The sequence below is a fragment of the Oncorhynchus mykiss genome, chromosome 23 (genome assembly GCF_057628025.1).
Source record: "Oncorhynchus mykiss isolate SJ-2025 chromosome 23, ASM5762802v1, whole genome shotgun sequence".
Lineage (NCBI taxonomy): Eukaryota > Metazoa > Chordata > Actinopteri > Salmoniformes > Salmonidae > Oncorhynchus > Oncorhynchus mykiss.
Genome location: NC_143044.1, coordinates 22,064,516 through 22,317,856, shown reverse-complemented (window position 1 = coordinate 22,317,856; position 253,341 = coordinate 22,064,516). Strand labels below are relative to the sequence as shown.

The following is a 253,341-nucleotide window of genomic DNA, read 5'->3' as shown; positions in this document are numbered from 1 at the left end:
GACAGGTGTGGCATTTCAAGAAGCTGATTAAACAGCCTGATCATTACACAGGTGCACCTTGTGCTGGGGACAATAAAAGGCCACACTAAAATGTGCACTTTTGTCACACAACACAATGCCACAGATGTCTCAAGTTTTGAGGGAGCGTGCAATTGGCATGCTGACTGCAGGAATCTCCAACAGAGCTGTTGCCAGATAATTTAATGTAATTTCTCTACAACAATACGTTGTTTTAAAGAATTTGGCAGTACATCCAACTGGCCTCTCAACCGTGGCGCTGAGGACTATTTATGTCTGTAATAAAGCCTTTTTTGTAGGGAAGAAAAAAATAGTATTCTGACTGGTTGGGTTTGGCTCTCCAGTGGGTGGGCCTATGCCGTACCAGGCCCACCCATGGCTGCGCCCCTGCCCAGTTGTGAAATCCATAAATGAGGTCCTAATCAAATCAAATGTATTTATATGGCCCTTCTTACATCAGCTGATAGATCAAAGTGCTGTACAGAAACCCAGCCTAAAACCCTAAACAGCAAGCAATGCAGGTGTAGAAGCACGGTGGCTAGGAAAAACTCCCTAGAAAGGCCAAAACCTAGGAAGAAACCTAGAGAGGAACCAGGCTATGAGGGGTGGCCAGTCCTCTTCTGGCTGTGCCGGGTGGAGATTATAACATAATATGGCCAAGTTCTGTTCATAAACGTTCATAAATTACCAGCATGGTCAAATAATAATAATCACAGTAGTTGTCGAGGGTGCAACAAGTCAGCACCTCAGGAGTAAATGTCAGTTGGCTTTTCATAGCCGATCATTGAGAGTATCTCTACCGCTCCTGCTGTCTCAGGAGAGTTGAAAACAGCAGGGTCTGGGACAGGTAGCACGTCCGGTGAACAGGTCAGGGTTCCATAGCCGCAGGCTAACTGTAACTCAGTAAAATCGTGGAAATTATTTAATGTTGCGTTTATACTTTTGTTCAGTATATGTTAATGTCATTATTGATGTTTTGAATTGCATTTATCAGACATTTTGATTGTTTATATGGAAATGTCATTAGAAATTGGAAATATTATTTATGCATCTTTGTTTATTACAATAATGTGTATAGTAATGTGTATAGATTTTTCCTCTTTCACACATTTATTGAACTTTGGCTTCCAGCTTTGTGCCTTTGTGCACAACCTCCAGAAGCTTGATTAGGTTTGATATGTTTCTGGACAAAGAAATCAACGCGGTCTTTGCGGAGTTTGCATTTGACTAAAATGTTGTCCTCGTTCTACTCAATTAACTCGAAAATAATGGGAGCATTTACACAAGGAAAATGTTAAGAGAGGTAATTGTAACGTTGAGAGTCGGGATGCAAGTTCAGGGAGTGAATACATTTAATAAATAAACTAAACTAAACTAAACAAAACAAGAAACACAAACAGCGCACCGACAAGAAACAGAAAAAAAAAATGACGACTGGGGAAGAAACCAAAGGGAGTGACATATAAAGGGCAGGTAATCAAGGAGGTGATGGAATCCAGGTGAGTGTCATTATGCGCAAATGCACGCAATGCTGGTGACAGGTGTGCGCCATAAACGAGTAGCCTGGTGACCTAGAGGCCGTAGAGGGAGCACAATGGTCAGTAATACAGCTGCCATCTTTCTTAGATTTTTTTCAGCTTGATAGCCTATTGGAAATGAGTTAGACAACAGCACGAATTTCGTTAGCATGAGACAAGGCTTTAATAAATAATGTATACATACACTCGCAGGTAGAGATATGTTTCTGAAAGTAATACACTGGTTACCGCAAGTCGCAAAGAAAACAAGAGCTGCCTCCACTATTCCAGCACCATTTCAACTTCAACATTTCAACATCACCAAATCACCTCTGCTTAGTCTAATACAGTGGCAACTAAAAGATACCAAAAACAATTTAGTCCAATCCACATAAGTTAAATATGATGTGGCTGTCCATGGTTCTGATTTCTCTGTGTGTGTGTGTGTGTGTGTGTGTACGTACGTGCGTGTTCGTGCAAGTAGAAAAACATATTGACTCCCCCTACTTGTAGAGAAATGTCAATGCCATCCTCCTCTCTACTTATTTTCCACCATAATTTGCAAATAAATTCATAAAAATCCTACAATGTGATTTTCTGGATTTTTTTTCTCATTTTGTCTGTCATAGTTGAAGTGTACCTATGGTGAAAATTACAGGCCTCTCTCATCTTTTTAAGTAGGAGAACTTGCACAATTGGTGGCTGACTAAATACTTTTTTGCCCCACTGTATATATATACTGTATTATATCCTATTCTACAGTATCTTAGTCTATGCCGCTCTGACATTGCTCGCCCAAATATTTATTTTTCTTAATTCCATTCCTTTACTTTAGACTTGTGTGTATTGTGTGTATTGTCGTGAAATTGTTAGATATTACTTCTTAGAAATTACTGCACTGTTAGAGCTAGAAACACAAGCATTCCGCAACACCCACAATATCATCTGCTAAACATGTATATGTGACAAGCTAGCCACTGGAGGACAACAACAGAGATGCAACAATTCAAGTATATCTGTCAACGATGTATGCTCTCAATGGTATTTGATAGGAGTGATGCCAAATCCAAGATGGCTTCCCATGACAATTGTTTTTGGTGTGCCAGGACTTTTCACAGTTGAGCTCAACACTGATTGGCACATTTTTTATACTTTTGTCAAGGAAGGCCAGATGCTTGCCAGCTTCCCTTGCCTTCAATGCTATGGGCGGCAACTTGCTTGGTCATAGTCGTTTGGACCTGACAGCATCAAATAGATGTCTTACACATAGAAAGACAGAGAGGCGCTGTATTGCTTTTTCCTGTGAGATACATTCAATATCTTGTGAATTGTAGGAAAATTATGAAACACAGAGAGACAAAAGAAAAACATTATTATTTTTGTATTGGTACATTTTTGGGGAAGCCTGGCTTTCTTTGGCATCCATGAATGCACACCACTGCTGATTTCCATCTTTCTAGATAAGATAGGTGTGTTGTAACTGTTGCCAAATAATGATATAAACATATATTACTAAGAATGCAAGAGTAGGGTGACTCCCCTAGCAGGTCTCAAACCCAGGCCACCAGCACCAATGACCTAACCACTGTCCCAAAAATAGTTATCTTTAGGTCATGTGCTTATCGGGCCAGTATAGTTAGGCCCTGTCTAGAAGAAACCCTAACCCCTCCCCCCTAGGCACATGTTGAAGAATAGTGATTGTATAAATGAACATGCAGAATGTAATCATGTGTCAGATATGTCAAGTTAAAAGCACTGTGTGTGAGTATTCCTAACCTTGCCAACGTGTAAAAAGAGCTGTGAATGGATCAGTAGTTCACCATTCAAGTCCTTCATGGCTGTGGCAACAGTAACAAGGTGTAATGTAATTGTTTGGGAGGAAGAATATTTATTTGGGACTGATGCAAAGAAATGTTTTTATGAAACGTGTCTAGAACATTAATATCTTATATTGTGAAAACATGACAACCATGTCCTGTGTATGTTTGATGTGACGTTGATGTAATGCTCTCCTAACCCCCAGAAAACTGATGTATTTGATACCATTCCACTGATTCCGCTCCAGCTGTTACCACAAGCCTGTCCTCCCCAATTATGGCGCCGCCAACCTCGTGTTCTTGCAACGTCCCTTAAACGTGTTTAGGACATTACTGTTGTATATTCTTAGAAAATGGTAACCACGTTGTAGATCATTTATGTTTGACAATAAGGCAATGTTCTCCTAACTTTACCACCAAAACATGCTACAAATGTTCTTAGAAGGGTTTTGCTAACATAGATAGAATGTTCCACCTAACTAACGAAAAACTGGACACTCAAACATTAGGGGAACATTATGTGTTACATTACAAAAATGTTGTTAGCTGGGTAGCTTTTCTGCACACTCATTTTCTTTTATTATTATTATTTGTATTATTAAAATCCCCCCTGGTACCCAGTAACCCATTGGGGGGTGCTGGTCTCTCTAGTGACCCTCTAAATTAACAGCGCCTGTTGCTCTCCCTGTGTGGGTCTCTCATATTTCTTTAGCCTGCTGCGACACTCTAAGAATAGAAGTAGAACAGATTAGTCCAGCCTGAGCCTCTCTCTGCTGAGGCCTTTTCCAGTTCCCTGATTTTCTTTATTTAGCCACTGACCCACTCATCATTTCTCTTTGGAACGCAGTGCAGGTCAAAGACTCATTAGCATATTAAGGCTGTATGCATGTTTTTATCATCACTGCGTCTTATGGTCAGCACTTAAAGTATTATGAGTGATATAAACCAAGAGCAAGGATTTAGGAGGAAGATATTAGCTATGAACTTACACAGACTTCACAAGAGCGCAGAGAGGGACTCCAATGAGGAAGTCAAAATTAGCACAGATGTCCTTCAGCTCTATGTGGCCCAGTTTTATAGGGGAGCCAGACCTATCTACGTAAACAGGTGCCGTTGAGCCCAGAGATACACAAAGAGATCCTTGTCTCTTCATACAGTAGATTCCCAGTAACAAATCCATTGTGATTCTAGCCTCATGTACAAGGCTTGATGGCTCTCCTGTAAGCTGACATTGTATAACGGCAGAGGAGCATGTTACACATGGGAAAAGTCCTTCAGGAGAACCAAAATGCCACATTTAATCCTGGCTCAGTTGTCCTGGCCTTTGGGTGTGTGTGTGTGTGTGTGTGTGTGTGTGTGTGTGTGTGTGTGTGTGTGTGTGTGTGTGTGTGTGTGTGTGTGTGTGTGTGTGTGTGTGTGTGTGTGTGTGTGTGTGTGTGTGTGTGTGTGTGTGTGTGTGTGTGTGTGCGTAGGCATATGTGTGAGTTTATCACATGTGTGTGTTTACTGTATCCTGAGAGTGTGTGTTGGTCCAGTGCCACCTGCCCGGATACCCGACCGCAGCCTTTATCTTGGGTTGAGTAAATCTTTTATAGCACTGTGAGAGGTTATTTGAGGGCAGCTGTGAATCCCACCTTGAGCCATCCGGCGGACAGTCATACCACGCCAGTCCAGCATCACTCACCAGTGAGCTCTGGTCAGGAAGTTCATTCATTTCAGAGGCAAGCCGCACAGCTGCGACTCATCTGCCAGGTTGTGGTGTGTGCAGTATGTCGCAGGTGTTGGGTTTTTCCAACTTGTGCGTTGCTTTGCAGTGTGGTATCAGAAACAAAGTAGATAAGCCACTGCAGAAGGTGCTAATGTGTAGCGTGATCCTTTTTGTTGTAATGCGGCACAAGGATTGCGACAATTACGCAAAATGTACCGTACGCCAATGTAATGAGCATCCTGTGTGCACGCAGCGTTACAGTGTGTGCGGCAATGCAGACTTTGTATGGACAGGGTCAAGCTGGGCCCTAGTGTCAAAGAGGACTACTGGAGGTAAGTGAATGGGTTGATACAGCTTTAAGGAGAAATATTCACTTCCTAATAACCCTCTGCCCAACTTTTAATGAACTCATTTATATAACTCCCATGAACCCTGGGGAGAGAGCCAAGTTCAAGCCCTGCCAATACAAACACACTATCTGACAAATTAGGCTACGAAAGCAAGTTTGTGGATGTCTGACTAGCTGAAATTAATCAAATAGAGGGTTATCTTGTGCTTGTTCTTTTTATTGTGTCAGTGTTGAAGGATTATAATGCATATGTCTCACATTTTGCAAAACACTCACAGCTATTCATTACATTATGGACCTCCACTTACTGTACAGTGACTGATCATCACATTTAGCATGCCCTTCTGTGTCACCTCTCCTATTCAGAATGAATTTATGACAGAGGTTTGTCCTTGCCCTTGAAGAAATCGAGCGTGAACACGAACAATAGCCTCATAAAATTCAAGATAGTTGGGAACAGATTTTCGATATCCCAATACCATGGCATTTGGTCTAGGAACTGATAAACAAAACAACAATTGATGGATCAATTTGTTATTTTCAATATAAGCTATTATATGAAATTACCGCTACAAAAAGAACGCTCAGTATGGGGGGCATCAAACAGTCAGACCGGTGCAGACTCTGTCAGTGGAAACAGAATCAATAGAGCCTCTCTTTTGGTAGGCTACTGTCCATAGGTTGCTTTTTTTTGGCAGTCAGCTCCAAGAATGATTGTTATGTCATCACATCAGGACCTCCAAACTGTATTGTTGGGGGATTTGAAGACCTATAGTCAGTTAATAGGAAATATTGTGATCTTGGGTAAAATGTTTATTTTCAGGGCATTTTCGGCAGAAATGTTGCAGATGGGGAGATTCAAGTCCTTAGCGAGACACCATGGTAGAATGGAGGGATGTATGTATTGCAAGAGGAAATATTAGAATGATGATTTACTGGGAAAGATGGTATTTATCTGTGGCTGTCTGAAGGTTAGAATTAATGAGTGTTGGGATAAATGCATAGCCTACACATACACTACAAGTCAAAAGTTTTAGAACACCTACTCATTCAAGGGTTTATCTTTATTTTTACTATTTTCTACATTGTAGAATAATAGTGAAGACATCAAAACTATGAAATAACACATATGGAATCATGTAGTAACCAAAAAAGTGTTAAACAAATCAAAATATATTTTATATTTGAGATTCTTCAAATAGCCACCTTTTGCGTTAATGACAGCTTTGCACACTTGATGACAGCTTTGCAAACAAATGTTAGAGGTCCTCCAATCAGAGGTGAAGGTGGGGCTGTGATTATTGTATGTTTTGTGTTTAGTTATTTATGTTTTGTGCTTTTGGTTTGATACTGTGAGCGGTGTGTGTGCTGGTCCTGGTGGTTATGGGTGCCCTTGCTTCCATGTCCACCCGGGCGTCGGGCAAGGTATTTTTTTGTGAAGAATCAACAACAAGTGGGACACAATCATGAAGTGGAACGACATTTATTGGATATTTTTAACTTTTTTAACAAATCAAAAACTGAAAAATTGGGCGTGCAAAATTATTCAGCCCCTTTACTTTCAGTGCAGCAAACTCTCTCCAGAAGTTCAGTGAGGATCTCTGAATGATCCAATGTTGACCTAAATGACTAATGATGATAAATACAATCCACCTGTGTGTAATCAGGTCTCCGTATAAATGCACCTGCACTGTGATAGTCTCAGAGGTCCGTTAAAAGAGCAGAGAGCATCATGAAGAACAAGGAACACACCAGGCAGGTCCGAGATACTGTTGTGAAGAAGTTTAAAGCCGGATTTGGATACAACAAGATTTCCCAAGCTTTAAACATCCCAAGGAGCACTGTGCAAGCGATAATATTGAAATGGAAGGAGTATCAGACCACTGCAAATCTACCAAGACCTGGCCGTCCCTCTAAACTTTCAGCTCATACAAGGAGAAGACTGATCAGAGATGCAGCCAAGAGGCCCATGATCACTCTGGATGAACTGCAGAGATCTACAGCTGAGGTGGGAGACTCTGTCCATAGGACAACAATCAGTCGTATATTGCACAAATCTGGCCTTTATGGAAGAGTGGCAAGAAGAAAGCCATTTCTTAAAGATATCCATAAAAAGTGTTGTTTAAAGTTTGCCACAAGCCACCTGGGAGACACACCAAACGTGGAAGAAGGTGCTCTGGTCAGATGAAACCAAAATTTAACTTTTTGGCAACAATGCAAAACGTTATGTTTGGCGTAAAAGCAACACAGCTCATCACACTGAACACACCATCCCCACTGTCAAACATAGTGGTGGCAGCATCATGGTTTGGGCCTGCTTTTCTTCAGCAGGGACAGGGAAGATGGTTAAAATTGATGGGAAGATGGATGGAGCCAAATACAGGACCATTCTGGAAGAAAACCTGCAAAAGACCTGAGACTGGGACGGAGATTTGTCTTCCAACAAGACAATGATCCAGAACATAAAGCAAAATCTACAATGGAATGGTTCAAAAATAAACATATCCAGGTGTTAGAATGGCCAAGTCAAAGTCCAGACCTGAATCCAATCGAGAATCTGTGGAAAGAACTGAAAACTGCTGTTCACAAATGCTCTCCATCCAACCTCACTGAGCTCGAGCTGTTTTGCAAGGAGGAATGGGAAAAAATGTCAGTCTCTCGATGTGCAAAACTGATAGAGACATACCCCAAGCGACTTACAGCTGTAATCGCAGCAAAAGGTGGCGCTACAAAGTATTCACTTAAGGGGGCTGAATAATTTTGCACGCCCAATTTTTCAGTTTTTGATTTGTTAAAAAAGTTTGAAATATCCAATAAATGGTGTTCCACTTCATGATTGTGTCCCACTTGTTGATTTTTCACAACAAAATACAGTTTTATATCTTTATGTTTGAAGCCTGAAATGTGGCAAAAGGTCGCAAAGTTCAAGGGGGCCGAATACTTTCGCAAGGCACTGTATATATATATAGACAGAGAGAGATATAGATAAATAGAGAGAGATAGATAGATAGATAAACAATAGACATCATTCCATACATTTTATTTATTTTGCCATGCCATGACTTTGTTGACTTTCAAACAACTGAAGCAGAATTAGGTGAAGACCTGAACAATCTTGAGGGCCAGCTCCTGTTTTATTGTGTTTGTTCTGTTCCACAAGGAGACCATTTCCTCAATCAACGTTACTAGATGTTTACTGCTCTTATCCAAATAGTGATAGCAGGAAGCAAATTATATGAAGTGAGGTAAATAGCAGAATGCACCTCTAAACCAAAGAGTTGTATTGGTTTTTAATGTGCTTCAATGTGTACTACTGCTAACAATAATGGCTAGACAAAGATAAACCGATACAGAATCCAGTCAGCTCCATGGGCTATATACAGTATACACATTTTTCAGTAGACTATGTGATTTCCTTAGTCCCTCTATGGTAGGTCTATGATGGGTCTACAGAGCTCTCAAGTTCCCACCTCATCCTCGCTGACCTAATTTTCTCCTCTAATTGTCTAGAGAGCAGTGTGAGCAGAGGACAGTGATGTAAGTAGATCTATCAGTTTCTCTCAAGTGCACTGCGGGTACTAGCAATCCTTGGTCTACTCTTTGAAGAATACAAAATGGTTTCTTTCTCTCTCCCCCTCACCACAAACCCCACCTGCCACTGCTGCTAGAATCAATAGGCCAAGTAAAAAATATGGGTACATTTAGAGACAACTTCAGCTTTTAAGTCTTCTCTGGGTGTATATACAGAAGGAACACCTACATACTGTGGTGGTTATGCTATTAGCTGGCCAAAATTTGACTACATGAAGAGAGCAATACTGCTCATATAACCGCATGTCAGCAACAAAAGAGTGATCAAATTAAGATCCCACACTTGTAGCTTACAGTGCACTCATTTCATTCTCTCCTCTGCCTCTAAAAATGCTCTGCTAAGCCTGAAGCATTATTCAACCAAACCGAGACTTAATTTCTGTGTGGCCTGGTTTGAATGACCCAGTCTCCTTTGCAACTTCTCATTTGAGAATCACCTCCACATCTGATATTTATGAATGCGAGAAAGGCATTTGGAAACTTAAATAACTAAAGCTATCGGTGTGTAGAGTCTAAATTATTTGTATTTTTTAGGAGACTCTTCTATAGACATTAGCCTATATTAGAAATGAGGTATTTAAAATTAAAGCTAACCAAAATAAACAAATAAAGTTCAATTGTCAAAAGCAAATGCTATACCCTACATCAAATTCCTTATAAGAAGCAAACTAGTCAGCACAATTATTATTATACATTTTTTGGGGTGTAGATCAGCTTTAATATTGCAGATAGATTGAAGCCTCTATCAATGTAATTGTTTGCATCATTTCCAATGTCCCGTATATTTTGGGGGAAATATATATACACATACAGTGCCTTCAGAATGTATTCACATCCCTTGACTTCTTTCACATTACAGACTTATTCTAAAATGGATTCAATTGTTTTTTTAAGTGAAGTTTGGGTTCACTTAGAAATGAATGTCCTTGTTTTTGAAAGAAAATACATTTTTTTGTCCATGAAAATAACGATCAGAAATAAAGTGTAGACATTGTTAATGTTCTAAATTACTATTGTAGCTGGAAATGGCAGATTTTTTATTGAATATCTACATAGGCGTACAGAGTCCCATTATCAGCAACCATTGCTCCAGATACTCAACCAGTTTTATTGCTTCTTCAATCAGAATAACAGTTTTCAGCTGTGCTAACATAATTGCAAAAGGATTTTCTAATGATCAATTAGCCTTTTAAAATGATCAACTTGGATTAGCTAACACAACGTGCCATTGGAACACAGGAGTGATGGTTGCTGATAATGGGCCTCTGTACACCTACGTAGATATTCCTTTAAAAATCAGCCGTTTCCAGCTACAGTAGTCATTTACAACATTAACAATGTCTACACTGTATTGCTGATCAATTTTATGTTATTTTAATGGACAAAAAAAAGTGCTTTTCTTTCAAAAACAAGGACATTTCTAAGTGACCCCAAACTTTTGAATGGTAGTGTATATACAGTGGCAAGAAAAAGTATGTGAATCTTTTGGAATTACGTGGTTTTCTGCATAAATTAGTCATAACATTTTATCTGATCTTCATCTTAGTCACAACAATAGACAAACACAGTGTGCTTATACTAATAACACACAAATTGTTGTGTTTTTCTTGTCTATATTGAATAAATTGTTTAAACATTCACAGTGTAGGTTGGAAAAAGTATGTTAATCCCTAGGCCTCGAACAAAAGAGATCTCAGAAGACCTAAGATGAAGACTTATTGATTTGCATAAAACTGGAAAGGGTTACAAAAGTATCTCTAAAAGCCTTGATGTTCATCAGTCCACGGTAGACAAATTGTCTATAAATGGAGAAAGTTCAGCACTGTTGCTATCGTCCCTAGGAGGGGCCGTCCTGCAAAGATGACTGCAAGAGCACAGAGCAGAATGTTCAAAGAGGTTAAGAAGAATCCTAGAGGGTCAGCTAAACACTTACAGAAATCTCTGGAACATGCTCACATCTCTGTTGACGAGTCTACGATACATAAAACACTAAACAAGAATGGTGTTCCTAGGAGGACACCACGGAAGAAGCCACTGCTGTCCAAAAAAAAACATTGCTGCACGTCTGAAGTTCGCAAAAAAGCACATGGATGTTCCACAGCGCTTCTGGTAACATATTCTGTGGACAGATTAAACTAAAGTTGAGTTGTTTGGAAGGAACACACAACACTATGTGTGGAGACAAAAAGGCACAGCACACCAACATCAAAACCTCATCCCAGCTGTAAAGTATGGTGGAGGGAGCATCATGGTTTGGGGCTGCTTTGCTGCCTCAGGGCTTGGAAAGCTTGATATCATCGATGGAAAAATGAATTCCCAAGTTTATCAAGACATTTTGCAAGAGAATGTAAGGCTATCTGTCAGCCAATTGAAGCTCAACAGAAGTTGGCTGGTGCAACAGGACAACGACCCAAAACACAGAAGTAAATCAACAACAGAATGGCTTCAACAGAAGAAAATACGCCTTCTGGAGTGGCCCAGTCAGAGTTCTGACCTCAACCCGATTTCCAATGCTGTGGCATGACCTCGAGAGCGGTTCACACCAAACATCCCAAGAATATTTCTAAACTGAAACAGTTTTGTAAAGATGAAAGGTCCAAAACTCCTCCTGACCATTGTGCAGGTCTGATCCGCAACTACAGAAAATGTTGAGTTTATTGCTGCCAAAGGAGGGTCAACCAGATATTAAATCCAAAGGGTCACATATTTTTTCCACCCTACACTGTGAATGTTTACAAGTTGTGTTCAATAAAGACATGAAAACATATCATTTTTAGTGTGTTATTAGTTTAACCAGACTGTGTTTGTCTATTGTTGTGACTTAGATGAAGATCAGATCAAATTGTATGACCAATTTATGCAGAAATCCGGGTAATTCCAAAGGGTTCACATACTTTTTCTTGCCACTGTATGTGTATATATACAGTGCCTTGCGAAAGTATTCGGCCCCCTTGAACTTTGCGACCTTTTGCCACATTTCAGGCTTCAAACATAAAGATATAAAACTGTATTTTTTTGTGAAGAATCAACAACAAGTGGGACACAATCATGAAGTGGAACGCCATTTATTTTATTGCACTGTGCAAGCGATAATATTGAAATGGAAGGAGTATCAGACCACTGCAAATCTACCAAGACCTGGCCGTCCCTCTAAACTTTCAGCTCATACAAGGAGAAGACTGATCAGAGATGCAGCCAAGAGGCCCATGATCACTCTGGATGAACTGCAGAGATCTACAGCTGAGGTGGGAGACTCTGTCCATAGGACAACAATCAGTCGTATATTGCACAAATCTGGCCTTTCTGGAAGAGTGACAAGAAGAAAGCCATTTCTTAAAGATATCCATAAAAAGTGTCGTTTAAAGTTTGCCACAAGCCACCTGGGAGACACACCAAACATGTGGAAGAAGGTGCTCTGGTCAGATGAAACCAAAATTTAACTTTTTGGCAACAATGCAAAACGTTATGTTTGGCGTAAAAGCAACACACCATCCCCACTGTCAAACATGGTGGTGGCAGCATCATGGTTTGGGCCTGCTTTTCTTCAGCAGGGACAGGGAAGATGGTTTAATTGATGGGAAAATGGATGGAGCCAAATATAGGACCATTCTGGAAGAAAACCTGATGGAGTCTGCAAAAGACCTGAGACTGGGACGGAGATTTGTCTTCCAACAAGACAATGATCCAAAACATAAAGCAAAATCTACAATGGAATGGTTCAAAAATAAACATATCCAGGTGTTAGAATGGCCAAGTCAAAGTCCAGACCTGAATCCAATCGAGAATCTGTGGAAAGAACTGAAAACTGAAAACTTTTATATCTTTATGTTTGAAGCCTGAAATGTGGCAAAAGGTCGCAAAGTTCAAGGGGGCCGAATACTTTCGCAAGGCACTGTATATATATATATATATGAACTCAGCAAAAAGTCCCTTTTCAGGACCCTGTCTTTCAAAGATAATTTGTAAAAATCAAAATAACTTCACAGATCTTCATTGTAAAGGGTTTAAACTGTTTCCCATGCTTGTTCAATGAACCATAAACAATTAATGAACATGCACCTGTGGAACGGTCGTTAAGACACTAACAGCTTACAGATGGTAGGCAATTAAGGTCACAGTTATGAAAACTTAGGACACTAAAGAGGCCTTTCTACTGACTCTGGAAAAACACCAAAAGAAAGATGCCCAGGGTCCCTGCTCATCTGAGTGAACGTGCCTTTGGCATGCTGCAATAAATTGCAATGTCCGTACTGTGAGACACCTAAGACAGTGCTACAGGGAGACAGGACGGACAGCTGATCGTGTAACACGTGTAACAACACCTGCACAGGATTGGTACATCCGAACATCACACCTGCAGGGCAGGTACAGGATGGCAACAACAACTTCCCGAGTTACACCAGGAACGCACAATCCCTCCATCAGTGCTCAGACTGTCCGCAATAGGCTGAGAGAGGCTGGACTGAGGGCTCGTAGGCCTGTTGTAAGGCAAGTCCTCACCAGACATCACCGGCAATAACATTGCCTATGGGCACAAACCCACCGTCACTGGACCAGACAGGACTGGCAAAAAGTGCTCTTCACTGACGAGTCGCGGTTTTGTCTCACCGGGGTGATGGTCGGATTTGCGTTCATCGTCGAAGAAAATAGCATTATACTGGGACCTGTTGGATCGGAGGGTGAGGGCTAGGGCCATTCCCCCCAGAAATGTCTGGGAACTTGCAGGTGCCTTGGTGGAAGAGTGGGGTAACATCTCACAGCAAGAACTGGCAAATCTGGTGCAGTACATGAGGAGGAGATGCACTGCAGTACTTAATGCATCTGGTGGCCACACCAGATACTGACTGTTACTTTTGATTTTGACCCCCACTTTGTTCAGGGACACATTATTCAATTCCTGTTAGTCACATGTCTGTGGAACTTGTTCAGTTTATGTCTCGGTTGTTGAATCTTGTTATGTTCATACAAATATTTACACATGTTAAGTTTGCTGAAACTAAACGCAGTTGACAGTGAGAGGACGTTTCTTTTTTTGCTGAGTTTTGTATCAGTCAAACGTTTGGACGCACCTACTCATTCAAGGTTTTTATTTTTTTTAAAATTATTTTCCACATTGTAGAATAATAGTGAAGACATCAAAACGTTTAACACTTTTTTGGTTACTTCATGATTCCAGGAAGAGCAGCAGCTAATGGGGATGGATCTATAATACATATAAATATGTATTATTTCATTGTTTTGATGTCTTCACTATTATTCTACAATGTAGAAAATAGTAAAAATAAAGAAAAACCCTGGAATGAGTAGGCGTGTCAAAACTTTTGGCTGGTACTGTACATATTACGGACACAATCTATTTTACAGTAGTTATATTTTGTTTGTTATTACTCCTATCCTTCTGCTACCCTCACAATTGTATTGTTTTTATTTTATGGACAGCCAGGGGCACACTCCAACACTCACAGGATTTTGTGTTTAGAGTCCACAAGAGGCCGTATACTGATATATTGATAACATTAGTGGTGCGCGGGTTGACTCAACCTGCCGCAGGGCAGGCAGGTTTAGGATCATTACATATTGTGTGGACGAAGGGAAGGTGGGATGCGGCCGGGTTGAATAAAGAAAAAACAATACCTTAAAACAATCCATAAAGGTATCATTCTTGTGCATTGAAGTTTTTCTTTCGTTATTTTAGGCTATATGGCAATTGCGGAGCCTTTGAAGGCATGCAGAGGCCAAATTGAGCTCCCTACCGCGTCGCTGTGCGCCTCCCGTATTTTGTAACAAAGAGGAGGGCTCTGTATAGCTCCTTAAAAACTGGGTGGTTCGAGTCCTGAATGCTGATTGGCTGAAAGCAGTGGTATATCAGACCGTATACCACCAGTATGACGAAACATGTATTTTTACTTCTCTAATTGCATTGGTAACCAGTTTATAATAGCACTAAGGCACCTCAGGGTTTGTAGTACATAGCCAATATACCACGGTTCCCTTTCTTTACTGATGTAGTGGAGTAAAATTAGACCTAGTCAAAATATAAATAGTAAAGTCAAGTACAGATACCCCCAAAAACGACTTAAGTAGTACTTCAAAGTATTTTTACTTAGTTACTTTAAAACACTGATTGGACATCAGCCACTGATGGTGTACTGCACTGGATCTTTCTTAGGACCCTGCGGATAACCATCAGGCAACGTGAACTTCCTAAAAGAAAGCAGCGAAACGGGGTTCTTTGACGTCAGCTACGTGTGACTATTTCAATTTAAACAGGACAAGATGGCGGAGGTGAGATTGAGCGGGCTGAGTAAGAGGAATCATTTCGAACAAAACCACAAAAGACACGTCTTTGACGAAGGTAACGTTTTATATAACAAGATAATATGGAGTTGGATATGTGCTTGAGACTGACGAACTGAAATCTACCTCGTTTGGCGTTGCTTCTCCTGAGTGTCGCAACCTCCAGTAGCCAAGCTATGTTTTTACTTTTCAGGGACCCGGCCAGTGAAAGGTGTATTGTGTAGCTTTGCTGGCTAGCTATTTCGTCCCGGCTTGTGCAGACCAGCCGTCACTCACCTCACCTGGCCTGGTCTGTCATTTCAGACTGCGCGTGTTGCCCGCTGTTCCGTGATTCAGCCCCAGACATTGGGGTACTTTTTGCATTTCATACGAGAGTTGTAATTGACATGCATCTATGGTTGTAGGGACATGTTGGCTAAATAATGTAACGTTATCGAACCAGCTGTCAGTAACAGTTTCCTTGCAGCAAGCCCTCTCGAAAACCGTTTTCTCCATAGGGTTTTCAGCGGTTAGTTTCGCTGGGGTTCAACGTTTATAAACGTCAATCACTTGCAAAGCCGTTTTCAAAATATACTGCCCGTATCTTTCATATCAGTAGGATAACAATATACAATTAATGTAGCAGAAACATACCCTGTGTGCCTCCAGTTGATGAACTACACTTCTTCCCCAGTTACGCTTACACACGCCCCGACTTTCCGACCTGAACATCACTGACTTTATTAAAATGTATATTTTTAACCTAGTTGTTTTTCTTGAAAAGCACCATGACCATCCGATGCAGGTAACATCAGACCAGTATAATAAAAAAGCAAATTATTTCAACTTATACTCAGCTGTGCATTGCAAGTGCTACACCAACTGATCGATTTTGTTATCATAGCTTGAGTTTTGAAATATGATCTGAGAAGAACGATATTGTCAGACCAGGCATATAGCCAATATGCTGTGATAATGTATTAGGCCTGCATGCTGCACAGAACTGAACTGTTTTAATTAGATTCATGTCAAAATTTAAGACTAGTTAAAAATAAAAATAAATGTTGAATGGTAGATCTGTTTGCTTTTTGACTGCAAAAGTCCTCTACACAGGTTGGTGACCACTTGTCTGAAGGCTTGATTATGTCATACTCGAGGCACTGTTTGTTCAGATAGGAGAGGAAAGGTAGTGCCTGTTGTGCACCGCAACATCGACCACCTCGCCCTAGAGTCAAAATGTTTACACTATTGAAATGTAATTGTATAAAACCTGGATGTTTTTGAGGTATGTCTTACTGTGTTCCGACCACAGGCATGTTAATAGGATTATTTGAACACTTCCTCATACCATTGACGCCAGTATTTCTCATGTTCTCAACATTCTTTCATTGTCCAGCAGCCAAATACACACTCCTAGTCATATGAACAACCCATGGTAGTTGCATCTTTAGATCTTCCCATTTTTAACATTTAGAAATTATATTTTCATCTCTCATGAAACAGTTGTGGTGCGCATTGGAGAACGGTGTTTTCCCGCCAGTTGCATTTTGGAACCTTCACGCTTAGCCAGCCGTGTGCATTGCTGCCCTTTATGTTTTTAATTTTAAGCTAAATGTTTTGATCTGTTGCATCAGCCTCATTGCTTTTAAACATTCTTATTTTTTGTATACTGTGGTTGTATTAATTTGGGATCTGTCCCAGAGTCTGTTTGGAATATTTATTTCTCGAATAGAACAATATACTAAGTACAAAAGTTGACCTAATCTATATGAGGATAGTAGACTGACATAGGCTGCTGCTTTTGCTGTTCATTACTCTTGTTTGCTGACAATGTGGACAGTTCTTCTGTCTTCAATATGTGCCTCAGAAATCGAGAAGGACGCACGCCGTTGCATCACCGACGTGTCGGTCTTTACTATTAGCCTACTTCGAAGCTGTGATCACTGTGAGAATGACCCGATCACGTGACTGACATTGGCTAAAAGATTTGACATCTGAGAGAGCATGATGCTGCTTTTAGACAAGGGCCGCAAAAACGTCCTACCAGTCGACATAACAGGACAAGAAAGATGGTGATGGCACAACGCAATGCGCTGCTATGGTGATTTCAGTAAACACAGTGCAAATCAACATCCAGTAGAAAACAACGCTGCAGCAAAAGTTGAAATATTTAAAGTCTGGCGGGAAGTCCCATCTACCTTAGCGTCTGACTGCATTTACCGCCAGCCTCCACGGCATTTGCTGTCATGCTCTAATTGAAAACAATGACATCCCTCTTCAGGCTAGCTTGGCACAACAAGCTTTCTTTTCTTGCTAGCTAACATTTTCTAGTTATTAACTCTGCTGTTTGGGATATTAAAAGTGGGGTGTTATTAGTTTGAACTCCTTTTTGATTTAGACAACCAGGCATTCTTAAGTTATTTGTGTAAAGTTAGGGACCCTCTGGCTTTTCTTTGAATCTAATGTTCCCCTCTTGAAATAGCCAGTGACGACTTTAGTCTTCTTGCAGTGCAACTGAAACCCAGTTCAACTAGGCCTAATGTTAACTGGTCACCAAAGTAGGCTTAATATATAGAAAAGGAAAATCTTTGCCTCTCTGGTTTTGTATGCCCATTCTGTGTCCTTGCGTCAGATTCCTTGATTGAAGCAAGGAGAAAACATCAGATGCGTTTTCTCTCCCCCTCTGGTGTAACGGCTGTCAACTCTATTGTAACGTGATAGATGTGTAGCCTTAACTAGATTTTCTCAGCTGTTCTAATCTATTGGTTACACATGGGGAAAATTCCTTTCAACCCTACCTAACATCTTCCTCACTGAACAGCACTCACAATCTGGCACAATTATTTGTGTACCAATGTTGATGTGTACAGAAATCAGTCAGCAGGAAAATGGAAGATTCTGAAGAGAACCCAGGTTATTTTTGACATTTCAGTAATGTGTGTCTCTTAAATCCTTTTAGCCTTGTGACATGCCACTTGTATAAGTGCAAAATACAGCTGGCTTTGTTTGTGGCAATATTTAACACTCACTGGGGCTGCACTTTGTCCTTGAGTTAAATGAGCTTCATTTTATAAGCTGTGCGTATGTATAAAATATATCCCAAAATGTGCATGCGCCAGTTTTCACGCAAAAGTTGGCTTTTATAACAATTTAACTTGAAGTGAGAATGTGCTCACCTCACCGCAAACTTTAGACCATGCGTATGCACATCTGCTAGTGGTTGAAATATTGTATTGCGTGTTGGAAAGTAAGTATTTTGTGCAAAAGGGGGATATGATAGATTATTCATAAAAAAATAAAACAAGAATGCAGTTGAGCATTTACCCTCCTTGACTCCAGTCCAGAGAGGGAGTAGTCTCCTGGAGTTGGCACCAGTCCGCAGTGTCGCCAAAAAGGAGAGTGGGACTGGGGTTTTGCGTTGTATGAAATGTTCCTTTCCTCTGAAGAAAATTCCCACAGACACGTGGCTAAGTGTGTTGTCGTGGCTTCTCAAGGCTTCAGATGTAGTAAAGGGGAGAGAGCTGTTTCACATACTGAACTGAGATGTAGACCTCCACTGCCTGCATACATGGCCTGCCAATAGACCCTGATCAGGGCTGATACGATGCAACAGGAGAACTGTGGAAAGATAAAAGTAATGATAAGCCTGCACATTTTTGGATACGTCTCAGTTTGCTCAAAGGTAGAGGGATTGGACTGTATTAGCCTGACCTCTAGCTTCCCTCGGCAGCACTCGCAGTAAATGGTTTCTTCCCATCAGCCCTATAGGAATTCTCAGCAGCCCAGTCCCTGTAGAGTAGTGACTGTTTTGTCTATCTCCTATGGCTCCTATAACATCATTGGCACTTCATTCTGCTGACTACAGCTACTTATTCCACTGCCTTGATAGATGCATAGAGGGGCCTAATCCTTGATCATGACTCGGTTACATTACTCGAGTCATTGGACGAAGGCGTCTTCTATAGGGGGGGAGTTTTGTCAAGAGCTGCGACGCTCAGTCTAAACATTAACACACATCACTTGGGGTACGGTTTTGGAAGCATAATAACCTTCTCTTTCATATCGGTGAGACATAATGTTATTAAGGTTAAATTGATACATAACTTTATAGGGTTAGGATACCCACATGGCCATATTTCCATGTTACAGTGCTTGTTTAGGGAAAACAGAAGGAAATCGGTGGACTACCTGTGCTAATTTTTTATTATTTTATTTATTTTACCTTTATTTAACCAGGTAGGCAAGTTGAGAACAAGTTCTCATTTACAATTGCGACCTGGCCAAGATAAAGCAAAGCAGTTCGACAGATACAACAACACAGAGTTACACATGGAGTAAAACAAACATACAGTCAATAATAAAGTATAAACAAGTCTATATACAATGTGAGCAAATGAGGTGAGAAGGGAGGTAAAGGCAAAAAAAAGGCCTTGGTGGCAAGGTAAATACAATATAGAAAGTAAAACACTGGAATGGTAGTTTTGCAATGGAAGAATGTGCAAAGTAGAAATAAAAATAATGGGGTGCAAAGGAGCAAAATAAATAAATTAATTAAATACAGTTGGGAAAGAGGTAGTTGATAGGGCTAAATTATATGTGGGCTATGTACAGGTGCAGTAATCTGTGAGCTGCTCTGACAGTTGGTGCTTAAAGCTAGTGAGGGAGATAAGTGTTTCCAGTTTCAGAGATTTTTGTAGTTCGTTCCAGTCATTGGCAGCAGAGAACTGGAAAGAGAGGCGGCCAAAGAAAGAATTGGTTTTGGGGGTGACTAGAGAGATATACCTGCTGGAGCGTGTGCTACAGGTGGGAGATGCTATGGTGACCAGCGAGCTGAGATAAGGGGGGACTTTACCTAGCAGGGTCTTGTAGATGACATGGAGCCAGTGGGTTTGGCGACGAGTATGAAGCGAGGGCCAGCCAACGAGAGCGTACAGGTCGCAATGGTGGGTAGTGTATGGGGCTTTGGTGACAAAACGGATTGCACTGTGATAGACTGCATCCAGTTTGTTGAGTAGGGTATTGGAGGCTATTTTGTAAATTACATCGCCAAAGTCGAGGATTGGTAGGATGGTCAGTTTTACAAGGGTATGTTTGGCAGCATGAGTGAAGGATGCTTTGTTGCGAAATAGGAAGCCAATTCTAGATTTAACTTTGGATTGGAGATGTTTGATATGGGTCTGGAAGGAGAGTTTACAGTCTAACCAGACACCTAAGTATTTGTAGTTGTCCACGTATTCTAAGTCAGAGCCGTCCAGAGTAGTGATGTTGGACAGGCGGGTAGGTGCAGGTAGTGATCGGTTGAAGAGCATGCATTTAGTTTTACTTGTATTTAAGAGCAGTTGGAGGCCACGGAAGGAGAGTTGTATGGCATTGAAGCTTGCCTGGAGGGTTGTTAACACAGTGTCCAAAGAAGGGCCGGAAGTATACAGAATGGTGTCGTCTGCGTAGAGGTGGATCAGAGACTCACCAGCAGCAAGAGCGACCTCATTGATGTATACAGAGAAGAGAGTCGGTCCAAGAATTGAACCCTGTGGCACCCCCATAGAGACTGCCAGAGGTCCGGACAACAGACCCTCAGATTTGACACACTGAACTCTATCAGAGAAGTAGTTGGTGAACCAGGCGAGGCAATCATTTGAGAAACCAAGGCTGTTGAGTCTGCCGATGAGGATGTGGTGATTGACAGAGTCGAAAGCCTTGGCCAGATCAATGAATACGGCTGCACAGTAATGTTTCTTATCGATGGCGGTTAAGATATCGTTTAGGACCTTGAGCGTGGCTGAGGTGCACCCATGACCAGCTCTGAAACCAGATTGCATAGCAGAGAAGGTATGGTGAGATTCAAAATGGTCGGTAATCTGTTTGTTGACTTGGCTTTCGAAGACCTTAGAAAGGCATGGTAGGATAGATATAGGTCTGTAGCAGTTTGGGTCAAGAGTGTCCCCCCCTTTGAAGAGGGGGATGACCGCAGCTGCTTTCCAATCTTTGGGAATCTCAGACGACACGAAAGAGAGGTTGAACAGGCTAGTAATAGGGGTGGCAACAATTTCGGCAGATAATTTTAGAAAGAAAGGGTCCAGATTGTCTAGCCCGGCTGATTTGTAGGGGTCCAGATTTTGCAGCTCTTTCAGAACATCAGCTGAATGGATTTGGGAGAAGGAGAAATGGGGAAGGCTTGGGCGAGTTGCTGTTGGGGGTGCAGTGCTGTTGACAGGGGTAGGAGTAGCCAGGTGGAAAGCATGGCCAGCAGTAGAAAAATGCTTATTGAAATTTTCAATTATGGTGGATTTATCAGTGGTGACAGTGTTTCCTATCTTCAGTGCACTGGGCAGCTGGGAGGAGGTGTTCTTATTCTCCATGGACTTTACAGTGTCCCAGAACTTTTTTGAGTTAGTGTTGCAAGAAGCAAATTTCTGCTTGAAAAAGCTAGCCTTGGCTTTTCTAACTGCCTGTGTATAATGGTTTCTAGCTTCCCTGAACAGCTGCATATCACGGGGGCTGTTCGATGCTAATGCAGAACGCCATAGGACGTTTTTGTGTTGATTAAGGGCAGTCAGGTCTGGGGAGAACCAAGGGCTATATCTGTTCCTGGTTCTAAATTTCTTGAATGGGGCATGTTTATTTAAGATGGTTAGGAAGGCATTTTTAAAAAATATCCAGGCATCCTCTACTGACGGGATGAGGTCAATATCCTTCCAGGATACCCCGGCCAGGTCGATTAGAAAGGCCTGCTCGCTGAAGTGTTTCAGGGAGCGTTTTACAGTGATGAGAGGAGGTCGTTTGACCGCTGACCCATTACGGATGCAGGCAATGAGGCAGTGATCGCTGAGATCTTGGTTGAAGACAGCAGAGGTGTATTTAGAGGGGAAGTTGGTTAGGATGATATCTAAGAGGGTGCCCGTGTTTAAGGCTTTGGGGAGGTACCTGGTAGGTTCATTGATAATTTGTGTGAGATTGAGGGCATCAAGTTTAGATTGTAGGATGGCTGGGGTGTTAAGCATGTTCCAGTTTAGGTCGCCTAGCAGCACGAGCTCTGAAGATAGATGGGGGGCAATCAGTTCACATATGGTGTCCAGAGCACAGCTGGGGGCAGAGGGTGGTCTATAGCAGGCGGCAACGGTGAGAGACTTGTTTTTAGAAAGGTGGATTTTTAAAAGTAGAAGTTCAAATTGTTTGGGTACAGACCTGGATAGTAGGACAGAACTCTGCAGGCTATCTTTGCAGTAAATTGCAACACCGCCCCCTTTGGCAGTTCTATCTTGTCTGAAAATGTTGTAGTTTGGAATTAAAATGTCTGAATTTTTGGTGGTCTTCCTAAGCCAGGATTCAGACACAGCTAGAACATCCGGGTTGGCAGAGTGTGCTAAAGCAGTGAATAGAACAAACTTAGGGAGGAGGCTTCTAATGTTAACATGCATGAAACCAAGGCTATTACGGTTACAGAAGTCGTCAAAAGAGAGCGCCTGGGGAATAGGAGTGGAGCTAGGCACTGCAGGGCCTGGATTCACCTCTACATCGCCAGAGGAACATAGGAGTAGTAGAATAAGGGTGCGACTAAAAGCAATAAGAATTGGTCGTCTAGAACGTCTGGAACAGAGAGTAAAAGGAGGTTTCTGGGGGCGATAAAATAGCATCAAGGTATAATGTACAGACAAAGGTAAGGTAGGATGTGAATACAGTGGAGGTAAACCTAGGTATTGAGTGATGAAGAGAGAGATATTGTCTCTAGAAACATCATTGAAACCAGGAGATGTCATTGCATGTGTGGGTGGTGGAACTAATAGGTTGGATAAGGTATAGTGAGCAGGACTAGAGGCTCTACAGTGAAATAAGCCAATAAACACTAACCAGAACAGCAATGGACAAGACATATTGACATTAAGGAGAGGCATGCTTAGTCGAGTGATCAAAAGGGTCCAGTGAGTGGAGAGGTTGGTTTAGGGTCACGGCGATTTAGACAGCTAGCCAAGCCAACCGGTAGCAAGCTAGCATAGGATGGAGTCTGTTGTTAGCCACCTCTTGCGTTCGGTCAGTAGATTAGTGGGGTTCCGTGTGGTAAAGGGGATTAATCCAAATCACACAACAACAAAAATAAGAACAATAGATATAGTTATAGAGGCCCGAGAAGAAAACATAATAATTCAAATAAATAAATTGTCCGATTGTCTATTCAGATAGCAGCCGGAAAGACAGCTAACGGTTAGCGGGCCGCAGATGGGCGTTCCGGTAACGTCGCGACAGAGGAGCCAGCCGGATCTCCTTCAGGTAGATAACGTCGGCAGTCCGGTTGTGAAGGCCCGGTGGGGCTCCGCGTAGGCAGTGAAACGGGTCCGGATAGGTGACTGCAGCCCAGGAGTGAATGATGGAACTCAGGCGTGATTGACGGAGCTGGCTAGCACCGGAACAAATTGGCAATCTGCTTTTCTGAACACCTGTGTGTAAACCGAAGACAGACACCAGACGTGTGGTCACTGAAAAATACTGTTGGCTGCATCTGCTAAAACTCTACTTTTCATTTGTGAAATTATTTTGTTGTGATGTGTAGAGGGATTTGTTTCTAGAACCTTACAGCAAATGAGAATCATTCACATTTTATATGGTGAATTTGGCTGTTTTTGTCTTCCATAGCCAATTCACCCTTTAAACAGAATATGTAGGGTCCTTGGAGTAACATTAGTGTCCTTTATTCCAATATTGGGCTAAGAGAGGTGTATGTTTGGGTTATCCTTTTTAAGCTGGGCTGATGCGGGATGTTAAGTACTGTCGTTTTATATGTGAATTCAGTTCAGAGCAGTCTGGCAACAAGTTAGATGGCCTTACCCGATTCTCCCAGCGAGTCTTCTATTTCTCATCCTGACCCACTATCATGCTACTCTGCAGGTGATTAATTATCAGACTGGTGTTAATTGCTTGTCTGCCCATGTGTGGAAATACTGAGGTGTCAGGAGCTGGAGCTTTCGTCCTGACTTGTTTGTATATAAATTCAGCTTTACTGTCACTGAGGCTAAAAAACAAACTGTGATATGGATGTCTGTCTAGCTGTAGAATACATTCATAAAACCACTGTTAGTCTCTGGCTTATTGTTTGGTGTGATTTTAGTGTCTTTTTTTTTTTTGTACAGCGTTTATCTAGCGGTCTCAAACCCACAGTGAATGCTGTCTGTTGGCAGACGAGACAGTCATTATACCAGAATCAGCAGGATGCCTCTTCGGTGTAAGCTCTGCTCCGGAGAATGCTCCACAGAATGCTGTCCTGTTCTCTCATACCTTCTGTTCGGCAAACCCTCTCCTGGCATCAGCCATAGTTCCCAGTCAGCCCACTGCTGTTCGGCAGAGGACAGCCCAGCACCCAGCGTTCAAATCTGCCTTACACCAAATCCTCACTCTGAGCTTTGGATGGGGTTGTTATTAGGTATGATGGTTTTTCTTCGTGTTCAAATCACACACGTCTTGTAAGACTGTCAGCTCTGAGGAAAATGTCAATGGGCAGATTGATGTTTTCCTTGGAGTCTTGCTTGGTGTTTCTGGTATGTTGTGAACAATACTTTCCAAAGGTCTCCTTGAAACAACTTTTTTTTTTGTCTAATTGCGATGGCAGTTGTAGGATGCTTGTTTGCATGAGCACTAGCAGTCCCAATTACCTGTCATACCAGTTCCCAGGGTGTTGGTTTAGGTGTTTGTCTACTGTGATAAAGTGACGTCTCTGATGTAGAGCGATTCCTACACGTTTCTAGAAAGGGAATGCCTTCCATTAGACACCCTTTCTGGGAAATATTGGTAAAGGTAAAACTGAAAGCTGTTTGAAATGCTTTCATTTTGTGACGTTGATCTCCCTGAGGTCATAGCCTTGATACATAAAATATACTGCGTAGTGTAGGTGGTATAGACACGGGGCCAAATATAAAGGCCTAGTACATTCATCTCACAATACCCCTGGCTTTTGTCTCCCTTTCGCCAATACGTTTCCTAATACCCAAGTGTGCCACAGGCCTGCCCTGCACAATGTACTGGCAGCATGCAACAAATACCATGGCCAGGAATTGCCATGGAATGTTCAATAATATGGAAAATGTCTTGGGGTGATTTGAAGTTCAGATGCTGGAATCCTCTAAGATAAGACTAATGACTAACTTTTTTTGAGAGGACAGACTACACTTCTCTCTGAAACCTTTCCTTGTGATGTGTAAAGTTTAAACTATGCCATGTGCACTGTTGACCTCTCCCTGCTCTTAACAGCATGAAACCTGTGTGTCCTGTTCTGTCAGGTGCAGGTGGTGTGGAGGATGTTCCTCTGTCCCTGCCAGATCGGAGGCCTCATTCCAGGATAGCGCCTCGGGCAGAGGCTGACGGCGAAACAGACGAGTGGGAACAGGCCCCAGAGCTGAGTCATGTTAAGGAGCAGCCAATTGAAGAGGAGCCTGTGGTGGGGTTGGCCGAGAAGGCTCGGCCCATCCAGATAGTCCTGGCCCACGAGGACGACCACAAATTTGAGCTGGACACTGAGGCCCTGGAGAAGCTCCTACTGCAGGAGGATGTCAGAGACCTCAATGTGGTGGTGGTGTCTGTCGCCGGGGCCTTCCGCAAGGGCAAGTCCTTCCTGCTGGACTTCATGCTCCGATACATGCTCAACCAGGTATAACCAGGTTCACACTCATACCTACAGTACATACAATTCACTGTATTTATATAGAATACTGATATTTCTGACCACGTGACCTGACCTGGAAAAAAAACTCTGGCCCTACTTCTAGATTAGGCTAAATAAACTCAGGGCAGGTCCGGTTGACGATTTTGTTAAGCAAGGACCAATTTAACAACTTTGTTACTGCTAGCAAGTGCTTTTAACCACAGTTCACAGCGAAAAGACAATCTATTTTCAAGTCATTAACATAACCCTGAGGGTCGTGTGAATTAAAACGTGTTATGTAACGCTGCTCACCTTTTCAGGGTCATCTCTCGGTTGTCGGTTCAATACTAACATTTGTAAAGAAGTTTGGAGATCCTGAATAAACCCTTTATTAGAGTCCTGTATTCCCAGATTAATGAGACACTTACACACCTTATTGTCTGCTGCACATAATGTCCATCTAGGGGTTTATAAAACCGCTGTAAACGGAAAGTCAGCTAATGGCTCTACATGGATATTATAAAAATAAAAATAAAATTAATTGGATTAATTTAGTGGTGTGAAATTCCTTCAGGCTCTTTACTTCCCACAAAATACATCTTCCATTCCTAGACTGCTAGATTATTGCTATCTTCATGTCATTTCACACACACTATATATAAAAAAGGATGCGGACACCCCTTTTTTAAATTAGTGGGTTCGGCTATTTCAGCCACATGCGTTGCTGACAGGTGTATAAAATCGAGCACACAGCCATGCAATCTTCATAGACATTGAAAAATATTGGCAGTAGAAGGCCTTACCGACAAGCTCACTGACTTTCAGGTGGCACTGTCATAGGATGCCAAATTTCTGCCCTGCTAGAGCTGCCCCGGTCAACTGGAAGTGCACATTTAGGAGCAACAACGGCTCAGCCGCAAAGTGGTAGACCACCGAGTGCTGAAGTGCATAGCACGTAAAAATCGGTTGTCCTCTGTTGCTGCACTGACTAGAGTTCCAAACGGCCTCTGGAAGCAACTTCAGCACAATAACTTTGTCGGGAGCTTCATGAAATGGGGGTTCCATGGCCGAGCAGCTGCACACAAGTCTAAAATCACCATGCACAATGCCAAGCTCCGGCTGGAGTGGTGTAACGCTCCCTGCCAGTGGACTCTGTAGCAGTGGAAGTGCGTTCTCTGGTTTGATGCGTCACGCTTCATCTGGCAGTCCGACAGACAAATCTGGGTTTGGCGGATGCCAGGAGAATGCTACATGCCCGACTTCATAGTGCCAATTGTAAAGTTTGGTGGATGAGGAATAATGGTCTGGGGCTGTTTTTAAATGTATTTTATTTTTATGGTTTGGGCTAGGCCCCTTAGTTCCAGTGAAGGGAGATCTTAACGCTACAGAATACAATACCATTCTAGATTCATGCTTCCAACTTTATGCCAACAGTTTGGGAAGGCACTTCCCTGTTGCAGCATGACAATGCCCCTGTGCACAAACCCCATCGAACACCTTTAGGATGAATTGGAACGCTGACTACAAGCCAAGCTTAAACGCCCAGTATCTGTGCCCGACCTCACTAATGCTCTTGTTGCTGAATGAAAGCAAGTCTCCGTAGCAATGTTCCAACATCTAGTGGAAAGCCTTCCCAGAAAAGTGGAGGCTGTTACAGCAACAAAGGGAGGGCCAACTCTATATTAATGTCCATGATTTTGGAATGAGATGTCTGATAAGCAGGTGTCCACATACTTTTGGTGATGTAGTGTATGTCAGGGAACTTGGGAAAGGGATATTGTTATATTCTGCTCTATAAATACTTTTTTCATACTCCAGTCACCTTATCAGCTGCTACCCCTAAGCCATAAGACTGCTTAAAAATGAATAAAATGGCCACCCGGTCTATTTTAATTGATTTCTCCCCGCCCCCTTGTTTTTACACTGCTGTTACTCACTGTTAATTATTTATCCAATTTACACATACCAACATGTACAAATTATCTTGACTAACCAGTACCCCTGCATATTGACTCGGTATCGGTATCCCCACCCCCCCTCCCCCTGTTATTGATAGTTTATTTATTTTTAAATATTTTCTTGACCATTTTTTTTAAACTGCATTGTTGGTTAAGGGCTTGTAAGTAAGCATTTCACGGGAAGGTCTACACTAGTTGTATTCAGTACATGTGAAAAAACATTTGATTTGAAGCTGCCTCACACTCAATGTCACTGTAGACTCCTGCTAGATTCCCTGCCTGGGTCTGTTCATCTCAAGTCTGAGACACTGACTGAGCTGAGGACAGAAGTAAAGTCTGAAAAAACGGCTCACAGTGGGCTCAGAGGAGCAGTGATTGCTTATTGTTTCTTTGAGACGACGATGCACTCAATCTCATCCAGGGTCAGGTTTTCAGGATTGCTCTGTGTTGCACTAGTTCCAGTCCAGAATGAACCGAAAGAACTGCAGAGATCATGGAGTGTCCCCCATGTTATTCTCCAGCAGGTTATAACCTTTAGATTAATCATTTAATTTCCTCCTGGTCTCTGCACATCTGTGCTCTTTTTACGGCCTACAATTTGAACACAACCAGTCCAGTCACGTTTCCTGCTGGAGAGAGTCTGCTCTTCTGTGTGTGTGGCAGTTAGATTGACTGACTGGACTGGTTGACATACACAGAGGGAGGAGACCGAGAGACAATATAACTAAAGCTTGTTATCTAAAGTCTGCTCTTGCACACACTGTAATATCCTTGTTTAATTGCACTGTAGGATCTCTTTTTAACCCTCAAGTCAATATCTGCGGTCCTGTTGAAATCACGGGGGGTACACAATGCAAATAATCCGGGTAGGCATTTGATTACCAGTTCGGGAGTCTTATGGCTTGGGGGTTAAAACTGTTGAGAAGCCGTTTTGTCATAGACTTGGCACTCCGGTACCGCTTGCCATGCGGTAGTAGAGAGAACAGTCTTGACCATTTTTAGGGCCTTCTTCTGACACGGCCTGGTGTCGAGGTCCTGGATGGCAGGCAGCTTAGCCCCAGTGATGTTCTGGGCTGTACGCGCTACCCTCTGTAGTGCCTTACGGTCAGAGGCCGAGCAATTGCTGTACCAGGCAGTGATGCAACCATGTTCTCGATGTTGCAGCTGTAGAACCGTTTGAGGATCTCAGGACCCATGCCAAATCCTTTTTAGTTTCCTGAGGGGGAATAGGCTTTGTGGTGCCCTCTTCACGACTGTCTTGGTGTGTTTGGACCAGTCTAGTTTGTTGATGTGGACACCGAGGAACTTGAAGCTCTCAACCTACTCCACAACTGCTCCGTCGATGAGATTGGGGGCGTGCTCGGTCCTCCTTTTCCTGTAGTCCACAATCATCTCCTTAGTCTTGGTTACATTGAGGGATAGGTTGTTATTCTGGCACCACACGGCCAGGTCTCTGACTTCCTCCCTATAGTCTGGTCGTCTGATCAGGCCTACCGCTGTTGTGTTGTCTGCAAACTTAATGATGGTGTTTGAGTCGTGCCTGGCCATGCAGTCGTGGGTGAACAGGGAGTACAGGAGGAGACTGAGCACGCACCCCTGGGGAGCTCCAGTGTTGAGGATCAGCATGGCAGATGCGTTGCTACCTACCCTCACCACCTGGGGTGGCCCATCAGGAAGTCCAGGATCCAGTTGCAGAGGGAGGTGTTTAGTCCAATGATCCTTAGCTTAGTGATGCACTTCTAATTAGCATAATACAAAAATCAGTTTAACATAGTTTTTTTTTTTTTTTTAATGGGTGCCCACAAGCCGCACGACTTGTCTGAAAGTAGCCCAGTACCAGTTATAAAAATATGGAAGCGCGTGTGTTTTCCTGATCTTTCATATCTGAGGATATTTGTAACTAAACCAAGATGGTTCATCTGTGTTTACAGTGGGAGCAAATGAAGCACTGTGGGAGCAAATTAAGCATAGTGGGCAGAACAAGTAAGGTGGGCCAAGCACGAGCTAGCACATTGTTGCGGCTGGCTTCCGGGTTGAATGCGCGCTGTGTTAAGAAGCAGTGCGGCTTGGTTGAGTTGTGTTTCGGAGGACGCATGGCTTTCGACCTTCGTCTCTCCCGAGCCCGTACGGGAGTTGTAGTGATGAGACAAGATTGTAACTAATAACAATTGGATACCACGAAATTGGGGGGGGGGAAGGGGGTAAAAATAAAAAACGGAAAAGTGGTGCGGCAATATGTATTCACCCCCTTTGTTAAATAAGATCTGGTGCAACCAATTACCTTCAGAAGTCACATAATTAATTTGATTTCACATTCACATGGTCTGTCTCTCTCAGCAAAAAACAAACGACCCTGTCTTTCAAAGAATTTGTAAAAATCCAAATATCTTAATTGTGAAGAGTTTAAACTCTGTTGCCCATGCTTGTTCAATGAATCATAAACAATTAATGAACATGCACCTGTGGAACGGTCATTAAGACCCTAACAGCTTACAGACGGTAGACAATTAAGGTCACAGTTATAAGAACTTAGGACACTGAAGAGGCCTTTCTACTGACTCTGGAAAAACACCAAAATAAATTAGGTACCCTTCCTGCAGGCTGACATGACCCTCCAGCATGACAATGCCACCACGCACAGAACGAGTAGTATGGCTGATTTTCCTGCAGGGAAGGAATGTCAGTGTTCTGCCATGGCCAGTGAAGAGCCCGGATCTCAATCCCATTGAGCACGTCTGGCTAGGGCCGTTCTCCCCGCCCCCCCCCCCCCCCCCCCAGAAATGTCCGGGAACTTGCAGGGTCCTTGGTGGAAGAGTGGGGTAACATCTCACAGCAAGAACTGGCAAATCTGGTGCAGTCCATGAGGAGATTAAGCACTGCCGTACTTAATGCAGCTGGTGGCCACACCAGATACGGACTTTATTTTCCCCCCACCCCTTTGTTCAGGGACACATTATTCCATTTCTGTTAGTCACATGTCTGTGGAACTTGTTCAGTTTGTCTGTTGAATCTTATGTTCATACAAATATTTACACATGTTAAGTTTTCTGAAAATAAACGGTTGCCAGTGAGAGGATGTTTCTTTTTTTGCTGAGTTCATGTATATATCTCTGTTCTGAAAGGCCCCAGAGTCTGCAACACCACTAAGCAAGGCACACCACCAAGCAAGCGGCACCATGAAGGCCAAGGAGCTCTCCAAACAACTGGTCAGGGACAAAGTTGTGGAGAAGTACAGATCAGGGTTGGGTTATAAAAAATAAAAAAATCTAACTTTGAACAGCCCACGGAGCAACATTAAATCCATTATTCAAAAATGGAAATAATATGGCACCACAGCAACATACCAAGAGGGCCACCCACCACAACTTAGACCAGGCAAGGAGGGCATTAATCAGAGGCAACAAAGGGATCAAAGATAACCCTGATAACATGTTTGGTGTTTTCCAAAAGCCATGTGGGAGACTGCCCAAACGCATGGATGAAGGTACTCTGGCCAGATGACACACATTTAGCTTTTTGGCCATCAAGAAACTCTGTCTGGCGCAAACCCAACACCTCTCATCACCCTGAGAACACCATCCCCACAGTGAAGCATAGTGGCAGCATCATGCTGCGGGGATGTTTTTCATCGGCAGGGACTGAGAATCTGGTAAGGAATGATGGATGGCCCTAAATACAGGGAAATTCTTGAGGGGAAACCTATTTCAGTCTTCCGGAGACTTGAGACTGGGACGGAGGTTCACCTTCCAGTAGGACAATGACCCTAAGCAGAGTGCTAAAGCATCATCCGAGTGGTTTAACTTCTTGCGTCGAGCAATCCCGTATCCGGGAGCGTAATCATAGCCTCAAGCTCATTACCATAACGCAACGTTAACTATTCATGAAAATCGCAAATGAAATGAAAAAATATATTGGCTCACAAGCTTAGCCTTTTGTTAACAACTGTCATCTCAGATTTTCAAAATATGCTTTTCAACCATAGCTACACAAGCATTTGTGTAAGAGTATTGATAGCTAGCATAGCATTAAGCCTAGCATTCAGCAGGCAACATTTTCACAAAAACAAGAAAAGCATTCAAATAAAATCATTTACCTTTGAAGAACTTCGGATGTTTTCAATGAGGAGACTCTCAGTTAGATAGCAAATGTTCTGTTTTTCCAAAAATATTATTTGTGTAGGAGAAATCGCTCCGTTTTGTTCATGTTTGGCTAAGAAAAAAAAAACAAATTCAGTCATTACAACGCCAAACTTTTTTTCCAAATGAACTCCATAATATCGACAAACATGGCAAACGTTGTTTAGAATCAGTCCTCAAAGTGTTTTTCACATCTATTCGATGATAGGTCATTCGTGGCAGTTGGGTTTCTCCTCTGAAGCAAATGGAAAAATACACGCAGCTGGAGATTACTCAATAATTGCAACTGAGGACACCAAGCGAGCACCTGGTAAATGTAGTCTCTTATGGTCAATCTTCCAATGATATGCCTACAAATACATCACAATGCTGCAGACACCTTGGGGAAACGACAAAGTGTAGGCTCATTCCTTGCGCATTCACAGCCATATAAGGAGACATTGGAACACAGCGCCTTCAAAATCTGGGGCATTTCCTGTTTGAAATTGCATCTTGGTTTCGCCTGTAGCATCAGTTCTGTGGCACTCACAGACAATATCTTTGCAGTTTTGGAAACGTCAGTGTTTTCTTTCCAAAGCTGTCAATTATATGCGTAGTCGAGCATTTTTTCGTGACAAAATATCTTGTTTAAAACGGGAACGTTTTTTTTTTAATCCAAAAATTAAGAGCGCCCGCTATATCGAAGAAGTTAAAGGAAAACATTTTAAATGTCTTGGAATGGCCTAGTCAAAGCCCAGACTTCAATCCAATTGAGAATCTGTGGTATGACTTAGATTGCTGTACACCAGCGGAACCCATCCAATTTGAAGGCACTGGAGCAGTTTTACCTTGAATGGGCAAAAGTCCCAGTGGCTAGATGTACGAAGCCTATAGAGACATAACCCAAGAGACTTGCAGCTGTAATTGCTGCAAAAGATGGCTCTACAAAGTATTGACTTTGGGGGGGGTGAATAGTTATGCACGCTCAAGTTTTTGTCTTATTTTCTTGTGTTTCACAAAGTTTTGCATGTTGTGTAAATCAAATGATACAAACCCCTCAAAAAAATATAATTTTAATTCCAGGTTGTAAGGCAACAAAATAGGAAAAATGCCAAGGAGGGTGAATACTTTCGCAAGCCACTGTAGATTTCAAATGGATGCTTTAGCATTATAGCCTTGTGACATGGCTGGGTTACCCCTTTTGTCTATGGTATACATCTCAGATATAGTACAGACACTTCAAAACAAACTTCCTTTTAGAATATATATATTTTTTACTTCTGTTTTTCCGTGCATGAATCTGTTATTCAATGCGTTATGTGCTAATAGCAGTGAGGCTGAATGTTTAATCAAATAGAAAATGCATTCAATTATCTACTTAAAGGGGTCCTAAAATTCCAAATCTTATGTCTAAATGTTCCTTGGTCATACCATCTTAAAACAATTCAGTGTGTTAGCTTAGAAGGGGAAACACTGGGCCTCATACTCTTGTCGTACCAAGGAGCTACAGTTTTGTATAATTAGTTACTTTGTCAGTCAAATCACATTGTAAGCCTACTACTCCTGCAACATTGCATTACTCTTCCATTTTCTACAGGGATTTGTCGGCACTTGTAGAGTAACACGCACACTTCTAATGGCCTTGTTTTCTTAACAGCAGCTGTTATCCTGTTGGTGTTCTTCAAACGTAAGTTGTTGTTTTTTGGACCGGGGGTTCAAATGAATTCCATGGAAGGCCTAGTGTCTGTATTTTTTTTAAACTTAAGACCTAGACAACCAGGTCAAATCAAATGTTATCACATGCGCCGACTACATCCGGTGTAGACCATACCGTGAAATGCTTACATACCAGCCCTTAACCAACAATGTAGTTAAATGCCTTAAGTAAGAATAACAAATAAAGAGCAGCAGTAAATAACAATAGCGGGGCTATATACAGGGGGTACCGGTACAGAGTCGATGTGCGTGGGCACAGGTGTTGAGGTAATATGTACGTGTAGGTAGTTATTAAAGTGAAGGTGAGGGGAGTTCTTTAATAATTAGTGGACTTAATTCATCAATCAATTACACGGGATGACTGTGGACACTCAGCCCTCTGTGGAATGGGTTTGACACGTTTGCCTAGACTGAACGGAGTCTGACATGTTGCATTCAGTACAGGCTGTTCTGTAAAATTACCCCGATATCTCGGGCGGACTAGTACTAAGAATGATACTAGTGTGACCTCCGGTGGTAATTTGCAAATGCATGTACTAAATTCCTTTTTATTTATTTTTATTTATAAATCTGTAGGGCTTTCACCACTACCTACATGACATACACTTTCCCACAGAAATCAATAACTTATTTATTTGAGGTTTTATACCTATGACTGTTCATGTTGTCCTCTCACAGCAGCAGGAGCAGTCAGACTCGTGGGTGGGGGGTGATGATGATCCTCTGACAGGGTTCAGCTGGAGAGGAGGCTGTGAGAGGGAGACCACAGGGATCCAGGTCTGGAGTCAAGTGTTTGTTGTCAACAAGCCAGATGGGAGCAAGGTGAACCTTACTCTGACACACAACCATTGAAATTGAGAGGAACCGTCTTAATATGTTTATGATCTTATGTCCATCTCTGCAACTCATATTGGCTGTACTTTAAGTGGATTTCCATCATGTCTTGATCATCTAAAGGTGACTTGCAGTATCCTAACCCTCGACAGGTTGCTGTTCTGTTAGTGGACACACAGGGAGCCTTTGACAGCCAGTCCACCATAAAGGACTGTGCAACAGTTTTTGCCCTGAGCACCATGACCAGCTCTGTACAGGTGAGTCTATGGGATGGACCTGCCTGTGACTGAGTTATTAGTGTTTTACTGATCATGTACTCAGAGTGCACGCACACACATTGTGCCAGTTGAGTTCCTGATTTGTTCGTTGCTGATTTGAAATGGTATGTTGTCATGAATTGGCTTATGTACAAAATATATTTAATGGTATTATTGTGTTTTCAGGTGTATAACCTGTCTCAGAATATTCAGGAGGATGACCTTCAGCATCTTCAGGTATGTTTGTCATTCCTCACCTCAATAAGAAGGTTACACATTTGTTAGTGTTTGAAAACAATGTTGGTGCTATGATGACTAACATCCATTGTCTTTACTCCATATGTTTAGCTCTTCACAGAATACGGCCGGCTTGCTTTGGAGGAAATCTATCTTAAACCCTTTCAGGTATGTTACTGTCCTGAAAATGGATATGCTTTCTTCAATATACTCAACAGTTTTGACGAGCACATTTGTCCTTTCTGAGCACTGATTCTCAGTAACCCTGTGTTTGTGTTCCAGTCACTCATGTTCCTGATCCGAGACTGGAGCTATCCATACGAACACAACTATGGACTGGAGGGAGGGAACCGCTTTCTAGAGAAGAGACTGCAGGTATGTCTGGATGAGAGAATGAGGCCTGTGAAGGAGAATTTTAAGATGGGCTGCTCTAAATTTAAACATAGTATCTAGTCCAGTGTGGCTTTTCAGGAGAGGAATTTCCATTACAGTTTTGAACAAAATTAGTTTACAATTCGTTCAAGATTTTGAATTCAATTAGTAATTTTGTTCAGTTTAGCTCTGAATGGAAGGAGACTTGCAGTATCACTTCTTAGAGGAGGATCTGGAAGTTTAGCTATCATACCACCTTATGCCATGTGTTGGGTAGCATGTAACAGCTGAGCCGTCTTATTGGGTAGCATGTAACAGCTGAGCCTTGTGTATGGAAGCGTTGACTTGTGTTATGTTTGGTATCATGTTCCAATTGGGCCAACGGCTGCTTGTGGGGTAGCATTGGACAGAAGACCAGTGTCTGTCTTGGATATTATGTAACAGCTGTGTCGATTGGTTCTGCAGGTGAAACAGAACCAGCACGAGGAGCTGCAGACCGTGAGGAAACATATCCACTCCTGCTTCTCCAACATCGGTTGCTTCCTACTGCCCCACCCTGGCCTCAAGGTGGCCACCAACCCCATGTTTGACGGAAGATTAAAAGGTGAGGCCTTGCACTACAGAGAATTATCCTTTCCACCCCTGACCCCTGTCCATATGACATCCCATCCACCTGACATTATCCCATCCTCAGTGACTCCCTGACCCTTTTCTGAAATACTGAAGTGGAGAGGAAGCTTAGTTAACCCCGGCAGGAGACCGCTCTGGGCTTTACGATGCTTCTGACTGTTTGTGTAGACATTGATGGTGACTTCAAGGAGGCGCTGGGCAATCTGGTGCCCTTACTGCTGGCTCCTGAGAACCTGGTGGAGAAGGAGATTGGAGGGGTGAAAGTGACCTGCAGAGATCTAGTGGAGTATTTTAAGGTGAGTAAGCGCTCTGCCTCTCCCATGGCGACAGGAATACTGGAAATGCCTGAAAGTATTCTAAAAATGTCTTCTCTTTACAACAAATTCATTTCTCTACATTTACTTCCCAGGCCTATATAAAGATTTATCAAGGGGAGGAGCTTCCTCATCCCAAGTCCATGTTACAGGTCTGTATTGGTTTGTTCAACATTGATGTTAATAGTTTTGAGCAAGCCTGTGGAGTCTCTTATTCTGCTCAAACCTTCAGTTTGACTTTGCTCACATTTTCTTCCATGTTACCTAGGCAACGGCTGAAGCCAACAACCTTACAGCAGTTGCTGGAGCAAAAGACATGTACAACAAAAGCATGGAGATGGTAGGTTTGTTCACCCCTAGTTTGTCAGTGTAATATTGTTTGATTTCTGAACTGTGGCGTTTTGCTGGTAGGTGTGTGGAGGGGACAAGCCCTACATCGCCCCTGCAGACCTGGAACGTTGCCACGAGGAGGTCAAGGAGTGCTCGTTGCGTCAGTTCCGCTCCGTGAAGAAGATGGGCGGAGAGGACTTCTGCAAGAAATACCAGGAGCAGCTGGCGGGTGAGCTGGATGAGGCCTACTCCAACTTCCACAAGCACAACGAGGGCAAGAACATCTTCTATGCCGCACGCACACCTGCAACGCTGTTTGTCGTCATGTTCGCCACCTACATCGTCTCAGGGCTGACCGGTTTCATCGGCATGAACACTATTGCCATGCTGGCCAACCTGGTCATGGGCGTGGCCCTCATGATGCTCTGCATGTGGGCCTATGTAAAATACTCAGGGGAGTTCAGAGATGTGGGCACCATCATAGACCTGTTGGCAGAGACACTCTGGGAACAGGTGGGTGTTTTCATGTTAAAGATAGAAGTATGGATAAGTGAATTAGAGTACTGTAAGTGTTTTTATTTAGGACGAGTGACTTTGCAGAATTCCTCGTTGTCTCCCCTGTCTGTGACGTTGATTCCCTTCCCTCAGATTCCAGATTTCTAGTGGCCCTCTAGTTCCCCATTGGCCCTGAACTCGATCTAGCTAACAAAATGGCTACATGGACTGAGTTGACCCTTGTATTTTTGTTGTTGTTGCCCTGTCTCTATTCACACATTCAGGACTCTACGCACACACATACTCCCATACAATCATATATGCTACTGCATCTCTCTGTTTAGCCTTGTCACATCACCCCCCCTATACATGTCTACCTCTAGCTGTCCAGTATCCCTGCACATTGTAAATATAGAATTGGAACTGACCCTGTGTGTAGTCGGAGAGTATTCAGACCCCTTCACTTTTTCCAGATTTTGCTACAATGCAGCCTAATTATGACATCTATTTTAAAAAATAAATAAAACATCCTCACTCTACAAACAATACCCCAATAATGTCAAAGCAAAAACAGGTTTAGAAGTTTTTACAAAATGTATTAAAAATAAAGTCTTTACATAAGTATTCAGACCCTTTGCTATGGGACTTGAAATTGAGCTCAGGTGAATCCTGTTTCCATTGCTCATCCTTAATGTTTATACGTCTTGATTAGAGTCCACCTGTGGTAAATTCAATTGATTGGACATGAGTTGGAAAGGGGCACACCTGTCTATTTAAGGTCCCACAGTTGGCAGTGCATGTCCGTGCCAAAACCAAGCCATGAGGTCGGTGAAATTGTCCATAGAGCTCTGAGACAGGATTGTCGAGGCACAGATCTTAAACATTGCAGCATTGAAGGTCCCTAAGAACACAGTGGCTTCCATTTATGAATGATGGAGGAAGTTTGGAACCACCAAGGCTCTTAGAGCTGGCCGCCCAGCCAAACTGAGCAATCGGGGGAGAAGGGCCTTGGTCAGAGAGGTGACCAAGAACACAATGGTCACTCTGACAGAGCTCATCTCTGGAGATGGTTGTTCTTCTGGAAGTTTTTCCTATCTCTGCAGCACTCTCAACAATCAAGCCTTTTATGGTAGTGGCCAGACGGAAGCCACTCCTGAGTAAAAGGCACATGACAGCCTGCTTGGAGTTTGTCAAAAGGCACTTAAAGGACTCTGACCATGAGAAACAAGATTCTCTGCTCTGATGAAACCAAGATTGAACTCTTTGCCCTTAATGCTAAGTGTCACGTCTCGAGGAAACCAGGAACTGCTCATCACATGGCCAATACCATCCCTACGGGGAACTGTGGTGGCAGCATCATGCTGTGGGGATGTTTTTCAGCGGCAGGGACTGGGAGACTAGTCAGGATCAAAGGGAAAATGAACGGCGCGAAGTACAGCGAGTTCCTTGATGAAAACCTGCTCAGGACCTCAGACTGGGGCAACGGGTTCACCTTCCACCAGGACAATGAACCTAAGCATACAGCCAAGACAACGCGGGAGTGGCTCAGGGCAAGTTTCTAAATGTCCTTGAGTGGCCCAGCCAAAACCGGACTTGAACCTGATCTAACGTCTCTGGAAAGAACTGAAAATAGCTGTGCAGCGCCCTGACAGCCCTTGATAGGATCTGCAGAGAATGGGAGAAACTCTCCAAATACAGGTGTGCTAAGCTTGAAGCATCATACTCAAGGCTGTAATCTCTGCCAACAGTGCTTCAACAAAGTACTTAAGTAAATGTGATTTCATTTTTATACATTTGCTTAAAATTCAAAACCTGTTTCTGCCTTGTCATTATGGGGTACTGTGTGTAGATTGAGGGGGGGGGGGGCAATTTAATCCATTTTAGAATAAAGCTGTATCGTGAAAAAATGTGGTCTGAATACTTTATGGCTTACTACTTGTTTTTATTAACTTTATTTTTGTTGTACTTTATTGGTTACTGCATTGTTGCGTTTAGAGCTTGCAAGAAAGACATTTAAGTATACTTGTGCATGTGAGGTTAACTGTCTTTCTTTACTATCCAATCAGCCTTCAGCCTGCCCTTTCCCTGTCCAATCAGCTGGTGATCTGTTTTCTTCTTTAATCTGATCTTGCTCTCCCTCTCCTCTCTGCCTCACAGAGGACTTCCAGAAAGGTGAGGTGGAGGTTTCCAATCCTGCCCATGTACCTGGTGCAGTTCAGTGTACTCTGTGTTTGGTTGTCTCTGCTGACGTTGCTCTTCTCTGCTAATTCCTTACCTCCCGTCTCCAGGTGCTTTCCAAACTCTTCGAGTCGACCAAGAGTCAAATCACATGGAGCTTTTTCCTACCAGCAGCACAGAGAAAGAGACTATCCTCAAACAACAATGACAAGACCGACTAACTAGCCTTTCTGGCTAGCTGCTTGGCTCTTTATTTCCAAATGCATCTGCATTCCGCTCTTGTCATTCCTTGTGGCCTATGGGGCTGGTCTTAATTATAGGGATGCTGTCTGCCTGGTTCACCCTACATGTAGAGCGCAGGTTGGCACTCTACCTACTCTTCTGATTGTAAATACAGCATAAATTATCTTGACACTTCATAGATATTTTTTCAGTTGCATTCTTGTTTTAAACGATTGTTTTCGGTCTGCATGTTGGATGGTAAATATTCTCGCTCCTTTCTTTCGCTCCCTTTGTCCTTATTGTCATGTTCTTTTCTATTGATTTTGATTGTCATGTCCCCCTGTGCTCTCTCCTCTCCAGGTGTTGAAGCCTCTGAGTGAGCAATATATGGAGGATAACGTTAGACAGACTGTGGTCAACTCCATCAGAGCCAGTCTGACAGAACAGGTCACGCAGCACGTCAAGTCACACTGACCCCCCCCCCCCCCCCTTCTCCCTGCCATCCGCTCACCCACTCAGTGTGCTAAGTCCTAGAACTGTGCAAACCAAAGTATAGCCAGCCTCGTCTGCTGTAGTGTCCTGTATTACTGCTGGCTTCTCTATCAGATCCCTTCTGTTGGGAGGTGGACAATCAGTGAGTTAAGTGGAGTTGCCAGTCTTCTCCTGCCTTTACCAAAATTGGACACATTTCTCAAATGTGCCATTTTGTAGATGCAACCCCACCCCTACCCAGGATTTTAAATTATGAAGAGTTGTCAGTTTTGCTGGCCCGGTTTTAGTTTCTAATACTGTAATTAAACTGATTGCAGTTGCTTTGGTTTCAAGGGAAATTCAGGGAAATGCAGCTCTGACGCTGTGCCTTTGGAAGCAAGCTGAACTATCTGCATGGTCATATACTGTAGCCAAGCCAGTCTGTTCCTCCCTCTCTTCTGATATTGTTTGGTTTTTAACTGTGGTGGATTTAGGAAGCATTTGAGTCTCATTGTTAAGGTACTGAACTTGCTTTAGTGTCTACCTACCAGTATTACCCACTGCATGGTATTAGGTCAACATAGCATAGTGCTAGAATAGGTCCTAGAGTTCAAGCTATTGGTTAGCGGGGAAGTATTCAGACCATTTAACTTGTTTTTCTAAAACCCACAAGTATAGTGGGAGTGATCAAAGGTATTGCAAATCTAGCATGTTTTTCTCGTAATACAGCACTGATCATTTATGCCAACACCCTAGTACAAATTCCATCCACAGCTGTCTCGCCTAGGAACGTGCCAGTTTGTACAGTCTTTTTTTGTTTTACAAATAAGGCATGATGTTTTTGACATTGCAACTTTATATACATTTTTCTGGTGTTATGGCTTTTTTGGGGGGGGGGGGGAATTGGCCTAAAAGTGACTTGTTATGGAATGTTTTGTGATTGGTCTTACATGTAAAATTGCGTATATTCTTTCTACTATACCAGTATGTATACAAACTTGAGGCTAGAGCACTTCAATTCCACCTCGGACAACGCTTTCTGGAATTTGAGTGGGCCGAATGTCTTTTTTGCATTTTAAATTCACTGTAATTTATTTTTCAATAATGAGTACATTGACCTTAATGATTAAAATCAATATACTGTTCATGACTTTTTGTTTATTGGGACAAAGGCAGATTTCACAGCAGTCCAGTTGACGTTGTCAATACACTAAGTAGGAAGCTGTGGAAGTTCAACACCAAAGTGAGGTTTACCATCGTAGAGCTTTGTTTTTGACCTACCTCCCACCCAATTTACACTGGTTTTATTGATACATAAGTAAAGAACAAATTCTTATTTACAATGATGCCCTACCCCGGCCAAACCCTAACCAGGATGACGCTGGGATAATTGTGCGCCACCCTATGGGACTCCACTCATGGCCGGTTGCGATAGACCCTGGTTCGATTCCAGGCAGTAGTGATGACTCTAGCACAGATGCAGTGCCTTGGAGTCCAAAGTTATGGTTTTTCTTTCAGTTTGCGATAGACCCCACAATTCAATCCACTGTCCCTTTTAGTGTCTGATTCTCAAACTACCACAACAGAGACTGCTTTGTATGAAACCGGGTGTGTGTATACAGTCAGTAGCCAGAGAGCATTGTCACAAGAAAAGAGCTGTCCTTGTCCAGGCTGGGACAATGTTAGTGACACTGCTGCACAGGGAAAGGTCTGCCCTTAATGTCAATAGTTGTGGTCTAACAAATGAATGATGCACTTGGCTCTACAATGTTAGTTTGTCTGCAGACTGGACAATTAAGGAAGTCCAAAAACACGAAGCAATGTTCTGGCATCGACTATATTCGACATTGTTTAAACTTCAATCCCTTTCCATGTCAGTGTGGGTATGCAATACCTATTAGGGCCAAGAGAGGGAGACCAAGTCGTACGTAAAAACATAATTACGGGACTGCTTCATGTTGTACAGTAACTATGGTTGACTTTAACTACATTCAAGATGAGAAGACCCCATTGTGCTTTTGAAATGGTTCTGTTTGGATGCACACACCTGTTAATAATGCAAATTGGAGAAAAGGCTTCTTAAAGTATGAGAACCTAATTTACCACGTCAAACACGGGCACATTACAATTTTTTTATTAATAAAAACCTGACACACGATCCAAGCAAATTCAACTTGTACCAACACGGTTTGAAAAGAACTACACAGAACAAACTAGGGCTTACCCCAATTAGTCGACTGGTCAACTGTTTGGTCTAACGACATTGTTTTAGTTGAGCAGTAACAAATACACTGCTCAAAATAAAGGCAACACTTAAACACAACGCAACTCCAAGTCAATCACACTTCTGTGAAATCAAACTGTCCACTTAGGAAGCAACACTGATTGACAAATTTCACATGCTGTTGTGCAAATGGAATAGACAACAGGTGGAAATTATAGGCAATTAGCAAGACACCCCCAATAAAGGAGTGGTTTTGCAGGTGGGGACCACAGACCACTTCTCAGTTCCTATGCTTCCTGGCTGATGTTTTGGTCACTTTTGAATGCTGGTGGTGCTTTCACTCTAGTGGTAGCATGAGACGGAGTCTACAACCCACACAAGTGGCTCAGGTAGTGCAGCTCATCCAGGATGGGACATCAATGCGAGCTGTGGCAAGAAGGTTTGCTGTGTCTGTCAGCGTAATGTCCAGAGCATGGAGGCGCTACCAGGAGACGTGGAGGAGGCCGTAGGAGGGCAACAACCCAGCACCAGGACCACTACTTCCGCCTTTGTGCAAGGAGGAGCAGGAGGAGCACTGCCAGAGCCCTGCAAAAGGATCTCCAGCAGGCCACAAATGTGCATGTGTCTGCTCAAACGGTCAGAAACAGACTCCATGAGGGTGGTATGAGGGCCCGATGTCCACAGGTGGGGGTTGTGCTTACTACAGCCCAACACCGTGCAGGACGTTTGGCATTTGCCAGAGAACACCAAGATTGGCAAATTCGCCACTGGCGCCCTGTGCTCTTCACAGATGAAAGCAGGTTCACACTAAGCACATGTGACAGTCTGGAGATGCCGTGGAGAACGTTCTGCTGCATGCAATATCCTCCAGCATGACCGGTTTGACGGTGGGTCAGTCATGGTGTGGGGTGGCATTTCTTTGGGGGGCCGCACAGCTCTCCATGTGCTCGCCAGAGGTAGCCTGACTGCCATTAGGTACCGAGATGAGATCCTCAGACCCCTTGTGAGACCATATGCTGGTGCAGTTGGCCCTGGGATCCTCCTAATGCAAGACAATGCTAGACCTCATGTGGCTGGAGTGTGTCAGCAGTTCCTGCAAGAAGAAGGCATTGATGCTATGGACTGGCCCGCCTGTTCCCCAGACCTGAATCCAATTGAGCACATCTGGGTCATCATGTCTCGCTCCATCCACCAACGCCACGTTGCACCACAGACTGTCCAGGAGTTGGCGGATGCTTTAGTCCAGGTCTGGGAGGAGATCCCTCAGGAGACCATCCACCACCTCATCAGGAGCATGCCTAGGCGTTGTAGGGAGGTCATACAGGCACGTGGAGGCCACACACATTACTGAGCCTCATTTTGACTTTTTATCAAGGACGTTACATCAAAGTTGGATCAGCCTGTAGTGTGGTTTTCCACTTTAATTTTGAGTGTGACTCCAAATCCAGACCTCCTTGGGTTGATTTGATATCCATTGATAATTTTTGTGTGAGTTAGTTATCAGCACATTCAACTATGTAAAGAAAAGTATTTAATAAAAATATTTCATTCATTCAGATCTAGGATGTGTTATTTTAGTGTTCCCTTTATTTTTTTGAGCAGTGTATATTTGCCCATCTCTGTGAACTAATCCATTGCGGAGGACTAGACAAAAGACAATTGATGCAATTTGACGCAATTGCGAAGCCTCCAGGGCCAAATCAAGCACCGTACCACATCGCCATGTGCCTCCCAAATGTGACAATGCGGAGGGCTCTGGATAGGTCCGCATTAACATGATTGGTTGACGGTAGGTGGGGGCGGTACATCCATTAGAAAACACAATCCCTTAAACAGCTCTACACTATTCCGTCAAGCACAAGAAGTATATAAATGCCCGGACTTCTGCTCAGGCGGCATCAATTTAAATTTTGAATGGCCAATGCAGATAGATGCACTTTTCTACTGAATGCGGCCTCTCCCGCCAATTTGTGCACATTCATTGTTTCACACCTTCGTGTCAATTGTTTGCATTTGATTGTTAGTGTATATCAATTCCCCATTACATATTACCAGTAGTACATTTACCATTAATTCCTAATCTACAATGTTTGTTATTTTGGTTATGGTCATTTCTATTAATGCATTCAATGTTATTATTCTAGTCTTTCTGTTATTGTCTGGGTGGACTAATTGTTTTCAAAGTGCACAACCTGTGCTACACTTGTGAGAAACAAGTTTATTTAATTTAATTTACGAGTTTCGTTAATTTAGCCATTGTCCTTTGTTTGGGGCGCTCCTGCCAGTGTTGAATAAGGACGTGCAAGCAGGCCTATAGGCTAACTGGCCTGCGTGCAAATGTGAAATGTGCCCATTTGGGGATTTGATAGTATTTCTGATTGGCTTAACACACCACCACTACTGACATGTGGAGCTTCTTAAAGTAACGTTTTCTTCACCTCAAAACAGCACGTTAATGATGTCTGTTTTAACATCCATTGAGAACTACAATAGTTACTGAATGTATTTGAAATGTTTTCCTGCCCTCTCCTTTCGTTAACCTCTCAGCATGAAAGGTTAAAACGCCATGCTCCGATCCAGTGGAAACACAAGAAGTAATCAGGTAGGCCCATTTTATCAGTGCTAGACTGATTTAGGTTCCGGTAATCATTTTGGGTGCTGGCACTGTTTATAATCTATAATTTGAACAGGAGCTCAAGCAGTAAAACATTTGAGGTGCTCTGGTGGGCGCCCGCTAAAATCAAGCACTGCTTCTTATGCCATGCGCAAATAGCCAGCTGTGTCCCGATCTTACTGTCACCGGAAAATGAGGGCCCAAAATATTTTATACAATGCTGCAAGTTCGCTAGCGCAAGCTTCGGGCCTGACCCAAATTAATAGTTGATACGTTTCAGGATTTTGAAAATGAAGACGTTACTATAAAATGAAATTATTCAAGAAAATATGCATATTTAAACCATAACTGGCAAGCAGATCGGTATAAATAGTCAGATAAATTGGCATTACACATGATAAAAGTTGCTTAGAGAATAGAACAAACAGTGGTGTAAAGTACTACAGTAAAAATACTTTAAAGTACTTAAGTCTTTTTTGGGCTCCGTACTTTACTACCTTTCTAAAGAAAAAAGTACTTTTGCTCCATACATTTTCCCTGACACCTAAAAGTACTCGTTACATTTTTAATGCAAAGCAGGAAAGGAAAATGGCCCAATTCACGCATTTACCAAGAGAGCATCCCTAGTCATCCCTATTGCCTCTAATCTGGCGGACTCACTAAACACAGATGCTTCGTTTGTGAATTGTTTGAGTGTGCCCCTGGCTATCTGTAAATACATACAAAAAAATGGTACATCTGGTTTCCTTAATATAATGAATTTGAAAATATTTACTTTTAATGTGTGAATATATCTAAACACCAAATACTTAATTTGAATAAAATAGTATTTTACTGGGTGACTTTTACTTGAGTTAAAGTAAAGATGCCTTTAATAATAGAAAATTAAGTATGAAAATGTTGTATTTTTTCCACCACTGTGAAGAAAAATATAAAACGCAACATGTAAAAAGCGTGTTGGTCTTGAGCTGAAATAAAAAGATGCAAGAAATGTTCCATATGCACAAAAATATTATTTCTCTCTAATTTTCAGCACACATTTGTTTACATCCCTGTTAGTGAGCATTTCTCCTTTGCCAAGATAAATCAACCAACTGACAGGTGTGGCATATCAATAAACTGACTATACAGAAATCATTACACAGGTGCACCTTGTGTTGGGGACAAAAGGCCACTAAAGTGTGCAGTTGTCACACAACACCATGCCACAGATGTCTCAAGTTGAGGGAGAATGCAATTGGCATGCTGACTGCAGGAATGTCCACCAGAGCTGTGGCCTGAGAGTTGAATGTTAATTTATTGACAGAGGCGGCTTAAGAGAATTTGGCAGTACATCCAACCTGCCTCTCAACCGCAGGCCCAGGACCACCACATCAGTTTTCTGATCAAACTGTGGGTTTGCACAACTGAAGAATTTCTGCACAAACTGTAGAAACCATCTCAGGGAAGCTCATCTGCATGCTTGTTGTCCTCACCAGGGTCTTGACTAGTCTGCAGTTCGGCATCATAACTGACTTCAGTGGGTAAATGCTCACCTTGAATGGCCACTGGCACACTGGAGAAGTGTGCCCTTAATGGATGAATCCCAGTTAACTGTACCGGGCAACTGGCAATGTGGTGTCGTGTAGGCGAACGGTTTGCTGATGTCAACGTTGTGAACAGAGTGCCCCATGGTGGCAGTGGGGTTATGGTATGGGCAGGCATAAGCTATGGACAATGAAAACAATTGCATTTTATCTATGGCAATTTGAATGCAGAGAGATACCTCAATGAGATCCTGAGGCCCATTGTCGTGACATTTATCAGCCACCATCACCTCGTGTTTTAACATGATCATGCACGGCCCCATGTTGCAGGGATCTGTACACAATTCCTGGAAGCTGAAAATGTCCCAGTTCTTCCATTGCCAGCATGCTCCACTTCCCGCCAATATCCAGCAACTTCACACAGCCATTGAAGAGCGGGACAACATTTAACAGGCCACAAGAAATTAGTTGAAGTACTTTATGCAAATAATAATTTAAGTAGGCCTTAGACACTCACTGTATATAAGACAAATAAAACCCAACATTTTACCACTGATCAACTCTATACGATGGTGCTATCTGCATATCTGTATTCCCAGTCGTGAAATCCATAGATTAGGGCCTAATTAATTAATTAAAATTGACTGATTTCCTTATATGACCCGACTCAGTAAAATCTTTGACATTTTTGCATGTTGTGTCGGTATTTTTGTTCATTGTAGTTCTGATACAAAATGTTTTGATGATGAACCCGAAAAATGGCACAAACTGACAGAACAAATGAACAGGTGAGTTTACAAAAACTCTCCTCCCCTCACGTTCACTAGCACAACGCATGTAATTAGTAGCTGCATATTTGTTGTAGCTGTGCTTAAAAATAGCTTTACATGTCAGGGCAAAGCGCTACCATAATGAGCATTTACACACGGACGTAGGCTGTTAAAACAACTTCATTGAAATGTAAAACCTATTCTAAACTAGAGGGCCCATACAACTCAATGATAACACATACTAAGACATTAGAAGCTGCACAGTTTCACAATCATTTTGCAATCCATATAAATACATGTCTTGCACCATTTACGTCTCATAGCGGCATTTTGGCCTAAGAGCTGAAATACTCCCTTGAGCTGAGAGCGCTTCTCCAGTCTTCTACCATGTTCCCTGCAGGATGAGAGACATGTTGGCAACTAGAGCACGAGATGAGAGCAGTTACATAGGCAGCTGAACTAGATTAACTTTGCATTCTTTCAAAATGGAGAGTATTATAATTCAGTGGGAAGAGCGGAAGCACATACACTCAAGCTCTGAGGCTGGCTGCATCTGAGTGGTGTAGTGTTGCTGCCGTGTGACAGTCAACACAGCAAAGTTCACCACCTCCTCCACCCCTCGTCCTGCACGGCGGGTAGAGGAGCAGACAGTGTTCTGAGGGGTGGGGTGGTGTTGTGAGGACTCCAGGTCTAGATAATGATTCTGAAAACAAAGGACAAGGCAGCTCCAAGAGCCAAACCCAGAGACAGGAAGAACGCCATGATGGTCCCGGCCGTCTCCGCTTCGCGTTGTGCCACTTTCCTGTATGGAAATAGGAGGGACAAAACACATGACCAGGAGAAGAAAACAGGACTGTATACAAATGATGAACCAGTGCAATGTCTTTTTCGTCATGAGAAGACTGTGAAAGTACAGTGTTTCTCAACCTGTGTTACAGGAACCGGCAAGCTATGGTTCCCTTCTATGGAGTACCGCTTGCAAACTGACTATAATTAGTCAGCTTTCCAGCTAAGGAACCAGTCAGCAGTGCCGGTCCCTGATACAGAGGGTTGAGAACTCTGCTGTAGTTGTCACTGGCGATGGTCTTACTTTGGTCCGAAGCACATGCAGAGGCTGGCCAGGTATCCATTGCTGAAGGAGAAGAAGATAATGAAGACGATGTACCAGGCGTCGTGGGCGAACAGCACGGGCAGGTTGTTCCTGGGCTGGACATTACACAGCATAAAGAGAGGCACAAAGACCACACGGAGACCCACCATGACGGGCAGGATGACGCTGTCCTTACCGGGCTGACAGGAAAAAGAGACATCGTACATCAACACATCGTACAGATGTCAACACATCGTACAGATCCACTCCAATCTTATACTGTATACCCTGTTTAAAACAGATCACTTATGAATGTGAACCCTGATTGCAATCACCTCTCTTCATACTGAATTTTGTCAACAAGAAAGTTGCTGGTCAGGTGTGTTGAAATGTCAGGTTGCTGAGGGTTTTACACACTTCCTGTGTAGCTTCAGTAATGTAAACTGAGGGGGGGACAGTAGTGCAAGGTTATGTAGCCTGAGACAGAGCCATGCCCTGGATAAGACGGGGTCTGAAACCCACACACATTCAAATGAAAAGCTTAGACAAGGAGCCTGTGAACTCAGGGAATTCAGCAATGGCCTCCAAATGAAACCTTGAGTTAAAGAATTCAGAGCAGGCAGGAGAAATAAACAACACACTATAAACACAATTAGTTACATTATAATGAGGCCTACTATTTGCTTCAGCATGAAGTGAGGCTAATAAAACACAGCACTGTAAAAAGGGATAGTGAAAAATGTTCTATGTGAAATCATTTAACTATTCCCCCCATGGCCAAGCTTAATTGCATTTGATTATTTCAATTGGATTGGATAGCAGTAGGGCCTGGAGAATAGAACACCACAGAGCATTGAGTGGTGTGAGGCTGACTAGGGTTCAGGGCAGGTTTTCAGATGGGCTGGAGATTAGATTAATGAGGTACTCACAGCTGGCTAAGGGATGTTCTAGGGTCAGCAATGTGTTATCAAGGCTGTATCTCAATCTAATGGTTTAGATTGTCTGGCCAAAATATGTTGAATCACGGTATAATGGTAGCCATATTGTAGTCAAAGCAATTTCCTTTAATTTAAATTAGTCAGAATCACAGGAGGTTGGTGGCACCTTAATTGGGGAGGACGGGACTGTTCTAAAGTAATCATAGGGGTCATGATGCGGAAGGGAGGGGGCGGAGGTAGAATTAAATATAAACAGAACACCATCTAGATCTCTATGGGGAAACCTCTCAGCCAATGAATTACAGACTCCAGAGCTGGGAGCTGTTACAGCCCCAGTCATGAGATCTAGTTAAAAACAGGAAGCTACTCCAAATCAATTTTTTTAATTTCACCACTCCTCAACCACCCACCTAAACCGACTTCCTTTCAGCAGTCACACAACCTCTTCATCCTAAAACCACAAGGGTTTTTTTCCAATACAAACCACTGGCCTACACAGCAAGTGTTCTGTTCCAAACCAGATTTTTCACAGAATTCTGAACGATTGATAATACATTTAATTTGTAAAAAGCTTCACACACAAGGCGCAAATATAAAATAATCCAAAAACAGACAACAAACAAAGATATATACCAGGTGACATCAGATCCAGAGGACATGAACAGAATTAGCAGAATTAGCAACTGCACGGTCTTGAGCTGTGCCATAAAAGGAGGACAGTCCTACTAGTGTCGAAGTGCATTCCACAGCCGCAGAACAGCGCAACGGATAGCCCTGTCACCCATAGTTTTTAGTTTGCTACGAGGCTGCTGAAGTTAGATGGAGGAGCAAAGGGTGCGTGTGGGGAAAAAGAGTATAATGAGGTCAGACAAGTACTTGGTTGCAGAGTTGTGGATACCTTGGTAGGAGTGTAGCCTATGGAGAGCCCGTGGAGTTTGGATAGCACTGGAGTGATGTGCTCGTGGGGGGTGTGGGTGAGGACACGTGCACCACAGTTCTGGAAATATTGTGTCCTGTTTCAGAGTTTGGCAGATGCGCCAACAAACAGGGCGTTTACAATAGTCCAGAAGGGATTAAATAAAGGCGTGGATGAGTCGCTCAGATGCAGGATGTAATCCCATAGGTCGTAACCTGGCAATGTTCCGTAGATGGAAAAATTTGACTTTGGTCACACTCTTGATATCAGCCTCAAACGAGAGCCGACTGTCAAATATCACACCCAGGTTGCGGACCTCACTGACACCATGCCAAAGCAGCAGCTACTCTTCCTGGGGTCCAGCTAAATTAAGGCAGGTTATACCATTTTAAAACATTACAATGCATTCCCAGATTTCACAACACACTGTGTGCCCTCAGGCCCCTACTCCACCACTACCACATATTTACAGTACTAAATCCATATGTATGTATAGTGTGTATGTGCCAATGTTTGTGTTGCGTCCCAGTCCCCGCTGTTTCATAAGGTGTTTTTTTAATCTGTTATTTTAAATCAAATTTTACTGCTTGCGTCAGTTACTTGATGTGGAATAGAGTTCCATGTAGTCATGGCTGTATGTAGTACTGTGTGCCGCCCATAGTCTGTTCTGGACTAGGGGGCTGTGAAAAGACCTCTTGTGGCATGTCTTGTGGGATATGTATGGGTGTCCGAGCTGTGTGCCAGTAGTTTAGATAGACAGCTCGGTGCATTCAACATGTCAATACCTCTCATAAATAAAAGTAGTGATGAAGTCAATCTCTCCACTTTCAGCCAGGAGAGATTGACATGCGTATTATTAATATTAGCTCTCTGTGTACATCCAAGGGCCAGCCGTGCTGCCCTGTTCTGTGCCAATTGCAATTTTCATGAGTCCTTTTTTGTGGCCCCTGCCTACAAGACTGAACAGTAGTCAAGGTGTGACAAAACTAGGGCCTGTATGACCTGCCTTGTTGATAAGAAGGCAGAGCATCACTTTATTATAGACAGATCTGGCATGGGTCCTGAGATCCTCAAAAGGTTCTACAGCTGCAACACTGGTTGCATCACTACCCGGTACGGCAATTGCTCGGCCTCTGACCGCAAGGCACTACAGAGGGTAGTGTGTACGGCCCAGTACATCACTGGGGCTAAGCTGCCTGCCATCCAGGACCTCTACACCAGGCGGTGTCAGAGGAAGGCCCTAAAAATTGTCAAAGACCCGAGCCACAGACTGTTCTCTCTACTACCGCATGGCAAGCGGTACCGGAGTGCCAAGTCTAGGACAAAATGGCTTCTCAACAGTTTTTACCCCCAAGCCATAAGACTCCTGAACAGGTAATCAAATAGCTACCCGGACTATTTGCATTGTGTTCCCCCCCCAACCCCTCTTTTTACACTGCTGCTACTCTCTGTTTATCATATATGCATAGTCACTTTAACTATACATTCATGTACATACTACCTCAATTGGGCCGACCAACCAGTGCTCCCGCACATGGGCTAACCGGGCTATCTGCATTGTGTCCCACCTGCTAACCCCTCTTTTACACTACTGCTACTCTCTGTTCATCATATATGCATAGTCACTTTAACCATATCTACATGTACATACTACCTCAGTCAGCCTGACTAACCGGTGTCTGTATGTAGCCTCACTACTTTTATAGCCTCGCTACTGTATATAGCCTGTCTTTTTACTGTTGTTTTATTTCTTTACCTACCTTTTGTTCACCTAATACCTTTTTTGCACTATTGGTTAGAGCCTGTAAGTAAGCATTTCACTGTAAGGTCTACCTACGCCTGTTGTATTCGGCGCACGTGACAAATACACTTGATTTGATTTATCCCCATCTTAGCTACTACTGCATCAATATGTTTTGACCATGACAGTTTACAAATTAGTGTTACCCAAGTAGTTTAGTCATCTCAACTTGCTCAATTTCCACCTGATTTATTACAAGATTTAGTTGAGGTCTAGGGTTTTGAGTTGAGGTTTAGGTTTAGTGAGTGTTTTGTTCCAAATACAATGCTTTTAGTTTTAGAAATATTTAGGGCTAACTTATTCCTTGCCACCCACTAAAACTAACTGTAGCTCTTTGTTGAGTGTTGCTGTCATTTCAGTCTCTGTAGTAGCTGATGTGTATAGTGTTGAGTCATCCGCATACATAGAAACTCTGGCTTTACTCAAAGTCAGTGGCATGTCGTTAGTAAAAATTGAAAAAAGCAAGGGGCCTAAACAGCTACCCTGGGGAATTCCTGATTCTAACTGGAATATATTAGATAGGCTTCCATTAAAGAACACCCTCTGTGTTCTGTTAGACAAATAACTCTTTATCCACATTATAGCAGCCATAACACATACGTTTTTCCAGCAGTAGACTATGATCGATAATATCAAAAGCTGCACTGAAGTCTAACAAGACAGCCCCCACAATCATTTTATCATAAATTTTTCTCAGCCAATCATCAGTCATTTGTGTATGTGCTGTGCTTGTTGAGTGTCCTTCCCTATAATCATGCTGAAATTCTGTTGTCAATGTGTTTACTGTAAAATAGCATTGCATCTGGTCAAACACAATTTTTTACAGAAGTTTACTAAGGGTTGGTAACAGGCTGATTACTTGCTGAAATAGCCAAAGGGGGCTTTACTATTCTTGGGTAGCGGAATGACTTTAGCTTCCCTCCAGACCTGAGGGCACACATTCTCTAGTAGGCTTAAATTGAAGATGTGGCAAATAGGAGTGTCAATATCATCTGCTATTATCCTCAGTAATTTTCCATCTAGATTGTCAGACCCTGGTGGCTTGTCATTGTTGATAGACAACAATCATTTTTTCACCTCTTCCACACTGACTTTGTAGTGGCATTGGCAACATCAGTGCTGGTGGAAACAGAGCTTTTTATGTTGTCAGCATAAAAGCGAAAGCCCTGTCTGTTTCCTCAAGATGTTTCCCAGTGGCAGCATTCAGATATAAAACATTAGTAGCCCGAGGACAGAGCCTTGAGGGACTCCCTGTCAGACCACAACTGTCTGACCTACTAGGATGGCTACAAACTAGTAGCGATCAGTGAGATAGGACCTGAACCAGTACAGGACAGTGTCTGACAGGCCCCAAGAGCTTCTCCATGCGGTCCAGCAGGATGGGGTGGCTGACCCTGTTGAATACTACACAGAGGTCCAGCAGTGTGAGGATGCTGGCAGCCCCAGAGGCAGTATTCATGAGGAGTTTATTGATGACCCTTACCAGGGCAGTCTCGGTGCTGTGTCTAGCTCTGTAAATCCGACTGGAAGGGTGTCTCAGCATGATTTCACTCATACTCCCCAACAAGGTTTCCAACTATAATTCCATTCTATTCACTTTGATGGTGTGTGGAGGAGGGGTTACAACCCCTATAACGTCATGTAATCACCAGGCAGTAATCTGGATCAGATTTGGATTAACATTTTTGAGAAGTTAAGGTATTTTTAAACAAAAGTGTTATGTCATTGTATGTTATACTGTTGTATGGGAATCATTAGCCTATCCTTCTCCTCTCCCTTTTAGATTGATGAGATGCCAAGACATTCTGATCTATGGTCCAGTGAAACGTCAAAGAAGTTGGCCAAGGGGAACAATTGGTCAGGCCAGGGGGAACCATTTTAAGGGAGCACAGATGTTGAGTAGGAATCTACATCAACAAGCCTTTGTCTGTTTGAGACAGTGTCAGTGGAACTAGTGCTCAGGGCCTCAAGACTCACCCACATACACACGGCCGTCAGACTCCTTCCTGCCCAGTCCATCACGTTGAAGAGCAGGAAACACGACACAGGGATGAAGTATGTATCTGTGGCGACAAAGGGACAATAAACCGCATGGTGAATAACTGGAACCTATTTGAGCAAAATCGCAAGGGCAGATGTTTGGCATTGTCCTTGCTAGTTTTTTTTTATAGAGGATGAATGCTATGAGCCTGTATGCTGGTCACTCTCTTCACACACCATTTATACAGCAAAACACAGGTGAATAAAGACTTGTGTAATCATTTACAACATAAACGCTCCCTCAGCACACTCACCCCAGGCACCTCCGTCGGCCATGGTGGATCTGACATCAACTGTGACTGCAGGAAAAATTCCGATGGTGATGGTGAACACGAAGCACACAGAGAGGGCCATTACCCAGATCTACAAACACAGGACAAAATAAGTCCAACATAAGTGGCTGGTTTTAGGCCCCCCCCACCAATTTCCTCACTTGGGAGGACCACTTAGTCGATATTATCTTTGTGCAGGTCCCTTGCCTGTTTAAAGATGGCAAACACAGATATCGTGGGCTTGGCTTCCTCCTCTGTCAGACTGACCACTGGCCTCTTCTCTGCTGGGCTGTCTGTCACACAACGCAAAAGTCTGTATGATTCCTCACATCCTCTTTTGTTGTTAGCTTTACACAGATAAGAGATGCAAAATAAGCTAATTTAAAGAAGAACTGAGAATTAAATCAAGAAACATACATAAACACGCAAACTATAGTTATTCTATAATCCAGCGAGCCCTGGGCTGAGTACACTACTACACACAAAAGGAGAAACACATTTCTCAATGGCTTCAGGTTTTATAAGCCGAGTCTTGTAACATGTCATTCCAGCTGCTAACTGTACCTTTTTTCAATAGGTTCATCTTGTTCTCCTCATCTCCGCCGGCTGGCTTGGATCCATTACTTTCCAGGTAGTACTGGAAAAACTCCTGCGAGGTAGGGAGAGACTTTAAGACAATTCAGCACATTTGCCAACCCACATGATTTATTTATCCTTATTATACCAGGTACGTTGACTGATAACATCGTTTTTTTTTTTACAGCAACAACCTGGGGAAGAGTTACAGGGGGAGGAGATGAAATGAGCCAATTGGAAGCCAGGTGGCTATGATGGTATGAGTGCCAGATTGGAAATGTAACCAGGATACCGGGGTTAACATCCCTACATATTATTATCAGGTTACTGAATCTGTCCATATAGCTGAGTAGGAGGACACATTATGGATACAGGCCAGGGGGCTTTATAGTGCTACACCCTGCTAACAACTTCCCTCAGATAACCTTGTTGAGCCAATGACGACTTCCCTCAGATAACCTTGTTGAGCCAATGACGACTTCCCTCAGATAACCTTGTTGAGCCAATGACGACTTCCCTCAGATAACCTTGTTGAGCCAATGACGACTTCCCTCAGATAACCTTGTTGAGCCAATGACGACTTCCCTGACAAAGTATTTTGAGGTCAGAGCATCCCATTAGGAAGACCAGATCAGTAGGGGTCAATGTTCTGTGTAGATTAGAGCAGCTATTCCCAACTGGTGGGTCGCAACCCAAATGGTTTTGAATGGGTCGCAAGTTTTTTTAAATGAAAAATACTCCAGTCTGAACTTAAACAACTAAAACCAGGTAGAAAGTGTGTAGAAATCATAATGATTTTATATTTTAACCTCAACTATATTTCTTGTGGTCTCAAACCAGTGAGCTTAACATTCTTCATCAAGAACATGGACAAAATTGAAGGACTGAAAATGAAAGGTGAGACTTGTTCCCTTGTCATATAATTTGTACATTTACTAGCATTAACCACAGTTTTTCAGATTGAAAACATTTATAAAAATCAACATGTTAATATTGGATTGAGGCAGACAACTTGGTTCAATTTGGGTCCCGAGGACAAAATCAGTTGAAAGCCACTGGATTAGAGTGTGTTAGTTGGAGGTTTTACCATACTGGGCAGAGCGAGGTAGGACAGGATGGCCAGGAAGATGACCACACACGCAGTGATGAAGTAGCCAAAGGCACTGTCCTGCAGGGCTGAGCCACCTACACAGAACACAGGGTCATGACCAGGAAGTGCTTACTATCCTCATCCTGGAATAGAATTTATAGACCTGCTGCGAGTGTTAGACATACTGGCCAGGGCACAGATCATGGAGAAGGCAGCGAAGGTTCCAGCGAGACCCTGTCCACTCATGATAGGTGCGGTGTAGGAGGCCGGCAGCATTGCAGCCAGGCCAAACAGACTGCCTTGCAGCACTGCCCCAAATGCTGGGTAAAGAGAGAGAGGGGGGAGAAAATTAAGTCAATTTAGAGAGAGAATGAGTGATTGTAGATGTTGGATAGAGGGAGTAATACATTTGAAGGCAAGAAAGGGAAAAAAACTTTATTGGAAGAAAAGGTCATGATATACTCAAAAGAGGACGGTCAAGAGAGGTAGGGTTGGCACATCCCAGAGACATAAAGCAAAAACAAATGAGAACATCACAAGGGTTGTTTTACATAAAACATTATTTCATTCACCCCCCCCCCCCCTTCCTAGTATACACAGTCTTCACAGGGGGAGTGCGCATATCAACATCAAAGCGTTCCAATTGGGTCACCCAGTCCTCCCCTCTGGCGGAACCTAAACAGCCGGAGAAGCTGCTCCTGATCAGGCATCAGGATCAAACCAACAGGAGAGCAAAATGGGGGTGAGCGTATCCTGTTTTACGTCCCATTTTAAACAAGCCAACTCCATAGCAGATGGTGTGAGTGGTGAATGAGTTGTGTGTGTGTGTGAGCTTGGTGTGTTAGGTATGAGGTAGGTTGGGGTCCACTTACAATTGATGCAGATGATTTTGATGATGGTGAGAGAGAAGAAGGGGAGAGGGCCCATGTCCACTTTGACCAGCACCGCCGTCAACAGAAACACCACCAGGATCACAAACAGGCAGCCGGCGATACGCCAATTCTGAGGAATCCTGGGGGAGAGGTGAGGTAAGAGTGAGAAAGGAGGATAAAAACAGATGACATTCCTACGACTATTTAGACCGAAGTGGAGGTCATAGATGGATGACTAGGGCTGGGAATCCCCAGGGACCACACAATACTTTGGTTCCAAAACGATATGCATTGCGATTCTCACAATTCTATGTATTGTGATTCGATACTGATTTTATTGCTATTCAATGTTCCAAACATATTGCTCACCATATGTCTGCTGTAGAGGGACAAGAGAGATCCATGAGAAAACCAGTTTTGATCAGTCATGGAAATAAGTGCTGAAAACAAATTGGCTCCCTATTTAAAAAGATGGAGAACAAGCTATGAAGGAAAAATATATATAAATATATTATAAATATATTATATATAAATATATAATACATTTTGGTGCAGGAACAGCCAACTAGCGCAAAAATAATGTTGCGATTTTGTCAAAACGATACATTACTCAGGGTTGAAATGAGAGGGAGGGTTACAGGTCTTTTCCTGGATCAAAATGGGGATTAGGTGGTGGGCGTGGAGCGGCGTGGCCAATGTTGCAGTCGCAGACCAACATTTTGAGGCCCTTCTGTTGGCCGCAGTGACAAAATGATGCAGTTTAAAAGCACATTTTCTGCAATTCTACACATCTTGCCATGGGGCTAGGGTTGGCGACCCCTATTGGCAAACCTCCAAACATAAAAAAAAAATTAATCACAAAAAACAAGACAACTAAAAAAGGACCGCCAGCATGAGCTTGTTGGAGCTGTGGCACAAAATCAGTGTGTGTGTGTGTGTGTGTGTGTGTGTGTGTGTGCGCGTGCGTGCGTGCGTGTGTGTGCGTGCGCGCGCGTGTGTGTGTGCGTGTGTGTGTGTATATATGGTGCGTTTGTCCGACGCGCCAGAAATCATGAAGGCCCCAGCTGCAGAGCATGCAACTCTGCTGTCCCAAGAACTGGATAATTATTCAATGATTTGCATTTTTGCCTAATCTTCCTCTCTTTTTAGACCTAGGCTTTTATACGTTGCATGTAGGTTCTATAAATGGCTAATAATAGGCTATGGAAATAGGCCTACTGTACACCGTTTCTTTCATAAGCTTTGCTCAGCTGTAAGTTCTCTTTGGACTTTTCCCATCTTGATATTGTTTGCTCAATTTGTGATATTGTTTGACAATATTGGTCATTTAAAATAAAGCTGATGGAAAATCACCTAGAGACTGACTTTCACAATTGCTCCCATTTGAAAACTGCAACTTTAGGACAATAAACACTATTAGAATAGCGAATTTGGGAAACACTTCAACTTGTCTTCATGCTTTTGACAGAACATTTTAAATTGGTATGATTTGTTTTTTTGATTCGCAGCAAGGAGGATGCATGAATAATTTATTTTAGACTAAGCTTTGCTCAACTGTAAGGTTTTTTAAAACTACTCATTTGTTTTTTCTATTTTGCTAATGTTTGTTCTACCTTGCTCATTATTGTCAAACTTTGCTTTTGTCAAAGAATCCTCAATTTGCAGCAATTACAGCCTTGCAGACCTTTGGCATTCTAGTTGTCAATTTGTTGAGGTAATCTGAAGAGATTTCACCCTATGCTTCCTGAAGCACCTCCCACAAATTGGATTGATGGGCATTTCTTACATACCACACGGTCAAGCTGCTCCCACAACTGCTCAATAGGGTTGAGACCCGGTGACTGTGCTGGCCACTCCACTATAGACAGAATACCAACTGACTGCTTCTTCCCTAAATAGTTTTTACATAGTTTGGAACTGTGCTTTGGGTCATTGTCCTGTTGTCGGAGGAAATTAGCTCCAATTAAGCGCTGTCCACAGGGTATGGCATGGCAAAATGGAGTGATAGCCTTCCATCTTCAAGATCCCTTTTACCCTGTACATACAGTGGGGAGAACAAGTATTTGATACACTGCCGATTTTGCGGGTTTTCCTACTTACAAAGCATGTAGAGGTCTGTAATTTTTATCATAGGTACACTTCAACTGTGAGAGACGGAATCTAAAACAAAAATCCAGAATATCACATTGTATGATTTTTAATTAATTTGCATTTTATTGCATGACATAAGTATTTGATCACCTACCAACCAGTAAGAATTTCGGCTCTCACAGACCTGTTAGTTTTTCTTTAAGAAGCACTCCTGTTCTCCACTCATTACCTGTATTATCTGCACCTATTTGAACTCGTTACCTGTATAAAAGACACCTGTCCACAGACTCAAACAGACTCCAACCTCTCCACAATGACCAAGACCAGAGAGCTGTGTAAGGACATCAGGGATAAAATTGTAGACCTGCACAAAGCTGGGATGGGCTACAGAACAATAGGCAAGCAGCTTGGTAAGAAGGCAACAACTGTTGGCGCAATTATTAGAAAATGGAAGAAAGTCAAGTTGACGGTCAATCACCCTCGGTCTGGGGCTCCATGCAAGATATCACCTCGTGGGACATCAATGATCATGAGGAAGGTGAGGGATCAGCCCAGAACTACATGGCAGGACCTGGTCAATGACCTGAAGAGAGCTGGGACCACAGTCTCAAAGAAAACCATTAGTAACACACTACGCCGTCATGGATTAAAATCCTGCAGCGCACGCAAGGTCCCCCTGCTCAAGCCAGCGCATGTCCAGGCCCGTCTGAAGTTTGCCAATGACCATCTGGATGATCCAGAAGAGGAATGGGAGAAGGCCATGTGGTCTGATGAGACAAAAATAGAGCTTTTTGGTCGAAACTCCACTCGCCGTGTTTGGAGGAAGAAGAAGGATGAGTACAACCCCAAGAACACCATCGCAACCGTGAAGCATGGAGGTGGAAACATCATTCTTTGGGGATGCTTTTCTGCAAAGGGGACAGGACGACTGCGCCGTATTGAGGGGAGGATGGATGGGGCCATGTATCGCAAGATCTTGGCCAACAACCGCCTTCCCTCAGTAAGAGAATTGAAGATGGGTCGTGGCTGGGTCTTCCAGCATGACAACGACCCGAAACACACAGCCAGGGCAACTATGGAGTGGCTCCGTAAGAAGCATCTCAAGGTCCTGGAGTGGCCTAGCCAGTCTCCAGACCTGAACCCAATAGAAAATCTTTGGAGGGAGCTGAAAGTCCGTATTGCCCAGCGACAGCCCCGAAACCTGAATGATCTGTAGAATGTCTGTATGGAGCAGTGGGCCAAAATTGCTGCAGTGTGTGCAAACCTGGTCAAGAACTACAGGAAACGTATGATCTCTGTAATTGCAAACAAAGGTTTCTGTACCAAATATTAAGTTCTGCTTTTCTGATGTATCAAATACTTATGTCATGCAATAAAATGAAAATTATTTACTTAAAAATCATTCTATGTGATTTTCTGGATTTTTGTTTTAGATTCCGTCTCTCACAGTTGAAGTGTACCTATGATAAAAAATTACAGACCTCTACATGCTTTGTAAGTAGGAAAACCTGCAAAATCGGCAGTGTATCAAATACTTGTTCTCCCCACTGTATCTCCCACTTTACCACCACCAATGCACCCCCGGACCATCACATTGCCTCCACCATGCTTGACAGATGGCTTCAAGCACTCCTCCAGCATCTTTTCATTTTTCTGTGTCTTACGAATATTATTCTTTGTGATCTGAACACCTCAAACTTAGATTTGTCTGTCCATAACACTTTTTTCTAATCTTCCTCCATCTAGTGTTTGTTCTGTTGCCCATCTTAATCTTTTATTTTTATGGGCCAGTCTGAGATATGGCTTTATCTTTGCAACTCTGCCTAGAAGGCCAGCATCCCAGAGTCGCCTCTTCACTGTTGATGTTGAGACTGGTGTTTTGCAGGCACTATTTAATGAAGCTGCCAGTTGAGGACTTGTGAGGCGTCTATTTCCCAGACTAGACACTCTAATGTACTTGTCCTCTTGCTCAGCTGTGCACCGGGGCCTCCCACTCTTCTTTCTATTCTGGTTAGAGACAGTTTGCTCTGTTCTGTGAAGAGAGTAGTACACAGCATTGTACCAGATCTTCAGTTTCTTTGCCATTTCTCGCATGGAATAGCCTTCATTTCTCAGAATAAGAATAGACTGACGAGTTTCGGGAGAAAGTTTTGTTTTTTGCCATTTTGAGCCTGTAATCGAACCCACAAATGCTGATGCTCCAAATACTCAACTAGTCCAAAGAAGGACAGTTTTTCAACTGTGCTAACATAATTGCAAAAGGGTTTTCTAATGATCAATTAGCTTTTTACTGATAAACTGATAAAACTAGATTAGCTAACACAACATGACATTAGAACACAGGAGTGATGGTACAGACAGTACCAGCCAAAAGTTCAGACACCTAGTCATTCCACGGTTTTTCTTGAAAACTATGAAAAAACCCATATGGAATCATGTAGTAAACAAAAGTGTTCAACAAATTAAAATATATTTAAATTTGAGATTCTTCAAAGTAGCCACCCTTTGCCTTGATGACAGCTTTGCACACACTTGGCATTCTCTCAACCAGCTTCATGAGGTATTCACCTGCAATGCATTTCAATTAACAGGTGTGCCTTGTTAAAAGAACATTTGTGGAATTTCTTTCCTTCTTAATGTGTTTGAGCCAAATAGTTGTGTTGTGACAAGGTAGGGGTGGTATACAGAAGATATCCCTATTTGATAAAAGACCAAGTCCATATTATGGCAAGAACAGCTCAAATAAGCAAAGAGAAACATCCATTACTTTAAGACATGAAGGTCAGTCAATATGGAACATTTCAAGAACTTCGAAAGTTTCTTCAAGTGCAGTCGCAAAAACCATCAAGCGCTATAATGAAACTGGCTCTCATGAGGACCGCCACAGGAAAGGAAGACCCAGAGTTACCTCTGCTGCAGATGATAAGTTCATTAGAGTTACCAGCCTCAGAAATTGCAGACCAAATAAATTATTCAGAGTTGGGCCAAGAAACACGGGCAATGGAGATTAAACTGATGGAAATCTGTGATTTTTGGTACCAACCGCCATGTCTTTGTGAGACACAGAGTAGGTGAACGGATGATCCCTGCATGTGTAGTTCCCACCATGAAGCATGGAGGAGGTGTGATGGTGCTTTGCTGGTGACACTGTCTGATTGATTTAGAATTCAAGGCATACTTAACCAGCATGACTACCACAGCATTCTGCAGCGATACGCCATCCCATTTGGTTTGCACTTAGGACTATCATTTGTTTTAACACAGGACAATGACCCAACAAATCAAAATCAAATCAAATGTATTTCTATAGCCCTTCGTACATCAGCTGATATCTCAAAGTGCTGTACAGAACCCCAGCCTAAAACCCCAAACAGCAAGCAATGCAGGTGTAGAAGTACAGAGGCTAGGAAAAACTCCCTAGAAAGGTCAAAACCTAGGAAGAAAGAGAGGAACCAGGCTATGAGGGGTGGCCAGTCCTCTTCTGGCTGTGCCGGGTAGAGATTATAACAGAACATGGCCAAGATGTTCAAAGATGTTTAAGATGTTCAACACAGCTCCATGCTGTGTAAGGGCTATTTGACCATGAAGGAGAGTGATTGAGTGATTCATCAGATGACCTGGAATCCACAATCACCCGACCTCAACCCAATTAAGATGGTTTGGGATGGGTTGGACCGCAGAGTGAAGGAAAAGCAGCCAACAAGTGCTCAGAATATGTGGGAACTCCTTCAAGACTGTTGGAAAAGCATTCCAGGTGAAGCTGGTTGAGAGAATGCCAAGAGTGTGCAAAGATATCACCATGGCTAATTTGAAGAATCTCAAATATATTTTGATTTGTTTAACAATTTTTTGGTTACTACATCATTCCATGTGTTATTTCATAGTTTTGATGTAATCACTATTATTCTACAATGTAGAAAATAGTCAAATAAAGAAAAACCCTTGAATGAGTAGGTGTGTCCAAACTTTTGACTGGTACTGTATATAGGTCCATTATATTTTCCACATACTATATCTGGTTTTAGTGATTTTAAGATAATACTGAACCTTTTACATCCCAAAAATGATACTGTCTGGCCATAAGCTCTGCCGCCAAATACTTTGGCGGCCCATACAAGACTTTTCATGCAGACAAAAACCTTGATTAGCAGAGATAAGTTAGGTTTACATGAGGCACCATTCAGGGTTAGGGTGAGAATTATGGTTGTTTAGGGGACTGTGAGGAAAATGCATTGAGTGAGGATAAGGGGACATGTAAACAGGCAGGGATTGAGGATAAGAGTGGGGTATCAATTCAATGTGCTTTTAAGATGAATGAGGTGTGGTTTGAAGTGAGTCCTGGAGGTTACAGTATGTTATAGTGACCATTAGTTCTAACTATACCTCTGGTGAATGAAGGAGTTGAGGCAGGTGAAGATGAGCAGGGGCACCATGGCGCACAAGGTCATCACGTTGTTGAACTTGGACTCTAGGATGCTCCTCGTGTCTCCCTCCACCACTGTGGTGTTGGCTGTCAGAATGGCTGAGCCCTCAACGGCCGGGTCCTTCAGTCGGTTGGTGAAGTACTAAAGAGAAGCAACAGGGTAAAGGAGAGAGAGACTTGGGGGTCGGCTCGTGACCAAAACTAATGAGAGTCAATGTTTTCATAATGCTAGCCTGCTGTCCAGGGCCAGTGCAGTGATTAAGGATATTGCTAAAAGTTTGAACTCCCCCTGCGATGAACCAGGGGTTTGTAGCTGTTTACAAAAGTGGCCTCAATAAACATGTACTCCCTCGAGGCAGCTCCAGAAGCTCCCTTTGGTTAGAGTAGGTGTATTATTTAAGACCAGTTCTATTACCCTTTTAAAGGAATAGGAACTCAGTCTGTGTGCCTTAACAGCATATTGTTCTACTAGACTACAGCTCCAAGTCTGATTTCTCATGGTTATCATAAGGAAACAGTTGTAGAAGAATGAAGAACAGTTACCATGGTTGCAGTCATGAAGAAATTCCATGGCAGGAGGGTTCCCAAGCCAAGGATGAAAAAAATGATCCACACTGCATTATACCTGACAAAAACAAATTTACACCAGTAATGTTAGTACAGTGGGGCAAAAAAAGTATTTAGTCAGCCACCAATTGTGCAAGTTCTCCCACTTAAAAAGATGAGAGAGGCCTGTAATTTTCATCATAGGTACAGTGCCTTGCTAAAGTATTCGGCCCCCTTGAACTTTGCGACCTTTTGCCACATTTCAGGCTTCAAACATAAAGATATAAAACTGTATTTTTTTGTGAAGAATCAACAACAAGTGGGACACAATCATGAAGTGGAACGTCATTTATTGGATATTTCAAACTTTTTTAACAAATCAAAAACTGAAAAAATTGGGCGCGCAAAATTATTCAGCCCCCTTAAGTTAATACTTTGTAGCGCCACCTTTTGCTGCGATTACAGCTGTAAGTCGCTTGGGGTATGTCTCTATCAGTTTTGCACATCGAGAGACTGACATTTTTTCCCATTCCTCCTTGCAAAACAGCTCGAGCTCAGTGAGGTTGGATGGAGAGCATTTGTGAACAGCAGTTTTCAGTTCTTTCCACAGATTCTCGATTGGATTCAGGTCTGGACTTTGACTTGGCCATTCTAACACCTGGATATGTTTATTTTTGAACCATTCCATTGTAGATTTTGCTTTATGTTTTGGATCATTGTCTTGTTGGAAGACAAATCTCCGTCCCAGTCTCAGGTCTTTTGCAGACTCCATCAGGTTTTCTTCCAGAATGGTCCTGTATTTGGCTCCATCCATCTTCCCATCAATTTTAACCATCTTACCTGTCCCTGCTGAAGAAAAGCAGGCCCAAACCATGATGCTGCCACCACCATGTTTGACAGTGGGGATGGTGTGTTCAGAGTGATGAGCTGTGTTGCTTTTACGCCAAACATAACGTTTTGCATTGTTGCCAAAAAGTTCAATTTTGGTTTCATCTGACCAGAGCACCTTCTTCCACATGTTTGGTGTGTCTCCCAGGTGTCTTGTGGCAAACTTTAAACGACACTTTTTATGGATATCTTTAAGAAATGGCTTTCTTCTTGCCACTCTTCCATAAAGGCCAGATTTGTGCAATATACGACTGATTGTTGTCCTATGGACAGAGTCTCCCACCTCAGCTGTAGATCTCTGCAGTTCATCCAGAGTGATCATGGGCCTCTTGGCTGCATCTCTGATCAGTCTTCTCCTTGTATTAGCTGAAAGTTTAGAGGGACGGCCAGGTCTTGCTAGATTTGCAGTGGTCTGATACTCCTTCCATTGCAATATTATCGCTTGCACAGTGCTCCTTGGGATGTTTAAAGCTTGGGAAATCTTTTTGTATCCAAATCCGGCTTTAAACTTCTTCACAACAGTATCTCGGACTTGCCTGGTGTGTTCCTTGTTCTTCATTTTTTTATTTATTTATTTTACCTTTATTTAACCAGGCAAGTCAGTTAAGAACAAATTCTTATTTTCAATGACGGCCTGGGAACAGTGGGTTAACTGCCTGTTCAGGGGCAGAACGACAGATTTGTACCTTGTCAGCTCGGGGGTTTGAACTCGCAACCTTCCGGTTACTAGTCCAACGCTCTAACCACTAGGCTACCCTGCCGCCTCATGATGCTCTCTGCGCTTTTAACGGACCTCTGAGACTATCACAGTGCGGGTGCATTTATACGGAGACTTGATTACACACAGGTGGATTGTATTTATCATCATTAGTCATTTAGGTCAACATTGGATCATTCAGAGATCCTCACTGAACTTCTGGAGAGAGTTTGCTGCACTGAAAGTAAAGGGGCTGAATAATTTTGTACGCCCAATTTTTCAGTTTTTGATTTGTTAAAAAAGTTTAAAAAATATCCAATAAATGTCGTTCCCCTTCATGATTGTGTCCCACTTGTTGTTGATTCTTCACAAAAAAATACAGTTTTATATCTTTATGTTTGAAGCCTGAAATGTGGCAAAAGGTCGCAAAGTTCAAGGGGGCCGAATACCTTCGCAAGGCACTGTACACTTCAACTATGACAGAAAAAATGAGAAAAAAAATCCAGAAAATCACATTGTAGGATTTTTAATGAATTTATTTGCAAATTATGGTGGAAAACTTTTGTTATTGACCAAATACTTATTTATCTCAATACTTTGTTATATACCCTTTGTTGGCAATGACAAGAGGTCAAATGTTTTCTGTAATTCTTCACAAGGTTTTCACTCACTGTTGCTGGTATTTTGGCCCATTCCTCCATGCAGATCTCCTCTAGAGCAGTGATGTTTTGGGGCTGTTGCTGGGCAACACAGACTTTTAACTCCCTCCAAAGATTTTCTATGGGGTTGAGATCTGGAGACTGGCTAGGCCCCTCCAGGACCTTGAAATGCTTCTTACGAAGCCACTCCTTCGTTGCCCGGGTGGTGTGTTTGGGATCATTGTCATGCTGAAAGACCCAGCCACGTTTCATCTTCAATGCCCTTGCTGATGGAAGGATGTTTTCACTCAAAATCTCACGATACATGGCCCCATTCATTCTTTCCTTTACACGGATCAGTCGTCCTGGTCCCTTTGCAGAAAAACAGCCCCAAAGCATGATGTTTCCACCCCCATGCTTCACAGTAGGTATGGTGTTCTTTGGATGCAACTTAGCATTCTTTGTCCTCCAAACATTACGAGTTGAGTTTTTACCAAAAAGTTATATTTTGGTTTCTTCTGACCATATGACATTCTCCCAATCTTCTTCTGGATCATCCAAATGCTCTCTAGCAAACTTCAGACGGGCCTGGACATGTACTGGCTTAAGCAGGGGGACACATCTGGCACTGCAGGATTTGAGTCCCTGGCGGCGTAGTGTGTTACTGATGGTGTGGTTCTGGGATTTTTGCTCACCGTTCTTGTGATCATTTTGACCCCACGGGGTGAGATCTTGCGTGGAGCCCCAGATCGAGGGAGATTATCAGTGGTCTTGTATGTCTTCCATTTCCTAATAATTGCTCCCACAGTTGATTTCTTCAAACCAAGCTGCTTACCTATTGCAGATTCAGTCTTCCCAGCCTAGTGCAAGTCTACAATTTTGTATCTGATGTCCTTTGACAGCTCTTTGGTCTTGGCCATAGTGGAGTTTGGAATGTGACTGTTTGAGGTTGTGACAGGTGTCTTTTATACTGATAACAAGTTCAAACAGGTGCCATTAATACAGGTAACGAGTGGAGGACAGAGGAGCCTCTTAAAGAAGAAGTTACAGGTCTGTGAGAGCCAGAAATCTTGCTTGTTTGTAGGTCACCAAATACTTATTTTCCACCATAATTTGCAAAAACATTCATTTAAAGTCCTACAATGTGATTTTCTGGATTTTTTTTTCTCATTTTGTCTGTCATAGTTGAAGTGTACCTATGATGAAAATTACAGGCCTCTCTCATCTTTTTAAGTGGGAGAACTTGCACAATTGGTGGCTGACTAAATACTTTTTTGCCCCACTCTATATGTATAGCAGTTGTATCCATAAAATACATATCATTGAATGATTGCAGGCAGAAGCTAAATGTTCTAAGTCAGTGCACTCACTTGTCCCGTGGAGCGTTGGTGGCCGTCATTTTCCTGAAGCAGGAACCAACTGTTTAGTCAAAATGTGGCACGGATTCTGAAAACGAGACATTTTCATAAATTAGCTTAGTATTTTTAGAGGCCCCTTCCTAAAGCAACGATATTCAAGCAAAACAGGATAAAGTTCAGGAGAATGAAATCAACCTGTTTTTTTCCCCTGGTGATCTATATTTTTTTATTTAATAAAATCTAACAAAATGCATTGTTATATTTTCATAACTTTTCCACATCGTATCTCTAATAATTAATTTACATTCCACAGGTTCATCACCAGCCAGTTACAATTAAATTTCCTGTCTAACTATTGTAGTTTGCCTAAGGGATACTAAGGAAAACCCTACAGATTCAGCAGGCATTTGTTCTCAAATATCTGTTTATGGTTAGGCTACTTTAAAAAGAAAAATGTATGACCAAATAGACAGAAGCGCATGTCACCAATATGACATTTCAGACAAACATCTATTTATATTTTCTACCAACTACATTTGTAACCTAAAGATAAACCAAGTCCTTGCTTACCAGGAAAATTGTCTTAATTTAAGATAAGCAGCATATGTAGGCAACAATAGAAATGCCAGTGGTTATAACAGCTGACATTATACCAAACCACAAAGTAGCCTATGCAGCTCCAGCATTTCATATGATAAAAAAAAGCCAGAAGACGACCTTCAAAACCTTATCAAGCACAATACTGTCATCAACAAACTAAAACATTGTAGCCAAATATGCACATAACTCAAATGTATCATACAAGTCAGCCACAGATTCAGTGTACTGTAATCAGCACTATTTTCTTCCGAGAAACATTTATTTTGAATTACACTTGGTTAGAGAAGTGCAGGGTTAGCCTAAATCCAAGATTTGATTTACTGAAAGGGTGGAACTATGAACAGAATTTAATTTTATACATGGAAGAAAAACCTGGTTAAGAGGTGGTCTCCAAATAACATCCAAACGTCCTTCCTTGATTCCCTCTTAAACAAAAAGCCCAAGTTCACTGTACACACAGATGGCTGTGCAGAACTCCAAGCATCCCAACAGCCCAAACAGGTTTAGGCTATCTCACAATGGATCTCATAAGAATTGCCATAAGTTATGGATACCATTAAGGAACAGACTAAGCCTCTTTAGATGAAAATGTGCCTAATAGATAATGGAGTTGTCATGAGGAAATGGTCATGGGAATGCACTGTCATTGGTTAAGAGTATTGAATGCAGCTCATTGTGAGTGTTCTACACTGGACAGTATTTTATAATGTCTCACTGGGATCACATGGGAACCCACAATCCACTGGACTGTGTGTAATATAAGCTATACATGTGAGCATACTTATTGTTAGGGACCATTGTAGAGGAAGACAAACACAGTAATGGGTCTGCTGCTGCGTTTCATTATGATGTTACCAAGTGGATTCTCATCGTGTGCTTGGTTCTCAGAGAATGTGGTCTCCAAGGTTGTGAACAGTACAGCGGTGCACACTAGATTTTTATTTTGGCTCTTATTTTGCTTAACCCCTAGAGACAAAATTGAATTAGCATAATAAAAACATCCACCTAATGTTTAAGCTGTTTGTTGCATGGTCTGCATCTCAATCCACCACGTCCACTGATGCTAGCCATCCCCACTTGTGGGAAAAGGTGGCAGAGCTAAAGCAGTGTTTGTAAGACCATGAGACATCCTGAAAAATCTGTCTTCTCATGAATGTCTGGCCTACAAAACACTATTTTTGTTCAAATGCAACAATTTCAAAGATTTTACTAAGTTACAGTTCATATCAAATTCAGTCAATTTAAATGTATTAATTAGGCGTAGCATAGTGGTTAGAGCGTTGGACTAGTAACCGGAAGGTTGCAAGTTCAAACCCCCGAGCTGACACGGTACAAATCTGTCGTTCTGCCCACTGTTCCTAGGCCGTCATTGAAAATAAGAATTTGTTCTTAACTGACTTGCCTAGTTAAATTTCCTTCTCCCTTTCCAGGGATCTGGTTTCTGAAATGGGGTGGATCATCATGTAAAAAACAATGTGGGTTCTCGGAATAGTCTGAGGGCTGGGTATGAGGGTTGGTTTATAACAGTCACGGCTGGGCCTGTAATATTCTGAGGGCTGGGTATGAGGGTTGGTTTATAACAGTCACGGCTGGGCCTGTAATAGTCTGAGGGCTGGGTATGAGGGTTGGTTTATAACAGTCACGGCTGGGCCTGTAATAGCCTGAGGGCTGGGTATGAGGGTTGGTTTATAACAGTCACGGCTGGGCCTGTAATAGCCTGAGGGCTGGGTATGAGGGTTGGTTTATAACAGTCACGGCTGGGCCTGTAATAGGAGACTGGTACATACGGTACTGTGGAGTGTCTGTGGGTTGCTCATGCAACCAACACACAGCCAGTCACCCTGACAGGCAGCACCTCCAAACATCGAGCCCCTTTATTATGACAGTTGGCTAGGAGTGGTGTGAACATAAAAATCCTATTGATGGCGAGTTCCCAGTAAACTCCCCATTGCTAGTTTCTCTCCTGCTTCGGATGGGGTACTTTGGAAATAAAAGCCTGGGCGAAATATATATTCAGTTCATCAGTTCCACATGACTGAAATAGCATTTAAATCAGCACAGCAGGCCTAGGTAACACAGTTGGAAGTGTTAGATACTTTGACAGACAAAGGCGTGGAGATGAACCCAAGTCTTTGGTCTTTGGCTGAGAGAACAGAGAACATGTTATGAGAAAGCCAGGGAGAAAAAGGAATACTAAAAGTTGGCATGTGTGTATAGTGCAGTTAAATTCAGCTTTGTGCAGATAATTCAGAAGCATGTGATAGTATCAGTGTTCTTTCCCACCTGGACTATAGACACAAAAGCCATTACTGAACTGAAGCCTTTCAAATCCAACTTTATTTTCATAAGCTTTTTGGACTGATAGGAAACCTGATGGCATTATTTTCATACCTGGAGGATACTCAACGTTTAACAGCTCATAACCATGCAAAAATACATTATTTAAGCTCAATCCCTTTTGATAAATGTATCCTTTGTATTCTACCTAAACTGACAACATATTAAACCTACTAGTTGATATTCTAGTTAATTATACACTTCAAAAGGTTGGTGGCAGTTACCTCTGAAGAGTGGAAGGCAGGTGAGCAGTGCACTGTGGTGCCTAACCAAAGCAATGTCCTTTCCTTTGGCCACAGACAGGAGAACTGAAAAGAAAAGCTGCTCACAGAAAAGGAATACCAGGGTCACCAATGGCATTGATTTCAATTACCCTCCCTTTTTGCTACCAATTATTTCCTGCCCCTAAAAAAAATACTAATTGAGCAATGCTACTCTATTTAGCTAAATGTTGAAATAAAAATTAACTGTGTGGCACTCTTTTGTCTGTGAAGCCATTTCACGCAGGAGTGAAACGCTGTTGCTGTCTGTTTTAGCTCACTCAGTTTAGCTGCAGTTCATCAGCTGCTCATTGGCAGTTCTTGCTACAACAAAGAAGCCATTCTTGTGCTCCACAGCCAGGACTGTCAGGATGACACAGAAATAGCACTGACACATGTGAACGACAGCACGCACAACGACAAGCGAGGAAACACTGGGCTAACCATGCTTCTATTGTTAGCCATGCTATTAGAACAGGGTTTCCCCAAACTTGGTCCTGGGGGCACGTTTTGGCTTTTGCCTTAGCACTAGACAGCCGACTCAAACAATCAAAGGTTGATGATGAGTTGGTTATTTGAATCAGCTGTGTAGTGTTAGGGCAAGAACCAAAACGTGCACGGGCGGGAGCATGATGACCGAGTTTGGGAAACCCTGCTATAGAAGACTTGGCTATGGTCTATAGACAACTCTTTTGGGAATCATTTAAAGTAATGTTTGTCATGATCAATACACAATTATAAACTGGGTGGTTCGAGCCCTGAATGCAGATTGGCTAACGGTCATGTTATATCAGACATATACCACGGGTATGACAAAACATTTATTTTTACTGTTCTAATTGCATTACTAACGAGTTTATAATAGCAATAAGGCACTTCTGGGGTTTGCTAAGGGCTGCGTCGTGCTTAAGAACCACCCTTAACCGTGGTATATTGGCCATATACCACACCCCCACACTTTGCGACCTTTTGCCACATTTCAGGCTTCAAACATAAAGATATAAAACTGTATTTTTTTGTGAATAATCAACAACAAGTGGGACACAATCATGAAGTGGAACGACATTTATTGGATATTTCAAACTTTTTTAACAAATCAAAAACTGAAAAATTGGGTGTGCAAAATTATTCAGCCCCCTTAAGTTAATACTTTGTAGCGCCACCTTTTGCTGCGATTACAGCTGTAAGTCGCTTGGGGTATGTCTCTATCAGTTTTGCACATCGAGAGACTGAAATTTTTTCCCATTCCTCCTTGCAAAACAGCTCGAGCTCAGTGAGGTTGGATGGAGAGCATTTGTGAACAGCAGTTTTCAGTTCTTTCCACAGATTCTCGATTGGATTCAGGTCTGGACTTTGACTTGGCCATTCTAACACCTGGATATGTTTATTTTTTAACCATTCCATTGTAGATTTTGCTTTATGTTTTGGATCATTGTCTTGTTGGAAGACAAATCTCCGTCCCAGTCTCAGGTCTTTTGCAGACTCCATCAGGTTTTCTTCCAGAATGGTCCTGTATTTGGCTCCATCCATCTTCCCATCAATTTTACCCATCTTCCCTGTCCCTGCTGAAGAAAAGCAGGCCCAAACCATGATGCTGCCACCACCATGTTTGACAGTGGAGATAGTGTGTTCAGGGTGATGAGCTGTGTTGCTTTTACGCCAAACATAACGTTTTGCATTGTTGCCAAAAAGTTCAATTTTGGTTTCATCTGACCAGAGCACCTTCTTCCACATGTTTGGTGTGTCTCCCAGGTGGCTTGTGGCAATCTTTAAACAACACTTTTTATGGATATCTTTAAGAAATGGCTTTCTTCTTGCCACTCTTCCATAAAGGCCAGATTTGTGCAATATGCGACTGATTGTTGTCCTATGGACAGAGTCTCCCACCTCAGCTGTAGATCTCTGCAGTTCATCCAGAGTGATCATGGGCCTCTTGGCTGCATCTCTGATCAGTCTTCTCCTTGTATGAGCTGAAAGTTTAGAGGGACGGCCAGGTCTTGGTAGATTTGCAGTGGTCTGATACTCCTTCCATTTCAATATTATCGCTTGCACAGTGCTCCTTGGGATGTTTAAAGCTTGGGAAATCTTTTTGTATCCAAATCCGGCTTTAAACTTCTTCACAACAGTATCTCGGACCTGCCTGGTGTGTTCCTTGTTCTTCATGATGCTCTCTGCGCTTTTAACGGACCTCTGAGACTATCACAGTGCAGGTGCATTTATACGGAGACTTGATTACACACAGGTGGATTGTATTTATCATCATTAGTCATTTAGGTCAACATTGGATCATTCAGAGATCCTCACTGAACTTCTGGAGAGAGTTTGCTGCACTGAAAGTAAAGGGGCTGAATAATTTTGCATGCCCAATTTTTCAGTTTTTGATTTGTTAAAAAAGTTTGAAATATCCAATAAATGTCGTTCCACTTCATCATTGTGTCCCACTTGTTGTTGATTCTTCACAAAAAAATACAGTTTTATATCTTTATGTTTGAAGCCTGAAATGTGGCAAAAGGTCGCAAAGTTCAAGGGGGCCGAATACTTTCGCAAGGCACTGTATCTACACTATACAAGCAGTATTTAGTTAACATAAATCTCCCCTTTTATGGTGTTATTTAAGTTACGCTTGTATGTGTTGTTTTTCTCTTCCCTTTCAGAAATAGAGTACATTTAGCTGACCAGCTCACAGGAAGGACAGGAAGAGGAGAGGAGTTGTCTGGTTGTTTTGACCTCCCTCATTGTACCTTTCTTTTCACACACGTCAGTTCCGTTTAAATTCAGTCAATTCATAAAGTAATTTGTTTTAGGATAGCATTCATTATTAGTGTTACATAGATTTCTTAATTGACAGAATTGAAACTCATACAACGGAGAATTCACAGATGCTCTTGTTGGTCTCTTACAAGACTAAAGGTGAATACATTTATTTCATTTAAAACCACTTGAAAACCAGGGTGTTGAAACTGTTTGCTAAGTTATGTTCCATCGACTGGTCCATGACGTCCAGGGGCCATTTGTTTGTTTTAGCTGTGTTATGGCTACACATTATTTTATTTTTTTCAGCGACAGAGACACACACACACACACCTCTTCGTACCTCAGATCCAGTGCCCTGCCCTCTCTCTCTTTATGGCCATGTCTGAAGTTCCCATACTACGTCTAGGCTTTATGAGTAGTCCCTGTATCGGTCTGCAGTTGTGCCAAAAATACATGCTCTTGTTGTTCTGTTACAGGTTACACATACATTTATTTTTACACGCACATACACAACACACATACTTGTCATGTTCTTTCCTGTACTTGAATACTTATTAAATTATGTTTTCATAGTCAGTTGTTTCAGTTGTTTATTCATATGTCATTTAGACTTAATCTGCTTATTTCTTCCCTACACCTTTGCAGATCTAAAACAAGATGAAAGTAAAAACACATTCTCTTAATAATTCGTTTTTTCCCCACCTGTATTTTGTCAGGCCAGTGAACATGGTGGTAAACTGTACTATTTGTATAGACCCTAGGTTACCCTTTCCCTTTGTTATCATACTAACTGTATGTCTTATAACCTTAATTAGTGCTCCCGCTCACCTGGTGTACCATGCCAGGTGTGTATAATACTGACGTTAATGGGAGAGGGAAGGGGTTAAGGTGTGGTCTTTACTCCCACATTTCACTTAAATATAACTTCCAAATGAAGAGAGACAATGACACAAAGTAATCTGGGAAAAAAATGCAATTTTATGGACAACGGTGGATGGTTCTTAAAATAACCTTTGTGTTAGGGCACTCTTAAAAGAGCAGTTTCACTCCACGGCATACTGCCATGGGACTTCACCTGCTGGTGATGACAAGTAGGTGGTCAGCTTCTCCATCACCTGGAGTGCCTGTCTGGGGGCGTTGTTGGCACCTGCCCTGGTGACATCAGGTAGGTGACCATTTGGCGTGCCCATCTCCATCCGGAGCAACTCCTGGAATGACCTCCGCAGGTAGTTATAGAGAACACATGTGGCCTTCACGCAGGCATTGACATTTGAGGGGCTGAGACCAAGCACTCACCAATACATTCTCCACCGGGCTGCCAGAATCCCAAAGGCGCATTCAACAACTAACCTTGCCCTGGACAGTCGTTTGTTAAAGATCCTTAAAGGCTTTGGCAATGGCAACTGGTGTCCAGCGTAGGGCCTCATGAGGTTGGGCCTTAAAGGGAAGGCCTCGTCGCCGACGAAGACATGGGGAACAGGTCCCAGGTCTTCAGCTCCAGGGAGTGATGCGGGTGGTGGAATCTCCAGGATGCCATCATGAAGTGCCTGGCCGAAGGCAGAGTCCCGGAGGGTCCCACCATCACTTCCCTTGCCGTAAGCACCAACAACACAGAAATAGTAAATGGCATCTACAACAGCCAAGAGTACAACTTAATATGTACCGTTGTTGTAGAATTGCGAGCCTGAATTACTACATGTTTCCCGTCAATGGAGCCAAGACCGTTGGGGAAATTCCACCTCTCCAGGAACTCAGCAGCGATGGCCCACCAGTCTTCCTCCTTGGGGACAGGCATGTATTCACCAACCAGACAGTCTAAAATGGCTTGCGCCACAGAGGGGACAATGCCTGCCACCGTGGACCGTCCAACTCGGAAGCTGAATCCAATGGTCCTGTAGGAGTCCCCTGTTGCCAAGAATCTAAAATATAATTCCAAATAATGATCAATATTGTGTGTAACTTGAATTCCACCCACATATTATATGTACTCATATAGCTACCACATTACTGTTTATTATGCTCTACTAATTATATTGTAATACTCATCAACCATCATTAACAATGCCTTGAAACAGTACAATTCAGTCTATGACTATGTCATTAAACTGTAGCTCAGGCCAACTCTACTCTTAGAAAGAGTGGTACTATCTACTTAAAAGGGTTCTCCGGCTGTCCCCATAGTAGAACCCTTTTTGGTGCCAGGTATAACCCTTTGGGGAATAGGTTATACATGGAACCCAATAGGGTTCTACTTGGAACCAAAAGGGTTCTACTTGGAACCAAAAGGGTTCCCTTTTGGTTCCAAGTAGAACCCTATTGGGTTCCATGTATAACATATTCCCCAAAGGGTTATACCTGGAACCAAAAAGGGTTATCCTATGTGGAAAGCAGAAGGACACTTTTGGAACCTTTTTCTCTAAGAGTGTATGTGAGTCCAATAAGAATGTAATGAATGACTAACTGTCTTGAACAACAATGGGTCCTGGAGAAGACTAGCCTACCTTCATCAGGGCAGAGGGTAGGCACCTCAACTTTCTTTTCATTTGGTAACATTGAATAATTAAAAAAGGATTATAAACCAACTTCTGGAAAAGTTATAGTCCTAATGAACATTCTGTAAAAGTACATCTGATGTCAATAAGGACTATTAACTAGAGCCCTTTAGCTAGCTAGGTTGCACATAAAAACAATGTATCCAATATCAATCAATTATGGTATCAAAGGCTTTAAAAATATACTTGAATGTAGCTTACCGGAGACAAATCGCCAGGCGTTCAACGGCTGGTGGACTCCCGTAGTTGGTATCCACCCGGGCGATCCTGGCTCCAACCATCTGGAGCAGATGATCGAACTGGCTTTGGTCCAGACGAAAGTAACGTCGGAATTCCTCTCCAAACAGTCAAAGCTCTTGAATGAGACAGTGGAACTCCCCTGCCTGCTTTCAGGACTTTAATCATATCTGGACCCAAACAGACCTGCGCTTTTGGCGAGGCTGGTCCCGGTCCAACAGCGCGATCAAGACCACCTTCCTCAACGTTGGTCTCATTGTTGAAAGAGCCTACTCTGCTATCTTGACTGCATTTTGGTGGGAAATTATATTATAGGCTCTCATAATTAATTTGTGGATGTCATCGAATAAATAATATACTTGGCAAATACATGAATAAAACATGTAAAGAGACTGTACAGTCTAACTGTTTTTATTATGTTATCCCACATGTTTTTACTGGATATGTGTGCAACAAAAATTCAACATTCACATTTTGCTACTTTCTGTCAAGTAAGTCTACACATACAATTTGATGCATACGTTCGATAAATCCAGCGTATGCACCACACAGAACGCACTACAACTGCCTCTGCAACGCAATGCTGAAAGGCAAACGTTCATTGGAAATGAATGTACTCCTGGTGTATCGAAACGCAAAGCACAGTCGGTGTGTTCGAAGCGTAAAAGTTGGCACTAAATTGAAATCCAAATCACGACGAAGAGTTTCCTCCAACAAACATAAGCGTTTGTCAGCACCAAGGCGCAGAAAAAAGGTATAAAAGCCCGAACAAAATTACAATGTAGGAGAAGGTTTCAGCTAACCGTTGCCATCACTCATTCGTAAACAATGTGCAATCATAAATTGTAGCCTAATCGGACGCTATACAAGTTACTGCAATATTTTACTCATTTGTAAACTATTCTACAACTGAGCTATGAATGTATAAGTAGTTTTCAACAAAATGTTAAACAGTTCAATTCTATTTCTACTGGAACAATACCTTAGCGCGAGAAGAAGAGTACCAGTAGTCTGTCCTCAACCCGGTCAAAATTCAGGATGTAGTGAGGAGCCGCACATGCATCCCCCCAACTCGTGACATGCAGCAGCACTGATTGATGGCAGAGTGGTTCCCAAACTTTTTTTTAAAGAAACTTAGTCAGGTTTTCCTCTCGTCGTGTCAGTCATTGCAGACCCAAGAGTGCTATTTATAACTTGTCAGAAATGTCCAGTTTAATTTGCCCATGCCAGCTAACGTTTTTTTAGGCCATTGATTTAGTTGTAATGTTTGAGCCACTCATATCACATGAGCACACAAGACATGGCTAAATGTGTAGAATTACAGGACATTTGCTTTAAAACTGCACAATATTGTCTAAATTGACACAGATATTTCAAACTTAAAAGTAATAAAGAAGACTTCTACAATGCAGTCACCGAGAGACGGATGAATGGGCAGAAGGTAGCCTAAAGTTAGTGGTTAAGGGTGGCCAATAACCAAAAGGTTGCAGGTTCAAATCCCAGAGTCGGCTAGGTGAAAAATCTCAATGTGCCCTGGAGCGAGGCACTTAACCCTAATTGCTCCGGTAAGTCTCTCTGGATAAGAGCATCTGCTAAATGACTAAAATGTAAAGCAATGGACTTCATTTACAAGTTAAAGGGAAATTCTCCCACTTTTCAACATCATATTCATTATCCCCAGGACAATAACAGGTTCTACATATGTGAAAACGGACGTTTCAATGATCTGTAGTTAAAAATTAAAAATGTCCTAAAAAAATGTGTATTTTTTACATCATAGGGTAGGATTAAAAAGTAAGAAATACTGTGATTTTCTATATCTGCAGTTTCTAGCCAGAGGGAGGGTATTTTCTTGCTCCCCATGTCACTGTGAATTTCATGAAGTTGAAAATCACTTTTTTTTTGTTTTAACTTTTGATGATGTCATCGGGTAGAACTTTCTAACTTTATATTTCTTTCTACAAAATCTAGTCATGCGCCGCTTTCACATATGTAGACACTGGCGTTGTGCTGTAGATAATGAACATGAGCTGGTAAAGTTGCCCTTTAAGGCAGGTCTAAATGCCTTTTTTTTAGGGTTAGACTACTGTTGAATGAACATGAGAAGAACAGTGCTGTTGTCCATTCAGGACCACATAGTTAACCTGTAGGCTATCAGATGAGCGGCCACTGAAGTATGTGTAAAATGAGTAAGCTCAAGTAAGCTGTTCTAATTGAAATCGGCCTTCATCACATTGGGGAGATGTCGAGGTCAGTGAAACCCTTGGTGAGGACCAACGGCCCTGCAGTTTTATTCACTATGTCCACATCTATGTTTATGCTAGAGAGCGAGCAAAAGTATTTGTGGTTGAACAAACAGACTTATCATTCCTCTTTATCCAAATAAGAAAGGCACAATCACAAATGGCAAATGTGAAACCATCTGCTTCGATGGAGTCCTCGCCAAAAACCTAGAGTGTTGAACTGCCATAGTACAAGCTTGACTGAGCATGCACAGGATCCACACGAACTAAATCACTCCATTTTATGTCTTGATAGTGGATGATGTTTAATCATTGCCCATTATCCAGCAATCAAACGAGTTGAAGAAAGAATGAACGATGAAAGACCTCCCATTGGGACAGTTTACACAAAACTACATGGAGTGCAGAGTATAGGGCCCCCACACTCAACTGGCGGACCACGGATCCGGACCCAGAAGGGGTCAATGTGGACCACAGGTCACGACTACAAGTTTTTTTTTGTGTGTGAGGGGGGGGGGGGGGGGGATCTCGGTCGGAATTCAATCTCTGGTATCATATAAACACACACAGGACATGGGAACATTTGTACAATTGCAGAAAATTAGCTTTAAAACAGAAAATAAAATAAAACACCCCATGGCAATATGTGTAGAATTGCAGAAAATTCACTTTCAAACTGCTAAAATGTCTGCCAACAAGAGGGTTGTGTAAAACATGGGTTGTGAGGTGGGGGTTTGTTACTATGGCAATAAATTACAATAATATTGAGTACCCTGGTGTAGGGTATGTCCAATAACATTATCTCATTACATAAAACATTTTTTATTGTTCTCCAGTTGCATCAAGTTTCGCGTGGACTTGGGTTGATGGGTATCACTATGTTGGGTTTGTGTGTGTCACAAATTCTACATTTCATGTCTGATTGATTTGTTTGGCAGCAACACATACAGTTGAAGTCGGAAGTTTACATACACCTTAGCCAAATACATTTAAACTCAGTTTTTCACAATTCCTGACATTTAATCCTAGTAAACATTCCCTGTCTTAGGTCAGTTAGGATCACAACTTTATTTTAAGAATGTGAAATTTCAGAATAATAGTAGAGAGAATGATTTATTTCAGCTTTTATTTCTTTCATCACATTCCCAGTGGATCAGAAGTTTACATACACTCATTTAGTATTTGGTAGCAATGCCTTTAAATTGTTTAACTTGGGTCAAACATTTCGGGTAGCCTTCCACAAGCTTCCCAATAAGTTGGGTGAATTTTGGCCCATTCCTCCTGACAGCGCTGGTGTAACTGAGTCAGGTTTGTAGACCTCCTTGCTCACACACGCCTTCTCAGTTCTGCCACATATTTTCTATAGGATTGTGGTCAGGGCTTTGTGATGGCCACTCCAATACCTTGACTTTGTTGTCCTTAAGCCATTTTGCCACAACTTTGGAAGTGTGCTTGGGGTAATTGTCCATTTGGAAGACCCATTTGCGACCAAGCTTTAACTTGGTTTAACTTAACTGATGTCTTGAGATGTTGCTTCAATATAGCCACGTAATCTATTTTGTGATGTTCACCAGTCCCTCCTGCAGCAAAGCACCCCCACAACATGATGCTACCAACCCTGTGCTTCACGGTTGGGATGGTGTTCTTCGCCTTGCAAGCGTCCCCATTTTTCCTACAAACCTATCTATGGTCATTATGGCCAAACAGTTCTATTTTTTGTTTCAACAGACCAGAGGACATTTCTCCAAAAAGTACGATGTTTGTCCCCATGTGCAGTTGCAAACCGTAGTCTGGCTTTTTTATGGCGGTTTTGGAGCAGTGGCTTCTTCCTTGCTGAGCGGCCTTTCGGGTTATGTCAATATAGGACTTGTTTTACGGTGGATATAGATACTTTTGTATCCGTTTCCTCCAGCATCTTCACAAGGTCCTTTGCCGTTGTTCTGGGATTGGTTTGCACTTTTCGCACCAAAGTACATTCATCTCTAGGAGATCGACCGCGTCTCCTTCCTGAGCGGTATGACGGCTGCGTGGTCCCATGGTGTTTATACTTGCATACTATTGTTTGTACAGATGAACGCGGTACCTTCAGGCGTTTGGAAATTGCTCCCAAGGATGAACCAGACGTGTGGAGGTCTACAATTTGTTTTCTGAGGTCTTGGCTGATTTATTTTGATTTTACCATGATGTCAAGCAAAGAGGCACTGAGTTTGAAGGTAGGCTTTGAAATACATCCACAGGTACACCTCCAATTGACTCAAATGATGTCAATTAGCCTATCAGAAGCTTCTAAAGCCATGACATAATTTTCTGGAATTTTCCAAACTGTTTAAATGCACAGTCAACTTAGTGTATGTAAACTTCTGACCCACTGGAATTGTGATACAGTGAATTATAAGTGAAATAATCTGTCTGTAAACAATTGTTGTAAAAATGACTTGTGTCATGCACAATGTAGATGTCCTAACCGACTTGCCAAAACTATAGTTTGTTAACAAAACATTTGTGGAGTGGTTGAAAAACTAGTTTTAATGACTCCAACCTTAGTGTATGTAAACTTCCGACTTCAACTGTACATCTGTGTCAGTCGATCACGAGACCATGAAATCATGTGACACATACAATGCATTCGGAGTATTCAGACCCCTTAACTTTTTCAAAATGTTCTTACGTTATAGCCCGGATTCTAAAAGGGAGTTTTTCCCCTCATGAATCTACACACAATATTCCATAATGACAAAGCAAAAACAGATTTTTAGAACTGTTTGCAAATGTATTAAAAATAAAAAAACGATCACATTTACATAAGTATTCAGACCCTTTACTCAGTACTTTGTTAAAGCACCTTTGGCAGCAATCGAGTCTTAGGTATGACGTTATGAGCTTGGCACACCTGTATTTGGGGAGTTTTTCCCATTCTTCTCTGCAGATCCTCTCAAGCTCTGCCAGGTTAGATGGGGAGCATCGCTGCACAGCTATTTTCAGGTCTCTCCAGAGATGTTCGATGGGGTTCAAGTCCGGACTCTTGCTGGGCCACTCAAGGACATTCAGAGACTTGCCCCGAAGCCACTCTTGCGTTGTCTTGGCTGTGCTTAGGGTCATTGTCCTGTTGGAAGGTGAACCTTCACCCCAGTGAGGTCCTGAGAGCTCTGGAGCAGGTTTTCATCAAGGATCTCTTTACTTTGCTCTGTTCATCTTTCCCTCAATCCTGACTAGTCTCCCAGTCCCTGCCACTGCAAAACATCCCCACATCATGATGCTGCCACCACCATGCTTTACCGTAGGGATGGTGCCAGGTTTCCTCCAAGACGTGACGCTTGGCATTCAGGCCAAAGAGTTCAATCTTGGTTTCATCAGACCAGAGAATCTTGTTTCTCATGGTCTGAGAGTCTCTTTAAGTGCCTTTTGGCAAACTCCAAGCGGGCTGTCATGTGCCTTTTACTGAGGAGTGGCTTCCGTCTGGGCATAAAGGCCTACCATAAAGGCCTGATTGGTGGTGCTGCAGAGATGATTGTCCTTCTGGAAGGTTCACCTATCTCCACGAGTGACCATCGGGTTCTTCGTTACCTCCCTGACCAAGACCCTTCTCCCCAGATTGCTCAGTTTGGCCGGGCGGCTAGCTCTAGGAAGAGTCTTGGTGGTTCCAAACTTCTTCCATTTAAGAATGAAGGAGGCCACTGTGTTCTTGGGGACCGTCAATGCTACAGAAATGTTGTGGTACCTTTCCCCAGATCTGTGCCTTGACACAATCCTGTCTCGGAGCGCTTCGGACAATTATTTCGCCCTCGTGGCTTGGTTTTTGCTCTGACATGCACTGTCAACTGTGGGACCTTATATAGACAGGTATCTGCCTTTCCAAATCATGTCCAATCAATTGAATTGACCACAGGTGGACTCCAATCAAGCTGTAGAAACATCTCAAGAATGATCAATGGAAACAGGATGCACCGGAGCTCACTTTCGAGTCTCATAGCAAAGGGTCTGAATACTTATGTAAATAAGGTATCTGTTTTTTTATTTTTAATACATTTGCAAACATGTCTAAACCTGTTTTCGCTCAGTCATTATGGGGTAGTGTGTAGATTGATGAGGGGAAAAAATTATTTAATCCATTTCAGAATAAAGCTGTAATGTAACAAAATGAGGAAAAAGTATAGGACTGAATACTTTCCAAATGCACTGAAGCTTTGAGTCTAAATGTAGCACTCTGACTGACCTTTTCTTTGGACAACACTATAAAGCATTACTCTAAGTGTTGTTTTCCAAATACTCTCTAGATTGTCTGCTGTGGATGTTAAATTTGTATGTTTGAATGGAATTGGCTGAAGCATTGTTTATGTTCGGCTTTGACAGTATGCATCTGGATATGCTGAGCGTGAGACTGTTGTTTGCTCTTATGTTCCAACTGCATTCACCCACACCCTGTCTAGTCTAAAATAAGGCTGCTGGGGTTTGGACACAGACCATCGGAGGAGTTGTAGTCTGGCAACTTCCACTCAATACACACCCCAGATCCCAAACCCATGAAGGAGTTGGGCTGGCTGATGGATACTCCAAAACCAGTCCTCTAAATGGTACGTCGTCGCCCAACACCATATTACGCTTTATAGAAGTAGACCTGATTACATTCATGAAACAAGCACAAAATGAAGATTTTTGTCTCATTTAATATTTGTCTCTGTCACGCCAACCTCGGCCACGTGTTTTTTTTATTTCCTCCAGGAGCAAAAACTCACTCCGCACACAGAGCAGAACAGCTCTGACTGTATTTTTCCAGGGCCGTAGTACAGGAAAGAGTGGCAGGGTTAGACCTGTGGTGGTTGTCTACATTTGTACATCTTGTCCTGCCACCCCCTTTCCATTTATTCCATTACTCGACCAGTCAACAAACTGTATTCTGGTCAGTAACCCCATCTTATATTCAATCATGATGTGTCAAGATGTTTGTTTACCAAAATTGGTTTGAATTCTGGCTGATGTCATCTACCCATTTTAGTAACGACAGGCAATAATATGCAAATACGAAAGTAAACATGTCTATTCTATAACTGTTGAATTTGTGGCACAAAAATAAATAAAAAACATTCACAAAAAAGGGTGGAAGTGGTGTTTTTGACCACATACTGGAATTATTATTTTTTATTATGAAAATGTATGTGCTCACTACTGTAAGTCGCTCTGGATAAGTGACTAAAATGTAAATATACAAATTTAAGACTGAGAACCGAAACAAATTCCAGGGGAAAGCCTTTTTAACTCTTAGTTGAGAGAGCTCTGAACCCCATGTAGGATTAGAGGCTTTGTGGGGAGCAAAGCACAGAGTACGGGATACATGCTCACAATAATGCGATTTTTGTGGATAGCCAGAATAATATAATCATTTTATTTAAAACATTTACAAGCTTTGCAAGAAGAACGAATTCCCTAACAATCCTGTTTAAATCCTGACACATCTAAAATCAGTATGTGAAAACTACCTCATTCCGAATTTACTTCACTCGCGCTGAAGAGGGAGGCTCGCTCACATGCGCAGATCAAATTCACAGATGGAACGCTGATTAAGATGTTTACACGTCCTAATAATTTGAAAGCTCTGAAAAAGTGTTTTAAATCGGCATATGCTTACTTCGATTTTGGCCTTACACTGATTAAAATAAAGAGAGTAAGGTGTTTAAATAACTATTGCATAATCTGCCATAATCAGTTTATTATCAAATTATTACTGTGCATGTAAACATACTCAGTGTCACCAACACTGTGATTAACCTATGAACTGCTAAAGAAGTTTAAACAAAGACAGCACTAGGCAACCTGGTCTCAGAGTATTTTGTATTATTCTGTACGGAAATCTGAGACACTTCATTTAGTATGATACGTTATATTGCATATGGTATGTATTCATTTTTTTATTTGAATTTTCGATTTGACCTTTTATTTAAAGGCCTATGAACAGTGGGTTAACTGCCTTGTTCAGGGGCAGAACGACAGATTTTTACCACGTTAGCTCGGGGATTCAATCTAGCAACCTTTCGGCTACTAGTCTAACCACTAGGCTACCTGCCGCCCCAATGGATGTCCATCACCCATTTCGTATGATATGTTACGAATTACAATTCGTATAATATGTAACGAATTTGCTAAACGTAAAATGTGTTACAAATTTACTAAACATGCTATATGTTATGACGTTGCAAAACGTATAATATGTCACAAATTATAGCTTGCAAATGGTAGCTAGGGTAAGGGTTAAGGTTAGGGTTAGGGGAAAGGTTAGCTAACATGCTAAGTTGTTGCAAAGTAGCTAAAAAGTAGTAAGTAGCTGAAAAGTTGCTAAAATGCTAAAGTTGTCTGTGAACAGATTTGAACTCGCAACCTTTGGTTCGCTAGATGTTCGCGTTATATGCACACCCATCAGTCCCGACCAACCATCCTACTTTTAGTTTTTGCCTTAAGTAACCATATGTCTTATACAGTTGGAAGTCGGGAGTTTACATACATCTTACCCAAATACATTTAAACTCAGTTCTTCACAAATCCTGACATTTAATCCTAGTAAAAATTCCCTATCTAAGGTCAGTTAGGATCACCACTTTTATTTTAAGGATGTGAAATGTCAGAATAATAGTAGAGCAAATTTTTTATTTCAGCTTTTATTTCTTTCATTACATTCCCAGTAGGTCAGAAGTTCACATACACTCAATTAGTATTTGGTAGCGTTGCCTTTAAATTGTTTAACTTGGGTCAAACGTTTTGGGTAGCCTTCCACAAGCTTCCCACAATAAGTTGGGTGAATTTTGGCCCATTCCTCCTGACAGAGCTGGTGTAACTGAGTCAGGTTTGTAGACCTCCTTGCTCGCACATGCTTTTTTCAGTTGTTATGCCGACAAATCTTCTATAGGATTGAGGTCAGAGCTTTGTGATGGCCACTCCAATACCTTGACTTTGTTGTCCTTAAGCCATTTTGCCACAACTTTGGAAGTATGCTTGGGGTCATTGCCCATTTGGAAGACCCATTTGCGACCAAGCTTTAACTTCCTGACTGATGTCTTGAGATGTTGCTTCAATATATCCACATAATTTTACTTCCTCTTGATGCCATCTATTTTGTGAAGTGCACCAGTCCCTCCTGTAGCAAAGCACCCCCACAACATGATGCTGCCACCCCCGTGCTTCACAGTTGAGATGGATTTCTTCGGCTTGCAAGCCTCCCCCTTTTCCCTCCAAACATAAGGATGGTCATTATGGCCAAACATTTCTATTTTTGTTTCATCAGACCAGAGGACATTTCTCCAAAAAGTACGATATTTGTCCCCATGTGCAGTTGCAAACCGTAGTCTTTTTTATGGCAGTTTGCTGAGTGGCCTTTCAGGTTATGTCGATATAGGACTCATTTTACTGTGGATATAGATACTTTTGTACCCGTTTCCTTCAGCATCGTCACAAGGTCCTTTGCTGTTGTTCTGGGATTGATTTGCACTTTTCGCACCATAGTACAGTCATCTCCAGGAGACAGAACGCGTATCCTTCCTGAGCGGTATGACGGCTGTGTGGTCCCATGGTGTACATACTATTTTTTGTACAGATGAACGTGGAAAAATGACTTGTGTCATGCACAAAGTAGATGTCCTAACCGACTTGCCAAAACCATAGTTTGTTAACAAGAAATTTGTGGAGTGGTTGAAAAACAAGTTTTAAATGACTCCAAACATATCAAACGTAACACATCGTACCACTTTGAGTGTCCTGGATTTGCATTTACAATGTTACGTCTAATCTATGAAACCAGGCTGCTAGGGGTCTCAGTTGGGCAAATGATGAATTTCTTCCATTTTACTCCTGTGACTCTTTCATACTCTTGCCTGTCATTTTCCCCGTTAACGTTATGACCACGGAAATGTTTGTAATGACCTGTCAAACACACCCCGGTAATGGCTGAAATGGGCTCAATGTGATACATTGGCTTTCTGAATTTGACAGCTTTGCATACTCTTGGCATTCTCTCAACCAGCATCACCTGGAATGCTCGTCTTGAAGGAGTTCCCTCATATGCTGAGCACTTGTTGGCTGCTTTTCCTTCACTCTGCGGTCTGACTCATCCCAAACATCTCAATTTGGTTGAGGTCGGTTGATTGTGGAGGCCAGGTCATCTGATGCAGCACTCCATCACTTTCCTTCTTGGTAAAATAGCCCTTACACAGCCTGGAGGTTTGTTGGGTCATTGTCCTGCAAACCAGATGGAGTGGCGTATTGCTGCAGAATGCTGTGGTAGCCATGCTGGTTAAGTGTGCTTTGAATTCTAAATAAATCACAGATGGTGTCACCAGCGAAGCACCCCCACACTATAACACCTCCTTCTCCATGCTTTACGGTGAGAAATACACATGCGGAGATCATCTGTTCACCCAGACCTTGTCTCACAAAGACACAGTGGTTGGAACCAAAAATCTCCAATTTGGACTCCAGACCAAAGGATCAATTTCCACCTGTCTAATGTCCATTGCTCGTGTTTCTTGGCCCAAGCAAGTCTCTTCTTATTATTGGTGTCCTTTTAGTAGTGGTTTCAAACAGTCTCATCTGAACAGTTGATGTTGAGATGTGTCTGTTATTTGTACTCTGTGAAGCATTTATTTGGACTGCAATTTCTGAGGCTGGAAACTCTAATGAACTTATCCTCTGCAGCAGAGGTAACTCTGGGTCTTCCATTCCTGTGGCGGTCCTCATGAGAGCCAGTTTCATCATAGCGCTTGATGGTTTTTGCAACTGCACTTGAAGAAACGTTCAAAGTTTTTGAAATGTTACGGATCGACTGACCTTCATGTCTTAAAGTAATGATGGACTGTCGTTTCTCTCTGCTTATTTGAGCTGTTCTTACCATAATATGGACTTGGTATTTTACCAAATAGGGCTATCTTCTGTATACCACCCCTACCTTGTCACAACACAACTGATTGGCTCAAAACGCATTAAGGTAAGAAGTTACACAAATTACATTTTAAGAAGGCACACCTGTTAATTGAAATGCATTCCAGGTGACTACCTCATGAAGCTTGTTGAGAGAATGTCAAGAGTGTGCAAAGCTGTCACCGAGGCAAAGGGTGGCAACTTTGAAAAATCTGAAATATAAAATATATTTTGATTTGTTGAACACTTTTGGTTACTACATGATTCCATATGCGTTATTTCAGTTTTGATGTCTTCACTATTATTCTACAATGTAGAAAATAGTAAAAATCAAGCAACACCCTTGAATGAGTAGGTGTTCTAAAACTTTGGGCCGGTAGTGTATGTAGTAGAGAAATAATGTTATATGATGTACTGTTTTATCTTTTAATTTATATGTAATGTAAGCGTTGTATGTTTGGACCCCAAGAACAGTAGCTGCTGCCTTGGCAGAATCTAATGGGGATCCCTAATAAGTACAAATATAAATAAATACAACATTTGGGGGGTTTCTCCCATTCTTCTCTGCATATCCTCTCAATCTCTGTCAGGTTGGATGCTCCGTTAATCTTTCCCTCGATCCTGACAAGTCTCCCAGTTCCTGCCGCTGAAAAACATCCCCACATGCTGTCACCACCATGCTTCACCGTAGGAATGGTGCTATGTTTCCTCCAGACGTGACGCTTGACATTCAGGCCAAAGAGTTCAATCTAGGTTTCATCAGACCAGAGAATCTTGTTTCTCATGGTCTGAGAGTCTTTAGGTGCCTTTTGGCAAAGTCCAAGCGGGCTGTCATGTGACTTTTACAGAGGAGTAGCTTCAGTCTGGCCACTCATCTCCCTTGACCAAGGCCCTCCTCCCCCGATTGCTCAGTTTGGCCGGGCATCCAACTCTATAGGAAGAGTCTTGGTGGTTCTAAACTTCTTCTTTAAGATCTTGGGGATCTTCATGCTGCAGACAGTTTTTGGTACTCTTCCCCAGATCTGTGCCTTGACACAATCCTGTCTTGAGGCTCTACCAACAATTCTTTCGACCTCATGGGTTGGTTTTTGCTCTGACATGAACTGTCAACTGTGGGACCTTTCATAGACCGGTGTGTCCAATCAATGTAATTTACCACAGGTGGACTTCAATCAAGGGTGATCAATGGAAACAGGATGCACCTGAGCTCAATTCCGAGTCTCATAGCAAAGGGTCTGAATACTTATGCAAATAAGGTATTTCTGTTTTGAATTTATAAATTTGCAAACTCCAACTTGCGTGCTACAGAAACACTGCTAACCAAACAGTGCTAGGTGCCTGCACACTTGCATTAAAGGATAACTAAACCCTACATTTCTTTGATTTTTCACAGACCTCAAAAGTGGTCTCCTAATGTGGTTTAAGCATTGTTATGGACTTAGAACATACAATTTTGTTGTTTTTCTGATTTAAAAAGCGTGACTGAGAGTGTATTACCTGTATTAAAAATTAAAAATTAACTTTAATCTGTTTTAATGGTAGGCTTACTATTAGCCTACTTACACAGTACAGCTTGGGTTGGCCTGACTGTGAAATACCAATATGGGATTCATCATTTTTGATATATCAATGTTTCTCATAGAATATTTCACTCAGGGTGCCTTTCCTTTGCCTGGTGGGGCGCATGGACATTTTTGGGAATTTTTTGGGGGGAAAATGTGAGTATACCCAGTTCTCCAGACCACTACACATCTGCCTGAAGGCATGTTGATATCTGTGAGTGTGCTCTCTATGCAGTGCTAATTTCATCAACAAAAACAGTGACTAAAATAAAATGACCTATTTTTTAGTGGCAAATGATGAAACTATAAGTGACTAAATAGACTCAGGAAAAACTATAACTAAACAAAAACATTTTTTTATTTCAGTTTAACACTATAACTAAACATTTTTTTTTTATTTTTCAGTTTAACGAGACAAATTTATCTCTGTGACTGAAATCTGACTTAGTGGGCTGGACAAGTTTTTTGAGAGATTGAGAGCTTTTCAGTGATAAGCACCAATAATATTAGCAGCACAGATGCGCAATGCAGTTCTGTTCAGCAGTGGGAAGGATGGGCACACAGCCTACATGAGCTGGTGAGCTGCAGGGCACTTTTCTAGACTCCCTTGAGCAGGCTGTCTTTGAATTTCTAGTCTTTCACTACCGCCCCACTTTCCCCACTGCATTTCATAGCCAGGTTCTGTAGCCAAAGTAGCCAAGTCTTCCTCTTTTCCTCTAAAAAAAACGTATTGATTCTAGCCCTCACCGTTCAAAAGATATGACCCACAACACTGGCACTACGTTTTTTTCTTTCTATCGTGCATTGGTGGCCCGCATTTTACATTTATAAAGCGTTCTAAAACTAGTCTACTTGCGGACCAGACCGTTAACCATTTGTTTAGGCTACACCTTGTTCAGTCATGTTATCTCATTAGCTAGCTATAGCTAACAACCTGGGCGTGTTCAGCAGGACGCAACGCTTTGGACTATTCAGATAGAAACATGCTATGTAGAACAAACATGCTTCTCTGACATGTTGAGTAAGGAATAACGTTGGCTCTATTCATGTAATGCAACTGAACGTGGCCCTGGTAACATTACCAGTAGCCAATATACAAACATTTGGTTACACAGAAAGAAAGAGGGTAACCAAACAATTTATTTTAAACAATTCCCCTTGCCACTACATTATATATGTATGGGTGAATAACTTTATTTTGAGTTAATGTAGACCCAGTGACTCAGACTTGACCACTTGGACCAGATCTTGAGCACTGGGACTAGGACTTCAGCCATAGGGACTCCTGACTTGACTCGGGACTCGACTACATCACTGGGCAAAAGAGTCATTAGCTCCTGTTCAAAGTCATTAACCCCCGTTCTAGTTTTGGACACCAATGTGGCTGTGGGACGTTGATGAAGGGACCGAGTGATGGAAGTGCAACCCATACTACTTTGCAGGACCATCTTGTGATTGTAGCCTCTCTCTCTCTCGCTCTCGTTTGTTTTGAATGTAATGTGTGTATCTGTGTAGGCTGAATTAGGGATTTACATGGCCAGGTAATTGTTATATGTTTATATTTCTGCTGTTTGGAAAAGAATAGGATTAATTAGTAGGACATGGAAGTCAGTGATTGTTTGCTATAGGTTAATGAGGCAATACATTACAGATGACTAAAATGAAAGGGCATTTAGTTGACAAAAATGGCCCACTGTTTTCGTCATTTTGACAATGACTAGACTAAATCATTATTTGAATGACTAAAATGTGACTAAGACTTAATGATATTTTTGCCAAAATGACTAAGACTAAAAAAGAGTGCCAAAATGAACATGGTCTCTATGTGACATACCTGGCACAGGAATGGAGCTTCGGAAAGAAGTCATCACTAGGGCTGCCCTATGACACTGACGAAATTGCATCACCATATGCTTGGTTAGTAAATCTGAACAGCCCCCATCTCTGTTCTGGTCTTACACAGATCTTAACTGCTTCTTCTTCTGTGAATTTTGTATGGCGGTTGGCAACCATTACTGCCACTGGACTGGAGTGTGGACCAGAGACAGTGAAGGTATAAATTCTACCCAATAATCTCGTCTCCCTAAGGAAACAAAATACATAATTAAATACTACATCCCATGAAGATTTCCCCAGCAGTTCACTTCATCCTGGCTCTTCAACCCCATTACTCCTCAAATCTAATAACAAAGAACAGTGGTTAAAAATAAGTGGCAAGAGTTGTGGAACAGGGAGAGTAAAGGAAGACACTTGTATAAGATCCAGGAAAAGGTGGGGGCAGGGAGCTCCCTTTCTCTCACATATTTCTGCCACTGAAATAGAACATGTTCCAATGTCTCCATCTCCTCCTGACAATCACACCTCCCAGTCGAATGTTTCCCCACCACTTTCAATGTACTATATAGCCTTGTGTGTCCCAGTCTCAGCCTTGGGACTACACATTCCTCCCTTCTCTCTCAGTCTGAGGACCTCCCCGCCCCCACCTTTTCCTGGATCTTATACAAGTGTCTTCCTTTACTCTCCCTGTTCCACAAAACTTGCCACTTATTTTTAACCACTGTTCTTATTGATCCCTTGGCTTCTGCTTTACTGATTGACAATTCCATCTCAACATTAGGATGTTTAAGAGCCTGCTTGGCAATAATATCCACTTCCTCATTCCCCTCTACTGTCACATGAACTGGTACCCAGAGGAATATCACAAATACCCCCATCTGTTTCACCCTATACAAACACTGCAAAAACTCATACAATACTGTACATCCTGTCTGGTCTGAGACACATGAATTTAAGCTCATCAGTGCTGCACAGCTGCCAACAACTCCATTCTGTAAACAGGCAAATTATCTGTTTCTCTTTTTGTAACTGCCACCTTAAACTCAGGAACACTAAACGCTGCTCCTGTTCTCCCTGTTTGTTTCTGTTAATATATTCAAGAAAGCATAGTATTGTGTTCTTAAATGTTCACTTACAACTGAATCTACTCCTTCCTCAACATCCCTTACCCTCTCAAGCAACCCTAGATCTATCACTGGTTGAGGGAGAAACCAATGTGGGATAGCAGGAAGATCTACAGAGGGGCTAAACTTCCTCCCAAACAACCCCATCTCTCTCGCCATGCAATTGCCTATCCACCCAAAGCTTGTATTCAGATATTGTTTATGATCCCAGCACTCTAGGTGCACCTTTTTTGTAGGATGTGTAACCTTATGTCCTTGTAGATTTACCCAATATGTAATGGCTAGCTGTTGTCTTCTTAACCTTAACGGCATCTCTCCCAACCCTACCTGCATTGCTGCCACCGGGGAGGTCCTGAGTGCTCCACAACATATTCTTAGGACTTGGGCCTGGATAACATCAAGCTTTTGTAAAGATGTCTGAGCTGCTGATCCATATGCTATACTTCCAGAATCCATTGATGACCTCAACAGCACTATATATATAACTTCAACACCATTCTATCTGCCCCCCACTCCATTCCTGACAAGCAACGCGTCACATTTAATATTTTCTTTCCTTTGAGAACAACTCTGTTAATATGCTCCGCCCATGTCATTCGAGTGTCAAACCAGACCCACAGGAACCTAAATCCTCCCACTATCTCCAGATTCCTTCCATACAACTTCAAGTATATTTCCTCCACAACCTTCCTTCTAGAAAACTGAAAACTTGAAGCCCCACCTGAGGAACCACTGCTCTACTTCACTAATCGCTTCTTGAACTCTTCTTGCTCTATGGGTAATATTTCTCCCTCTCTTCCACAGCGCTCCATCATCCGCAAATAATGACCTATCAGGTCTCACCTGAGAGAATACATCGTCAATCATAATGGAGAACAACTAAGGACTAATGACACTTCCCTGGGGGGTACCATTATCCACCTCATAGCTTTCTGATAGAGCTCCCCACCCTCACTTGTATTGATCGCCCAAAAATAAAATAATTTATCTGGTTAAAAACCCTTCCTCCAACCCCCATGTTATCCAGCTTGATAAGTAGGCCTTCCTTCCACATCACATCAAAATGGCTACCACCACCTCCTTATTTGCCTATGCCTTCCGTATGACTGACTCAAGGCACAGTACAGGATCCTTGCCTTTCCTGAACCCACTTTGATCTGGTGACATTAGTCCTCTTCTCTCCAGAAAGTAAGTCTGCCTTTCCATTATCATTCTTTCCATTAATGTACATACGTGAGATGTCAACGCTATCGGCCTATAGCTTAAAGGACTAGTAGGGTCTTTCCCAGGTTTCCATATCGGCACCACTACCACCTGCATCCAACTTCCAGGCAGTTTCCCTTCCTGCCACACCTTATTGTAAAGGTCCAATACTTTCCCCATTGCTGTGTCACTGAGATTAACCATCATGATGTAACATATCTCATCCTTCCCAGGAGATGTTACCCCAGCTTTAGCTGATGCTCTTTTTATCTCAATGTATCCCCCACCATCATTCTCTGATCAAGGACTCCCGGATGTTCTCCTCTGACCCTCTCTCTCCCAAGCTGCCTCTCTTCTGTCAGATTATTTGAGCTGTGCACCTTCACAAAGGCCTGGGCTAACATCTCTGCCTTCTCCATATCTCTCATTGCAACAATCTCCCCACTTTTCAGCACAGGGAGATCCAAATCATCCTCCTAATCATCCCCCTCCCACAGGAGTGGTCCTGCCTATGTTTCCACAGAACCGGCTACAATACTCAGCTGTCCTTGTGATCCTCCTTACTACTGCTTGTGCTTGTTTATTCTGAACCAGGTGCTGGTAATTATGGGACCGTTTCAACATTCTGAATGTTCTTATTCTTCACGGCACCTCTACACTCCACCGGAGGACTGCATTACTCTTTCTCCCCCCTGTACCCATAGGAATCACATGCCTTGCACTTGAGATCTTGAGATCAAAATAAGATCCAGAGCAGATTAATTTTCAGTTACTGGGTCAATCCTGGTCCCCCCGCCTTCATTAAGACTCACAAGCCCTTTCTCACCTAGTTGTTCCTCCAACACAGTTCCATTTACATCAGTCCATAACCCTCCCAAGAGCATACTATGGGGATTAAAATCCCTACACCACATTACTAGTCTCCTATCTTGACCTTCTACATTCCCAAGGGCCAGCAACTCCATTCTCTTACACGGGTTGTAAAAATTCCCTATTACTATATTCCCCCCTACCAACCACACCTCTACCACTACATACTCCCTCTCCCACACACCTATATGGGATCCCCCACTTTATAAAGGTAGCACCACCTCCTCCTCCTGCCACCCTATCTCTACGGACTGCTTCATAACCTTGTAATACAAAATCTAGAGTAGGTTTTAGCCATGTCTCCTGGAGACATATCACACCAGGTTTGGCTGGTAACTCCTCAAGAAACCGTTTGAACTCTTGCCCATTAGCCATCAAACCTCTGGCATTCCATTGAAGGATTAACACCATAAAAAAGGCAAATTAACCAATACATGATTCCTGGCTGGACTGATTCTCAGTCTTATTGTGGTCATCCTGTACATTTTTCCATGTCAGTCCTGTGAGCCCAAGATACCGCACTGCCTGCTCCACTATGGTCTTAATCTTCTTAGTCCTCGGTTGTAATTTTTCTGTGTAATTGATTGTTGGTGTCACAAATGTAACAACCTTCCTCATGTCTTCTACCAGTCTTGTGTTCGCCACCATTCTGCTCCCTCCATCACACCCAACCTGCATCTCAATCTGTCCTGGAATACCTGCTCTTCTAGGTGCCCAGATTTGTTAATGCGTTAAATACCTTCCCTGCATACGAGATGTTACGCTCACTCCTTACCTGCTGCACTTCCACCTGTCTTTTCATCACTGACTTACATTAATCTGATTTATTTATTGAATCAACTAACTATGTTTAATTGTTTACCCAATTTAAATTAATCATGTAACAATTAAGTCATTAGGATTTGGGGCACCACAGTAGAAGTTGTTTATAGAGTTACCATCTCCTGAATTCAACTGTAAAATATGTATGTATGTGTGTTATATAGCGATAACTTATTAATCATTACCTCATATGTCTCATTCTGAACATCGCAGACCACTTGAATCCGCAAGAACCCCAGCCTTTTCTGATTATTCAGTTCTACACAAATTGATTTAATTATTTATTTACTAACTAACTAAATAATAACACAGAATACACTTACACACTTACATGAGACAAAAGTCCCTAGTGGACTGACAAGATAAAACGGCTTATTACACAGAGATGAAAAGGGGGGGAAAATAGATAGGGAGAAAGGGACATTTATCGTACATTTGGTAAAGACGCTCACAGTAACCATATACCTTGCACATGAACCACCGCCCACTTGGGTAAGAAATGCAATGTATTTACTTAGATGTCTATCTGTTGTCTCTCTGTTGAAACTACTTTGGGGAATGGCTCGATGGGTGTAAGGCTCTGGTTGTCCACCAAAGGTCACAATGTCCTTCTTCTTAGTTATGGTCTTGTAGTGGAGTGTTCAAATAGAACAGATACTCAGCGATTGTCTTCGATGGGATTTTTTTCCTTCCCTCCTCGTGTAGTTAGTCAACGTTCTAAATCCCTTCACAGGTCTCGTGAGTTTTTCTTCACCTCGTGTTGAGTTTCAGAGTTTCCAACATTTTCTACGTGTAGTCACAGCTTCACGTCTGCTGGTCTGAATATGTTCATTCTTAGCGAGTCTTTTTAAGCTCTGGTCGAAAATGGCGGTTCCATTACACTGACACGCTCTTCTGACCTCATTTGGGGTGTGGCTTAGTTAATGTGCAAGGGACATGAAAACAATGGTCCCGTTAGAAAACTAAAATCACATTGCTAACAAAAATAGTTTAATCGTTCTTCATATTGTATTAACATCATATTGGATGTAAATTTAACAGCCAAAGGGGGTTTCCTTCCTAAGTTACAGTATATGGTTCATACAGTACAGTTAATAACATCACAAAATGAAAAGCAATATGACATGATTATTCTTTAGATCACCACTGACCATTCTTTACATTTCTACCTTAAAAATATTGTTCCAATATTAACTTTTTGGGACGTAATAGTTTTGGCAGCAAAAGTTTTCTGGAGGACAAAGGCATTCTTTGGTTGGTACTGAAGAGCAGGAGAGGGTTTTCTGCTGCATAAGATTTACGATTGGCGTGAGGTGTCATAAAACCGGCCCAGCCACCCGTCTTCTCTCCTCTGGGAAAGGGGTCTGGCTGTCAGCCATTTGCCAAGTTAATCTGAGGCCATGGATCCTCGACCAGGAGAGTCATGAGATCACTGAACAACCCCCATACGCTACACTATGGGCACCCCCACAGTTACAGCACTTTAACTGGACCCCATCTCCACACTTCGGCCATCTCCTTTTGCCTTTACACACCGCCGCCACATGCCCAAATATTTGACAGTAATAGCAACGCTGTCACACCCTGACCATAGTTTACTTTGTATATTTCTATGTTTTGGTTGGTCAGGGTGTGAGCTGAGTGGGCATTCTATGTTTCATTGTCTAGTTTGTCTATTTCTATGTCTGGCCTGATATGGTTCTCAATCAGAGGCAGGTGTTAGTCATTGTCTCTGATTGGGAACCATATTTAGGTAGCCTGGGTTTCACTGTGTGTTTGTGGGTGATTGTTCCTGTCTCTGTGTTGTTCACCAGATAGGGCTGTTTCGGTTTTCGTTACGTTCATTATGTTCTTTGTTTTGTAGCGTTTGTATCGATTCGTGTTTTACGTTTGTTTATTAAACATGGATCGCAATCTACACGCCGCATTTTGGTCCGACTCTCCTTCCATTACAGAAAACCGTGACAGAATCACCCACCACAACAGGACCAAGCGGTGTGGTAACGGGAGACAGCAAAGGCAGCAGCAGGAGCAGCGTGACAAGAATTTCTGGACTTGGGAGGAAATCCTCGACGGGTGAGGACCCTGGGCTAAACCAGGGGAATGTAGCCGCCCCAAGGAGCAACAAAAGGAGGAATGGACATGGGAGGAGGAATTATTCGGAGAAGGACCCTGGGATCAGCCTGGAGAATATCGCCGCCCCAAGGAAGAACTGGAGGCGGCGAGAGCTGAGAGGCGCTGGTATGAGGAGGCAGCGCGGCGACGCGGATGGAAGCCTGAGAGTCAGCCCCAAAAATGTCTTGGGGGGGGGGGGGCTCACAGGGATGATGGCTACGCCAGGTAGGAGACCTGGGCAAACTCCCTGTGCTTACCGGGGGGCTAGAGAGACCGGGCAGGCACCGTGTTATGCTGTGGTGCGCACGGTGTCTCCAGTGCGGGTGCATAGCCCAGTGCGGTACATTCCAGCTCCGCGTATCGGCCGGGCTAGAGTGAGCGTCGAGCCAAGTGCCATGAAGCCGGCTCTACGCATCTGGTCCCCAGTGCGTCTCCTTGGGCCGGCTTACATGGCACCAGCCTTGCGCTCGGTGTCTCCGGTTCGCCTGCATAGCCCAGTGCGGGCTATTCCACCTCGCCGCACTGGCAGGGCGACCGTGAGCATTCAACCAGGTAAGGTTGGGCAAGCTCGGTGCTCAAGAGCTCCAGTGCGCCTGCACTGTCCGGTCTTTCTAGTACCACCTCCACACCCCAGCCCTCCGGTAGCAGGTCCCCGCACCAGGCTTCCTGTGCGTGTCCTCGGCCATGTACCACCAGTGCCAGCACCATGCATCAGGCCTACAGTGCGCCTCGCCTGTCCAGCGCTGCCAGAGCCTTCCTCCTCTCCAGCGCTGTCGGAGTCTCCCGCCTGTCTAGCGCTGTTAGAGCCTTCCTCCTCTACAGCGCTGCCGGAGTCTCCCGCCTGTTCAGAACTGCCAGTCTGCAAGGAGCCGTCAGTCTGCATAGAGCTGCCAGTGTGCATAGAGCTGCCAGTGTGCATAGAGCTGCCAGTCTGCAAGGAGCTGCCAGTCTGCATAGAGCTGCCAGTCTGCAAGGAGCTGCCAGTCTGCAAGGAGCTGCCAGTCTGCAAGGAGCCGCCAGAGCTGCCAGTCTGCAGGATGCCGCCAAAGCTGCCAGTCTGCAAGGAGCCGCCAGAGCTGCCAGTCTGCATGGAGCCGCCAGAGCTGCCAGTCTGCATGGAGCCGCCAGAGCTGCCAGTCTGCATGGAGCAGCCAGAGCCGCCAGTCAGCATGGAGCAGCCAGGGCCGCCAGTCAGCACGGAGCAGCCAGGGCCGCCAGTCAGCATGGAGCAGCCAGAGCCGCCAGTCAGCATGGAGCAGCCAGAGCCGCCAGTCAGCATGGAGCAGCCAGAGCCGCCAGTCAGCATGGAGCAGCCAGAGCCGCCAGTCAGCATGGAGCAGCCAGAGCCGCCAGTCAGCATGGAGCAGCCAGAGCCGCCAGTCAGCATGGAGCAGCCAGAGCCGCCAGTCAGCATGGAGCAGCCAGAGCCGCCAGTCAGCATGGAGCAGCCAGAGCCGCCAGTCAGCATGGAGCAGCCAGAGCCGCCAGTCAGCATGGAGCAGCCAGAGCAGCCAGTCTGCATGGAGCAGCCAGAGCCGCCAGTCAGCATGGAGCAGCCAGAGCCGCCAGTCAGCATGGAGCAGCCAGAGCCGCCAGTCAGCATGGAGCAGCCAGAGCCGCCAGTCAGCATGGAGCAGCCAGAGCCGCCAGTCAGCATGGAGCAGCCAGAGCCGCCAGTCAGCATGGAGCAGCCAGAGCCGCCAGTCAGCATGGAGCAGCCAGAGCAGCCAGTCTGCATGGAGCAGCCAGAGCTGCCAGTCAGCATGGAGCAGCCAGTCAACCAGACTCTTCCAGATCTGCCAGTCAACCAGACTCTTCCAGATCTGCCAGTCAACCAGACTCTTCCAGATCTGCCAGTCAACCAGACTCTTCCAGATCTGCCAGTCAACCAGACTCTTCCAGATCTGCCAGTCAGCCAGGGGCCGCCAGTCAGCCAGGAGCAGCCGCCCCTCTGTCCCGAGCAGCTGCCCCTCTGTCCAGGGCTTCCCCTCTGTCCAGAGCTTCCGCCCCTCTGTCCCGAGCTGCCGCACCTCTGTCCATTGAGAAGAGATGCCATGGTGAGGAGGCCACGGAAGAGGACAAGGTGGGGGAAGACTAAGGTGAAGTGGGGGCCACGTCCAGCACCAGAGCCGCCACCGCGGACAGATGCCCACCCAGACCCTCCCCTATTGGTTCAGGTTTTGCGGCCGGAGTCCACACCTTGGCGGGGGGGGGGGTGTACTGTCACACCCTGACCATAGTTTACTTTGTATATTTCTATGTTTTGGTTGGTCAGGGTGTGAGCTGAGTGGGCATTCTGTTTCATTGTCTAGTTTGTCTATTTCTATGTCTGGCCTGATATGGTTCTCAATCAGAGGCAGGTGTTAGTCATTGTCTCTGATTGGGAACCATATTTAGGTAGCCTGGGTTTCACTGTGTTTGTGGGTGATTGTTCCTGTCTCTGTTGTTCCTGTCTCTGTTGTTCCTGTCTCAGTTAATGTGCAAGGGACATGAAAACAATGGTCCCGTTAGAAAACTAAAATCACATTGCTAACAAAAATAGTTTAATCGTTCTTCATATTGTATTAACATCATATTGGATGTAAATTTAACAGCCAAAGGGGGTTTCCTTCCTAAGTTACAGTATATGGTTCATACAGTACAGTTAATAACATCACAAAATGAAAAGCAATATGACATGATTATTCTTTAGATCACCACTGACCATTCTTTACATTTCTACCTTAAAAATATTGTTCCAATATTAACTTTTTGGGACGTAATAGTTTTGGCAGCAAAAGTTTTCTGGAGGACAAAGGCATTCTTTGGTTGGTACTGAAGAGCAGGAGAGGGTTTTCTGCTGCATAAGATTTACGATTGGCGTGAGGTGTCATAAAACCGGCCCAGCCACCCGTCTTCTCTCCTCTGGGAAAGGGGTCTGGCTGTCAGCCATTTGCCAAGTTAATCTGAGGCCATGGATCCTCGACCAGGAGAGTCATGAGATCACTGAACAACCCCCATACGCTACACTATGGGCACCCCCACAGTTACAGCACTTTAACTGGACCCCATCTCCACACTTCGGCCATCTCCTTTTGCCTTTACACACCGCCGCCACATGCCCAAATATTTGACAGTTATAGCAACGCTGTCACACCCTGACCATAGTTTACTTTGTATATTTCTATGTTTTGGTTGGTCAGGGTGTGAGCTGAGTGGGCATTCTATGTTTCATTGTCTAGTTTGTCTATTTCTATGTCTGGCCTGATATGGTTCTCAATCAGAGGCAGGTGTTAGTCATTGTCTCTGATTGGGAACCATATTTAGGTAGCCTGGGTTTCACTGTGTGTTTGTGGGTGATTGTTCCTGTCTCTGTGTTGTTCACCAGATAGGGCTGTTTCGGTTTTCGTTACGTTCATTATGTTCTTTGTTTTGTAGTGTTTGTATCGATTCGTGTTTTACGTTTGTTTATTAAACATGGATCGCAATCTACACGCCGCATTTTGGTCCGACTCTCCTTCCATTACAGAAAACCGTGACAAACGCAATGGTTTCGGAACACACACTACTATTCAAAAGTTTGGGGTCACTTAGAAATGTCCTTGTTTTTGAAGGAAAAGCACCTTTTTTTGTCCATTAAAATATCAAATTGATCAGAAATACAGTGTAGACATTGTTAATTTTGTAAATTACTATTGTAGCTGGAAACAGCAGATTTTCTTTTTATGGAATATTATTATTACACTTTGGATGGTGAATCATTATACCCAACACATCCCTGAGTACCACTATTCATATGTTCAATCATGGTGGTGGCTGCATCATGTTATGGGTATGCTTGCCGGCAAGAACAAGGGAGTTACTTTTTATAAAAAGAAGAGTAATAGAGCTAATTTTGCACATGCAAAATCCTAGAGGAAAACCTGGTTCAGTCTGCTTTCCAACAGACACTGGGAGACAAATTCACCTTTCAGCAGGACAATAACCTAAAACACATTGCCAAATATACACTGGAGTTGCTTACCAAGACAACATTTAATGTTCCTGAGTGGCCTAGTTAGTTTTCACATACACTTGAAGTCGGAAGTTTACATACAGTTAGGTTGGAGTCATTAGAACTCCTTTTTCAACCACTCCACAAATTTCTTGTTAACAAACTATAGCTTGGCAAGTCAGTTAGGACATCTACTTTGTGCATGACAAGTATTTTTTCCAACAATTGTTTACGGACAGATTATGACTTATTATTCACTGTATCACAATTCCAGTGGGTCAGAAGTTTACATACACTAAGTTGACTGTGCCTTTAAACAGCTTGGAAAATTCCAGAAAATGATGTCATGGCTTTAGAAGCTTCTGATAGGCTAATTGACATAATTTGAGTCAATTGTAGTTGCACTTGTGGATGTATTTCAAGGGCTACCTTCAAACTCAGTGCCTCTTTGCTTGATATCATGGGAAAATCAAAAAGAAATCAGCCAAGACTTCAAAATAAACCACCACAAGAGTCTGGTTCATCCTTGGGAGCAATTTCCAAATGCCTGAAGGTACCACGTTCATCTGTACAAACAATAGTACGCAAGTTTAAAACCATGGGACCACGCAGCCATCATACTGCTCAGGAAGGAGATGCGTTCTGTCTCCTAGAGATGAAACAAAAATAGACCTGTTTGGCCATAATGACCATAGTTATGTTTGGAGGAAAAAGGGGGATGCTTGCAAGCCGAAGAACACCATTCCAACCGTGAAGCACGGAGGTGGCAGCATCATGTTGTGGGGGTGCTTAGCTGCAGGAGGGTCTGGTGCACTTCACAAAATAGATGGCATCATGAGGCAGGAAAATGATATGGATATATTGAAGCAACATCTCAAGACGTCAGTAAGTTAAAATTGGTCGCAAATGGGTCTTCCGAATGGACAATGACCTCAAGCATACTTCCAAAGTTGTGTCAAAATGGCTTAAGGACAACAAAGTCAAGGTATTGGAGTGGCCATCACAAAGCCCTGACCTCAATCCTATAGAAGATTTGTGGGCAGAACTAAAAAAGCGTGTGCAAGCAAGGAAGCCTAATCTGACTCATTTACACCAGCTCTGTCAGGAGGAATGGGCCAAAATTCACCCAACTTATTTTGGGAAGCTTGTGGAAGGCTACCCGAAATGTTTGACCCAAGTTAAACAATTTAAAAGCAAAGCAACCAAATACTAATTGAGTGTATGTAAATTTCTGACCCACTGGGAATGTGATGAAAGAAATAAAAGCTGAAATAAATCATTCTCTCTACTATTATTCTGACATTAAAACATTCTTAAAATAAAGTGGTGATCCAAACTGACCTAAAACAGGGAATTTTTACTAGGATTAAATGTCAGAAATTGTGAAAAACTGAGTTTAAATGTATTTGGCTAAGGTGTATTTAAACTTCCGACTTCAACTGTATATTATTTTGTATATGTAAAGACAAGATTAAATCAAGAATAGTCTGAGCGACAATATTAGCCTATCAGTTGTTTATTATGCTGTGGGGCAAAAAAGTATTTAGTCCGCCACCAATTGTGCAAGTTCTCCCACTTAAAAAGATGAGAGGCCTGTAATTTTCATCATAGGTACACTTCAACTATGACAGACAAAATGAGATTTTTTTTTCCAGAAAATCACATTGTAGGATTTTTTATGAATTTATTTGCAAATTATGGTGGAAAATAAGTATTTGGTCAATATCAAAAGTTTCTCAATACTTTGTTATATACCCTTTGTTGGCAATGACAGAGGTCACACGTTTTCTGTAAGTCTTCACAAGGTTTTCATGCACTTGCTGGTATTTTGGCCCATTCCTCCATGCAGATCTCCTCTAGAGCAGTGATGTTTTGGGGCTGTTGCTGGGCAACAGGGACTTTCAACTCCCTCCAAAGATTTTCTATGGGGTTGAGATCTGGAGACTGGCTAGGCCCCTCCAGGACCTTGAAATGCTTCATACGAAGCCACTCCTTTGTTGCGGTGTGTTTGGGATCATTGTCATGCTGAAAGACCCAGCCACATTTCATCTTCACTGCCCTTGTTGATGGAAGGAGGTTTTCACTCAAAATCTCACGATACATGGCCCCATTCATTCTTTCCTTTACACGGATCAGTCATCCTGGTCCCTTTGCAGAAAAACAGCCCCAAAGCATGATGTTTCCACCCCCATGCTTCACAGTAGGTATGGTGTTCTTTGGATGCAACTTAGCATTCTTTGTCCTCCAAACACGACGAGTTGAGTTTTTACAAAAAAAGTTATATTTTGATTTCATCTGACCATATGACATTCTCCCAATCTTCTTCTGGATCATCCAAATGCTCTCTAGCAAACTTCAGATGTACTGGCTTACGCAGGGGGACACGTCTGGCACTGCAGGATTTGAGTCCCTGGCGGCGTAGTGTGTTACTGATGGTAGGCTTTGTTACTTTGGTCCCAGCTCTCTGCAGGTCATTCACTAGGTCCCCCCGTGAAGTTCTGGGATTTTTGCTCACCGTTCTTGTGATCATTTTGACCCCACGAGGTGAGATCTTGCGTGGAGCCCTAGATCGAGGGAGATTATCAGTGGTCTTGTATGTCTTCCATTTCCTAATAATTGCTCCAACAGTTGATTTCTTCAAACCAAGCTGCTTACCTATTGCAGATTCAGTCTTCCCAGCCTGGTGCAGGTCTACAATTTTGTTTCTGGTGTCCTTTGACAGCTCTTTGGTATTGGCCATAGTGGAGTTTGGAGTGTGACTGTTTGAGGTTGTGGACAGGTGTCTTTTATACTGATAACAAGTTCAAACAGGTGCCATTAATACAGGTAACGAGTGGAGGACAGAGGTGCCTCTTAAATAAGAAGTTACAGGTCTGTGAGAGCCAGAAATCTTGCTTGTTTGTAGGTGACCAAATACTTATTTTCCACCATAATTTGCAAATAAATTCATTAAAAATCCTACAATGTGATTTTCTGGATTTCTTTTCTCCTAGTTGAAGTGTACCTATGATGAAAATTACAGGCCTCTCTCATCTTTTTAAGTGGGAGAACTTCCACAATTGGTGGCTGACTAAATACTTTTTTGCCCACTGTATGTTTAAACCCAGACAGCTTTTAGGGAAACACTTGTGACCTTCTCTCGTTGGGTTAAGCCACAGAAGAAGAGTAGCCAGCAGTTAAAGCTTACATTTTTCTGTGTCGCTAGGCCTACTCTGTCCGGGGTGGAAAGGTAGGCCAAACATTTGAAAGTACCACGCTCAGATTCCTAATGTCAGATTCCTAATTATTTGCAAACAAGGCACACTGATTTGGCATTGGACAAATATGATAAAATGTGTTCATCCCTCTGCCTGTAATTTCAGTAATTTGTGGGGTATTAAAAAATATTCTGCTAATATGTAAAATGACGTATGTTTATAAATTATTTCTAAAAAGGCCCTTTTTTCTCGTATCTGCAAATACAATGATAGATTAATTCAATTCCTTCACTATAAAGGAGATATTTCCACCCCTACTCTTTCCACGGTGGTCTGTGAAACCACTATCAATCTTCCTGCGCTCCTGATGGGCCGTCCCCAGGTGGTGAGGGTAGGAAACAACATCTCCACTTTTCTGATCCTCAACACTGGGGCCCCACAAGGGTGCGTGCTCAGCCCCCACCTGTACTCCCTATTCACCCATGACTGTGTGGCCATGCACCCCTCCAACTCAATCATCAAGTTTGCAGACACAACAGTAGTAGGCTTGATTAAGACTACAGGGAGGAGGTGAGGGCTCTCGGAGTGTGATGTCAGGAAAATAACCTCTCGCTCAACGTCAACAAAACAAAGGAGATGATCGTGGACTTCAGGAAACAGCAGAGGGAGTACCCACCTATCCACATTGACAGAACAGCACTAGAGAAGGTTCCTCTGTGTATATATCACTGACAAACTGAAATGGTCCACCCACACAGACAGTGTGGTGAAGAAGGCGCAACAGCACCTCTTCAACCTCAGGAGGCTGAAGAAATTTGGCTTGTCACCAAAAGCGCTCACAAACTTTTACAGATGCACAATCGAGACCATCCTGTCGGGCTGTATCACCGCCTGGTACGGTAACTGCTCCAGGACACCTACAGCACCTGATGTCACAGGAAGACCATAAAGATCAAAGGACAAAAACATCCCGAGCCACTGCCTGTTCACCCCGCTATCATCCAGAAGGCGAGGTCAGTACAGGTGCATCAAAGCAGGGACCGAGAGACTGAAAAACAGCTTCTATCTCAAGGCCATCAGACTGTTAAACAGCCACCCCTAACATTGAGTGGCTGCTGCCAACATACTGACTCAACTCCAGCCACTTTAATAATGTATAAAATTGATGAAAAATGTATCACTAGCCACTTTAAACAATGCCACTTAATATAATGTTTACATACCCTACATTACTCATCTTGTATGTATATACTGTACTCTATACCATCTACTGCATCTTGCCATCTTGATGTAATACATGTATGTATCACTAGCCACTTTAAACAATGCCACTTTTATATGTTTACATACCCTACATTACTCATCTCATATGTATATACTGTACTCAATACCATCTACTGCATCTTGCCTATGCTGAAGCATAGGCAAGCAGAAGCATTTCGCTACACTAGCAGAAGCATTTCGCTACACTCGCTACACTAGCATTAACATCTGCTAACCATGTGTATGTGACAAATAAAATTTGATTTGATTTGACTATGCATAGATTATAAACAGAGAGTAGCAGCAGCGTAAAAGAGGAGTCTGGGTCGCCCTTTGATTAGCTGTTCAGGAGTCTTATGGCTTGGGGGAAAAAGCTGTTTAGAAGCCTCTTGGACCTAGATTTGTCGCTCTGGTACCACTTGCCGTGAAGTATCAGAGAGAAGCTGTTGGGGGTAGAAGCTGTTTAGAAGCCTCTTAGACCTAGACTTGGCGCTTGCTGTGCAGTAGCAGAGCGAACAGTCTACGACTAGGGTGGCTGGAGTCTTTGACAATTTTTAGGGCCTTCCTCTGACCCCGGCTGATATGGAGGTCCTGGATGGCAGGAAGCTTGGCCTCTGATGTACTGGGCCGTTCGCACTAGCCTCTGTAGTGCCTTGCGGTCGGAAGCCGAGCAGTTGCCATACCAGGCAGGATGCTCTTGATGGTGCAGCTGTAGAACCTTTTGAGGATCTGAGGACCCATGTCAAATCTTTTCAGTCTCCTGAGGAGGAATATGTTTTGTCGTGCCCTCTTCACGACTGTCTTGGTGTGCTTGGACCATGTTAGTTTGTTGGTGATGTGGACACCAAGGAACTTGAAGCTCTCAACCTGCTCCACTGCAGCCCCGTCGATGAGAAGGGGGGCGTGCTCGGTCCTCTTTTTCCTGTAGTCCACAATCCTCTCCTTTTGTTAGATATTGTTAGATATTACTTGTTATGAATTTGCTGCACTGTCGGAACAGGAAGCACAAGCATTTTGCTACACTCGCAATAACATCTGCTAACCATGTGTATGTGACCAATAAAATGTGATTGGATTTGATGCTTACAAGACGAAGAACAGTTTCTAAAATGGCATATCTAGTCATGTTCTCTGCTATCCACCTTATGTTAGAAATTATTATTTTGGGTTTAGGGGAGGGTCACTTGCTTTTTTTCAAGCATCCAGGGAAGGTTTAGGTAAAAAATATTTTGCTGAAGGGAGTGCCATCTGTGATGGAACATTTTATGTTGGTGCTTTTCTATTTACCAATTTCTGTGTTCAAGCAAGTGACTGATCAAGCAAGTGACGAATCCTCACTATCAGTGTCTACAATTTGGCAGTATGCCCAGAACCTTGTGTAGAGAAAGTCATATCTCATTTTCAAGGTCTCAACTTAGAGAGAAGAACTCTCGTGAGGTATTGGTCTGTCACATGCATGATCCAGTATTGGTCGGTCACATGAATTAAGCAAACGTTAATGATTGATTTATTATGAATAAGCTAAATTATGCAATTATGACTTGTCTGCAGTATATAAGAGAACTGACAGATCTTCAATATGGTGCATCAAGTTTGTTGGAACCTCTCCAGCATGCTGACAATAAACAATGATTCATTTAAGACTGACTTCGAGTGTCCCTGTGTAAAAATGTCCACAACACATCCATTTTCATTTCAGAGAAAAATCATAAGGAAGAGAAACATTTTGGCAATGTAACATAATGTCACTCAAACACACATGGTATCAATACAGAAAGCATCTGCTGAGTTTATATGACCATGCCAAGATTGTATTGCACAAACTCAAAACTTCTACATTCACTTATTTTCCTGAAACTGGGTGAAATGACAAAGGTGTGGTCCATATTAAGCAAGCAAAACATTGTGCTCAGCAGAGGAAAATAACTACACCACCAACGTGGTAACTCAATGTGAGCAAGACACAGGAGCTGACCGTGGCCTACAGGAAAAGCCGGGCCGAATAGACCCCCATTAACATAGACAGGGCTGTAGTGGAGCGGGTCGAGAGCTTCAAGTTCCTTGGTGTCCACATCACCAACAAACTATCATGATCCAAACACACCAAGACAGTCTTGAAGATGACACGACAAAACCCTTTCCACCTCAGGAGACTGAAAAGATTTGGTATGTGTCCCCAAATCCTCAAAATGTTCTCCAGCTGCACCATCGAGAGCATCCTGACCGGTTGCATCACCGCCTGGTATGGTAACTGCTCAGCCTCCAACCGCAAGGCACTACAGAGGGTAGAGGTCGACCGATTATGATTTTTCAACGCCGATACCGATAATTGGAGGACCAAAAAAGCCGATACCGATTTTTTTACATTTATTTGTAATAATGACAATTACAACAATATTGAATGAACACTTATTTTAACTTAATATAATACATCAATAAAATCAATTTAGCCTCAAGTAAATAATGAAACATGTTCAATTTGGTTTAAATAATGCAAAAACAAAGTGTTGGAGAATAAAGTAAAAGTGCAATATGTTTCATGTAAAATATGTGCCATGTAAGAAAGCTAACGTTTCAGTTCCTTGCTCAAAACATGAGAACATATGAAAGCTGGTGGTTCCTTTTAACATGAGTCTTCAATATTCCCAGGTAAGAAGTTTTAGGTTGTAGTTATTATAGGAATTATAGGACTATTTCCCTCTATACCATTTGTATTTCATTAACCTTTGACTATTAGATGTTCTTATAGGCACTTTAGTATTGCCAGTGTAACAGTATTCATTTCGTCCTTCTCCTCGCTCCTCCCTGGGCTCGAACCAGCAACACAACGACAACAGCCACCATCGAAGCAGCATTACCCATGCAGAGCAAGGGGAACAACTACTAGAAGGCTCAGAGCGAGTGACGTTTGAAACGCTATTAGCGCGCGCTAACTAGCTAGCCATTTCACTTCGGTTACACCAGCCTCATCTCGGGAGTTGATAGGCTTGAAGCCATAAACAGCGCAATGCTTGACGCACAAGGAAGAGCTGCTGGCAAAATGCACGAATGTGCTGTTTGAATTCATGTTTACGCGCCTGCTTCTGCCTACCACCGCTCAGTCAGATACTTGTATGCTCAGTCAGATTATATGCAACGCAGGACACGCTAGATAATATCTAGTTTTATCATCAACCATGTGTAGTTAAGTAGTGATTATGATTGATTGTTTTTTTATAAGATAAGTTTAATGCTAGCTAGCAACTTACCTTGGCTTACTGCATTTGCGTAACAGGCAGTCTCCTTGTGGAGTGCAACGAGAGAGAGGCAGGTCGTTATTTGCTTTGGACTAGTTAACTGTAAGGTTGCAAGATTGGATCCCCCGAGCTGACAAGGTGAAAATCTGTTGTTCTGCCCCTGAAAGAGGCAGTTAACCCACCGTTCCTAGGCAGTCATTGAAATAAAGAATGTGTTCTTAACTGACTTCCCTAGTTAAATAAAGGTATAAAAATAAAATAAAAATTGTCAAATCGCAGCCCAAAAATACAGATTTCCGATTGTTATGAAAACTTGAAATCGGCCCTGATTAATCGGCCATTCCGATGAATCGGTCGACCTCTAACAGAGGGTAGTGAGTACGGCCCAGTACATCACTGAGGCCAAGCTTCCTGCCGTCCAGGACCTATATAACAGGCGGTGTCAGAGGAAAGACCATCAAATTGTCAAAGACTCCTGTCACCCAAGTCATAGACTGTTTTCGCTGCTACCGCACAGCAAGCGGTACCCGGAGCACCCAAAAGGCTCCTTAACAGCTTCTACCCCCAAGCCATAAGACTGCTGAACAACTAATCAAATGGCCACCAGACTATTTACATTGACCCCAAATAAAGTTTTATTTGAATAGTCAAGCGGCAGTGACATTTTCATGTGTTCTCATACATGGTACATTACACCTATTTTTGTTGAATAGAGGTGGCGACTTAGTTAATTATTTCACCACCCTAAGATGCTTAAGGATTCGACTGGAGCTTACAGTGCATTCGGAAAATATTCAGAACCCTTGACTTTTTCCACATTTTGTGGACAAGTTCCTGAATGTCCTTGAGTGGCCGAGCCAAAGCCCAGACTTGAACCCGATTGAACATCTCTGAAGAGACCTGAAAATAGCTGTGCAGCGACACTCCCCATCCAACCTGACAGAGCTTGAGAAGATATGCAGAGAAGAATGGGATAAACTCCCCAAATGCAGGTGTACCAAGCTTGTAGCGTCATACTCAAGAGCACTCAAGGCTGTAATTGCTGCCAAAGCTGCTTCAACAAAGTATTGAGTAAAGGGTCTGAATAATAATGTAAATATTATTATTATTTATTTTTTTACAAACCCGCTTTTGCTTTGTCATTATTGGGTATTGTGTGTAGATTGATGGGAAAAACAATTTAATACATTTTATAATAATGCTGTAACGTAACAAAATGTGGAAAAGTCAAGGGGTCTGAATACTTTCCAAATGCATTGTATTTCCTGACTTTTCTCTCCATCCACTATCTGAGTAAGAGGGTCTGCAGTGCCAGGTGGGACACAGGGTGAAAAAAATGCCATTACTCAGGAATTTTGAAAGAACATTGTTTCTCAACCGTGAATATCTTGGCTGTCCACCACAGCATACGTAAGAGGATAGTGAGTTTTAACCACCCTTAGGCAAACACTCAAATACCTCAGCAGACCCTCCCTGGCAGTGTGGCTGTGATAAAGGGATGATTTTGTGAAGCAGTCAGAAGTTGGCAGCTTGCTCAGTAGGGTAGTCCCTTAGCTGATTACTGCACAGCTAGACCATGGAATGTGCCTACATAACAAGCTGATACCAAAGGCACCTGGTCGGCGAGAGGTCAAGACTGTAATTCAAACCTGAAAATATCCGACTTAATTAAAACCTATGACACCCGTACCCTCGTCTGAGGGCTTATTGAACCAATTGTTTTTCAGTCAATTCTATCCCTTTCCGTTTTCAAGGAATATGACGAATAACTGCAATTGATTTGCAGTTGATTTGCAATTGATTGATTGATGCAATATCTAAATATCACAAAATCTAGCCCACAAAGACAATAAATATCAGATGGTAATAAACTGCATACATTAAAACCAGGCTGAGCCCTGGCAGTCTGTGCATTTTCTATCTGAAAAACAACCTCAAGCTTTGGGTCTTCTTGGGTATGACGCTACAAGCTTGGCACACCTGCATTTGGGGAGTTTGTCCCGATGCCACTCCTGCGTTATCTTGGCTGTGTGCTTAGGGTTGTTGTCCTGTTAGAAGGTGAACCTGTAGCCATTGTGTTCTTGAGGACCTTCAATGCTGCCAAAATATTTTGGTACCATTCCCCAGATCTGTGCCTCGACACAATCTGGTTTCGGAGCTCTATGGAAAATTCCTTCAATCTCATGGCTTGGTGTTTGCTCTGACATGCACTGTCAACTGTGCAACCTTATATAAACAGGTGTGTGCCTTTCCAAATCATGACCAGTCAATTGAATTTACCACAGGTCGACTCCAATCAAGTTGTAGAAACATCTCAAGGATGATCACTGGAAACAGGATGCACCTGAGCTCAATTTCGAGTCTCATAGCAAAGGGTCTGAATACTTATGTAAATAAGGAATTTCTGTGTATTATTTTGACTATATTTGCTAAAGTTTCAACAAAAACTGTTTTCACTTTGTCATTATGGGGTATTGTGTGTAGATTGCTGAATATTTGTATTTATTTAATCAATTTTAGAATAAGGCTGTAACGTAACAAAATGTGGAAAAAGTCAGGGGGTCTGAATACTTTCCAAAAGCCCTGGACATCATTTAAAATATATAATATTTGTACTGTGTACTTGAGCTTGTGTCCTCAAAAGTGACTACACCTCAGCAATTTATAACTAGAGTATGAAGCATTACTAGCTATTGTTTATGGTCCTCTCATAATAAATAATTTATTTTGGGGATTACGTAGATTACAATTTAGATTAAATATAGTTACATTAAATTAAAGGCAGTGAGGTACTTTGTGTTATTTAGGATGTTGCAGCTGAACATTTAGAAATGGCAGCATCCTGATCCCCAGGACTGCTGATATAACATACAGCTGAGAATGCTATCTCACTACAGATTACTTTGAGCAAATGCTTATCAGAGAGAAGCACATTATAAAAGATGGAGAGGTTTGAGTCAATAGGAAATGTCTACAGTCATGCTCATGGAGATCCTATTAAATTACTAGAGAGGACATGTCATAAACCCTCAAAGTTCCAGAATGGGGTGGAAATGGCAGCCATGTTGGCCAGGGAGAAATCCACACCAGTCCAATTGGAATTAATGGCAGTAGAGACATAATACTGATTATATGGTCGTGTTACTATGTCATGTATTCTATAGGGGATATTTTGTTAACTCTCGTTCTCCCACTGTAAAGATCCCCCCCCCCCCCCCCCCCACACACACACACAGTATGGGAATGTGTCATTGGGTTGTGTGGCCTCTATGCAAAGTTTTGTTTAAAATAATACAATATCCTACAGCTAACCAAACATGATTCCTGTCTCTCGCTCTCTCTCTCACACACACACACACACACGTGAAATCCTAAATTATAGGTTTACTAATGCTTACTAAGGTAACGGTGCATTCGCATGTCATTTCGAGGTAGCGCAGTGCATTGTAGTTACCATTAGAATTTTAGCTATAAACATTTGCTATTTGTGATCTAGGCTAATCCGCGCAGTTTACATGCATTGTGTTTGGTAAATTCGTTTGTTAAAATAATTTAATCCCAAAAACTGTGCATCCAAATTATTAGAAGTTTCTCTGACAAACGCTTGGCTACATCATTCGGATTCTACTCATATCCTCTCCCCAATTAGACTCTTAAGAGCTTTTGGCATGTGCAGTTTCAGAGTTCGTTATGTGAGTAAAACGATTTACTTACATGAAATGTGGTGGGATGTTATAACAGTCAAACGCGCTCAATTTTCGCCACATAAAGTTGGTGGGTGTTATTCTTTTGACCCAACAGACTTGCTCCAGTTGTCGACTCGAGTCATTTGTCCCAAAAAAACTTGCAAACTGGGTCTGCATTCATTCCTAAAGCGGTATGGTGGTGGCGGCGCGGGCACATGCAAATAAGCAGGGGACCCGGATGTTCCAAATTCCACCAGAAATAGGGATTTTTACAAATCCAGGATTTAAATAATTTTGCCTACCTACTATAAGAATTTGCATCATAATAACATGTACTGAAGTTTATTGGCTTCCAATGGAACGTTAGCCTACACAGATGTGGTATTGAACACTATCCATTCTGATGATAAGCATCCTAATAACGGGAAAACAAAGCCAGAGCAAACTCAATGTTTGAAGCAAACGTCCCTGTGGACACTGGCGGATTTAGCATTAGACAGAATATGCAATTGCCGTAGGCCTCATCAAGGGGCACATGAGCTGGGCATTAAAAAAAACATTAAATCAACACTTTTGTGTTTGTTTTACTCATTTCTCCGCTTGAGCCCCCCCCCCCCCCCCCCCCCCCCCCCCCATGCTCTGCTTATATATATTTAAATCACAATCTAAATCCATCTGTTTAAGATTGAGATCATTTCTGTTTCCGCATAGCTTCAGCGGTGTTTCAGACCAGAAGACATCCCGAAAATCCGGTATTCTCATGATAACTTCTGCATCATCCGAACGGTTTTGGCTACACACATGACCCCTTTCTGAAAAGATGACACTCACGAACACGATGATGTTCTCTGTTTTGCTCTAAAACCCCCACAAGTGTCAAGGGACTCGTAATCTGGTACCAGGCCGAAAAATGTATAGAAGTGAATAGGGCATTTACATGTAAAAGGTATATTGGTAATTCCACGGAATAAATATATACACTGAACAAATATATAAACGCAACATGTAAAGTGTTGGTCCAATGTTTGATGAGCTGAAATAAAATATCCCAGAAATGTTACACATTTGTTTATATACCTGTTAGTGGGCATTTATCCTTTGCCAAGATAATCCATCCACCTGACAGGTGTGGCATAACAAGAAGTTGATTAAACAGCATCATCATTACACAGGTGCACCTTGTGCTGGGGGACAATAAAAGGCCACTCTAAAATGTGCAGTTTTGTCACACAACACAATGCCATGTCTCAAGTTGAGGGAGCATGCAATTGGCATGCTGACTGCAGGAATGTCAACCAGAGCTGTTGCCAGAGAATTGAATGTTAATTTCTCTACCATAAGCCGCCTCCAACATCGTTTTAGAGAATTTGGCAGTATGTACAACAGGCTGATGGAGTGCTGCATCAGGTAACCTGGCCTCCATAATCACCCGACCTCAACCAAATTGAGATGGTTTGGGTTGAGTTGGACCACAGAGGGAAGGAAAAGCAGCCAACAAGTGCTAAGCATATGTCGGAACTCCTTCAAGACTGTTGGAAAAGTATTCCAGGTGAAGCTGGTTGAGAGAATGCCAAGAGTGTGCAAAGCTGCCATCAAGGAACAGGGTGGCTGCTTTGAAGGATCTCAAATATACACTTTAATTTGATTTGTTTAACACTTTTTGGTTTCTACATGATTCCATATGTGACTGGTACTGCATTTAATGTAGCATAATGGATGTTTAAATTTTCCTCCTTGTTCATTTCACTCTCCATTACTGACATGACTCAGTACCTCCCAAATAGGAAGCCACATAACACACTGACACTGGGGGAAACTCACAAAAGTCTGACATAAAGATCCACTTGAGGGGCTATTTTGGTGGGCCTTGTTTATTTCCCTCTCCTATACAACTATGCTAGTCCATCAAGAATATCTAAGCAACTGCGACAGCGTCACGTTGTCCTGTTTTAATAGCAGTCACTCAGCCAACCCTAACAGTAGTGACATCTAGGGTAGCAGGTGTGACCTCCTCTAATTATATTGTTTATGCATTATAAATTAATGCAGGCTCATGCAGTCAAGGGCAAGGAATTCCAGAGGAGATAACTAGTTTTGTCTTGCTACTGAGCTGATGTGTAAATACCACATGAACTTCTCCATCAAGCAACAGTTGTTTTGTTTGAGTAGGCCTATGTGGACTGAAGTTTTTGAACTACCTTACCCTACTATGCATTGTGACAAGAATGTAGAAGCACTTGTGAAATCCTCTTTAAATAAATGTTTTATTGTGGATTGCAAGTAAATCCCATTTCTTTGATAACTTTATGGTTTTGAAAAAAGTTTAAAATGTTTTTGTTTCCATTCACATAAGAATTGGATGATGAGTCAATCGAGTCTAGAATACATATGAGGAACTTGGTCATTTCTCCTTGTCAGACCTTCCTCCCCAGAACACCACTCCCTAGTCATGTCTCACCCTTCCTCCTTAATCCTCACCCTATTGGTGAGATTGACTGATGCACGGGTGAGAGAGGTGAGGCAAATGGGTGATACCTGACCAATGCAGGGGTGAGGGTTGAAGAGGAGGAGTGACACTTGACCAGTGCAGGTTTGAGACTTGACTAGGGGAGGGGTGACGTCTGACTGGGAGGAATGACAACATTTATATGTATTCTATAATCCAGACCTCATGTCTGCCTCATTCAACAAGTAATTCTGTTGTGTATGGGAGGTTGTGAAGTTTCAATTAAATACTTTTTTGAAACAGTACTTCTGTTTCCAGATAAGTTTTGCAGCTGTCTACTTCCTCTGTCTCCCTCTCTCACCTCTGGCTAAAAATACCACAACATGGGTGTGACATGACCGCCCAAATGGCCAGATGGTTTTTGGCTCTGGTTGTGTGGGCGCCAAACTCCCCTCTGAAAGACCCCAAATCCTGGTAATCTATGGTGACATTACAGTCCCTGGCCTGACCCATATAAAGACATTCCTTACAATTCTCTTGAATAATTAGCACATAATTTAACTTTGCAGGAGATTAACTTTTTTTTCTGAAACATGTGTGATGGAAGCCCTGCAGCCAGAAGTTATTTAATCCACTGGAATACCCTAGTCTTGTATGAAGAATTTTAGCAACCTGGGGGGCAGACAGTGAAATATGATTTTAAACCAAAGCCAAAACCAAAGAGCTCAATCTTGGTTTCATCAGACCAGAGAATCTTGTTACTCATAGTCTGAGAGTCTTTTGGTGCCTTTTGGCAAACTCCAAGCGGGCTGTCATGTGCCTTTTACTGAGCAGTGGCTTCCATCTGGGCACTACCATAAATACCTGATTGGTGAAGTGCTGCAGATATGGTTGTCCATCTGGATGTTTCTCCCATCTCCACAGAGAAAATCTAGAGCTCTGTCAGAGTGACTATCGGGTTCTTGGTCACCTCCCTGACCAAGGCCCTTATCTCCTGGTTGCTCAGTTTGGCCAGGCGGCTAGCTCTGGGAAGAGCCTTGGTGGTTCCAAACTTCTTCCATTTAAGAATGATGGAGGCCAATGTGTTTTTTTCGGGACCTTCAATGCTGCAGACATTTTTTGGTACCCTTCCCTAGATCTGTTTTTCGACACAAAGCCGGTCTCAGCGCTCTACAGACAATTCCTTTGACCTCATGGCTTGGTGTTTGCTATGACATGAAATGTCAATTGTGGAACATTATATAGACAGACAGGTGTGTGCCTTTCCAAATCATGTCCAATCAGTTCAATTTACCACAGGTAGACTCCAATCAATCAATCAATCAAATTTATTTTATATAGCCCTTCGTACATCAGCTGATATCTCAAAGTGCTGTACAGAAACCCAGCCTAAAACCCCAAACAGCAAGCAATGCAGGTGAAGAAGCACAATCAAGTTGTAGAATTATCTCAAGGATGATCAATGGAAACAGGATGCACTGGAGCTCGATTTGAGTCTGTCATTTGTCATTATGGGGTATTGTCTGTCATTTGGTATTATGGGGTATTGTGTCTAGATTGCTGAGAATATTTTTTTATTTAATCCATTTTAGAATAAGGCTGTAAAGTAACCAAAATGTGTAAAAAGTCAAGGGATCTGAATACTTTCCGAAGGCACTGTATGCTGTATGAAACTGTTACTAGTAACACATTACTCAATCTGTAAGTAGGCATATTCAATTAACTGCAAAGTTAGATGGATGTTTCCTCCCATCTTCTGGTCAAACAGGGGATTGGTCTCGGGTTTCTTTCTATAAACCAAGGGTTTCCATGGAGGGCCAAGTGTGCTGGTTGTTGATTTCACCTTTCAATTTGTGTCCAATTAAGACCTATACAACCAGGTGAGGGGAGTACCTAACTAATCAGTGACCTTAATTCATTAATTAGGTACAATGGAGTGAAAACCCGCAGACACTCGGCCCTCCATGGAACGAGTTTGACACATAAATAGTAAACACAACAGTCAAAGTGGTCAGTAAGACAGTCCTGTGGAGCGACACATTAATGTTTTGATATTTTGGTGAAGTTTTATACAGATTACGTTTTAACACAATGCAATACTATACTACTGATAAATGTTTGTTTTGGCTACATGTATTTGTTTACTTATGGTAATCTACATTTTGAGAATGAAAATAGTCTGCTACTTTTTTTTTTTTTTTTTTACCTTTAGTTAACCAGGTAGGCCAGTTGAGAACAAGTTCTCATTTACAACTGCGACCTGGCCAAGATAAAGCAAAGCAGTGCGACAAAAACAACAACACAGAGTCACACATAAACAAACTACGCATGTGCGTGCGAAAAGCAACATGTCAGTGCCCTTGAGCATGAAAAATTATAATAAAAACAACGCTCTGTCTTTGGTGATGGCTAGCTAGCTAGCTCGGATAGGGGAACATCCAGACATAAATGTGAATGGAAAATAGTCGTTATGGTAGGGTGACCAGACATCACCACAAACAAACAAAGTTACGCTCGTTTGAGATACTAGGTAATGATGTTATAATGTCACAATTTATTATATAGATAGATGCTCTGCTTTATAAGGTTTTAAGTAGGTTATGCTAGCTAATGGGAATATGTTAACCAAAGTATTTTATCTAATAATGTACTATTTATTATTAAAGATTGGAGAAGGAGAAGGAAAAATTAAGGGAGTAAAAATAGTGAAGTGAGAATAGTGTGGAAGAGTGAGGTGGAAAGGTAAAGAGAAGGAAAGGAAGAAAGAGCAGGAAGACGAGTGAAGAAAAGAGGAGGAGAAGAAAAAGTTAAGAGAGTTAGAAGAGTGACACAAAGAGAGTGAAGAAGAGCAGACAGAGGAGGTACAATGGCTCTTTCCAAGAAATGGAAATGCCATTTTAATGACAACATGATGAGATAATTTCCATTTATACGCTCAGGTCAAGACGATAGAATGGTTAACTGCACCCTTTGTAATTCCTCTTTTTCAATTGGCAGCGGGGGAAGAACGGCAGTGGCAGAACATCAACAGACGAAAAAGCATAAAGCCTATCTGATTGGCTGTGTTGGTATGCCCTCTGTCACCACATTCTTCAAGAAGGTAGAGCCTTCCCAAGAAGAATATGATTTAGCTGTGCAGGAGGGTGTCTTTGCATACCACACTATGCGACACAATCATAGTTACTGATCTATGGACTGCACAGCACAACTGACATGAAAGCTTTATGAGCCAAAGTTTACATGTGCTAGGACAAAATGTGAAGCCATAGTGAGTAACGTGTTAGCACCATGGGCAACTATTTTGGTAACACAGGACCTAGACCAGGTTGAATTTGTGTCCCTGTCAATTGATGCGTCCAATCATGGACATGTAAGGCTGCTGCCAATAGTAGTCAGATATTGTAAGATATATGGTGGCAACACATCTGTGGAAACAAAACTGCATGATTTTGTTGAAGGAGATTGCAGCTGAGGTCCTGGTGGTCATCCAAAAATGTAAACTGCAAAACAAAGTCGTGGCATTCTCTGCCAACAACACAAATACCAACTTTGGAGGACTGAATAGGCTGGGGAGGGTCAATGTCCATACCAAAGTTAAAAATGCTCTGCAGCGGGAGGTGTTTGGCTTAGGTTGTCCTGCCCACATCATTCATAACACGGCCAGAACAGCTTTGGATATGATTCCCCTTGATGTTGAGTACCTGCTCACAAAGATATTTGGACATTTTCACCGTCAGAGTAGAAAGACAGAAGAGCTTTTGTGAGTTTGTTGGCCAGGAGTACCATAACATTTTAGGACACAGCAATGTTCGCTGGCTGTCCATGCTCCCTGCTCTAGAAAGAGTGCTGAAAAGGTATGTGCCATTGAAATCCTTTTTTCTTTCTGAAGACAAATGCCCTGTTGTCCTGTGAGCAATGTTCGAAGATCCACTGACTAAACTTTGTCTGGCCTTTGTCCATGGAAACTTGACCATATTCAGTGACATGATCAAGATGCTTGAATGACAGGACCGCTGTGCTGTGGAGTCAGCTGCAATTCTGAGAAACATTGAGGCAAAATTGACTGCAAGATGTGATGACAACTTCATTCCAGTTTTGGTCAGAGGACTTCTGAGAGAGCTAGAGGGAAATGGAGCAATGTCTAAAGAGAGCTTTCTCAAAACATCCCAATCATTCTTCACTACGGCTGTGAACTACTTGCAAGCATGGGGAAAGCACACAGATCATCTAAAATATTTACATGGTCTCCTTTTAAAAAGGCAATCTCAGCGTGAAGAGATCCAGAAGGCAGCAGGCACACTGCAGGAAAAATGCCCCAATGTGACCATCAATGAGGATGCATTGTTTGACGAGGTTACTGGCCTGCAAGAGTTCCTAAAGGGGGGGATCGCTTGAAGAATGGAAAACATCTGAGACACCGCTTAGTCAGAGATGGAGCACGGTGGAGACACCGCTTAGTCAGAGATGGAGCACGGTGGTTACCCACTTCAAAGAGAACGACATCCCACACACTAACCTGGTTAGATTAGTGTCTGTTGTCATGTGCTTACCTGGAAGTCATGTGCTTACCAGTCGAGAGAGTGTTCTCCCAAATGAATGATATATGGACAGCAGCAAGAAATGGGTTCACTGTTCCTACCATCAAGGCCACGCTTATTGTGAAGACAAACTTCAACCTCCCTTGCTAGGAGTTCATGGAGAAGCTGGCCAAAGAAAGAGCAATCCTGGAGAAGATACATTCTTCTGAGAAATATATAGATTAGATTGGTACAAGCATATTATGTAGTTACCAATCACATCATCTTCTTATTTCTTTATTATGTTAAGTATTTCACATTCACACTATTGTCTGTTTTTTCTGTTTTGCTCATGTTCTCTTCTGCTCTTAGTCTACCCAGACTATCAGGACCACTGAATGGCTGTTCAGATCGGACAGTTCTGTCTTGTCTGTAGTGTTTCTGTAGTATAGTTGTTTTCTCTGTCTATCACAATGTGCCTATTAGACTAAATACATGAAACCGGAATTGTCCCCCTTTTTTATTTCATAGATAATAACAATGTATATTTTAATGATATATTGACTGCCGAACTGGAAATGTCCCCGGTTTTAATTTCAGAAATCTGGTCACCTTATGTTATATTCGACACAACTGCATCTACAAACTATCCAAAAGGCTTCAGAACATCATACCGCTTCAATTAGCTGTCGTTGTGCTGCGTTAACGTTAGCTAGCATGATAAAATGCAAAACAAATCAACAAATGATAGTAATATTTTTCCAATGTTGAATTGAGCCTTTAATGCAAACCATTGTTTAGTGTGGCTTTTACACAAGCTGTCAAAATGCACTTAGAGAACGTGTATGGCCGATCCATAATTTTCTGGAATTTTCCAAGCTGTTTAAAGTCACAGTCAGCTCAGTATATGTAAAATTCTGACCCACTGGAATGGATACAGTGAATAATAATAAGTGAAATAATCTGTAAACAATTGTTGGAAAAATTACTTGTGTCATGCACAAAGTAGATGTCCTAACCGACTTGCCAAAACTATTTTGTTAACAAGAAATTTGTGGAGTGGTTGAAAAAATGAGTTTTAATGACTCCAACCTAAGTGTATGTAAACTTCTGACTTCAACTATATGTCTATAGGCAGCAGCCTCTGATTTGCTGGAGATGGCTGTTTAACAGTCAGTGTTGTATGATAGAATACAATACAGTATATACATGTGAAATGGGTGATGCAATATGTAAACACAATTTAAAAGTGACTAAGATACTGTAGAATAGTGTGGAGTGCAGTTTATACTACATATGAGATGAGCAATGCTAGATACTCAACATTATTACAGTGGCTAGTGATCCATTTCTAAAAGTGGCCAGTGATTCCAAATCTATGTCTATAGGCAGCTGCCCCTGATGTGCTAGAGATGGCTGTTTAGCAATCTGATGGTCTTGAGATAGAAGCTGTTTTTAATTATATCGGTCCCCGCTTTGATGCAACTGTATTGACATTGCCTTCTCAATAATGAGGGGGGAACATGCAGTGGCTCGGGTGGTTGATGACCTTGATTATCACTTTGGCCTTCCTTTGGCATCGGGTGCTGTGGGTGTCCAGGAGGGTGGGAAATTGCCCCCGGTAATGCGTTGGGCAGACCGCACCACCCTCTGGAGAGCTTTGCGGATGTGGGCGGTGCAGTTGCCGTACCAGGTGGTGATACAGCCTGACAGGATGCTCTCAATTGTGCATCTGTAAATGTTAGTGAGGGTTTTAGGTTTTAAGTTTTAAAAAATGTAGCCTCCTGAGGTTGAAGAGGCGCTGTTGTGCCTTCTTCACCACACTGCCAGCGTGGGTGGACCATCTCAGTTTGTCAGTGATGTGTACGCCAAGGAACTTGAAGCTTTCCACCTTCTCCACTGCAGTCCCATCGATGTGGATAGGGGGGTGCTCCCTCTGCTGTTTCCTGAAGTCCACGATCATCTCCTTAGTTTTGTTGACGTTGAGTGAGAAGTTATTTTCCTGGGACCACACTCCCAGAGCCCTCACCTCCTCCCTGTAGGCTGTCTCATCGTTGGTAATCAAGCCTACTACTGTTGTGTTGTATGCAAACTTGATGATTGAGTTGGAGGCGTGCTTGTCCACGCAGTCATGGGTGAACAGGGAGTTCAGGAGGGGGCTGAGCACACACCCTTGTGGAGCCCTAGTGTTGAGGATCAGCGAAGAGGAGGTGTTGTTTCCTACCTTCCTCACATGGGGGTGACCCGTCAGGAAATCCAGGACCTAGTTGCACCAGGGGTTCAGGCCCAGGGCCTCGAGCTTGATGATGAGCTTGGAGGGTACTATGGTGTTGAATGCTGAGCTATAGTCAATGAACAGCATTCGGGCCTCCCGTGTGGCGTAGTGGTCTAAGGCACTGCATCGCAGTGCTAGCTGTACCACTAGAGATTCTGGGTTTGAGTCCAGGCTCTGTTGCAGCCGGCCGCAACCGGGAGGCCCATGGGACGGCGCACAATTGGCCCAGAGTCATCCGGGTTAGGGAGGGTTTGGCCGCGCTCTAGCAACTCCTGTGGCGGGCCGGGGCGCAGTGCACGCTGAAATGGTCGCCAGGTGCACGGTGTTTCCTCCGACACATTGGTGAGCATGGCTTCCTGGTTGGATGGGAGGACGCATGGCTCTCGACCTTCGCCTCTCGCGAGTCCGTACGGGAGTTCCAGTGATGAGTCAAGATTGTAACTACTACCAATTGGATACCACAAAATTGGGGAGAAAAAAGGGGTGAAAATAACAACAACAAAAAAATACAAAAAAAATTAGCAACATTCTTTTACTGTATGCCTCTTGTTCAGATGGGACAGGGCAGTGTGCAGTGTGGTGGCGATTGCATTGTCTTTGGATCTAGTGGGGCAGTAAGCAAATTGAAGAGGGTGTAGGGTGGCAGGTAAGGTGGAGCTGATATGATCCTTGACTAGTCTCTCAAAGCACTTCATGATGACGGAGGTGAGTGCTAATGATAGTCATTTAGTTCAGTTACATTTTCCTTCTTAGGTACAGGGACAATGGTGGCCATCTTGAAGAATGTATGGAAAACAGACTGGGATAGGGAGAGATTGAATATATCTGTGAACACACCAGCCAGCTGGTCTGCACATGCTCTGAGGACACGGCTAGGGATACCGTCTGGGCCGGCAGCCTTGCGAGGGTTAACACGCTTAAATGTCTTACTTACATCGACCACGGAGAAGGGGAGCCCACAGACCTTGATAGGGGGTTGCATTGATGGCACTGTATTATCCTCAAAGCGAGTGAAGAAGGTGTTTAGCCTGTCCGGAAGCAAGACGTTGGTGTCTGCGACGTGGATGGTTTTCCCTTTATAATCCGTGATTGTCTGTAGACCCGTCTTGTGTCTGAGCCTTTGAACTGGGACTCGCGGTGGTTCGCGCTTTCAGTTTTGCGCGAATGCTCCCATGTTTCTTTGCCCAAAGCAAGTCTCTTCTTATTATTGGTGTCCCTTAGTAGTGTTTTATTTTGCAGTAATTTGACCATAAAGGCCTGATTCAAACAGTCTTCTCTGTTACTTGAACTCCGTGAAGCATTTATTTGGGCTGCAATTTCTGAGGCTGGTAACTCTAATGAACTTATCCTCTGCAGCAGAAGTAACTCTGGGTTTTCTGCTGGGCCCTTGAATGAGTAGGTGTGTCCAAACTTTTGACGAGTACTTTATATATAAAAAAACATGTTTTATCTCAGTAATGTTGTGAAGAGGTTCATTTGCAGAATGAGAGGCATCTCTGGGTCTTCCATTCCTGTGGCGGTCCTCATGAGAGCCAGTTTCATCATAGCGTTTGATGGTTTTTGCGACTGCACTTGAAGAAACTTTAAAAGTTCCTGAAATATTCCAGATTGATTGACCTTCACGTCTTAAAGTAATGATGGACTGGTCTAATAGGGATATCTTCTGTATACTTTTTGGATTAATTCATGATTCCATATGTGTTATTTAATTGTTTTGATGTCTTCGCTGTTATTCTACTGTTATTCTACAATGTAGTGTAATAGTGTAATAGTGTATTTCTAACAAAAAATTAAAAACATTGCACCAATATTTTAACGAATCACCTCTACCTCGGTGTATTTCTATTGTATTTGCAAAGAAAGATAACTGGTACATGTTTGAAATGGTCGGAAAAAATGTAGTGGGACTTATGCTGTTTAAGCTCTGACGTTAGACGTCCGTTTGCGCTTTTCTGTTCTCCCATTGGTTCCCCGGTTTAAAGGTAACTTCCCTCATTGGATTGTGACATTTTGGATACGGATTTCAAAGGTGCAGCGAACTGGCGCTTTTTCCATATTTTCCTCATTCAAGTATCAAGAAAGTTTCCGAACCCAGTCTAGCTGCTAATGTCGGTGGCAGACCAGAAATAGGTGAAGTTACCTTAAAGGTATGCAATATTTTTCTTACCTCAATCAACAACTGTGTTGTTAAATTGTTTGCTAGGCTAATAGCTATTACTCATTTCATTTGATTCAGGCTAGTTACGCAAAACGTTTATTTGAGAAAGCAGATCCTTCTAGCCATGATGACCCTAGTTTTGTTACAATGTTAGCTAGCTAACGCTACTCGCTTGCCTACATAGTTAGTTAGCTGCTTGACTAACTAGCGGTAGCTAGCCATACCTGGCCTAGCTATGTCACTGTAGTTAACGTTAGTTAACTGTGTACGTAACTTAAGGCAGTTGTACAACTAGGCAGTTGTACGATTTGCAATAGTTGGCTAACTACATGTATATTTTTGACGTCGTTATAGTTACAGATTTTTGTTTTAAATCTATTTAAGTTCGCGGCTCAAAATTAGACTAGTTAGCATTACCAATGCCATTGGCTATCCTATGAATATAGCTAACGTGGAAACGACTATAACTATTAAAATGATTTAATACGTTATGGTACGTTAAATGCTTATTTTGTACTAAATTACTATGCAAATTACTAACATTAGTTAGTTGGCTATTGTGATATCAAAGACCTTAATGCCAAATTAGTTGGCTACCTAGCTATGCTACAAAATAAATTTGGGGGGAAAAGGAAGGCGCACTATGGAGATATTGCAGCTAGTTAGCAACTTCTTGATAACTAAGTGTATGTTATATTGGTTTAACGTTAATGTTATGTTTTAGAATTTAGCTAAATCGAGTAACTGAGTGGGGCAATACACTAGTTTGAAACGTATGTACTGTAGCTAGCCAGTTTGGCGCGTTTTGATTGTGAGATGGAACTGACTAATGCAGTGTATCTTCTCTTCTGGCTCAGGGATACAGTTTGTGAAGTCAATGAAAAATGAAGTGTCAGTCCAACAACAATGAACTCCGGTTTGCATGCGACATGGAGAAACATGTCACATACAAGGAGTCAGGCCTCTTAACCTCACCACTCATGGGATGCATCCAATTAGTAGTCAAACAACTCTCTCCAGGTGTCACCTCTGCCAACATTTGCCTCAACGATGATGTGCAAGGTGTTCACAATAAGGAGAACAACCAATATGACCGTATCCTTGACGAGGTGAACCTAGGCTGTGAAGCATTCGAGGACAGCGGTTACCTGTCTTTACAGAACAGCCAGATGGAGGACTTTTATAATGTTAAGGAACAAAGGAAGTCTCTAGGACTGGAGATATTCTCCCCATGTCCTCCAGTTGCTGATTGTCACAAGGCTAAGCACTCTGCCTCTCAACTCCCAATACTGAAGTTTCAACATGCCATATGCCAAGAACTCACCAATAGCTTCAAGAGGACCCAGAGCTATGACTGGACTGTCATTAGCTGGCTAGCAGAGGGCTCTGGACTTGAAAGGGTTATTGGTGGGAACATGGGCCTTGAGTTTATGGATGTTTTAAAAGCGCTGCTGGAGAGGGACATGAAGCACATCCTAACCAGGATCCTGTGTCTTCTTGATGTTGACTTGATAAGGTAAACATTTGACCTTTACTGCTCTTATGATTTTATAGAGGTTTTTCAACGTGAAAATGGTTTTGTACTCATCATATATTCATGGTGGTTTTTGTTTTCTTCACAGCTGTAGAAAAGTGAGCAAGAGCTGGAGAAAAATAATCTGCCAAGACAAGTCTGCACTCCGTAAATGTGACCAGGCTGAACAGAGACTACAGGTAAGTGCTAACATTTTAAATGGATGTCATGTATATCAAGTAGAGGTTGACCGATTATGATTTTTCAACACCGATACAGATTATTGGAGGACCAAAGAAAAAGCAGATAACGATTAATTGGTCGATTTTTATATATATTTGTAATAATGACAATTACAAAAATACTGAATGAACACTTATTTTAACTTAAAATAATATATCAATAAAATCAATTTAGTTTCAAATAAATAATGAAACATGTTCAATTTGGTTTAAATAATGCAAAAAAAAACAGTGTTGGAGAAAGTAAAAGTGAAGTGTGCCACATAAAAAAAAAAGCTACGGTTTAAGTTCTTTGCTCAGAACATGTGAACATACGAAAGCTGGTGGTTCCTTTTATTAACATGAGTCTTCAATGTTCCCAGGTAAGAAGTTTTGGTTATTATAGGACTATTTCTCTCTATACCATTTGTATTTCATATACCTTTGACTATTGGATGTTTAGTATTGCCAGCCTACTCTCAGGAGTTGATAGGCTTGAAGTCATAAACGGTGCAATGCTTGAATCACAGCGAAGAGCTGCTGTTTGAATGAATGCTTACAAGCCTGCTGCTGCCTACCACCGCTCAGTCAGACTGCTCTATCAAATCATAGACTTAACAAAACGTTTATTCTTTCAGTGAAATACGGAACCATTCTGTATTTTATCTAACGGGTGGCATCCCTAAGTCTAAATATTGCTGTTACATTGCACAACCTTCAATGTTATGTCATGATTATATAAAATTCTGGCAAATTAATTACGGTCTTTGTTAGGAAGAACTGGTCTTCACACCGTTCGCAACGAGCCAGGCGGCCCAAACTGCTGCATATACCCTGACTGCTTGCACGGAACGCAATAGAAGTAACACAATTTCCCTAGTTAAAATAAATTCTTGGTAGCAGGCAATCTTAACTAAATACGCACGTTTATTGTATTGATTTTAAGAAAGACATTGGTGTTTATGGTTAGGTACACATTGGTGCAACGACAGTGCTTTTTTTCACGAATGCGCTTGTTAAATCACCTGTTTGGCAAAGTATGCTGTGATTCAATGATAAATTAACAGGCACCGCATCGGTTATATGCAACGCAGGACAAGCTAGATAAACTAGTATTATCATCAACCATGTGTAGTTAACTAGTGATTATGTTAAGATTGTTTGTTTTTTATAAGATGCGTTTAATGCTAGCTAGCACCTTACCGTGGCTCCTTGCTGCACTTGCATCAGGTAGTCAGCCTGCCACGCAGTCTCCTTGTGGAGTGCAATGTAATCGGCCACAATCGGTGTCCAAAAAGGCCGATTACCGACTGTTATGAAAACTTGAAGTCGGCCCTAATTAATTGGCCATTACGATTAATTGGTCGACCTCTAATATCAGGTGTCAATGCTTTCAATTCACATTGACTGTTTCGATTTTTAAGCTTGCAGATGCTCCCAACTTTGCTGATATGTTTGATATTTACATTTATTTAGAGACCCTTTGAAGTACTGCAATCTTAATTGCCTAACCATAGGGTAATCCACTGCATGAGTATTGTATGCTAAATAGCAATGTCCTTTTTTGTTATAGGACTCAAGAATCCCCGTAGGACTGGAGAATGTGGGTTTTTTGACGAGAGACACCACCCTGTCCAGGGTTGTAATGTCCTGTATGCAGAGAGTAGCTTCAACCCCTATCCAGAAGTCTACCAAGAGGATGCTCTCCCAGAGAGCATGCACGCAGGCGCCATACTGCTCCCACCAATCTCGCTTCAGAGAATACCAAGAGGTGAGGGTTCCTCTATTCACTTTGCATATGAAGGTTCAGAGGACATGATGGTGCTCAGTGTGTGTACTTATTGGGTTGGTCACCTTCCAATCAGTTCCAAAAAAGTAATTGACATTATGTTCATGTTACCAATGATACATATTGTGAGTTATACTCTGTAGCCTTATACATTGTTTGGTTGTGTTCTCTAGGCTGCCAGTTTGCTGAAGCAGCACGAGTCGCTGAAGCCCTGTAAGCGCTGCGGCTCTCCAGCCAAGCACAATGCAGACGCAATGAGGGCCACCTGTACCCGCTTTAGTTGTGCCTTTGACTTCTGCACCCAGTGCCAGGGCCCCTTCCACGGCTCCTCAACCTGCTGCACCCGGCTGACATGGCGGCCTAGCAGCTCCACAGCCACCCCCATCCTCATTGGCAGCGCTCGCAGCAAGAGGAACGTCAGGCGCCTGTGAGATGAACGCAGCCTGGGATAAGACCCAATCGCTCACCTTTTAAAACTAACCATTTTTATGGAATATTTGTTTTATTCATAGCCCTTTTAGCCCACTACCGCCTCCGCCGAAGACCAAAGGTATCTTGGATATTGGAATACTCTGCATTAGAGTAGACTGTATTCTGAGGCAATCAAGTGATTCCAGTTGTCTGACAATGTCGTCAGAAAGCGACAATTGTACTGGAAGCCCCAAAAAAGAACATCCCACTGGATGCAGAGGAATTTTTCCTAGACTTGTATTTTACTTGATGAAATGTCCTTGTCGTATATTTGTACATATTTTAAATGTGAGATATGTAAATATTTATATTGTTTAAATAAATGCCTCTTGGGATTTAAGAACTGATCTTTTATTTTTCAAAGCCACATACTACCAGAAACCATGTAATACGTACCAACTTTCTTTCAGAATTTATCAAGAAGAACACATGTTACAATGCCAATAAGGGTATGAAAGTTACATCATACTTCCAGGGTCAGTTCCCAGATTTTTTTTTTTCAAGGGGCTTGACAATTATATCTTAATTTGTGAAAACACAGCTGTTTAAAAATATATGTATACAATATATTTGTGTATTAGTTTACTTCTGCCAGATACTTTTAAGTTATTGTGCTGAAGACCATTGTGCTATGTATTTGTCCATTGAAGACTATTCCAAAAGTTAAACTACAAAGCTACTTCCTGGAAAATGACATCACTGTCATAGCTTGTTTGCCACTTGCTTCGAAAGCTGTAACAACTAGTGAAACTAAGCCATTCAGCCATTAGATGGTGCCATAGTGTAGCTCTAAAAACCTCCTGGCTCACAATCTGGAAAGATGAAGGAATTTAGAAGACAACATATAGCTGAAAACAGCCAATAACACACTTAATGGTGATTTAAAGATTCACGCTTACAATACCGGTATTTTCCAATAACAAAATTACATTCAATGTGTAGGTTTATCTGAAAAGTAAGGTCTTCTACAGCTGGATGATTCAGTTCAGTGACGGAGTAGCTTGAGGTCGATGGTACAGCCAGGGAGGGAGAAACAGTCCAATAGGCAGGCACAGAGCTCTTTATCAGGCACCTCCGTTTCTGTCCTCTGTAGGTCGGCTGGAACAGATCCACCACCGAAAGTGTAGCACCCACCTATTAGGGGCATTTCAATTCATAATTGTGATTGTTATTTAACTAGGCAAGTCAGTTAAGTTCAAATTCTTACTTACAATGAATGATGGCCTACCCCGGCCAGACCTGGACGATGCTGGGCCAATTGTGCACGGGACTCCCAATGATGGGACTCCCAATCACAGCCAGATGTGATACAGCCTGGATTTGAACAAGGTACTGTAGTGACACCTCTTGCACTGAGATACAGTGCCTTAGACCACTGCACCACTCAGGATATGTAACTTGTTCAATTAAAATGTCTGGGTAGTACAGTTTCTCCCCAGTCTGACTGTGAAATTAGTTTCATAGGCTCCATTTCCTGGTTGAAATAATCAGTTGTGCACAGAATATTCCTGTGAAATGAGAAGGGACAAGAAATATAATGCGTCATGAAGAGAGGTTGTTTTCTGGGTATGTTTTAGAGGCTCAAATTTAGGTGGCAAGCCTACATATCTTTCAATAGTGATTAGTGATGCCAATCTACATGTTTTTTAATGCCGATTAGTGATGCCGAATACAATATGTGACCACATGAAACATGCTTTCTGTGCATTAAAAGCATTTTGCTGTCATTTAAAAGGGTTGCCATTGTTTTTCTCCTGCAGACCCAAAACATCAGTGTTTTTTCCAATTAGCTTCCCCCTCAGTGTGCGTCTGCCCCTTCCATCAGTGTCTGGCCACAGTTGTGTCAGCTCCCTCTGTGCACCTCTATCCTGGGGCTGCACTCTTTAGCTGCCTGCTACACAAAATGTCAATGTCCAGTTGACTGTTCTATCACTGTCCCTAAATGTCCTGCCAGCTGTGGTGACAAGTAGCTATTTTTGTGACTTCCCCCTCCTGCTCTGGCCAACGACAACAGTGGAGGAACTAAATGTAGCACTCCCACCTCTCAACCGCCCCCTGCTTATTTCTTCCACTAATTTATTGGAGGGTATGGGCAAAGCAGAATAAAATCATTCATATATGTAGAGTATACAAACAAGAAAATAAGATGCCCAAGGTTACCACTGTATCTGTTTGCTATGAGTCAAACATGGCTGTTGATTGGGATTTTCTGATTATGTTTACTCTTTCTCACATACACAGATGCATTCTTATTCTAATCTAGATAGTTTCTTAACATGAGTAAAGCCATGCAAATTTAATTAAATGTTTAACGGATGCCCCAAATGCCATCATCTTTCAGGACACTGCATTTGACTGTGTATGTATCAGATGGCCTTTTGCTCTCAGTACACCAGATAATTGATCTCTTAGCTGCCCTTTCCAGGACAGAGAACCACATGGGTCATTCATTACTCTGATTTATTGAACTCCAGCGACACTGGGACACTTCTCCAAATGAAAGCTCATAATTGAAGTAATTAGACTTTCACACAATCAGGTGTTTTCCTATCATTTACCATCCCTGTTTACGTCAACAGTGGAATTGTGTATGAGTCATACAAGGCTTGTAACTAGTAACTACAGTAACTTACTTTCACTGATCTGATTCGGACAATTTTCTGATATTAGCCTTTTTTCTGCCACAACAAAACAGAACATTTCCATGATTGTGTTTGTCAACATCTGCAGCAAGAGTCTTATGTGCCAGCAATACTTTCCCTGTTTCCACAAATATGCATAGGTAGATACACTATAGATACAGTACATACAAGTATGTGTTGACTCCTTCAAATTAGTCGATTTGGCTATTTCAGCCACACCTGTTGCTGACAGGTGTATACAATCGGGCACACCGCCATGCAATCTCCACAGACAAACATTGGCAGTAGAATGGACTTACTGAAGAGCTCAGTGACATAGGATGCCACCTTTCCAACAAGTCAGTTCGTAAAATTTCTACCCTGTTAGAGCTGCCCCGGATAACTGGAAGTGATGTTATTGTGAAGTGGAAATGTCTGGGAGCGCAAATGGCTCAGCCGCGAAGTGGTAGGCCACACAAGCACACAGAAAGGGACAGCCAAGTGCTGAAGTGCGTAGTGCGTAAAAATCATCTGTCCTCGGTTGCAACACTCACGAATGAGTTCCAAACTGCCTCTGGAAGCAACGTCAGCACAATAACTGTTTGTCGGGAGCTTAACAGGTTTCCATGGCCGAGCAGCCACACACAAGCCTAAGATTATCATGCGCAATGCCAAGCGTCGTCTGGAATGGTGTAAAGCTCGCCGCCACTGGACTCTGGAGCAGTGGCAACGCGTTCTCTGAAGTGATGAATCACGCTTCATCATCTGGCAGTCGGACGAATCTGGGTTTGGAGGATACCAGGAGAATGCTACCTGCCCCAATGCATAGTGCCAACTGTAAAGTTTGGTGTAGGAGGAATAATGGTCTGGGGCTGTTTTTAATGGTTCGGGCTAGGCCCCTTATTCCCAATGAAGGGAAATCTTAACACTACAGCATACAATTACATTTTAAATTATTCTGTGGTTCCAACTTTGTCGCAACAGTTTGGGGAAGGCCCTTTCCTGTTTCAGCATGACAATAACCTTGTGCACGAAGTGAGGTCCATACAGAAATGGTTTGTCTAGATCGGTGTGGAAGAACCTGACTGGCCTGCACAGAGCCCTAACCTCAACCCCATCGAACACCTTTGGGATTAATTGGAACGCCGACTGCGAGCCAGGCCTAATCGCCCAACATCAGTGCCCAACCTCACTAATGCACTTGTGGCTGAATGGAATAAGTCAATGCAGCAATATTCAAACATCTAGTGGAAAGCCTTCCCAGAAGAGTGTTGTTATAGCAGCAAAGGGGGGACCAACTTCATTTGGGCACCTTTGCTACACAGAACCCTACTAATCCATCACGACTGGTCTGCCGACGGAACCGCACGAGGAGGCTCTTCACGAGGAGGCTACAACAGACTTCTTCCGTTGCGACGTACCTCTAAGACCCTTCTGCTAGCTGCTAGCTGCTAGCCCCGGCCCGCTAGCTGTCTGAATCGCTGTGTCTCCAGCCAGCTTAACAATTCACTGGACCCCTCGGCTACGCATGCCTCTCCCTAATGTCAATATGCCTTGTCCATTGCTGTTCTGGTTAGTGAATATTGTCTTATTTCACTGTAGAGCCTCTCGCCCTGCTCAATATGCCTTAGCTAACCCTTCAGTTCCACCTTCCACACATGTGGTGACATCACCTGGTTTAAATGATGTTTCTAGAGACAATTTATCTCTCATCGTCACTCTATGCCTAGGTTTACCTCCACTGTATTCACATCCTACCATACCTTTGTCTATACATTATGCCTTGAATCTATTATATCACGCACAGAAACCTGCTCATTTTACTCTCTGTTCTGAACGTACTAGACAACCAGTTCTTATAGCCTTTAGCCGTACCCTTATCCCACTCCTCCTCTGTTCCTCTGGTGATGTAGAGGTTAATCGAGGCCCAGCAATGCCTAGCTCCACTCCCATTCCGGGGCGGCAGGGTAGCCTAGTGGTTAGAGTGTTGGACTAGTAACCGGAAGGTTGTGAGTTCAAACCCCCGAGCTGACAAGGTACAAATCTGTCGTTCTGCCCCTGAACAGGCAGTTAACCCACTGTTCCCAGGCCGTCATTGAAAATAAGAATTTGTTCTTAACTGACTTGCCTGGTTAAATAAAGGTAAAATTAAAAAAAAAAAAAATTAAAATTCCCCAGGTGCTCTCATTTGTTGACTTTTGTAACCGTAAAAGCCTTGGTTTCATGCATGTTAACATTAGAAGCCTCCTCCCCAAGTTTGTTTTATTCACTGCCTTAGTACACTCTGCCAACCCAGATGTCCTAGCCGTGTCTGAATCCTGGTTTAGGAAGACCACCAAAAACCCTGAAATTTCCATCCCTAACTATAACATTTTCCGACAAGATATAACTGCCAAAGGGGGTGGAGTGGCAATCTACTACAGAGATAGTCTGCAGAGTTCTGTCATACTATCCAGGTCTGTACCCAAACAATTCAAACTTCTACTTCTAAAAATCCACCTTTCCAAAAACAAATCTCTCACTGTTGCCGCTTGCTATAGACCACCCTCTGCCCCCAGCTGTTCCCTGGACACCATATGTGAATTGATTGCCCCCCATCTATCTTCAGAGCTTGTGCTGCTAGGAGACCTAAACTGGGACATGCTTAACACCCCAGCCATCCTACAATCTAAGCTTGATGCCCTCAATCTCACACAAATTATCAATGAACCTACCAGGTACAACCCCAAATCCGTAAACACGGGCACCCTCATAGATATCATCCTACCCAACTTGCCTTCCAAATACACCTCTGCTGTCTTCAACCAAGATCTCAGTGATCACTGCCTCGTTGCCTACATCCGTAATGGGTCTGCGGTCAAACGACCACCCCTCATCACTGTCAAACGCTCCCTAAAACACTTCAGCGAGCAGGCCTTTCTAATTGACCTGACCCGGGTATCCTGGAAGGATATTGACTTCATCCTGTCAGTAGAGGATGCCTGGTTTTTCTTTAAAAGTGCCTTCCTCACCATCTTAAATAAGCATGCCCCATTCAAAAAATGTATAACCAGGAACAGATATAGCTCTTGGTTCACTCCAGACCTGACTGCCCTTGACCAGCACTAAAACATCCTGTTGCGTACTGCATTAGCATCAAATAGCCCCCGTGATATGCAACTTTTCAGGGAAGTTAGGAACCAATATAAACAAGCAGTTAGGAAAGCTAAGGCTAGCTTCTTCAAACAGAAGTTTGCATCCTGTAGCACAAACTCAAAAAAGTTCTGGGACACTGTAAATCCATGGAGAATAATAGCACCTCCTCCCAGCTGCCCACTGCACTGAGGCTGGGAAACACTGTCACCACCGATAAATCCACGATAATTGAGAATTTCAATAAGCATTTTTCTATGGCTGGCCGTGCTTTCCACCTGGCTACCACTACTCCGGTCAACTGCCCTGCACCCCCCACAGCAACTCGCCCAAGCCTCCCCCATTTCTCCTTCACCCAAATCCAGATAGCTGCTGTACTGAAAGAGCTGCAAAATCTGGACCCTACAAATCAGCCGGGCTAGACAATCTGGACCCTCTCTTTCTAAAGCTGCCGAAATTGTTGCAACCCCTATTTCTAGCCTGTTCAACCTCTCTTTCGTATCATCTGAGATCCCCAAAGATTGGAAAGCTGCCGCGGTCATCCCCCTCTTCAAAGGGGGAGACACTCTAGACCCAAACTGCTACAGACTTATCCCTACCCTGCCTTTCTAAGGTCTTTGAAAGCCAAGTTAACAAACAGACCACGGACCATTTTGTATCCCACCGTACCTTCTCCGCTATGCAATCTGGCTTCCGAGCTGGTCATGGGTGCACTTCAGCCACGCTCAAGGTCCTAAACGATATCATAACTGCCATCGATAAGAGACAATACCGTGCAGCCGTATTAATTGACCTGGCCAAGGCTTTCGACTCTGTCAATCACCACATTCTTATCGGCAGACTCAACAGCCTTGGTTTCTCAAATGACTGCCTCGCCTGGTTCACCAACTACTTCTCTGATAGAGTTCAGTGTGTCAAATCGGAGGGCCTGTTGTCCGGACCACTGGCAGTCTCTATGGGGGTGCCACAGGATTTAATTCTCGGGCCGACTCTCTTCTCTGTATACATCAACGATGTCGCTCTTGCAGCTGGTGACTCTCTGATCCACCTCTACGCTGACGACACCATTCTGTATACTTCTGGCCCTTCTTTGGACACTGTGCTAACTAACCTCCAGACGAGCTTCAATGCCATACAACTCTCCTTCCATGGCCTCCAACTGCTCTTAAATGCAAGTAAAACTAAATGCATGCTCTTCAACCGATCGCTACCCGCACCTGCCCGCCTGTCCAGCAACCATACTCTGGACGGTTCTGTCCTAGAATATGTGGACAACTACAAATACTTAGGTGTCTGGTTAGACTGTAAACTCTCCTTCCAGACCCACATTAAGCATCTCCAATCCAAAATTAAATCTAGAATCGGCTTCCTATTTCGCAACAAAGCATCCTTCGCTCATGCTGCCAAACATACCCTCTTAAAACTGACTATCCTACCAATCCTCGACTTCGGTGATGTCATTTACAAAATATCCTCCAACACTCTACTAAACAAATTGGATGCGGTCTATCACAGTGCCACCCATTTTGTCACCAAATCCCCATATACTACCCACCACTGCGACCTGTACGCTCTCGTTGGCTGGCCCTCGCTTCATACTCGTCGCCAAACACACTAGCTCCAGTGTTTATTTACTATATTGTAATTACCTCGCCACTATGGCCTATTTTATTGCCTTACCTCCCTTATCCTGTCTAGGACTGGGGTTCCGCTAGAATCATGTAGTAACCAAAAAAGTGTTAAACAAATCAAAATATATGTTATATTTGAGATCCTTCAATGTAGCCACACTTTGCCTTGATGACAACTTTACACACTCTTGGCATTCTCTCAACCAGCTTCATGAGGAAGTCACATGGAATGCATTTATATTATCTTACCTCATTTGCACACACTGTATATATACTTTTTTCTACTGTATTATTGACTGTATGTTTGTTTGTTCCATGTGTTACTCTGTGTTGTTGTATGTGTTTCGAACTGCTTTGCTTTATCTTGGCCAAGTCGCAGTTGTAAATGAGAACTTGTTCTCAACTATCCTACCTGGTTAAATAATGGTTAAAAAAAATAAAAATAAATGAATGCCCATGATTTTGGAATGAGATGTTCGACGAGCATGTTTCCACATACGTTTGGCCATGTAGTGGATGATGTGTGTGTCAGACCTTCAGGTTTGCCATGGCCTTATAGAGCAGTTTGACAGTCTGGAACCCAGCACCCAGAGACAACAGCCTATACAATTAGCCTGAAGAACAGTTTCATGAGGAATTCTTAACATTTAGAATTCTAAACATTTAGAATTCTAAACATTTAGAGGAATTCTCAACATGTTCCTCTGTAGTTTGGCTGAGGGGCCATTATGATCTACAGATCTTCCACTCTACTAGAACATTGGGGTAATGCTGGCTGTTTGGGTAATTCCGCTAGCCTGACAACCCATCCATATCGCTCCAGTCAAACGCCACGGCCATTAGTGTTTCTGAATTTCCTTTCCTCCCCAACGTCTTGTAGTGAACACAACCCTTCTGATTGGTCACAGAAACCGATGGGTTTGCCAGAGCCGGCCTAAACAAATCATGAATCACATTAAATACAGTACCCGCGAAGGGCCTCCCGAGTGGTGCAGCTGTCTTAGTTGTCACTACAGACCCAGGTTCGATCCCAGGCTGTGTCACAACTAGCTGTGATCGGGAGTCCCATAGGGCGGCGCACAATTGGCCCAGCATCATCTGGGTTAGGGGAGGGTTTGGCCGGGAGGGCTTTACTTTGGCCCATCGCACTCTAGCGACTCCTTGTGGCAGGCCGGGCACCTGCAGGCTGACATCGGGGGTAGGTTGAATGGTGTTTCCTCCAACACATTGGTGCGGTTGGCTTCCGGGTTAAGCGGGCAGGTGTTAAGAAGTGCAGTTTGGCAGTTCATGTTTTGGAGGACACATGACCTTTGACTCCCGAGCAAAATCTGAAATAAAGTCACTCATTAAAATCAAAATCACAGACAAATGGCAAAACGAATGGACAGAAGGGGGAAAAGGAAGGGATCTACACTCCACCCACCCACTGGTTTCAATCAGCAATAACTACAAAGGACTCTTAAGATGATCTGAAACCATAATCACCCATCTGCGAATAGAACACAATCGCCTCAATCTCTCTCTAAAGATAGGAAAACAGCAGCAGAAACTACAGATCACTTCCTTCTTCATTGTCAAACTTATGAACATCATATGCAAACACTCAGAAGAACAATCACATCCCTGGGAATAAGCTTCACCCTCTCCAATTTACTGAAACCCGGACAGAACAAACTGTAATCCATTTAAGCAGTAATTTCCTTCCTTCAGTCATGTAGACTAGTGCAGAATCTAGAACACCTCCATAGTCCCATCACACTCCAGTAGGTGGCGGTCATAAACCTAACACTGGTTTGCACACCGCCATAAAACTCTATGCAGAAGAACAAGACAGACAGTACAGTGTGACCAGAGGAAATCCCTTTTTTTTTTGTTTTTTTGTATACATAATTTTTTTATTTAACAACAAATCAATACATAAAGCATATGAGGGAACACAAGCATACATAGATTACAAACAATGGACAATTGAGCTAGGAGGTACAATATCACATTACATTACACAAGGACCTTAAGGGACATACATATACTTACAATTCGAACAGCTTTTTTGATAGTAGAGCATTTAACCGTCTTAAAATACAGTTCAATTTATTTTTGTAGAGTAAGAAAATGTGGTTTTCTGTTTGTAAATTTACATTTGTGTATATGAAATTTGGCCAAAAGAATAATGAAATTAATTACATAAAAATGTTTCAGCTTATTTCTATCACATGTAAAGAATCCAAACAGTACATCTCAACACAATAGTGTAAAATCTTCATAAATGTGTTCAATTATAAACCTACTGATCTCTTGCCACAGTTTTCTTATATGCATACAATGCCAAAAAAGATGCAACACTGTTTCTGGGTGGTCATTACAAAAGGAGCAATTTGAGTTGATGTTTTCCCTAAACTTCTTAATATAGTGGTTGGCAGGATAATATTTATGAATAATTTTAAAGGAAACTTCCTTAATTTAGTTAACAAGTAGGTGTGGCAACATTCAAACTTTTTTTTTCCAACAACAAATCCATTCAAATAAGGCATGACATAAGGCATAGATAGATACAACATCCTGCTGAAACAAGGGTCGTATCCCTCTGTTGTTGAATGGACCAAAAGAGAAACAAATCTTTCCTCCTGATGAGTCAACCGGGTCAATAGAAGGTAGGCTCTGAGGGTCAGGTCTTGACACGTTCCTGAATAACATAGCAATACCCGAGGGAATGTTATCTAAAACAATTGCAAATTATTTAAGTGTTACAGGGACCTTGCAAAGTGATAAGAATTCCTTATAACTGAGTAAAAGACCCTCTGTGAGAGGAAATCCCTTATCACACTTGTAGGCGATGTCATGGCGTTGGCTAGCTAAAATCATGCTGTAGAAACACGTCATCGGATCTAACGTTCATCTCGCGCCGAAAGCCACTCCTTCGATATAAGGTCGTTTTTATGAAAATGAAATCGCGTCAGTTTGTCACTTTCACGAGGTTGGAGTAAAAACATGTTAAACTACTTAAGACCTTGTCTCGAATCTAGGTTGTGCCTTCAGATTTTGAGGTAAATTAACAACTAAGGAAGAACCTTTCACTCTCTCATTGACTTCTCAAACCGCCGGTGTTTGGTCTGTTTCCCAGCGTTCCCGGAGGTCTTGTGGTGTTGCAACTTTGGGTTTAGAAACGCTGTAATCACGTCATTGGCTTTCATCAAACTCTGTGCTTTCATACTCTGTTTAGAGATGGTCCAGTTGTTGATTAATTTGTTTTGTACAACGCCTCTCATTTAGGCAACCATTTAGCTACCTTTCTCTATTCTCTGCTTCTCTCTCAACCTCATATGTCTCAGAATGTGATGGTGAAACGCACACATCATTAATCACACACAGTGGTTGATGCACGTGTACAGACACAACCCGCCGGTTGGTGTATGATGGAGCTTTGGACGGTGTGACACTGATAAGGAGTGACTGACACCTGTCGCCCGGCCATATGTCACACAGCCAAAGGTCGATCCCATTACACGCTGTCACAAACATTATGTGGCAACACCGCTAGGCAAGAAACAGGAAGTGGGGTGGCCAGGAAGAAGTACTATCCCCCCTTGAAATCAGCAACCCCCCCCTCCCTTCCCCTGAGTCAAGACTGAATCACCACACACTGACCGTATCATTAGAGTGTAAAACTGGTCTAGGAAGAGTGGCCCAACATTCAGCTAAGTATTTACCAAGATATGTTGAGAGCATTCGAAGGGTACACTTATCAGGATGCCAGTCACATTGCGACTGAATATTTGTTTTCCCACATTGAGAAAGAAGTGGTTGGAGGGCTAGGTGGAAAGGCATAGGTACATACTGTAGACACACACTGTCCATTTGTCCATATCTGTAAGGATGGGTCGCTTTAGTGGTAGTGTTCCAATTACTGCCCGGAGCCAGTGAGAGCAGTCAGTTAGAGCTCAGAGTAAAAATGCTGGACCTGACCGTGCTTGAGCCTCTCTATTTTTACACCCAGGGGGCCTGCAGGGGCCATTAAGATCAACAGTAATGAGAGTTAATGAGTCTGGCCTCCACAAGGCAGAGAATAATGACATATCATTCGCTTTACACTGGGGAGTGGACACAAAAACACACATATGCACAGGCCAGTGGTGGCTGGTGACACTTTAAATGGGGAGGATGGAGTTCATAGTAATGGCTGGACCGGAATAAATTAAATGATCTCAAACACATTAAACACCTGGTTTACATGTGTTTGATACCATTCAATTTACTCTACTCCATTCATTATTATGACCCGTCCTTCCCTCATCAGCCTCCTCTGGTGCAGACACGCATACACACACATTATTTTACTTATTGGGGATTGATTGAATAGGGCACTAAGGTTGACCACCCGATTCAACTGAAAATGTTTTTGTCTTTGTTTGCTGTCCTTAGTCACCGCCATGGAGTTTTGCTTCACCCCAAGCACCGTAACGACGGGAATATGATGTGACAAATTGAGATGCATGGAGCCCAGAAGAAACTTTATCAGTGTAAAGTGTATTTGTTTGCCCTGCCTTCAGAAAACATGGTTGTTGGTGATACTGAAAGATGATGGAAAACAAAACCAACCAGTGCACAGCACTGCTGTATTTGATTTATAAGGACATTTGATAATCACAAAAGATAGGTATTGTCAAATTGTGCTTGAAACAGGTGCATGGTTACCACAGCAACGTGGTGAGAGGATAGTTTTGATAATGTGTTGGTCAAAGGAATCATCATGTGATTGTTTTCCATATCTACAATATGTGGATCCCTGTACATACTGTTGGAATTGTTGTTTCCTGGTAATTAAAAGCTTTGACATAGATGCAACTTGACAGTGATTTGAATGTATTTTCTCATTTTAGATCCCACATAAGTCCCTGCTAATAATGTCATTTCATTTGGACCCCCCCCCCTCTCCCAGCGTATTGCTTATGACATTTATGAGTCAAATATCCTGTGCCATTTCGACACTTGTAAACACACTGAGTCATGACTTTTGTGGCATGTTTTCACACTGGCTTCGATGATTCCAACACAGTGAGTATTCATCCCAAAATAATGTAGTAAATGTGATTGTGTTTTTTGTTCATATGAGTGAAGAATTTAACATCACCATGTAAGAGGGTCAGTGAACACTTTTTTACTTTTCGATGAAGAAAGCACATTCTATTCAAAGAGGTAGGATAGTAGGTCTTATACCTGCCAGAAACTATACAGTGAACTAAGCATTGTACAATTAAGCAATAAGGCACGAGGGGATATGGTATATGGCCAATATACCACGGCTAAGGGATGTTCTTATGCACAACGCAACACAGAGTGCCTGGTACAGCCCTTAGCCGTGGTATATTGGCCATATACCATAAACCACCGAGGTGCCTTATTGCTATTATAAAATGGTTAATAACGTAATTGGAGCAGTAAAAATAAATGTTTTGTCATACTCATGGTATATGGTCTGATATACCATGGCTGTCAGCCAATTAGCATTCAGGGCTCGAACCACCCAGTTTATAATACATTATAGTCAATGACATGGATTGTTTACAGTCCTTTTCACACCCATGATTACACTTAGCTTGTTAGGAGGCCGAGGAGGCCATCAAAATAGCCCTGGCGGCTGGCACGGATTACGATAGTGATTCTACACAGGTTAACATACAGTGAGATGGACACACTACCGTACCATATGCAGCCTACGCTGTATACATGCTGAGGCCAATGCATATTACAAAAACAATTTTACCTTGATCAATATGCTTACTATGTATCTGTAAATAACGACCAAAATACACTGCTCAAAAAAATAAAGGGAACACTTAAACAACACAATGTAACTCCAAGTCAATCACACTTCTGTGAAATTAAACTGTCCACTTAGGAAGCAACACTGATTGACAATACATTTCACATGCTGTTGTGCAAATGGAATAGACAACAGGTGGAAATTATAGGCATTTAGCAAGACACCCCCAATAAAGGAGTGGTTCTACCGGTGGGGACCACAGACCACTTCTCAGTTCCTATGCTTCCTGGCTGATGTTTTGGTCACTTTTGAATGCTGCCGGTGCTTTCACTCTAGTGGTAGCATGAGACGGAGTCTACAACCCACACAAGTGGCTCAGGTAGTGCAGCTCATCCAGGATGGCACATCAATGCGAGATGTGGCAAGAAGGTTTGCTGTGTCTGTCAGCGTAGTGTCCAGAGCATGGAGGCGCTACCAGGAGACAGGCCAGTACATCAGGAGACATGGAGGAGGCCGTAGGAGGGCAATAACCCAGCAGCAGGACCGTTACCTCCGCCTTTGTGCAAGGAGGAGCACTGCCAGAGCCCTGCAAAATGACCTCCAGCAGGCCACAAATGTGCATGTGTCTGCTCAAACGGTCAGAAACAGACTCCATGAGGGTGGTATGAGGGCCCGACGTTCACAGGTGGGGGTTGTGCTTACAGCCCAACACCGTGCAGGACATTTGGCATTTGCCAGAGAACACCAAGCCACTGGCTCCCTGTGCTCTTCACATATGAATGCAGGTTCACACTGAGCACATGTGACAGACTGGAGACGCCGTGGAGTACGATCTGCTGCCTGCAACATCCTCCAGCATGACCAGGTTTGGCGGTGGGTCAGTCATGGTGTGGGGTGGCATTTCTTTGGGGGGCCGCACAGCCCTCCATGTGCTCGCCAGAGGTAGCCTGACTGCCATTAGGTACCGAGATGAGATCCTCAGACCCCTTGTGAGACCATATGCTGGTGTGGTTGGCCCTGGGTTCCTCCTAATGCAAAACAATGCTAGACCTCATGTGGCTGGAGTGTGTCAGCAGTTCCTGCAAGAGGAAGGCATTGATGCTATGGACTGGCCCGCCCGTTCTCCAGACCTGAATCCAATTGAGCACATCTGGGACATCATGTCTCGCTCCATCCACCAACGCCACGTTGCACCACGGACTGTCCAGGAGTTGGCAGATGCTTTAGTCCAGGTCTGGGAGAAGATCCCTCAGGAGACCATCCGCCACCTCATCAGGAGCATGCCCAGGCGTTGTAGGGAGGTCATACAGGCACGTGGAGGCCACACACACTACTGAGCCTCATTTTGACTTGTTTTAAGGACATTCATCAAAGTTGGATCAGCCTGTAGTGTGGTTTTCCACTTTAATTTTGAGTGTGACTCCAAATCCAGACCTCCATGGGTTGATAAATTTGATTTCCATTGATAATTGTTGTGTGATTTTGTTGTCAGCACATTCAACTATGTAAAGAAAAAAGTATTAAATAAGAATATTTCATTCATTCAGATCTAGGATGTGTTATTTTAGTGTTCCCTTTATTTTTTTGAGCAGTGTATATTTTTAAATAACTATCAAAATATGTCAATGCTTCATAATGCAAATTGGATATGGCCATTGTGATTGAGATTATACTTGTAGAAGTGAGATTAGAGGTGTACACAAATGTCACGTCTGTTCAGGTCCCATTTTTTAAAATATATATATATAAATTGCTCTATCAAAAAGTTAAATGTAGATGTAAAATCCAAGGCTATTCTTTGTTATTCATTATGCCAATTGAATCTTTCTATAATGGCAAGAAGAATCACACATAAAAACAATCGCACAAGTATAGCCTATGTCATTTTATTCATTGAATATATTCGGAGTTACATTCATTTAAAAAATGGAATAATTCTCGCTTTGTGGAAACAATCTTTCTCACAGTCCTCTCATAATTTTGATGATTAGAAGACAGCCTATGACTTATCTATGTCTGTTGAAATAAATCAATGTAAGTGTGTATCTGCTATGCTATTCTTTGTCTCATGTCTTTTGAAGGGAATAAATAAAAAAAATAAGATCCCTGCCAACCTTAATTGAGACACAAGGTAGTTGCTTTCAAGTCCTTCTCTATCTTTTGATGATTTGATCTGATAGCCAATATCATGCTTATTTAGCATGTGTGTTGTCATGAAACTGATAATTTCAAATGGTATGAAGTTGATATGCATGAAATCAAATGTAGTAGTCTATGCTTACCATCTACATTCAGGTGAGCAGGTCATCAAAGCACATGTTGAGTGCAACTATAAGTTTGTGGCGTAATTTGTCATTTTTTGCAATACTTTTTCACATGAAAAGAGATAATCAACATCAATATTTACTTACAAAATTACTCAGCTTTGAAAAATAAATGGACATCTTTTATTTGGATGCACGGTTTTACATAACTAAATGCTCTAGGTAAGTTTATGCACAAGGTATAGCATTGTTCCACATGGATATAACGTGATTATATGCATCAGTGTCACTCTAAATGTGGTCCTCTACTGTATGAGCTGATTATACTTTATACCAGTATAAAGTTTGTTTTAGGAATGCATTTATTGAACTACCATTTACAGTCCTGGTCAAAGCAAATCTATCTGATCCCAGGTGGACGTATATAGTATTTACTGTTGTCTACATCTTCAGACCAATATTTGTAGTTTCAGTATATCTTGTATACAATGTAAACATTTACTTTATACTGTAGAGATAACCACACTTGACTTTGAAACATGTCCATTGTTGAAGAACTTAAATATTTGTTTTGGATAGCAAATCGATGAGGTTGACTGATTGAGGTAATCGCACCAGCGGGTCTTCCTCAGAGTGGCTGAAAAAGACAGTTGGAGCAGAGGGAAAGAGTGAGGGAGAGAAAGGTCCAGATAATTGATTATTGATCAGAATAGTGAGAGAATCACAAGTACATGCAACAGAGTTTCAAATCATGGTATGAGAAGACGTGATAAGGGCTTTCATTTAGTAGAAACATCATACTCTACTGCTCATATGTTTTCAATAGCTGAGCTTCTGTAGTAAAATGAAAGTAGCCCTATGGCTATACAGTATGTTCTTAGCAGTACAATGTACTGGAAATGCAGCTACGTTTGTCCACTACAACTCCACTATACAGGTGTCAGGTCTTGCTGTCTCTATGCATAGCAGTGCGACCACATTGTGTTCCATACCTTCTCTATGCAATGACCACCACAGTAACAACCCAATTGAGATGGCGTTCAACTAAACTTAGAAATGAGAGTGGAGTGAAAGTGAATGGAGGAGGAGGAGGAGAGAGACTGAACCTACCAATTGGAAGTTATTGAGAAGGTGATCTACATCGACGTCATCATAGCTCTCTAGAAACGAGGGCTCACTTCTGGATTCTTCTTGCATGGGAGGGTCTTCTTGACTGAAAAGACAAGAAGGGTACATTTGACTTTCCTCACACTGTGGAGGCACACTGCAAAAATGCACATGCGGACATACACATGCATGCACACTGGCAAACACACAATCCATTATTGTGCTCTGTACTTGTTCTCACCTTCTCTTTCCTGTCAGAACTGAGTTAAGGTATTTCTTCACAGCCATCTGTTTGCGGAAGCGACTGTAGTTGTCTGTGAAAATGGCATCTGAGTGGCGCTTCACTGGTACCTGGTCCTCCATCATGTCATCACTGTGACAAATTAACCACAACACATTTTAGTCCATCATTTTTGAGACATTTGCTAACCTGTTTTGGCTTTTACTGAACTTATCCAATAAATAGTTTTTTTTTAAACCAGAAGTAAATCGTAATTGTGATGACAAATCTAATACAATTACAACAAATTCGATTATTAACCGTTTTCAAGGCAGATATGCTAATACAATTTTTTAAAGGATATCCTAATTTTTCAATAAGACTAAAATCACAGAAATAGGCATACAGGAAGACCATTTTGTGGAATATATATTTGTGTCATGCTTCCTGACTCTAAATGTTTTCAATAAACCTGAATGTTCCTGAAAATATGTTATGAATGTTATCATACTGCGCGCTAATCTGAAGGAAAAGCATAAACTACAGTCTACCTGACTCGCTTTCCAATCAAGGATTCCAGGTACCGCCGCGCCGACAGCTGTCCAAGAAGTTTGCTGTATCCACTTGTAAAGAGACCGTCTGCGTGTCTCGTCGGTCTGCCAACAGATTAAAACAGTTGTTAGTCACACTGTCTAGCATACATCTGAAAAGGTGGTTTAGGAGTCATTTATGGGCAGAGCGTTTCAATAGGCTAATATTGGGGTAAAACAAATATGGGCGTATGTGATTACTCTTAGACAATACCAAAACGACATTAAGTCACGAGGCAGACATTTTTTGTATCCTGACATTCAATATTCCATTGGAAGAAATGATTATTAATTATTATTCATTACTTTCTTAATCATCCAGAGAACACAATCAATATTCACTTATATGAAAGTAGCCTGTGGAAAATAATTACATAACATTTCTCAAGACTTAAATGCTATTGTTAGAAAGTACTATTGTTCTAGGATATAGTCGACGAATTAATTGTTGACTGTCTTGTTTATTGATGAACCCAGAGTTAGAATAAGTTAAAACACGTTAACACTATAGCCTATAATGTATTTGTCCATGATGATATAAATTCCTATTGATACACATAAAGTTATTGGTCGATATCCTATAATATAAAAAGTTAGTACATCGTTGCAGTTTTTGAACTCTTTGGCAAAAGTAACTAATGATGCTCTTTTAAACCTTTATGTCCGCATGCGTAATAGCGGTACTATTCCTACCTCATAGATGCATATGGCAAACACTGAGTCCGGGAATATAACACACTGCACAGGGCTATTAGGAAAAGGAGCTGGGAGCCGTTCCTTTGTAACATCGCTTTATACCTGTAAAAAGAGATATGGGTTTCATTCAATAATGTTTCTTTCAGATAGCCTACATTCTTATGGTCAATATGAAAACGACAAGAATTCTTAAAATGATTGCCTCGTCATTCGGTACCCAATAATTCTTTAAATGATTTCCTCGTCATTCGGTACGCCTTTATGCACAGAAAAACAAGTTTATCAACACTTTCTATTGTGCTTCCCAGTGCCACCAGAAAACAAACACGTTGAGAATGAAGACAAATGTGCAGTTGCGCACGTATCCAATTGGTTAGGACTTGTTTTCAACCTTTGTATGAACATTTGTTTATGTGATCAAATGCTATTGCCAATCAAAAATCATTCTTATATTTGGAATCAATAACTATTTACAGTTATTAATTTGCTGGAAGATGGATACAATGACAAAAACTTTAGAATGTAGAATGTGATGTGAAGCCTAACTGAAAAGAATATCTAACAAATATCATAATTATCAAAAACAAATAGCATCATCTGAAAAAAGTCTTACATTGTCTTTAGTAAATGATCTGCTGTTCCTCTTGGGTACCGGGTGCTGTCCAAGGTCCTGGAATGCTTTGTGTTTGTCTCTCCTAGAGAAGTCACGGAACACTGTTCAGTACCTCAGTTGCTTCTTCGCTGGTCAGCGTCTCTTACTATACCTTCAACCCTTCCCTCGTTTTATACATCTGAATACTTTTCATCAAGCAGGAAGGCAATCAGATTAGATCAGGGTTGATACGTCATATAAGTCCCATTGGGAGTGATGCATTCGTCATTGGCTTGTTGGCATGTTCATTCAAACCAACCTTATGGTAAAATTAGGTTTTGCTCATACAATAATTTCTTATTACATATCATGGGGGTTGACTCATCTTATATTATACACATTTTAAATGGTATAGGCCTAATAGTTATGAATAGGGGGAAACAAAGCACTTAGATACATAAACAGTGAAAATACCTTTTGACATTTGGTAAGCAAAGTAAATATAATGTTATACACAATGTAGACACAGTGGCGATTTCCATCTCCCCAGATTGTATTTCCGGTACATAACTTGAAATTGGTTTATGTCATTTTGTGATATCTTGGACTATAACTCCCTCTGAGTGGTTGTACAGTGTCTGCATGATAGTCATGAAGAATAAAACAATTATTGAAACCATGAATAGTCTTTATCAGTTTCAGCACCTACATCTCCTTCCCTTTCTCCTCTTCTACCTCACCTCTCCACCTCTCCCATCTCATCATCTTTCTAATCTATATCACTCTCTCCTCCTAACCACATTGTCTCTCCCAATATAACAACATTAAACATTGACATTCCTTTATACAATGCAGATAAAAGGCTCTGTTGACACAGATGTCAGATACTCTCATGGAATAACTTTGCACACTTCTATTACACAAGAACCAATCACATCCAAATCCCATCATCCCCTCATTAGGTTGAACTAAGTAAAGATGTGCACAGATGTTCTGATTGGAGAGAGTTTATTGAACAGAGTTTATCCCAGAGGGAATTAATACTATAGATTTTGTGATCTTATTTGTAGTCTGGTAGATGAAAGACCGTATGTATGGCTGTTGTGCTGGAATGTTGGTGGTTCCATGGGAAAATAGATCAATCATGTATATCTCTCAAGGCTCAAGTACTGACAAACGTGTTTCTATAACCCATAATGGTTTTTAACTTTAGTGAAATGCTTCAGGTTTGAACCACAGTGTTGCACTTCGGCATCTGGATTCAGTATCAGCATTGGACTCTAGTTTAGCTGTACTGATTCTCAGTGTTGGGTCCTATGTTTGCATCTCATGTCTTCAAGACTGGGTGACATTGTTGAATGCATCTCATATACTCAAGAATGGGTGGCTGTAGCCTTATCTCAACCAGCAGCCTTTGGAAGCCTAATCACAATTGTAATGTAATCATGCCAAACATCAAGTAGATTACAGACAAAGGACTGGGAAACATGCTCATTTAATTGACAGTGATGATTTAAAACAGAGTCTGGAAAGGACCCTGTCATACAGGAAACACATGCATTATTTTGTTGAAATGTGCAGAATTTGCAAGTTCCATTGGATGAGCAAGTTATAGATCCTCATAAACTACTGCGTTGCTGAAACCATACCTTTGGTGTTCTGATGCACAGTCCTCTCAGTCATCCAGCAATAATGTCAGCATCACGTCACATGAATATGGATAATACATTATGTGAGCTATAAATTGACCCTTTGTCATGCTCCAATACCTAATGGACAGAATACACAACAGAAAACACCTGGCCACGAGTCGGATGCTGGGGAATGCCACAGCTTGTTAGAGCCTTTTGTGGTTTAGATTATCTAGCCGCTGAATAATGGAGATGTGTTTGTTGTCAAATTGGCACTGACAGACTGTTTTACGGGTCAGGGTCTAATATGACAGGCAGCCACGCCCTCATGGTGAGTCAGTTTTACATAGTTTGCCTGAGGAACTCACTACCCAGTGGATTAACTTATCCCCATTTATGGGTTCCCTCACCAGGGTAAAGGTCCACCTGGATCTTATGAGTAATGGATCCCAAATAGAGGAAATTAGATGGCAAAACTAGGTCCAATAAATCAAGACTGAGGGAGAGGACTTTTCTCAGAGTGAAGACCATGAATGATACATATCATCTTCCCTTTTGCTGGCAAGCCAAGGGCAAGTTGAACATGGAAATTGAACATTTACAAACATAGATCATTGGTATGTTCTAAACCGTGTACTGAGTTTTATTTAAAGAACAAAATCCACATTTTATTCAAGATCTCGACTTTGCTAAGCTACTGCATTTGAGAAAATATTGAATTTAGGCAATAAAAAACAATAACTTTGAGCCCTGATGGACCCAAATAAAACACACTGTGGGCTGATAGTACACCTTATTTTGGGCCCATGGAGGACCTGTAATCATGGTCCTGTTTTAGGCTGAAATCCCTGCAATGGATCAATTAAGCAAAGTTCTTCTTCATTGCATCCCAACTAATTCTGTAAATACATTTGTGTCTCAAGCCATATGGAAAACATTATGACCAGTAATGGTCTCCGTGCTTCATTAGTCCAGTAATCAAAGCCACAAACCACCCTACAACACTCCTGGGACCACCAGTCATCAGATCCAATCACATTACAGCTTTGCCTCTCTGCACTGCTCTCGGAGGTAGAGCCATGCTTTACATTTCCTTCAATACTAACAAGATAAATAGTGAATTTAACTCTCTGAGGAGTTGGCTCTCTGGATATCATCTACATTGTATATAGTGCATTTGGAAAGTATTCAGACCTTTCCCTTTTTCCACATTTTGTTACGTTATAGCCTTATTCAAAACTGTATTAAATAAAAATGTTCCTCATCAATCTACACACAATACCCCATAATGACAAAAAACAGATATACCTTATTTACTTAAGTATTCATACCATTTGCTATGAGACTAGACATTGAGCTCAGGTGTATCCTGTTTCCATTGATCATCCTTGAGATGCTTCTACAAATTGATTGGAGTCCACCTGTGGTAAATTCAATGGATTGGACATGATTTGGAAAGTCACACACCTGTCTATTTAAGGTCCCACAGTTGGCAGTGCATGTCAGAGCAAAAACCAAGCCATGAGGTCGAAGGAATTGTCCGTAGAGCTCTGAGACAGGATTGTGTCGAGGGAAAGATCTGTGGAAGGGTAACAAAAAATATTTTGCAGCATTGAAGGTCCACAAGAACACAGTGGCCTCCATCAGTTTTAAATGTAAGAAGTTTGGAACTACCAAGACCCTTCCAAGAGCTGATCGCCTGGCCAAACTGAGCAATAGGGGCAGAAGGGCCTTGGTCAGGGAGGTGACCAAGAACCCATTGGTCACTCTGACAGAGCTCCTCTGCGGACCTTCCAGGACAACCATCTCTGCAGCACTCCACCAATCAGGCCTTTATAGTAGAGTGGCCAGACAGAAGCCACACCTCAGTAAAATACACAACAGCCCACTTGCCAAAAGGCACCTAAAGACTCTCAGGCCATGAGAAGCAAGATTCTCTGGTCTGATGAAACCAAGATTGAACTCTTTGACCTGAATGTCAAGCGTCACGTCTGGAGGAAACCTGGCACCAGCCCTACGGTGAAGCATGGTGGTGGCAGCATCATGCTATGGGGATTTCAGTGGCTGGGACTGGGAGACTAGTCAGGATCGAGGCAAAGATGAATGTAGCAATGTACAGAGAGAGATTCGTGATGAAAACTTTCTATATAGCTCTCAGGACCTCAGACTGGGGCGAAGGTTCACCTTCCAACAGGACAACGAACCTAAGAACACAGCCAAGAAGACACAGGATTGGCTTCAGGACAAGTCTCTGAATGTCCTTGAGTGGTCCAGCCAGAGCCCGGACTTTAACTCAATCTAACATCGCTGGAGAGACCTGAAAATAGCTGTGCAGCGACGCTTCCCATCCAACCTCATAGAGTTTCAGAGGATCTACAGAGAAGTATGGGAGAAATTCCCCAAAAACAGATGTGCCAAGCTTGTAGAATCTTATCTAAGAAGACTCGAGGCTGTAATCGCTGCCAAAGGTGCTTCAACAAATACTTATGTAAATGTGATATTTTCGTTTTACATTTGTTAGACATTTGCAAACATTTCTAAACACCTGTTTATGCTTTGTTATTATGGGGTATTTTGTGTAGATCGATGATAAAAAAATTATTTAATACATTTTAGAATAAGGCTGTAACATAACAAAATGTGGAAAAAGTCAAAGGTGTGAATACTTTCCGAATGCACTGTATGAAAAATCAATAACAGGTGTGGAGGCACCCTCTTTTGTGATGTACCTCGGGACAAACAGGATTATTGGCAGCGAGGTCTACCTAGTTTAGCAGGCACACTGTGGGAAGGAATAGCTTGCTAAATCTTTCTATTAAACTCATATTGATCAGTCACATCAGTCTCTAGTCCCTATGTCCCCTGCATTTGTGAACATCAATCACAATGAAAAATAATGGCGACAAATATAAGAATTTAGGCATGGCCTATATTAAAATCTCTACGGGATCGGTGTCCCCCCCGCCAGATGGTTGAGCTAACGTAGGCTAATGTGACTAGCATGAGGTTGTAAGTAAAAAAATAAAATCCCAGGACATAGACAAATCTGATATGGGCAGAAAGCTTAAATTCTTGTTAACCTAACTGCACTGTCCAATTTACAGTAGCCATTACAGTGAAATAATACCATGCTATTGTTTGAGGAGAGTGCACAATTATGTATTAACAAACCAATTAGGCACATTTGGGCAATCTTGATACAACATTTTAAACAGGTATGCAATGGTTCATTGGATCAGTCTAAAACTTTGCACATACACTGCTGTCATCTAGTGGGCAAAATCTAAATTGCGCCTGGGCTGGAATAATACATTATGGCCTTTCTCTTGCATTTCAAAGATGATGGTACAAAAAAACACATGTTTTTTCTTTGTATTATCTTTAACAAGATCTAATGTGTTATATTCTCCTACATTAATTTCACATTTCCACAAACTTCAAACTTTCCTTTCAAATGGTATCAAGAGTATGCATATCTTAGCTTCTGGATTTGAGCTACAGGCAGATACATTTGGGTATGTCATTTAAGACAACATTTTAAATAAAGGGTAAATAAATAAAATAAAAGGTGGCATCCTATGATGGTGCCACTTTGAAAGTCAGTTAGCTCTTCAGTAAGGCCATTCTAATGCCAATGTTTGTCTATGGAGATTGCATGGCTGTGTGCTTGATTTTATACGCCTTTATACGCCTGCCGAATCCACTCATTTGAAGGGGTGTCCACATACTTTTGTATATATAGTGTATGTTCCACAGTCAAACAGGCTTCATATACTTTGTACATTCTCTCTGGCTACAATGTATCTATTGCTTAAACTATAAATATGGAAATATAACCAGTTGACACATCACCTTCCTTCTTCGTACTTGATTGGTTGATAAAGTGAGGAGAAGAATCTCGGGACAGCAAGATGTCCGCGCACATTTGAAAAACTGATGTAGCTAGCTGTATTCTTATTTTATGTGTTGCTTTAAGGTGTTTTTATGTTGACAACACTGACTAGGTGGTACTCGAGGAAGAGTCATATAAAGAAAAGACAAGGACTCCGAGACAAGAGCCAGACTATTCCTTTTTATCAGGTTCGCGCCTGTGCCACGGTAGTATGCTAGCTAGCTAACGTTAGCTAGCCAGCTAGACACTGCATGTATGACAGTATGCTAATCTAAACATGGTTGCTAGCTAGTTAGCCAGACACAAAGATGCGACACTCAACGTTATTTATATGTGTATTTGAAGTTTACGCAGCGTGTCCAGCTAATATTAGCATTCTGTTATAACGTGAATCTTTCATGCTGAACGTTTTGCTACTGAAATAGTTAACCGGCTAGCCTAGCTTCAAGCCAATGGATTGCTAGCAAGTTAGCTTAAGTCGTGATACAACAAAAATAATGATGACCACAGACAGTAGCTAGCTACAAATATTTTCTTACATTCAAGGCTATTGCTAGCTGCAGTATTTTAATAGTTATCTAGCTATTAAGTTGTTGTTATAGTTAGCTACGTGTCTGCCGTTGAGCATGTTCTACCTAAGTTAGCAGTTGAGTTGGCTACCAAAATAAACAACTCACAATGAGCTGCCCAACTAACGTTAGTATAACTTCTTGATTCTGACCAACGTGTTGTCATGTCATTTCACTCAAGTTTCCAGACCTGAGCATCCCTTCAGTCTGGTGAACACTCTGCCTCATCACTGGTCTCATTGGATTTTCGAAGTATTTCACAGCATTCTACAGGTGAAGTGTACCAGGATATCGCTAAGTGATGTACTGTCAGATGTTTATAATGTATTTGAATTCATGCAGTAACATACACTATCTCTCTCTCTCTCTCGCTCAGAAATAATGCTGATATCTGGAACTCATGTCGAACGTCTATGAAGAGAGAGCCACAATGATAGCCGCAGGGGAATTGCAGTCGTTTGGCCCATTTGGCCGTGAGCACTGCAAGAACCACCCAAACGCTGTGAACCTGCAGCTCCGGCAGTTGCAGCCAGCCTCTGAGCTATGGTCCTCAGATGGAGCAGCCGGTCTGGTGGGCTCCCTCCAGGAGGTCACTCTACAGGAGAAGAAGAGGGTAAGACTGGGGGGGGGGGAACTCTTGGTCATCTTCTTTCAGATTTTCAGGGTGCTACTGATAAATATGTATAGCTATATCTGGGATAAATAACATGTTTGTCAGATAGCTTTGTTTTGGTTCAAGTAAGATCTCCTTACTCGGCTTATGGTTTCAGGTGCATACTTTTCTTTAAGGCGCTTTCTCTTGTGTGCTGGATCTGTTTGATACATAAGCCGAGTAAGGAGATTGTTTTCACTATTTTGTGTCTGTTTGCAGGAATGCTGGTTGCTGAGAAAGGGTTCCAGTGTGGACAGTGATGAGATGGAGTATGATGAGGAGCTCTATGCAGCAGGAAACATGGTCATATGGAGCAAAGGGAGCAAGAGTCAAGCCTCCCATGTCTATAAAGCTTTTACCGTGGACAGTCCAGTACAACAGGTAATCCTGTTCCAGATCAAACTAAACATGTCATATTAAACATACATGCATACCTACATATTCTGTGTGTACATTATATGGCATGTCTGTTGTCATCGTCAACATTAAGATATTAGTCAGCTTATCAATAAATACTTATTTTTCAGGATGTATATCCAGTAATATCTCTCTCCCTCCCTTTTCAGGCATTATGGTGTAACTTTGGTTTTCCACAAAAGAAGAAAGATGGTAAGTAGGCCGATGCCACATCCTCATCGTCACAATTTATTTCCATTAAATTCTAGAGCTCATTGATGTACACTACCAGTCAAAAGTTTGGACACACCTACTCATTCAACGTCGTTTCTTTATATTGACTATTTTCTACATTGTATAATAATAGCGAAGACATCAGAATAACACATGGAATCATGTAGCAACCAAAAAGTGTTAAACAAATCAAAATATATTTGAGATTTTTCAAAGTAGCCACCCTTTGCCTTTATGACAGCTTTGCACACTCAACCAGCTTTACCTGGAATGCTTTTCCAACAGTCTTGAAGGAGTTCCCACAAATGATGAGCACTTGTTGGCTGCTTTTCCTTCACTCTGCTGTCCAATTCATCCCAAACCATCTTAATTGGGTTGAGGTCGGGTGATTGTGGAGGCCAGGTCACCTGATGCATTACTCGCCTTCTTGGTGAAATAGCCCTTACACAGCCTCGGTGGAAACCACACATGCGGAGATAATCCGTTAACCTACTCTGCGGCTCACAAAATCTATAATTTGGCCTCATCAGACCAAATGACAGATTTCCACCGGTCTAATGTCCATTGCTCGTGTTTCTTGGCCCAAGCTAGTCTCTTCTTATTATTGGTGTCCTTTAGTAGTGGCTTCTTTGCAGCAATTGGACCATGAAGGCCTGATTCACACAGTCCCCTCTGAACAGTTGATGTTGGGATGTGTCTCTTACTTGAACTCTGAAGCATTTATTTGGGCTGCAATTTCTGAGTCTGGTAACTCGAATGAACATATCCTCTGCAGCAGAAGTAACTCTGGGTCTTCTGCTGGCTCTTGAATGAGTAGGTGTGTCCAAACTTTTGACTTGTACTGTATATTTAAAACACTTATTTTGATTTTTTTATGTCTCAGTAATGTTGTGAAGAGGTTAATTTGCTCTATTGTATTCCAGAGCAGGAGATTTTGGAGAAGACCGTGTGTATTGTCCAGAGCAGCTGCGTGAATGTGCACAGTGTGACAGGGAAGGACTTTATCTCCCCTCTACCCTTTCAGGTGAGTTCATCACTGATTGGTATGCTGTTACATTGTCTAAAATGTGTGCTATCATCGCTGGATGATCTGTCATTTGACGTTTCATGGTGTTCATTACGTGTTGAATTTGGTGATGTACTACTTGTGATGAAATGTGATTTACTTTGAACATTTGTTAGAAAAATCCTTATTTGTACATTTTGTAAAATATGTCTCCCAGACCTGGCTGTTTTAATTTCCTTGTTAGAATCCCTTAAGGAGAAGCAGCAGATATGGACAGTAATTATTGTTGCTTACACAGTTATTGATATTCTCCAGGACCAGTCAATTGTCTTTTTAACCAATGGTAATGAGGGATTTGGCTCACTGACAGCTGACAAGAGGCTTCAGATTACAATGAAAAACACCACCATGCAATTAACTGCCTCTGCATTTATGTGTGATTCTGTTTCACATCGAAGTCCTTGATATGATTTGAATTTGGTTTTGTTTTCTTGGTGATTTGCGGGAAAAACACTGCGTCAGTCTACGTTGTGACATGCAGGGTAAATTACGTTGCTTCTTGGTAGCTAATTTAGCTGATGTTGATTGGGTCCACATTTACAGACCAGATTTGTATTGGTGGATGCATTAAAAAAAACAAAAAAACAACATTTTGTAACCAGTTCAGTTGTATTTGATAAGACATGACTCACTAGCTGCCGTCAGACTCCACCATTATTCTACTGTAAATAGGGACATGTTTCTTTTCCCACGAGATACAATGAAAATGCAAACTGCCTGTTTCTTTAGTGAGCCATTCAAGTGTTGACAAATCATGTTTATCAAATTTTTCTCCAACATCACCTTGATAGAATTTCATGAAATTAAGTCCTGTGACTCTCGCCTTTTACAGGTCTCTAATCTGTGGCCTACTAAGTTTGGTCTGCTATTAGAACGCAAAAACTCTGCACCTGATGCTTCTCAGAGTCCTCCCAGGTACACAGCAGAAACCTGTAATGCACACACCCTGCTGTTTCTGATATATTTTGGTTCATGCTAGTGTGTCAGTAGAGGTTGTTTTGAACATACCACTGTTTGTTTCTCTGTTTTCAGGGAACCTCTTCCCACAGTATTCAGCATGCTGCACCCTCTGGATGAGATTGCCCCAGTGGTGTGCAGGCCTACAGGTGAGACTCTCAAACACGCATACATAGAAATTGTCACAATTTGTTTGACATTGTGTTTACTAAGAGCACGGCGGAAACCACCATACAAATAAACTATAATGGATGTGGAAACCTGAATGTTGGAGCCAGCATATTGTTGGCCCTCTTGCACTCCTTGGCTGCCCTGTTAGCTGACTACCGGTACCTTAATTGCTGGCCCCATTATGGCTTGTTAATTGCTCATCTCCTGTGTCTCTGGCAGGTCTGTTCGAGGCTGCACGTGTGCAGTACGTCTCTGACAGCACCATGAAAATTGTCTTCTCCAACTGCGAGCCCTCCATAGTCATGACATACGACACCGTGCAGTGCATACACTCTGTGTGGGCGCTGCGCAAAGTCACTCCAGATGTAAGATAACATGCAAGAACTACTGTCCCATTACTGGTTCTTCAGTGGTAGAAAATGTAATGTTTATGGCATCAATGGAATTGGTAAATAATTCTCATCATAGCAAGAGTGATGACTCAAAGGCCTATCTACGACCCCTAAGGGTGGATTTAAATTGGTCCGACTCGGGCCAGGGATAATTACAAAATGACACATTGGTTTCCTTACACCAGTGGTTCCCAAACTTTTTATAGTCCCGTACCCCTTCAAACATTCAACCTCCAGCTGCATACCCCTTCTAGCACCAGGGTCAGCGCACTCTCAAATGTAGTTTTTTTTGCCATCATTGTAAGCCTGCCACACACTATACGATACATTTATTAAACATAATAATGAGTGTGAGTTTTTGTCACAACTCTGCTCGTGGGAAGTGACAAACAGCTCTTATAGGACCAGGGCACAAATACAGTTGAAGTCGGATGTTTACATACACCTTAGCCAAATACATTTAAACTCAGTTTTTCACAATTCCTGACATTTAATCCTAGTAAAAATTCCCTGTCTTAGGTCAGTTAGGATCACTACTTTATTTTAAGAATGTGAAATGTCAGAATAGTAGAGAGTGATTTCTTTCTTTAATCACATTCCCAGTGGGTCAGAAGTTTACATACACTCAATTAGTATTTGATAGCATTGCCTTTAAAATGTTTAACTTGTGTCAAACGTTTCGGGTAGCCTTCCACAAGCTTCTAGGATTGAGGTCAAGGCTTTGTGATAGCCACTCCAATACCTTGACTTTGTTGTCCTTAAAGCCATTTTGCCACAACTTTGGAAGTATGCTTGGGGTCATTGTCCATTTGGAAGACCCATTTGCGACCAAGCTTTAACTTCCTGACTGATGTCTTGAGATGTTGCTTCAATATATCTACATAATTTTACTTCCTCTTGATGCCATCTATTTTGTGAAGTGCACCAGTCCCTCCTGCAGCAAAGCACCCCCACAACATGATGCTGCCACCCCCGTGCTTCACGGTTGGGTTGGTGTTCTTCGGCTTGCAAGCCACCTTTTTCCTCCAAACATAATGATGGTCATTATGGCCAAACAGTTCTATTTTTGTTTCATCATACCAGAGGACATTTCTCCAAAAAGTGCAGTCTTTGTCCCCATGTGCAGTTGCAAACTGTAGTCTGGCTTTTTTTATGGCTGTTTTAGAGCAGTGGCTTCTTCCTTGATGAGCGGCCTTTCAGGTTTTGTTGATATAGGACTTGTTTTACTGTGTATATAGATACTTTTGTACCGGTTTCCTCCAACATCTTCACAAGGTCCTTTGCTGCTGTTCTGGGATTGATTTGCACTTTTCGCACCAAAGTACGTTCATCTCTGAGACACAACACGTCTCCTTCCTGAGCGGTATGACGGCTGCCTGGTCCCATGGTGTTTATACTTGCGTTGAACAGATGAACGTGTTACCTTCAGGTGTTTGGAAATTGCTCCCAAGGATGAACCAGACTTGTGGTCTACAATTTTTTTCTGAGGTCTTGGCTGATTTCTTTTGATTTTCCCATGATGTCAAGCAAAGAAGCACTGAGTTTGAAGGTAGGCCTTGAAATACATCCACAGGTACACCTCCAATTGACTCAAATTATGTCAATTAGCCTATCAGAAGCTTCTAAAGCCATGAAATCATTTTCTGTAATTTTCCAAGCTATTTAGTGTATGTAAACTTCTGACCCACTGGAATTGTGATACAGTGAAATAATCTGTCTGTAAACAATTGTTTGAAAAATTACTTGTGCCATGCACAAAGTAGATGTCTTAACCGACTTGCCTAACTATAGCCCCTTCTTATTAATGGGATGTTGCTTTTATACTTGTCTTACTACTTGAAAGTCGTCTTAATTCTCGCTCAAAAAACTCCCGAGGCTTATTTTTCAAATTGGCATGTTTTGTTTCTAAATGTCTGCGCAAGCATGGAGGTTTCATTGAAGCACTACTCACAATACAAGTAAACCCCAAATCAATGTAGTTATATTTGCGCCTCTTCAATGGTCCAACGTCCCTGTCTGTTCGGTGCTTTACCGTGTAAGGGGGCAGTAGCTCTTTGGCTGCATCAGATTCACAACTGCCAGTGTCCATGTTAGCTGGGCTAACAACAAATTTAGAATTACTGATGCTAGCATTGGATGTGTGGTCGTGGAAGCAGAAGAACTTGTCGTTTGCAGGTGTAGTACTGCTGGTAGTAGCAGTACTACCAGTAGAGCTGTTATGTGTCTTTATGGACGTGGGCCTTACGTTTTTTTCACCATTTATCAATTTTTGAGCAAATGGAATGATCAGCAGCTACGTTTGGCTACAACGAATGGAATTTCCGCAAGAGAGTAACGGTTGCTGTGATTGGATGTTAATTATTTGACTAGGCTACCTGTATTTGACATTGTGTTGTTATTTCGCTGAACACTAGATGGTTTAATTTGATTTCTGGCAGTGAAACGAGGCTACTCAGGTGAGGGGGGCAAAAAAACCAAATGTATAGCCCCGTTGGAAAATATAAATGGACTGTTTGAAATTGTGACAAAAATCCTAATAATGAAAATATATATATATATATATATATATATATATATATATATATATTTTTTTTTACTTTCACCACCTATTAAAACACACTAATTCCCCTTATCTCAATGATTTGAGATGCTGACATGAATTGACCAGGTGGATGACCTCTTGCAAAGTAGTCACACATTTTTGTCTTAAACATTATTAGGCTACACAGCACACTCTGGATTGGGAGTAATAGATTAAGAGCTCAGTCACAGCAATTGTGTTTTCTGGCCGAGTGTATTTAGCACTTCTGAACCCAATTTAGCGAACCAAGTGAGCACCGATCTAACATTTTAGAATCGTATGAAAAAAGTTGGCAGCCATATGTCTACAGCGAGTAGTCCCTAAAACAAAGCACGATGAGTGGCAGACGAACGCTAGATCCACATTCCTGTGTGAGCCTTAAGTACTCTGAAAGCCAGCCTATGGAACAACCACCCTGGTCTCCCCTATTTACTGTTTATGTTGTTGGAAAACCAACAAAAGTAAAAATGTGACTATTGGGACACTCAGTCTAATCATGGAGTATAACATCATAGATGGATTTAAGGTGAGCATTTTTGTCCAATAAATTACTTGCATGTATACGTGATTTAGTTTAGTTATTTTGACAAAGGAAACCAACCGGACCAAATGGGGGTAAAAAATACAATGTAACAAATATTCCAACTCTGACCCAAACTATAGCAACCAAACTGTGTGAAAATGGCACCCGGACCCTGCCCCTTTTTGTTTGCGTACCATCGGGAGGACCACGTCAGACTGATCTAAATTGCTAGTTTGATCATAGGGTGGGGACGTTCTGATGAGTTGTGTTTGGGGGGGTTGGAACAGAATCTGTTGCTTGTATATCATTTGAGTTGAACCTTTCACCTTTAACTCTGTCCCACAGGAGCAGTCCACAGTGCTGAAGTGTCCGGAGCAGGTAGACACGCCCCAAGGCCTGATGCCGCCCAGCTTTCTGACCACACACCTGAGGAATGTCTCCAGGATGGACTCGCCTGGTTCACCCTTTCATTGCCACGCCCTGCACAACCAAAACAGGATGACCTCATCACCAGGCCTCCACTCACGGACACATTCACCCAGCATCTCCAGCATGGCTGCACTCAGGTGAGTTTATACCAGGGGTCTTCAGTTGTGGTTCTGGAACGCTACAGAGTGCCGGCTTTGAGTCAAATACCCAAAGAGGATGTAAATACAGTAAACAGGATCTCTGCCGTCCCACAGGGTTATACACAGTTTCTGTCAAACATTCACCCTCAAAAGCTCATGACTCATTCACAACCACCACACTATGGACCATAACCAACCATTCTTCTGCGCTCTTCTGACACGTCTGTAGCCGGTCCCACTCCCCTGGCATGGCGGCACCCTCCTTTTCGGTCGCGGCACGGTTTAACATGTCGTACCACTCATCGTCCCCCAGAGGGCACAGCTTCCTGCCCTCGCCCAACAGCACGGCCAACGAGTCTGTGCTGGTCCCGGAGATGGAGCCCATAGTGCCTGACCTATGCATCGAGCAGCTGTGGAGTGAGACTGCTTCCTCCCACAGGTCAGTGTCCGACATTCATGAATCCTGCTCTGTGGTCTAGTTGGTTGAACCACTCCTAGTTTATAATTAGGGCTGGGAATTGCCAGGGACCTGACGATACGATAGCACGATACTTAGGTGCTGATACAATATGTATTGCGATTTTCACTATTGCATATGTATTGAAATTCGATATTGCGATTTGATGTTTCAAACATGTTGCTCACTATATACAGTTGAAGTTGGAAGTTTACATACACTTAGGTTGGAGTCATTAAAACTCGATTTTTTGTTAACAAACTATAGTTTTAGCAAGACGGTTAGGACATCTACTTCGTGCATGGCACAAGTACTTTTTCCAACAATTGTTTACAGACAGATTAATTCACTATCACAATTCCAGTGGGTCAGAAGTTGACATACACTAAGTTGACTGTGCCTTTAAATAGCTTGGAAAATTCCAGAAAATTTGGTCATGGTTTTAGAAGCTTCTGATATGCTAATTGACGTCAATTGGAGGTGTACCTGTGGATGTATTTCAAGGCCTACCTTCAAACGCAGTGCCTCTTTGCTTGACATCAAGGGAAAATCAAAAGAAATCAGCCATGACCTCAGAAAAACCATTGTAGACCTCCACAAGTCTGGTTCATCCTTTGGAGCAATTTCCAAATGCCTTAAGGTACCACGTTCACCTGTACAAACATTAATACGCAAGTATAAACACCATGCGACCACGCAGCCGTCATACCGCTCAGGAAGGAGACGCGTTCTGTCTCCTAGAGATGAACGTACTTTGGTGCGAAAAGTGCAAATCAATCCCAGAACAGCAGCAAAGGACCTTGTGAAGATGCTGGAGGAAACCGGTACAAAAGTATCTATATCCACAGTAAAACGAGTCTTATATCGACATATAGTGGGGCAAAAAAGTATTTAGTCAGCCACCAATTGTGCAAGTTCTCCCACTTAAAAAGATGAGAGGCCTGTAATTTTCATCATAGGTACACTTCAACTATGACAGACACAATGAGAAAAAAAATCCAGAAAATCACATTGTAGGATTTTTAATGAATTTATTTGCAAATTATGGTGGAAAATAAGTATTTGGTCAATACCAAAAGTTTAACACCATCCCAACTGTGTAGCACGGGGGTGGCAGCATCAGGTTGTGGGGGTGCTTTGCTGCAGGAGGGACTGGTGCACTTCACAAAATAGATGGCATCATGAGGAAGTAAAATTATGTGGATATATTGAAGCAACATCTCAAGACATCAGTCAGGAAGTTAAAGCTTGGTCGCAAATGGGTCTTCCAAATGGACAATGACCCTAAGCATACTTCCAAAGTTGTGGCAAAATGGCTTAAGGACAACAGTCATGGCTTAAGGCCTACAAACCTGACTCAGTTACACCAGCTCTGTCAGGAGGAATGGGCCACAATTCACCCAACTTATTGTGGGAAGCTTGTGGAAGGCTACCTGAAACATTTGACCCAAGTTAAACATTTTAAAGGCAATGCTACCAAATACTAATTGAGTGTATGTAAACTTCTGACCCACTGGGAATGTGATGAAATAAATATATCACTCTCTCTACTATTATTCTGACATTTCACATTCTTAAAATAAAGTGGTGATCCTAACTTACCTAAGACAGGGAATTTTTACTAGGATTAAATGTCAGGAATTGTGAAACTGAGTTTAAATGTATTTGGCTAAGGTGTATGTAAACTTCTGACTTCAACTGTATCTGCTGCAGAGAGACGAGCGCATGAAAATATGAGTTTTGATCAGTCTTGGAAATAAAAGAGCTGAACCATTTTGGCTCACTATTTGTAAAGAAGAGGAAGAACAAGCTCTAGGATGAAAAATACCAGATTTTGATTTTGAAGTCATATATATATATATATAGATAGATCGTCCCATAATAACATTGAGGGGAAAAAATAAATAATGTTAATCACTATTTATGTCAGTTAGACACTGCTGATCTTTCCATGTCACTGTGTTTTTGGGGTTGGGCTATATTATGATAACATTATCTATTGTCGATGATTGATTGCCATTGTCGAATATGACAATTGTGATGCATTTGCAGTCTTGCATTGCACAGCAGGGAAGCACAGAAGTGACATCCTCAGTATTTTGCCTATTCCTTTTTGCTATAGCCCATTTCATTAAATATGTTCTATACAGAACGCAAGAGCGGAATGTAGGCCAGACAGAGCAGAGAATTCCACCAAAGCAGCACAAAATGTCCAGAAAATATTGTTTGTCTTTCTCTGTCAGATGCATGGGCCTCAGGCTATATATAGCCTTATAGCCTAAACATTTTCATTGGTTTTTATAACGGACACTCCTTAACTATCTTGTCAAGTTGTTTAAAAAAAACGTAGCCTATGTTCCCTTCTCTCTCCATTTGATACGTTAGGAATGTGACTTTGGGCTATAGGCTATGCTTTCATTGTTTTATGCATGTCTTTCTCCTGCTCAAACAATGAACGTAACAGAGTTCCATGTCAAAAAGTTGTTTGAATAGCCTAAAAACGTAAGGTAGTCAGGATAATAACAATGAAAGGGATAAAATCGTATCAATAGCCTATGAATGACAGTTTCATCAAGTTAGAAATGTTCTATGCGGGCCCGGGAAAAAAATTCCCCCATGTCAAGTTGAAAACCAAATGGGCAATAACCTATCCTCCTCCTAGGCCTATCATAAAAGCTTTAAGACACGTTAAAGTTATGAACAGTAGCATATTTCCCAAATAGTCTAGCCTGAGAAGGTGTTGTGCTGAAGTTGACTCTTTAAAAAATAACAAGAATGAAAGTGTTTAGCCTAGGCATAGGTTATTCTCAATCACAGCTTTGAGAGGGAGGACAAACAATATTAGTCATTCACCTTTATTTTGAGGCATATAAGGCAATTATTATCCAGTTTTGAAGACGGTAGACTCTATGATCTATAACCTAATCAGACTGTCACAACTCCGTCATGTGCGGCCATAATGGGGGTCGGCCAATAGGGGCCGATAACATTTTATATCACAATGTTTTATGGGTACATATTCACGATGGGACTATGGTTGACATCGCTCAACCCTACAGTGTTTACAATATGTTTTTGAAATTGTAATGCCATTTCTAGTACCATTGAATCCATAATTGTAGGGCATAATGTGATCATAGGTGTGAGAATGCAATTAAATAGATCTTTATTGTCCCTGTGGGACAATTCTTGTGCTGAATAAATGTACATACATATACACAGCAAATATCCATTTGACAAGGTGAAGATTAAAAATCATTGAACAGTAAATATATGGCTGTTATAATCAAAAACCATTTATTTATATAGCACTTCTTACATCAGCTGATATCTCAAAGTACTGTACAGAAACCCAGCCTAAAACTCCAAACCGCAAGCAATGCAGGTGTAGAAGCAGGTTATGGTGTTTAAAGGTGATGCTGTGTGTCTGAGAGAGAGGTTAATAACACTCTGCTTCTACAGGGAGATGAGCTGCCAGGCCTCTAAGGTGTTCATCACCTCTGACTTGTGTGAGAACAAGTACCTGTGCTTCCTCGTGGAGTCCCACCAACAGCTCAGGTCAGGGAACACGTATCTTATCTTTGTAGCTTTCAGTGTCCTATCTCTGTCTTTCTTTCTCAGTCTCAGTCAATCACTCTCTCTCACATGTTGATTTGTTTATCTTCACAGATGTGTAAAATTCATTGAGAGCAACAATCCTTCCCAGCTTATCTTTGCATCTGTTGCCACTATCCCTGCAAAAGACGCAGCACCATTACAGGTAGAGTCAATTTGACTAATTGCTTTGCGTTTCCCTTAGCGGTGGCAACGATTCTACGTCTCTCAGGACCCAATTGAGCTATTTTAGGCTAGATCTTAATCCTATACTAATCAAAAGCATACTGTACTTTAAATTATGGTCAAGGTCCTATCTTATTGACTGCTTTATTCTGCATGTGTAAAATGGTGTGTTGCTGTGTCCATACAGTGTATTCAGAAAGTATACAGACCCCTTGACTTTTTCCACATTTTGTTACCTTACAGCCTTATTCTAAAATGTATTAAATAGTTTCCTTCCCCCTCAAGAATCTACACACACTACCCCATAATGACCCAAAAATTGTTTTTAGATTTTTTTTGCAAATGTATAAAATAAAAAATATCTGAAATCACATTTACATAAGTATTCAGACCCTTTACTCAGTACTTTGTTGACACAGCTTTTGGCAGTGATTAAAGCATAGATTCTTCTTGGGTTTTGATGCTGCAAACTTGGCACACCTTTTATTTGGGGAGTTTGTCCCATTCTTCTCTTGCGCATCCTCTCAAACTCTGTCAGGTTGGATGGGGAGCGTCGCTGCACAGCTATTTTCAGGTCTCTCCAGAGATGTTCGATCTTGTTAAAGTCCGAGCTCTGGCTGGGCCACACAAGGACATTGAGACTCGAAGCCACTCCTGCGTTGTCTTGGCTGTGTGCTTAGAGTTGTTGTCCTGTTGGAAGGTGAAACTTCGTCCCTGTCTGAGTTCCTGAGCGCTCTGGAGCAGGTTTTCATCAAGGATCTCTCTGTACTTTTCTCAGTTCATCTTTCCCTTGATCCCGACTAGTCTCCCAGTCCCTGCCACTGAAAGACATTCCCACAGCATGATGCTGCCACAACCATGCTTCACAGTAGGGATGGTTCCAGGTTTCCTCCAGATTTGACGCTTGACATGCTCTTTTGCACACCAATCTCTACCTGTACATAACCATCTGATCATTTATCACTCCAGTGTTAATCTGCATAATTGTAATTATTTGCCTACCTTCTCATGCCTTTTGCACACAATGTATATATAGACTCCCCTTTTTTCTACTGTGTTATTGACTTGTTAATTGTTTACTCCATGTGTAACTCTGTGTTGTCTGTTCACACTGCTATGCCTTATCTTGGCCAGGTCGCAGTTGCAAATGAGAACTTGTTCTCAACTAGCCTACCTGGTTAAATAAAGGTGAAATAAATAAAAAAATAAAAATTCAGCCCAAAGAGTTCAATCTTGGTTTTATCAGACCAGATGGAGTGCTGCAGAGATGGGAGAACCTTCCAGAAGGAAAACCATCTCCACAGAGGAACTCTGGAGCTCTGTCAGTGACCATCAGGTTCTTGGTCACCTCCCTGACCAAGGCCCTTCTCCCCTGATTGCTCTGAGTCTTAGTTCCAAACTTTTTCCATTTAAGAATGGAGGCCACTGTGTTCTTATGGACCTTCAATGCTGCAGACGTACCCTTCCCTAGATCTTTGCCTCGACACCATCCTGTGAGTCTCATAGCAAAGGGTCTGAAATACTAACTTAAATAAGGTATTTTAATTTTTTATACATTTGCAAAAAATGATATAAACTTGTTTTCGCTTTGTCATTAGGGGATTTTGTGTGTATATTGATAAAACATTTTTTAAATAAATTTTAGAATAAGGCTGTAATGTAACAAAATGTTGAAAAAGTCAAGGGGTCTGAATACTTTCCGAATACACTATGGGCTTGTGTACTGTTATTACATGATTACATCATTGGTTTGGTCTCATCTCAAACTGTTATTTTTCCTCTCAGGATATAGATGCCATGCTAGTTCTAGAAGCCAATGGAAGCTTGGTTCTGTACACTGGAGTGACAAGGGTAACTTGAAAGTAGTGCTCACACTGTTTAAATGTGTTTATTGGTGATGCAAGTTCAAATGGTAAAATGTGTTCTGTCCACAGGTGAGCAAGGTGTTTGTTCCTGGCCTCCTGTCTCCCACCTTCAGCCTGTCCAACCACGTAACCCACCTTAGTACCCCCATGGACAGTGTGAGCACTCCCGCCAAAGCCACAGGGAGACACATAGGAAGACTAGAGGAGGTACCACTGACACCTGAGACGGGTGTATATCTATTGGGTTGGTTATTAGAATGATAAGTGCAATTGCAATGAATGCATCAAAATAATTAAGCTGCTCTCATGGAAATTAAGTCAGATTGCTATGACAGAGTATAACTAACCACCAAACTGAAAGCAGGTAGTTACTGGTAATGGAAATGGTGCAATCTCAATATGAATTACAGTGAAGAACTGCTGTCCCTCTGACGTCCCTCCATTGACAGTAGAGTGAAGCTGCAGTATTAGTCTGCAGTAGACCAGCCAGTAACTAATGGAGACTATATTATGGATCCTGATCAATACTCTAATTAGATTTAAACTTCAGACTGTGTGCCGTCTGTTTTTTAAGGAAATAGATTGGGAGAAACGAACAGTAGATTAATCAATTTAATATATGTTGCATTCATTGCAGAATTGCTTTAGAAGGTAGAGCTGGTGTATGGATTATTTCCCCTAACTTGCCACAAATTATCTTGATTGTGTCTATTCATCCCGGGTAGCTGAGTTCTTCTTTGTCCCTCCTCCACTCCCTTCCTGTTGGCCAGGTGGCCATGCCCTCCCCTGTGTCAGAGCTGAGGGGCTCCACCAAGCACCACGAAACCTCCTGGCTGGGCGACTACACCTTTCAACAGTCTGTACCCTACATCCACGCCCTCAGAGACCCCGTCAGCAGCAGAGTCACCCTGGTGTGTGTGTGTGTGTGTGGGGGGGTTGTGGGTGGTTGGGTGTGGGGTGGGTGGTTGGGTGTGTGTGTGGGGTGGGTGGTTGGGGGTGTGTGTGTGTGTGGAGGTCGGTGGGTGGTTGTGTGTGGAGGTCGGTGGGTGGTTGTGTGTGGAGGTCGGTGGGTGGTTGTGTGTGGAGGTCGGTGGGTGTTTGGGTGTGTGGGGGTCGGTGGGTGGTTGGGTGTGTATGTGGGTCGGTTGGTGGTTGGGTGTGTAGGTCGGTTGGTGGTTGGGTGTGTGGGTCGGTGTGTGGGTGGGTGGGTCGGTGTGTGGGTGGTTGGGTATGTGTGTGGGTCGGTGGGTGGTTGTGTGTGTTGATATGAATGAAAGGTGGAGTCTGGCTGGTTGGTATGTGAGTACTTAGACCTCCAGGGGTGAATGTTTTTTAAACAGACACTAATTGAACAGCTTAATTTGATGAATTGGAATGGAGAAAAGCTCAGCCTGTGTACAGAACTGAGCACCAGAGGCCTGTCAGTATGTTTACTGGGTCCAATAAGGTTACAATTCTCTTGGTGGACATCGCTACCTGCAGGGGCAGTTTTGTCAAGACCGGTGAAGACATGCCGCTCAGCCAAGGGACCTTTTTCTCTCAGACCTGTCAGTCATTTTCAAGCCCTTTTGAGAGAGCCCCTCTTGAGATGTTTTTATTTGATTTTTTTAAAAGATTTTAAATGTCAAAGTCCAACTGCATATGTTATGACGTCATATTGATTTGATTTTTTTTTATCCCTTGATGTCATCTATTTGAAATGATTTAATTGATCAAAGCAAGAGTTGACTGAAAGGTAGCGCGTAAACATTTCTAACTTATGGTGAAATGATCTATATCCCTATGATTCATATGTTTGTTTTTTTGTAGGAGCTAAGCAACGGCACAATGCTGAGGATAACTATCCCTGAAATTGCTACCTCAGAGATGGGTAAGTTTTAACACAACAATGTGCAAAACCAATGTGTGTGACAAGATATTGTGTTTTGGATTTGGTGTCTCACACAGCTGAGTCATCCAGCGTTGATGGCCTGAAAATTGGGTTTAAGTGCTGCCAGCCTCCCGCTGTCACATTGACGTAAACCTAAGGGGACCCCACCCCACTGTTCCTCGCTCGTACTTACACACTCGCCATTCCCCTACACACACTTGACATCCCCCACCCCACCCACTCTCATTTCTCCTGGCATGCCACATGACGTACACACACAGAATGGAATGTATATAGTCACTATCTGGGTAAGCCACAGCATTACGAAGGCATCACCACAGCAGCTACTCCACGCTAGGCAGTTGTAGTTGCTGTTTGTTATGGTGGGATTCCCATTCCCTTATTCAGCCAAAGATTCGATTGGGCCCTGGAGTGTCGATTCTCCAGCTCATTTGGTGGGGTGGTGATCTGGGACATGTTGATGAGGGTGGGAAGGGGGAATAGATGAGCGAGAGATGATTCTGCTCCGTTCCTATCCTGCCCAATGACATGCTCTGTGGTGCTGATATATATTGGAAGTCTGTGTTCAGGTAAATTAATGCTTAAGCATAAGACCATTTCTGTACCAGTCAGTAAGTGGGTATATTAACCTTGGTTCCTTGCGTTTGTGCGTGAAGAGTCTGTGACAGTAATATCTAAAGATGGGTACTTTTTTTTTGTAAATGACTTCATGTATGGCGACCTATACTGAAGCCATGCATGATTCACACGTCTTTCCGGTGGCGACATTTGAGCCTCTGCTGAAGCAGCCTTCTCCACCAGTACATGCATGTACTGTAAAACATGCTGTGGCTCATCTTTCTACCCAGCTGTAGATAAGTGTAATAGCGTATCATTTTACACTGTAATTGAGGAAATGGAGCACTCGGGTGTACCGGTATTTGCCTTACAACCCTAATTGGCTTTTTGTACGTTTTTTAAGGTCTTTGTTTAAACCATGAACTTTCGACTCTTTGACCCCACATCTTTTGTTTTGTGAAACCATTACTGATTACAGCGTAGTGTTGTTCCCAGTTCCCACATATTAGTGCCTAATTGATCCAAAAGCCAGGACTTCTCAGTCTAATGAAATGGCATTTCTCCTGCTCTGCCTTGACCTTTTTGGAGTTTGTTGTCCAATTAGAGATTGCGGGTGGAGTTAATTACCTGTCTGATTGGGTGGACCTGGGAGAGGACACGGACACTAATCAGACTTTCGTGTAATTTGATGTCAATGTAGGCACAATGAATATATGTACTGAACAAAAATATAAACACAACATGCAACAAGTTAATCAGTCACTTAAAATAAATTCATTTGGACCTAATCTATGGATTTCACATGACTGGGAATACAGATATGCATCTGTTGGTCACAGATGCCTTTAAAAATAAAAAGGGGGCATAGATTAGAAAAACAGCCGTATCTGGTGTGACCTCCATTTGCCTCATGCAGAATGACACATCTCCTTCGCGTAGAGTTGATTGTGGCCTGTGGAATGTTGTCCCACTCCTCTTCAATGGCTGTGTGAAGTTCCTGGATATTGGCGGGAACTGGAACATGCTGTCATACTTGTTAATTCCGAGCACCGCAAACAAGCTCAATGGGTGACATTTCTGGTGAGTATGCAGGCCATGGGAAGAACTGGGACATTTTCAGCTTCCAGGAATTGTGTATGGATCCTTGCGACATGGAGCCGTGCATGAACATGCTGAAACATGAGGTGATGGCGGCGGATGAATGGCACAACAATGGGCCTCAGGAACCTTGTTACGGTATCTCTGTTTGAAATTGCCATCGATAAAATACAATTGTGTTCGTTGTCCGTAGCTTATGCCCGCCTGCCCATACCATAACTCCACCATTGGGCACTCTGTTCACTACGTTGACATCCGCAAACCGCTCGTTCACATGACGCCGTACACATGGTCTGTAGTTGTGAGGCCAGTTGGACATACTGACAAATTCTCGAAAAGCGATATTGGAGGAGACAGCTTATGGTAGAGAAATTAACATTACATTCTCTGGTAACAGCTCTGGTGGACATTCCTGCAGCCAGCATGCACGCTCCTTCAAAACTTGAGACATCTGTTGTGTTGTTTGACAAACCGGCACATTTTCAAGTGGCCTTTTATGAAGATCCTTTCTGTGTTTGCAAACAATGCTGCACGAGACATTGCTCAAACATTGCTGCACGAGACGCGCACAAGGTGGTGGCAGAACACAGGGGAGTTCTTATAGAACGCCAGCAACAACAACAACAAAAGTATTGAGTGCATTTCACATTACTTTAGGATTCTAATAGGATTTTAAGGCTTGTATGAATGTCCTGCCTAAAATAATGTTTGTCATCGCAAATTAATTGCATTATACTGAAACACTTCAACCAGTAAAATGGCTCTTTGGCTGGCTTTTGCTACAGCCTATGTCAATGAACGTTAGCATTCTAGCTAACAACTGCTGCATCCTAAATAGTTATTTAACAAAGATCACAACCAAATACAGTCTTAGCGACTGTTAAAGAAAGAATCAAAGCATAATTTGTAAGCGTGTGAGAACCCCAAAAATATGTTTTGAAGTAATAAAAAAGGTAAATCTAGGATATGTTGAATGGGCTCAGATGGTGATTGCTTTCTCACTGCAGCCAAGAGTCGTGCGCATCTGTGCGTGACATCAGTGTGTTGTGAACTGTAAAGGGGTCAATCCACCCTAGCACAAGGTGGCTGCTGTTTAAGCTGCTTCTAGATATGCCACAGGTGTCCGGTGGCTGGATTGTCTTGGCTAAAGAGAAATGCTCACTAACAGGGATGTAAACAAATTTGTAACTTGTAATTTGGAACTTTTATGTGAAATGTTATTTCAACTCATGAAACATGGGACCAACACTTTACATGTTGCGTTTTATATTTTTGTTCAGTGTAGATCTTTTTTTTTTAACCACGCCACTTTAAAAAAACAAAATAAAAGTTATACAAATCAGCACAAGTTTGATACATATAAATGTCAATTTTCTGTGTGAAATGGATGTAATTGTGCACCGTCTTACATATGCTTCCTCGTGTCCGTAGTGAGGAAGTGCCTCCAGGCTGTGCGCTTCATCCTGCCCAAGGAAACGGCCATGAAGGTGCTGATAAAGTGGTACAACATCTACAATGCCCCCGGGGGGCCCAGCGCACACCTGGAGTGGAACCTGTTTGTCACCTGCTTCATGACTCTCATGGGCTACAACACAGAGCGGCTGGGTTGGACACGCAACGTGAGTCGCCTTGGCAACGGTGCTGTCATTCCCAGGAGAGAGAGTGACTTAAAGTAGACAGTGCAGAGCCCGTGCAGGATGGTCACAGTGCAGGATAGTCTTACTGAATGTACAGTCTATACCCAAGTACATAGAAGTGCCTCAATCTAGGTCATACCGATGTCACCAAAGCTTGCACATCTCTGAAATCCAGACATAGAGACTAAGCCACAAATGGTAGGTTGGCAAGGCAACACAGGAAGGACCTATGTAGTTTATCAGATGGTTATTTGGTCTGTAGCCCTACCATGCCCTTGACCTTTGTTCCCCCCACAGCTCCATTTTGAAGTGCCCCTCTCTCCTGTGATTGCACCAAAGAAGGCCCGGCCTTCGGACACAGGGTCTGATGAGGTAGGTAGGGGTTACCCCCGTAGACCATGCTTTATGTGGAAAGCACAAGACTATTCATGTTACTCTCAAGCTCTGAATTCAGACAGAGGCTAAAAGGAGGTAGCGATGAGGTCAACTTATGCGTGAATTTGCTTTTCTGTCATGCATAATAAGAATTTCAGTAATATGTTGAATTCATAGACAGACCACTACTTTGAAATGGTTGAAATCTGCTCCAAGTGCACTGTGATGTATAGATGTATAAAAAAACAAAAGTATTGAAGATTAGGGTTCGGTTGATAAATAACCTGTAGTCTTTCTTTCCTTCATCTGTTTGCCCTGTGCCTTATAAATTCATGTAGAATGTTAGTGGTGTTGTGGAGGGAAAGTGGCGCTGTGCTGTAGCATGGAATCCTGGAAGGGGTCATGGCCCAGGGATAAGGGTGCACAGTTGAACTGGGGAGGTGTCGTGTAGAGTTCACCCTCTGGCTGAGAGCTGTTACTTAAGAAAGGAAGTGCATGTTGGGAAACTGCTGATTCAGACCAGGCACAAATATTGTTCCTTAATCCACTGACCTTTTTGTATGTGTGGCTTTGGGCCCTGTTTCTGTGTATGCATTTAATTTAAGTGTGAGTGTTTCTGTGTGGCTTTGTGCGTGTGTCTATGCATATAATCCACCAGGACTGGGACTACATGTGGTGCTCAGACTACCACAGACAAGTGGTGTTCAGGCATGCTTGTGGTGCTGTGAGTCTGGAGTCCACCGACACCTCTGGCTGTGAAGAGTCTCTGTCTTCCACCCCTGCCCTGCATCTGGACCCCTCTGCCCCACTCTTCCCCCACATCCCAGCCCTGTTCTACGTGCTGCACTTGCTCTATGAGGAGCTGAAGCTGGACGAGCTGCAGAGGAGCGGGGGGCGATCACTGGTGGGCCTTCTGCAACAGTTGGCCAGGTACTGGTGCTCTGTCTTCACAATCTAGGTTAACGCTCTTAAATAATCTTGGAAACCCATAAATTAAACCTTGCGTAATTGCGTCAGATGCTCGATTTGGTTCTGGGGAGATGAGAAAAGAAAATATACTAATGAGACTAGTGAAGGTCCCCCCTAAACGTAAACTCTCAGCCAAAGTATGCGCCAAATGTCCCCCCTCCCTCCGAAATTCAAGAGATGTGAAATTGTAGTTTGTCCAAATAATAATTGAAGAAATCTGCACACCAGAGCCAAGTTCCTCGTTAGTTGTTACATCCCACAGTCTATTGACGGACACCTGGACAACATCCTGTCCACGAGAGAATTACTTTCAAATGACTCCAGTTAAATGTTGTGGATTTATTATTGTCACTCGGATAGCGATGGCCATTCAGAGGCGAACTAAAGCGACAGGTCGCAGGTGCATCTTTTCAATTCAGAACGAACACAACAATTTCATGAAGCTGTTAAACATTTAAATGGAGAAGTATGTCCGATGAGTCACTGCTCAATAAAACCTGATGAGTTTGGTCTCTCCTAAAACGTTAATATTACCAGGATAAGAAAATGGCATTAAAACGGTTTCAAGTGTGTCAGGTGGCCTCGTCAACAGTCCCATTTTACGTTTAAAAGAAGAGCTGAAGTGGGAGAATCAACTGGCGCTTGAATTGCTTAGTGCTTATTTGGCCTTGTTTTATTTGCCTGGTCATTTAGTATTACCAGGCTGGTTGACACAACAGTTGGTGTTTCAGCCAATTAATAATTGTGTTCACTGTCATTGCCATACATACTGTACAAAGAGATACAGTAGCTAAAGCACAGACCAATCTGGCAACCCGGCTAGGCCTGTACCGAAAATGACCTCACTACATCTAACCCAGCCTGAAACCCCCACGTTAGTACTAGAAGTTTACGTGGGTGTTCGCTTAGCCATAGTTCTGATTGGTTTATCTGCTTCTGGTTGTGTTTAGCTGTCTGTGTAAGTGCTTCACGGTGAGGGTAGAGCAGCTTGGATATTAAAAGTATTGATTCAATGGCTCAGGTTAGATTAACAGCTCCTCTTATGACCTGCTAATTGTTGTACTGTTTATTAAAAGGGATCTGCAGCTGGAGGAGTATATCGATCTGTACTGGCGAGATTACCCCTCATTCATCACCACGTTCAAGGAGTCCTGCATCATAGATCAGGGTAAGAGGCAAATCAACCTCTAAAGCATGTGTAGTCCCCTCTGCTCACATAGAAGAGAGGGCATGTCTACTACCACTTTGGCTTTTCATTTTCCTAATATTGATTGAAAGGATGGTCTGACTGTGTGATAAGGACAGGTGTGTCTGTAGTCGCAGAGCCTGTTGTGACACTTTGAACGACAGTCTCTGTGGCCCCTTCCTCTCCTGCAGCCCAGATGGAGCAGATGCAGCGTCCATCCTTCCTGAGGGCGGAGCCTCCGTGTGTGTTCAGCTGGCTCAGCAGCTGTCTGAGGGGTGAGGAGGTAGCACCCTTCCCCTATCTGCCCGGCATCTGTGAGAGAACGAAACTACTGGTGCTGGTATGCTATCATCGTCTTATCTTTTCTATCTTTTCCTCATGATGACAAGGGCAATTGATGGAACCATCTATCGCTGGGGTTATGTATATAAGGTGGGAGTTTTAGAGTTGGGTTGCGATATAGACATCTCCAATAGGGGGTGCCACAGACGAATGAAAACCCTACTAGGGAATTACTATTTACGTTGTCCTTGGTTTTGGTGTGAGGAAAGTAGATTTCCCATCACCTTGGTTAGCTACAGCATGTGTGCCCAGCTAGATGACCTCACCACCTGACTGACATGTTATGTAAATACACTGTTGGACAACAAATAATTCCTGAATATTTTGAGTGACCAATGTCAACAGGTAGCCATTTGTGTTCTAAATAAACATTCTACTCCCTGGGTTGGTTTGCGGGCCCTAGCCCCTGTGTTGCCAATGGCATTTTCTGTTCAAACATGATTTCCCAATTAAAAGGGGTCATCAAGCATCGACACACACACTCGCACGCACACACACTCGCACGCACACACACACACACACACACACACTGCTTAAATGTCAAAGGGCTATGATATAGGGCTTCATGCCAATCAGAGAGAGGGGGAGAGAGAGAGAGGCATTTTGCCTATTCGTAAAGACTAGGGAAGTGCATCTCTCCTTTCCTTCGATTTGACGGGCATCTACATACAGTTGAAGTTGGAAGTTTACATACACTTAGGTTGGAGTCATTAACTCATTTTTCAACCACTCCACAAATGTCTTGTTAACAAACTATATTTTTGGCAAGTCGGATAGGACATGTACTTCGTGCATGACACAAGCCATTTTTCCAACAATTGTTTACAGACTTATAATTCACTGTATCACAATTCCAGTGGGTCAGAAGTTTACATACACTAAGTTGACTGTGCCTTTTAAACAGCTTGGAAAATTCCAGAAAATGATGTCATGGCTTTAGAAGCTTCTGATCGGCTAATTGACATCATTTGAGTCAATTGGAGGTGTACCTGTGGATGTATTTCAAGGCCTACCTTCAAACTCAGTGCCTCTTTGCTTGATATCATGGGAAAATCAAAAGAAATCAGCCAAGACCTCAGAAAAAAATGTAGACCTCCACAGGTCTGGTTCATCCTTGGGAGCAATTTCCAAACGCATGGAAGTACCACGTTCAAATCAAAGTTTATTTGTCACGTCCGTTTTTAGGGCCTTCCTCTGACACTGCCTGTTATATAGGTCCTGGATGGCAGGCAGCTTAGCCCCAGTGATGTACTGGGCCATACGTACTACGCTCTGTAGTGCCTTGCCGAGGCCGAGCAATTGCCGTACCAGGCAGTGATGCAACCAGCTCTTGATGTTGGAGCTGTAGAAACTGTTGAGGATCTGAGGACCCATGCCAAATCTTTTTAGTTTCCTGAGGGGGAATAGGCTTTGTGGTGCCCTCTTCACGATTGTCTTTGTGTGTTTGGACCATTCTAGTTTGTTGTTGATGTGGACACCAAGTAAGTTGAACTTTCATCTGGACAAACAATAGTGCGCAAATATAAACACCATGGGACCACGCAGCCGCCATACCGCTCAGGAATAAGAACATCGTCCCAACCGGCAGCATCATGTTGTGGGGGTGCTTTGCTGCAGGAGGGACTGGTGCACTTCACAAAATAGATGGCATCATGAGGGAGGAAAATTATGTGGATATATTGAAGCAACATCTCAAGACATCAGTGAGGAAGTTAAAGCTTCGTCGCAAATGGGTCTTCCAAATGGACATGGACCCCAAGCATACTTCCAAAGTTGTTGCAAAATGGCTTAAGGACAACAAAGTCAAGGTATTGGAGTGGCCATCACAAAGCCCTGACCTTAATCCTATAGAAATTTTGTAGGCAGAACTGGAAAAAGCGTGTATGAGCAAGGAGGCCTACAAACCTGACTCAGTTACACCATCTCTGTCAGGAGGAATGGGCCAAAATTCACCCAACTTATTGTGGGAGGCTTGTGGAAGGCTGGTTGACCCAAGTTAAGCAATTTAAAGGCAATGCTACCAAATATTGAGTGTAAACTTCTGACCCACTGGGAATGTGCTGAAAATTTTTTAAGCTCTACTATTATTCTGACATTTCACATTCTTAAAATAAAGTGGTGATCCTAACTGACCTAAAACAGGGAATTTTTACTAGGATTAAATGTCAGGAATTGTGAAAAACTGAGTTCAAATGTATTTGGCTAAGGTGTATGTAAACTTCTGACTTCAACTGTAAATGGTCTCAGAAACGATAGTTTTAGTTTGAAATGATTGATGTGACTCGACACTACATTTTTTGCATGAACACATCCATTTTAAATTTAATATCTGTTCCTGATGGAGCTCATGAGCTGGGCCTCTGAGCTGGATCTGTCTGAGAGTACTTTTTTAGATGAGTGGCCCTCCGTTAGTTTTTGTGTGTATGTGTCTGGTGTGTTTTAATGGTATGTGTAGGCACCTGAGCTGAGCCATAGGGCAGACTAAGCATCTACCACCCCACTATCAGATTAGGGGTGAGGGAAATGTATGCTTTTTGTCAGCTCCACTTTTTTATGTGAAATCACCATCACCCACTGATTTAAGTTGTACATTTTGCAGATAAAAAATGTTTTGAGCTAGTCCTGTCAATATTTATCTTCAGACATTAGCAATGGCATTTATACAAATTAATATAATGCTACTTCGGATTTTACCCCCGTCTCAAAAGTTAATTGTTTAGACCGATAGGAATTTTAGAGAGCTTATTGCACTCTGACCAATGAATGCAACCATGCACAGCTCGCAAATATTGTTGCTGTCCTTTATGAAATTACTCTGTTCATGTAAAAATGAACAAATACACCGACTGTTTAAAGCAAAACTTCCAAAAGGATTTCTTATTGTGAACCTGAACAATGTACATTAAATCGGAATGATCGAAAACCCCTATCAGAAGTTGATGTAAGTTTCATCCAGTCTGGTAGATTACACAACAATTTTCTACAGCGCATTTGGTAACAATGACCCAGAAAATTACACTGAACAAAAATATAAACGCAACATGTAAAGTGTTGGTCCAATGATTAATGAGCTGAAATAAAAGATCCCAGAAATGTTCTGTAAACACAGTTTATTTCTCTCACATTTTGTGCACAAATGTGTTTATATCCCTGTTAGTGAGCATTTCTCCTTTGCCAATATAATCCATCCACCTGACAGGTTGCATATCAAGAAGCTGATTAAACAGCAGCAGCATTACACAGGTGCACCTTGTGCGGGGGACAATAAAATACCACTCTAAAATGTGCAGTTTTGTCACACAACACAATGCCACAGAGCTCTCAAGTTGAGGGAGCGTGTAATTTTAGGAATGTCCACCAGAGCTGTTGCCAGAGAATTCAATGTTAATTTCTCTACCATAAACCGCCTCCAACGTTGTTTTAGAACATTTGTCAGTACGTCCAACCGGCCTCACAACCGCAGACCATACGTAACCACGCCAGCCCGGGACCTCCACATCTGGCTTTTTCACCAGCAGGCATCGTCTGAGACCAGCCACCCGGACAGCTGATGAAACTGGATTTGCACTACCAAAGAATTTCTGAACAAACTGTCAGAAACAGTCTCAGGGAAGCTTATCTGCGTGCTCGTCATCCTCGCAAGGGTCTTGACCCGACTGCAGTTCAGTGTCATTTCTGAGTTCACTGGGCAAATGCTCACCTTCAATGGCCACTGGCACACTGGAGAAGTGTGCCCTTCACGGATGAATCCCGGGTTTCAACTGTACCGAGCAGGTGGCAGACAGCGTGTATGGGCGAGCGGTTTGCTGATGTAAACGTTGTGAGCAGTGTGGTTATGGTGTGTGCATGTATAAGCTACGGACAACTAACACAATTGCATTTTATCGACAGTGATACCTGAAGAGATCCTGAGGCCATTGTTGTGCCATTCATCCGCCGCCATCAACTCATGTTTCCTCATGCTTTGCCACATTTTCTGCAGTATTATTTTAGTGCCTTGTTGCAAACGGGATTCATGTTTTGGAGTTTGTTTGTGTACAGGCTTCCTTCTTTTCAAAGTCAATTAGGTTAGTATTGTGGAGTAACTACAATTTTGTTGATCCATCCTCGGTTTTCTCCCTTCACAGCCGTTAAACTCTAACTATTCTAAAGCCACCATTGGCCTCATGTCGAAATCCCTGAGCGGTTTCCTTCCTCTCTGGCAACTGAGTTAAGAAGGAGGCTTGTATCTTTGTAGTGACTGGGTGTATTGATACACCATCCAAAGTGTAATTAATGATTAACTTCACCATACTCAAAGGGATATTCAATGTTTGCTTTTTTACTTTCCCCCTTCTACTAATAGGTGCCTATCTTTGTGAGGCATTGGAAAACCGTTCTGGTCATTGTGGCTAATCACTGCTTGACTCAGGGGCCTTATAGATAATTGTATGTGTGGGGTACAGAGATGAGGTAGTACATTTTTTACAAATAAATGTGAAACACTATTATTGGGGGCCTTCTGAGTGGCCTCTAGCTTAGACCACTGCGCGTCACTACAGACCTTGGTTTGAGCCCAGGCTGTGTCACAGCCTGCTGCGACAGGGAGACCCATGAATCGGCGCACCATCGGCCCAGCGTCATTCGGGTTATGGGAGTGTTTGGCTGCCCGGGATGTTCTTGTCCCATCGCGCTCTAGCGACTCCTTGTGGCGGTCCCGGGCGCATCCATGCTGACTTCAGTCACCAGTTGTACAGTGTATCCTCTGACACTTTGGTGCGGCTGGCTTCCGGGTTAAGTGAGCATTGTGTCAAGAAGCAGTGCGGCTTAGCAGGGTTGTGTTTTGGGGGATTCATGGCTCTCATGGCTCTTTGCCTCTCTCCGTGCGGGAGTTGCAGCGATGGGACAAGACTAACTACCAATAGGATATCACTAAATTGGGGAGAATAAGGGGTAAAAAAATATATTAAAAATACATTTATTGCACACAGTGAGTCCATACAACTTATGTGACTTGTTAAGCACATGTTTACTCTTGACCTTATTTAGGATTGCCGTAACAAAGGGGTTGAATACTTATTGACTGAAGACATTTCAGCTTTTCATTTTTAATTAATATGTAAACATTTCTAAAAACATAATTTCACTTTGTGTAGGCCAGTGACGACAAAATCTAAATGTTTATTGATTTTAAATTTGGGCTGTTAACAACAAAATGTAGAAAAAGTCTAGGGGTGTTAATGCTTTCTGAAGGCACTGTACCTCACGAACAGCTGCCTCCTGCACTGTGCACAACTCTTATGACTGTCATATCCTTTGCATGCATAGAAGTCACAACACACAGATGTATTTTTTTAAATAAAACATGAGTAAAAAACAGTGAACCAGCAATTCCTAACATTTTAATCGGTTTTCTGACCATGCATGCTTAATTTGGATTGGTTTGGGCTCCGACCAGCCAGTTGACACACTTGTATGCGTATTGGTGAATCGTTACGTCCCCTATGTCTTTACAAGGGATGTACAGTGCATTTGGAAAGTTCAGACCCCTTAACTTCCACATTTTGTTACATACGTATTTGTTACTTATTCCAAAATGTAGTAAATTATTTATTTTCATCTACACACAATACCCCATAATGACAAAGGGAAAACAGGTTATTTAGACATTTTTGCAAATGTATTAAAAATAAATATTTATGTAAGTATTCAGACCCTTTGCTATGAGACTCGAAATTGAGCTCAGGTGCATCATGTTTCCATTTATCATCCTTGATGTTTCTACAACTTGATTGGAGTCCACCTGTGGTAAATTCAATTTATTGATTGCACATGATCTGGAAAGGCCTTACACCTTACATTTAAACTCAGTTTTTCACAATTCCTGACATTTTAAACATAGTCAAAATTCCCTGTCTTTAGTCAGTTAGGATCACCACTTTATTTTAAGAGTGTGAAATGTCAGAATAATAGTAGTGATTTATTTCAGCTTTTATTTCTTTCATCACATCCCAGTGGGTCAGAAGTTTACATGCACTCAAATAGTATTTGCTAGCATCGTTTAACTTGGGTCAAACGTTTCGGGTAGCCTTCCACAAGCTTCTCACAATAAATTGGGTGAATTTTGGTCCATTCCTCCTGACAGAGCTGGTGTAACTGAGTCAGGTTTGTAGGCCTCTTTGCTCGCACACACTTTTTCAGTTCTGCCCACAACATTTCTATGGGATTGAGGTCAGAGCTTTGTGATGGCCACTCCAATACCTTGACTTTGTTGTCTTTAAGCCATTTTGCCACAACTTTGGAAGTATGCTTGGGGTTATTGTTCATTTGGAAGACCCATTTGCGACGAAGCTTTAACTTCCTGACTGATGTCTTCAGATGTTGCTTCAATATATCCACATAATGTTCCTCCCTCATGATGCCATCTATTTTGTGAAGTGCACCAGTCCCTCCTGCAGCAAAGCACCCCCACAACATGATGCTGCCACCCACGTGCTTCACAGTTGAGATGGTGTTCTTCGGCTTGCAAGCATCCCCCGTTTTCCTCCAAACATAACGATTGTCATTATGGCCAAACAGTTCTATTTTTGTTTCATCAGACCAGAGGACATTTCTCCAAAAAGTACGATGTTTGTCCCCATGTGCCGTTGTCCCTAAACCGTTGTCTGGCTTTTTAATTGCGGTTTTGAAGCAGTGGCTTCTTCCTTGATGAGCAGCCTTTCAGGTTATGTCGATATAGGACTCATTTTACTGTGGATATAGATACTTTTGTACCTGTTTCCTCAAGCATCTTCACAAGGTCCTTTTGCTTCTGTTCTGGGTTTGATTTGCACTTTTCACACCAAAGTACGTTCATCTCTAGGAATGCGTCTCTTACCTGAGCGGTATGACGGCTGCGTGGTCCCATGGTGTTTATACTTGCGTACTATTGTTTGTACAGATGGACATGGTACCTTAAGGCGTTTGGAAATTGCTAGTCTGTAAACAATTGTTGGAAAAATTACTTGTCTTGCACAAAGTAGATGTCCTAACTGACTTGCCAAAAGTTTAGTTTGTTAACAAGCATTTTGTGGAGTGGTTGAAAATTGAGTTATAATGTCTCCAAACTAAGTCTATGCAAACTTCCGACTTCAACTGTGTATGAGGTTGATGGAATTGTCCGTAGAGCTCTGAGACAGGATTTTGTCGAGGCACAGATCTGAGGAAGGGCACCAAAAAATGTCTTGAATGTCCTCAAGAACACAGGTGCCTCCATCGGTCTTAAATGGAGGAAGTTTGGAACCACCAAGACTCTTCCTAGAGCTGGCCGCCCGGCCAAACTGAGCCATTGGGGGAGAAGGGCCTTTGTCAGGGATGTGACCAATAACCTGATGGTCACTCGGACAGAGCTCCAGAGTTCCTCTGGAAATGGGAGAACCTCCCAGAAGGACAACCATCTCTGCAGCACTCCACCAACCAGGCCTTTATTTCTAGAGTGGCCAGACGGAAGCCATTCCTCAGTTAAGGGCACATGACAGCCCACTTGGGGTTTGCCAAAAGGCACCTGAAGGACTCTCAGACCATGAGAAACAAGATTCTCTTATCTGATGAAACCAAGATTAAATTCTGGCCTGAATGTCAAACATCACATATGGAGGAAACCTGGCACCATCCCTACGGTGAAGCATGGTGTTGGCAGCATCATGCTGTGGGGATGATTTTCAGTGATAGGGACTGGAAGACTAGTCAGCATTGAGGAAAGATGAACGGAGCAAAGTACAGAGAGATCCTTGACAATAACCTGCTCCAGAGCGCCGAAGACGTCAATGTCGATTATGGCAGCCCCCCGCACCTCTCTGATTCAGAGGGGTTGGGTTAAATGCGGAAGACGTATTGTTGTACAACTGACTAGGTATCCCCCTTCCAACAAAGTACTGAGGAAAGGGTCTGAATACTTATGTAAATGTGATATTTCAGTTTAAAAAAAATGCCTAAACCTGTTTTGGCTTAGTCATTATGGGGTATTGTGTGTGTGTGTGTGTGTGTGTGTGTAGATTGAGGGGGAAAAAACTATTTAATTAATTAGAATAAGACTGTAATGTAACAAAACGTGGAAAAATTCAAGGGCTATTTTCCAAATGCACTGTACATGTGTGAGAGTAAGAGACTGTGTGTGTGGGCGCACGCTTGTGTATGTGTGTGTTTTTGTCTGTGTACTCTGCCATAATTAAGCCCTGGTCGGATGGAGGGCTGAATCACTAGCGGTTTAGGTGTAGGTGGATCAGGGGGACTGTGCTGATGACCAGGCCTTGTGCGTCTCCTTCCATCAGGCTAAGTGAGGTGACGTACGTCACCGATGAGAGACTGACAGCCTGTCATGCAATTACAGATTCTCTTTACCCCATCACTGTCTCGTTCTCTCTCTCTCGCTCTCTTTCTCTCACTCTCGTTGACCCTCTCTCACTCTCGTTTACCCTCTCTCTCTTGTTGACTCTTACTTGCACACTCACCCTTTCGTTCTCTGCCCCTGTCTCTCACTCTCTCTTGCACACTAAGCATCTCTCTGTCTCTGTTTCAATAGGCCAGACACTGACGTTTGTTTCTCTGTCCTACCTCTCCCTCAGAGCTACGCCCTGTACATCATTGGAGATGACAACGCAACTTCAGTTGATGTGTCAAAGTATCTGGCCAAGCTCTCTGCAGGTGGGTTTGTGTGTGTCTGATTACTGAGCAGTGTGTGCCCAAGATAACGAACAACAATCCCTGGGACATGCCTCCCACGTGCCTTACGCGTGCCCACATGCATGTCACAGCGGTCAGTCATTTCCGCACATGAGTGAAGAGGTTGTAAGGTGGTACTGCCATGCTGTCTCTGTCCTGTTTCTTTGTTTAAAGAGAGACTGAGAGATTCTGGCATTTAAGGCCTTGTTCTACTTACCAAGAGTTAGATGAACGGCGTACCTATTGGCTCCCGAGTGGCGCATCGGTCTAAGGCACTTCATCTCCGTGCAAGAGGCATCATTACAGTCCCTGGTTCGAATCCAGGCTGTATCACAGCCGGCCGTGATTGGGAGTCGCATAGGCCGGTGCACAATTGGCCCAGCATCGTCCGGGTTTGGCTGTCATTGTAAATAAGAATTTGTTCTGAACTGACTTGCCTAGTTAAATTAAGGTTAAAATAAATCAAATGTTCAGTCATTGTGCTAATGCTAGTTAGCATTAAATGCCATGCTAGTTAGCATTAGCTCGCAAACCAACCGCTAACTTCCTTCATACTGCACACAGATACAAATGGTATCCACGAGTTCATCTGACTCTGGGGAAGCAAAACAAATGCCAGAGTATATAGTATCCTTTTAAGTCAAGTCTTCATTTGGTTTTACCTTTTTTAAAGGGCTGCTATCAGCAGTAGCAAAGCGCTAATAGCAAAGCGCTCTCCCTGCCCCATTTCGGTAAAAAGCTGAGGGATGGGGCTGGAGAACTGTAACCACGCTCAAATTCATAGACTGACCATCCATGATATTAAAATGATAGTTTTAACCATGTTTTGAGGCTATATAGTGTTTGTTAACAAAGTATATTTAAACAAGCTTATTTTTTGGGTACAACTAAGCTCATGAGGCATTTATCATTTATATTCTTCAAGAATCAATGGGTACATGGCATTTTAAATTGTCAGTCCAAAAATGTGTGTAGCAATTGCAGATTGCCCTTTTAATGAAGTTTCCAAAGAAATGTCCTTTAAAGTAGCCCTGTAAATGTAAAGCTTCATTATTTGCAAGCATGATGATCTGAATGGCATTTTGGAATCGAGTATGGGCATTATGGTGACGATTGTGAGGCTTTGTCATTCTCCTGTTTTCTCTGACCCATTTCACAATTCCTTTATTGTGACAACTGAACTACAGCACTCGTGTGGCGTCTCTCTCTCTCACAGGCCAGAAGAAGACTGTCATTGAATCAGCTTTGAGGAGGTAAAAACTTACCAGGAGCACATCCTGAATCAATTCCTCCTTATAGACTCTTTATTCCCCATAAAGCATTTTCCCATAAAGCCAAAAGAAGGGTTCACTCCATTTTATTAACTGGTTAGTTTGTGTCCTGGATGCTGATTTGCTGAAAGCCATGGTATTTCAGACAATATACAATGGGTAGGACTCAAAAATACTTGTTTACTGTTATATTTATGTTGGTAACCAGTTTATAATGGCAGTAAGGCACCTCTCGAGTTTGTGATATATGGCCCAATATACCACAGCTAAGGACTGTATCCAGGCACTCCACGAGGCGTCGGGCATAAGAACAGCCCTTAGCTGTGGTATATTGCTTAAATATACCTCTAGTAATAGTAACAGCTATAAACTAGACTCTTGTCCTAACATTTTAACCATGATTTTCCAACTTGAGACGGAGAAATGTAATCCCTGTTTCTCTTCCAGACCGAGCTGTATGAAGCCTGATGCTCCAAATGAAAGTTTGGCTGTAAAGCTTGTGGTTTGGCTAACATCAGAAGGTAAGACTTTACATCAGGCCTAGATACATCTCCACAGCCTGTCTGTTATTGCTATGCTATGGAGTATTTACTGGTGTGAGACTCTTTTTACATTCATGTGTTGTATTTAGGTTTCACATTGAAAGATCTGGAATCTGTGCCCTTTGGTGTGGCTCTGCCCATCAGAGATGCTATCTACCAGTGTCGAGAGCAACCCTGCTCTGACTGGTCAGAGGACGTCTGCCTATTGATTGGGCGACAGGATCTCACCAAACAAGCACACAAAGTGACCGTGGCCAAAGGCAAAGCTGTAAGTGTGAGTTTCTGGGGTTATTGGATGGTTTGAGCTTCATCCTTTACAACCTTGTGGATTTAGAGTTAATGTTTCGTGTTTGTTTATGTGCGTGTGTGTACTCAGACGGTGGGTCTGGGGCTGATGCTAGAGGCCCCAGCCACCACAGAGGCAGAGGAGGAGGAGGATGGTATGACAGATCTGAACCAGGACGTAATTAGTCTTATCTGGAGCCAGGACCTGCGCGTCCATGAGGCCAGACGTCTACTCCAGAGCTCCCGACCAGTCAGGGTCAGTGTGGTTCACCTGCCTGAGGTCAGCGACCACGAGTACATAGAGGAGAAGGAGAACAAGTGAGTAATATCGTTCAAGTGATTGCAGCTATCGTAGTCTCATTCAAAAGCAGTCTGGGCCCACGTTACAGGCTATATCCAAATTCTGCTTAGTTTCAACCTTGCTTTTTACATTTATTTTTTATTTTTTTGGTGTGCTCTGTAGTTAGCGGTTGGTATGTACACTGCTCCAAAAAATAAAGGGAACACTTAAACAACACAATGTAACTCAAAATCAATCACACTTCTGTGAAATCAAACTGTCCACTTAGGAAGCAACACTGATTGACAAATTTCACATGCTGTTGTGCAAATTGAATAGACAACAGGTGGAAATTATAGGCAATTAGCAAGACACCCCCAATAAAGGAGTGGTTCTGCAGGTGGTGACCACAGACCACTTCTCAGTTCCTATGCTTCCTGGCTGATGTTTTGGTCACTTTTGAATGCTGGCGGTGTTTTCACTCTAGTGGTAGCATGAGACGGAGTCTACAACCCACACAAGTGGCTCAGGTAGTGCAGCTCATCCAGGATAGGACATCAATGCGAGCTGTGGCAAGAAGGTTTGCTGTGTCTGTCAGTGTAGTGTCCAGAGCATGGAGGCGCTACCAGGAGACAGGCCAGTACATCAGGAGACGTGGAGGAGGTCGTAGGAGGGCAATAACCCAGCAGCAGGACCGTTACCTCCGCCTTTCTGCAAGGAGGAGCAGGAGGAGCACTGCCAGACCCCTGCAAAATGACCTCCAGCAGGCCACAAATGTGCATGTGTCTGCTCAAACGGTCAGAAACAGACTCCATGAGGGTGGTATGAGGGCCCGACGTCCACAGGTGGGGGTTGTGCTTACAGCCCAACACCGTGCAGGATGTTTGGCATTTGCCAGAGAACACCAAGATTGGCAAATTCGCCACTGGCGCCTTGTGCTCTTCACAGATGAAAGATGACCGCTGCTCTGTTCACACAGAGCACATGTGACAGACGTGACAGTCTGGAGACGCCGTGGAGAATGTTCTGCTGCCTGCAACATCCTCCAGCATGACCGGTTTGGCGGTGGGTCAGTCATGGTGTGGGGTGGCATTTCTTTGGGGGGCTGCACAGCCCTCCATGTGCTCGCCAGAGGTAGCCTGACTGCCATTAGGTACCGAGATGAGATCGTCAGACCCCTTGTGAGACCATATGCTGGTGCGGTTGGCCCTGGGTTCCTCCTAATGCAAGACAATGCTAGACCTCATGTGGCTGGAGTGTGTCAGCAGTTTCTGCAAGAGGAAGGCATTGATTCTATGGACAGGCCCACCTGTTCCCCAGACCTGAATCCAATTGAGCACATCTGGGTCATCATGTCTCGCTCCATCCACCAGACATTACATCAAAGTTGGATCAGCCTGTAGTTAATTTTGTGTGTGACTCCAAATCCAGACCTCCATGGGTTGATAAATTTGATTTCCATTGATAATTTGTGTGATTTTGTTGTCAGCACATTCAACTATGTAAAGAAAAAAGTATTTCATAAGAATATTTCATTCATTCAGATCTAGGATGTTATTTTAGTGTTCCCTTTATTTTTTTGAGTGGTGTAGTTGTGTTGGCTATTGTTCTGATGCCTTTCTCTCTCCATCCCTCTCTCTGCTATCTCTCTGGGCAGATTGTTGCAGCTTTGCCAGCGTACCATGGCTCTGCCAGTCGGCAGAGGCCTGTTTACCCTCTTCTCCTACCACCCTGTGCCAACGGAGCCCCTACCAGTGCCCAAACTCAACCTTACTGGTACTGTATCCCTTAGGCCTTTCTCATACCTGTGTGTGTCTGAGAGATCGTGACTGTCTTCAAACTAGTACTGGCCAATATATCAAATTCATTTGAATATATGTTTTTGCATGATATTTCAAATGCCTGTATCGCAAGAATGACTTTTTTTTGTATTTTTGGTGCACCTTCTCATTTACACCAGAGAGCTGAATATAATGACAAGATGCCCCTACAATGGGAGTCGTTGTCCCAAAACCGGGAAGGCAGGCGACAAGCTTAGGTCCAAAATGAACCTTTAGAAACGCATTGGGCTTTGCCTTTTCCTCTCTGTTTACACACACCAAGCCCCTGCCACTCACACCAACAAAGTTGAGAGATCACATCTTCTTCTCTGACAAGTGGTTTCAACTCGCTATTTGCATTTGAGGTTTGGTCCAACAGAATTGGTAATATGGCCACTGAAACACATGGAGACATTATTTTACTGTAACAGAGAAGATAAGCCTTCTAACGAGACCCTTTTTTATGTCTCAACTACACAAATTGTGCCCAGAGCAGACACTACTAAAACAGGAGTATCAATGAATGTTGATTCTGGAAAATGAATGCTCATTTTAGCCAAAGACTGTTATACTAGCTGTCTAGTCTGTGTTTTCTAAATGTCTAATAAGCATAAAACACAATTTTATAAGGAATGGGCAACTCGTTCTCATTCTGAGGAATAAGGTAGGCCACTTGATTTCAACATCTGAACAAAGTGGACAGGCTAGCATGCTGGTCAAACAGTTGGAGACGGACAGAAGGGTGTGTTCATAACGATTCAACTGTTCTACCTTGTTAGCTAGCAAATAGATCCAAATTGGCATATATAAAGATCAGCAAGCTACTCACTAGCACGTTGACTTGTGCTTGAGAGATTGTTTGAGACATGTTTTGAATTTTCTATAATGCCTGCTACAAGAAGTTAGTCATTACATTTGTAACAAAAAGGGCATTTTCATAGAACGACTTGAAAGCCAGATCAGGGATTATTGCAAAAAAGCAGGTTAAACTATTTTGATAAAATAATTGAATTGTTAGTGGGGCTTATATTTAGCCTTCATTTCACACGCCCTCGATTTTTGAAATGCAGTGTATTTGACATTTACTTGTACATGAAGCTTATTTAGAGAGAACATCGAAATCGTGAATCTTAAGTTTGAAGAGAAAAAAATATATATTTTTAGGCCATATTGCCCAACCCTACTTCAAACACGTTTACAGAAATAGTTATGACAAAACATCAAGGACAGGAATATGTTGTTTTTCCTTTGAAGATCTGAGTAAAAAGGCTTTTCTCAGTCTGTCTATGCAAGTTCAATCTCTGGGTGCGTTTTTAACAGCAGCCCACAAGAAAGCTCACAAAGCTCACTTTAGTCAGTCTGGATCTGTAATTACAGCTGGTGCTTCAGTGTGTTGCATTTTAGGACAAGGGAAAGAATGCAATGTGTGTGATCACTGTGATGAGAAGCAGAAACTTATTTTGAACCCGGCAGGCCATGTTTACATTGCTCCTTGGTGCTAATGTGATTCTGGCCTAAATGTCGAGCATGCATGCGTGTGGAGTTGGTCAGAATCCGATATGGAGTCCTGTGTTTCTGGTGACAGGTCGTGCGCCCCCTCAGAACACCATGGTAGATCTGAACAGCGGGAACATTGACGTTCCTCCCAACATGACGAGCTGGTCCAGCTTTCACAATGGGGTGGCTGCGGGCCTGAAAATCGCTCCGGCCTCCCAGGTGGACTCTGCCTGGATCGCCTACAACAAACCCAAGAGCCCCGAGCTGGCCAACGAGTATGCAGGCTTCCTCATGGCTCTGGGCCTCAACGGACACCTCACCAAGCTGGCCACACTCAACATACATGACTACTTAACCAAGGTGAGCATGCATGCAAACACAGGTTCTGCGGTTGAGTTTAGTCGTGTACCTTTTCTCATTACATGTTTTGAAGCTTCTCTAGATTGCACGTTGGTTTTAGCAGAAATTGTCTCTCGGCATCCTGTTATTTTTCTCACATGAAAGTGGGAAGGCCTCAGCGCGCTGAGAGCAGAGTTTCACTTTGACTTTTCCCTGGCAGTGACGCATAGCAACTTTCTCATTTCCAGTTAGGCCTGCCATAGAAGGCTGTGTGGTCATATCTTTCACATCTCTCAGCTCAGGAAAGATCAGTGGTTATTTACTACAGTATACGATTTTACTACTATTCTCATTCTTGCTAGCTTATCACCTGTGCCAGGACAGATGAGCCTACATTGGAGCACAACATGTGAACTTTTAAAGGTCTGCTGCTGTACTGTTAATTAGGATATAGTACAGCAGTCTTTGATGGCTGAAAATTAATATTGAATTATTTAAGTATGAAAGGGATCAGGTGATTTACGCAAAATTAGTAAATTAGTATTTTGTTACGTAGCGTAATTCTGTGATGAAGGAGAAAATAACTTATTTTAGACTGAACTACAGTGTAGTTTGGTTCCCCCAAAAAGAGGAAGAGGGCAAAAAATGACCTCACTCAACACATGTTGAGCAAAGAGCTGTGATCTGTTATAACCTCGTTGTTTTATACTAGCTCCCCATTCAGCCCTACACAGTAACTCATAATCTCTCTATTTGTTAATAAACAAGTGAACCCCTCTGTGTATAAAGTCCATGGGGGACTAATGAAAATGGCTGCCTGTGTGTCCTCAGGGCCACGAGATGACAAGCATCGGGCTGCTCCTGGGTGTGTCTGCAGCCAAGCTGAGCACCATGGACATGTCAATCACCCGCCTGCTGAGCATTCACATTCCCGCACTGCTCCCGCCCACCTCCACTGAGCTGGATGTACCGCACAATGTTCAGGTGGCGGCCGTGGTGGGCATCGGCCTGGTCTACCAGGGCACAGGACACCGCCACAACGCGGAGGTGCTGCTCGCTGAGATCGGTCAGTGATAGATACATCCCTAATGAAGTAAATGTTTTGTTGTCCCGTGGGGATATTTGCAGGGAGGAGGGCATACAACACTAAATACAATACAAGAAACAAACTGTTTTGACATGGAACTGCTGGTCCCACTTAAAACAAACAACTTATAAATGCTTTATAATTGCATATGTAGACTTCAGATGCAACAGATGCGTCACATATCATTTATAAGCTTATGTCATGTTGTAAAGGGTGACATAACAGCACCCAACGTATGATGCATTGCACAACCTAATTTCTTATGAGATTTTAGGATGGTTGCGCAAATTGTTGCGTTTAATTCTTGAAGTTTTACTGGGAAATGTCCATACAGCATCTGCATGCCAACCATTTAATTTCATGGGGATATTAATTTCGATCTTTAGTTAACAACAGTGTTGTTTTTGAATTATGTACGCTGAGCAAATTTTAGCGCAGATGGTGTTAGCAAATCGCACATATTTTGCCTAGTGGTGCGCGCTGTTGTTTTGGCCGCATGAGAGAGAGAGATTCGACCATTTGTACAATCATCCAGTAAGAAATTAGATGTTTTTTTGTCTTACAGTAACTTTCTATGCTATTCGGTTCTGTTATGTAGAGTAATATCATGTGATCTTGCAGACATTGATTCGCTCATGCGCAGAATCATCTGAACTTTAGCTGTCGGAAGCAGGGTTTCTGAGAACTCTGATCCGCAGCCTTGCCCTTTTATTTATTCACCGTCTTGATTTAACCTGGTCAGTTTACTCCGAGCATGTGTCATTGGCTTAGCATCACACTGTAGGCCTCACATGACAGTTACCCCTGACCTGCTCCAGGCCAGAACACAAGGTTTTCACCAGGTATGGCAGTTGCATCACATCAATACAGTTTCACACTGTTTCGATGGGGCAAGTCATTTCAGGTGGAATCTCACACTTCATATCAGCATCTTAATTTGCATGGGTTATGTCAGCCTTTTATAAAGCACATTCTTTTTGTAGGAAATGTACATAGTGTGTTATCACATTTAGCAGTGCACCCTACATAAGGAGCTGTTATGTCACCCTTTAATAGTCCCTTTAGCTACAGTATGCTTAAGCCAGATGGTTTGTGAAGCGTCTATGTTGTGCCTGGATATTGAATAGATTATAGGTGCTGGTGCTCCAGCCATGATTTAAAAAATTGTCTGGACTGCTGAAGGGGGCTCAGTCCTTAGAATGTACAACTGAAATGTCTAAGGAAGGTTCAGCACGACAGCCTTATTCTCTGCAATGATATGTATTGCTGTCACGTTTCGGAGCAAGCTTTGTTGTCAAGGCAGAACTTTCTCTAAGATGCGTCAGCAAAAAAATATATAATTGAAGTAAAATGTATTCCTTCAAATCTGGTGCTTTGATGATGGAGCTTATTCCAAAACTGCTGCTTCCTGCAGGTCGACCCCCTGGTCCTGAGATGGAGTACTGTACAGACCGCGAGTCCTACTCCCTTGCCGCTGGGCTGGCCTTGGGCATGGTCTGTCTGGGGGTAAGTCTAGTAGTACACACTGCAATTACACTACTGGATCAGCTCTGAAGTAAGTTACTTACTGTACTCCTGTGTATGTAGAGAGGTAATAGAAAGAGGAAAAGTTCTTACATGGAAAGCACTCTTCATACGTCAAAAGGCTGAGAAATCATAAAAGGGTGCTGAATGAAAAAGGTGACTAAATGCATCACTAGCGTTCACTCAGGATGTGGATCATCTAAAAAAAACAGAAGAGGAGAGTTTCTCAGTCACTGAATGACCCCTTCCCCTCCCACCCTCTCTCTCTCCATAGCATGGCAGTAACCTAATAGGTATGTCTGACCTGAACGTCCCTGAGCAGCTCTACCAGTACATGGTGGGGGGGCATCGACGCACCCACGCCGGCATCAACAGAGAAAAACACAAGTCCCCCAGCTACCAGATCAAGGTAAAGGGGGAAAAAAAGCAAACGGCGAGACAACTTTCCTCACTTGTAGGCTGTTAGGTTCTAAATAAACGGAGTAAAAACTCACAGATGACTAGTAAAGCTCAAACCAAGTTTATTCACCCACTGGGTCACACAGCTGCATAAGACAAAAACATGTTCCCACATGCACAAATATGTATACCCCCCCCTTTAGACGGAGTCTCCTCCTTTCCTCTAAACATTACATCTTTGCAGGAAGTTAAGTGATGTGGGTAATAAACTGTTCCTTCTCCCTTCATGTGACCTGACCTCAGCCCACATTCCTCACTAATCCACAGCTATCCACCCTTATCAGTGACTGCAACCATGTGATTGCCTTTTCCCTTAGTAACATTCCAAGCCCCTGGCTCATATCCAAAGTCCATTGACCCCACCATATACATTCCTCCTATATATAAACATTAACTTATGGTGTAGCAAGTATTTCAAATTACAACCCAACAAAGCCTACTGTCCAGTTCATCCCCATCTAACATATTAACATTTTTCCTGATGGCACAAAACCAAGGTCTGACAGAATACACTGCCCATATACTTTGTCCCAACTGTGAGGGTTTCTGGTTATTGTCTCGGGTTGAAAAAAAAAAGTTAACTAATGCCCCTGTTCTTTGTGACAGGAGGGTGACACCATCAACGTGGACGTCACCTGTCCTGGAGCGACCCTAGCGCTCGCCATGATCTACCTGAAAACCAACAACAGGTGAGAATGGATTCCACCACCACCACTCTTATTCTCATATTAGATTAGCCTTCAACGAGACGCAATGTCCTATTCTCTTATACTTGACTCCACTCAGCATGCTCCCTGTAAGTAATGGACTCCATCTAATCTTACACGGTGCATCACAGCACATCTTGTCCCCAGCGCTCCAACACATACAAAATTACTTCTTCAGTTATAAGCTATCACCTGGTTCTGGCTGTCATTAACACCTATTGTCACCCCTTCACAGGTCTATCGCTGATTGGCTGAAAGCTCCAGACACCATGTTTCTCCTGGATTTCATCAAACCAGAGTTTCTGCTTCTCAGGGTGAGTCAGTGCAGAGAAGCTCAGCTACTGTAGCCACTGTGTACTGGCCACTACGGACCTGCCTTATTCACTATGCCAGACCCCAGAGTGTGCAAAGCTGTCAAGGCAAAGGGTGGCTACTTTGCAGAATCTAAAATATATTTTAGCTTTCTACTTGATTCCATATGTGTTATTTCAGAGTTTTGATGTCTTCACTAATATTCTACAATGTAGAAAATAGTAAAAAAATAAAGAAAAACCCTGGAATGAGTAGTTGTGTCCAAACTTTTGACTGGTACTGTATATAATTCAAAATGTCTGATCCACTACTCTTACACATTGTCACTGTCTCCTCTCCCTCCTCAGACACTGGCCAGGTGTATCATCATGTGGGATGAGATTCTACCCAACTCGGAGTGGGTGAGCAGCAATGTGCCTCAGGTAACTGCCCTGAATATGCACACACGCACAAACACCTCAGCTCATTAGACACAAGTCACTGCCAGCACAAACCTCTACTCCGGACAAGTGGTAATATCATTTCGGCCTCGGGTTCTTGGGGTGAACAGTGCAGAAGGCCCAGTCCATAGACATTAGAGGTTCAATCTGAGGCTCTTAATGTGGTTAGTTAGTCATGCTGTGTGATTAACTTGTTAATTAATGACATCAGTGCTAATAAGGAAACTAAGTTTCAGTCCTCAAATGACTCTTTACTGCCAAGCGCGCACGACTGAGGCAACAAGGCTCAATGGGATTTCCTCCATCTGGACCCATTTACACGTCAACAAGATCAAATTAGTTAATATCCCCAAAACAATGATAACAATGATTATAGAATCAAAGATCGGTTTGTTTTGTTTTGAATCCAGATAATCCAAGAGAACATTGGGAACCCAGTGGTTTCAGAGGATTTGAACATGGAAACTTTAGCGTGAGTACAAACTGACTTTACGTAAAGTTTCCTTAGCTCTCTCCGCATGGCTGGATTTGAGTTGGTGTGTTTAGTCTCATAATGATGTGTGTGACAACTCCTGTCCTCAGCCAAGCCCATGACTACATAATTGCTGGAGCATGCATGGCGGTGGGATTTCGCTTCGCTGGCTCGGCCAACTCGGACGCATTCGACTGCTTGGTAAGAAGACCGAACTTCAAAAGAAGTTAATTATTTGGCTAGTTTGTCTCTAACCCTTCTGTTTCTCGCACAGTACAAGTTTGCAAGGAGTTTCATGCAGTGTTTGACATCAGCGACCGCGACGGTTGTAAGTTTCACTGCTTTCATATTTCTCCCAACCATAATGTCCATTTACGGCAATAGAATACACTCAAGCTCCAAATCACCACAACCAAATTTTCTCACCTTGACACTTTCTGTCTGTGTCTCTGTCTCTCCTATGCTAGACGGGCCACTATAACCTGCAGACATGTCTGAGCATGGTGCTGCTGGCCCTGTCCATGGTGATGGCTGGCTCTGGTAACCTGAAGGTGCTGCAGCTCTGCCGCTTCCTCCACAAGAGGACCAGTGGAGAGATGAACTATGGCTTCCACATGGCCCACCACATGGCCCTGGGCCTGCTCTTCCTGGGAGGAGGGAGGTGAGACATGTTTCAGCCAGCCTCTCCAATGGTCTCCAATGGCTCTCCAATGGTCATAGCTGACATAAATATTTATTGTACTGTCTTTTGCATTGAAAGTAAATCAAACATAATCTAGTCAAGGGATGTTTTACTTTTCACCAGTCATTTGTATCCGTATCAATATTGATTGAATGTTTTGCTACAACACGTGTATAATGAGTTCATGAGAGGTGTCCTGTTCTGTGAGTGTTCTTTATAACAAATAGCTCAAATATCCCAGGGCTATGCAAACAGTGACTATGGGGTATCTAGTTTTATGTAACAATACTCATTACTGATGCTAAATCTGTCTCCTTATCAACATTTACTGGACAAACCCTTTGATTTTAGACTTGCTGTTTTTAGACTTGCTTATTTTAGGGCTGACAATTGCAGGCCCACAACTTCAAGGTTGCAATTTGAATGCCCTTATTGTAGTATTCTCAGTCTATTCCGGCCTTGAACATACGCCTGCGTAAGGATTGATTGTAGTGGGGAGCAGACATATGGCGTCTTTCTTTTAATCTTTTCTTGCACTCACTCTATCTTTTTTCTCTCTCTGGATGTGGTCTGTGGAGAATTATTTCATCCTGCATAGTAACCAATCACCATACAGCCCTGCCAATCTGGCTTTCATCATAGAACCTGAAGTGAAACATTTATCTTCTCATTTTGTGTAGCTACAGAGTTCCACAATGAGCCTAGTCTCAGCATAGGGAATGGGTCAATTCAAACATAGTAATATTGCTCAGGGACAAGTTTCTGAAAATGTATTTGAGAAGCGCTAAATGAACAGCCATTCTCAGTGAATATGTTACTCTACAGTTCAAGATGAGATCAGTGTTGAGCAAACATAAGTTGACTGTTGCTCTGTATGTTTGTGGGCCTTGTTATCAAGCTGACTTGTGTAGTAAATAGTGCTGTTTTTTTCACCTCTGTCTGTAATACACTTTGTAAAAACAGGAACATCCCAGCCAGTTCTCTTTATCCGTTGCCATGGAGAGTGGATGAGTGGCAGCTCGTGGGTTGAGAATTAATCTCTTCAGTTGGTATTTTAAGAGGATGCGAGGCAACCCCTCACCTACACTAACCCGAACAAGTGATTTTTCTCTCCAAGCCGACACAATGGTTTGAACCAGCCTAAGCACACACTTCAGTGCAGTCATTTAAAAAACTTTTTTTTTTTTAAAGTAGGGCTTTTATGAGCACAAATTACGTCAGGTGCCTAGCAATTCAAAACTGTTTTGCCCAGGCCAAATTCCTCATTTGTTCTTTGGACCTATTCGCCAAAAAAGGATTCTATTGTAATATGTGCCAACATCAACACTGATGTGATGTGCCTGTTTGTTTACATTTATGTCTGTATCCATGATGTAGTAGTCTGATGTTATCCCATTGTCCTCTCACAGGTACACTCTCAGCACCTCCAACTCGGCCATCGCTGCCTTGCTTTGTGCTCTCTACCCCCATTTCCCTGCCCACAGCACAGACAACCGGTAAGACACAACCTCAGGGAATACAAACAATAGGTACAGCTTATCAGAGCTCTAAAATGTCAGGATAGACAGAGCTCTAACGTAACGGCATAGACTTTCAATGACCATAATGAATGTGGTGTGTACTGTTTGAAAGTATTGCTGTTTTGAGCTGTAGATTTTAAGAATAACAAAATGGGCTGTGTTACATGAGGCGAGATAAGAAAGTCATCAGAACTTCTACTGACAGAGCCAAGTCAAGCGCTCTAAGTCCATGACCATAATTAAGAGTAGTTAAAGAATACCATATAGACGAGGGCTATTCAAGTATTGCATATTTTTCGTTTCTACCTGGTAGGTGGTTTATCAATTGATTTTGTAAATGATTAGACAATGTTCACTCATCTGGTCAGTTCCGGCCGGGTCTGACTCAGTTGTTGATTAAATTTAATCAAGTTGATTTGATTTAGAAGGAAAGGGTGAAAAGCAGCAATGCTGTGGCCCTCCAGGTCCTTAATGTAAAATGTTTGTGTGTGTGATCTCTGTGCTTCAGGTACCACCTGCAGGCTTTGCGTCACCTGGGTGTCCTGGCGGCTGAGCCTCGTCTGCTGGTCCCAGTTGATGTGGACACACTGAAACCCTGCTACGCCCTGCTGGATGTCACATACAAGGTATTCAACTCAATGAGTTAGTCCCCAGTCAAAATACAACCTGTTGAGACCAATGCATGGTCATAACGCCCATTTAGTGTCAACCTAGCTGTGTCTGCTATGACCTTCATATGTGATACCTTCAAGATGAGTCTGACTCATTCATTCAGAATTAAAGCCACGTGTTAAAACAATCACTGGAGACCCATGAACTTGAAAATGATGAAACTAAACAGGTGTTAATAGAGGGAAGTTAACATTTTGGAATGCACTTCCCAGTTTCAGTTTTACATGTACTCATCTGAACCCTCACTATAGAGTTGATTGGTACAGTGCGCACTTGTATTAGTAAGAGGCAATAGCAGAAGTGTAAGCTACATGCAATTCCTTAGAATTTGGCCCTGCTAATAGTAGTAGCAAGCAACTGTTGACTTCCCTATTTAATAGTGATCTTGTTACACAGGAGAACTCAAGTTGAACCTTTTCACTCTCATTTACTGAGGTGTCCGTCTGGGCGCTCTCTTGCGTCATAAATGTTCCTGTGAACATAGCCGTAGTTGTCACTTCCTCTATTTAGCCTTATTTGAGGAGGCTTTGGTACGGTGTGTCTGTCATTTCATTATTAGCCTAAAATTACATGCGCACAATTTTTTTTGCTGCCTTTATTTAACGATTTAAGAACAAATTCTTATTTATAATGATGGCCTACCAAAAGACCTCCTGCCGGGATGGGGGATTAAAAATACAAAAAACGTTAATAGAAATATAGGACAAAACACACATCACAACAAGAAAGCCAACACAACATTACATAGAGACTGAAGATGACATAGCAAGGCAGCAACCCATGACAACACAGCATGGTAGCAACACAGCATGACAAAAACATGGCAGCAGCACAACATGGTAGCAGCACAAAACATGGTACAAACATTATTGGGCATAGACAATAGCACAAAGGGCAAAAAGGTAGGGACAACAATACATCACGCAAAGCAGCCACAACTGTCAGTAAGAGTTTCCATGATTGAGTCTTTGAATGAAGAGATTGAGATAAAACTGTCCAGTTTGAGTATTTGTTGCAGCTCGTTCCAGTTGCTAGCTGCAGCAAACTGAAAAGGCGAGCGACCCAGGGATGTGGGGACCTTTAACAGAATGTGACTGGCAGAACAGGTGTTCTATGTGCTCAATATATTGTTCTTGGGCACAGGGACATACAACAAGGTAACCTGCCTAAATTACTACCGACCCGTAGCATTCACGTCTGTAGCCATGAAGTTATTTGAAAGGCTGGTCATGGCTCACATCAACGCCATTATCCCAGAAACCCTAGAACCACTCCAATTTGCATACCACCCCAACAGATCCACAGATGATGCAATCTCTATTGCACTCCACACTGCCCTTTCACACCTGGACAAAAGGAACATGTGAGAATGCTATTCATTGACTACAGCTCAGCGTTCAACACCATAATGCCCTCGAAGCTCATCACTAAGCTAAGGACCCTGGGACTAAATAACTCCCTCTGCAACTTGATCCTAGACTTCCTGATGGGCCGCCCCCAGGTGATAAGGGTAGATAACAACACATCCGCAACCCTGATCCTCAACACGGGGGCCCCTCAGGGGTGCGTGCTCAGTCCCCTTCTGTACTCCCTCTACACTCATGACTGCACGGCCAGACACGACTCCAACACCATTAAGTTTGCAGATGACACAACAGTTGTAGGTCTGATCATCACAAAGACGAGACCGCCTATAGGGAGGAGGTGTGAGACCTGGCCGTGTGGTGCCAGGACAACAACCTCTCCCTCAACGTGATCAAGATAAAGGAGATGATTGTGGACTACAGGAAAAGGAGGACCGAGCACACACCCATTCTCATTGACGGGGCTGTAGTGGAGCAGGTTGAGAGCTTCAAGTTCCTTGGTGTCCACATCAACAACAAACTATCATGGTCCAAACACACCAAAGGTCGTGAAGAGCGCACGACACAACCTATTCCCCCTCAGGAGACTGAAAAGATTTGTCATGGGTCCTCAGATCCTCAAAAAGTTTACAGTTGCACAATCGAGAGCATCCGGTCTGGTTGCATCACTGCCTGGTATGGCAACTGCTTGACCTCCGACCACAAGACACTTCAGAGGGTAGTGTGTACGGCCCAGTGTAACACTGGGGCCAAGCTTCCTGCCATCCAGGACCTCTATACCAGGTGGTGTCAGAGGAAGAACCTAACAATTGTCACTCCAGCCACCCAAGTCATAGACTGTTCTCTCTGCTCCCGCACGGCAAGCAGTACCGGAGCGCCAAGTCTAGGTCCTAGAGGCTTCTAAACAGCTTCTACCCCCAAGTCATAAGACTCCTGAACATCTAATCAAATGGCTACCCAGACTATTTCCATTGCCCGCCCATATCTTTTTCGATGCTGCTAGTCTCTTATCTATGCATATTCACTTTAACTCTACCTACATGTACAAATTACCTCGACTAACCGGCGCCCCCTGCACATTGACTCTGTACCGGTAACCCCTGTATATAGCCTCGCTCTTGTTATTTTACTGCTGCTCTTTAATTATTTTTTACTTTTTTATTTTTTAGGTATTTTTCTTGACTTTATTGTTAGTTAAGGGCTTGTAAGTAAGCATTTCACTGTAAGGTCTATAGACCTGTTGTATTCGGTGCATGTGACAAATAACATGTGATTTCATATGGAGGATGAGGGCTGCAGTTAATATCTCAGATAGGGGGGAGTGAGGCCTGAGATGATGATGTGGCCGGGGACACTTTGCTTCTTCAAAGTCCAATATCTTGAAAACATGACTTCTGACATGCAACTGATTTTGGGACTGTATCAACAGTGGACTAATTTAAAAAATCACAAAATATAATTTTCGTCTGGAGTTTTCCTTGAAGGTCTGCTGAAGGTTGGGTTTGCGGGTTCACCATGAAGTGCTCCTTATTTCAATTACTCTGGAACAGCAGAGGGATAGACATGCTGCGCACATCAATTATAATGACACCCCCTGCATATGTGCAATCACACACTTCACCTCTGCACGTACACACACACACTGCATATTTCGATGTTCACTATGATGTTGCATGCAGCACACGTGTACATGATTTGAATGTGTACATGGTGAATTTACATTTTCATTTTTTTGCGCACAGAGCTTTAGTCCGTTTCAGTTCATGTTACGTATGATGGCTGTGTGTTTCTGTGTTCATTTCTTCTTGAACGTCTTCAGAGCATTTTTTTTTTCATTTTTTTTCTCCGTATCAGGAGACTCCATGGTATGAGGAGACTACAGTGGAGCTGATGGCCCCCACCATGTTGCCTGAGCTGCAGCTCCTCAAAAAGGTAGAAGGAAATGTAGTACTTTGTGCAGCCTGACTATCAGACAAATGTAATCTTTCTGTTTAGTCTTGTCAAGCAGGATGGTTGATGTCAACATTAAGATTTACAAAATGTTTGTTTGGAAATGAGTAATGCGATTTGGACTTTTATAAGCTTTTTTTTACTTTTTATAATACAATACAGGGAAGAAAGGTCACTTAGTGTGGTCAAACTCGGCTATTACAAGAAAATAATATGATATTTCCACAGTGTTCTCAAAATAAAGTTGAAAAAAGTATTGTCTGACCTACTTCTTTTAATGTGCTTACAGGTGAAAGTAAAAGGACCAAGATACTGGGAGCTGTCTATAGACATGAGTAAAGGGACTCAACATCTAGAGTAAGTCAATATACAGATTCATTTCACAATATTTCTGTGGGTGAGAAGTTACCAGGTCTATGTCCAGTGATGTCTTTACGATACAGAGAGTTTGTGATGTGCTGCTGTAATGGTTGATAATGGCCGCAAATGTTTTGTCCATACACACATTTTGGGTCGCTCGTTAGTATTTGACTATATAAACTCAGCAAAAAAAGAAACGTCCCTTTCAAAGATCATTTGTAAAAATCCAAATAACTTCACAGATCTTCATTGTAAAGGGTTTAAACTGTTTCCCATGCTTGTTCAATGAACCATAAACAATTAATGAACATGCGCCTGTGGAACGGTCGTTAAGACACTAACAGCTTACAGATGGTAGGCAATTAAGGTCACAGTTATGAAACTTTAGGACACTGAAAAGGCCTTTCTACTGACTCTGAAAAACACCAAAAGAAAGATGCCCAGGGTCCCTGCTCATCTGCGTGAAAGTGCCTTGGGCATGCTGCAAGGAGGCATGAGGACTGCAGATATGGCCAGGGAAATAAACTGCAATGTCCGTACTGTGACACGCCTAAGACAGCGCTACAGGGAGACAGGACGGACAGCTGATCGTGTAACAACACCTGCACAGGATCGGTGCATCCGAACGTCACACCTGCGGGACAGGTACATCACAACTGCTCGGGCAGTTATTGTTGCCATCCAAAGTTACACCAGAAATGCACAATCCCTCCATCAGTGCTCAGACTGTCCGCAATAGGCCGAGAGAGGCTGGACTGAGGGCTTGTAGGCCTGTTGTAGGGCAGGTCCTCACCAGACATCACCGGCAACAACGTTGCCTATAGGCACAAACCCACGGTCGCTGGACCAGACAGGACTGGCAAAAATTGCTCTTCACTGACGAGTCGCGGTTTTGTTTCACCAGGGGTGATGGTCGAATTTGCGTTTATCGTCGAAGGTATGAGCGTTACACCGAGGCCTGTACTCTGGAGCAGGATCGATTTGAGGTGGCAGGTCCGTCATGGTCTGGGGCGGTGTCACAGCATCATCAAACTGAGCTTGTTGTCATTGCAGGCAACCTCAATGCTGTGCGTTACAGGGAAGACATCCTCCTCCATCATGTGGTACCCTTCCTGCAGGCTCATCCTGACATGACCCTCCAGCATGACAATGCCACCAGCCATGCTGCTCGTTCAGACAGAAATGTCAGTGTTCTGCCATGGCCAGCGAAGAGCCCGGATCTCAATCCCATTGAGCACATCTGGGACCTGTTGGATCGGAGGGTGAGGGCCAGGGCCATTCCCCCCCAGAAATGTCTGGGAACTTACAAGTGCCTTGGTGGAAGAGTGGGGTAACATCTCACAGCAAGAACTGGCAAATCTGGTGCAGTCCATGAGGAGGAGATGCACTGCAGTACTTAATGCAGCTGGTGGCCACACCAGATACTGACTTACTTTTGATTTTGACCCCCACTTTGTTCAGGGACACATTATTCAATTTCTGTTTGTCACATGTCTGTGGAACTTGCTCAGTTTATTTTGGTGGTTGAATCTTATGTTCATACAAATATTTACACATGTTTGATGAAAATAAACGCAGTTGACAGTGAGAGGACGTTTCTTTTTTTTTGCTGAGTAAACTTCTCTCTATATGTGTTGCAGGTCCATTCTTTCCAGAGATGGGGTTCTGTATGTGAAGCTGCGTGCGGGGCAGCTGCCCTATAAGGACGACCCTCGGGGTTGGAAGAGTCTATTAGCGCCCAACGTCAACAACAGGAACTCAGAAGTCCGCACATTCAAGGTACAAACATCCTGGCTCTCCGCTTACAATCCAATCCTTTTATGGTGCGAAAGAGGCACAACATGTTTCTACGTTAATGCTACTTTAGCACTATAGTAATATTGTATACATAGAAGGTTCAGTCATACTTTACCATGCAGGTCTTATTTGAGAAGGTCTGGTCACAAATTTCCTAGGTGGCAAAGTCCTGTTGGGTATGGCTTGCATACAGTATTTTTTAATTTAACCTTTATTTAACTAGGCAAGTCAGTTTTAAGAACAAATTATTATTTACAATGACGGCCAACCAAGACAGAGGGTTAACTGCCTTGTTCAGGGGCAGAACGACAGATTTGTACCTTGTCAGCTCGGGGATTCGATCCAGTATCCTTTCGGTTACTGGCCCAACGCTCTAACCACTGGGCTATCTGCTAGACCAGTACACACATGTATTTCATTAGTATGTCAAGGTTGAGGAAATTGAATAGCTGAAATCAGTATAATAGACCTAGTATAATGAGTCAGAAAGGGTAAAAATAGGTCATATTGATGCTCATATAATCCCAGTATAACAAGGAGTAGTGACATCACTCTGGAGTGGCAAAACGAAATCAATATGTCTTGACAGTATGTGTGACCACTTATTTCCCTGTTCACTCAATGTCAACCTCCATACCTGTCTATTGCCCAATAGCCTTCTCAGTCAATATGTCCCACTAGGTGCAATACATCATCCCTTATTGGAAACCTCCCAGAGCCCTTCAGTGTGCGTGCCTCCCTTAGGCACGATCAGGAGACCTTATTGTAGCAGTTTTTTTTTCTCCCACAGCCCGAGGCCATCTCAACCTTCACCTCCGACGCTGCCTTGGTCTCCTTTGCTGAGTACTTTTGTAAATCCTCGGAGAGCGTGAAACATGTGAGTTGATTAGGAAAGTATGGTATATGGTGCAGCAGGGGGCACGTTTCAGCGATAGGTTAACATTCAAACACAGAGGATACATTTGACTTAGACTGCCTATATCTCTCCCCTTGTGAATGCACTTGTTAATCACTTGAATCCTATTTACACTAGTTACATATTATATCCGTATATGTAATTGGAGACACTGTGAAATTGAAGGAGATTGGTGATAACCTTTTGTTCATGATTTTATTTAAATGATTGAAACACCCTTCACTGTCCTATTTTATAATTCCAGTTTTTTTCTGATTGTTCAATTGATAAGCTCGCACTGAATGGCGCTTATATTTACTGTTGTCTTTGTCCAGAAACGGGACACTTTGGCCTTATTCTCTGCCATTCTATATGAGTGTGTCACTCAGGAGAACCCTGAGATGCTGCCGACATACATCGCTATTGATCAGGTACGAAACATAGAAATTACCCATACAATAGCAACAGTGGTCTCTCCAACCCTGTTCCTGGAGAGCTAACCTTTAGGATCTCGCTCCAACCCCAGTTGTAACTAACCTGATTCAGTTTGTCAACATGCTAATTATTAGAATAATGTGCACTAGATTATGGTTGGAGTAAAAACCTACAGAATGGTAGTTCTCCAGGAACAGGGTTGGATAGCCCTGATGTACATGCTCCCACTCATAGAATGCAACTGTATTACTGTTAGTTAAAAAGATTCACTTTGCAGAAATTGCTCTGCCATTTACTGGTTGCTAAAGTTCTAATAGTTCTAATTTCTGTTTATGTGATGAAACAAGCAAGTATAGTGTAGAGAATCATTCACCATCTAAACCACTGTGAAATATACTTTCCGTAACCAAAAGTAAAAGACACAAAAAACAAAACTTAAGCACGGGAAGCATAGAAATAGAGTACATGGAACAGATCTACCGCTTCTTAGACTTGCTTTCAATGAGAATGACAGATCTATAATACGTTTTCATAGATTTTTCACACTGCAAACTGATGCCACTTCAATGTGCTCTCGATTGTATTTCTCCAATGTCTCCTCTCTGTGTGTGTGTGTGTGTGTGTGTGTGTTGACTGTTTTCTCCCCCAGGCGGTACGGACCCTGGAGCAGACGGAGATGTGTGAGACGTTTGCTCTGTGGCAAATGAGACTGGTGTTGGAGCTGTGTGAGAGCAGGGTGCTGCAGCACAGACTGAGGGAGGGGGCACAGGGCAGGGGGCTGCTGCTCAGCTCTGAGTTCTTGCCTGTCATGAAAAACTCTGCTGATGGCACCCTGGACCGCTGGCTCACTGGTGAGCAGTCTCAACACAGGGGGAGAGGCACAGAGGATAGACTATTAACACATCAACTATTAACACATTGAATAAACTGTACATTTGAATGTACACAGTACAGTTTGTACCAGTGTGTACCTGTACTGTGACACACAGTTCCCATCAATGGGACTGTACGTGCCAGAACATGTCTTTGGGTGTGACAACTAAAGACGTGGGAAACGTGGGAGGTGATTATGCCAGGCTTTCTTTCTCATGAAATATTGGCAAGTGGCAACCATCAATAGAAAACGGATTGTGATAGTCTTAAATTAGGAATAAATCAAATAAAATGTTATTTGTCACATGCGCCGAACACAACAGGTGTAGACAATACCGTGAAATGCTTAATTACAAGCACTTAACCAACAATGCAGTTTTAAGAAAATATTTACTAAATAAACTAAAGTAATTTTTATTTTATTTTTTAAGTAAGATAATAAACGAACAATAACGAGGCTAAATAAAGGGGGTACCAGTACCGAGTCAATGTGCGGGGGTACAGGTTAGTCGAGGTAATTAGTAGGGGTAAAGTGACTATGCATAGATAATAAACAGCGAGTAGCAGCAGTGTAAAAACAAAGGGGGCGGGAGCTTTATGGACCTAGACTTGGTACGCCGGTAATGCTTGCCATGCGGTAGCACTGAGAAAAGTCTAACTTGGGTGACTGGAGTCTCTGACAATTTTTTGGGGCCTTCCTCTGACACCGCCTAGTATACAGTGCCTTGCGAAAGTATTCGCCCCCCTTGAACTTTGCGACCTTTTGCCACATTTCAGGCTTCAAACATAAAGATATAAAACTGTATTTTTTTGTGAAGAATCAACAACAAGTGGGACACAATCATGAAGTGGAACGACATTTATTGGATATTTCAAACTTTTTTAACAAATCAAAAACTGAAAAATTGGGCGTGCATACCAGGCGGTGATGCAACCGGTCAGGATGCTTTCAAGGGTGCAGTTGTAAACTTTTTGAGGATCTGAGGACCCATGCCAAATATTTTCAGTCTCCTGAGGGGGAAAAGGTGTTGTTGTGCCCTCTTCACGACTGTCTTAGTGTGTTTGGACCATGATAGTTTGTTGGTGATGTGGACACCAAGGAACTTGAAGCTCTCAACCTGCTCCAGTACAGCCCTGTCTATGTGAATGGGGGTGTGTTCAGCCCTCCTTTTCCTGTAGTCCACGATCAGCTCCTTTGTCTTGCTCACGTTGAGGGAGAGGTTGTTGTCCATGCACCACACTGACAGGTCTCTGACCTCCCTATAGGCTGTCTCGTCGGCCTAACGCTGTTGTGTTGTCAGCAAACTTAATGATGGTGTTTGAGTCGTATTAGGCCACGCAGTCGTGGGTGAACAGGGAGTACAGGAGGGGACTGAGCACACACTCCTGAGGTACCCCTGTGTTGAGGATCAGCTTGGCAGATGTGTTGTTGTCTACCCTTACCACCCGGGGGCGGCCCGTCAGGAAGTCCACGATTCAGTTGCAGAGGGAGATGTTTGGTCCCAGGGTCCTTAGCTTAGTGATAAGCTTTGCGGATGTAGCCTGTAATCAATGGCTTCTGGTTGGGATATGTATGTACGGTCACTGTGGGGACGATGTCGTCGATGCACTTATTGATGAAGCCGGTGACTGAGGTGGTGTACTTCTCAATGCCAATGGATGAATCCTGGAACATGTTCCAGTCTGTGCTAGCAAAACAGTCCTGTAGCTAAGCATCTGCGTCATCTGACCACTTCCGTATTGAGTGCGTAACTGGTGTTTCTTGCTTTAGTTTTCACTTGTAATCGGAATCGGGAGGATGGAATTATGGTCAGATTTGCCAAATGGAGGGCGGTGGAGAGATTTGTATGCGTCTGTGTGTGGAGTAAAGGTGGTCTAGAGTCTTTTTAATTGTTTTTATAAACCTCTGGTTGCACATGTGACATGGTAGAAATAAGGTAAAACAGATTTAAGTTTGCCTGCATTAAAGTCCCCGGCCAGCTAGGAGCGCCGCTTCCGGATTAGCATTTTTTTGTTTGCTTATGGCCTTATACAGCTCCTTGAGTATGTCTTAGTTCCCGCATCGGTTTGTGTTGGTAAATGGACGGCTATGAAAAATATAGATGAAAATTCTCTTGGTAGGTAGTGTGGTTTACTGCTTATGAGGTGCTCTACCTCAGGCCAGCAATACCTCAATACTTTTTTAATATTAGACATTGCGCACCAGCTGTTATTGTCAAACAATCAGGTCCATTACATGAGTGCATGTAACCTCTTTACATCTGACCTGTGTGTGTGAAACCCCTCCCCCGTCTCCACAGATAACAGCCATGTATTGAGGTCATACATGAGTGGCCAGTCCCTTACTGAGGACATGCTGTCCAACATGCTGGCGTGCTTCCTGGTTTACCACTCCATCCCCTGCCTCAGTAAGCTGTCTGCCACACACCTGGAAGGTAAACAACTGTTAGCTGAATGTTGTGGTTAGATTTACGTTTAGTTTGAACCTAACATGTTTGACACTGGTGGTCTCTTATTTGGCTGACTGCTGGATTCTTATATCTGACTTTTGTCTCGTGTGGAGAAGTCGTCATGTCTCTGCTGGTCTCATGTTTCTACCAATCCACTCACTTATTTCCACAGGAAGTACATCGTTCCCTGAGCTCCTGTTGAAGTTCAGTCAGCTGGGCATACCTGTACGCGCCCTGCTGCGTTTGGGCCCTCTGCTCCTAGGGACTGCGGGCTTCTGGACCGGACAACTGGCCTGTTGATATTACACTGACCTTTGACCACTAACCTTGGTCTCTGACTTTACCCTGGTCTTGACCCACAAGGGTCACTCTGCAATGCTTGTTGCAGCTCGCAAGAAATGGATATGATATAAAATTTAATTGTAAAGGCTTTCTTGATACAGATTGTATGTCAAATGTTTGTACTGTACTTGTTTGTTTTCAATATATAATAATACAGTAAATAAAATGTGATTTGAGACTAATGTTAGTGTAAGTGACAAGAATTTGCACTGAATGTATTTAAAAGGTAAAGCTGTTAACTAACGTGGATGTGGACGACCAAGAACTTTAAGCATTGTACATGTTATTTTGGCCAACTCTGTGTGGTTACAGTATTGCCATTTTGTATTTTCCATTTCGGCACGGGATATAGTCTAGACTGTTACCTTGAATTATCAGAAAATTTGATCCGGAAAAGTTGTTCAGATATTAGTTCAGTCTCTGCAGTATGTTTTGGGAAGTAGTGCGTGGGCTGTGGTGCAACAGAATGCATTGGCCAGAGCTGTGATCTAACAACATAACTGCTCTGGGAACATTCCACAGTATAATGGAAAACATCCTGCAACAAATACCACACCCGCCTCACCCCATATAAATCTCTGTTTTCTTTTGGCCTTGTACAGTGCATTCGGAAAGTATTCAGACCCCTTCCATGCAGTAAATCACTTTTGCCTCATGTAAATTAGGTATTTGTTTTTTGTTTGTAATGTGCAAACATTTCTAAACCTATTTTCACTTTTTCATAATGGGGTATTGTGTGTAGATTGAGGGGAAAATAAATAAATGGATTACATTTAGAATAAGGCTGTAACGCAACAAAATGTGGAAAAAGTCAAGGGGTCTGAATAGTTTCCGGATGCTCTGTATAGCCAAATAGCTTTGTCTTCATCTTGAATTATTAAGCATGGCCTAGCTGTTTATCAGTCTCCCCATGGTATACATTCAAACTCTTAAAAAAAACTGACTATAGCTCTTTTGTGGTATCTTTAGGACCAACTGTCATGAAAGGCACACAGAGCTGTGGCAGATGGATTGCATACATACCACATTCGTAGAAGTGCTGTCATGTGGTTCAGTGAACATTAGACACACAGGAAAGTATTTGATTTTGTGAGGGAGAAGCATCAGAGAATGTAAGGAATTTAAAGGCAGTCAAATGTTATTTCCTGTTTTATATACATTTCCATACATAAGGTTAGAATAATACTGTGAAATTGTGAAAATGATAATGTCCTTTCAGTGTAAGAGCTGTTTGAAAAGAACGCCTGCTATTTCAGCCTGTTATGGTGGGATGGAGTTTTGGCATTCCATGGTGATGTCACCATGCTGTAAATTAATTAATAGACCAATATGAGTCCCAAACCCCTCTCCCAATAACAGCACATTTTTCAGTTTTCCCTTCCCAACTCATACCACTCAGACAGTCCTAGCCAAATTCTTGCTTGAGAAATTGCTCCTTTCTAAGAAGCTATTTTTGTTTATTTTTGACCTTTCTAATTGAAAACAATCACCGTAAGGAGATAAAAACTGCTGCATTGGACCTTTTTAAATTGTGCGGTGCAACTTTTCTCTGTTAACTAATTGGAAGGGAAGTACAATGTGGGTAACTAATTCTCTTGTAGTTTCGATACAGTATAATTGAATACTGTTTTGGAACATTGTGGAAACCAGCCAAGTGTAGTGAGTAATAGTGCAAATCCTCTGGGGAGGCAGCAACTAGTTCCAAATCTGGTACAGAGAGGCAGTGATGCTGTATTTTTTTCCTCTGTAGGAAGTATGACATGGCCATTTGGTTTGTTCTTCTATGGACATCCAGGAAATGTGTAACAGGATCTACAACTTCATATTCCAAAAATGTAATGGGATTTTACAGGTCAATAGCCAACCAGAACTGTAGTCAGAGTGGGTTTATTCATGAGTTTATGACCTTCAAAGGTGATTCCTTTAACAAGCTGTGGGAACCAGTGCCCCTGGGAGAGGGCTGTTTACACAAAACATTCTATGTATGTCACACTGGTACACACCCTGTGGTCCTGGAGGTTCTCACTTCCAAAGTCAACATTGAAACAAGGCCATAAAAATAACAAAAACAAATTAGAAATGCCTCTTGGTCCTTAATCTTTAAAACATCATTTTCATAAATTGCAGAAAGAATCGAATGTCCAGTTGAAATAGGCTATATTTTTTTATGATTCTAGTCAGGTGTTTACTGGCATTTCGGGCACATGCCAGATGGGCTGGTCTAGATTTAGCCTAGTGGCCCTGACAAACTTGGATATTTGGCACAAAATTATATTTAAATTGCAAATACTGGTAGCCTCAAGAGAAACAATTAGCCGATACTGGGACCTTGAGGGAAAAAATGGTCCGTTTGGGGGCATCAAAGGAGAAACATTGTTCCGTGTGTTCCAAATGTCTGGGACGATTTTTGGTACCCTTCTGCCCCAAATTAAATTGTTTTAAAAGTGCCTACTTATGTGCACAAACAGACATTGATTTAATTCAGACAACGTTTGAATGGAAAAAATGTCAGTTCGTGGAGGGAGGTGGGTGTGACCAATTACGAAGAAAAGTGTCACAGTTCAACTCCAAAGCTATGAATGACTACAGAACTACAAACGCCTAGTGTTACTATACATGAAAAGGCAGGACTTCGATCAGTTAGGTTGTTAACGTTACACTGCTTAGTCCGGTTCAGAATGACTTTTGCCAACATCGAAATAACTTGGTCAAAATGTATTATCCACCTAACTCGTTCCTGAATTGGGGCAAACCAGAAATATTCTGCACTACTTTTAATAATGGGTAAGTAGTAATTACATACGAAATAACTTATTTGATACATTTTTGTTAGTGAGACACGAAGACCGAACGAATATTTGACATCTTAAATAATATTTTGTAGTTTGAGGAAGCCATACAGTGATACTTGAATGGAAATATAAGTACTGTACACGTAAGGGCCAACTAGGGTGCAGTTAAATGGATGCAATAAGAGTAATTATTTACATATCTATAGATACATTTGAACGATAACTTCCCTCTGAAATTGACGTTTCGGGAAGTAAAGCACGAATGACGCTGGCTGATAAATTTAAAAAATGTGTGGACTACAGAGCACTCGTGTAGAGGGCGGTTTGCAGAGATAAAAGGAAGCATGCAATGTCAGCGTGAGAATGAAGTCTAGCTTCCTGTTCCTTTTTGTATTTTTAAAAACGAAGTGTACAACTGTTTCAAATCCAATAGTCTTTGAGCCGTTGGCAATCTTACAAAGCCCTTTGGAGAACTGCCCATCCAAAATATGAACGGAATGCATACTCAATATATTATTTATCTACATTTCTATAGGGCCCAGGTTTGTGATGAGACTAGAGTGCCGAGTCATATACTTTCATTTCTGAGTGACAAGAAGATAGGGGGGCGTGAGCTATCCAGAATGCAGCACCTGTTTCATGGACATTATCCCAAGTGCACTGGTTCAGTTTACATTGCATTTCTTTGTTACCACAAACATAAAACGACTGGAAGAGGTGAATGCAAACACCCATTTATCCAATTCAGCTCAGATGGGACAGGAGAGAAGGAGAGGTTCTCTCTACATAACAACACATTTCCAAAATATTTAAGCCCTAGTGTTTCATATACTCTACAACCAAAAAGCTATGTCTTTTCCCTGGCCTGAATGAAACATTTTTTCTGTCTCAGAATGAGTACTCTGGGACTTCCCTCTCTCTCTCTCATATCCATTCATGTGGTTTATGTTTGGCTCAGTTAGCTGGCTACATTCATCAGATAAGCTGTGAATAGAACAGTCATTTTCATATTGCTCTTCAGAAACCACAAAGGTGACCTTAATCTAAAGTTCCTCCCTCCCTGTATTCTGTGTTTTAGCTTAGGTAGACTGAAAGAGAGGTCCCACCCAAATCAGTTTACATTTAAGATGGACAGAAAACCAACTGTATTTACATGCACGGGACACACAGTTGACAGAATTACAATCCTTAGGAAACTGAGCGAGGTCATCTCCTCTTCCCATGATTGATGGGAGTGGAACTAGAACACATTCTGGTGATTCTCATTTAGAATGAACTTCCCCCCTCGTATTAGCTTCATCAACAGGAGCTGCAGTTTGCTGTATCACAGGATGGAGGTAATGGTAATTCTCCAGAATATTGTATGTCTTTCTGTACTTGTGGAGCTCTCGTCACTGAAGACTGAAAACGCTAAACAGAAATAGTTGATGGTGGTTGGAGCTTGTGGCACTATATGGTTAACAGTTGTGAAGGTTCACACGCAAAACCTAGTTTTGTAACGATATGTCAGTTTACAACGGCACCCCAGTCTGTTTTTAGTCAGTGGGACTGGTTTCCAGTAAAAACCTGCCATTGTTGAGTAGAAGAGAAAAGGAAGTGGTGGCCTTGAAACTTGCATTCATAAAACAACGTGTGTAGTGTTGAAATGGCAGTCTGAGTCTGAACACATTTGGTTTTAGTATTGTACTCCAAACTGGTGTCAGTACTAGTGGTGCAATAGTCTAATATTCACAACTTGAATAAAGCTAATGTTGAGCATATTGCGTTTAATATCTACAGTTATGGAGAAGAGCAATAAAAGAGGAATTGGCCAATAGGTAATCAGAACAGTTGATGAAGTGATAGCAAATTGAAATCCTTAAAATCATACTTCAGAATAAATTGAAATCTTTTTGGTGTTTAGTATTTTATCAGGATCTTCATTAGCTGTTGCAAAGGCAGCATATACTCTTCCTGGGGTCCATACAAAACATGAAACATGACATAATACAGAACATTCGTAGAAAAGAACGGCTCAAGGACAGAACTACAAACATTTTAAAATGGCACGCATACATACACACAAAATGTCTAGGTCAAATAGCGGAGAGGCATTGTGCTGTGAGGTGTTGCTTTATCAGTTTTTTAAAACCAGGTGTGCTGTTAATTTGAGCAATATGAGATAGAAGGGAGTTCAATGCATGGCTCTATCTATATAATATTGTACGCTTTCTTTAATTTGTTCTGGATTTGGAGATTGTGAAAAGACTCCTGGTGGCATGTCTGGTGGGATAAGTGTGTGTTCAGAGCTGTGTGTAAGTTGACTATGCAAACAATTTGAAATTTTCAACACATGAATGTTTCTTAGTAAAAGAAGAAGTGGCGCAGTCAGCCTCTCCTCAACTCTTAACCAAGAGAGACTGGCATGCACAGCATTAATATCGGTGGATAATAATGTCTGGAATGGAGCGAATGGAATGGCATCAAACACATGGAAACCATGTGTTTAATGTTGTTGATACCTTTCCACTTATTCCGCTCCAGCCATTACCACGTGTCCGTCGTCCCCAATTAAGGTGCCACCAACCTCCTGTGATTTATATTAGCCCTCTGATTACAACGAAGAGAAAGACCTGCCACTCTGTTCTGGGCCAGCTGCAGCTTAATGAAGTCTTTCTTTGTAGCACTTGACCACATGACTGGACAATAATCAATATAAGACAAAACTAGAGCCTGCAGGACTTGCTCCTTGGAGTGTGGTGTCAAAGGAGCAGGCCTCTCCCTGTCTTTACAACCATTGAATCTATATGTTTTGACCATGCCTGTTTACACTCGAAGGTAACACCAATTATTTTGGTCTCTTTAACTTGTTCAACAGCCACATCACTCATTACCAGATTCAGCTGAGGTCTAGAGCTTAGGGAATGATTTGTACCAAATACAATACTCTTAGTTTTAGAGATGTTCAGGACCAGTTTATTACTGGCCACCCAGCCCAAAACTGACTGCAACTCTTTGTTAAGGGTTTCAGTGACTTCATTAGCTGCTGATATTGAACAAGCTTTGTTTAATACCAGTGGCAGGTCATTGGTAAAAATACTAAAGAGTAGAAGGCCTAGAGAGCTGCCCTGCAGTACACCACACCCTAAATGTTTGACATAAGAGAGGCTTCTATTAAGGAAAACCCTTTGAGTTCTGTTAGATACAGTTGAAGTTGGAAGTTTACATACACTTAGGTTGGAGTCATTAAAACTTATCAACCACTCCACAAATTTCTTGTTAACAAACTATCGTTTTGGCAAGTCGGTTAGGACATCTACTTTGTGCATGACACAAGTCATTTTTCCATCAATTGTTTGCAGACCGATTATTTCACTTATTATTCACTGTATCACAATTCCAGTGGGTCAGAAGTTTACATACACTGAGTTGACTGTGCCTTTAAACAGCTTGGAAAATTCCAGAAAATGATGTCATGGCTTTAGAAGCTTCTGATAGGCTAATTGACATCATTTGAGTCAATTAGAGGTGTACCTGTGGACCTTTAAACTCTGTGCCTCTTTGCTTGACATCATGGGAAAATCAAAAAGAAATCAGCCAAGACCTCAGAAAGAAAATTGTAGACCACAAGTCTGGTTCATCCTTGGGAGCAATTTCCAAACACCTGAAGGTAACACGTTCATCTGTACAAACAATAGTACGCAAGAATAAACACCATGGGACCACGCAGCTGTCATACTGCTCAGGAAGGAGACGCGTTCTGTCTCCTAGAGATTAATGTACTTTGGTGCGAAAAGTGCAAATCAATCCCAGAACAACAGCAAAGGACCTTGTGAAGATGTTGGAGGAAACAGGTACAAAAGTATCTATATACACAGTAAAACAAGTCCTATATCAACAAAACCTGAAAGGTCGCTCATCAAGGAAGAAGCCACTGCTCCAAAACAGCCCTAAAAAAGCTAGACTACAGTTTGCAACTGCACATGGGGACAAAGACTGTACTTTTTGGAGAAATGTCCTCTGGTCTGATGAAACAAAAATAGAACTGTTTGGCCATAATGACCATTGTTATGTTTGGAGGAAAAAGGAGGAGGCCTACAAACCTGACTCAGTTACACCAGCTCTGTCAGGAGGAATGGACCAAAATTCACCCAATTTATTGTGGGAAGCTTGTGGAAGGCTAACCAAAATGTTTGACCCAAGTTAAACAATGTAAAAGCAATGCTACCAAATACTAATTGGGTGTATGTAAACTTCTAACCCACTGGGAATGTGATGAAATAAATAAAAGCTGTAATAAATCTCTCTATTATTCTGACATTTCACATTCTTAAAATAAAGTGCTGATCCTAACTGATCTAAAACAGGGAATTGTTACTAGGATTAAATGTCAGGAATTGTGAAAAACTGAGTTTAAATGTATTTGGCTAAGGTGTATGTAAACTTCCGACTTTGATGTTGAAAAGCCATAACACACAGTACCAGTTTGGACGCACCTACTCATTCAAGGGTTTTTCTTTATTTTTACTATTTTCTACATTGTAGAATATTAGTGAAGACATCCAAACTATGAAATAACACATGCAGTTTAAGTCGGAAGTTTACGTTTATATTTGAGATCCTTCAAAGGAGCCACTCCCTTTTCCTTGACAGCTTTGCACACTCTTGGCATTCTCTCAACCAGCCTCACCTGGACTGCTTTTCCAACAGTCTTGAAGGAGTTCCCACATATGCAGAGCACTTGTTGGCTGCTTTTCCTTCACTCTGGGGTCCAACACATCCCAAACCATCTCAATCGGGTTGAGGTCGGGTGATTGTGGAGGCCAGGTCATCTGATGCAGCACTCCATCAGTGTCTTTCTAGGTAAAATAGCTCTTACACAGCCTGGAGGTGTGTTGGGTCATTGTCCTGTTGAAAAACAAATGATAGTCCAACTAAGCGCAAACCAGATGGGATGGCGTATCGCTGCATAATGCTGTTGTAGCCATGCTGGTAAAATGTGCCTTGAATTCTAAATAAATCACTGATAGTGTCACCAGCAAAGCACCCCCAAACCATCACTCCTCCTCCATGCTTCACGGTTGGAACTACACATGCAGAGATCATCCGTTCACCTACTCTGCATCTCACAAAGACACGGGGGTTGGATCCAAAAACCTACACTCATCAGACCAAAGGAGAGATTTCCACCGGTCTAATGTTCATTGCACATGTTTCTTGTCCCAAGCAAGTCTCTTCTTATTATTGGTGTTATTTAGTAGTGGTTTCTTTGCAGGAATTCCACCATGAAGGCCTGATTCACGCAATCGTCTCTGAACAGTTGATGTTGAGATGTGTCTGTAACCTGAACTCTGTGAAGCATTTATTTGGGCTGCCGCCTTAGGTGCAGTTAACTCTAATGAACTTCTCCTTTGCCGCATTGGTAACTCCTTTACTGTGGCGGTCCTCATGAGAGCCAGTTTCATCATAGTGCTTGATGGTTTTTGCAACTGCTTTTGAAGAAACTTTCCAAGTTCTTGAAATTTTCCAGATTGACTAACCTTCATGTCTTAAACTAATGATGGCCTGTCTTTGCTCATTTGAGCTGTTCTTACCATAATATGGACTTGGTCTGTATACCACCCCTAACTTGTCACAACACAACTGATTGGCTCAAACACATTAAGAAGGAAAGGAATTCCACAAAAAAAAAAAAATCTCCCAAATTTCGTGGTATCCAATTGTTTTTAGTAGCTACTATCTTGTCTCATCGCTATTACTCCTGTAAGGGCTCGGGAGAGACGAAAGGTTGAAAGTCATGCGTCCTCCGATACACAACCCAACCAAGCCGCACTGCTTCTTAACACAGCACGCATCCAACCCGGAAGCCAGCCGCACCAATGTGTCGGAGGAAACACAGTGCACCTGGCCCGCCACAGGAGTCGCTGGTGCGCGATGAGACAAGGACATCCCTACCAACCAAGCCCTCCCTAACCCGGACGACACGCTAGGCCAATTGTGCGTCGCCCCACGGACCTCCCGGTCACGGCCGGTTACGACAGAGCCTGGGCGCGAACTGGCGCTGCGCCACCCGAGAGGCCCACAAATTAACTTTTAACAAGGCACATCTGTTAATTGAAATGCATTCTTGGTGATTACCTCATGAAGCTGGTTGAGAGAATATCAAGAGTGTGCAAAGCTGTCATCAAGGCAAATGGTGGCTAGTTTGAAGAATCTCAAATATTAAATATATTTTGATTTAACAATAATTTTTTGGGGTTACTACATGATTCTATATGTTTTATTTCATAGTTTTGATGTATTCACTATTATTTTACATAGTAGAAAATAGTAAAAATAAAGAAAAACCCTTGAATGAGTCGGTGTGTCCAAACTTTTGACTGGTACTGTTTGTTTCCTCAGCATCAGGTTATGGTCAATAATATCAAAGGCTGACTGAAATCTAACAGTACAGGTCCCACAATGTTCTTGCTATCAATTTATTTCAACCAATCATCAGTAATTTGTGTCATTGCAGTACATATTTGAATCTAATGTGAATGTATTCACCTCAATAAAGCAGTGAAGAGCTGTTCTCCTTCTGCTCCTGGTGATGGCTTGTGGTATGCAATATCAGATACATTAGGTTTTAGTGCCATCTAGTGAACCTTTTTCGAGACTTTGGCTTTTACCTTTCCACTTGGTAGGGTTATGTCTCTGTCTCAAGGTGGCACTGTTTTCACAGTAACCTTGGAAGAGTTTTTCCAATAATGATGTGAGCACCTCACAATGGTCAAATCATAATGGATAATGATGCACATTGTTGTTCTCACTAACACAAACGTTTGCTCAGTTGCTTACTAAAAAGTACATTGATGGATTTGTCCTTTATCACGACTGTTGATACACTGTAGGTGAAAATGTAATTCTGCTTTGATAACATGATAACCTAGTCTCTTTTATATGTACCGAGCCCTGTAACATTGTGTTGCATGTCTAGTTACTAGTATACCAGTATCAAAATGGTAAATGGGAAACACCAGAGTATGTTCTGTACTGTAGTGGAGGTCAAAGGTCATCCATCAGATGTTGACTGGCTCTCATTCAATAGAATGTGGGAATGTGTTATCATGGTGTCTGTGATAGATCTCAGAATATTGACTTCCTCATGAAATCACACCCAACATCATTGTCTGTCTGAATGCTTCCTGCCCGCCTGCCTGGGCTGGGCTGGTGAGCTGCTCTATTCTCTCTGTCCCCTCTAGGATTGGAGGATATTGATTGGTTGTTTTGTGTCAGGTAGATTTATTGACAGGCATATTCTAAGCAGTGGGGAAGGAGGGGATGAGCAGTGAGAAAGTGTACAAACCAGTTTCACACTGTAGATTATTATAATGAGGACAGGGACACAGCTGTTGGCCTACACTGGCCTACTGTTCCTGACAAAGACATTGTGTGTGGGGTGTGTGTGTCTGTTCAGTATGCACGTGAGAGATTTCAGTTCCCACTTATTGTGTAACATGGATCAAACTAATACATATAAGACATACAAATCTTCATGCCCAGTAATTTTGTTGGCAGGTGTGGGGCTCTATTTTTTTTTGCTACAAACTATAGTGATTTGTAGAATGTGTTATGAGAGACTAATGTAGTCAGATGGTAGACGGGCTGTGATGATTATGGATTTTTGGCGGACAATTAATTCTCATACAAATGACCGGTTATTGTCATAAAAGTATTTGTATTTGTTTTGCTTGTAATGCTTGTAAATTAGCTACAGTACATAACTAATGAATAAAGCACAGCTTTGGTGACACCCCCGTCTCAAAAACAAATGGTTTTGACCAGCTGGAACTTTTGGAAATTAAGGTTTTCCTCCCGACCATGCCGTTCTACTCGTAAAATAATTAGCAATTTTACCCTCTTCATGTGAAAATAAAAAAAGGTTTTATTTTTCATGGTTATTGTGCCAGCCCGATGGTCGACATCACTCCCTGTACTAGGATAATACTAACATCCTGCTATTAACAACTCTGGGTGTCTCAGAACAGGCTTTACTCCTCCACTCTACCTCCCACAAATTAATTTTATTCCCACCTGTGGTGTCTCATCGTTGGTGGTCAGACACACTGTGAATCACCCACACAGTACAGTAGTTTTTTTTGTCTGGAGTTGGAACTGAGGGGTAGGAAAGGAAATGTTGTGCATGCAGTCTCACCCCCGCATATCTGACATGGTAGTGTAATTAAGCACACACAATGAAGAATATGTCTGTGACCTGGCTGAAAACTAACTCTGTTAATCCTAGTCCAGTCCTGACTCAGTTCCTCTTCTCCCCCGATTTAACCCAGACCTCCTGTAGGGCTGTAGAACTGTCCTCAGCCACGAGTTTGAAATGTCTCTACATTTCATGTAGTTGCCAAGTGGGCAAACATACTCCATTCTTAGTTCCTACTCTCACATCAAGGTCATACTGTAATTCCAGTATTTTTTGTTTCCCATTGCGGACTGGCTCAGTGCCTGTGTGGGTGTGTGACAGAGTGTGGGAATGTCTGTTTTTGTAGCATCATGACTGACTCATTTCTCTCAGTTGCAAAAGGCCCTTCCTGTGTACCAGATGACAAGCTCATGTACAGAAATATATCCTTCTCAGGCCACGAAAAGGATCTTACTTAAAGATGCACTATACAGAAATCGCTCCGCCGTTTTGTGGTTACAAAAATTACAATTGTTTGCCTAATTTCAGTTTGTGACAAAACAAGCAAGTATAGTGTAGAGAATAATTTTTGCGTCTAAACCACTGTTAAATATCTTTTCCAGAAACAAACATATTTTGTGATGTGAAACATAGAAATAGAGCATACAGAACACATCTACCGCTTCTTAGACTTGCTTTCAATGTGAATGACAGAGCTTTACTGTTAACAGTTTTTATTGTTTTTCAGCATAGAAACAACACGAATGACAGTACATGCAGTACAGAACAAAAAACAGGGGAAGGGAAATGCATCAAATAAGAGTTACAAGGTTTCTACTTCGTACAAATGATCTTGGCAGATATTCAAGTATGGACTACAGGATTAAAACTTGAATGTGTACAGTTCCAGAGTCCAAGAACTTGCGTACAGTGACCCAGTGACCATGTAAACTTAGATTGAAGTCCTTGAACAGACAAGCTGCACGTTCCATGTATAAAAGGTCTAAGTAGTCCTCCGGCCAGCGGTCCACAGAAAAGCAAGTTGGTTTAGGTTCTTTCCAGTTAAGAAGAATGATTCTCTCAAGTAAACATAAGATGGGGCGGCAGGTATCCTAGTGGTTAGAGCATTGGGCCAGTAACCGAAAGGTTGCTGGATCGAGTCCCTGAGCTGACAAGTTTTAAAAGTATTTTGTTCTGCCCCTGAACAAGGCAGTTAACCCACTGTTCCCCGGAAGGCCGTCATTATAAATAAGAATGTGTTCTTAACTGACTTGCCTAGTTAAACTTAAAAAAATGGAACACCTTGGAAATTCAACTTAAAAAATGTTGGACAAAACTGAAATAGCTTCAGACCAAAATGTTTTCACTCCAGGGCATTCCCACAATATGTGAAGTAAAGAGCTGTTGCTACCACAGTTGTGCCAGCACAAGTTAGATGTATTCAAATCTATCTTTGAGATACGTATATGGGTGATATAGGCTATACACTATACACATGATCTTATACCTAACACATGTTGAAGTGGTCAGACCCCTACTCCAAGTAGTGTCCCATTGCGATGGGGACATTGTTCAAGTCACACTCCTATGCTAACTGAATGGGAGAATATGCATTTGGGGTGGAAAAAATCAACAGTCTATAAATGCCTCATACAGTTCTTCTCTTGGAGGCAGCGTTGCTGAGGTTCTGATCTAACTCTGTACCAGAGTCAGATTCAGCATCCTCCTTTTTACGAACCGTACATATGACTGTCTTAAGCTGTAGGTATCGCTCAAACCTAAATCTGCCTTCACTTGGGAAAAGTGTAGAATATCATCTTTAACTATCTGACCAATAGATGAAATACTGTGGCTATGCCAGAGTCTATTATTCAAAGTGTTTTCCCCAGCTGTAAACAGGGGGTTATGCCACATGGGACAGGATGGAAGAGAAAGACCTTTTACACCAAACCTTCTGCGCATCATCTTAACAATGCTACATGAGAACCTGATAATTACACTGTCAAGGGCAGTAGGGGGTTTGGGGCAGTACCACATTGATGCCAGGGAAACAGACCTGTGTTCAGACATTATCCTCTCCTCTAACCACTCCCAGCTGCCAATCTTATAGATTTGTAAACCCGTGTAAATGGATATCTTGAATTATGTGACAACTAGTAGATTAATACAACTGAGACACCCAGTAATACAACTGAGACACCCACCTTTGAATCTAGGTGCAGCCAGTTTCCTATACCCTATCCTGGGTTTCTGATTGTTCTATAAGGACTGTGAGGAGAGAGTTTGTACCTCCTTAAACCATGACTGGAACTGGCCAGGGATGGAAGAAATATCACAGGCTAGCCTAGGTAGTACATTCATCTTCAAAATATCAGCTCTGCCCCATACAGATAGTTATCCATCTCTTAATATCATCACTGATGACCTGGACAACTCTAGGTCCATTTAGACTGAATATCTTGGTTATGGGGAATACTATATTAACTCCTAGATACTTCATGCCACTAGTCTTCCAAACAAATGGGGAACCCACTAAGTCAGCCTGAAATGTGTGTGGGTTGAGAGGCATAGCCTCACTCTTACTCCAGTTGATATTGTATCTTGAGAGGGAGCCAAATGAGTCAGTCAGCTTTAAGACTGCTGGTAGGGAGATTGGAGGGTTACTAAGGGTGAGTAGGATGTCGTCAGCATATAGATTTAATTTGAACTCATGTTCATAAATGCGCACACACCTGAGATGGTCTTTTCAGCACGTATCGCACATGTCAGGGGATCTAAGACTCAAATAAATAGGACTAGCGGGGAAACCCTGTCTCACCTCGTGGAGACAAAATTAGTCAGACACTATTTCATACGTTTTGACGGATGAGACCCAATTAATGAACATGGGACCAAAGCCAAACTTGGTGAGTGTATGAAACAGGTATGAGAATGACAGAACTATAACTTACATTTGTATGTGAAGTTTGTCAGGTCGCCCAAAAAGTGACATTTTGCAGCTTTAAGAAACCTCTTAGAAATAGCATGCCTGTCCAGTGTTACAGATTTTTAGGAAATATGACCTAAAATGAATTACAATATGAATTTAAATAGATGTCCTTCCTAAAAAGTATAATTAAACATGTTAAAAAGCAGTTTTTCTCTGTGACCCTGATTGGCCTGCTTGGAAACAACAGGGTTGTTTGGTGTATATTGGTAAAAAAAAAAAAAAAGGATTTGACCGCAAAGCCAATGAAACGCCCATACACTTTGATATTCAAATTAGCTCCCACGTGGGGCTGCACCAAGTCAAGTGATGGATTCAGGATGCACAATGGAACTACTAGGGCACTTTAACAGCAGTAAATGTAGACTGATTATTTCATATAATTGAGTCATTTCTGTCCTTTGCTTTGTCACTATATTCCTGATATTTATTTTGTTAGTTACCTAACTAGCAAGCCGTGAAGCTAGCTAGCTACTGCTAGTACCTACAGTACCAGTCAAAGGTTTGGACGCAGCTACTCATTCCAGGGTTTTTCTTTATTTTTAATATTTTCTACATTGTAGAAACTATGAAATAACACATATTGAATCATGTAGTAACCAAAAAAGTGTAAAACAAATTAGATTCTTCAAAGTAGCCACCCTTTGCCTTAATGGCCTTCTTTGCACACTTTTGGCATTCTCTCAACCAACTTCATGAGGTAGTCACCTGAAATGCATTTCAATTGGCAGGTGTGACTTATTACAAGTTCATTTTCATTTGACAATGACCCAACACACCTACAATCTGTGTAAGGGATATTTGACCAAGAAGGAGAGTGATTGAGTTCTGTATCAGATGACCTGGCCTCCACAATCACCTGACCTCAACCCGATTGAGATGGTTTGGGATGAGTGGGACCGCAGAGTGAAGGAAAAGCAGCCAACATGTGCTCTGCATATGTGGGAACTCCTTCAAGACTGTTGGAAAAGCATTCCAGGTGAAGCTGGTTGAGAGAATGCCAAGAGTGTGTAAAGTTGTCATCAAGGCAAAGGGTGGCTACTTTGAAGAATCTAAAATCGAAATATATTTGTATTTGTTTAAAATGTTTTGATTACTACATGGTGGTTTTTCATAGTTTTGATGTCTTCACTATTATTCTACAATATAGAAAATAGTAAAAAAAATTAAGAAAAAACAAACTTTTGACTGGTACTGTATATCAGTCAACAATAGCTAACTAGGTTGCCTCTTGACATAACATTTTAGCTACAAACGATAGGATTTAAGATAGAATGGAATGGCGAGGTGATTGTTGTGTGGAGGATCTGCTTTGACTTGCTTTCTTGTTGGCTAGCCAGCTAGCTAAGTTACCCGCGATAGCTAACTGCTTCCAAACAGCCAGCGGGCCAACTGTTACAAACCACATAATTTGAAATAGAAGTGACTGACGAGATAGTTGTTGCATAGGCTTTGTCCTGTATGCTAACACCAGCTGTGTATTGCTTGGCTTGCTAGCTAGCTTGCTTGTATGCAGTGAATGTGCACTCCTGAGCCCGTGTCTCCCATAGTCTCGAGAAGCATACTTACCCCAACCTGAGAATTTGGAAAACAGCAAAAAGCTGCTGTACTAATCACATACGGACCTGTCTTGGCAAAAGAGGATGATGTCATTATCCCAGAAAATTTCAAGCATTTTTTACAAGCATTTTTTACAAAACAAGTTTGAGATGGGGTTTTACGGAGTGTTTTTTTCTCTAATTTATGCTTTGGCCACAACTACAAGTAAAGGACGAGTCAACAATATTATTTGGGTATGAGCAAACAGAATATGAGCTTTTAAAATGTTCACTGGACAGTTACTAATTAAAGACATCTAGCATTGCAAAGACCAAAAACAGTCTTAAAAACACCCTTTATCTTGTGAACTGATGGATATACCGTCTATGTAACTTTACATATAGTATGAGCTCCTCCATGACAGAGCAATATCTAGTGAAAAAAGGATTCACAATGCACAAATCTGTAGAGACCAGCAACAACAGGGCTATGAGTCAGAAGTTAGATTCAGTGGTGAAATGACTGTGTAGTGACATGCTGGATATCTGTGTGTTCTGAGATACCAAGCAAATAGGCATGGACAGGGGTGCAACTTTCAATGGGGACAGGGGGGATATGTCCCCCCCCCCACATTCTGAAATTGCATTTTTTTGTCCCTGCCAGTATTATCATTGGAATGGGATACAAAACGAGGCAACGTTGTGCTTTAGGACCATTCAGATGCCTCCGAGTGGTCGGGTAGGCTGTTTGAAGTGTTTAAAATAATAATTATTATTATGTCCCCCCCACTTCTAAAACCAAAGTTGCGCCCCTGGGCATGGATATTAGTTAGGGACCAAAATCACGTAGGACAAATGTCCATCCTATCTGCTTGTGGTAGAATGCTAAATACAGAATATTTTTATGAGTTGTCTTCCCTTTTAGAACAATTTTAGGGTAAGGTGAATAGTGCAAGAGCAGCAATCAGAGCACAACCCTTTATTTTCTTTTTGATAAGAAGTTAGCATTCTTCACAGTTCACATTGACTTGAGTGGAGAGAGCCAAACCCCCCTATCCTCCTACACGCAGTTACACTGAGCAAGCATTTCCAAGTCATAATGTCTCTACAGTTTTTATTTGATGTGTATAACATACTTTGTTTCTTATTAAAACAAGCCGTGGCAGCATTCTATACGATGTACTAACATACTGTAGCCTGTGCGTGTGTTGTATGGAATGGGACGTCCACCAGCGTGGGAACTGCAGCAGAGGAAGGTTCTATTTACAGAAGAGCTCCTAGGTTCACATGGAAACCTCTGGAGAATAGGAGAGCCTATTTCATTTAGTTTGTATTTATTATGTATTTATTCAGGGGAAACCCATTGAGACCAGTGTCTCATTTTTAAGGGAGCCCTGATCACAGTAATAAAACAATCAAATACAATGTGAAGCAAAACCGCAATCAATACAATGTGAAGCAAAACCGCAATCAATACAATGTGAAGCAAAACCGCAATCAATACAATGTGAAGCAAAACCGCAATCAAATACAATGTGAAGCAAAACCGCAATCAATACAGTGTGAAGCAAAACCGCAATCAATACAGTGTGAAGCAAAACCGCAATCAATACAATGTGAAGCAAAACCGCAATCAATACAATGTCAAAAAAAGTATAATATTACAGGACAACACAAAATGTAAGAAAAACAGTTACATTCCTCAGCTACTAGGTCCTTAATCATCACTTTAAATTAGCCGAACAGCACCAGAAGGTGAGGTGCATTAAAACAAAAAGGGGATTTACCTAATTTGGCGGAGACCCGAGGAACCTCAAGAGTTAACCAACCCTGTGAACAGGATGCAGTATCAAAAGGTTGGCTGGTCGTCATTAAAGTCCCGTAGATCACGTCACTATTCCCTTTTTGTTGTCAAAGCTTTACTACACAAGCTTCCGATTTACCTAAGTTTGTTGGTGTAGTATAAAAACACGAGTTACCAAACCTGTTCCTAGTGGGCTGCTCAGCTACAAAGGCCTGGGATACTGATGTATAACATGATAATGGCCATAGAATCTCCTCCTGTACTCTACTATCATCACACAAAAGTGTGAGGTCATCGCTATGACGGAGGCATGGTATGCATTTGTCCAACTGAGACAGTTGTGCATGCATGCGCACACTCATATACAGTGCCTTCGGAAAGTATTCAGACCCCTTGACTTTTTCCACATTTTGTTACAGCCTTATTCTAAAATGTATGAAATATTTTTTTTCATCAGCAATCTACACACAATACCCCATAATGACAAAGCGAAAAGAGGTTTTTAGAAATGTTTGCAAATTTATTACAAATAAAAACCAGAAATACCTTATTTACAAAAGAATTCGGACCCTTCGCTATGAGACTTGAAATTGAGCATCCTGTTTCCGTTGATCATCCTTGAGATGTTTCCACAACTTGATTGGCGTCCACCTGTGATACATTTAGTTTATTGGACATGATTTGGAAAGGCACACACCTGTCTATATAAGGTCACACAGTTGACTGTTGTCAGAGCAAAATGACAGAATCCGATGGTCACTCTGACAGAGCTCTAGAGTTCTTCTGTGAAGATGGGAGAACCTTCCAGAAGGACAACCATCTTTGCAGCACTCCACCAATCCAGCCTTTATGGTAGAGTGGCCAGACGGAAACCACTACTCAGTAAAAGGCACATGACAGCCCGCTTGGAGTTTGCCAAAAGGCATCTAAAGACTCTCAGACCATGAGAAACAAGATTCTCTGGTCTGATGAAACCAAGATTGAACTCTTTGGCCTGAATGCTGAGCGTCACATCTGGAGGAAACCTGGAACCATCCCTATGGTGAAGCATGGTGGCGGCAGAATCATGCTGTGGGGATGTTTTTCAGCGGCCGGGACTGGGAGACTAGTCAGGATCAAGACAAAGATGAACAGAGCAACGTACAGAGAGATCCTTGATAAAAACCTGCTCAGGACCTCAGACTGGGGCGAATTTTCACCTTCCAACAGGACAACGACCCTAAGCACACAGCCAAGACAACGCAGGAGTGGCTTCGGGACAAGTCTCTGAATGTCCTTGAGTGGCCCAGCCAGATCCCAGAGGTGAACCCAATCTAACATCTCTGGAGAGACCTGGAAATAGCTGTGCACCAACGCTCTCCATCCAACCTGACAGAGCTTGAGAGGATCTGCAGTGAGGAATGGGAGAAACTCCCCAAATTCAGACGTGCAAAGCTTGTAGTGTCATACCCAAGAAGACTAATCGCTGCCAAAGGTGCTTCAACAAAGTATTGAGCAAAGGGTCTGAATACTTATGTAAATGTTATTTCAGTTTTTTATTTGTAGAAATACCTGTTTTTGCTTTGTTCCTTATGGGGTATCATGTGTAGCTTGATGAGAAAAAAAAACGTTTTAATCTATTTTAGAATTAGGCTGTTGCGTAACAAAATGTGGACGAAGTCAAGGGGTCTGAATACTTTCCAAATGCACTGTACACACACACAAAGTGTATGTCCAACTCAGAGGTCAATTTAATTTACCCCCCAACCCCCTCAATCTGGTTCAGGAACACACACTGTCCTACATCCAGTCTTCCCATGGTTCAGTTTGGATTCCTGAGAACTCGACCAGTCATTAGGGGAGTTATGACAGGCATGCAAAGATAGGAAGTGGTAATTTTGATGACTCAGCTAAGGCATGAGTGATTGTGTTCTGTTAGCTGCTCACTCTGTTTTTGCTCTCTCTGACTCATATGGATATCTGTAATCTTCTTGGGTGGGGGTGCTGTTTGAGTGGGTCATTCAGCTATATGTGTGGGCAGGGAACCGGTCTCACTCATTGTGATGAAACTGACCCATTTCAGATGGATGGAGTCTGACTGTTGTTCTTTGTGTTCAGAGGGTCTGGGTTCTTAAGAGGACCAGGAGGGAGTGAGTGAATGGTAAGCATATGCTGGGTCATCCATGTTTGAGTGTCGTTTGTGTTGTCAATTTCTTTGGTGTTTGACAATGTTCCTACTATTAGGTTAAATGATATAGAGATCAGATGGATGTCCGCAGGCGTATTACTACTTCAAATGATTGACATAATGATTTCTGTCTGCGTAGTAATATATATGCTGCCTGCCAAACTTAACCACAAATTGTATTCATTTGGCACACCAACATGGCATAATGCATTAATTGCAGCTGACTTTCAATTGAGAATTCAGTTTTTCTCACAGTCATTTGTTTTATGTAAGCTACAGGACTCAAATTTTTTGTAAGTTGCACATCACTCTACATTTAAAAAGTTCACAACTTTCAGGTAATTTCATTTCTAAACGATGTTATGTGCACTTCTTGTAAATATATAGTCAGCATAATGTACTGTATGCACAATTAATCTGTAATTGGCATATTCAAAGTAGAAGTGAAATCCATTTTATTTAACACTTGACAAGTTCACCTAAATGTGTCCAAAGAACAGATACGGTTCCCCTTCTACTCAGTCAGTTTTTTTTTATCATCAAGAACACGTCCAAACATGGACAATCTTTAAACAGATGCATCTCATTGGTTGTTTGCTAGATTGATTAACCAAATGTTTTCTGTAAGGCATGGTATAAGAAAAGTCCCAGTCATGTACAGTACACATGTAATTTATAATGGAAAAAGGAGTAGTGTAATGAAGTGTATAATAAAGGAGTCACTCTCTAACCCAAATCAGATGTTTAAGCTTGTAGTTGAAGTGGGAATGAATTTGGGGTGAGGTGTTTTCTGTGATATATGGGTCTCTATGGGTTACAGAATCCCCCATGCTCATTCTGCTTCTACTGCACCCATTTACTGTAAATGGAGTGTCTGTTGTGTTGTGGGCGTCTGTTAAGTGCTGGTAGTTTTGGTATTATTACCAGGGTGCAGACCAAGACCAGTGTAGCGTGGGTAGTTGCGAGTGGGAGGCTATGACTGAGATTACTCAGCATTCTGTTACTGGGCAGAAAAAGGAAGCCTCCATGACATCTGCTACCTAAATTGTATCATTTTTATGTATCAGATAAATGCTGCACAAATGTTCCATTTTGTATTGGCACTGTGCCCCTTATACTGTACCTTCCTCTCTAATATCTTATTACTTGTTTATTTTTTGATTAGTTCTAATATTTTGATAATGAAAACTGCACTGCTGGGTAGGGCTTGCAAGTCAAGCGTTTCACTGTACTCGTGCATGTGACAAATAAAACTTGTTTGGACAGAATGGAGTTGAGTAGTTTTAGCAATAAGGATTGGTCTTGAAATGTAAGCATGTAGGCTAGTCTATTTTTGGAGATTAGATTTCAAACGGCATAAGTATTGATAGTGAAGGTTAAATACAGTATTCTTTTAGCAACCTTAGCAGATGTAAAAGGTCTCTGTGTAATGTGCATGTTAACATAACTTAAAAGCTTTCTTCATACGGTGCAGTACTTGTCAAGTATCACATTGTGTGGGTTGTGTTTACAATTTGAATCTTCTTTCAGAGTGGGAGGTTTATGATTCCCTGTATAGATGATGTCAAATAGAAAATGTATAAATGTCAAGTTAATGTCACGGATGTATGTATATGAGTAGTAGTAGCGTAGTGTCAGCGTCCTGAGTGAAATGGAAGTCATCATGTGTTCTGGTCAGAACTCAATGATTAATACCTAAACAATGAGTAATGATGACCTTTTCATTACATCAGATGTGTGTATCTAGTAAGACACAGCAGATTTTTTTCAAAGAACACAGGCCTAATGTGTGTGTGAGGCTTTCGGTGTGTGTCAAGTGATTCAACAGGAATGATTGTGGTTGAGCTCTTACAGAAAAACCACATGATTTCACGTGGAAAATCGCATGATTTCACATGAAATTTCATGTGAAATCATGTGAAAACCTGGTTTTGTAACTTCACGTGATCACAGGTTATGACAAGTTATCACGTTGCTTTACATGTTGTAACCTGTTATCACATTGCTTTACATGTTGTAACCTGTTATCACATTAACTTCACATAAGATCACATGAAAACATGTGTTTTTGGAACACTTCACATGTGAAATTCATGTGTTTTTTCCATAATGGTGGTTTAAGCCCTCTGGCCTTGATTCAAAAGAAACAAAACAACTTTTTTTCCCTATAGCTTTGAAATCTAGATTTACCAGTAGTTAAACTACTAAAATATTTAGTTGTATATGTCACATTTTGAATAACTGTTTTGGACTCAGCAGTTTTTAAACTACAGTATGCTTGCAATATGGACTATGGGATTCAATTGTTTTCACAGTGGCACTATATTTTTAGCATGAAACAAAGGAATAGGAAAACACAACGACATGCCTATTCAACAGTTTATTTTGACTAATACATCAACACAAATCAAATCAAAATGTATTGGTCGCGTACACAGTTTATCAGAGGTTGTAGTGGGTCCAGTGAAATGCTTCCGTGTTAAGCCTCACAATTAAACGAGCCCTGTGTCATTATCTGATAAAGATGTACAGTTGAAGTCGTAAGTTTACATACACTTAGGTTGGAGTCATTAAAACTAGTTTTTCAACCACTCCACAGAGCAGCAAAAATGTCAAACAAGTACACAAATAAACAAAAACAACAAATCACGAATGTCAGAACGAACCCAGTTTACCCAAATAACATTTAGTAAGTAATCCAAATGCAATCTATGTGTGTATATACACAAAAAAGATAAACTAAGAAGGATATGTACAGCAGTAGATATATTACAGTGAGCTATGTTGAGAATCCAGTGTAGAAACAGTGTAACTAAATGCAATGTACAGTAGTAGATATATTAAAATGAGCAATGTGAAGAATACAGTGTGAAAAACAGTATAAAAGAAACGGTCCAGTATTTAATGTCTCTAGGCTAAGTACACGGGACAGCAGTGTTGGGTGTGTGTGTGTGTGTGTACTTGTGTGTGTGTGTGTGTGTACTTGTGTGTGTGTGTGTGTGTGTGTGTGTGTGTGTGTACACGTGTGTGTGTGTGTGTGTGTGTGTGTATACACGTGTGTGTGTGTGTGCACGTGTGTGTGTGTGTGTGTACTTGTGTTTGTGTACTTGTGTGTGTGTGTGTGTACTTGTGTGTGTGTGTGTTTTCTGTAAGTGAGTCTATCTTTGTCTCTTACTACAGGAGATGGTGCGATGGCTTTTCAACAGTCTGATGGCCTGGAGATAGAAGCTGTACTGTCTTTGTCTGCTAGATGGTAGCAGAGTGAACAGACCATGACTTGGGTGGCTGAGGTCCTTGATGATCATCTTGGCCTTCGTGATACAGTGGCTTGCGAAACTATTCACCCCCCTTGGCATTTTTCCTATTTTGTTGCCTTACAACCTGGAATTAAAATAGATTTTTTGGGGGGGTGTATAATTTGATTTACACAACATGCCTACCACTTTAAAGATGCAAAATATATTTTATTGTGAAACAAACAAGAAATAAGGCAAAAAAAACTGAACTGAGCCTGCATAACTATTCACTCCCCCCCCAAAAGTCAATACTTTGTAGAGCCTCCTTTTGTAGCAATTACAGCTGCAAGTCTCTTGGGGTATGTCTCTATAAGCTTGGCACATCTAGCCACTGGGATTTTTGCCCATTCTTCAAGGCAAAACTCCTCCAGCTCCTTCAAGTTGGATGGGTTCTGCTGGTGTACAGCAATCTTTGTCATACCACAAATTCTCAATTGGATAAAGGTCTGGGCTTTGACTATGCCATTCCAAGACATTTAAATGTTTCCTCTTAAACCATTCAAGTGTTGCTTTAGCAGTATGCTTAGGGTCATTGTCCTGCTGGAAGGTGAACCTCTGTCCCAGTCTCAAATCTCTGGAAGACTGAAACAGGTTTCCCCTCTAGAATTTCCATGTATTTAGCACCATCCATCATTCCTGACCAGTTTCCCAGTCCCTGCCGATGAAAAACATCCCCACAGGTGTTCTCGGGATAGGTGTTGATAGGTGTTGGGTTTGCGCCCTCCTTGCCTGGTCCATGAGTTTTGGCGTGCAGCCCTCTCTTGGCAGGTTTGTTGTGTTGCCATATTCTTTCCATTTTCTAATAATGGATTTAATGGTGCTCCATGGGATGTTCAAAGTTTCTGATATTTTTTTTATAACACAACCCTAATGTACTTCTCCAGAACTTTGTTCCTGACCTGGTTGGAGAGCTCCTTGGTCTCATGGTGCAGCTTGTTTGGTGGTGCCCCTTGCTTAGTGGTTTTGCAGACTCTGGGGCCTTTCAGAACAGGTGTGTGTGTGTATATATATATATATATATATATATATATATATATATATATATATATATATATATATATATATATATATATATATATATATATATACACACACACACATATATATATATATATATATATATATATATATATATATATATATATATATATATATATATACTGAGATCATGTCACAGATCTTGTGACACTTAGATTGCACACAGGTGGACTTTATTTAACTAATTATGTGAGTTCTGAAGGTAATTGGTTGTACCAGATCTTATTTAGGGGCTTCATAGCAAAGGGGGTGAATACATATGCACACACCACTTTTCTGTTTTTAAAAAATATTTTATTTATTGAAATAAGTTATTTTTCCAGTTTCACTTCACCAATTTAAACTTTTGTGTATGTCCATTACATTAAATCAAAATAAAATCAATTTAAATTACAGGTTGTAATGCAACAAAATAGGAAAAATGCCACGGTGAATGAATACTTTTGCAAGGCACTGTATGGTCCTTGACTAGCCTCTAAAAGCACTTCATGATGACAGAGGTGAGTGCTACGGGGCGGTAGTAATTTAGTTCAGTTACCTTAGCTACCTATGTAGTTAGATTTGTGTGGACTGCTTGTTGAGGCACGGTTGACAGTTTTATAGATAGAGAAGCATCATCATCATCTCTGTCTCTCTCTCTCTCTCTCTCTCTCTCTCTCTCTCTCTCTCTCTCTCTCTCTCTGACAGATAATGTATCATGGGTGGGAATAGGAGATTGGTGCAGGGATTATGTGGGTTTTTTGGAAACTGAAACAGTGTGTTGCTAATAATTTGATTCACAGTAATAGTGACATTTGGTACATGAAAGTGTGGTTGTGCTTCAATATAATGGCATAGCCTCATAGGCCTACTGCAGTTGTCTACAGCTTTAACTAGTGGCATCAAACAGTGTACCGATGATATATCTATTGTATTGCATTTTCTTCTCTTTGTAAGCAACATGACACATGAGTCACTTCTCAGAAATAAGGGGTGTCTTGTCCTTCCAGAACTGATTGGCAGGTTATAGCCAGTAGATGGCGTTACAGTCCCAGGAAAGCCTCTGAGCTCACTTACTGCAATGAAAATGGCAATTGGACATTTTACAACACTTCATTCTACTTTTTTTCGTTTCAACATGGACTTGAAACGCAACGTTAAACCGAGTAAAATATATGGTTTCATATATGAGTAACGTTTTATATAGGTATGTATATATCACATTAGAATAGGCCTATATTGAGTGTAGTGCAATAAAGCAGTGGTTCTAGAACACAGTTTGCGCATATACCTGCTGTTCATCCGCATTGCGGTTTATACAGTCTACATATACATACATTATTAGCCTGCAGTATCTGTAGTGTTATTGTTGACAAAACCACAGGCAAATGTGGCAACAACATTGATTCAACCAGTGTGTGGGGAAATACTATTTTCATGGTACTTCGATACCGAAGTGACGTTTTCGTAGCAGGTTAGGAGTCTGAAGTTAAGGTTAGGAAAAGAGTTAGGTTTAGCGAAAACGCTATCCTAACCTGCTACTAAAATCACTTTGTATCGAAGTGCGGCGAAAAGAGTGTGTCCCACATTGTGTGCGCAGTGGGTTACTTTCGTAAATTGCTCACTCAGAAAACGCCAAGTCAACTTCTTCAGAATGTTTTGCTAAAGAGATTTCAAATAACAATAAGGATGGTAGATATTATATAAATCACATTACAGTCTCATACTAATGTTCTATATTTGTGTCAGTCTATTTAATTTGGTTATTCGCGATAACAATAGCTTACACAACATCTTATTTCAACGTTTTGAAATTCAGAATAGATGTGGAAATTATTGCTGGATCTTATTCAACTAAGCTATTCAAATATCTTGCTTAACAATGTTGGCCTAATTGTAAAGAATCGTATAACCGAAAATTAAACGTAATGTTTGAATGAATCGAAATGTCATAGATATACAACTCTTATGTGCCTTTTTGTTTTGAGAAAACGGGTTGATATGCACAGTAGCCTAAAGCTAGTGAATGAACCAAAGGCATTTTTATTTTTTAATTGATAGCAAAACGTATAATAGAAAACTATGCAAGGCAAGCTACCAATTGGTTATCAAATCATATTTGTCACATGCGCTGAATACAACGGGTGTAGACTAACGTGAAATGCTTGCTTACCAGCACTTCCCAGCCTTGCAGAGTTAACAACTAGTTACACACGAGGAATATAATGCACAACAATGAAGTGATAAGGGCTACAGAAAGCACCAGTACCAGATCAATGTGCAGGGAGGGCTACCAGGTATTTGAGGTAGATTAACATGAAGACAGGGTAAAGTATGTTGTGAATTTATGCAAGCCCTTTTTATTTGGTAAAAAAAAGTTAAACGTAATATAAGCCTAGTTGCAAATAACCTACTAGTGTAGATACAATCCTGGCTAGGCCTATATATCAACTCAGAAATAACTGTTATTTTTTGTTATGATTAGGTTATTTGCATCCATAACATCAGTTGTGCAGGTGTAGACACAAACACTGAAACTATGAGTTTGTTTATTTATAGTCCTCCTGCTTTCTGAACCAACAAATCGATCAAATGTCACAAACAGTGCTGAGACTGATAAGAAGTTGATAAGAATAGACCTTACCTGACATTTAGCGGAATCGGTGGAGGTTTGGATATGACTATTTGGTGTAAATATATGCAGCTTGCAGCACTGTCGGGAGACGTAGCCTCGAGGTCAATATGAAACACCTACAATATCTATTTTTTTTTAAAACATCAATACATATTTTACTGGTGAATATATATCAAATAGAAAGATTTTGAAAATTATCATCGGGATAATGAAATACTGATTTAAAAGAGCACATTATTTCCCTGTAAGCAAACGTCAATATCAAAGATTGAATGAAGCATTGAAATACAAATGAGATACACATTTATTCCGTAATAGGCCCATTTTAACACTTGTACACATTTATTCCGTAATAGGCCCATTTTAACACTTGTACACATTAATTCCGTAATAGGCCCATTTTAACACTTGTACACATTTATTCCGTAATAGGCCCATTTTAACACTTGTACACATTTATTCCGTAACTAAAATGGGTAAGATTTTGTGGCTATGATAACCAGGCTTGATTTGGGAAAACTCAATGACATGGTCTCTCACAGATCTGTAGTCACTAAATGGGTGTTAAAAGATGTGTGTTAAATGTCACATAAATTGAATTTGTTGCCTTCAGTAAAAAAGTCTTATATTGGTCTCTAGAGTTCTTGAGAATTGTACACAGCTAGAAGCCTATTTTGTCAAAGGAAAGTTGTGACTGGCCCTTTTCTGAGTCAAACACCTCCAGTCTGTGGTTATGGCAATTCACGATGCTCATCCTTTAAGTCTTTTTCACTTTCAGTCACTGGAAAAAAAATATGAGAAAGTTGTCATAACTTTAAAGGACTCTATCCGCAAGATAGGACCTACTGCTTTATAAATCAAGTAATACCTTTTGATTTTCTGCCACACTCTCCCTCTCTCCAACCAAGCAAAATGGTTCCCTTCTGCATGAAGAAAGTACAAGGGGTTTTGGTAAATATACACAAATTATTTCAGTCTATGGATTCTCTCATTTGTAGTAATTATGAGGTTTGCTATTTTCATGAGAGCCTTTTGGCATTGAACAGTTACATCCTTGATTAGGCACTGTGTCTCTCTTTGTGGACAGTGTGTGTGTGTGTGTGTGTGTGTGTGTGTGTGTGTGTGTGTGTGTGTGTGTGTGGGCGCTCGCACATTGAGCTCTGACCATCATCCAGTACCTGACAGTGGTGTTTTGACATGTGCCTTACCTGTACTGATTGTTTTGGCATTGCTAGTCAGTGTGAGCGTGCAGCGTAGAGCGACTGTGGGATCCAAGTAATAGACAGCAGAGCTTTAGAATGAGCTGTGTCTAACTAGAAGACCACTTCATCGAAATCACTTTGTGAAAATCGGTCTTCATGACAAAGGAGATGTTAAGAAAAGATGACAACAGAGGCACTGAGCATTTAGGTTGAAATAATACAAGGTAGCATAACACGATGAATCTATTTGTGATGTGTCTATCCCATTGTCCTACCTCCCAGCATCTATTTGTGATGTGTCTATCCCATTGTCCTACCCCCCAGCATCTATTTGTGATGTGTCTATCCCATTGTCCTACCTCCCAGCATCTATTTGTGATGTGTCTATCCCATTGTCCTACCTCCCAGCATCTATTTGTCTGTGTGGTGTTATAATCTTCCAGTATTATTATGGTCACTTGTATGTAGATGTGCGGTAATAACTATTTCACACATCATAAAGATGCACATGACATATAGCTCGGCTAGATTTGCATTAGGTTTATAGGAACAAAGTATATATATTTTTAGTTAACACAATTTAAGGTAACGCGTGTGTAACATGAAGCCATCTTATTAGTCTTACTGTCTGTTTTTTGTTGCTGTTGATAGTCACATTGTAATATTGTCCTTGGGTACTGTATCTGACAGATAAATTGTGTCAGTCAGCAAGTGAAAATAAGAGATGACACAACTGGTGATTTGAAGCAGATTGCATCTATGAAACCCTATTCTCTGAGAAGGTATTGTAGGCCTACAATATACCAACCTGAAACGGAGTGAAACTTCAGTGGACTTCCATGACATAACAATTTGAATGCTGTTTGACTGTGCAATTGTTGCAATTGTTGTCCTCTGAAAAAGACAATTGAGCCAGGGTCCGGTTTTGAAGACCATGTCATAGCAGTTTGAGATGTGACATACCCTTAGGTGCTCCAGTTTCACTGTTACAAAACATGCTGTGTATAGAGTAGGCTTACGTGGCCGTGAGGAAACACAACAAACTCATATTATAAAAGCAGACAAGATTTTGAGGCTCAATAGTGGGTCATTCATGTTCTTCAGAGCAACATATTTGTTTTAATTAAAGACATACTCAGATAAGTGAGGGTTGATTTTATCCACACAGACAAAAGTCATGTACTGTAATGTACTTCAATACAATAACCTTCCCAAACTATACCATCATTTTTTTTTTAAATGTCATTGTTGACCTTTCTAATTAGTGTGTCTGATGTTCATTTGAGTTGGAGTGCATTATCTAGAGGCTTATGCATTATTGCCGTGGCATTTAAAAAGAGAACTGAGGGGAGATATGTGACCCCTGACCTTTCAAGGTCATGTTAGTCAAGTCAAACGTTATACACATGGCTAAGCATTTGCATGTTGATAGCAATTATACATCTCTAGTACAGTGTAATATAAACATCCAAATTACAGTTCATGCATTTCAGGTTAAAAGAACGAATACACAAAGGTCAGCGCTGTCTAGACAGTCCAGATATGGTCCAGGCAGACATTTCAGAGATGATTATTTATAACACCCTAAAGCTGGACTTACTCAAACAGGTTTCAGAGTTAGGCAGTCTTCAGTGTGTATATATGTACCATATCATAATACTGCATTCAACATGGAATCTGATGTGTATCAATTTACCAATAATACAGGGCAGTGTGAATAAAGCAACAAAACTTATAACCATCAATATGACATTGTGTTTGTGTGAGAGAATGTGTAAGGCTCCCACAAAAGAGGGGAGATTTGAGCACTGAGCAGTGAGTCAAGGTGCGCGTGGGCTTGTTTTGAATGCACAGATGGCACCAACCAAACACATAGGATGTTGAAATGTCACCCAGAAATACCAAATCCTCCACAAAATATCTGTCTGAGCTTTTTCTGAAAACCACAAGCCTTTCTCAGTTTTGTTTTCAGGTGTAATTTGTTTAACCTGGAAGTTGGTTTGTTTTTGTTCATGTAAAAGTTAAATTCACATTCTTGGAACTACCTGGAAGTTGGTTATATTGTTCATGTCACAGTAAAATTCTGCCTGGTATCTTGCTTGTTATTTTGTTAAACTTAATGTTATCAAATTAGGTGCTCCAGTTTCACTGTATTTTGGTACACAAATGGTATGAGAGGAATTATGTTACAATGATATGGTCTATCACTAACAACAAGAGAATACAGTTGATGATATGTAACAAATTAATGAATGTCCTCTATAGACATTTACCTGTAGAATTTTGAGGACACTTTCGTGTAGGATCTTAATTTGATCACCCCGTTGCAGGAGAATGTTCCTGCAATGCAGGACATTTAAAACGTGTAGTTTATTTGAGGTTTAAAAAGGCTTCTGAAGTTTGTAATTTCCCCTTTAAAATGTCACTTGATTTTCCCTTACGAAAAATGTATCAACCCCTACAAAAATATCCATTAATTATAATCCACATAATAATTCACATTTCCTGCTAACAAAGAGGGAGCCTATTGTGTGTGTGTGTGTGTGTGTGTGTGTGTGTGTGTGTGTGTGTGTGTGTGTGTGTGTGTGTGTGTGTGTGTGTGTGTGAAGACTCCCACCTGTGGTTGTGTGTGACATTCGGTTTGCTCCTAGCTAGACTGTGGGAGGCCTGCAGACTCTTAACGGCTTTCACACGGGCACAAAATGTCTGCTGCACATGATGAACACCTCAGTCCATCTGATGTGGAGTCTGTTACTCTACGGTGTTCAGAAAATAGAAGATTAATTCACTGATGGCCAGAATTGTCCGATTTTTATGTAAAGAAAATGCTACATGTTTATGGCACATACATGTATACATTCCTTTATGAGTTTGTACAACTTACCCCATCATTTATAAACAAGCAATACAAAGCAAAATATGTAACTTTCTCATGGCCTTTCAGTCCTTGAATCCATAGCTTTGCCAGTGTCAAGTTGTTGAAATTGCGTATTGTGCTTCCATGGTGTCATGGTTTTCACCTTTAGGCAACTGCATTTTATTTTCAGTTTACAGTCAAACTATTATGTTCAGTCATTTCTACATTTGAGGTACATGTCAGATGAGGCTAATGTGCTTTCAGATGGAGGAAGGAGCTGTCTTTTGTTTACATCCCAACGGTGGCTATAGTTGTCCTTCTGAAAAGTAATCTGTGGTAAATCTACTCCCATTCTTTTCTTATTTGTGTGAGTTTCAGTATTGATCGTTGAGGTTTGTTATTACGTAGGAATGATTGGTCTTTGTCTCCAGTGCCCAATGTCAACCTTCTCTCTAAGATCGTTTGAAGAGACCTAAATTTAACTTCAGTCTATATAGCTTTCATCATTTTACAGATCATGGTAATGTCATGCTTCACGATTCAGCTTAAAATGGGTGGTGCTTTTTTGAGAACATTGCTGTCTTTCCTCCATTTGTTCTCTCAGCCTCTCTTCTGTGGGAATTCCATATGGTACAGTAACTCCATTAAGTATCATGTTTTAAAGCTGTAAGTTTATCATAATTCAGCGGTCCTTTCTCTCTCTTTATTTCTCTTTCTCTGTCTCTGTCTGTGACAAATAAAAAGGTGGGAAAATACTCGGCAAGTCTGCCCACGGCTCTGAAATCCTCTGTTTAACCACGGAACGCATCAAAGAAATGCTCTCAAAACCTCTTCTGTGTCATCTGACTAATTTTGATAGTGAAAATGCACAGTAAACCCTATATTTAGTATTTTTTACAATACAAGCATGCTGTCATGTTTGCTGTTAAATAAAGAAATGGGTCAAATGATCTGTTTACTGTAAGAGTTGTTTCTTTGATTTGGAAACAAATTCACACTTTACAAACCCAGTACAAATTGTTGACCTAAATCATTACTTTTTTAAAAATGTATATTTCTTCATGAATAACAGCTAATTGTATTCTATGAAAAACTGAAGTGTTTGTTATTTTTTTTGAAGGCCTCAAAGTTTTTGTTAGGCCTTAACTTTGAGTATTTATTAATAAGTCAAAAGTTGACAAGATCAGCATTCATTAAGAAATTGTGTAATAAACTGTAGTAGCTCATTAATATTGTAACCTATTTGTGTTAGACTTGTTTTTATATAAATACATCCAGAAGTCATTCTGAAACTATGATGGCTGGGGTGATAATATTACAGGCGCTCAGGGGAAATTTGCCTCATGAAATGTTCTTTCACAACCCACTCAGTTTCGATAGGAAAAATCGTTAACCTTTTCAGCAACAACAAATGCCTATCAAAAAAACAAGTGCAACATATTTTAAGGCTCAATTAATTTTTTTTACCAGAGACACAGACTACTGGTAGAAATGATTGGTTCACAAAATAATGCATGGTAATCTAAAGTAGACATCTACCATCCAAACGCACACTTAGTTCATCACAAATTAGTTTAAGGCAATTGTTGTACATTTCCAATATTTTTTTCCTTGCTTTAGCCGGTAGTTTGATGAAGTTTAGACAGTTTGTGTATTTCCTGTATAATGTTGGTACAGTATGTTGAAGTGTGTTATTGTTATCATGTAGACTACTGTATGTGTTGGTTTCCTGTAATATTTAGATTACTCCACGGTATAATTTAATTGTAGGTAGTTATAGTTTTCTGGATTAGTTTAAAGTGTACGTAGAATCTGGACTCCCTGCTTTCATGACCATAAAGAAGGCACATTACACATTTAGTTGTAAGTGTTTTTGTTGTTGTTGTTGTCATGAGTAAAGTGTATACAGTATCCTGCATTATTGTGACGGCTGTCAGTTTAGTGTACAGTGTAATGTTAGTGAGTGGCAGATATTTCCACAGTGCGTTTGTTTTAAAGCTTAGTCATGTCACTCGATTCACCTGTCCAGGCCTCTTTATCTCCTCAGATTTCCATTAGTCGGAGTGTGTGATTATTTCTGTGTGAGAAATACTTCTTAAACTCCTGTTACCCCAACTGTAATATTTTGCAAATCAAATCAGAAATATGCATTATTTGCATAGCTATAACCTCTTCATTTAGCTTGCTGCTGTATATCTTCACTGCTGTCTTGTGTGTGGGAATGTGTTTCTCTGCAAATGGACACTGGTAATTTGTATCTGTTGTATATGGTTTTGATGGGGATATGACGTCTAAGTCTCATATTGGAAATCCTTGTAAAACATGGGCCCGGTGTAATATGCCCTAAATAATAGACAGACACAGGGCACCATGGTTAATCAATGTGTGTGTATATGTTAGGACTTGCTATATGCTTTCTTACAAAGGAAAGGTATGTTGAAAATGGAAACATTACAGGATTTGGACTTGTTCTTTAGCTGTTCTGGACCAATGCAGATATTAGCATCTCACTTCCTGTTTGAAGCTGTTTTGTTTACATTGATGTTGCTATTTTTAAATGGTTTAGGCGTACAACTTATAAAAAAATTGTATTGGTTTGTTTTGTTGTTTTTCCTCGTCCTCTTTTTGAGTATACTACAAAACCCCAAATAATACAGTGTGACTCTGTTAATGAATAGAATCTGACCACAACCCAGGAACCTCGCGTATATGTTTTTCTTTGTCAGTTGAAGCAGAATTAAATGTGTGTTTGCTCATAGTCTGTGTGTGTTTACACACATACACCTATACTTAGATGACTGTCCACCGGAATTGCTTTGTAAAAACAAATGCTATTTTCTATATATGTATTGTATCTCTGTCACTACATTATCTTCATTCTGACATGTATTTGATTAATGCCCATGCGATGGCTTTTCTCTGACACACTCCCAACTGACAATCTCCCAGACTGCCTTAGCCATGTAATTTACACCTCAAATTCAGCTCCACAAAGTTATTGACCTTCAGTGAATCACCTTTGTGTCTGACTAATTCCAATAGCACTTTGCGTTCAGTAAATACAGACATAGGGCTAATTTGAGTTTCTGTCCTCTTGTTTCAGTGTCTGTTTACAACGTGTGTTGGAGAAAAGAAGAGGAGAAGATCGGAGAGAAGTATAGTGGCGGAACGGTCACTCTCTCCTGCAGGGCATGTAGGGTAAAGTAACTACACCTGTTAATGATGAACGGAGACCTGAAACCTCAAAGAGAAATGTTCAGATCAGTGTGTGATTAAAAAATGTTTGCAAGTTTAGTCAACCTCCTGCCTGCCCCCGCAAAGCCACTCTGAGTTGGCCTGCCGCATGTGTGAGTCGTTCAGACAATGTACAGGAGACATTTACTAATCACCCCGCAAACCATCCCAACCACATAATGGATGGAAGCATGTCTGGGTTTTTCCCCTCTTTCTCTTCGAGATTAATTCACTTAAGTGGAGCTTATCCATTAAGTAGCCATGGATGATCAATAGCTGTCATCCATAGCAGAGTGAACAAAGTACTGGCTGCCATGATCTCTTAGCCTGGGTGCTGGTGTCAATGCTGTGCTCCTATACGTTGTCTCACTCACCACATCTGTCTGTCGGGCTAAATAACAAGACAGAAAGAGAGTGTACACTTCAAAGATGGGCCAGTGACATTGTTAGTGACCTTGTTATACTGTAGAGTGAATCTGCTATATGTGACCCTGTTTTGGAAACAGGGTCACAACAGTTCCTAGTCAATGTACTGTAACTGCTTTCAAAGCCATAAAATGGTCATTGGGCAGAAATCGGCCTGAGAAAATGTGCATTTCAGGCAGTTAAACACTGCTGTTAGACTGGTTGTTTTTCGTGGCTTATTATGACAAGCGTGTGTGAGTGCATGCAAATCACTTTTTTTGTGGTGCATCTTTTCTGGAAGGTTAACTGGTGGTTCTTAGAACAATTTAAATAATGCACACTTTTTGTTGTTGTAATGAGAGATGCTTTAGATAAAAACACTGTGTTTTTGATGAAGAGAGGGAGCTTGCAAAGTGTGGTTTGCTTTTATTGTTGTGGGTGGGTTTCTCTTCATTTGATCAAAGATAGCGAAACAAAAGATGAGTGAATCACCTAAAACCTTTTGTTTTACCATCTGCTCTCATTCTCTCTCTCTCTCCCTTTGCTGGTCTTTCATACAACAACGTGTGTTTAGAAATTGGATCAATTGTGTGGTATAGTCATTATTTAATTAGATAATATCTGATCATGTATTTCTAAGGTTATTCATATTTTATATTATATATGAATATTTTCCTCTAGTAGATTTTTTATGAAGTTTCACATTTTAGTCGTATGTATGGGATATATATAGCATACGGCGTCCAACTAAATGCTCACTTGCCGGTTCCTTCTCGACAATGCAACAACAATAAGAAATAATAAAAGATAAGAATACAAACATGAAGTAAATGCCTCAGTAGAATATACATCAACATTGTAGCATAAGTATAATACAGAAAGGCACAATTTATAATCCAATATTTATACCTGTTTTGGTGAAAGGGGGATTGGGATGCAAGTGTTTAAATTGTGCAGTATTTAGCAATAATAATAAGAGTCTGGTAGCAGCATTTGTCGTGTGTGTGTGTGTGTGTGTGTGTGTGTGTGTGTGTGTACCAGTCAAAAGTTTGGACACACCTTCTCCTTCAGTAGTTTTTCTTTATTTTGACAATTTTCTACATTGCAGAATAATGCATCAATACAATGAAATAACACAGATGGAATCATGTAGAAACCAAAAAAGTGTTAAAAATAAATAAATAAAGATTTTAGATTCTTCAAAGTAACCACCCATTGCCTTGATGGCAGCTTTGCACACTCTTGACATTCTGGTGAAGATGGCTCAGTACATCACTGGGACCGTGCTTCCACCCATCCAGGACATCTTCTCAAAACGGTGCCTGGGGAAGGCCAGCAGTATCATCAAGGACCCCACACACCACAGCCATAAGCTGTTCACTCCCTTATCGTCGGGCAGACGGTATCAGAGCATGAGGTCTGATACCAACAGGCTCAAAGAGAGTTTCTATATACATGCCATCAGACTGCTGAGCACTTGAACTGGACTGACCACCTGCAATGACTCTCAGCACCTTGGCACACATGATGCTTTTGCGCCCTTTTGACAAGAGTGGTGATGTTGCTGGTCCATGACAATACCCTGATGATGTGGACGCTGAGGAACTTAAAACTGCTGACTCTCTCTACTGCAGTCCCATTGATGTGGATTGGGGCATGTTCCCTCCTCTGCTTTATGAAGTCAACAATCAACTCCTTTGTTTAGCTGACATTGAGGGAGAGGTTGTTGTCCTAGCACCACAATGCCAGTTAATTTACCTCCTCCCTATAGGCTGACTCGTCGTTGTTGGTTATCAGGCCTACAACCGTGGTGTCGTCAACAAACTTGATGATGGAGTTGGTGTAGTCGTGGGTGGCCGGGGGTTGAGGACACAACCCAGGGGGCCCCTGTGTTAAAGCCTTCCACATGTTTTGGTCCAGCTGGCACCTAGCTGAACATAGGTGCACTGAGCGAGTATGCTTGCATACTCCCTTAAAATACATTCACTTGAATACACCAGTATACATTTCTTCATAATAGTCCAAATGAATGTAAGATAACTCGAAAAATCGGTCATTAATTTCGAAAAAAAATTGTCGAAGGGATCTTAGTTGGGCATTTTTACAATTGACACATTTTGCAAGTGAAACATTTTGCATGAAAAGGATTTGTCTCTCTTTTGAATGACAACAAACACTTAATTGAAGAATCGCTACTGTTGACCAATCATCGACGAAGGGGTGTAGACTTCGGCTACTGAATTTGGCTTGCCTCCAGCTTGTGCACAAACTGGAAAAACCCTTGCCGAAGACCAAACCTAACAAAATCTTCACAAAATGTCGTCAGAATATATGCACAAACTGTTCTGAACTGTTTCGGAAGCATGGGAAGCATGCAGATTAATAATCAGTGTGGAGGGGGTGTTGTTGAAAGGGGGTTTTCTGTGAAAGGCAGCCCTTCCAATGACTTAATTCAGTGCAGAAAATGTTGTCGTCACCTTCGATCCTGAACCAGTTAATACATCAGTGTGAAAAGTAGGTCTCTAACATGCTAAATTATAAGATGCATTGTATCAAACTGGACGACAAAGCTCTCTAGTCGTTAATCAATCTTTGTGATATAGTGTCTGTACAATAAATAATTCATGACACTTTCTCTGTCCTGAGGAATGTGGTCATGATGAATGACTGCTCTTGTTGTGGAAAATGTCTCTGACATCCATTTTAAAGTATACAAATCCCTCTTTCCATGGCAGGATGATAAACAGCACACTGAAAACACGTTTAAAACTCTAAATCTCTGTGTTCTAATTTTTGCAGTGTATAGCGACACATTGGGTTATAAATGGAGTTTTTTAATTTATTGTTGACTTTTTAAGGCCTCTTTAATCATAACGTCCACCTGCAATGTGTTTAGGCGCCCTGATAAATGTGTCTTGTGTAGGAGAGCCTGTCGTCAGTTGGGGTTACGTGGCAGTGAATGGGACTACTCTCTGTCTATGACACACACTAAGTAATGTTGCTATTTTTCACTTTGGGCCGGCCATTTTAAGCGTGTCTATGTGGGACTTGACATTATTATTGTGTGCTGCAGCATCTTTCTGGATGCTTTGTAATGAACACAGGAAACAGCAACACGAATGCTCATGTATTTCTGTGTTTTACTCTATAAGATTAGCGCAGTAAGGAATAGATCACGAGTTGCAAAACTGCTAATCTAAAATGTAAAGCAGTAGTGTATTTCCCTCAAACTTGAAGGGACGGTTTCACAGACATAGATAAGCCTGTGTTTTAACTAAATTACACTTCAATCCAGACCACTGAAATGTGGTTGCATGAACATGATTTAAATGCACTCCTACTCACTGGTCCTCAATCTACTAAATTAGGGGGGGGGGAAATCCAATCTATGACTGAAACAAACCCAAAATGTCTTAGGTCTCTGAGCAGAGTGTGGTGGCCCACCAGTGTTTGTGGCACAGTGAATAGCCATCTCAGGTTTCATCCTCATAGACCGTGCCTTCCTACCAACAACCTTATCTGTTTAGTCACGGTCAACCCTCACGGTCCAGTTAAAACCAGAGCACCCAACCACAGCTCCTCTGACCAGTGTTTCAAACAAAGTCAAAGTACATTTTAAACCAACAGGAGATTCTCTTTGGGATGGAAATCCAGGTGTTTTCTTTTTACTTGAAATCATAGCTTGTATTCCCTTTGTAAACATTTTCCCATACAGTGAGAGAACTGACATTAAATCTAAAATACAAACCCAATTGCCCTGGAAAGGATGTATTGTCCTGTTCAGCAATACAATTATTTTCTAAAATGCCTTTATTAGTATGGCATGTTCAATAGAAACAAAGTTTTTTAAAAACGACGCATTTCGGCTGCATGGCCTTCGTCAGGGAGTACCAAAAAAAAGGAATACAATGTCCTCTTTTGAACAGCTTTTCAATAAAAAAAAAACTTTGTTTCTATTGAACATGCCGTACTAATAAAGGCATTTTAATCAATTATATGAAGAGTGTCTTGGTCCTCCTTTCTTTTTGATAACCAATTCACCCCTTTTACCAAAGAGCACCTTCTGTCTACCAAAATGTACTATTGTGTACCTTAGTAGCGCTTCCCTTCCTCCTCTTTCTACTAATACAATTATTTTATTTGAAAAGATAAATAAGAAATTTAGATTAAGCTTCAAGCTTCTTTTTATATTTTATGAAAGGGTTGTGCTTTCCATCTAATCTGAGGTTTTGCTCAAGTCTCTGTTTACACGCGTTTACAATACTTGACTGAGGATGTGGGTTTTCAGACAACTTTCTGTCAATAGCTAATAAGAGCATGGTGATAGTAGGTGGTGCTTGGGAGCAACAAATAACACCCTGTGGTGTATGAGCAAGTCAAGAAGCAGTAACGGATCATGAAAATACATGACACATAAACTTGGATTTTTTTTTTCAATGGTGTAATGCAAATAATATTGTTTAGAATCTATGAGAATTATATACACTATTTTCTGCTAAATGTAAGGATTGATTTAGTTATATAAATATTGTTGTTTGGTAATAACACAAAAAGTAGAGAGTGGGACATAGTTATCGTATAAGTAGAGATTAAGTACCAACTTGAGTGAAGCTAGATCAAAACATGTTACACATGAAAAATAACACATCATATTATTGCGTCATATAAACAACACAAGGCCTTTTTTATAGGATAATGATATCAAGGTTGGATTTTCTGTTTACAGTATTTATTTACCCCTGGAAACAATGTGTCTATCATCTATTTATTTGCCCTTATTTCTCTCTTCCACTTTAGATTGAGATGGATGAGACAGAGGTGAGATGAACTACTCTGTTTGAAATGATCTTGTGAGGACACTGAGACAGAAGCCAGACTTCTTAGTTAGATCCCACCGGCTCAGCCTGTCTCATACTGTACCTTGGCAGGTGGGAACCCAATAATTTAGTTTGAACTATAATATGTATTACTGTATGTACATTTCACTTTTCAGGCCTTATAAAAACAGATCATGTCTGGGTATCACAAGGATATGATATCATTCATTGACAAGTGAATTTTGGTTTAGAAAAATATTTGATTGAAAGGATCCACTCAGAGGACCCCAAAGCATTGAAATCAAATACCTAAATTCTATATTTTTAAAACACTTTTTTTTAATGTATTCCCTGGTTTACTGTACTTATTGCCTTTATCCTATATGTAATATGATGGACTGTATATATCCCTTCCATACATAGACCAAAATCCCAAAAATGTACCATGCCAGATTTTTCATAGATCTGAAAGGCGTAGGATGTACAAAAACATGGTCAATTAAAATCCACCTAAAGACCTAGTCATGGGGTGGCAGGTAGTTTAGTGGTTAGAGCGTTGGACTAGTAACCGAAAGGTTGCTAGATCGAATCCCCAAGCTGACAAGGTAAAACTCTGGGTTAACTGCCTTGTTCAGGGGCAGAATGACACTGTTCCTAGGCCATCATTGTAAATAAGAATTTGTTCTTACCTGGCTTGCCTAGTAAAATAAGACAGACCCTGTAACCAAAATACAGGTATTAGTTATGTGTGAATGGTCCCTGCTTTTTGTAAGTAAATTCATCAACACTTCTATTGTTTAACACCTCCCTAATTTGAAATACAAAACAGCCCCCATGGTTTAAGAACATCCCCCGACCCTCCCAATTTGCCAGTTACCCACTGATATGTATAATACAGTGGAGGCTGCTGAGGGGAGGACAGCTCATAATAATGGCTGGAAGGGAGCGAATGGAATGGCATCAAACACGTTTGATGTTTTTGACACCATTCCACTAATTCCGCTTCTGCCGCTACCACAAGCCCGTCCTCCCCAATTAAGGTGCCACCAACCTCCTGTGGTATAATAGCGGTATACCTGCAAATAAGTTATAAATAAGGGGCTGTTTGAATGGGGGTCACATAAACATGGCCTTATATTTTTTACAGGTTGGTGTTTTTGTTTGTTATTTCCTGTGTGATCGTGTCATGTGGCTCTTCATAACTTGTCCTTTCCTGACACTCTGGGGACCCTGTCAATTAGCTGTATTCTGTTTATATTTCCTCCCGCTAGAACACCTGGCAAACAATTACTCTACTGTTAAAGCAGGAGGGCGTTTTTGGACAAAGCACCTCATAGCTCCCAAGTGATGACATGGGTCTGTTAAATGGCTCTAAAGCTGTTTTTGTGTTAAAAAGAGAGCCTCTTTGCAGACTTTTGTCTTTGAAAGGCATTGCCTGAGGCTCAAATACTACGAGGCTGCCTGTTAATGACTTGTCAAGAGAGGGAGGGGAATAGCTGGAGACAGGAGATCATGCTAAGCTCTGCTGGGTTTTCCTAATTGCAGTTGTGATTCCTTGTTAAGGGCGATTTGTTGAAGTTTAGTCCTCGATGTCTCAAAATGGTTCTGTACCTTTGACATAACAACAATAAATGATTTGAAACTAAGGACGTTGTCTGACTTGAGTTTTTTGTTTTATATGGACAAATATAAATGTTTTAAATAATTGGAAGAAGCATAAATTCCCCCTGAAGTGCCAAAAGGGCAAATACATTTTCCTCATGAATGGTGTCTAAAGGCTAAAGTCTTCTGTAGTTGACAGGGAATCACTCTTGACTTTGAGCTCAGTTCTGAAGTCCTTTGAAGTCTTTGAAACAGAATGATTAGTGATCCCATGTCCACTCAAATTACTCAAAATAAACACTCTTCCAATGAAGATACTGTCATCTTCTGTCACAAGCTGCACACTGGGGTGTTTGAGGTCATGAAGGTCAGCAACTGGGGTTATCTGTGGTCACAAAATGTGTCTTTAAGTCATGAAAAGGGTTAGTCTGATTCAGGGTGAATTAGATAGGGTGTTAAAAGTGAATCTGACAGTGGTAGACAAGGGTAGTTGAGGTCATGGACAGGGGTTCCCCAGGGGGTGAGATTGGGTCATGACCAAGGTTGTGATTGGGTGAGGTAGGGACAGCCACAGCTGGCTCTAGTATAATGTGGGGTAAGCAGTTATCTATCTATCCCAGGCTATAAATGGGTTATCTCCAGTACAGCAGAGTAGAGTGTCTTATCAGGCACCTGGTAATGCCCGACTCCTATACAGTTTGTCTATGATATGATGCTGAAGACAGCCTTATACAATAGACTCACAGCTATCACCAGGTATAACTGATGTTTTATAGCCTAAGTTCATTCTTATTAGGACTGTTTTATGGCTAATTTGTGTCATGACATGTTTCAATGTTTATGGCCAAAGTCCAGAATTGAATCAAAACGGGTTTATCGGGTAAGGCAATACAACATTATCACGTAGGATTTTGGGTGTTGTCATTGGTCAGGCCTCAGAATGTTAATCAATCAGTGAACTTTCAGACAGAACATACCCTGGATACACCTGGCTCCACATAACGTCACAGAGGGTGATGAACAAGCACAATTGCCCAATAAAATACTGTGTGGTTGCCTTATTCAGTACGTGTTAATTTTGATTCAATTGAGATGCTTCTACACAGCTTTTTAAACTGATGTTTCTCATGTTTCTTGAATATGGTATTAGGTTATTAGTGTTGCCGTATAATTGGGGATTCAAGAGAATTTGTGACTTTTTTTGTTACTCTCATTATACTTTATGGTCAGGATGATGAAGAAAATGCTAGTTGTCAAGACAATGTATCTTTGGCATAACACAGTTTTCTTTTTACATGATTACATCTGTCTGTGTTCCCTCTAACAACTCTGGTGACTCAGCGAAAATGCAGGAAGTTGTGGTACTTCCATAATTATGTACTGTATGTCTCTGAGATTTCTGTACAGCTTAGTTTCTACCCTTCCTTGCCCCTCTCCTTCCTTGCAATGGACACTCACCAAATTACCAACTTCTATCAGTTAACTGCTTACTTAGCTACATTCATTTGCATCATATACCTTTTTGTATAAATCCCCAAACTAATATTACATGTAATAAAAAATTGCTTTTATTGTGTTGAATGCTTGTCGACAATAGTGTGTCAAGATCAACAGAGCGTAGAGCGACAGTCTGGAGCGACACACACCGACCTGCAGGAGCCACAGGGCGCACGTGATGCACGTCGGATGAATATCTGTTTACAAGCCACTGAAAGCCGCCACACAAAGGCTGGAGTGACTCATGGCAATCAGAGACACAGGCTGTTATACTAGCTCCTTTTCTGCCAATGTTATTGTCGCCTTACTTGGGCTCACTCAGGGGCGCTAGTCTGAAGGTACACATGGTACAGTTGCAATGGGGAAGTAGCACATTTAACTTATTTATTTATGTGAGCATGTATGTACTGAGTGTTTACTCTGTGTGCCTGTGTGTTTTTTGCCTGTGTGTTTTCCGTTTAATTTGTTACTATATTCCTTTCTGAAATACTAACTATATCCCCAGGTCATCACTCTGAGACGGCCCGTCTGCCTTTTGTTCCTTCATGTCCGAACTAGCTACAGTTACAGTGGCAGGCAGATAGAGTGAGCGTCTGAACAGTTTCTGTCTGACACTCGTGAGCATGCTCAGTAGTGCCTCAGGGTGCAAGCTCTACAATGTACAGACAGGGTTACGCCCAGACATGTTGAGCAGTCGGTAGCTCACTCCCCCGGTTTACTGCTCTGTCCAGCAATATAAACACAGCCTTGTTGCGATCTGGGCCAATTGCTGCTCAGCTATAATGTTCCTTATTGAACCATTTGTTCTGTATAGCCAGTTACTTAATTTACTTCCAGTCAGCACCCATTAACCACACTGACCCTTCATTCATCCACTTATCATAACCTTATGACACAGTCCCCCACACCCTAATCAACAGGCATCCTATTATGTAGAAATCTGCTAATAGTCTGTTACAGAATGTAGTCTATATTCACTCATAGGCCTGTTTAGCCTCACTATTACCCAGTGCAGCATAGCCTCTTGTACATAATTCAGTGTTACTTCAACACCTCCCCTTCACCCCTGTACCCCTCCAACACTGGCCCTTAACACTGTATTTTCTACCATATGTCTTTTTTTAAAGGCTTCTCTTTAACAAGTTGTCAGGAACTGAAATAAAAAGGAGATGCTAACAGAACTGTTTGACAACTGATGACATATACTCATATCCTTTATTCTCAGCACTGTACCAATACATCGATGATCCTTCTTGGACCCCAAGATTATATCCCTGCAATAAATACTATATACCCAATGTGATAATATTAGTCTGTTCAAAACGGTTTGGTTCCTGCTTGCCTAGGACAACTCCATAGCAGTGAACGCAGCCATGACCTCTTCCCCACAACCGCTAACTCATCATTATTCCACCATTAGAACTCTGGGTGGTAACACATGTTGCCCACTGATTACTTTTGCTTGACAACAAGTGCTTTGACAGTAAGGTATATAACAGAGGCTTTAACATTGAACTTGGGATCAAACACTGATTAGAAATCAGATTTGAACCATGCTGAGTGTCAGGAGAACATAGTCTCATACAGGTGTCTGGGGAGTTCAACTTGATAAGAACTCTGGCAGTGGTTCCCTTGTTTGGATAAATTGTTAGATAGTCTAGTCTCATTTCAGGGATGTGACTTTGAACAGGGTTGGGTTGTCAGGACTGGGTTGTGATAGTCAGATTCAAGGTGCGGGTAACTGGGGGGGGGGGGGGGGGGGGGGGGGGGGGGGGGGGGGGGGTGAGATGCTGACTAGACTCTTTTGTTTTGCCAAAGTGCTCCTCGGCTGTTGGAAGACATGGTGGTGAGAGCAGATAGAAGATAGCAGAGTGGAGCTCCTGGCTGTCTGTCTCTTACCCCAGCATGGAAGACAGCATGATCCCTCATTACCAGTCAACCAACACCACACCAACTCTTTCACTTTGTGGCTGAGCAACACCTGAGGAGGCATCTACTGTAGTTTTGTTTTTGTTTCTTGCTTGTTAGAATAGAAGGAAGAGTTGATGGAATCTAAGTAGATTCTCACTCTCATTGGATTTAAAAATAAGCAGTGTATTGTAATCCTAAAATGAAACAAAAAAGCAGAAGTTTGTAACCACTGGAACTTGAAATGTCCACCAGTATGACATTGCTGTTTGCATGGATTACAGTCCATTAAGTACACCATTGCACCATCCACAGGAGCATTTGTACTACAATCATGGCATTTTGAAATAGATGCACAGATAAATCGGACATATCTAATTCAAGAATTCTTAGAACAGTCTAATATTCTTCAAACAGCATATGAAAGGTTCGTTACGTGTTCTCTCTGGTTAAAAGGAGAAGCTCTGTGTTGCTGAGAAGAGAGGAGGCACACAACCTCAGTCAACTAGTTTCAGTGACAGGGCCTGTTGACTTATGGGAGGACTCTTTCCTGTTCAGATGGCAGTCATTTTGATTGTGCACTCACAGGGAAAAATGCAGAGTCATGTAACAAAATAAACTCATTTAACAAATAAAGTCTTGTATTAGGAAATTTACAATGAATTTTTTTTTTTTAATTCAGATTCAGCAAAGCAGGCAACATTAAATATTACAGAAGGCCTATTTCATATCATAAATATGTTTGAATTTATAAGAAAACAGAAAGCAGATATATGAGATTGAGATGGTAGACTTTCATCCCTGAGCTCAGCTACAGAAACAAACTACCACAGGATCTGACCAACTCTCATTAAATACCTGCATTGAAATAGCCCAGCCAATCACAGGTGAGAGGACTGACAGGTAAGATGACTCACCACAGCAAGAATAACTCACAATGACAAAAGCATAGTGTTCTGAGAGACTTTCCAATGGGAAACAAATACAATACAAGGATATCAGATAAGGTGCTGAATTGGAAGATTAATGAGAAGCATTCCAAATGTCTTTGTCAAACAAGCTGAAACATTCATCTTATCAAAGCAAAGCATTCAAATCCCAAACTAGACATTAGTCAGTTTTTTTGAAGCAGGATGTTCATGTGAGAGCTCCCTGATGGGAGGGATGTGTGTTGAGAGAGTGAGGCACCATGTTTAGTGACTAATATCTCAGCAAAGTACTGAGGACTGTAAGACTGATGACTTAGAGCCTTGGGGCAGGAGAGGCTTTCTGTGGTTAGAGGTGTAAGGCTGTAAGGATCTGACAGCGGTGGGAAATCTGCCTTTACCATCGGTCCTATTAGCCAATGTACAATCATTGGATAAAAAAATAGATGAGTTACGAGCACGTATATCCTACCAACGGGACATTAAAAACTGTAATGTCTTATGTTTCACCGACTCATGGCTGAACAACGACATGAATAACATACAGCTGGCGGGTTTTACACTTTTTCGGCAGGATAGAACAGATGCCGCTGGTAAGACAAGGGGTGGCGGTCTGTGTATATTTGTAAACAACAGCTGGTGCACGAAATCTAAGGAAGTCTTGAGGTTTTCTTCACCTGAGTTAGAGTATCTCATGATAAGCTGTAGACCACACTATTTACCAAGAGAGTTTTCATCTATATTCTTCGTAGCTGTCTATTTACCACCACAAACCGATGCTGGCACTAAGACCGCACTCAATGAGCTGTATACGGCCATAAGCAAACAGGAAAACGTTCATCCAGAGGCGCCACTCCGAGGGGCCAGGGACTTTAATGCAGGGAAACTTATTGTTTTACCTAATTTCTACCAGCATGTTAAATGTGCAACCTGAGGGAAAAAACTCTAGACCACCTGTACTCCACACACAGAGCTCTCACAAAGCTTTCCCTCGCCCTCCATTTGGCAAATCTGACCATAATTCTATCCTCCTGATTCTTGCTTACAAGAAAAAACTAAAGAAGGAAGCACCAGTGACTCGGTCAATGAAAAAGTGGTCAGATGAAGCAGCTGCTAAGCTACAGGCCCTTTTTGCTAACATAGACTGGAATATGTTCTATACTCGCTTTGAGACAAGTAACTCTGAAACATGAATGAGAGCATCAGCTGTTCCGGATGACTGTGTGATCATGCTTTCCGTAGCTGATGAGAGAAAGACCTTTAAACAGGTCAACATTCACAAGGCCGCAGGGCCAGATTACCAGGACTGTACTCCGAGCATGCCCTGACCAACTGGGAAGTTTCTTCACTGACATTTTCAACCTCTCCCTGTGTGAGTCTGTAATACCAACATGTTTCAAGCAGACCACCATAGTCCCTGTGCCCTAAGGTAACCTGCCTAAATTACTACCGACCTGTAGCACTCACATCTGTAGCCATGAAGT

At 42.0% G+C, this 253,341-nt stretch overlaps 5 protein-coding genes and 1 long non-coding RNA gene across 20 annotated transcripts; 4 read left to right on the top strand and 2 right to left on the bottom strand.

Moving 5' to 3' along the window:
• The first annotated feature begins 14,890 nt into the window (after positions 1-14,890).
• LOC110502587 (atlastin-2) lies at positions 14,891-41,177 on the top strand. Of its 8 annotated transcripts, XM_090217065.1 has the most exons (16): positions 14,906-15,355; positions 25,542-25,909; positions 33,634-33,663; positions 34,374-34,514; positions 34,679-34,783; positions 34,970-35,020; positions 35,132-35,188; positions 35,303-35,395; positions 35,858-35,996; positions 36,191-36,318; positions 36,432-36,488; positions 36,605-36,676; positions 36,748-37,179; positions 39,319-39,333; positions 39,450-39,699; positions 39,922-41,177. In XM_090217065.1, exons 1-15 carry the CDS (start codon positions 15,277-15,279, stop codon positions 39,558-39,560), a joined length of 1,878 nt encoding a protein of 625 aa, XP_090073191.1. In that variant the 5' UTR covers positions 14,906-15,276; the 3' UTR covers positions 39,561-39,699; positions 39,922-41,177. The 8 variants fall into 8 exon arrangements, with proteins under 8 accessions (XP_036816078.1, XP_090073191.1, XP_036816077.1 ...); XM_036960182.2 differs by lacking the exon at positions 33,634-33,663; XM_036960181.2 differs by lacking the exon at positions 33,634-33,663 and having other exon boundaries at positions 34,371-34,514.
• A 5,683-nt stretch (positions 41,178-46,860) lies between these two features.
• On the bottom strand, positions 46,861-112,389 carry LOC110502586 (equilibrative nucleoside transporter 1). 6 transcript variants are annotated; one of them, XM_036960179.2, is made up of 14 exons: positions 112,199-112,365; positions 70,564-70,660; positions 67,415-67,490; positions 63,819-63,900; positions 63,236-63,417; positions 56,762-56,901; positions 56,075-56,209; positions 55,887-55,984; positions 54,788-54,872; positions 54,431-54,516; positions 54,206-54,314; positions 53,889-53,974; positions 48,257-48,456; positions 46,861-47,968 (listed from the first exon to the last, which is right to left on the bottom strand). In XM_036960179.2, the coding sequence occupies exons 3-14, from the start codon at positions 67,441-67,443 to the stop codon at positions 47,857-47,859; spliced, it is 1,344 nt and encodes a 447-aa protein (XP_036816074.2). In that variant the 5' UTR covers positions 67,444-67,490; positions 70,564-70,660; positions 112,199-112,365; the 3' UTR covers positions 46,861-47,856. The 6 variants fall into 6 exon arrangements, with proteins under 6 accessions (XP_036816074.2, XP_036816073.2, XP_021436406.3 ...); XM_036960178.2 differs by lacking the exon at positions 112,199-112,365 and adding an exon at positions 77,125-77,238; XM_021580731.3 differs by lacking the exon at positions 70,564-70,660 and having other exon boundaries at positions 112,199-112,389.
• A 10,889-nt stretch (positions 112,390-123,278) lies between these two features.
• LOC110502585 (F-box only protein 5) lies at positions 123,279-127,900 on the top strand. The gene is made up of 5 exons (XM_021580729.3): positions 123,279-123,555; positions 124,424-125,082; positions 125,189-125,279; positions 126,874-127,071; positions 127,263-127,900. The coding sequence occupies exons 2-5, from the start codon at positions 124,451-124,453 to the stop codon at positions 127,518-127,520; spliced, it is 1,179 nt and encodes a 392-aa protein (XP_021436404.3). The 5' UTR covers positions 123,279-123,555; positions 124,424-124,450; the 3' UTR covers positions 127,521-127,900.
• A 14,672-nt stretch (positions 127,901-142,572) lies between these two features.
• On the bottom strand, positions 142,573-146,386 carry LOC110502584 (VIP peptides). Its single transcript, XM_021580727.3, has 6 exons — positions 146,196-146,386; positions 145,580-145,684; positions 144,848-144,952; positions 144,318-144,449; positions 144,080-144,182; positions 142,573-143,606 (listed from the first exon to the last, which is right to left on the bottom strand). Coding segments are annotated over exons 1-6 (456 nt in total). The 5' UTR covers positions 146,198-146,386; the 3' UTR covers positions 142,573-143,597.
• A 5,131-nt stretch (positions 146,387-151,517) lies between these two features.
• LOC110502583 (anaphase-promoting complex subunit 1) lies at positions 151,518-207,201 on the top strand. 2 transcript variants are annotated; one of them, XM_036960177.2, is made up of 49 exons: positions 151,518-151,885; positions 152,448-152,539; positions 152,643-152,879; positions 153,138-153,299; positions 153,485-153,527; positions 154,472-154,572; positions 155,447-155,529; positions 155,647-155,720; positions 155,962-156,107; positions 159,584-159,804; positions 160,037-160,246; positions 163,727-163,822; positions 163,934-164,024; positions 165,830-165,895; positions 165,979-166,116; positions 166,680-166,820; positions 167,719-167,779; positions 170,888-171,075; positions 171,391-171,465; positions 172,127-172,398; positions 173,514-173,605; positions 173,815-173,963; positions 182,548-182,626; positions 183,861-183,897; positions 184,363-184,436; positions 184,547-184,725; positions 184,834-185,060; positions 186,680-186,798; positions 188,428-188,699; positions 189,510-189,744; positions 191,180-191,271; positions 191,564-191,698; positions 192,355-192,437; positions 192,691-192,769; positions 193,115-193,189; positions 193,618-193,679; positions 193,790-193,880; positions 193,954-194,007; positions 194,147-194,340; positions 195,771-195,857; positions 196,390-196,507; positions 199,772-199,849; positions 200,157-200,224; positions 201,868-202,006; positions 202,815-202,901; positions 203,255-203,350; positions 204,004-204,205; positions 206,528-206,662; positions 206,850-207,201. In XM_036960177.2, exons 3-49 carry the CDS (start codon positions 152,667-152,669, stop codon positions 206,975-206,977), a joined length of 5,847 nt encoding a protein of 1,948 aa, XP_036816072.1. In that variant the 5' UTR covers positions 151,518-151,885; positions 152,448-152,539; positions 152,643-152,666; the 3' UTR covers positions 206,978-207,201. The 2 variants fall into 2 exon arrangements, with proteins under 2 accessions (XP_036816072.1, XP_036816071.1); XM_036960176.2 differs by having other exon boundaries at positions 184,547-184,731.
• A 2,301-nt stretch (positions 207,202-209,502) lies between these two features.
• On the top strand, positions 209,503-247,570 carry LOC110502582 (uncharacterized). 2 transcript variants are annotated; one of them, XR_002470352.3, is made up of 3 exons: positions 209,503-209,803; positions 240,572-240,666; positions 245,905-247,570. It is a non-coding gene; the product is annotated as an uncharacterized LOC110502582 (long non-coding RNA). The 2 variants fall into 2 exon arrangements; XR_016491002.1 differs by lacking the exon at positions 245,905-247,570 and having other exon boundaries at positions 209,561-209,803; positions 240,572-241,924.
• The last annotated feature ends 5,771 nt before the right edge of the window (positions 247,571-253,341 follow it).

Coding starts and splice junctions, on each gene's coding strand:
- LOC110502585 (XM_021580729.3), top strand. CDS start 124,451: ATGAAGTGTCAGTCCAACAACAATGAACTCCGGTTTGCATGCGACATG. Junction 125,083..125,188: donor CTTGATGTTGACTTGATAAG/GTAAACATTTGA, acceptor TTTTCTTCACAG/CTGTAGAAAAGTGAGCAAGA. Junction 127,072..127,262: donor GCTTCAGAGAATACCAAGAG/GTGAGGGTTCCT, acceptor TGTGTTCTCTAG/GCTGCCAGTTTGCTGAAGCA.
- LOC110502584 (XM_021580727.3), bottom strand. Junction 144,953..145,579: donor TTGCCATATGCATCTATGAG/GTAGGAATAGTA, acceptor ATCTGTTGGCAG/ACCGACGAGACACGCAGACG. Junction 144,183..144,317: donor GTTCTGACAGGAAAGAGAAG/GTGAGAACAAGT, acceptor TTGTCTTTTCAG/TCAAGAAGACCCTCCCATGC.
- LOC110502583 (XM_036960176.2), top strand. CDS start 152,667: ATGTCGAACGTCTATGAAGAGAGAGCCACAATGATAGCCGCAGGGGAA. Junction 184,732..184,833: donor CCAAAGGCAAAGCTGTAAGT/GTGAGTTTCTGG, acceptor GTGTGTACTCAG/ACGGTGGGTCTGGGGCTGAT. Junction 193,680..193,789: donor TTGAACATGGAAACTTTAGC/GTGAGTACAAAC, acceptor TCCTGTCCTCAG/CCAAGCCCATGACTACATAA.
- LOC110502586 (XM_021580731.3), bottom strand. CDS start 67,443: ATGACGGCCACCAACGCTCCACGGGACAA. Junction 63,901..67,414: donor ACCAACGCTCCACGGGACAA/GTGAGTGCACTG, acceptor TGTTTTTGTCAG/GTATAATGCAGTGTGGATCA. Junction 63,418..63,818: donor TCTTCATGACTGCAACCATG/GTAACTGTTCTT, acceptor GCTTCTCTTTAG/TACTTCACCAACCGACTGAA.
- LOC110502587 (XM_090217064.1), top strand. CDS start 15,277: ATGGCGGAGGTGAGATTGAGCGGGCTGAGTAAGAGGAATCATTTCGAA. Junction 35,189..35,302: donor TCTATCTTAAACCCTTTCAG/GTATGTTACTGT, acceptor TTTGTGTTCCAG/TCACTCATGTTCCTGATCCG. Junction 35,997..36,190: donor GTTTGACGGAAGATTAAAAG/GTGAGGCCTTGC, acceptor CTGTTTGTGTAG/ACATTGATGGTGACTTCAAG.